We start from the raw sequence: 288,358 nt of genomic DNA on the forward strand, positions 1-288,358 counted from the left end.
GGCTTTTTACATTTTAGGTTTAATTAAAAATAAATGGAATTCAAAATTCAGCTCATCAGTCACACTTGCCACATCTCAAGTGCTCCAGTCACATGTGACTAGTGGCTACCCCATTGAATAGTGCAGATATAGGCTATTTCCATTGTCATAGAAAGTTCTGTTGGTCTAGAGAGACTTAGTTTGAGATACTGCTGAGACATCCAGGAGAAGCTGTCAAGTCAGTGATTGACTCTATTGCTCTGGAGCTCGGAGGAATGCTGTAGCTAAAATTTCATTTCATTCACACACTTTTTCAAGTATTCATTAAGACCTTAACATTTTTGTTTGCTGCTATGTCTCTGGCACCTAGACTAGTATCTGCTGCAAATTCTCCCAGAGCTTACCCTCTAGTAGGGATGAACGGATAATAAACAAATATAGAGTATTTCAGGCAGTAACAGGGAAGAAAGAAAACTAAACCAGGGTTAATGGGATAGATGGTGAGAAGGAGTAAGGGGCTATTCTAGTTCTGGTGGCCAGGGATGTTCTCTCTGACAAGGTGACATTTGAACAGAGACCTAGAAGTAGGATACATTCCAGGCAGAAGGAAGAGCAAGTGTAAGCAGGGAGGTTGCTCATGATCTGTTTGCCTGTACCTGGTATTTGGAGCCACATGCCAGATGTCCTGGCAGAGGGCAGGAAGAGAGAGGAGGAAGAGTCTGTGAACTTACTGGCCGAGTAAGAAAGGGCAGGCCTGCAAAGGAGACAGAGAACTGGTGGGAGGAAAACCAGGAGAACGCTGGGCCCTGGAATCCAAGGAGGGAGAGTGTCCTGACAGGGAAGGGGACCCAGCAACTCTGATGCTGCTGGGAGGGGTTGGGGAACTGCAGACTGAAAATGTCCTGGGCCTCCATGGCACAGAGGCCACTGGTGATCTTAGCTCCTGTTGTTCTGTGGATGACGGTGTGAGAGTGTGTGTAAGTGTGGGCATAAGTGTGCATGAGTGTGCATATGAGAGTGAGTGCATCAGAAAGTGTGTGTGTGTACATGGGAGAGACAAACAGAAAGCATAAGGCAGTGTATGAACATGTGTGAGTGTGCATATGACAGTGTGTGTGCATGAGAAAGTGTGTGTGTGTATGCTTATAAGAATATATGAGTTAGAGTGTGAATGTTCATGTGGGAGTGTGAGTGCATCAGAAAGTGTGTGTGTGTACATGGGAGAGACAAGGAGAAAGTTGAGAGTATGAATGTGTGTATATGTGAGTGTGCATGAGAAAGTGTGTGCGTGTGTGGGTGTAAGAGTATATGGGAGCATAAATGTGCACGTGAGAGTGTGTGTTTGTGACTGTGTACGTGTGAATGATGAAGACAGCATGAGACAGTGTGAGAATGAGTGTGTGTGTGAGTGTGCATGAGTGTGTATGAGAATATGTGTGAGTGTAAGAATATACACGTGAAAGTGTGCATGTGAGAGTGTGAGTGTGCCTGCAAGGATGTGCGTGCGAGGGTGTAAGTGATAGAGAGATGGAGAGAGAGTGTGAGAGAGTTTGTGGGGAGGGTCCAGGTTGGAACGGGCAGGGGAGGAAAGCTGCACCTGAGCGCAGGCAATTCTGGGGGAAACAGAGATGGGAGAGTAGAGAGGGAAGCTGCTGAGGCGGAGGCAGTGTCCTGGCCAGGTACAGCTCTGCCCTTCAGCTTCCATGGCTCCACGTGGCACCTGCCCCACATCAGAACACCAGCCAGCCAGGCTTCGGTGGGGAGTAAGGTATTGAGTTTCTCAAAGTCATTCTTCTCGGTTAGAAAACAGAAGCAGTAAAGGCCAGTGCCCTGTTGGGCGTTTATTCACTCAATGAATCATTGGCAGAGTAGCCGATGGCCTCCTTGGGACACACAATGGTAATAATACTGAAGATTCCTTGTGCCTGGCTCTCTTCCAAGCAGGTACACATACAACACTTTTAACCCTCACAGCTGCCGGTGAGATGGAGATCATCATCTACCCTCCTGACAGTCGAGATGACTTAGGCAAAGAGGGGTGGAGCACCTTGCTCAAGGTCACACAGCGAGTAATTGGAAAAGCTGGGATTCAAACCCAGAGCCTGTGTTCCCAATCATTAAGAACAGGGTCCTGAGAGGAGGCATCAAAGGACAGGTACCACCCATCCACTCCTCAGCAAGCACTTAGTAAGCACCTGCTGATTGAATTGCACCTAGTCCCTGCTCTTCTATGGCTTACAGTTTAGTGGGGGAAACCAGTGCTTAACTATTCTCTGAAATACAGTGCAATAAATGCTCCAGGAGAGAAGAGCTTGGTGTTGTGGGAATGCCAAACCCAGGTACTGGAGCTCAGGGGAGGCTTTCACACTAAGAGATGAAGGAAAAACCGAATTCCAAAGGCGATGTGGAGCTGGCTTACAAGAGGGTGTGGAAGGAGGGGCAGATGGAGCAGTGTGTGCTGGGGCCAAGGGAGGGGAGGCAGGAAAGTCCAGAACTCCCAGGCTCTTCAAGGACATCAGTCGTTTGAAGTTCCAGCCCACCTGGCAGCTGGAGGCCACTGCAGCTGGCAATGGGACTGGTAGGCGAGGTCAGGAAGCAGTAGCACCAAAGCAAGTGAGTGAAGTGCCAAAGACAGACCCTGGGCTGCCTCGCAGTGACAAAGACTCTGACCTTGAGCAAACTCTAGCCAGGCTCTTCTGAGCCCTCTTCTCAGCCAGGCCTCAGCCTTGCTCTAAAACACTTGCACAATCGCTAATACGGTTTCCAATACCTCAAGGCCACATCCCCAGGATGCCCCTACCCCCTTAAGGATGCCTGCCTGAGAAAACTCAAGGCTGCCCAGGGGGATTTACTGCTTGCTCCAGCCCACACCTGGAGCTAGCCTGACCACTCTTTCATAGAGCACTTACTAAGAAGTGCAATTTTGAGTTCCTTCTCTGTAACCTTTGAGATGTATATGTATCTCCTACAACCCAGGAGTGTGTTTCTCAAGGCCCTGAAAGCTATTCCTTTGAAAGTAATCATCAGGAAAGGTAAGGACCTCTGTCTCCCAGTCTCAGAGAGGATAGAATCCTAACTTTCCTAACTGCCAGCTAGCAGGCACAGCTGGTCTGATTGCATTTATACTGAACAGCCCTTTGTAATTTTTCACTTCCCTGACCCTACTGGTTCTGTTTGCCCTCCTTCCTATTCCCTCATTCTTCCCTAAAAATGCCTAGTCCGGCCAGGCATGGTGGCTCACACCTGTAATCTCAGCATTTTGGGAGGCCCAGGTGGATGGATCACCTGAAGTCAGGAGTTCGAGACCAGCCTGGCCAACATGGCAAAACCCATCTCTACTAAAAATACAAAAAATTAGCCGAGTGCGATGGCAGGTACCTGTACTCCCAGCTACTCAGGAGGCTGAGGCAGGAGAATCACTTGAGCCTGGGAGGCGGAGGTTGCAGTTAGCCGAGATCGTGCCATTGCACTCCAGCCTGGGTGACAAGAGCAAAACTCTGTCTCCAAAAAAAGAAAAAAAAAAAAAAAAAAAAAGTCCAGTCACCTCTGCACAAATTGAAGCTGAGTTCAGTTTACATTGGACTCTTCCCTATTGCAATAGTTATTACTGGTTAATGTCTGTCCTTACCACTTTAGTGTCTGGCTTTGTTTCGCTTGGACAGAATCAGATGAGAAACCAACAAACTCACTGGGCTGAATTATTTTAGCTTATGGACAGCCACAGACAGTGTGAGTACCTGTTCACACAAATCCTGAGGCCCAGCACACACTGGGCCATTCACAAAGCTCATTCAACCCCCCACGGCCCTGACACCACCAGTTTTACCTCTCTGTAGAACAAGAAACTGCTGACTCACTGAAAACAGAGCGCATTTATAAACAGGAAGCCGAGTATGTGACCACAGACATTCAGCATCTGACAGCAATTGCTGAATGTGGCAAAAAAAGAAAAAAGTTTGAACAAAAAAAAATCTGTGTCACTAAATAAGAACTCTCTAGCTCATGGAAATACAATCCTGCTATTTGATCATTTCATAAATACTTAAATAAGGGGAGTTCTCATGTGGCCAAATCTAGGCACGCTTCAAATATTTACTGAGGCCTTCGAAGGGTGTGGTTTTCCCTTTTTTTCTTACCATTCCCTCCCAAGCAGAGCAAAAAGGGTCCTTGGTGAGGCCTTCCTGGCCTATATAGAAGAGATTTGTTTTCTCTTTGAGCTCTGATAGCCTGACCGTCCCACATCAGACCTCTGTGCTGGTGCAGAGGAGGGCTCTGCCAGCAGGGCTCCCAGAGAGATGCACAAACACTGGCGTGTCAACACTCCGACATGCAGCTCTTCCTACAAAGCATTGACTGGATGGTACTGAAGCTAAAAAATGGAGACTCACTTGTATCAACCATAGTAAAGAGCCTGTAAGAGGACGCGGTTCCCCCTGCTTTCAGCAGCAATGAAGAGGCTCATTTTCCTTGGAGTTTCTTTGTTGTTGGGGGGTTGGTTGCTAGCAAACTGACCCAAGAAGGCTAATGGCCGAGGAAAAAACCAGGTGATTATTTTCTAAAAGATTATCTTCTGGGAGTCGGTGCCATTGCTGCCTTTGTCGTCAGGGTAAAGGTATCCCAGTGTTGTATGGAATCTTTCCGCTTCTCTTCTGGGGAATTGGGCATGGATAACAATAGCACAGTGCTGGGGACATAGTAAGTTCCTAATAAAGAGTAGCTAAGTGCTTTTTATGCAGAGTTTTGTCTAATCTTCACAATAACCTTAGGAGGTAAGTATTGGCAATCTGATTGGGTAAATCAATACTAAAGTCTCTACAGAAGCAGCATATTTGGGAGTATGGTCCAGGTATGCCTGGTTTCAGAATGCAGCCATTTGCCTAACTTATTGCTGACATTTTCAAGCAGGATGTGTCCTTTATATTTATACTGAATTAATTGGACATACTGATATTCAAATATACCTACAAAGTAGAAAATCTTATTTGGTAATTCATCATCAGCTTCTCACAGAGCAGCAGATAGCACTTGTTTTTCTATTATGTACCAAGAAAATGCTGTGTTGGAATTTACAAGTAGCAGTGGTTGTGTCAAAATGCCTCAGACAACATATTAATGATGCTCATAGTAACTAACTTTTATGGAGTGTTTCTTGTGTGCTGGACGGGATGTGTAAGTGCTATGATATTCAACATAGCCTCAACACAACCCCTGTGCTGTCATTGTCATTAGCTCCAATTTACAGATGAGGAATCTTGAGGCTCCAAAAGACTGTTTATAAGCAGGCTGACTCTGGAGCCCCTGCTCTTACCCATTATGCTGCTCTGTAAAAAGGGCTTTAGCTAGAACACTCCTTTTTATTTCTATAAAGAGGAGACTGCTGTTTCTTCTGTTTTATTGGAATCTGGAGAAAAATCTCCTTGAGCAAGGATGATTACTATGGCTTAGATTGAAACTTCCAGAAGTAGACCTTGACAAGGGCTATGTGCACGTGAATTATGAAGGAAGTGCTCCCATAGAAGTCCAGGAAAGAGCAGGAAAAACAGGACAGGAGCCGGGAGCAAACCAAACAAAGGTGTGATGTCAGGCAAAGTCCTGAGGAGGGAGGCCTCTGCCTGATTCTACAGGGCAACTCCAGGGTAAAAATTCTGTCTGAGTTCGTCCAGATGCAAAAGTCAGCGAGGCTTTGAGGTTCTGGAAGGGCTGCCCAGAGGGCCTGTAAATTCTCAGGCACTTCCAACTTTCCAGCCACAGGTGCCAGTGGACCTAAGGTTATCTTAAAAGAGAGTTGCAAGTTTGAGCCTTGGAAGCAAACCACAGAAACCCGGAAGGGTGCACGGAGCTGGAAAAGAATTGATATGGGTTGCGTGTGGGTGGAGCACCCCCAGGGGCTGCTGCATCTACTAATCATAAGTCAGGAATTCGTTTTGCTGAATCAGAGCAAACTCCATCTAGCAGAAGCAACACCAAAGTGTCTCTTTCCTGTAGGTAAAGCCTAAAGATCAACAATTTGGGGCTGTATGGTGATTTATTTCAGGGGTGGACAAAACATGCCCCATGCCAAATCTGGCCCCGGGGTCTTTGTATAGCTTTGGAGCTAGGAATTATTACATTTTTAAATGGCTGAAAATGATGAGAGATTCTACTGTTTCCTTGCATAGAATTTAAAAAAAAAGAAAATGATAAGAGATTCAAATTTCAATGTCCATAAATAAAGTTTTATCGAAAAACAAATTGGAACATTAGAAACTCATTTATTGTATATTATCCATGGATATTTTCACTCTCAAATGGCAGAACTGACTAGTGTTGACAGAGACCTGTAGGGTCTACGAAACTGAAGATTCGGCCCTTTAGAGAAAAAGTTTGCTGGCCCTTGTTCTGCAGGATCAGGAAGCGGGGCTTCTTTATTTTGCGGCGCCACATCCTCAACACGTGCTTTCACCTCATGGCCCAATATAGTTACTGAAGCGCCAGCCACCATGCTGCCTTCAAGCCAGTGCAAAACAGAACAAAGAATTCACTTCCTCCCTTTAGGAAAACTTCTAAGAATCACATTCCTCACTTCGGCTATATCAGGCCAGAACTTAGTCTCCTTATCATACCTGTAAAACCTTACTCCAAAAGCTATGAGGCCAGCAAAAATTTGGAATTCCATTGTTCAGGAAAAGTATATAAGGAGACAATTTCTAGCTCTGCCTCACCTAGTTAAGAGTTTCAAAACAAGGAAGAATGGTATGTAATAATATAGGCAGGAATAAAAACTAAATTGTTCTAATGTCTCACATTTAAATTACAATGTAATTTATGACAAACAAATTATAATGTTTCTTTTCTCCATCAAATTTTCCATTTCCCTTAGTTTTTAAGGTAGCCTAGGAAATTAGTTAATTACCCTATTTTCCTTTCTTGTAGCCAGCTCTTTGTTCCTACTAAGAAGAAACAAATTACCAAATAAAAAGGTGAAAAAGTGTACTTATCCAAGCATTACCACAAATACTAAGAGGGAGAAGGTGGCCTAACTGCTGCCTCAGTTGAAGCTCTCACATTTTTCATTCACACCATTGTGACAGCCTATCTTGCAGCCTTCTAATGGAGAGTCCAGACTTCTTGTCTTAAACCTCCACCCTTTGCATATCTGCTCACATTGCTGCCTCCATCTGTCTACATTGCAAATATCACCATGTTGCTTCCTGTCTGCATCCAACATGTGAGGAGGAGAAAGCCCAACTCTCCTGCATGGCCTCCACGACCTGCCTGATGCGTGGGCATCAGCTCCTGCTGGTTGCACCTTGCTCTTCATCGTCCACAGACCACACTCCAGGCAGACACCATTTGCAGAGCTGTTTCAGCCCCTAAGTCAAGATTCTGGGGAACACAGGAAGGCCACTTGCTGGAATCCCTAACGACATCAGCCCGTTGTTCTCACCAGTATCCCTGTGACAAACACCCCTGTTAGCCTAAACCAGTGGTTCTCAACCAAGAGCAATTTTGGCAACACTTGGCAACATCTGGAGACTTTTTTTTGTCCTGACTGAGGGAGGGGAGAGTGTAACTGGCATCTGGTGGGTAGAGGCCAACAGTGCTGTGTGGCATCCTGTGCTGCACACGAGACAGCTCTCCCCCAAAAGAACGATTCAGCCCAAAACGTCAGTAGTGCTGAGGTTGACGCTGGCCTGTGCTAGCTCAAAGGTTCCTGTGATTTTTAACAAACACACCTTACCAAGCTCAGCTGTGTCCCACAGATGCTTCCAGCTTTTCAGCTCAGTGAGGGGCGTGGAAGAATAGATGGAAATGCCACACAGTGTGGCTGCATGATGTGGGAAACATTGGGTGCTGGGGGCCCCAAATCCAGAATAATAAACTCAGACTTGTGGCGGGGGCGGAGTAGAGGTGAGCAGGAACACTTCCGAAAGGAAGTGGATGTGCGCTACGATGTGCTGGAGGAGTTGGAGTTAGCCAAGTGGAAAGGGAGGTGGCTTGTTCTAGGAAGATGAAAGGAGTCATGCCCAGGGCCTGGAGCCCATGGAGGCCCCCAAGGATTTGAAGAAAGCTGGTGTGGTTGGCACCTAGAAAGTGACTGAGTGAGCAGAGAGATGAGGGTTGGGAGGAAAGCGGAGACCAGACTACAGACAGGTAACTGAGCTTGCACTTCCTTCGAGGGCAAGCTTAGGGAACCCAGGGGAAGTCCCTGGGTGTTTCTCCCCTGGAATCTGCTGAAAGATGGGGAGTAGGTGGCATGGGGGAGGGATGTGGAGAAAGTTGGGCTTTGTTCTCCAGTCTTCTGTCCCTCCTTTGTGAGGTGTGTAATTCTCGCTATTTAGAGTAGTCAAGTAACCCTGATTCCACCCAAGAAACCCCCTTTCACGCATACTAGCTTGAATGGGTTTCTTTTTCCATCAAACAAATGAGCTCTGATCACGAAGGAGCCTGAAATCCGGGAGAAAAATCTAAATGAGAGATTCTGATGACAGATGATGCTTAAAGCCAACAGGAATGGATAAGAATCCTCAAGAATAGGCTAACCTGTCAAGATAAGAGGACTTGAGCTAGAACCCCGAGGAACGTTTCCACTTAAGGAAGCGGCAATGGGAGGGAAATCCAAAGGGCACTAAGGCAAACCAAAGAAGCAGGAGAAAGATTCGGCAGTGCAGTGCCATGGAAGACAAGAGAAAGAAGGGACAGAGAAACTAGGTAAAATGTTGCAGAGGGGTTGGGAAAGAGCTGAAGAATGTTCCATCAGTATTAGCAACAAGGTCATTGGTGGCTTAGATGAGAAAATGACAGCAGAATGATGACCACAGAGGTCTGGTGTCGATGAGTGGATGCATGCATGGGAGATGAGGCAGTGGAGACAGATGGGTGGAGGACACCACTGAAATTTGGGAATGGAGATTCAGAGACGATATCAGTGTCCTGGGGCTGCCAAAATGAAGTACCAAATACTGAATGTCTTAAATAACAGAAACTTGCTGTCTCACAGTTTTGAGGCTAGAAGTGTGAGGTCAAGTCAGACTTGATCTCAGATTTTTGAGGGAGAAATTTGTTCTAAGCTTCCCCCCTCACTTCTAGTGGTTTGCTGATGATTTGGGGTGTAGCTTGGCTTATGGAAGCATCATCCCAATCTGCCTTCATCTTCACACGGTGTTCTCCCTGTGCGTACATCTGTGTCCACATTTCCCCTTTTTATAAAGACAACAGTCCTATTGGATTAGAGCCCATCATGATGACCTCTTTTTAACCTGATTATCCTATCTCCAGATGGGATCACACTGTGCAGTCCTGGGGGTTAGGACCTGAACTTTTCTTTTTTGAGAGACATAATTCAACCCATCATGGAGACTATGATTTTTTTTTTAGTTATAAATAGAATATATGTTCACTGTAAACATTAAATAATACTGATGTGTCTACAGTTAACATCAGTAAAATTTTCAAATTAGGTTAAAAGAAAAATATATGTCTGTGAAGAATGAAAGAGAGTTGGGGAAGTAGAGAGGAGGCAGGTCTATGGAAGGTCTAAGTTGTTGGTTTAGTTCAGGATGAAAGAGACTTGAACACGTGGAAACACAGGAAGGAGCCATGGGAAGGAGCCAGGAGAGAGAGAGCTGTTGAAGACTGAAGATACTGATAGTATGTTTGGTGTGGTGTGGGGTAAGTCGACTGTGTGTGTGTTGTGTGTTGTATCTGTGGGCAGGGATCTTGGCTGTACCCAAAGAGAAATCTAGAACTGACCTATCAGGTTATGTGGGGCTGGCTCTCGGAAGTGTATTTGCATGAGTATTTGCGTAGAGAATGGGGCTGCCAGGAGGGAGTTGTATGCAGGGATGCCTGTGAAGTAGATTGGTAGAGAAAGGACAGTGAAGAGAATAAGGACAATGGTCACCACTGGCTGCTCCTCAGCCTAGCCCCATGGAGAGAGGGGCTAGACCCATAAGCCCAGCAGCCCGGTTTTAAGAGGCTTTGTCATATTTCGTGGGGTTTAGGCATAACTAGTGCCACATTCAGGCCCAAGTGACACTGAATTGGGAAGAGAAATGTTTCCTCCACTTCTCCCTGGAGCTCAGCACAGCTTAGTCACAGTGAGGGCTCAGGGGCTGGCTCCTGTCCAGCGTCAGTTGAGAGGACAGTAGATCCAGGAAGCAGGACTCTAGACCAGGGCATCTACAGCTGCAGAGGTCAGGGTGCTCTGAGACAAGGATGAGATGAATCCTCACAGGCTTAGGGAAAGCAGACACTGAGGAGGAGGCCAGACACAGACATCATGAGAGGACTGTGCAGCAGCTCACTGGAGCATCTCAGGCACCCAAGGAACTCGTGGAAACAACTGTGCAAGGCCCGGGTGGAGGAATAGAGAACCTGCAGTTTTTCTGGAAGTAAGTTAGCAATCAGCAATCATTGGGTATATTAATGTTTTAATTTAATTTAATCTTAAGTTCTGGGATACACGTGCAGGACGTACAGGTTTGTTACATAGGTAAATGTGTGAGGTATATTAATGTTAAATGCCCTGTTTCTACCCACATTTTATTTTAAATGTCAGTGGTGTAAACATTTATATATTAAAACATATGACACAAATTCGCTTGAAGAATTTTGGGTAATAGTGTTTATCAGGGAACTTATATTTCATGCTTCCATAAGAAAGAAAAATTAACTTTTTAATGTTATTAGAAGAATCATGAAAAGAAGATTTGTTAAAACAACAACAACAACAACGGTGAATATATCATATTTATCTAAGCTGAGCCATCAAAAATAAATGTTTTTCCATCTATCAAATATAGGGCTAATGCCTACAGTGGCTATTACATATGTGCCCATGGAGATGTGGACAAAATCTTCCTTGCAGCATAGACTGTTTCTATTATATTTCTTGTTGCTTCAAAAACAAACAAAAAGCAAACACCACTGTTCTCGGTAAGCCAATGAGTAAATAAACTCATTTATTCATGTAATAAAATGCTACAGAAAGTTAAAATGAACAAACTTGATCTAAATATATTAACACAGATAAATGTCAAAACATGTTGGTAAGAAAAGCAAGTTACAAAAGGAAATGTACCATATGGTTTCTAGTATTTGTATAAATATTTAAAGCACACAAAATAACAGCATATATAATTTATGGACATGTCTATATAATATTAACGAAAGCTTAAATGTACATACATGAAAAGAAGCATACTAACTTCAGGGTGATGGTTACCTCTGGAGAGAGGGGTAGAGGATGAGATGGGGGTGCTTTATCTGTGCTTAATGCTTTCTGTTTTTTAAAACAGAGAAAATTGATTCTAAGGCAAGTAAAGCAAAATGTTAATGTCTGTTAATATGGTAGGTTGGTACATGAGTGTCTATTAACAATTTTGGTACTTGGCTGTATATTTGAAATGTCATCATTTAACATTTAAAACTTTAATAAAAAACCAAGACAGTATCACTGAACAGAAAAGCACAACAAAAATGTTTTCACTTAATTTTATTGTTTTAAGTGTATTCAGTATGTAAATATAGTAAATATTATAATGTCAATTTTATTATAACATAGCATATCGCATATCTGTTTTTGTGTGTATGTCTAATTATAACTGTTCTTAATACATTTTCCCCAAATTCTTGTCCATAAACAGCTGCAGATGACTTTCTTGTCACCTTGTATTTTCATTAAGTGTGATCAGTGGGCTTCTATTCTTCTAAGTTATAGTGACAGTGACTGACAAGGCTAATTGACTCTGTTATCTTGTCTTGGTAAATATAAGTGGGTCTGCTCGTGGGGAGTCACAGTTGTGTGCCTGAACAGTCAGAAAAACCTTTGCTGGAGACAGGGCAGCCACCAGCTGCAGGCTGCCAAGGAGGGCCCCTTGACTTTCGATCTGTAGTTTCTGAACAAGAAGGAAGGCTAGGAATGGCCTCAGCAATGCTCTTAGCACTCCTAATTCTGTCTAAGACTTTGAGAGGACTTTCCTTTATTGTTTGACTTACGAGCAGGGGTAAAAAGTGATGGACGATAGAAGTTATGGGAGCTGTGCCTCCTGGTCCAAATTGGTAAGTGTCTTTATATGATGTCTATTGTAGTGTAAGGCTTAAAATAACAATGATGTGCTACTTTGACATCTAAACTGGGAGGGCCTCTGATGTCCTAACTGCATCATCCTACACACTTTGCTCCTATTGATAAGGTCTCCTAGCCAAACAACCCTCCTTATTACAAGGACAAGGCACAGTGCCTGCTTATCCCTGAGTAGTAGACTTCAGTTCCCTGCCAGCCCACTGAATTATTCAAACAAGCCGATCACATCCATCTGTAGAAACAAGGAGTCACTCCATGCTCTTGCTACTATAAAGCCTGCTCTCCACAGGGTCTGCTTATTCACTCTGTTCCTGAGCACACCCCCATTCAGCCCTGCATGGTGCAGTATCTTCCTCTCCTCCCCTGGACTGTACACTACTGTCAATCTCATCAGTCCAGTATTAGATGTCATATGTTGGGCCATCCCCATAACCATAGTGTGGAATCCCTCCCTAATCAATGGGATGAAAAGGAGACCATCAAGGTATCTACATATTTTACATTTTTCCTCTTAGATCAATTATTACAACTGCATGAGATTTTTTACATGTCTTTTATTTCCAGCCAATTTACTTTGGTCAGGAGAATGGAAATCAAAAAATGTACGTGCAAAATGTGTTTCATTATCTGTTGCTAGTTGAAAATTAATCAATAGGTTTTTGCTTTGAACTTTCTATTAGTCATAGGTAAAGTGATTGAAAAGTGAGGGAATAGGGTGGCTTGACAAAGGATAGAAACCCTCAGTCAGAAGCCAGGGCTCCCTGAAGATCATTCACCAAGAATATTCAGAAACTGAATAATGGTGACAAGAATGTCTCATCACATGATATAAATGTGAACAATACCAATTAAATACTTTATAACCAGTCCAACATATAAATGATAAAGAATTGTCACATCATGAGCATTGTCAGTGATCCTGCCATGATGTCACTGCGATCACCTGCTCTTTGGTACCTGGTTGGCCACAATGATATCACTGGACAGCACACCACAGGCTGCAAGATGTGGCAGATCATTCCTCAATCATTACCCTTATGTGACTTTTAAAAAAGATCAATCTTTAAGAAAATCAGTTAGAATGTTATATTTTGGGGATGTTTCTTGTGTTTTGAATCCTTGAAATATAACATTTCCTTTGAGTTATTTTAGTAATTTCTTTTGTGGCCTTGGACAGTTGCAGTCGCAATTTATGTTTCAAAAGTGCTTCCATATTTGCTTAATTCATTCTGACATCATAGGTGAGTCTAGACTTATAATTTATTCACACCCCAAAATAGTGATAGTAATAGAACCTAGAGAGGTTAAAATGATTTATGCCCCAAGTTTACAAAGTCAGATGTACACATTCTTGACTGAAAGAGATTTTCTGATTCTTAAATTCAGTGTTCTTTCTACTACTCAGATTATTTTACATTTTACCTCTTTATATTTCAGTTCTTAATAAATTGACTAGACTAGCAAACGTCTGGGAAAAAATGGAATGTTGAAGCTTGAAAGGGGCTTTAGTGATGATCCCAAGTGTCAAAGCATACAAAAGAAGGAAGAAATGAGGTTTCTTGGATAATGACTGGGATTGAGGAATATTAATAAAAGCACATTGTTGATTTCACAGTGTTCTGTCTGATCCATTCCTATATGATTGACAACATTCTCAAACTATACTTTGTTCCATCCAATATGCTTAAAATACTTTTCACACTGAAGTTCTAATTTGCAAAGTGATAATTAAACAAAAGTTAGTGCTTGGAATGGCTTTATGGTTAAGAAAGCTGGTATGGATTAACTCTGCATTAAAAATAGAAAAATTAAAATAGGATGGAGTTTTAGAATATACTTGTTCCAGTTCAGCTGGCTGATGAGGCTTCATCCTTGTCCCATGCAGTGCTGGAGACAGCATCTTTGGTATGTATTCTCAGCTGGTATTCTTCCCCTTATGTCTTTCTTGGGCACTGTCTTAGTCCATTTGGGCTCCTGTAACAAAATACCACGGACTGGGTAGCTTATAAACAATGTAAGTTTATTAATTACAGTTCTAGAGGATGGGAAGTCTATAATCAAGGCACTAGCAGATTCAATGTTTGGTGAGGGCTCACTCTGTGGCTCATAGATGGTCCCTTCTTGTTGTGTCCTCACATGGTGGAAGAGGCAAACAGGCTCGCTCAGGCCTCTTTTATAGAGGGCACTAATCCCATGTATGAAGGCTCCATCCTTATTACCTAATTATCTCCAAAAGGTCCCACCTGTTAATATTATCACACTGAAAATTAGATTTCAACATACGAATTTTGAGGGAACACAAATATTCAGACCATAGCAGGCACGAAGGGGCATCAGATGCCCATGGGTATCCTTCTAGGACTACAACACTACACACAAATCTAATTCAGAGCTCTTAGGATATTATAATTCCAGCTGTTCATTTAAGCTGGCTGATGGCACTCAACTGCTCAGTTAAGACAAGCTTAGAGGAGGAGAAGAGTTAGCTTCCTTTGCCTTGGGTAGTCTGTATTCTTTGCTTAGTATAATGAAGTCAAGTTTTCTGTCTTCTAATTCCATGACAAGGCTTGCCATCATGATTGCTTCTATTGAAGTAATTATAATGTGTCCTAAAAAGACTTATGTTTCTGAGCAAACCAGGATAAAAGGAACTCGATTTACTCTCCTACTTGAGACAGCTTAAACTCTGAACAAAAATATAGAAAACAATGGCACTCAAGATATTGGACATCAAGCAATGAAGGACAATGATCACTGAAAGATGGGAAACAAATCAGATGAACCAGATAATGGCCCAAGAAACTTTCTCTATTGCATGTGAGAAGTTTCCAGGTTGCAGCACAGGGAGAGAGAACCCAGGAAGAGCCCAGTTGTCTCACTGAGTTTAGGAGACATAGCTCAGAATCCAGGAAGCCAAAGTGGCTAGAAGTTACAAGGCAGAATACTGGAAAGAAGAGAGCTCCCCAGAGACCCAACTCCAGAGATGTGAAAAGAGTCCTCCTAGAGTATTCAATTGAGTGCATGTGTGTGAGGAAACTACCCAAGGCCAGGGAAAGACCCATCTGAAAGGACTAAAGACAGCAGTCCTTAGACTTCACAAAGCCTGAGAAAAGTGCCAGTTCCCAACAGCCTGAGTGGGAAAAATCTAACAATTTGGACAGAATTAGAGTATTATAAAGGATGTTGCATCAGTAATGGGGAAAAATTGACCCTAAGTTAGATGCAGCTCTGGTTGAGCCTAATGATAGTCAAAAGCAAGGCCTGAAACATAAAATAACTTAACTGCATCCAAAAGAAAACTCAAGAATAATTACACAAATTAAAAATATCCAGCACCCAACACAGCCAAATTCACAATGTCTGTCACTCTATCAAAAATTACTAGGAAAAAAAACTAGGAAAATAAGACCCATAATGTGGAAAAAAGGAAGTAATCAAAACACACCCAGAAATGCCACAACTGGTAGAATCAGTAGACAAAAACATTAAAAGAGTTATTATTAATATATTCCATATTTTCCAGAAGCTAGAAGACAGATTTAACATGTTAAATGGAGACATGGAAGATATACAATAGACCCAAGTTAAAAATTCAGAGATGAAAACTATAATGTCTGAAATTAAAAATAACCTGAATGGGATTACTAGCAGATTTGACGTTGCAGAAGACATCAGAGGGGATTAATAGACTTCAAGACAAAACGAACTATCCAAAATGAAAGATGGGGAAAAATAACTTAAAAAAAACCCCAAAACAATAATTGAACTCTGGCGCAAATTTGAGCAACCAAATACATGTGTAATTCAAGTCCCTAAAGAAGTGGTGGCAGGGAGGCTAAATAACCATTTAAAGAAATAATGGTCAATATTTTTCCAAATTTGATGAAAGCTAAACCCACATATTCAGAAATCTCAACAAACCTCATACACGTGAAATATGTGATGAAAACTAAACTTAGTTAGGCACAGTATAATTAAATTGCTTAAATCCGCTGATAGAGATAAAATCATAAAAGCAACCAGAGAAAAAGACATGTTACATACAGCACAAAGATAAAGGTGACCTCAGATTTATCTTTGGAAACAATGCAAGCTAGAAGACAGAGGAACAACATGTTTAAAGTGCTGAAAGAAAAACAAATACTATCAACCTATAATATTTTTATTCAGTGAAAATAACTTTCAAAAATGAAGGCAAAATAAAGGCTTTTCCAGACATACAAAAGCTGAAAGAATACATACTGGCAGGCCTACACTGTAAGAAATTTGAAAGAAAGTTTTTATGATACCATATGGAAACCTAGATTTACATAAAGGAAGGAAGATCACCAGAAATGATCACTACATGAGTAAATATAAAAACTTTTTCTTATTATTTAAATGTCTTTAAGAGGTAATCTACTTTTTAAAGCAAAAAAAAATGTATTGTGAAGTTTCATTTTTGCTTTAAATAATGACAACACATTTTGAAGTTTATAACATACGTATAAGAAAAATGTATGACTGCCCTGGCACAAAGCTTGGAGGGGAAAAATGGAAGTATAATTTTGTTAGGCTCTTATATATGTGAATGAGTATAATATTACACAAAGTTAAAATGCATAATAAAAATGTATAATAAAAGCTCTAAAGGAAACACAGCAAAGAATTTCATTTGATAAACCAACAAATAAGAAAAAATAAAATTATTTAAAATATTCAGTTGAAGAGAAGGTAGAAAAGAAGGAAAAGGGACAAAAAAATCAATGGGTCTAAAAGAAAACAAATAGCAAGATGGTAGACTTCAATTCAATTGTGTTAGTAATCACATTAATTATAAATGGTCTAAACATTCCAATTAAAAGGTAGATTGCTAAATTGGATTAAAAAGCAAGCTCCAGCTGCTGGTGATCTCCTTATAGGCAAGGATTCATGTCTTCTTTAACTTGGTATTTCTTGAATATAGAAGAGTGCTAGACACATAAAGCTCAATAAATGTTTGTAATATTAGTACTGTGATAACATTTACTTATTCAGGCAAGGCTTTGCAAATATAATAAGTCATTCAAGGCTAACATCAATTCTGTAAGATAAATAAAGTATGTATTTTCCCCATATTACAGATGAGGAAGTGAGATAGAATAAATAATTGCCTACATATTAGGCTGCTGAGTTATTAATTCTATTTCTGCACTAAATTCTGATCATAATTTAGGGATGATTCAGTTTCCAATCATTAAGGTACTCCATGAGGCCGATGGTGCTTCTTATCTATAACTTCCATTTTTAGGTATATGAGATCTGAATAAGCTTCTAGATGAATTTCTAGAAGTGTCAATTTAAGAGTTACAAAAAAAGGAGACATATATTGATATAGATTCTTGGTTCCAAAGATGATAAGTATTCTTAAATTTTTCTCCCTATTTCATATGACCAAGCTTTTGAGTCTCATGTTGCTCCAAATAATAGATTTTCAAAATCCCAAATGGGGATACATTTGAGACCAACTCTCATGCTGGCTTGAAAATTGTATTCTGACTAAACTGATTTACATCTTCTTTTCAAATACCTTTTTATTCATTATCGTATACTCAGCTTGGCTCGGGAATTTAGTGCCAGGCTTCTATAGCAAATGGGAATAGGGATTGCTGAAGTTAATCTCTGCTAATGTGTAAATTAATAAATAAGCTTTTCTGAAATGCTTAAATCTTTTGCTAAAGGCTCCTAAGAAGTGATACTAATAGGAAAGTGCCTATGGAGCAATGCTAAGAAATTTCAGCAAGAAGGAGAAGCTCAGACCTAATGCAAGAGAATGGCAGACATGATTCTGGTCAGTTAAATGCTCAAATTTACTAATGCACTTTCACATGTAGCCAGTTACATTTAAGTGGCTTTAAAAAAAAATCAATTCTATAATTAAGTTTCACAGCATGAAGACATAAGCTAGTAGTTATGTTTTAAATTAATAAAGTGATGAATTATTGCTTAGAGTGAGCACACCAGGAGAGACTAATGAATGTTTTGTTGAGGTAAACTAGTGTAAAAGGAAAAAGACATAGGACATGGCTTGCCTTGGCTCAGCAAAAAAGGGATCAGGGGAGGCCAGGCTCAGTGTTTGAAGAGTCTTTCATTTCATAAAGGGTTTTAGAGTGCTTAAAGAGAGAAATGCATCTCTTCCTCTTCCTTCTTCCTCCTTCCCCCCTATCCTTCTTAAAAAAATTGGTCTGTGGTTTTGGACAATTTAAATTTGTAATAACTGTTACAAACTGTAATGTAGAAAAAGAAACAGAACCCAGACAAATTGGTTAATGTATAAATGCATTTTTTGCAATATTGGCTTGCTCCAGTATTGTTTCTGGTGTGGCAAGCCTATGGAGCTCAGTGGGAAGACAAGCTCTTCCTGCTGCCCACACCCTGTTCTCTCACAGACAAAGATCCTGGAAAGGCAGACCTTGGCAGGTGTCTGCTCTGCACACAACGAAGGCAGATGACCTAGTTGAAGTCTGTGGCAAATGCCTTCCAGCAATGCTACCAAATTAGCATTAAAACAAACAAACAAACAAAAACTCTAATTCAATTTTTTTTCCCATTAGGCTGAAACTCTGATCATTGCAAAGCAGATGGCGTAAAGCAATAGAGTAGGAGTGGGATTATTTTCTAGCATGAATTAAATTGCTAATAAGCCAATTCCTAGGTAATGGAAGTCCGTAGAGCATCATCATCTGTTTGGTTGGGATCTGGTCAAGTAACATGCCAACAATGGTATTAAAAAGAAAAAAAGAGAAGCATTTGATAGAAATCAGGAGGAATAAGATTTCGACACAAAGACTGATGGTCTGTTTAGTGAAATGAAAAGAGACCTGAGAGTTAGAAGACTTGGGCTCAAGTCTTGACTCTATTTACTACTTGCTTCCTAACTGTGCCTTATTAAGCCACTTAATCTCTCCAATCCTCAGTTTCTTCATCTATAAAAATAATAATAATAATGGTGAGTATTTCCTTGGGTTACTGTGAAGATTTCACAACAATTTCTTTAAAAAAAAAGCTATTTTGTTGTAATATCGGAATGATTAATAGACACTAATATCTTTGTAAGGCTTTAGTCTTCCTATCTTTCTATAAGATGCCTACTTTAGATTATCTGACCTGAATGTTTGACTTAACCTTTTTGAAAGAAGAGATAAACAAGTCTTGTGATTATTCAGGCATCTTTAGTTTAATGAACTCCTAGATAATTTGGGAAATCACTGCAACTAACTAGCTACTTCTTGTTTGTCTTGTTCTACATTCATTTCCAAGATATCCTCTGTCCAAACTTGGGAAGAAGTCAGAGCTGATAGGGTTTCTTTGTAAACGGAATTGTATTCTGTATAGTTTAAGAGAAAGAGTGAGCAATTAAGCAACAGTAACTTACTCCAACATCTGAGCTGATAAAAACCTCAATAGTAGATGAGATTATGGTCCTCTCATCCGCTATTCATTCTGTTTTTACAAGCCAGTGGTTTAGGATGTTCTAAGTCCCAAATGGAGTTGGAATATTATTTTCTAGTGTGTGACTTTCTAGTCAACTGAAGGTATATCTGTATCCCGGAGACTTATTTATTTGGGAGGGCTTATTATAAAAGGATTGCAGAAAGCATTTACACGACTTGCAATTATATCTTTTTTTGAAACGGAGTTTCACTCTTTCACCCAGGCTGGAATGCAGTGGCATGATCTCACCTCACTGCAGCCTCCGCCTCCCAGGCTCAAAGGATCCTCCCACCTCAGCCTCCCAAGTAGCTGGGACCACAGATGTGCACCATCATGCCCAGCTACTTTTTTTGTATTTTTGGTAGAGACGGGGTTTCACCATGTTGCCTAGGCTGGTCTCAAACTCTTGAGCTCAAGCAATCTGCCTGCCTTGGTCTCCCAAAGTGCTGGGATTACAGGTGTGAGCCACCGTGCCCAGCAGCAACCATAGCTCTTACGAGATTTGTTCCCTTGAGTTTCATCAACATTTTCAGATTTGTTAGCATCTGACATTGAAAACAAGAGTTTTCTAAAAATATTTGAAAGAGATTCATGACAAAGAAAGGATTTCCGAAATTCTTTATCTCTCGTTTAACATACCAAGAATCACACCTGGACCACATTTCTCTATAACAAGGAATAAGCTTTTGGATCAGATAAATGTTCTGCCATGATGGCCAGGCCATGAGGTGTGTTCCCTGAATAGAAGGAGGATTTCATGTGCAGGAAGCAGGAAAAGTCTATCCCTTTTATCTCCAGGAGACAATGAAAAGAAGGGAGACAGAGGTAGGTAAAGAAGGCTGTCAGACATGTGAGTCCTGAATTCCCTTTGATGGGCTTTAATTTTACTTCCTGCTAGAAATCTGCAAGAGGCATCTGTGCAATGGACATCAAGCCAACAAGGCACAGCTCAGCTAAGAGAGCAGCAGGCTAGACAGAGGATCTGGATTACACTCCTGAGTCTCTCCTGATTTCTGTATGGCATAAACACCAAGAGAGAGCCAGGGGGTCATCCTTAGGGCCATCATGGTTGGAGTGAGATAATCACATAATAAAGGCTGGGGAAGAACAATTTGGTCTGGGGCTCTGGAAGGACATAACAAAGACTCAGAGAAGTCTGCCCTGCAAAGTTAACAGAAAGTAGCCACAGGATCCTGACTCAACTGAGAAAGAATTCAGCAGCTGCCCACTGCAAAGCAGACTCCCTACAGGCAAGGCCACCTAGGATTGGGAGGACATCAGGTGGGCTTGAGACTCTTTTACTCCAGTGTTTTTCCTGTCATATCCTAGACACTACATAGGAGAAAGAAAAGTTAATATTAATAACAGCAACTATTCCAACAGTGCAGGTATTACTCAGAGGTTATTTACATTGTAGCAGTAGAGAAAGGTTTACCTGGATTCGGCATTGAGTCATCCTCTTTGGTATATCCCAACAAACAAGCAAGGGAAGCATCATGAGAAAGATTAGGCCCAGAGGTATATCTTCTCTGCACATCTGAATTGTTATGTGAGTAAATTTTGCAAGCCCATCACACAATATTTCCTAAGCAATACGAGATAATAAAAATTTATCTGTTGAAAGCTTCATGTATGCCAAGCACTAGGCTAGGAACTGTAGATTGAATGAAGGATGAGGCGTAGTGTAGTCTTTGCCTTCAAGAAGCTCATGGTTTAATAGGAGAGCCATCTCAGGTCATTAAAATGATCTGTTTACTTGTTTAAGTATTATAGTTAAAGCAAGCACAAGAGGATGATAGGAGAGCCATCTACCAAATCTATCAAGATTATGGTCTAGAAATGTCCAATGAGCATCATACATGACTAAAAAGGTGCTGCTAGTAGCTATCAGACTTCAGAAGTTTAGTGGCTTAAAGAAATGAGCTATTCTTTCTCATGTAAGAGTCATGGAGGGTCTTCTGGTAGGAGGAGCAGCTATCCTCTTCTTCATTCAGGGACCCAGGCTGAGGGTTGCTCTGTCATATTCAACATGTGGATCCCAAAGTCACCTTGAGCATCCACCTTACAGTCAGCCAACAGTGAGAGGGTTTTATGGACACACATAACTACAAGGGAAGTTGGGGGAGTTAAGCTGGTCAAGGGGGAGACAGGATTTTGTAGGACATCTGTAATGTTCCACAAATGTAAGCTTCACTGACTGTAGTGGAATGGCTTGTTGAAGATTAAAAACTGATGGCTTTTGTTTTGAACTGTGGAAGTGAGGCATGGAAGATCTTTCAGTAGCATTTAGACAGTGACTCGAGACATTTCTTCTTCTATCTCTTGCCACAAAGGTGGGGTTATAAACAGATCTATTGTTTTTGTAGGTGAGAACTCTCTTGAAGGAAATCATATTTTATTGTCCAAAAAGAAGGTAGGGGTTAACATTTTAGAGTTTAGAAGGCCAGAAAGAAAAGAAGCTTCCAGGTTTGTACTCGGATCCATTGTACCCACAGCAACAACCTGTAAACAGGCCATTTTGTGTTTTCTTCAGCAGAAAGGCAATCCAGGTCTCTTGTCCTGGAAAGCATTTAGAATGAGGCATTTGTGCTTTAGGGCATAGCAAAAGAGGTATCAGCATTCTGAGGAATGAGAAGGGGCAGGAAGTTTGTTCGGTGCTCAGCGTGAGAGCCGGTCTTGGGATCCTTCTGTGGCTCTAGTGGGTCCAGGGCTGGTGGACTGAGGAAAGGACTGTAGTGAGTGGACACTGCATGGTGCCTGTGGAGTGACTGGACCAGACCATCAGTCACAACCTTGTGTTTCAGGAGGGCTCTTGAATGACAGGCTGCTGATCTGCAGTTGAATGGAGCCTTCCTCTTCTCTGAAGTTCAGAGACCCTGTCCAGTAGTGTCTTTTGGAGATACCATCCATGAATGTCTCAGCCCCTGTGATATGGCATTGCTCAGCAACACCCCTGTGCTGGAGGGACACTCTTTCAGAATGGCTGCACTTGCTACTCCACGGGCAAAGAGCCAAGTGAATGCCTCCATGTACATCTAATCTCTCAAGTGGAAACGCCAGTAGCAATTTTCTGCGGAGCTTTCTTCCTCATCCTCTACTTCTATTCTGTTACCAAATTATGAGAATTTTACCTCTTAAGTATTGCTTGACACTCTTAACTTTTTCCAACTTTGGTGTCACCACACAAGCTTATATCATGATCATCCTTCTCACCTATACTTCTCCCATGGACTCTTTAGGTTGACTATTCCTTGCTCTTCCCTCCAACACAATCTGTTGCCACTGTATTCAAAGTTGCTGTCTTCCCATAGTTACCTGAATTATAGCTAAAACCCCTTAGTATTCCCCATGAAATTTGACTTTGTCTAGAAAGCCCAACTATCTTTTCTCCAGCCCATCATGGACCACATCCCTCACTCATATTGGCTTCATCCTATCACATTGGCCTTCTTCCAGGTCCTGGAGAAACTAGCCCTGCTCCTTCCTACCTTTGGACCTTTGCAAAGGCCATGCACTGGGCCTGGGGTGCTTTTTCACAGTCTGCCTGGGCAGAATTTGCTCCCAATCATCCTCCAGTTCTCAGATACATCAGGGTGACCGCTGACTCCTCCTAAGACTGGATCAAGTGCCTACTCCTTACTACATGGTATGATAAAACTTTTCTTCATAGCACTAGGTATAAAATGAGCCCAGTGGTCATTTTATACCTAATCATATAACATTTGATTAACACCCATGTTCTGCTGTAGACTGTAAGAATTATGAAGCCAGGAACTGTGCGATTTTTTTTCCCTTCCTTTCTTCCTTCCTTCCTTCCTTCCTTCCTTCCTTCCTTCCTTCCTTTCCTTTTGCATCTTAGACCACACTATCTTGTTCACATTTTACCTCTAATGCCTGACACACAGACGTTTCTCAATAAATTCTTGTTTAATGTGCAAGTAATAACAGCAGGGACATGCTTTAAAATTTTCAAAACTGTGCTGGGCACAGTGACTCATGCCTGTAATTTAAGCACTTTGGGAGGCTGAAGCAAGGGGATCGCCTGAGCCTAGGGGTTCTAGACCAGCCTGGGAGACATGGTGAAACCCTGTCTCTACAAAAACAAAAACAAACACAAACAAAAGACAAAAAAAATAGCCGAGCATGGTGGAATGTGCCTGTAATCCCAGCTGCTTGAGTGGCTGAGGCAGGAGAATTGCTTGAGCCTGGGAGCTTGAGGCTGCACTGGGCCATGCTCATGCCACTGTGCTCCTGGGCAACAGTGAGACCTTGTCTCAAAATAAATATAATATAATATAATATAAAATAAATTTCAAAGCCTTTTCATATACATGATCTCACTTGACAAATGAGAGGGAAAGGGGGAGTTAGAGTCCCTTCTCAGCATGCTGCTCTGCCTGCCTTACATAGAATCTGCTATCAGAGGAAGAGCTTTAAACAAGCTTTTGGGGCCAGGGTATAGTGTGGGATGTGATGAATGGTGCCTTGTAAGATGCTTCCTGTGAAGCTTGCCCATGGGAATGAGTTATATGTATAATACATATACATTTGTATGAACTCTGCACAAAATACGAGGTAAGATGGAAAATGGCTGGAAAAGTGCCAAAGAGACGTGGGAAGTTTGTAGAAAGGTGATAGTCAGGAAAGAATAAGTAGTTAAAATAAGCTAATGTGTGGCTAGAGAGGAAATAATATTTTGAGGTAGGCTAGATAAAACATCATGACTAGAAAGAAAACAGGAAGAATATTACTGAAGAAAATTGGCCAAGAAAAAAATGCAAACTCTAAAAGGTCAGAGAGCCATTTGAAAGAAGGGGGTTGAGAGATCAAGGCCTACGCCAGTGCCTTCCGGGCAGCCGCCCTTTTGAGTAGAGTTGATTTGTGGATATATTTAGGTGCCTGGTTGAAAGACAAAACACAGCACTCAGATACTTTCTCTCATCTTATTTCATCTTGACGTTGGTCATTATTGCTAAGGAGACAGGGACATGGAAAACCACTTAGGGAAAGTAAAGACAGAGATTTTAAGGTGAAAAATAATTTGGTCATAGGACCCTTTAACCTTCCTTTCTCAGGTCTCTGAGAATAAAAAAATGGTCTTTGGCATGCTAACCTTTAACTTTGTACATTTGATTCTGCAACCTAGAGGGAGAAAGAAAGAGAGAGAGCACACGATTGGATGGTAGAAATGGGTTCCATACTTCCCCTTTGGAGAGAATTTTTTCTTTGGCCCTGCCATTCACTTCAATATTGTCCTCACCTTCTTAACTCTAAATTCCTGTACTTATGTCTCCTCAGTCTCACCTCTCATTCACCCTTTAATCCCTTCATTCTCCTAAAATTGCTCTTTGTCATTCCAGAATATGTTATTTGGAGTCTTTTACTGCATCTAGCACTTTCTGCATGCATTTTCTATCATTTGTGTATACACTTCATTTGTTGTGTATATAGTAGATTATAGGTACCCAGAGGCACAAATCCTTATCTACGGGGATGTATCATGTTCATTTCTGACTCTGTAAGGCACTTGCTCAGTGTCTTATATATAGTAGGATGTCAATAAATATTTATTGCTCTGAATGGCTAAAACCACATTACCTTAAACTATTCAGGGGCATATGCCTCCTGTTTTTCCTTCTATTTCAAATATGTCACAGGAAGAAAAAAACTGCCTTATCTGGTATAATCTTCCAAGGATTTTATAAAAATTCAAAACACATACTGTATCCAACTCATGAACTCATCAACTTAGCCTGCATCCAAGGATTTTCAGGAGACTGGAAAAAAGGAAACACACTAAAATAGAATATACTTTTTTATGTTTGATGTTTTTCTTCCTTGATTTTTCTGGGAATATTTATAGATAAAAGAGTATACTTTTCATACACAAGTGTTATATATATACGTTTTGTGTGTGTGTGTGTGTGTGTGTCTGTGTGTTATGAGGTATACTTCACTGAAAAACTTAAGGCCAGGGACTGCTTTTGAAAGCCACAATGTGGCCATGTGGCTCCTTAAGACTTACGACCAGTAATGGAGACGGTGAAGATAAACTCCTTCAGCTTTGGGATCATGATGCCACAGCTTTGTTCTGGCTGTCTGTCCTCTATAGATGTCTACCAGTTCCTATTAGCTGATTACAGAGGTACACATTGGCAAGGCACGTATATGCACACATGTGCAATACAGAAGTCTACCTGGATTCTGCCACCCTGGGCTTCTCATATCCTCATTACTAGAGCCTGGAAGAGCACATTGGAGATCTGGCTCTGGCTTGGATCCCTTAGGACTTCACGTCTTGGTGGCCTATCTCATCTGCAGGGAGAAGACATGGGAGGCTGTGGTGACCACCATTAGGGTCAGCTCGCAGGTTGCTTTCACTACTCTGTCAGTCAATCAGCAGTCAACTAATCTTTATTGAGCACCTACTATATGTAATGCATGAATGGCGCTGCTCTAGGCAGGGGAGATACAAATTCTTCAGATACCTGTGACTCAACTCTGGCCTCAGAGGAGGTGAGGGTCCCTCCTTCATCCCTCCTGTCTCATCGTGGGTCACAGAGAGTCCCCAGCACTATCTTTCCTGTCTTGTTATAATAGTCTTAGAGTACCTCTTCATTTTATAGCTAAACTAGTAATGATCCTAGGATTACCAAATTTACAACAAAATTCACTCTTGTAATCTAACAGCTTGCCAAAATATGGGTGATTTTTTAGATTTTGAAGTGGAAAAAGGAGGCAGTGGAGATGGGGAGACAACTTACCATTCGTTTTGACAAAGAGGAAAATTAAAATGAAGAGATTCACCCAGGCCCACTGTTTTTTCCATGTCCTTGTGTGAAAGTGTAGAAAGGTTTGATGGGAGAGAAAGAACACTCAGATTGGGTGTGCTTACTCATGCCTTCAACCATTCTATGTGCTGGGCCCTCTGCCAGGGCTTAGAAATATAACAGTCAATAAGACAGGCACAGTGTGTCAGGACACCAGGGTTTTGATTTGACTCTTGCCAAATGAATTTTGTGACCCTGAGAAGACACTTCACTTTTCTTGCTCTCAGTGTCCACATCTGTAAGCTGAGACTGACACTGGAGGTGGCCAACATTCTCTAACTTTTTCCTAGCTCCGCCTGGAACCTCTAGGACCAGGGACACAAACTCTTATCTTGGAAATGGAGGTACTGGTGCCGGTCACTTTTCCATGAAGGGCTCGGGAGATGCCTCTGGGGTCCAGTCCCCTCTAGACAGTGAGCATCCAGATTCCTGAGGATCAAGGGGAGGTGTGATGATCTCCATTGTCCTGGGCCAGGAAATGCCAAACAGGAGTTTCACATTCAGCTCCTTCTCTGGACTACCCTGGGAAGGAGCCCACCTCCTGCTGCTCAGCCCAGCGGGTGCTCTGTGCTGACTCTCACACGGGCTGTCAGCACATTGACTGCATTCCTCTGCATTCTCCCGGCTTCAGGGTTGTCAGCCAATTAAAAGAGCAATTCTGACACTGGATGAAAAGGGAAGGGAGAGCTATGTTTGGTGCAAAGTGTGGGCAGGAGGCACTGCTGGTGCTGGAGGAGTCCAGGCTGGATGCAGAAGCTTCTCCTCCCTCCTGTGGAGGAGGACAGCCCTGCCCAGCCCACCAAGCTCATCCCTGTCCCCACAGCAGACAGCTGGCCCCAACCCCTGGAAGATGCTGCCGCTGTGGTCTGTGCAGAATTTAATTACACCTTTGGGAGGTGTTTTTTGTCCCCCTGCACATCACCAGGAAGAAACTATGACTTGCAAATTCAGGGTTCTTAACCTTTTTTTGTGCCCTTTGGCTGTCTGGTAAAGCCTATGGATCCCCTCTCAGAAGAATGTTTTTAAATGCAAAAATTTAAATACATACATAGAATTATAAAGGACATAAAGGACACCAATCATATTAAAATCAATAAACAAAATATTTTAGTGATAAAGTGATAGAATCACAGGTACTGCTAATACTACAGTGTTTGCTGCCTATGGTGTTATTTATTGCTGCATAACACAACTTAGCAACTCAAAAATAACAAATATCACACTCAGTTTCTAAGGGTTGGGAATCTAGGAGGGGCTTAGCTGGGCGTTTTTCCTCTGAGTCTCCCATGAGGTTGAAGTCAAGTTGTTGGCCAGGACTCCAACCATCTGAAGGCAGGAAGATTGACTTCCAACTTCCAAGCTCACTCATGTGGCTGTTGGCTGGTCTCACATTCTCGCTGGCTCTTGGCTGGATGCCTTAGTTCCTTGTCACATGTCAAGACATGGCAGCTGGCTTCCCTTAGAGTGAGTGATGGAGAAAAAGAACAAGAGTCCCAGTCAGAAGCTGCACCCTTTCATAACCTAATCTCGGAAGTAACAGCCATCACTCCTCCTGTGCCCTATGTCACAGGACCAATGTGGGGCTACAAGGGAGGGACTGCACGGGTGTGTGAACATCAGGAGGGGGGTCCCTGGAGCCACATGGGAAGCCAACTATCACACCTACATTCATGACAGAGGGACAGGCTAAATTTTCATTATAGCTTAGTAAAAATAGAGACATAAATTTTTTTCTCATCCAGTTTCCTGGAACCTGAGATCTAGCCACAGACCCCAAGTTAAGAATCCCTGATAGATTGAAAGCATTTTTGTTTCCAGGCAATTTCTAGTCTTTTTATTCATGACTTTTTTAGCTTTATTGAGGTACAATAAAAAAATTGAACACATTTAAGGTGTACAATTTGGTGTTTTGATATATGTATGTATTGTGGAATGATAGCCAGAATTTATTGAGGTATAATTAAAACTTGTACACATTTAAGGTATACAACTTGGTGTTTTGATATACACATGTATTGTAAAATGACAGACACAGTCAAGCTAACTAATGTATCTTCACCTCACACAATTTAACCATAGTCACATTGATGTATGTTAGATGTCCAGAACTTACTCATCTTGCAAAACTGAAACTTTATACCCTTTGATCAATGTCTCCACATTTCTTCCTTCCCCCCAGCCCCTGGTAACCATCATTCTACTCTCCACTTCTATGAGTTTGACTATTTTAGATTCTACATATAAGTGAGATCCTGAAATATTTGTCCTTCTGTGTTTGGCTTATTTTACTTAGTATCATATCCTTCAGATTCATCCATGTTGTTGCAAATGGCAGGATCTCCTTCTTTTTTTAGGCTGAATGATATTCTGTTTTGTATATGTATACATATATACCACATTTAAAAAAATCACTTATCTATTGTAGACATTTAGGTTGTTTCTATATCTTGGGTATTGTGAATAATGCTTCATTGCACATTGGAGTATTCATATCTCTTCAGGATACTGATTTCATTTCCTTTGCATATATACCCAGAAATGAGACTGCTAAGTCATATGGTAGTTTTATTTTTAACTTTTTGGGGAACCTCCATACTGTTTTCCATAATAGCTATACCAATTTACATTTCCACCAAGAGTGTACAAGGGTTTCCTTTTCACCACATCCTCACCAACACATGCTATCTTTTGTCTTTTTGATAATAGCCATTCTAACAGGTGAGAGGTGATATTATATTGTGATTTTAATTTGCATTTTCCTGATTATTAGTGATGTTGAGCACCTTTTTATACACCTGTCAGCCGTTTGTATATCTTCTCTGATAAATGTCTATGTCCTTTGCCCATTTTTTATTGGGTTGTTTGATTTTTGCCATTAAGTTGTTATGAATTCCTTATATATTTTGGATGTTAAGCCCTCATCAGATACATGGTTTGCAAATATTTTCTCCCACTTCGTAGGTTACCTTTCACTTTGTTGATTGTTTCCTTTGCTGTACAGAGGCTTTTTAGTTTGATAGAATCCCATTTTTCTATTTTTGCTTTTGTTGCCTGTGCTTTTTGGGGTTATATCCAAGAAAAATCATTGCCCAAACAAAGATCAAAAAGCTTTTTCCCTATGTTTTATTCTAGTAGTCTTTCTGATTTTAGGTCTTACATTTAAGTCTTTATTTTGAGTTGATTTTTGTATATAGTGTGAGATAAGGGTCCAATTTCGTTCTTCTGCATGTGGATATCCAGTTTTCCCAATACCATCTGTTGAAGAGACAATCTTTTCCCCATTGTGTTTTCTTGGCACCTTTGTGAAAGATCAGTTAATGAGTGTATTTATTTCTGGGCTCTCTATTCTGTTCTATTGGCTTATATGTCTGTTTTATGCCAGTGTCATGCTGTTTTGATTGTTATAGCTTTGTAATATATTTTGAAATCTAGACAGCTGTTGCTTCCAACTTGGCTCTTCTTACTCAACATTGCTTGGACTATTCAGAGGTTTTTGTGATTTCATATAAATTTTAGAATATTTTTTCTATTTCTATAAAGAATGCCTTTGGAATTTTAATAGAAATGTCATTGAATCTGTAGATCACTTTGGGTAGTATGGATATTTTAACAATATTCTTTTAATCCATGAAAACAAGATTTCTTTCTATTTATCTGTGTCTTCTTTAATTTCTTCATCAATGTATTATAATTTTCAGTGTATAAGCTGGCCCTAGGGGAGCGGAGTTACTCAGGTAAAATGCTTTCTATACTTTTCTATATGGCTGTCCTCAGTTTTTGTGCTCCACTGGGTGGCTGCAGCTTCTTAACCTCACTCCGGAGCTCTCCCAGTGCTCTTTCAGTCCATGGATAATTGCCAAATTGTTGTTTATTTGGCGGGGGAGGAGGGTCAGAACCTCCTAGTCCACCATCTTGCTGATGTCACTCCTTAGACAATTTCTGTGTCTAAAGAGAAATGCTATAGGATAATAAATATTACAGACCATCCTCTACTCATCAAAGCTGCAGGGCCAGTGCACAGGCCTGAAAAGCTTCCCTTTGATTAGTTGAGCTCAGGGTTGCTGACACTCTTAGCCTTGCACAGAGCCTAACGTATGGAAGATGGTGTATATTTATGGGATGAAGAGATCTTATTGATTAGTGCATATCAGATCAAAATATGTTAAAGTCAGGCAAATTGCTGGAGACCATCAGTAGATTACTTTTTACAGAGAGACTATACATGCCTTGCTCCTGCCTGGAAAACTCTGCCTGTTCTGTTCCCTGAGCTTGGAATGCTCTTCTTCCAGATATTGCTCTTTTCCTGCCTTCCTACATTTCTTAACTCAACTACCACTTTCTCGGCAAGGTCTCCAATCTGCTTCTTCTGTAATAGGAGTTTCTCAGATAGCCCTGAAAGATCCTCATCCCCTGGTCTTTGTGTCCTTCTATAGTCTTGTCCTTGAGTGTGGGAGGGACCTAGTGACCAACTCCTAAGGAAAAGAAAATAGCAAGAGGGATGGCATGTCACTTCCAAGATTAGGTAACAAAGAGTCTGGCTTATTTCCAGCTTGCCCTCCCTTCCTCTCTCACTTGCTCTCTTTGGTGAAGCCAGCTGCCATGTTGTGAACTGCCCTAGAGAAGCTGATGTGGCCAGGATAGGAGGGAGGGCTCTGCCAACCAGCTGATAAAGAGTTGAGAACCTCGGTCCAACAAACTTCCAGAAATCGATTCCTTGCCAACAACCATGTGAGTGATCTTGGAGGTGGATCCTCCCCTGTTCAAACCCTGAGATGACTGCATGCCTGGCCAGCACCTTGATTACAACCTTGTGAGACCTGAGACCCTGGCCCAGCCTGTGACTTCCTGAGCCAGAGGACCCTGGGCACAGCTAAACTGTGCCTGGATTTCTGAGTCATGGAAACTGTGATCATAAATGTTTCTTGTTTTAAGCCACTCATATTTGGGGTAGTTTGTTATTCAGCAAGAGGTAACTAACACATTATCAACAATTATAACATCTCACTTTCACCTGATAGGTGTTTCCTATCCTTCACTTCCACTACACGCCATTGTTCCTCCTTACCACTTTTCACTATATAACACATATTTTTTACTTACATATGTTGTTGTCTGTTTCCCCCAATAGAATGTGAGTTCTATGAGGGCAGGCATTTTTGGCTAGAAGTATACCTAGAACAGTGATTGGTGCACATTCAGTGCTCAATAAATACTTGCTGAATAAATGAAGGATGTGAAAATGGGAATGGGAGGAGCATGCCTAGAGTTCCGGTGGCATTTGAGAGAGCAACCCCTGGATGTGCTATCTAGACACATTCGACTCACCCTTCCCACCACTGTGAGATTATTCTCCATATCCCTGCCCTACCTCCTATACTTCCCTTGACCTGGGCAAGCAGGGCCCCTGTCCCAGACCCTGTACCTCATCAGGGATCTCATCTTGGAGTGTCTTCCTCATATTTGTCTAAATCCTCTTCCAGCACCTGAGAACAGCCTAGATTGGTAGTGCCTCTGTTGGGGTGCCCCAAGTCCAGACTGCCTCCCATGTAGACCCAGTCCTCATTGCTCTTGTTCAAGTGCTGTCCTGCCACCACCACCTCAGAACCCTGACCACCCCCAGTGAGAATCATTACAGCAAGGCACTGTTAGTGACAAGAATGCGCTGGCCAGGAGAGTAACAACAACAATAATAATAATGAAGGTTATAGATTGAAGGAGAACTAATAAAATAAATTTTAGTTGAATCCTGGTTTGAAAAAAATCACATCCACAATGCCCTTCCTTATATTTTTTCCCAGCTGTAAAACAAAGGCCTCATCAAATTGATGAGTCAGGAAAGATATAAAGGACATAGCCCTCTGTCCCCAGTTTGCTGGGGGCAGGAATTTTTGCCAATTTCAAACAAATCCACAGTTGATCGGTTTTCCTAGAGCCTATATACTTGTCAACATGAATGGGCTTCTACATGATTTAAGCCACTTCACAACAACAAAAGAAGGATGTTTCTTCCTTTTTCATTATCTAAGCCTTTAAAAATAGTCGAGATAAGCCTTCAGCAGGAATGCAGTTTACATACGTGAGGCCTCTGCCAAGGGGTGACTTTTGCCTTATTTTGTTCTTGTCTCTTAGTCATCCCAGCCCTAATGTAGCACAGGATCTGGTTCTAAACAGCCTGGGTTGAAAATGCAACTCTAACCCTTAGGTGTATGACCTTGAACATGGCACTTCTCAGTTTTATCATTTGTAAAATGGTGTATCAGTTCATTTTCATGCTGCCGATAAAGACATACCTGAGACTGGGCAATTTAGAAAAGAAAGAGGTTTAATTGGACTCACAGTTCCACATAGCCAGGGAGGCCTCACAATCATAGCAGAAGGCAAGAAGGAGCAAACCACATCTTATATGAATGGCAGAAGGCAAAGGAAGAGCTTGTGCAAACCATCAGATCTCATAACATTCACTCACTAGCATGAGAACAGTGCAGGAAACATCTGCCCCCATAATTCAATCACCTCCCACCGGGTTCCTCCCATGGCATGTGGGAACTGTGAGTGTTACAATTCAAGATGAGATTTGGGTGGGGACACAGGCAAACCATATCATTCTGCCCTTGGACCCTCCCAAATCTCATGTCCTCACATTTCAAAACCAATCATGCCTTCCTAACTGTGCCCCAAAGTCTTAACTCATTTCAGCATTAACTCAATAGTCCACAGTTCAATGTCTCATCTGAGACAGGCAAGTCCTTTCCACCTAGGAGCCAGTAAAATCAAAAGCAACGTAGTTACTTCCTAGGTACAATGGGGATACAGGCATTGGGCAAATACAGCCATTCCAAATGGGATAAATTGGCTAAAACAAAGGGGCTTCAGGCCCCATTCAAGTCCAAAATCCAACAGTTCAGTCAAATCTTAAAGCTCCAAAATGATCTCCTTTGACTCCATGACTCACATCCAGGTCATGCTCATGCAAGTGGTGGGTTCCCATGGTCTTGGGCAGCTCTGCCCCTGTGGCTTTGTAGGGTACAACCTCCCTCTAGGCTACTTTCATGGGCTGGTGTTGAGTGTCTGTGGCTTTTCCTGGTGCACGGTGCAAGCTGTCAGTGGATCTACCATTCTGGGGTCTGAAGGACAATGGCTCTCTTCTCACAGCTTCATTAGGCAGTGCCCCAGTAGGGACTCTGTGTGGGGGCTCTGACCCCACATTTCCCTTCCATACTACGCTAGCAGAGGTTCTCCATGAGAGCCCTACCCCTGTAGCAAACTTCTGCCTGGACATCCAGGCATTTCCATATATCCTCTGAAATCTAGGCAGAGGTTCCCAAACCCCAATTCTTAACTTCTGTGCACTGGCAGGCTCAACACTGCATGGAAGCTGCCAAACCTTGAAGTTTGCACCCTCTGAAGCCACACTCTGAGTTCTATGTTGGCCCTTTTCCGCCACAGCTGGAGCAGCTGGGATGCAGAGCACCAAGTCCCTAGGCTGCACACAGCACGGGGACCCTGGGCCCAGTCCCTGAAACCACCTTTTCCTCGTAGGCCTCTGGGTCTGTGATGGAATGGGCTGCTATGAAGACCTCTGACATGCCCTGGATACATTTTCCCCATTGTCTTGCAACTTAACATTCGACTCCTTGTTACTTATGAAAACTTTTGCAGCCAGCTTGAATTTCTCCTCAGAAAATGGGATTTCTTTTCTATCATATTGTCAGCCTGCATATTTTCCAAACTTTTATGCTCTGCTTCCCTTATAAAACTGAATGCCTTTAATAGCACTCAAGTCACCTCTTGAATTGCTTTGCTGCTTAGAAATTTCTTCTGCCAGATACTCTAAATCATCTTTCTCTAGTTCAAAGTTCCACAAATCTCTAGGGCAGGGGCAAAATGCTGCCAGTCTCTTTGCTAAAACATAACAAGACTCACCTTTGCTCTAGTTCCCAACAAGTGCCTCATTTCCATCAGAGATCACCTCAGCCTGGACCTTGTGGCCACATCGCTATCAGCATTTTGGTCAAAGCCAATCAACAAATCTCTAGGAAGTTCCAAACTTTCCCACATTTTCCTGTCTTCTTCTGAGCCCTCCAAACTGTTCCAACCTCTGCCTGTTACCCAGTTCCAAAGTTGCTTCCACATTTTGGGGTATCTTTTCAGCAGTGCCCCACTCTACTGGTACCAATTTACTGTATTAGTCTGTTCTCATGCTGCTGACAAAGACATACCCAAGACTAGGCAATGTACAAAAGAAAGAGGCTTATTGGCCTTATAGTTCTATGTGGCTGGGGAGAGCTCACAATCATGGTGGAAGGTAAGGAAGAGCAAGTCTTGTCTTTCATGGATGGCAGCAGGCAAAGAGAGACATCTTGTGTAGGAAAGCTCCCATTTTTAAAACCATCAGATCTCATGAGCTCATTCACTATCATGAGAACAGCACGGGAAAGACCTGCCTCCATAATTCAATCACCTCCTACTGGGTTCCTCCCACAACATGTGGGAATTGCGGGAGTTACAATTCAAGATGAGATTTGGGTGGGAACACAGCCAAACCATATCAAATGGACACAATAATAGTGTGATAGGAAGAATAATGGCCCTTAAAGCTGCCCATGTCCTCATCTTCAGAGCTATGACTATGTCACCTTACCTGGAAAAAGAACTTTGTGTGTTTAAGGTTACATGCAGACTTTGTGTGTTTAAGGTTACATGCAGAGGTGAGAGATTAACTTAGATTATGTAGGTGAGCTAAATACATTTGCATGAGTTCTTAAAAGCAAAAAACATTTCCTAGGGGTGATCAAAGAGAAAGATGCTATGATAGCCAAAGGATTTTCTGGGTAACTGTGGAAAAGGACATAAATATCCCTGAAAACTTGCTTCATTTGATTAAAAAATTATGTGAATTTTCTGGTGAAAAGACATCACCAGAAAGTACTGAAGAAGCCCTTCACAAACCTCAGAATTTTATATTAGCCACATTTTTAAAAAGTATTAAACATACTTTAATAATATATTTTATTTAATCCTATGTGTCTAAAAATAATCCCAGCTCTTTGGGAGGCTGAGGCGGGCATATCACGAGGTCAGATCAAGACCATCCTGCCTGACACGGTGAAAACCCGTCTCTACTAAAAATACAAAAAATTAGCTGGGCATGCTGGCATGCACCTGTAGTCCCAGCTACTCAGGAGGCTGAGAGGCGGGAGAATCACTTGAACCCGGGAGGTGGAGGTTGCAGTGAGCCGAGGTTGTGCCACTGCACTCCAGCCTGGGTGACAGAGTGAGACTCCATCTCAAAAATAAATAAATAAATAAATAATTCTAATGCATGATATATATAAAAATTATTAGAGATATTTTATGTTGTTTCATACTAAGTATTTGAAAGTATTGAGTGCTTTATACTGGCAGCTCATCTCAATTTGAACTAGTCACATTTCAAGTGCTCAATAGCCACAAGCGGCTGATGGCTACTGTGTTAAACAGTGCAGCTTACAGAGCATAAGTGGCCAAGTTTGTAGCTTTAAGACAGTTTTTTTTTTTCCTTCTTTCTTTCTTTCTTTTTTTTTTTTTGAGAAGGAGTCTTGCTCTGTAGCCCAGGCTGGAGTGCAGTGGCGCGATCTCGGCTCACTGCAAGCTCCACCTCCCAGATACACGCCATTCTCCTGCCTCAGCCTCCCAAGTAGCTGGGACTACAGGCGCCCGCCACCACGCCCGTATAATTTTTTTGTATTTTCAGTAGAGACGGGGTTTCACCGTGTTAGCCAGGATGGTCGAAATCTCCTGACCTCGTGATCCGCCCGCCTCGGCCTCCCAAAGTGCTGGGATTACAGGCGTGAGCCACCGCGCCCGGCCAAGACAGTTCTTAAGTGTAAGTAGATAACCAAGGATTACCAAACATTCGAGGAAAGTGTTTAATTTGAAATATAAAAACAAACAAATGTTGCGAGATAATTCCCTTTAGTCTTTCATATTTCTGCAAATCTTTCAAGCAGAGGCACAGAATGCTTTTCTAGGCTATCTTTTCAAGGGTCTTTGTACAGCAAACAGTCTTGAAAGAGACAGTATGACCTATCACAACAAAGGGCAAATTCATTTCCTGCTCAGTATACTGTCTCACTCTGGAGCAAAAGTCAGATAAGCTCACTGTCCATTATAAAAGACTGGGGTCCCCTAAGCTTGGGGTTCCTCTCCTATAATCACCTACTGTGCATGAAGGCATTACCCAGGCTTCTTTGTGTTGCCCTGTGGGAACCGATGCTCGGGAAACTGATACGAATGCTGAAACTCTGGCTGTGGCTATTGCTGTGAATAACGTAGTGTCTCTGACCCAGAAGTCTCATGCCTTCTTAAAGCATCCAAGCAACTGTAGTAGGCTAACTTGTTAGACTGCAAGTGGACTAAAAGTCTTAGACTCGTCATAATTCTTGACCAAAAAAAAAAAAAAAAAAAAAACAGGAAAAGACAAAAGCAGCTCGGAGAAAACGGAAACTGTAAAGGGATATAAAATTTTTTTAAAAATTAACTTGATCCTTAGAGAGATTTTGTAAAATTATTATATCCATGAAAGGAGAATGGGATGCCACAGAAATAGAATAATCATGGACTAAGAAAGAAATTTGAGGAGTTAAAATTGCGATGGCAGGAATGTAAAATGCATTAGAAAAGTTGGAAAATAAAATTGAGGAAAACAGGAAAGAAAGAAAAGAAAATTAGAAGATCCATCCAGGAGATCTAATATCTAAATAATAGGAGTTCCAGAATGAGTACAAAATTGAGGGAAAGAAATTAACAAAGAGAATAACTTAAGTAAATTTGAAACATGAGTTTTGAAGTTGAGTCCCACTAATGCAAAGCCCATTGGATAAAAGTAGACCCACACCAAGGCATGTCATCATTAAATTTCAGAGCCCTGGGAAAAAACAACATCTTGTCAGTTTCCAGAGAGACGTAAGACTTCCTGTATAAGGCCCAACAATTAGAATTGCTTTGGATCTCTAAACATCCTCAGTGGAAGTTAAAGGACAATAGAGAATCTGCCTTTAAAATTGTGAGAGCTCTCTTACCCAGCCAAATTGTCAATTTAATATGAGAGCAGCATACGAATACTTTCAAACATGCAAAGTCTTAAAAAGAGAGAAGTAAAAGGGACACATGGAATTATGATGAAATGAGATTCTCAAGATGACAATTGTGTACTAGGGTAGAAAGCAATCAGTCTGGAATAGAAAAATCAGAACAATTCCATCTGGAAAAGATGGTTTCGAGAAATTGAAATTGATAGAATATTTGATATATTTGAAAATATAAAGAGAACATTTAAACATTATGAGAGTATTTAGAGCTGAGGTTTGTGAAGAGCTCCAGAAGCACTTTTTGATGATATCTATTTACATATCTGTTCTAATTAATGATAAGCGCATTGAAAACTAAGCAAATTATAAAATAACACAACTAATCACTAACTTCTAGGAAAACAAAAAAATGTACAAGACAGAAAAAGCAAGAGTATATATCTATATATATATATCTATATATATATATCTATATATATAAAAACATGGTTCCATGGTGAGCAGTGTTTACATAGTCCTAATTATGTAAACACTGATTATTGATACATTCTACATTATCATATAAATATACTGTATCGAGAGAATAAGGGGATGAGAAGTGGGCTTGTAGGAGGGGGTGGATGCCATGAAAATCTTGATTATTTAGTTTTAGCCATTATGGAGAATGAACTAGCAATATAAGCATGTTACTCAGAAATATGAAGGTAAGTATCAAAAATAAGAGTTAAAATTGCTGCATGTGGTTGCCTCTGGGAGCTGTAATGGTCTGGGCATAGAGGATTGCTCTTAGTTTTGGTAATTAGTCTGTGGACTATATAACTAATATTATGTACAGCTACAACTTTCATAAAATAAATACTAACTTTAGTAACACAAAAATAAAAAGAAGACACTGTGTGATTTTACGTTGTGTTTTGTCCCCTTTCTGCCACCATGACAGGAGGGCAGGTGGCTTAAAATGAATTGTCAGCTGCTGGGAGCCATGTGGGTCCTATGGAAGCTTCTCCAACAGCCTCAGGGCAGCAGCAGCAGCACCCAGAGTAGCTCTTGTTCCTCTACGAAACCTCCTCAAAAAGGTACCATGGCCATGAATAAAGCATTCAAGACAGTCACCTTCCAGGAGGGTCCCACGAGGAGAAATGAGGGGAAGAACACAAGAAAGGCTTTGTCTGACTACAGGGAACAATTCATTGGCAGAAATTGCCCTGAGATTGACTCCCCATTGCCTTGGGTCCCGAGGTCCTGGGAGAGAAAAGGTCAGTTCATTTTTTATTAACTCTTTAAATGTCAGTGTCTTTATAATTAGTAATGTAACAAAATTATATGGGTGTAATACTTGGTGCCATGGGATCTTGGTTTTTCCCCCAGCTTGTGAGCTGGTTATCACAGTTCCATCAACCTGTGGGCTGTGGGAAGTTCTACCAGACTCTCAGCAAACAAAATGCTGTGTCCTAGACCCAGATGCGGCTCCTGTTCCCTGTCAATTTTGCAATTAGCAGGGGAGGGAAGATGGAGACAAACCATTATAAAGCAGATTAGCTTTTGATCAGCGCTATGAAAATGCTCCTAATAACCAATACTATAAGAGTTGAGGAACAAAAGATCTCACTCCTTGCTGCATTAATTACAGAAGACATCATGGCTGAGGCAGACTCTTAGAGGCAAATGCAAATTTCCCATAGGCAAAAATGGTGGGAGATTTCAGCCAATAAGAATAGCTTGAGTCAAGACACAGATATTTGGAAAGACAAAATTCAGTTGGAATGCCAACTATGTGTCATTATCAATAGCCTCATACGGTGCTAAAGACCAAGCTTCCCCTTCTGTAAATCTACCCAGAATCACATATTAGTCTGTGGCAGGACCAAGATTCAAACCCTGGTCTACCTATGCAAAATCTGTGTGTTCCTAGCATCCTGTGCTGCCTCTTATGTAAACATAACACAGTGTAAAGCTATTGGAAAAATAATTTTGGGCTCCCCCGAAGCCAGACCAGATAAAACTCAAGTGCAAGTAATTTATTTTGCAGTTGATTCCAGGAAACTTTAGTAAAGGAATGGGGAAAAGAGACAGAGAAGGAAAGAGAACTGATAAAGGGTTCTTTATTAAGAGAGTTGCCACTATAGCTAGAGCTCAGTCCAGCTGCGGAATTCAGGCATTCAGTGCACACAACCTGCTCCTCCTGGCTATACCTCCCCAAGTGGGTGAGGGGCCTGGGGTAATTATGTATTCCAGCTACTGGCTGAAGGATGCTGAGGGGGGTGTTAATTCTCTAACACTTTAAGCAGCCTGCCATATGGGTGACAAAGTAAGCTCTGTGGCCCAGAGAAAAACCCCAGGCAAAAAAAATGCAAGCACTGTAAGTTGGACAGACATACTGAAGTGGTGAGAGGAGATGGGTAGGGGATCAAAGAAAGCTCCATGAAAGCAGGGACTGTATCTGTTCTATTTACCACTGTACATCCACTGCCTGACACATACAAGATGCTTACTAAATAGCTGTGGAAGAAAGGAAGCGAGGGAAAGAGGGAAGAAAGGACAGAGGATTAGCAGAGTCAGGGCAACCACATTGCACATCTCCAGGACACTAGAGAAGAGGCCAGAAGGAAGAGCATAAAGGTCCTGAAAGACTTTGTTCAGTGTGCATGGAGGGCTTGTGAAAGTTTTGCAAGTTTGAAAGTCTGCAAGAACTTTGGAAAGTAGAGCAGAAATATGACATGACCACAGCAGAGTTTTAGGGAAATGAATCTACTACTCTTCTGTTCAGCAAATATTTACCAATCTTTCGGAGTCAAGAAGTGTTTCATTTTTAGTAAGGATGGGGCAAAAAGTAGAAGATCTACATTGCTGCAGAACATTTTTAAGTTATCTCAATTGTTCATGGAGGAGAACAGCTGCCGAATATTGTCAGCTTTCTATCTATTTCGTAGAGCTGGTGTGAAGGTGTGAAGAGTAGCACTTACCAAGAGACTGGGGACTGTGAGGACAGAGACTGGCAGGGCCCTCTGATGCAAAGATCAAAGAGGAGGCAACAAGGAGCAAGTCCCAGGTGATCTGAGGGTTGTCTCTGGCATAACAGCTGGTACATCTGAGAGTCACACTTTTTTCCCTCAAGTTGTAAAACTGGAAGAGGAGAAAACAGGAGGTGACACTTTAGGAAATATTGGGAATAGAATGAGTGTGAACTCCACAAGGGGATGGAGTCTACATGGGGATATTTAATTTCATTATATCACCTCCCTAATAGGCAATTCACTTAGAGCCTCCGGTGAACTGCAAGTCCCAAATCCCTTCTCCACACTTCAAAAATCCCAAAACTCTAAGCACTGATTTACTTTTATAAATTTGTACAAATTCATTTGACATCAAAACTTGACCTTGCTGTGAATTCATTCATAGTCTTCCTTTTCTTGTCCCACTTTGGGTGAGTACTCATTTTCCTCTAGAAAATTTTGCGGCTCTGAATTCCAAAACACATGTGGCCCCCAAGGGTATCAAACAAGGGATTGTGAACCTGTAATTAAACATGAAGTATTTGGCTTTTTTGCCTGTAAATAGGCAAAAAAGTTTTTTTGATGTTGAAGGGCAAGTCATGGAGCATCTGTTTTACTGATGTTGATTATACCAAATGTGGCATACTCCTGGCACTTGGCAGCAGTAGGGACATCTCCTGACCAGGGAGGCTCCTCAATGGCTGCAGTGATGACAATGATGATATGGTTTGGGAGCCAGCATTTTCCCGATCTTAAGAAAGGTAGACAACTTCTTGGAGGCCTGGTCTTGGGGTAGAGTTTTGGGAGTCACTATTGGAAGCACAACCTGAAATTTATTCTCAAACCTCCATTTTATACCCTGTAATAAATAATTTCTTGCTCGAACTAGCTAGAATAGAGTCTGACTTCTGCAACTGAGCCTGAAATGGTATCCCAGCCACACAGCAACACCGATCCAACCATGCTATAATTCCATTTTTTTTTTAACTCAAACTATTGTCAGCTGCATAACTGCCAGACTTGGTAGCCATAAAGTAAAATAACAAAATAAATGTGAAAATAAGCCGGGTGGCATGCGCCTAGTCTCATGTGCCTGTAGTCAGGAGCTGAGTTGGGAGGATTGCTCAAGCCCAGGAGTTTGAGGCTGCAGTGTGCTGTGATAGTGCCTATGAATAGCCACTGTACTCCAGCCTGTAGAACATAGAGAGACCCTGTCTCAAAAAAAAAAAAAAAAAAAGCCTGCTCACAAAACAAATATTTCCTACTACCAAGGCTGAGACTGCCCAGTAGAAGTCGATGCAGACAAAGATCTTTCAGCAATTGTTGAAACCACTACATTGCCTCCAAAAGTGATCCTGTTAAAACAGAACTATTCATTCGGATGTAGGCTTTCTGTCACTGTGTTAGTTAGTCAATATAAATCTATTTGGTAACCGTCGGAGAGAATGGAAGTAATACAGAGAAAGATAATACAGAGTATTTATTTCCAAGGAGTTTCTTCTCTCCTGGGCTTCTGGTCAGACACCCAACCAAGCATTATGCCCACTCTAAGTGCTGTAATGGGTATGCACAAAGTGCAATTACTTAGCCATTTCCTCCACTCACATCCAGGCATTTCAGAGCTTGCACAGCCTGAATCCACAGCCTCACTCCTACAGACAGATGCTTAATGTAAACACTTAATATCCATGTGTCTGTAACAGTAATAACGTCATGAGAACCCTAAAGGCAAAAAGCCTTTAAGAAGTAGCTAGGTAGAGAGTAATAGATTTATACCATGAAAATGTGTTTAATCAGGAGTCTGAGTACATGAAAATAACATCAAATCAACCCTATCTCTAAAAATGAGAGAAAAATTAAATAAGTAAGACTGATACTTGAAATATTAGTGTTTATTAGCAGAGTTTTTAGTGTGTAAACATACCCACTCTAATTTTGTCTTGAGAATTGGATTCTGAAAAAACTGTGATCAGCACAAAGGCATGTTGATACCCTGGCACCATGAAAGCATTGAAAGGGAGAAAAATGACTGGATTGGCAAAAGTCTTGACAAGAGAGGCCAACAGAAACCAAAAGCCTTCACGATTGTAACTCAATTTGTTTTCTGAGCTCAGAAGAGAATGACACTGTGCTAGATGGATTTCAGTTGTCCTTCCAGATCTGCTCTCCACTTCTCCACACTGGCCAGCACCCTTCATGTGCTGCTCATAAAGCTGAGAGCCACAGAGGAGCACACGGGGTGAGCTGTGATGAATGATTTTCATTTACCTTTCCAGATCCTCTGTCCACCCTGCTGTGCCGATGGGCATTTATGGACCATAGCGACAAGCTCCTTTGTCCCCTGGCTTCTGGTTAGAGAGCCAATGAGATGCACGGGCAAAGACTGCATGGAGAGGGAAAAGTGAGGTTGGGGCATTGCCTGCCCTCCCTGCAGGGCTATGAGTCTCAGAGTCCATGTTCCACGATCTAAGGCCAAGCGCCCGTCAAGCAGGCAGCTCTCTTTCATAGCTTCCAGGTCCAATGACCTTCCCTCTAAGGGTGGTAATAGCACTCCATGCTTAGCAATCACTATTCCTTTTAACCCAGTACATCTTTGCAAATTAGCCCTTTTTGAAACTCTTCAGTTTCCCTCATTTGACTGCATCACTTTTTTCTCGTGGAAACCCTCACTTGGGGATTATTGTTTAGGGAGAGTTTCCCCAGTATTTTTACAGAGCTAACAGGAAGTTAATTTGCCTGCCCTTTATACAGCTCAGTTAGATCAGCTTTTGTCTGGAAAGGAGCCTTGCAGGGCTTGGCTTTGTATCCTGTTGGGATGATCATCTCTCCAGTGTGATGACTAAGGGTTGTGTCCAGTTAGTGCACTAGCAACTGAAGTTAGGAAGGCTCGGGTGGACGCTGCCAACCAGCAATCCAATCTGCCTGATGGCCAATGCTTTGACTGCTGGGAGCCTGGAGCTTTCTGAATCAGACAACTTCCAGACTTCACATGTGCTGCCAAGCACAAGGTATGAAAAAGGTTTCTTTTCTTTAGATTCTGCTTTTTCACTAAAGCTGCATCTTTATCCAATTAATTAGAGAAATGTTACTCAAAGCATAGTCTGGGGACCACTGCTGGTATGCACACTGGTGGAGCTTGCACCAGAATAAGTTCACTACGTTCCACTGACAGGCTTTTTTCTTTTTTTTTTTCTCGGTAGCAAGACTTTTTGATGACTTGTTGATTTACAATTTCATAAGCTTTTTTTCTCATCACAGATGAGGAACAGATATTTACCAACCTGGTATTTGGGTACTTGCAGTAGCACTGAATTAGAGGACTGTGACATCGGACCTAGGCAATAAACTAGGTCAGCATTTCCCATGTTGTGCTCCATGGAATCCTAATCTTGTGACAGCCTGTCTATTAAGAGGAGGAAATGCTTAGAGAGTCACAAAGGACATGACCATGTTAATGGCTCTGATAAGTCCTGCAGTTAAAGAGTGTGCTTATTTTTGTTCAGCACAGAATTTCCCATACTTGTTTAAAATGATTATGTTATGTCATGGCTATTGCCACTTGTGAAATGAGTGTTCTGTGGAACTAACACTGTTGGCAAGGAAATGCTTCAGGAAGTGCTCAGCCAGAGGATCTCTAGAGTCTCTTGGGAAGATACTTATCTTCTCAGGGCCCCTGTTTCCTTAACTATCAATTAATGTCTAACATCTGACTAGTGGTAAGCATTTTCATATGCATGTCCTCAATGAGACTCGGGTTATCCTGTGAGAAATCGTGCAGGAATGGTACATCCCAGTCCACACAGGAGTAATTGAAGGGTCAGACAGATTATGTGACTTACTCAAAGTCACACAACTTGTAAAAGGTGAAACTAGAATTTGACACTCAGGTCTTCAAATTTTAAAATCTATGATTTCCTACTATACTGCATTGAATCTTTGAGCTGGAAGGACTCTTAGTGGATAATATGTCTAATCAGGAAAGTAATACTCTAGCAAAGGAGGGATTCAATGTGAATTCAGTGCTGGTCATTTAACTTTTAGCTGAAGTTCAAACCTGTTTCTTTACATCATTTTGACATCTTCCTCTTGTTATGGTCAAAGACAGCTTTCCAATGTCCTATGCACTCACCATCTCAGGGAATGGGTCGCATTGTCATATTCGTCTTCTGAAGTGAGTAGAAGATGGCCTGCCACAAACGTTGGACCTCTGGGTTTGTTCACAGAGCAAGGCAATGACATTGGGGAGACAGGAGGGCACTCTATATTTATATTCTGTACTCCTGAGTCAAGAAAAAGGAGCGTGAGATTTAACAGCACTTGGCTAAAACAATTAAGTCACAGCCTATCTTCTTGTGGTCAACTAAAAGAAAAGAAAAGAAAGTGAGATTATTTGTGTATTTTTAAAAACAAAGGCTAAGAAATAATCTGCTCACAATGTTCTCCATTCTGTATGTATGTGTTTCTAACTAGTTTTTAAAATTCTAATGATTCATTAATTCATTTGTTCATTCATTCAGTATGCTTTTCTTGAGTACTTACTCTGGGCCAGGCAATGTGCCAGGGGTTGAGGAAACAGAATGAATAAAATTAATTTGTCACCCAAGTCAAACATGAATCATCATTACCATCACAAACAAATACTGAGCATCTTCTATAAAAGGGGCCAGTACTGGGCACTTCCGGGATCTATAATAAGACATACCAAGGCAGGGTCCTTGTCCTCCAAGAGTTCAGTCTCCTTGAGGAAATAGCTATGCCCATAAAAGGCTAAGCATCATTGTGCAATGCTGAGTGTCAGCCCAGTAGCATGAAGAACAAGAGTAACCAGCATTCCAGGGATAAGAAGTCACTCTTGGTCCAGGCAGGTGGGAGCTGTCAGAGTGGCATAATTGTGGTCAAAGCTAATAATAACTCTATTATAAACCACAGCATTGCAAGGAAGCAGGAATAATTTTTCTGAGAGAATGAAATCTTTTTGGTTTAAATTGATCTCACGGAAATAAATCTGGCACTTAAAAGAGTTTCGGGTTTCATTTATGTCATGAGGGTCCATTTGCGGGTGACTAGTTCCTGAAATAAAGAACTCGTCTCTCTAGGCTGGAGTAATCTTGAATCTGAGAGATGAAAGTTCATTATTCTTTTGGAAGTTAGTCAACATTAATTGTGTTTGGCACTTTTTAGGTAAGGAAAATTATCCTACACTGGATGGTTACAATTACATTGTTATGTCTGAGAGGATTTTCTCATGTAATTACTATGTGCCGGCTCTCTAATTACAAGGAGGGCCTGAATTTTCTTCCTGTCACTGCAAATGATGTCTCTACTATATTGAAAAAATAGTGGACTTTCTTATCCTCAAATAAGGTATCAAAACTGGTAAGCCATGAAGAACTTAAAAATACCGTTGACGATATAGATATTTCTACAGCTTTATTTTAAAAGTTTAGGTATCATATCCTATTGGATTTAGAGAAATTTTGATAATTTGATTAAAATCTTATGTTTATGTTGTTACATTCTAAGTAGAAAATCAGATCCATGCTTAGTATGGGTTTTAAATTTTATTTATTCTAAATTCTTAGAAAAATGCACAGCTAATATATGACTTACTTGACCTCAACTTCAACGAGCAAAAGAAACTTGCAAATTTAAGGTATTTAATAAAATGCCTCCCCACCTACCTTGAATTCTCATAGAAAATACCACAGGGTTTGACTACAAACAAGAAACACTAGAGGTTTCTTCCTTCCCAATAAGGACAGTTATTAAAAAGCTGGGTGAAATAATTTTCTTACATTATTTCTCTTAAAAAATCCAAGAGTTAATAAGATAGTGAAGATTTAATCTACAACAGTACAGAAGACAAAATCCTGGGAAAGTAAGTTGAGCACACAAAGCTGCTTTGACCTCAATAGCATTTTCCAAACCTGAAGAAACATGCAAAACTGAGGTGCTGTCTCGGTGGCCTCACAAAGCAAGTAGGAAAAAAGTGAAAACCTAGGCCCACCCATAGTGGGGAGCCCATTCTCTCCATAGATATTAAACTGGGATCCAAGGTTTATGCCCTCAGGGAAATAGAAAGCCTAAAGGAAAACAACTTTTGCTTGGATTTGCAGCCCAGGTTTGCATCAACTGGATGGTCCAAGGAGCCTCAAGCCTTGAACTTAGACTAAGCAGATCCCTTACTGGTAACGCTCCGGGAGCAAATAAGAATGGTCTCCAGAGAAAAATTCTGTCATCTCAGAGTTTAATCACTCTCAAATTATTTTTCAAATACAACAACCAGTCTACAGTCAAATATGACTTGTTGCATAAACATGACAACATAAATGAGAACTAGCAGAAAAAAATAGACAATAGAACCAGACCATAAAGACCTAAAATGTTAAAATTATAAGATACAGACTACAAAACGTTTATTATGTTTAAAGAAATAAACATGTTTCCAAGGAATAAGAAACTACAAAAAGTCCAATAGCACCACCCAACTTTTGTAAAAACAAACAAACAAAATGCCTTTAAACACTTCCAAATACATTTCAACAGGAAAATGTGAGGCCAGTGATTGCCATGGAGAGCTCCACGGCCAAAGTCACATACACTTCCTGGGGTGACCAGTATCCAACAACTGATCAATACTGGTTATGAAGTCCTGGCCAATTCCTGGTCACCACAGCTGCATAAGTTATCCCATCCTCAAACTCCCTGTGAGTCGCCCGACACTTCTGTTGAGTCTTATTGGATGATAAGCTGTGGTTGTTGCTTGGGCACTTTAGCTCCTCATGGCAAGGGACAGGTAGGTATGGAGAAGAATCACCATCTTGGCAGAAGTAATTGACTCCTGCTGTTAGGCAATAAGGGCACAGAGGAATATAGTTAGCAACCAGTTGATTCCCCTGGGTGCCTCCTGGTATTCCTTTCCTTAATTGTGACAGTGAATGGTCAAATGCAGCAACCTGGCCTGTGAAAGGCATGGTGATCAGGGGCTCAGACCCTTCCAAGTCTGACTCACAGGACCACATAAGCCAGTGAGTCCACAGAAATGTTAGAGAAATCCAGAATGGAGAGAAAAGGAGGGACCTGATGAGTGTTTGTTTTGGCCTTGAGATTATCGGCAGCTGTAGTTCATCCCACTAACCTTATTCTCCTAAATTTTCCTCTGGAAGAGAGGCCCACTAAAATCCTGGAGGCATTGCTCCCAGAACCTGTTTGAAGCACTGGGTCCAAGTAGGGCAATGTGTGGATTATGATGGATGCGGTTATGGTCAGCCTAGATCACCCTTTAGGATTTGAGGCACTTCCAAACTGATGAGATGACCCTGAGCCACCTAGCTTAAGGACTCACTTCCTTCCTGGGTGGCTCATATCCAGGGACTAATCAACATGGGGACATAATATCCCCTTTCTCTCCTCTTCTCCATGTGGGGCACCACTGAAGGTGATTTCACCTTCAGAACTCCCTGCAGGGTTGACTGTGTCTTCCATTGAGATATCCAGCATCACAGTTCAACTGTGCCCAGTCCTACTTTCTTCTCTTCTCTTACACATGTTCAATCCGCAAAGCACTCCTGCGTAAACCTCCTGTGTTCAAGTCTGTTATTCAGGAGACCCAGCCTGTGACACTTGGATCTTCACTGAGTTGAGCTTCTGTACCTTACTGGGGTCCAGATATTTCTTCTTCAGACATTCTCTAATTTTAAGAACCTTATCTAAGGGACAGGAAGTCTTTGTTCTTTCTGACAATCTGGACAAGCTTTCAGGACATTTCCTAGAAATCATGCTGCAAGGAGTGGCAGGACTCCTGATATTTGATATATGCCCTACCAAACTCATCCCAGCTCTTCCCATATTTGACAATGACTTCAGAGAAACCAACAAAGTCTAGATTCTTAGGAGGGGGAAGCTAGTGCCCATCCCTCTTCACAGCTGAAAACACTCAATTGATTCAAAGTATTTGCATTTTAACTTTAAGAGCCCAGGCCATTTATCTTAATGATAGTGGGCCACTGTAGTGCCAGCAGTATCTACAACAAGGTGGAAATTGTAGGAATAGCACTAAAATAGGGAAGTGGGGGACAAGCTGCTGGCTATCCCATGGAGAGTTTCAGATGCGGTGCCCCTAGAGAAGTCCACTGTATGACCAAGTTGCTTTAGTTAAAATCACTGAGTGACTAAGGGTCACTTACTATGAGTGTCGGTAGAGACAAAGTTTTATTCCTTCACCACAGCAATGCCCCATTCCCCAAACCACTGAAAATAGACTCTGGTTAAATTAGCCTATATTTGAGGACACTCACACATTGGTATCATTTTGAGTTTAACGTAATCAAGCAGAAACCTCAGCTGTGGGAACCATTTTAATGCAGAGCCCATTTGTATTTGTCCCCTCCAGATCAATCTAAATGCAATTTCTTCACATTAGGTTCTTTGCTGGTTTGCAAGTAAGCTTTTTGATTTTTTTATTTTAACAAATACTAAATGTAGAAACATCTATTTTTAACAAGAAAAATAGACACTCTTAAAAACAGAGCGGGCTATTTTTTGGTTTTGGGAGAGGAGGTAGAAGAGCAGTGGGGAAGTTTAACCAAACATGGCCTATTTTACTGGTTCCAGTATAACATAAGTGTTTTCAGTTATGAGCTACCTTGATGGATTTATTTACCTTTAGATGTTTTTATTGGCTTGAGGAGCCATGGGGTTAAAGGAAAAGAGGGAACAAGGAAGTGAAAGCCTTTGAAAGAAGACAACCAGTGGTGTCATCCAAGCATCCCAGCATTAAAACTAAATAGGATTCTGTAAAGTTTCCCTATAAATTGGTTACTTGGAACCCAGAGCCCTGGAGAAAGAGACTTTCCCAGGCTGCCAGTCAAAGAAAGACATATGCATATGGATTCCCTGAAATTAATGCGAGGGGGAAAGTCTACTAGGATTGTAAATGATCTAAGTGCTTAATGCACTTTCTTGGCAGATCCGAAGCAAAATTGTTTCCTCAAATTCAGGCCTCAGAGGCTGTGAGCCAAGCAGTTGTCAGTGGGTCTTGTAGTTAGTAGATACTTCTTCCTCTCCCCACACCAACGCTTATTGGGCCGTCCTTTCCCAGCTCTAAAGCTGAGAACCCTGCCCTTTTGTGCTCCTCTGGCCTAGGCCTGCTGGCAGCAGCAGCTCCACACTTCTGCCTGGAGGGCAAGAAAAGGAGGGGCTTGAGGGTGAGGGGACTCACAGAGTTGGAGGGGCATGCCACTTTGCCCATTTGCTTATTTCATCGGTGATTCATTTTTCTTTCATGAGAGAAGGAAAAACGAGAGGAGAGAGTGAAGGTAAAAAGGAAGTTCTGCAGCCCTGGAAGAATGTCTGAGGGACATTCTGATTCAGGAGTTTATAGCTTGGGCAGGGTTGGCACTGCTACTCACATGATACATAAGAACCAGGCTGATGAGTTGAAAATTAGCTTCTGTTTTGATTTTGTCCCAGAATACAAAAACATTCACTTTCCTTGATAGAAAGCAGAGTTGAGAAGACTTTCTATCTGGCAATATTTATAAACTTTATGGGATCCTTACATAATGAGATGAAACGAAGTTTTATTATCTTAATGGCTGTTGCTTAGAAATGTTTTGGGACCCCGCGGGCTTGAGTGTTTCTTGGCCACAAAACTTCAAAGTATAATGTAAAACTGGCTTGCACTGGATATGAGAGAAATTCACATTTTGCTCTGAGGATAAAGGGAGAAGATAGACAAGAAGAGAAGAAATGCAAGGAGGAGGAAGACAGAGCATGGAGCCAAGTGGACAGAGGAGAGGACCAGGTGCGGGTACTGGCAGGTGAAGCATGCAGTCATGGGGACGGCTGAGGCTGTGCGAGAGGCATGGTAAGGCTGCTCTTCCACATGAAGTTCCTGGCCTTGCTGTGTCATGAGACTCCATTTCTGCTCCAGAATCACCCATAAAGACTCCTCTGTTCATATTTTCTTTTCCGTGGAACTCAGAAAGGGGGCAGGTGTTCTGTGGTATGGTCCTCATGGTATAGCACATAGTTGAGACAAGCTTAGGAGGAGGACCTCATGAGAAAGTGAGGACTCGTGGGACTCACGGGCTCCTGCCAGTGGTGGATTTGGGAGAGCAGGATTGAGTTAATTTGATCCAGATCTCCAAGGGCCAGGGACTCAGTACACAACTTTTGAGTAATAAAGATGATGGAAAGTAAGATATTATTTGGTAAAATCTGCATGACGTCCCAAACAGTAGGATCCAGAATACATGGGAACACTCTTTCTCTTCCAATGCATTTAGATTTGCAGTCTCATCAGTGCTGGGCCCTGCCTGGCACAGAGTAGAAGGTCACTGACCCTGCTCTCAAGTGAGGGTGGGTATGTAAATAAATGAATACAAGAAAATGAGTACGCTGATACAGCAATGAGGAAAAATGCAGCATTCGTGGAAGGCAAGTTATGCCTTATCAGGTATAAAAACACTACAGTGGTCCTCAGCCTTGATGGGTCAACCCTTCTTAGTGTGAATTTTGTTAACAGCCTGTGTCTGAAGTACCTTTCTAGGCACTGCAACTTTCTGAGTGTTTCCCTTCAGGACTCTATGTTAAAACAAACAAACCCAAACAAAAAAACACTTCTGTATTTCCATGGAAGTGATTTTTAAGAAAAACAAATAATAAAAATGCATGACTTTTGGGTTGCCATATCAGGGCAAAAATAAAGGAAATAGTGCCTAGAAAGGGATTGTGAAGGCAGTGGCACCCTCTGCAAATGGCACCTGTTGCTACAGGTGCAGGATTTCTGGGGGAAGAAGAGGATTTCTTCCTGACAGGCAGGTCCACAGTGCAGCGCAGGCCATGCTGATACAACCTGGAGCATCTCACCATTAAGGGAAATTCCACATTAGGGAATATGGAGATTTAGAGATTTTTTTTTTCTATTCTTCTGACATTTATACCTTGCATACTTTTGCTTTAGAAGATATAATTGACATAATTTTTAAAATGGCTTGCTGTGTGCTATGATGACAAGACAGGATTTAGAGTCAAAATTCCTGGATTTTTATCCCGACCTCTTAACGAACCAGTTGCCAGAACTCATACAAGCCACTGCTTTGTGAGGCCTCAATTTCCTCATCTATAAAACAGGCTGCTAATAACATCTGACATTTTCACAAAAGCCTTTCTCTGGCTTAATGCTAAGTGTCATGCAATTGACAGTCTTTAAATCACACCTCCTAGACCTTGGGAAAGCAGTTTGTTAGTTTATTATTTATGTAATCCTCTCTGTCTTTCTGAACACTTTCTATGCTTCAGGCACCATACCCAGTGTTTGAGTTGATTGTCTTCTTTCTTTTCAACACCACTCTACGAATTTGGCACTATCGCGACCCCATTTTTACAACCAGGGACACGGGCTGAGAGGTCAAACAGTTGGCCGTGATCACCCAGCTGAGATCCTGGCCTGACCCAGAGCCCACACCTCAGAGCCCCCTCCAAGAAGCAGCCAGCTAGTTCTGTATCTGTCTTGAGTTTCTGTCTAAAGCTCTCCTTACCCCTCCTCCTTCTGCCTGGAAAGAAGACAGAAGTTGCCCAGCGCCATTCAACCACCTACATTTACTGTAACTATGTCACCAGCATCTCTACTTTCTGAAACCTCTGAGTAGTATCATCTTGGGCCCTCAGTGCATAGATTTGCTAGAGAACCCCCAGCATCCTTCAGTGTTTGGAGAGTTCCGTGTGATGAATGGTACCATTGGTCTTTGTGTGCTTGGCGCTGGAGCCCCTGATGTTGATTAGACCAGGACTGATGAGCTGCTTGGCTCCTGCCCAGCTGGCAGGCCCTAGCCCCCACTTCTCACACCTAATTGAAGCAACACAGCCCAGGCTCTCCAAGACCACTCGCTGCCAAATGATGAAAAATCCTCTGACCTCCCTCCTGATTGTTTTCAAATTAAAAGGTACTTTGGGGACAACTGAAATTCCCCCAAGTGCTTGTCTGAGCAATTTTGGCAGCTTCTCCCAAAGTGCTCTGGCTCCCAGCACAACCACCCAGCCTCAGACTCTCCACCTAGCGCAGGGCCCAGGCCCTGTCTGTTTTCTGAGCTCAGGCCTTGAGCACAGTGCCAGCTCCTTGCCTGCGGGGGGCTTCTTCCTGCCCCAGGGGAACTGATACCTTTGCCTCACATTGATACGTGGAAAGAAGAGCAAGGGGAAGGGCCCTGGAATCTGCTCTGGGCTTCCGGGGGAGCAGCTTCTAGTACCGCAGCTGAGGAGCACAACCATCAGCACCGGGCATGGGATGCTTGGGGGCCTTTGCTTAGTTCTATCTGTCAGGGAGGACCCTCACTGATTGAGGGATGCACAGAATCATTAGTTTTCCTCCCCACCTACAAGGATAAGATCCACAGAGAGTTAGAGCTGAAAGGGGCACAGAGGAGCTTGCTTTTCTCATTCAACCTTATGTTTTGAGATTTATATCTGTAGACACATGCATCTCTTTATCAATTGTAACTACTGTAGATGTGTCCATTGTGACTATGCTGCCATTTATTTATTTATTTTTCTGTTGATGTACATTTATTTTCAATTTTTTACAATTATGAATATACCACAAATGAACTTTCTCATAAATGTGTCTTTATATGTGTATGGGAGTCTTTGAGGGGTAGATATCTAAATAGAATGAAATTTCTGGGTCTAAGAGTAGGCACATCTTTATCTTTCTGTGTTGTCAAATTCTTCTCCAAATTGATTGCACCAATTTGGACCACCTCCTACATTGTGTAAGAGTTATCATTTCACACTCATTAGATTGACAAAAGTGAAAAAGTCTAACATCCCCTAGTATTGGAAATATCGTGGGGAAATGGGAGCTCATGGCTGTTTTAATTTGCATTTTCCAACTCTTAGTTGATTTCACATTCTGGTTTCTGTGTGCACGTGTGTGTGTGTGTGTGTGTTGCTGGTTTATATCCATTGCCCATTTTTCTATTGAATATTTTGACTTTTTATCCTACTGAATTGTAGAAATTGTTTTTATGTGTTGGATACTTTTCCTTTGATGATTACATGAAGATCAGTTATCTTCCCCCAGTCAGTGGCTGGTTTTTCACTCAGATTACATTAAATTTTAAAACTTACAACAACAAAAACACTATAAGTAATCTTTTGCTTTGCAGGTGCTGCTTTTGTGACTTATGGAAAAAATCCCTCTCTACTTTGAGATCATATTCTTCTTTTTTTATATACAATTGTAATCTGATCCGGGCTGAAAAACGAAGTATAGCAGTTTAAATAGCAGGAAGTAGTCAACAACTCATTATAAAAGCAACGGAAAACACGGAAATGTGCATCAGAAAGTCCCACCGGTTTCTCCCAAGTGTTTAACCTTGAGAAGATCACTGAACTTCTCTGTAAAGCAGGCAATATGTGTCCCTGTGTTTCTCACCGGTTGGATGGTAAGCCCTGAACACATATCAAGTAGGGTTGCTATTCATGTGGCCTGCCCTCAGCTGCTATTGTATTCTTGTCCTCTGGGATTTTCTGGACTTGTAAAACCTCAAGCTGCAATTAAAACACCATCCTCCACACCCTAGGCCAGAATGCCTGGGCTCACCTGGGTGACTCAGCTGAGACATGGCAAAAAAACACTCAAAACTTTGAATCTGAGCCGGCTTCTTTCATTCAAGTAAGGGCCAGTTCACAGAGCCCCTCCAAGGGAGATGGTGCTTGGAGTAGGGAGGTAGGAAAAGGTTGATATAGTTTGGTTCTGTGCCTCCACCCAAATCTCATCTCCTGTTAGGGAGGGGCCTGGTAGGAGGTGATTGGATCATGCGGGCAGTTTCCCCCATGCTGTTCTCATGATAGTGAGTGAGTTCTCACAAGATCTGATGGTTTTAAAGTGTGGCACTTCCCACCTTGCTCTTTCTCTCTATGGCCACCATGTAAGATGTGCCTTGCTTCCCGTCACCATTTTAAGTTTCCTGAGGCCTCCCCAGCCATGCAGAACTATGAGTCAATTAAACCTCTTTCCTTTGTAACTTACCCAGTCTCAGGTAGCTCTTTGTAGCAGTGTGAAAATGGACTAATACAGGGGTCCACAATGAAGTCCTGGATTCCTCAGAGGGAGGAGTGGGGAGAAATGAAATATTAGTCCGCACTCTCTCCCTCAGTGAGATTCCTGTAGGTTTTCTGGAGTAACTGATCAGGACTAAGTCTAGAAAAATTGGAAATAGAAGAAATGAAATTTGTTTTGAACTGAACTTCAGTTTTGCTATTCTGCAACTCTTAGTTCCTTTTTTGATGCTCTTTCTCTTTCTCCCATGTCATGCTCATAGTACTCCCACCCCCACCACCAATCTCTCCTATTCTGCCTACCAAAACTTGCACTTGGAACAGCATCTGGCCTAGAAGGCCTCAATAAATGTGGCTATTATTAGCAAAGAATAAAGGAGTGGCATCCTTTTGTAATGTACTTTACATGTAGGTACAATGATCATCACCCCCATTTTACAGATGAAGAAACTGAAGAAAAAGAGGATACATTAGCAGCCAAGTTGATGGAAATATTAATTAAAGAGGCAGATTCACATTAAGGTGGAGCCCACACTCTGAAGAACTCTGGCTTCTCAGGCCTTGTTGACCTGCAGGTGCCTAGTTCCCTCCTAGGGAAATGGGTGAGTTATTCTTAGTGGAGTCCCCTCTTGGGATGTGTGTGTGTGTGTTGGGTGTATTCAAACAGAGGAACAGGGATGAAAGGAAATGAGAGAGCAGTGAAGACAGAATTTGAGAATGTGGGCTCTCAAAGGGTCAGCTTTGAAAAAGAATTTTTAAAAATAATGGGAAAAGAAAGGCTTTATCTTATTTAAAAGGCATTCTTTAAAAATCACCATCACCCACAATAACAACAGATAAGGAGAAGGCAGTAACTACTGATGGATTTCAGAAAAACTTGGGAAAATATTTAGGAACAGGGAGTCCATCCTCATGCCCCTACTGAATCTACCCACATTCATATCACCAGTCAGTTGTGAGCAATTGCCCCAGAGCCTCTCTGCAGGGAGCCCTAAAGGACCAGAAGACAGATGGAAGAGCAAGCTCCTCCTGCCCTGGGTTCAGTGGTTCAGATGGTAGTCACTGGTTCTAGAAGCCTCGTCAGGAACTCCTAAAGGAGAAGGAGCCAAAGTCCATTCCCAGCTGAGTGATTCCAGGCTCTGGAAGGTGGGAAGTTTGAGGGGAAGAAGGAGCCTCACCAACTCTTAAATCTATCCCAAGACTCTAACTCTTGCCTTTCCCATGTAAAGACCCATAGCAGAGAGTATCACAACATGGAAGAGAGAAAACATCCACCTCAGCCTAGAGAAAGCTTGATTTAGAGATCACAAAACAATTGTGTGTGTGTGTGTGTGTTTCTTTTTAACACCGCTATAGTTGAATTCTCATTTTATAATGTGGGATGTTCATTCAATATTTTAAAGTTTAAAAACCAGTGAGTGGGGCTTCAGGTTTTCAGTCCAGCACATAAGGAACTTAGAATTCATCACTCCATCCTAACAATAAGCAAAAAGCTGAACTAGCTGAAAAATTAGCAACCAAAGAGGTGAGGTCACAAGGAAAACCACTGTCCCCAAAATTAAAGAGACAGACAAACATCTACAGAGAATCACAACTTATTGTGGCAGAAATCCAGAAGTAGAAACCTCCATAGGAATCAATTCTGGGTAGAGAAACCTGAACTGTAATTGATAAACTGCTGTAGACTAGATGTGAACAAGTCTGAAGATTAAAACTCCAGGAGGACCCAGTCGTGAGGGAGGTGGCACATTTTCATGAGTTTTACCTCCAGGAACTCTACCAAGTTATCACTGTAAATATTAGAGAAAAATCCTCTTGGGCTTCTGGTCAGGGAAGGGGAAAGGGAACCATTTTAACATATACCAGAGCATTTTGTTCTTCTTAACAAGGCCTGTGCCCGGGAGAAGTTATTGTACTAGAGCCTCACTTGCTGTGGTTTTATGAGAGCCTAAACCTACTGGAAGAAGGAAAATAAGTCAACTCTAGCCAGCTCTAGCCTTCCACCTGGGGAAAGGGAAACATACAACTACAGTTCTTTCTAGCCTTTCACATGTGGTGAGGTAATTGCCCAACTCCAGCTCACTCTAGCCTTCCGTGTGGAAGAAAAATACCCAACTTCAGTTCTTTCTAGCCTTTCATATGGGGGAAAATAATCACTCAACTCTAACCCACTCTTCCCCACTAGAAGAGTGGAAAAAAAAAAGAGAGAGAAACTAAGAAGCACTGGCAAAGTTCACAGTCCAGGGTCACAGACTCACCAAAAGACTGAGACCTAATTATAGCGCTGTAAAATACTTCCCCTCCCCTCACACCTTACCACTACATTACTAAAGACCTACCTACCATAGTTTCCTTTACCCAGCACATTGTGTCCCTTTTTCAAGAAAAAATTACAAGGCATTCTAAAAGCCAAAATACACAGCTTGAAAAGACTAAATAAGCAATGGAATGAGAGTCAGATATGGCAAGAATGTTGAAATTATCAGATTCAAAATGTTTTAAACCTATGATTAATATGCTAAGAGCTTTCATGGAAAAACTAGACAACATGCAAGGACAAGTGGATGATGTATGCAAAGGGATGGAAATTCTAAGAAAAAACAAAAAGAAGTTCTAGAGAAAAAACATTGTACAATGAATGAAGAATGCCTTTGATGGACTCATTAGTGGACTGAACACAGCTAAGGAAAAAATCTCTGAGCTTGAGGATATGACAATAGAAATTTCTAAAACTGAAAAGCAGAGATTGAAAAAAAGGCAGGGGGGAGACGTAACAAAATATCCAAGAACTGTGGGGACAACTACAAAAGGAGTTATTTATGTGTATATAAATAACTAAAACAAATTAAAGAAATACCAGATGGAGAAGAATGAGAAAGGGGAATAGAAAAAATATTTGAAGCAATGGTGACTGAGGGATTCACCCAAATTAGTCAAACACCAAACCACAGATCCAGAAAGCTCAGAAAACATGAGGCAGGAAAAATAAAACAAACAAACAAACAAACAAACAAACAACCCAACTACATCTAGGCATATCATATTCAACTTCAGAAAATCAAAGATAAAGAAAAAAATCTTGAAAGAAGCCAGCGGGAAAATACATCTTACCTATGGAGTAGCAAAGATAAGAATTACATATGACTTCTCCTCAGAAACCATGCAAGCAAGAGGAGAGTAGAATAAAATATTTAAAGTGCTGGGAAAAATGACCAGCTTAGATTTCTGTATCCTGTAAAATTATCCTTCAAAAGTAAGAGAGAAATAAAACCTCTCTCAGGAAAAAAAAAAAAAAAAACCAGAGGGAATTTGTTGCTAGCAGATATGTTTTGCAAGAAAAGTTAAGAGAAGCTCTTGAGAAAAAATGAAAATAATAAATGTCAGAAACTCAGGTTTCCAAAGAAAGAAAGAGCATCAAAAAATGAATAAGTAAAGGCAAAATGAAAACTTTTATTTTTCTTATTCTTAATTGATCTAACAGTTAACAATTTGCTCAAAATAATAGCAATAATGTATTCAATAGGTATGCATATATCCACAAGTGAAATGAATTACAGCAATGATACAAGGGATGGGAGCAATGAATTAGGAGTATTTTCTTATAAGATATTAGTACTACCTGTGAATTGGTGTAGTGTTATTTAAAAGTGGACTTAAATTAGTTGTAAACTTCAAACTTTAGAGCAACCACTAAAAAATGTTAAATATAATTGATATACTAAGAAAGGAGAGAAAATGGAATAATATAAAATGCTCAGTTAAGGCCACAAAAAGCAGAAAAAGAGTGGAAGACAAGAATATGAACAAAGAACAAGGGCAACAAATAGAAAATAGTAACAAATATGGTAGATATTCATCTAACTATATCAATAATCATTTTAAATGTCAATGGTCTAAATACACCAATTAAAAGACAGAGGCTGTCAGAGTGGGTCAAAACATAAGAATAAAAAAATTAAGATTCAACTATATGTTGTCTATAAGAAATCCACTTTAACTATAAAAACCATGACAGGTATAGATTAAAAGTGAAAGGATGGAAAAAGATATAGCATGCTAACACCGATCATAAAAAAATGAGAGCGGCTATGTTAGTATGATATAGAACAGACTCCAATGGAAGGAGAGTTATTAGGGTTAAAGAGGCACATTATATAATAATAAAGGATCAGTACTCCAAGAAAACATAACAATCTGTAATGTGTAAGCTTCTAACAACAGAGCATCAAAATATGAGACAAAAACTGATAGAACTGCAAGGAGAAATAGATTATCCACTACCACAATTGGAGATTTTAACACTCTTTTATTAGAAATGGACAGATCCAGCAGGCAAAAAATCAGCAAGGACATAGTTGAACTCAACAGCACTACCAATCAACTGGATATTATTGACATCTATAAACTACTTCATCCAATAACAGCAGATTACACATTCTTCTCAAGCTCACATGAAACATTCACCAAAACAGACTACATTCTGGGCCATAAAACACACCTTAACAAATTTAAAATAATAGAAATCACACAGTGGCTACTCTAAGACCACATTGAAATTAAACTAGAAATTAATAACAGAAAGATAGCTGGAAAACTTCTGACCTCAAGTGATCTATCCACATCAGCCTCCCAAAGTGCTGGGATTATAGGCATGAGCCACTGTGCCTGGCCAACGACACATTTCTAAATAACATGTGGGTCAAAGTAGAAACGAGAAAGTTAAAAATAATTTGAACCAAATGAAAATAAAAATACAACTTTTCAAAATTAGTAAGATGCAGCAAAAGCAATACTTAGAGGGAAATTTACAACGTTGAATGCATATATTAGAAAAAAAGATTTAAAATCAGTAATCTAAGCTTCCATTTTAGGAAACTAGAAAAAGAAGAGTAAATTAAATATAAACTCAGCAGAAGGAAAGAAATAATAAAAATTAGAGCAGAAATCAATGAAATTGAAAATAGGAAGTCAATGGAGAAAATTAACAAAACTAAAATGTGGTTCTTTGAAAAGATCAATAAAAATCAATAAGCCTCTATCCAGGCTAAGAAAAAAAGAGAGAAGACACAAATTACTAATATCATAATTGACAGAGAGAGCATTACTGCAGATCCTACGGATATTAAGTGGATAATAAATGAATATTATGAACAACATTATGTCCACAAATTTGATAACCTAGATATGATGGATCAATTTCTTGAGAGATACAATCTGCCAAAACTCATACAAGAAGAAATAGAAATCTAAATAGGCCTACGTCCATTAAAAAAAAGGAACCAACAATTAATAAGCTTTTGAAAGAGAAAGCACTAGGCCAAGATGGGTTCACTGGTGAATTCTACCAAATATTTAAGGAAACAATTATACCAATTTTCTACAATTTCTTTCAGAAGATAAAAATATAGGGAACACTTTACCAAGTGTTCCCTATTCATGCTATGAGGCCAGCATTACCCTAATTACCCATTACCCTAAAACCAAACAAAGACATTACAAGAAAAGAAAACTACAGACAAATAACTCTCATAAATATAGATGCTAACTTCTCAACAAAATATTATCATATCAGTTCCCACAATGTTTAAAAAGAATTATACACCATAACCAAGTGGGATTTATTCAAGGTATGAAAGACTGGCTCAACATTAGAAAATCAATATAATCCATCATAGCAACAAGATAAAGCATAAAAATTACTTGATGATATCAATAAATGCAGGAAAAGCATTTGGCACAACCCAACACCCATTCATAATAAAAACCTTCAGCCACTGCTCAATGAAATAAAAGAGGATACAAAGAAATGGAAGAACATTCCATGCTCGTGGGTAGGAAGAATCAATATCGTGAAAATGGCCATACTGCCCAAGGTAATTTATAGATTCAATGCCATCCCCATCAAGCTACCAATGACTTTCTTCACAGAATTGGAAAAAACTACTTTAAAGTTCATATGGAACCAAAAAAGAGCCCGCATTGCCAAGTCAATCCTAAGCCGAAAGAACAAAGCTGGAGGCATCACACTACCTGACTTCAAACTATACTACAAGGCCACAGTAACCAAAACAGCACAGTACTGGTACCAAAACAGAGATATAGATCAATGGAACAGAACAGAGCCCTCAGAAATAATGCCGCATATCTACAACTATCTGATCTTTGACAAACCTGACAAAAACAAGAAATGGTGAAAGGATTCCCTATTTAATAAATGGTGCTGGGAAAACGGGCTAGCCATATGTAGGAAGCTGAAACTGGATCCCTTCCTTACACCTTATACAAAAATTAATTCAAGATGGATTAAAGACTTACATGTTACACCTAAAACTATAAAAACCCTAGAAGAAAACCTAGGCAATACCATTCAGAACATAGGCATGGGCAAGGACTTCATGTCTAAAACACCAAAAGCAATGGCAACAAAAGCCAAAATTGACAAATGGGATCTAATTAAACTAAAGAGCTTCTGCACAGCAAAAGAAACCACCATCAGAGTGAAAAGGCAACCTACAGAATGGGAGAAAATTTTTGCAATCTACTCATCTGACAAAGGGCTAATATCCAGAATCTACAATGAACTCAAACAAATTTACAAGAGAAAAACAAACAACCCCATCAAAAAGTGGGCGAAGGATATGAACACGCACTTCTCAAAAGAAGACATTTGTGCAGCCAAAAAATACATGAAAAAATGCTCATCATCACTGGCTATCAGAGAAATGCAAATCAAAACCACAATGAGATACCATCTCACACCAGTTAGAATGGCAATCATTAAAAAGTCAGGAAACAACAGGTGCTGGAGAGGATGTGGAGAAATAGGAACACTTTCACACTGTTGGTGGGACTGTAAACTAGTTCAACCATTGTGGAAGTCGGTGTGGCGATTCCTCAGGGATCTAGAACTGAAAATACCATTTGACCCAGCCATCCCATTACTGGGTATATACCCAAAGGATTGTAAATCACGCTGCTATAAAGACACATGCACACGTATGTTTATTGCGGCATTATTCACAATAGTGAAGACTTGGAACCAACCCAAATGTCCAACAATGATAGACTGGATTAAGTAAACGTGGCACATATACACCATGGAATACTATGCAGCCATGAAAAATGATGAGTTCATGTCCTTTGTAGGGACATGGATGAAGCTGGAAACCATCATTCTCAGCAAACTATTGCAAGGACCAAAAAACCAAACACTGTGTGTTCTCACTCATAGGTGGGAATTGAACAATGAGAACACATGGATACAGGAAGGGGAACATCACACACTGGGGACTGTTGTGGGGTGGGGGGAGAGGGGAGGGATAGCATTAGGAGATATACCTAATGCTAAATGACGAGTTAATGGGTGCAGCACACCAACATGGCACATGTATACATATGTAACAAACCTGCACATTGTGCACACATACCCTAAAACAAAGTATAATAATAATAATAATAATAATAATAATAATAAACCTTCAGCAAACTAGGTAGAGGAAAGCTTTCTCCATTGATTAATAATATTTACAGGAAGCCTACAGTGGCCAGGCATGGTAGCTCACTCCTGTAATCTCAAAACTTTGGGAGGCCAAGGCAAGAGGGTTGGTTGAGCTTAGGAGTTCAAGACCACCTGAGCAACATAGTGAACCCTGTCTCTACAAAAAAATCAAAAAATTAGCTGAGCATGGTAGTGTGCACCTGTAGTCCCAGCTACTCAGGAGGCTGAGAGGGGAGGATTTATTGAGCCCAGGAGGTTGAGGCTGCAGCGAGCTGTGATCATGCCACTGCATTCCAACCTGGGTGACAGAGTGAGACCCTGTTTTATTTTTATTTTTATTTATTTATTTTTTTAAAGCCTACAGGTAACATCATACTTAGTGGAGAAAGTAGAAGCATTCTCACTAAATCAGGAGCAAGATCAGAATGTCTCCTTTTGCCGCCACTTTTCAACATTTGTACTGAAAGTCTTAACTAATATAGTACAACAAGAAATGGAAATAAAAGGTATGCAGATTAGGATAGAAGAAATAAAACTCTTTTTTCACAGATGACATGATCATCTATTTAGAAAATCCAAAAGAGTTGACAAAAAAAATCCTGAAACTACTAAGTGATTATCACAAGTGATTATCACGCTAGATGAAAGAGGAATATACAAGGCCCATTGTTTTTCTATACACCAGCAATGAGCAAATGGAATTTGAAATTTAAAACAGATTACTTTTTATGTGAACACCTCCCAAAATTAAATACTTAGGTAGAAATCTAACAAAATATGTATAAGACCTATATGTGGAAAACTACAAAACTGTGGTGAAAGAAATTTTAAAAGAACTGATAGAGAGAGGTTCCATATTCATGGATAGAAAGATTCAATATTGCCAAGATGTCATTTCTTCCTTACTTGATCTGTAGATTCAAAGCAAATCCAATCAAAATCCCACCAAGTTATTCTGTGGATACTAAAAAATTGATTCTAAAGTTTATATAGAGAGGCAAAATACTCAAATAGCCAACTCAGAACTGAAAGGGAAGAACAAAGTTGGAGGGCTGACCCTGCATGACTTCAAGGCTTACAATAAAGCTACAGTATTTAAAACAGTGTGGTATTGGCAAAAGAACAGACAAATAATCAATGGAACAGAATAGAGAGCTCAGTAATATAAATATAAATATAGTCAATTGATCTGTGACAAAAGAACAAAGACAAAGTAATGAAGAAAAGATAGTCTTTTCAAGAATGGTGGCAAAACAACTGAACATTCACGTGCAGAAAAACAAAAATAAAAAAGAATTTAGGCAAAACCTTACACTCTTTACAAAAAAGTAACTCAAAATTAATCATAAACCTAAACATAAAACACAAAATTATATATAAAACTCCTAAAAGATAAAAAGTAGGGAATAACCTAGATGACCTTGGTATGGCAATACCTTTTTAGATATAATATCAAAGGCATGATTCCATGAAATAAATAATTGATAAGCTGGACTTTATTAAAGTTAAAAATTTTTGCACTGTGAAAGACAATGTCAAGAGAATGAGAAGTCAAGCCACAAACTGGGATAAAATATTTTCAAAAGACACATCTGATAAAGGATTATGATTCCAAATATACAAGGAACACTTAAAACTCAAGCATAAGAAAACAACCAACCCAATTAAAAAATGGACTAAAGAGCTGAATGGACACCTCTCCAAAGAAGATATACAGATGGCAAGTTAGCACATGAAAAGATGTTCAACATCATATGTCATTAGGGAATTGCAAATTACAACAACAATGAGATATTACTACATACCTATTAGATTGACCTGAATCTAAAACACTGACAATACCAAATGCTGAAAAGAATGAGGAGCAACAGGAACTCTCCTTCACTGTGGGTGGGAATGCAAAATAGAATAGCCAATTTGGAAGACAGCTTGGCAGTTTCTTATAAAATTAAACATATTCTTACATTTGATTGATAAATTGTGCTCCTTGATATTTACCCAAAGGAGTTGAAAATTTATGTCCACTCAAAAATCTACCATGGATATCTATTGTAACTTTTTATAATTGCCAAAACTTGGAAACAACCAAGATGCCCTTCAGTAGATGAATGGATAAATAAACTAACATACATCCAGATAACATAATATAATTTAACACTAAGAAGAAATGAGCTATCAAGCCATAAAAACACAGAGGAAATTTAAATGCATATTTCTAAATGAAAGAAATCAATTTAAAAATGCTCATGCTGCATGATTCCTACTATGGAGATGATGAAAGATCAGAGGTTGCAAGGTGTTTTAGATGGAAGGAAGGATGAATAGGCAGAGTACAGAGGTTTTTTAGGGCAGTGAAATTATTCTATAGGATACTACAATGGTGGATACATATCATTTTATACCTGTCCAAACCCATAGAATGCAAAAACATCAAGAGTGAACCCTGATGTAAACTACGGACTTTGGGTGGTAATGATGTATTAATGTAGGTTCTTCAGTGTAAAAAATGTACCACTGTGGTGAGTGATGTTGACATTGGGAGAGGTTGTGCACGTGTGGGGACAGGGATGTACAAACTCTCTGTACTTTACACTCAATTTTACTGTGAACCTAACGCTGCTCCAAAAATAGTTTATTAATTTTTTTAAAAAATGAGCCTTTAATTTGCTTTACAAAACTCAAGCTATGGGTAGTTTGCCTATGGGCCTTTATTTGTACTCATGCTGACTGGGTAAAAGGTATGCTAACTTTTGAAATAATTTTTCTTTAGGAATGGAGAATGAGGAGCTCTGTGAGTAGGACTTAGCTAGTTCCTTCTTTTCTCACTTCTGTCCTCCAGAAAATCTCTACACATCCAGCAATCACAGCAATTCCAGAGCCCATTGATGGATGGAGCCACTCCATAAAGATTTGGGGCCAACTTTTTCTCTAAAGCCAGCTTTTTCTCTTTGCCAATTTGAGTTTTCATCTTGTCTGTCCTCAATGAAAACTTCAGTTTAAATTCATTCCAACCTCTGATGCGTTCTAATTATAGGATGGCTTAAAGAAATTTCTTGATTGTTCAATATTCAGAAGAAACTACTCCATACTGGAGATTGCCTTTTTAAAATAAACATCCCACCTAGCTTCAGAAAACACTTAACAAATAAAAAATAAGAGTGACAGGGAAATCAGTGTGTGGTTGGATCCAATGTGGGACACTGTGTTTAATGCCAAATTATTACATTCTTCAAAAATCCAAAGAATCAACATTGTGAGACACTTAAGGGAAAAAAAATGTAAAAATGGAAGGGTAAAAGTCAGTTGATCCAAAATAAAAAGTAATGAGTTGGAAAATAAGAAAATTAGAATGGTTTAGATTAATGTTCTCCCAAACTATTCCTCTCAACTGAATACAGATGATACCAAGAAAGGAGGATTTTTTTTTCTTTTTAATTAAAGGCATTTGGCAGGAAGTATTTCCCTAAGCTACAAATATATGAGGCGTTCCCAAAGCAAAAATGCTGGATCTGTTCAAGAATGAGCAGCCTTTTTGGTGACGAGAGATCAGAAGGCAGATCACCCTTCCAAAGAGAAATGTTCCCTCATTCTGACTTGTCTGATATTCACACACTCATCGTCCATCAGGATTATATTCCTGAAAATTTTCTTGTCAGGCAAATTTTAGGACAGCTCAATGTGTGTCAAGAAGACCGAATGTACTTTGATTCTAGCACTGTCTTTGTCCTCGAAATACAGGACCAACATGGTGAGACCCTTCTCTACTGAAAATACACAAAATTAGCCCGGCGTGGTGGCGGGCACCTGTAATCCCCGTTACGCAGGAGGCTAAGGCAGGAGAATTGCTTGAGCCCGGAAGGTAGAGGTTGCAGTGAGCCGAGATCGCGCCACTGCACTCCAGCCTGGCAACAGAGCAAGACTCCATCTCAAAAAAAAAAAAAAAAGAAAGAAAAAAAAGAAAAAAAAGAATTAGAAATACAGTCATGTGCTGAATAACAACAACTGTACTGGTGAAAAGTACCAGTGCCTGCCACACCAACCTTTGTTGAAAGTTTGGGGGTTCAAAAGTGAGTTGCCAGATCAAGCAATTAGAGGGAACTGAACTTGGCATTTGGGAGTTCCTGGATTTAGAAGACGAAAACAGTGCTAGAATCAATGTACATTTGGTCATGTTGATACAGATTGAGCTGTCCGAAAATTTGCCTGACAAGAAAATTTTCAGGAATATAACCTTCTAGGCATTAGTAGGATTACTCTTCCCAGCCTTCCTGATGTTAGACACATAGCCATATGATTTACTTTAACCAAAGACATTTAAATGGAAGTCATATGTATCTCTTCCAGGTGGAAGCCTTTAAGGGTTTGCCAGTGATAGTTTGCCATGGTCCTTTCCCCTTGTCATTGTGATCAGCAATGTTTCATTTAGTGGAGGCCCATCAGCCTAGCTCCCTGAGTGCCTGCGTGGAACAGAGGCTCCTGCTGAAGCGCAGTGGATATGTGGCCTGAGTGAGAAATGAACTTTGCTGTTTTAAGCTACCGAGAATTTAGTTTGTTACTGCAGGATAATCCATCCTATTTTATTTAGAGTAACTGATCATCAAGGCAGCAATAACTAAAGCCAAAAACTATTTCATAGTTTATTTTCAGAGAAAGTTCTTTTTAGAAGAATCAGACACTTTCCTATTTACAGGGGACCCTGAAAAGTCAATCATTTAAAAAATGTGACTCACCTACTGCAAATGTTATCAAAGTAAATGTTTATGACACCAGCTAGGCTTGTGAGACATCATGTGCCTGGTTAACTATTTCTGCCTAATCTATCTTAAATCTTGTCTGCAAAATCTTGCCTTGTTTTCGAAGTGCTTTCCTGATCTTTATTCATTGATACTATACTGTCTATTAATGCAAGAGTAACTATTTGTACCTCAATGTGTAAATATGGAAATATTTTAAAGCCGCTATAATTTTATTTAAAATGTTTTAGCCTGAAATTAACCAAATCCCCTTAGAAAGGTAATTAGATAATTAGATGGTTATCTTTATTACAGTAATAAAGATAATTATTATAGATAGTTGAGCACAAAGATATTTTCTAAATGAATGGAAATGTGGGGCTACACATGGATTACTGTCACCCATAGTAAATTTCAGGCTTGTTTACTTGTATTCAATTTAGAATTATATTTTCAATATTCAGTCAAGAATAAGTTTGATTATTGAGTTTGTTATACCAAAGTAGTCTTAATGTTGACAAATATTTGACAAGAAAGAAACTGAGCTTCATGAACTGTTTTATTGACTTTAATGTTTTTAAACAAGGAATTAAAGAGAGATGATTTGGGATTTAAAATATGCATTTGAGACAAGGGCTAAAGTTTACATACAAACTCTAATTTAGTTTCTTTCCTTTGGGAGATAATCCAGCATGCACTTTTACGTTCAATTTAAATTTCAGGTATCCCATGTTACCCTATACTCATCCATAACATGCATCTTCTGTAAACAAATGCAATATAGCATCAAATAAAAAAATTTTAAAGATATGGAATTCATATAAAATGCTTTTTATCCCCAGATTTTTTAAAGAGAAAGATGATTAAGATAGGCATCTAAGATTTTGCTTTGAACCAGGTCTAACTATCCATGTATTTTTGAGAGCTTTCCAGAAAGGAGCAGAGCCAGATGACAAAATCAGTTCCCCCGGGGCTGAGTTGACTCAGAATATCTCCATATGGATGTCCCAAAACAAATTATACTCAACATGTCCCCAGATGAACTTGTCATTTGCCTTTCAAAACCATGATCTGAGAGTCCCCTTCAACTCTCCTCATGCGTCTCATATCTAACCATTCACTGATTCCAGTTTTCAACTCTTTCCTCTAGTCCTATGATTACCCCTCTGTCCTGGCCCTCCCTCCCTGAAGGTCTTCCTGCCTCCAATATCTGCCCCCTCCCATCCTCATTCCCACTGCTACCATATTAGTCTCTGTAAAGCACAGGTCAGAGTGTACTGTTGTCACCTCTAAAATGCTGCTATCTTTTGTTTGCCTTTCAGACCCATTATGTACCCTTCTCCCCATTTTCTGTCCCGACGGCTAATCTGTATCGCATCAGCGAACTCCTTTCCCTCTGGCTACTAGTTCAGTTTTGACAATATGGAGCCCTGGAAAGGGAGAGTGAGTTCAGGGTATATATTCCTCAGCTACCTCCTTGCCTTACACACAAATCATCTGCATCTCTCACTTGAAGACACAGATCCTATCTAGAAGCCTTCCCTACACACCTGGTTTAAATGCCAGGTACTCTATACTTCTTTGCATCCCTGCCTTTGTCTTTCCTTTATTTCTCTGTCAGTCTGAAATTCTCTTCCTTCCCTTTACTGAAATATTTTCCATTTAATCCTGCATTATGCTTTGTATTGGGTTTATTAGGAAGATTCCAGAACTGCAAAATGGAAGGAGCCTTGAATTACTGCTTGGGGAGAAGATGGCCCGCAGATCAGGAACAGCCCTTACAGACTTGACATGAATGAGAAACAAACAACTTCTATTGGGTTAAGACACAAAAACGTGGGGATATATCTGCTTCAGCTGCTAGCATTACCTTAATTCATGAGTAAAATTATTTTAGGAAATAGAAAAGTTTCTCACTGAGGTTCCCAAGTGTGGCGTTAAGGTAAGTTATAAACATCCAGGCAGGAAAACTGTGATCATGAGAAAGCTATAGGAGTTCACAAAGAGTGTGTTTCCTACTGTGATAGTTTACTAGATTGGTAGAGAAAGAAAACCCAGCAGTTCTGGTCTTTCTGGACTTGCCCAAATCATTTGACAAAGCTATGATATTCTTTTATTTTAGAGGAAAAATTATTCACAAGATAAAAATGAAATTAAGTGAATTATTTACAGGTTGAATTAATTTATTCAAAGATAGTGGCTAATAGATAGGGATCAACCTGAAGAAAGTTTTCTAGTGGTAACAAGGCTTGGTTCTGTACCATGAACTTGGGGGCATTTTTGTTAGTTTTAGACTTAGACAAAAAAATAGAGTCTTGTTCATTAAATTTGCTCACATTAAACAATGACCTGAATTGAACAAATACAATTTTATAAGATAAATGGAAATTTTGATGCTTAGGCACACACACACACACACACACACACACACACACACACACACACACAATGTGAGTAAAGGATGGGGGAGCCATGGATTAAAACCACTTAATACTCTGAATTTACTTGTGGGTAAAACCTAGGAGTCAATAGTGTGATGTTATCACCTTAAGGTCTAGTGCCACCTGAAACTGCATTGACAGAAGAATAATAGCAATTGATAGGTAGATATCAGGTATTGACATCCCTTTATGCCAGGCACTGTAGTAGGCACTTTACTTGAGGCTACATATTAAACCATGTTTCCTAGAAAGGGAAGTAACTTGCCAAAGCCACGCTGCTAGTGAGTGGCAGTCTCTGAAATCAGATTTAGCAGAGTCTCTTCCCTTCTGCACTAGTTAAGTCACATGGAATTATTTCTATTCTAGGCAGCCTATTTTAAGAGTAGAAAAGTAAAGCTTCTTAATGGGAAAAGGACCAGGATAATTTGAAAATCTTATCCCATGGAAATGTTTGAAAGATTAGGAGACAGAGGCCTTGGAGAAAAGAAGACTCAGAGAACTTGGCCCCTGTCTTCCAATATTCAACAGATTGCCAAGAAGGAGGATTTGAATGATTCTGTTCTGCCTCCTGGTCTCTCATACAGGATTTATTGGAGGAATAAAGAAAAGCTATGAAGTGATAGATTTCAATTCAATATCAGGAAGAGCCTTCTAACAGAGTTGTCCAAAGACAGACTTGGCTGCATCAGAGAGACTGGACACCTCCAACCTCAATTTGCAGCACTTGGCAGGGATTTTCCTGGGCAATTGACCTCGGGTCATTTTCAAAGGTTCCTTCCAGGTTTGAGAGCCTTTGATTTTCATGCTCACTGTGCTGTACTTGGGCAACTCAGGAAATTTGCAAACCAGCTGGCAGTTGCCTGCATCATTTGTGTGGCGACTTGGCTTTGTCAAGAGATAGTTCAAGAGGCAAATAAAATCCTCCTCCTAGAGATCAGAGTTTATGTTTATAGAATGAATGAAAGAAACTATGAACCAAACATTTATGAACAATGTCTGTGAGCCAGGCACAGTGCCTGAACATCCTCCACATCTTGTGCCTTTCCTCCCACAAAGTACGGGACTGAAGTTATTTCCTTTGAGAAATAATCATTCTAGTCAAAGATAAAATGCTGTTTTTGTTTTCTGTTTCTCTTCAAGAGGTTTGACTGAAAAAAAGATCTCATCACTTCATTTTCATGCCTTATTATGATTGTGTTGATAACAATAATGGATTAATTCTTTCCAACCTCCAGAGAAGAGCTGCCAGATAATGAACATGGGGAGGAATGCTGAGAAACCATTTTCCTTTTTGAGTAGGGTCTGGATTTAGGTAGGGAGGGCAGGGGCAGAACAACCAGAAATAGAGAGATTCCTGTCTTCAAGAGGGGCTTGAAGCGGGGCACAGAGTGAACTTCTGAGAGTGCATGGCAGTCTTGATACACACACACAAATCCACTTTTAATAACCACCAAGAGCACTGGACCTCGGACAGAGCATGTACACTGTGAAAAGGTATGCTGGTGATTTTCAAGCCTTTGTTTGTCCAAAATAGGTCAACATGGTTGAATTGGGTCTCTAAAGCACCTCTGGAAAACCCCAGGGAGTTTTGAACACAGTTTGAAAAAGCACTATGATAAATAAGTCCAAGTGAATATAGGGCAAATAGATGGCAATCCCTGGGCTTGTTTATTTCTAAGCAGAGTTCTCTCCCAGGCTCTCCTAGTACAGCATAGGCTAAGCTGAAAGACAGCCTATTGGTTGTCTGTTCTTTTTTGTTTAATTAATTTTTATTTTTATTTTAAGTTCTGGGGTACATGTGCAGGATGTGCAGGTTTGTCACATAGGTAAACGTGTGCCATGGTGGTTTGCTGCACGATCAACCCATCACCTAGGTATTAAGTCCCGCATGCATTAACTATTTATCCTGATGCTCTCCCCCTACCCCACCCTCCAACAGGCCCCAGTGTGTGTTGTTCCCCTCCCTGTGTCCAGGTGTTCTCATTGTTCAGCTCCCACTTACGAGTGAGAACATACGGTGTTTGATTTTCTGTTCCTGTGTTAGTTTGCTGAGGATAATGGCTTGCAGCTCCATCCATGTCCCTGCAATGGATGTGATCTCATTCCTTTTTGTGGCTGCATAGTATTCCATGGTGAATATGTCCCATATTTTCTTTATCCAGTCTGTCATTGATGGGCATTTGGGTTGATTCCATGTCTTTGCTCTACCTGTTCTTTATTCTCTGTTTTCAGGGATAGCACTCTGGTCCTTGTCCTCATTACTACTAAAATCCCCTTGCCCTTCTCCCTACCTCTGGTCTCTGTCACTTCCAATGCATGCTGAATATAGAAAACAGACTGTTTTTTTTTTCCTAAAGTATATTTGTAAGGTCATGCTCTTGCCCAAGAATCTACCGAAGTACCCTATTACCACCACTTTATTCAGGCTTCCCCGCTTCCACACACTTGTCCTCAAACAACCTCTGTTGCAACCCACCTGTCCTCTCTCACTCTCACCTTCAGGCCTCACCCGGCTGTTCCTTGCCTGGAACACTCTCTGTAGACCCAACTCCACCTCTTCTTTCCCTGATCACTTCTGCTGCTCACCCTTCCACCTTCCTTTGGACAGACTAGGAGAAACCCACTGCCCCCACAATGATATGCACTATAATAGTACTTTATAACTTTCTATCCAAGGCAATCTAATTATAGTGCTTTTAAAGTTGCTTTATTACTTGTATCTCCTACTAAACTAAACAGCAAAAAAGGAATTTCTATACTTTATTTACTCTTGTACCTCCAGATCCTGGCAGTATAATTATTTGTTGAGTAAGTGATTAACTTCGACATAAATATTTGTTGAACAAGTAAATGAATGAATGAGTGTGTGGCTGTTGATAGGATGATAGCTGGTTAGTAGCCTTTTACAGGTGTATTTTTCTTTGTGACACTCTTTCAGGTGGTCTTTGCATTGTGATCCCCACAGTTTTGGAGTACCAAGTAAATGTTCCTTTTCTCTATTCATAGATGGGACAGCATGGCAGGAGTCATGAGTCTTCTGGAAATGAGACACTCTGAGTGTGGAGGAGGCTGTTGAACATCTATGGGAAAAAAAGAAGGAATTCAGGACACAGTCTCCCTGGTAGCTGGTGGTGGTGGTGGGACAAACCCTGGAGGAGCTGGAAAAATGGCTTTTGTGTTCCTTCTTATTTCCATGTGGTAGCAGACATCATGCCTTATCTTGTTACCCAGAATCTCCCCAGTTTGCCATTGAAGAAATCAAGGTGTAGAGAAGCATAAGGACTTGCTCAGATATGGTGGCAGTGCCAGGCCTAGAGCTTAGTTCTTGCAGCAATACTTTCTGCCACCCTTCCTCTTCTCCCCACTACTCTCTGAAAGCCCTCTTTCCTATTTGCTAACTCAGTTATGCATGCAATGCTTCCTCCACGGCACTCACCACCACTGATGTGTGATGCTGTGAAAGCAGGAGGTCAAGGCCAGGGCACTTCCTCCTGTCTAGCATTTCTTGCAGAGAAGAGCTGTTCCTGTGTGTGTAGTAGGTGGGTGGGGCAAGGACTGGGACAAGCAGCACCAGGGGAGATTGCAAGAAATCCATCCCCATTTATGCAAATCTTTTCTTCTGGGGCTTCAGTAACAGCTTCACTTTTTTCTTTTGAAACTCCCAACAGAAAATGTTGTTTTAGATGGGTGCATGTGTGCAAGTACACATAAATGCACATAACAACATCAGATACTCACAATAGGCATACTGTAGAGGATGAAAGGCCCACACCTACTTCAACCACCTTCATTCCCTCCTTCTCATGATTCATTTGTGGAGCGGGAGGCTGCTGACATCTTCAAATACAAGCCTCTCTGAGCTTGGAGTCAAGGGGCAACATTTCTGCAGAGGGCTCCTATAGACATCCATTTCCCCATGCTTTATTTCCAAGACCCTGATTTACGATGGATAAATTAAAGTTTCTTTGTTTATCACATGATAAGAAATGCAAGTTCATCTGCAAGATTCTCTGAGTTATTCCTTGCTCTGCAGATTTCATAAGTTCTGGTGGAGTTGACCTCCTTTCTGCTAAATGAGCACTGTTCCTGACCATGGATATTGGTGTTGAAGATTTCTCAAAGGATCCAGCTCTTTAATTGGAATGTCCATGAATCAGGAAGAGCAATGAATAGCTAGTTAAATGGTAATGGCCTTAAACAAGTCCTCAACACATACGAGCAACTGATTTCTTTTTCCTTTTATCTTTTTGTCCTTTCATTCCTTCAACCAATTTTCTCTTAGGGATCAAGGAGCTCACAATCTAGGGAGAGAGACAACAAAAAATTTGACCATTATTGCAAAATGTAGATGTGAGATGCTTGTATTGCAAGCAACAGAAAATCTGGCTCAATCAGGCTCAAACCAGGAAGGAAATTGATTGGCTCACATGACTGAAAACTCTCAAGGAAGGTTTGCCTAAGACAAGCTCACTCCCAGCAGCTCAGCCATTGGGTTTCTTTTCCATTTCTCTACCTGCCTTCTGGGATACTGGCTGCATTCTAAGGCTGACCCTGCTCAGAGTCCCAAAATGGCCATAAGCAACTCTCAGAGCAACATGCTTCCTTTTTCAGATCCCATGAGAAAGAATGTGTCTTTGCCCCAGCACTCCTGCAAAATATCCTGAGACTCAGTGTGGTTCAGGGTGGGGCTGGTGGCTAAGCTGAGCTAATCAATTACATGACCAAAAGATGGTCACAGGCTCCACCCTGGAGGTAGATGTGAGAGTCAGCTGCACAGGAATCCCTAAATGGAAACAGAGCTGTGGGACAGGAAAAAGCAAGATAGCAAGAAATGTTGATTTCAGGGAAAGGGCTTTCACAGGGGTATTAATGTGATTGCCTAATGGGTTCTTCTTGCTGGCTGCACAGATAAACCCAATTTACTGAGACAGCAGTCTTGCAGTAAAGAAAGAATTTAGTTAATGCAAGACTGACCAAGCAGAAGGACAGGAGTTTATTATTACTCAAATTGCCTCTCCGAGAACTCAGAGGCTAGAGATTTTATGAATAATTTGGTGGACAGGTGGGTAGGGAATGGGTGCTGCTGACTGGTTGGGGATGAAATCATAAGGGTGTGAAAAATGGTCCTCGTGTGCTGAATCTGCCTCTGGGTTGGGACCACAGGTGTGATTAAGTCATGAGTTACGTGTCCAGGTGGGGTCAGTCAGTTGCCAGAATGCAAAAGTCTGAAAAACGTCTCAAAAGACCAATATTAGGTTCTACAATAGTGATGTTATCTGTAGCAATAATTGTGAAAGTCACGAATATTATGGCCTCTGGCCACATGCTCTCCAGCATAGGGATTATAAAAACTATGCCAACATTTTAGCAGAATTCAGGCCCCTTCCATAATCCTAATCTCATGGCCTTTCATTAGTTTTACAAAGGCAGCTTCTGTCCCTGAGCAAGAAGGAGGTTAGTTTTAGGGAGGGACTATTATCATCCTTGTTCTAAAGTTAAACTATAAACTAAATTCCTTCCATGGTTAGCTTGGCGTATGCCCAGGAATGAGCAAGGACAGCCAGCCTGTGAGACTAGAAGCAAGATGGAGTCAGCCATGCTAGACCTCTCTTGCTGTCATAATCTTTGCAAAAGTGGTTTCAATCATGTGACACCTGGAAGCACAAGAGGGGGGTCCCCCTCAGCCTGAGTAGGCTCAGGGTTTTCTGAGCCAAGAATGAGCCGTGGAAATGGAGGAAATTTGAACTGATCAACTACTAGAATATATTCCTATTGTACTTGAGGTGGAAGCTACCCTAGGTTAGAAAATGATGACAGTGTGAAATCTATCTAAAGAAAAGAAGTCTGAGAACAGACTTTATGCCAGGACTCAAGAGGCTGTGTGTGTTTGGGAGTCCACATTCATCTCTTAAATTCTCAGCAAAGAGGATGAAAATATTTGAATATGTCCTAAGAGAGCTGTTCATACGCAGATTTCGGTTCCAGGGCCTGGGTAATACTGAACTGTATTACACAAGACAAGCCTAGGCTTGATTCCAACCAATCTGGGTTTGAGTCTTAGCTTCACCACTCATTGTGGCCTTGGGGAAATCACTTAACCTCTCTACTTGACCTCTTTGTATTTAAAATTTGAACAGCAGCACTTTCCTTGCAGTGATTGTGAAAAGCAGAAATAATGCCTCACAGTATACGGTGTGAAACAGGCATTAAGCAACTATGACTATTGCTATTTAAACAGAGCTGCCTCTCTGGCACGATGCAAGATCAGAAGAGGAATGTGCACTTTCTGGAAAAGCCTGGCTTTGGACAAGATCTAGGCAGTAAATACAAACATTGGGGAGCTATTAAGGACATGCTAATATGGGTGGAGTCTCTGCTGAGGTTCACGCCATGTTCCTCCTGGATTCACACATGCCTGGACATTCCTGGAAGATGGTCCTCCTTTTGGGAAAGGCGTATTTTAGGGATATAAAGCCTGGCATACTGGCTTGGTTCAAGGTAATAGACCCACATCAGAAAGTAAAACTCATAAACTTCACACTTTTCTCAAAATCAGAACATTTCTGGTCTAGCCCCCCACAGTTGGCTCCTAAAGAAGAGACGCTGTAGGAACATGTAAGACTAAGAATATGACTGTCAGGCAGCCCAGAAGGCAGGTTTTGGATGGTCCAGAGGAGAGCACAAGAAAGTGTTATGGTGCCTTCTGGTTGGGGTTGAGATTGGAGTTGTATGGAGTCCAGAAAAAACAGAATTTGCACTGTGGCCACCTCGCCCCAATCTGGGCAGAAGAAGGAGAGGGAGGCATCACATTTGGTGGGTGTGAGAGAGACAGAGAAGGGTCAGTGCCAACAGCTCCAGCAGCAGGGGATACATTTTGTGGCTTTGAAGCATAGCCATAGCAGGTTGGAGGTGTCAGTGTCCTCATTGGGGTGGGTCCATCGTGCCCCAACACAAACATCACTGCAGGGAGCTGTAGCAGGGGGAAGCTGAGTGCAGGGTCATATGGTAGCTGAAAGGGCCATATGGTGAGCACACATGTGCCATCCCCTGGGGGTTCCCAGGAGCAGCTATAGGGATTCTGCAGTGTTGATGAGGGGCAGGGCCAGACAGACCCTGCTGGTTACTCTAACTTTGCCCAGAGTAGTGTGACCAAGGAAACTCAGGCTACACAAATTCATCACATCCTCCAGGACACTACACAACTGCTTCAAAGCCGGGAGTTCATTGATTACATTGTACCTTTAAGAAACCACGACTTAATGTTGTTATGCCTTTGCCTTTTGCCAGGGATAATTGAGAATGTTTCATATATACTATAAAACTTCCTATAATGACAAATTCTATTATGATGTTTAAAACCATATGTAAAACAAACCCTCCTGATTACTTTCTCTTACTATTCTAGGAATGTTTGTCTCTCATGTTGCACTAGCACACTTCCTTCCTTCCTTTTTCTTTCTTTTTTTTTTTCTTTTTAATGAGCTAAACAATTTATGAGGTTTCTTTTTGCCTTGGCCACCAGGAGGGTAATAGTTAAGTGTGGTGCTCAGTTAGTTTAACTTTCTTTAGCATAGACAGATTTTATATTAAAACTACCTCTCACCCCTCTTGTCATCAACATGGCTCTTGTTTGGGGTGTTGTGGTTATCATTGTTGTTTTTGTCATTATTTTGATATGTCTTTTCAGTAAGCCACTTACAATACTTGTTGGAATTAGCTTGTGGATGGCCCAGAATTTATTTCATAAATGCACTAATTGCTGAGAGAATCTGTAAAAATTGAATCTTTCTCAGGGCAGAAAACTCTTTTAAACCTCATATCATTTTTCTCCTAGGCATTAGGAGTTGAGAATAATGCTGCCTTTTTCTCAGTATATTTTCATATGAGGCAATTCTTTGCTCTGTCAAATAGATTTATTTTCTTTATCAGGCAGAAATGTGGGCAAAAGAAAATGATCTCATTGCATATGATTCCTGACACAATACCCGGGACTCCAGACTGCAGGAAAATTTGGTTTCACAAATGACTTGGGAAATCTTTTTGGTTTTGAACATCTGTTCAAAGAAATCTTCTTTGGAAGTGTTCACTGTTGTTACTTCCTCAATGGCAACACAGACATGCTCTTGTCCTGATCCTTATATTACTATTGAATATGGAAGGACTAGTGTTCAGGTACTTGCTCCAGCTTTTATAAAAAGAAAAAAATGTATTCAATGATAACGTTTACTTACTGAAGTCGGTAAATTTCTAAGTCTCTATTTATAAGAATAAGCACAAACCAGCTGGGCACAGTGGCTCATGCCTGTAATCCCAGCAGTTTGGGAGGCTGAGGTGGGAGGAGAACCTGAGGTCAGGAGTTCAAGACCAGCCTGACCGACATGGTGAAACCCTATCTCTATTAAAAATACAAAAATTAGCTGGGCATGGTGCCCGTGCCTGTGATCCCAGCTACTCAGGAGGCTGAAGCCGGAGAATTGCTTGAACCTGGGAGGCAGAGATTGCAGTGAGCCAAGATCACACCATTGCACTCCAGCCTGAGTGACAAGTACAAAACTCCACCTCAAAAAAAAAAAAAAAAAAAAGGCAGAAATCAGTGTATAGCTCAAAGAGCTTTTGCTGTAAACGCACTCATAGAACCATGACCATGATCAAACAAACGAAAAGTTACCAGCACCCCAGTAGCTGTCCTCTTGCCCCGACCCCAATCCCTATATCCTCCCAAAAGGTAAACATAACCCTGCTTTCTGACACCATTATTGCTTGCCTGTTTTTAATCTAGGTAAAAGTAATCATTCAGTATTTGCTTTTCTATGTACTTTTCATGAGTTTCAGCCTCACGGTTGCATGTAGCAATTATTCATTCATTTTTATTGCTCTATATTAGCATTTAATTATGTAAACACACCTCAAGTCTTCTATCCACTGTACTCTTGGTTTCCACTTTCATTTTTCCAGTTTTTCTCCCTTACATATAATGCTGCAATGAATATTCTTGTATTTGTTTTTCAGTGAATATACACATGCATATCTTTTGTGGATAGACCTATTTGTTCTGGGCCACAGGTTTTATATATGTTCAACTTTAGTAGATACTAGAAAACAGTTTTCCAAAGCGGCTATACCAATTTTCATACTCGCTGGCAGAGTATGAGAGTTCCAGTTGCTCCACATCTTCATCAACATGTGTTACTGTCAATCTTTGTAATGTTAGTCATCTTGGTGATAACCAGTGAAGTTAGATGCCTTATCTTATGTTTATTGGCCATTTGGATATGCTTCTTTTATGAAATGCTCGTTCAAGTCTTTTGTTCATTCTTTTACCTTATAGCAATGTCACGAAGATACTTTCTTATGTTTTCTTTAGGAGCTTTGTTTATTTTACATTTAGGTTCATAGTCCAAATATAATTATGTATGAGGTACAGGTTAATATTTATTTTTTCTGTGTAAGAATACAATTGACCTAGCATTATTTATTACAAAGATAATCCTTTTGCCACTACTCTACAGTGCTATTTTTATCATAAAATCAATTGTTCATATATGTGTAGGTCTGTTTATGGGCTCTTTAATATGACCCATTGTTCTAGTTGTCTTCCTTTCATCAATTAATATAATTTTGAGTTGGGAACATTGGTCTATAAGACCTGATGCTCAGGAATGCCTGACTGTAGGTAACAGGAAGGCTTATAAAATGATTGAATGGAGAAAATCCACTGAAATATTACAACCAGAAAGAATAGTAGAGATCATTTAATCTAATTCCCTTATCTTAAAAATGAGAAAGCAGGTCTACCCAGGTGTGCTAGATATCTCTACTCCACCTGTTATTCCCTTGGAGATGGGCCTCCAAGGTTCACATCAATGGGCTCCCTTATTTTCTGATTTCTGGTTGGTTCAGCTTATAGGGAGCATTGATTTGAGGATGCAGAAGGGTGAGGGGTCAGATATTTATTTTCTTAGCTACGTCCCTGCAGGCTGCTAGTTCTTTCCATAGAAAGTTATGGCTCCTGATGGGAGGCCCTCAAAGAACACTCTTCTTCCAGATACCAATTAACGTCTCCTTTCTTTTGCCCCAGGCCTGGAGTGGTAACACTTTCTCACTGTTACTAGTCCCAGGGTACTGCACTGGGATTCTGATGACACATGACTAAAGGCATTTATGTTCCAAACTGGAAGATAGGAGACAGAATCCAAAGAAAGGGCACATTGCATCCATCTCTTAACAAAGGTTTCTAGAATCTACCACATGACACTTCCACTCAAATTTCATTGACTGTAACATGATCACTTGGCCATAGCTGGCTATAAAGCTGAGAAATGTTCCAGTTAGCTAAGTGTCAAGGTAAAAATCTTATAAGTTAAAAATATCACTAGGGAATAGCAAGCAGTCTCTGTCACCCATGCCATTTAATTCAAGTCTAGCCATTAAACACATATTCAGTGCCACTCCGGGCCATCATGATTCTGAGATTCAGAAATGAATAGTGCATGATCTTGGTCCAGTCTAATGCAGGATGGAGATTCCTACCTCCAGAAAATGACTGTGCCATACCTATGCTTTGCATTTGGGATTCAAGAGGGCACGAGACAGTGTCCCTGTCTTCAGATAGATGACCATGAAGACGTATCTGTTAGAACTCTTAGTAAATACAAGTTACCCAGGGAGACACAGACAGGAGTAGAAGAAGAAAACTGTTCTCTCAAGGAAGACCAGGAGTTTACCACAGAGACAAAGAGAAGACAGACCTTTCAGGCTCAGAAGCAGCAAGAGAAAGATACAAGGAATGAAAGCATAGTGTTTCAAGGGATCAGCAAGAATTCCAGGGATCTTGGAACATAACCTGCATAAAGGGGAGTGAGTAAGGATGAGGCTGGACAAGTCCACAGTGGCCAAGAAAGGTAGACTCTTGTGTGCCAAGCACAGGCATTTCACAAATGCCTCCACCCACCCATCCTCCAATCTCTTCTGTAGTACTTGCCTGTGGAAGATTCCCACTAAGCCACCAATGAACAGTAACGTCACATCTAGAAATAACGTCAAGCTCAGGCCCAATTTTCATCCCTCGATGAATTTATCAGAGATACAAATCTTGAAATTTCAGCCCCTTTCTTGGCTTGAACTATCTGATGGAATTCTGGAATAACTTACTTGGCCAGACTCACTCTCAACCTTGGGAAAAAAAGCAAGCAGGTGAGGGGAGAGGTGCAAGAGGACTCTTATACCCATTCATTTAAAAATTGCTCCAAATGGCTTATTTTCCAAAAAAAACAAATATTTTAAATGAAATTTTTTTTTCTTCCCACAGATATATTCTGGAAAAGAAGAGGAGGAGGAAGAAGAATGACTGTAAAGGAAGGAGCAGTACTGTTTTCATGAGGACCTACTATGTGCCAGACATTATTCTAGGTGCTGGGGCTACCATGGTGAGCAAGACAGTCCCTGCTGCCTCTAGGAGTTCATATTCGAATGGAAGAAAACTATTTAAAATTGTACTTATTATCTCAAATTTTTTCAGGTATTGATAAATACTATGAAGAGTATAAAATGACACAGTAAAGAGTGATTGAAGACTCTTTAGTTGGGGTTTGAAGAAGTTCTAAGAGGTGACAGTTGAGTTATGACCTTGTATTAGTTTCCTATTGCTGCCATGGTAAATTACCAAAATTTAATGACTTAATCCTACAAATTTATGAACTCATAATTCTGAAAGTCAGATGTCCAACAGAGGTCTCATTAAGCTAAAAGCAGGTTGTCAGCAGGGCTGCATTCTCTCTGAGGGTCTAGGAAGAACCCATTTCCCTACCTTTTCCTGCATTGAGAGGATGTCAGCAGTCCTTCCTGTGGTCCTCTTCCTCCAACTGCAAAACCAGCAGATTAGCATCCTCAGACCCTTTTGTGCTTCTGATACTCACTTTCCTGTCTTCTTACACTTAAAAGGACCCTTGTGAATACATTGGACCTACCTAGATAATCCTCCCATCTCTACATCCTTAACTTAATCACGTCAGTAAAGTTCCAAGGATTAGGACGTCATCAGGGTTCGGGGGTAGGAGGGCATGGGGGCAGAAGAGGGTTGTTATTCTACCTATCATAGATCTAAATGATGGAACAAAGGCAGCTATGTGAAGATCTTAGGAAAAACCATTCCAAGCAGAAGGAAAAGTAATGCGAAGAACCCGCAGTGAGAATGAACATAGCACTTTTAAGGGACAGAAATATGAAAACGAGGCCACATCTCTGGAATCTAGTTTTCTCTGTTATATCCTAGAAAGGAGTTTTGTTCTGTGGGCATGTCACATCTCAGAAATCAGAGAGAAGCACAGCAAAGCCCCCCAGCTCAGATAACAAGGCTGGCAGGTATTTGCTTATACACAGACTTGCTTGTAGCCTATCTCTGACACTTTGCCAAATTCTTCAAAATCTTACATTCTATTAAAAAATAACAAACCGAGTGCTATTTTTAATACATTTGAAAGTTTTCACTGGAAATACCCACCTTTTGATTTGATGTTGGAACCCATTGGCATTGATTTTTCAAATATACCACCATTGATTCTCTACCAGCACATCAGATCTCCAGCTGAAGGAAGGTAGACTCTGAAGAATAAAATGACGGCTCAGAGAAGGTTTAAAATGTCTAGAAAATAGATGTTTCTCTTTCCACATGGATATGTGGTTCTTTTAAAAAGTGAAAGCATACAGTTTGAATCGTAAAGTAAAATAAATCAAACTGTATTCTACAAATCTCACAGAATAGATGTTTTCAATATTCCACATTAGCAGGACAATGGAGCAAGAAGGTCAAAACTGAACTTCTCCAGGGTTTATTTTTTGCTGTTGGTTCTCTCACACCAACTGAGCTAATCAAGCTTGTCCAACCTGTGTATAAGTTGCTGCCCTGCATGAAATCAATTGGACACCCTGTCAGGGTGTATGGTATCAAAGGAGATGAGACAGTACATCAGGATGTTCACATACAAAGGAGTCAACTAATCGCTGATGAATGACCAAGTGAGGGATGCTGGGGTCCATTCCCGCTGGACAAACCGAGCCTCCTTACCTGCTATTCTTTACGATGTGGCAACTCTCTTTTCTTTTCTATTTTCTTTACTCGTTCATTTTAATATTTTTAATATTGCTAACATAAAACCTTTTGAAATATAATATGTAAAAGACACCATCATCCCCAATATATTCTTCCCAAAAGCAACAATTATTAACTGTTTCCTTTGAGTCTTTTCAGAATTGTCCTTCTACATAACATAATATAGTATAGTATTGTATCAGGTCATAATACATCTTATCATATCTGTTTTCCCCTGTGAATGGTGTCACACTGCACGCATTGTTGTGCAACTTGCATTTTTTTCACTTTGCTCAGTACGCTGGGCGACCTTCCATGGCAGCAAGTCAGCATTTTGAAAATGCCCCATGCAGAAATGCAGACTTCATGCTTTCTCTGTGGTTCACTGTTTGTGGCTAAAGAAGAAAGTTACTGAAATGTGTCCAGACCATCGCTTTCAAGAGAAAGGAATCTATTGTGTATGTAACTGACTTCATCCCAACGTATGATTTTGATTTGTCAGTTAGGATATTATTTTCCTTATCACATCATCTGAGATAATTAAAGGACTCTGAAATGTCGCCTTCATTCCTCTGATAACTTGTGAACAGAACTCTTGAAAGGCTTTCAAACTTGTGTCTCAGTACATATCCATTTTAACACCCCAGGTCAAGTAATTTTTCTAAGAGAATGTATTACAAAATGAGCTACAACGTGAATTCATTACCATAAATTATGAAACAAGAGGTCATCGTGCTTGTGAACTTAGAAGAAACTTTAAAAAACAGAATGAATATTTCTTCATAAATCTTATAATGTTATGATCCACTTTGCATTTAGAAGGACATAAAAACGGTATGAATTCCTCCTAGTGTATTTGGCAATTCCCTCTTCAAAGTGGTACCAGTGCCTTAAATAAGGGATTAAATTAAGATTTTTATTAATAGCACACGAAACATAGTTTTGAAAAGTGATGAATCTGGCCAGGCGCGGTGGTTCACGCCTCTAATCCCAACACTTTGGGAGGCCGAGACAGGCAGATTGCTTGAGGTCAGGAGTTTGAGACCAGCCTGGCCAACATAATGAAAGCCAGTCTCTACTAAAAATACAAAAAATTAGCCGGGCATGGTGGCGCGTGCCTGTAATCCCAGCTACTCGGGAGGCTGAAGCAGGAGAATTGCTTGAACCCGGGAGGCAGAGGTTGTAGTGAGCCAAGATTGTGCCATTGCACTCCAGCCTGGGCAACAGTGTGAGACTCCATCTCAAAAAAAAAAAAAAAAAAAGGGAAAGAAAAGTGATGAATCTAAGTTAATGTCCAAAGCACTAAAGCCACATTGAATGAATCTAAGTGAATTTTCCCCTTTCTTAAGCAAAGCCAACTTCAGTGTGGCCTTAGTGTTTTGAGGAGACAATGTTACTCTTTATGGAACTCTCATCCCCGTGAACACAAAAATGCAAAACTTTTTTTGTTATTGTTGTTGTTGTTTTTTCCAAACGCAGAACTTTTATCAGTTTGTTTTGTCAGGCCCTTAGAACTGTTTTTAAAAGAAAATTAATAAATCTCTGCTTTGGGATATATCACACTCTCTTAAAAAGGAAAAATATGACCTGAACTAACCTATTCTTCCTGCCAGCAATAGCCCAACCTAAACCAGATATATTCTGTGGTGTATGGTATATGGGCTTTATGACCAAGCAGACCTGTTTCATTTTGTTTTGTTTTGTAGCCACTTTTTTGAGATAAAATTCACATGCCGTACAATTCACTCAAACTTGGTTTTGAGTCCAAGTTTTTCAACTTCTCTAGGCTTCAGTCTTCTTATCTGTAAAATGGTAATAATAGCACAACCCTCTGATTTGCTGTGCAAATGAGATGCTTGTGTTCAGTCTATCCCATGGCTAAATAAATGAAAGCATAGCAGACAGAATAGTTTTTCATTTTTTACACACTCAACTTGGTCATTGAACTTTATAAGCAATCAGATCTCTGATTCTGATTTTCCACTTTGACAGTGAAAACCTTAATTCTGTTAATTTATGTTAATTTCAGGTACCAAATCTAGCTTAATTGAGTACTTTATCAGTCTCTGCTGATTAAACACTCGATCAGTGAAAGATTCTGCCCCTCCCCTGCCTTTGGATGGACCTGGGTTCACAGGCAGCGACTATGGCAGTGTGGCTGGTTTGCATCTGTCCACTGGTGCTGCTGCAGTGGAGACTTCCATCTGGCCTCGTGGGATGGGCAGTGCAAGGAGATGGAGGTTCCAGGGATCTTGCTGGTTTCCTCTGTCATCTTGGGCCCCAGGAGCCACTTGTTGCTGTCTCGATGCCCTCCAAATATTCAGGGCAACAGGGGGCATCTGTAGGGCTTTGTCTCTCAAGGGGCCCTGGCAGAAAATGAGGTAGAGGTCCACTGTCACTCTTTTTTTTTTTGAGACGGAGTCTCTCTCTGTTGCCCAGGCTGGAGTGCAGTGGTGCAATCTCGGCTCACTGCAACCTCTGCCTCCCGGGTTCAAACTATTCTCCTGCCTCAGCCTCCTGAGTAGCTGGGACTACAGGTGCGTGCCACCACGCCTGGCTAATTTTTTGCATTTTTAGTAAAGACGGGGTTTCACCGTGGTAGCCAGGATGGTCTCAATCTCCTGACCTCGTGATCCGCCCACCTCGGCCTCCCAAAGTGCTGGGACTCTTGAACGCCAAACTGTAAGCTCCCTTCAGCACTCGTATGGAGGTAGGAGTGGAAGCAGGGCATTTCACCATTGCACCTGACTTCCTTCTCTCTCCAAATTCTCTCTGCTCCCCTCTCTTGTTCAGGTTTGCTGGGGAGCACAAGAAGCTGCGATTTTTGTTCTGCTGATTTCCATTAACACCCCCTACCCACCCCACCTTCACCCCTGGCAAATAGACGCCACTAAATGGAGGTGAGCATGAGGAAGAAAAATGGAGCAGGCCCAGCAGGTTGACGTGTCTGATTTGCCACTACAGTCACAGTGGTATTTCACATTATGTTCTACATATTTGATGGTTATCTTACCTCTACCATCACAAAAAAATTCCGCATTTCTTTCTCTGGATGCAGATTTTGTTACTTATTTTTTTCTCTTGCAAGATGAAATCTGAAGGAATTCATGATTCTAGTTTATGACTCTTTGCCCTCACCTCTTGCCTCCACTCTTTGATCTCTGATACCCTGTGTATGAGGTACTGCCCTGTATGAAATCCTATGGGTTGAATAGACCCTTCCAGGGGTGTCCAATCTTTTGGGTTCCCTGGGCCACATTGGAAGAAGAAGAATTGTCGTGGGCCATACATAAAATACACTAACACTAGCCGGGTGCAGTGGCTGACGCCTGTAATCCCAGCACTTTGGGAGGCTGAGGCGGGCAGACCACAAGGTCAGGAGATCAAGAGCATCCTGGCCAACATGGTGAAACCCCACTAAAGATACAAAAATTAGCTGGGTGTGGTGGTGCGCACCTGTAGTCCCAGCTACTCAGGAGGCTGAGGCAGGAGAATTGCTTGAACCCAGGAGGCAGAGGTTGCAGTGAGCCAAGATCACGCCACTGCACTCCAGCCTGGTGACAGAGCGAGACTCCATCTCAAAAAAAAAAAAAAAAAAAAAAAAAGAAATACACTAAGACTAACGATAGCTAATGAGTTAAAAAATAAATCCCACAAAAAAATCTCATAATGTTTTAAGAAAGTTTACTAATTTGTGTTGGGCTGCATTCAAAGCTGTCCTGGGCCACATGCTGCTTGCAGCAGGCCTCAGTTTGGATAAGCTTGATTATATGTTGAAATCCTAGCCCCCAGCACCTCAGAATGAGACCTTACTTGGGAACAGTGTCATTGAAGATATAATTAGCTCAGTTAAGATGAGGACATACTAATATGTGGTGGGCCCTAATCTAATATGACTGATGCTTTATATAAAACAGGGAAACTTGCAGCTACTTGGGAGGCTGAGGTGGGAAGATCGCTTGAGCCCAGGAGGTCGAGGCTGCGGTGAACCAAGATTGTGACACTGCACTCCAGCCTGGGCAACAGATGCTGTGTGAAGATGAAGGCAGAGATCAGGCTGATGCTTATGGAAAGCCAGAGATTGCCAACAAACCACCAAAAGCTAGGAGAGAGGCCTGGAACAGATTCTCTCTGAGTCCTCAGAAGGAACCAACCCTGCCAACACCGTGATCTTGGACTTCTAAACCCCAGAACTGTGAAATAATAAATGTCTGATGTCTAAGCCAGCCAGTTTGTGGTAGTTTGTTACAGCAGCCCTAGAAACCTAACATATGGTACATATGGTTTTGTCTTCCCAACCCACTTATTTTTCTGGGAAATCTCTCTCCCTCCCCAACTACTGCAGGAGCAGCCATGTTGATCAACATGGCCACCTGCCACTGGTAGAGTTCATTGAAAGCTGGCATTTGAAACCAGAGAACAAGTCTTCAGTGACTAAAGCTGAAAAGTATGAAACTCAGGAACTGCCAACAACCATGTTTTCTACAGCAAAAAGAAAGCCAGTCTTCGGAAGACAAAGCTGGCATCCAGAGCGGCAGAGGTGAGGCAAGGGGAGAGAGCTGAGAGTTTCCTGCTTCAGCTCCATTGGTGCCCGAGGCCTCAGCTCTATCCAAACTTGGCTGTGACTTGAATTCCAGGACACTAAAGTGGCTGTCCAGTAAATTCTTTTTTTTTTTTTCTCAAGCCAATTCATAAACAGTCTGCGGTACTTACAACTCAGACTTCTATTTAACATCTTCTCCATAACTCACTCAGTCTCATTTTTCATAAGTGGAAGTTTGCTGCTCTAAGTAACTATGTCCTTACCAGACATGGGTGCAGGATCGAGAAAAGAGCATTAATAAAAATTAATGTTAGTCAAGAAATATGGCCGGACGCAGTAGCTCACGCCTGTAATCCAGTACTTTGGGAGGCCAAGGTGGGCAGATCACTTGAGGTCAGGAGTTCGAGACCAGCCTGGCCAACATGGTAAAACCCTGTCTCTACTAAAAATACAAAAAAATTAGCCAGGGGTGGTGGCAGGTGCCTGTAATCCCAGCTACTCCAGGAGGCTGAGGCACAAGAATAGCTTCAACCCAGGAAGCAGAGGCTGCAGTAAGCTGAGATTGCACCACAGCACTCCAGCCTGGGTGGCAGAGAGAGACTCCATCTCAATTTAAAAAATAAATAAATAAAAAGTTAGTCAAGAAATATATAACAAGTTTTGTTAAACTTTCTTTCTTAGATGAAACTTTAAACCATCATAAACTACAAGAAATTAGATTGATTTCTTTGCCTTTTAGATTAAAATCCAAAATAATTCATTAGCAAGCAACTTTTATCTTTCCTTAACAGATGGGTATGTTTTTTAACCTCTGAACACACCATAGTTCCTTCATTAAGACAAAGAGTCATTTTGCAGAGTTGATTGGGATATCTGTGAAGGAATCATTTCAACAATTACGCTTTCGTTAGCTTTATTTTTATTATTTATTTATTTTATTATTAATTATTATGAGAAATGCAGTCATACTATCGTTAACCAGAGTGGTCTCAAAGTCCTGGCCTCAAGCAATCCTCCTGCCTCAGCCTACCAAAGTGCTGGGATTACAGGTGTGATCCACCATGCCCAGCTAGCTTTATTATTAAAGGATATATTAGTCCTATGATAAGTTTCAAATGCCTGGCATTTTTCCTGAGAAAATAGTTACTATTTAGAATGTTAACAATAAGGAATTTTTCTGTCTGCCCATTACCACATTTTTTTTAAATCTCAGAAAATAAGTACTTAATCTTAATTCAGATTTACACACTTCTTAATGACTTCTGATGTCTAGAGATACAGTCTCAAAGGCTACCAGCTTCATGTCAGAAAAGAACAAGCAAATAAAAGTTGATCCTGGAGACTAGGAAATAAAATTCAGCAATTCTCATGCTATTTTGTATACTAATCAGGGAATGCATTAATTTTCTGTTGCTGCATAATTACAATTTACCCCAGAACTTAATGGCTTAAAGCAGCATTCAATATTTATGATCTCATATGGTTTCTGTGAGACAGGAATTCGAGAGTGATTCAGATGGGTAGTTCTGGCTCAAAGCTTCACGTGAGGCTGCAGTCAAGATATCAGCCAGGGGTGGAGTCTCCAGAAGGATTGACATGCACTGAGGCCTTCACTTCCAAGGCGGCTTGCTTACTCGTTCATATGGCTGGCAAGTTGATGCCGACTGTTGGCAAGAGGCCTCAGTCCCCACCACGTGGACCTTTTCATTGTGCTGCTTGAGTGTCCTCATGACATGACAGCTGGATTCACCCAGAGTAAGTGATCCAAGAGAGAGCAAAGATAGAAGCTGCAATTTTTTAATTACCTAGCCTTGTAATTAGGTGCCACATACTGTCATTTGCACAATATCCTATTGGTTATACAGGTCAGCCATATTCAACATGAGAAGGTGACAATACTGGGAGGTAAAACTCATTAGGGGGTATCTTGGAGGTTTCCTAGTCTTACTCTGGGTATTCATGAGAAAAACATTATTATGTTAAAAAGTATGGAAAATGTTTTCAAAATTAATACACCTAAGAAAACTTCAACAACATTCATAATAGAGCCATAAAATTCTAGAATCAGAAAGAAACTTGGTTATCAACCAGTGTAACTTGGTCATGGAGACTGAGTCTCTGAAAGGTGAGAATTTTTTTAACTTTATATAGCAAATTAGTGACTGGATGAGGCTTAGATCCAGGCCTCTTTACTTCTGGTTAGGGCCGGTGGTGAACAGGCTGGCTTGGAAATTAACATCCGTTCCAATCTCCTTATAGTATGGCTTCCTACTGCAGCGGCTGGAGAACCTAAACCATATGATTCGCAAACTCCCTTGCAGCTAGGGTTTTGGATATGATTTGGGTTACGGCAATCAGACTGCAGAAGTGAGATCTGGAAACTGGAAGTGATATAGCAAATAGGCTACTGGAACTTGTGCCGCTGCTGTTGGCAAAGGTGGTCATTGCAATGTTGGGTTATACTGTGGCAGAGGTAGCAGAGGTTGTGCTGCTTTGGTTACTACTGGTGACAGCCAAGAGGCAGGACTCAGAGGAGTTACTATGGACCTAGCAGGTGTTGTACGGCTTTAAAGGTAATAGCTAAAATTAGCCTGCAGTCCTAGTTAGCTACTTGGGAGACTGAGGTGGGAGAATCTCTTGAGCCCAAGAGTTTGAGGCTGCAGTGAGCTGTGATTTCACCACTGCACACCAGCCTGGGTGACACAGAAAGATGCCATCTCTAAATAAAATAACACATACAAATATAATAAATAAAACATTTTTTAAAAAGTAGGCTGGGTGCAGTGGCTCATGCCTGTAATCCCAGAACTTTGGGAGGCTGAGGTGGGCAAAGAACGAGGTCAGGAGTTCAAGATCAGCCTGGCCAAAATGGTGAAACCCCGTCTCTACTAAAAATACAAAAATTAGCCAGGTGTGGTGATGCATGCCTGTAATCCCAGCTACTCAGGACGCTGAGGCAGGAGAATCGCTTGAACCCGGGAGGCAGAGGTTGCAGTGAGCTGAGATCGTGCCATTGCACTCCACCCTGGGCAACAGAGCAAGACTCCATCTAAAAATAATAAATAAATAAATAAATAAATAAAAGTAATAGTTGCAGCAGCAGTTTCCTGATCTCTGAAGAGCAAATTAGCTAATGTGTTCCTGGAGCCAAGAATTTCAGCAGCGGTCACCACAATCACAAAGGTGGAGAAGGAATAGCTGGCAGCTCCCATGGAGGACTAGCTCTATGCAGTAGTTCTTGGAGTTGTTCCTGGATTCCAAGCCCAGAGCTGTTATTCCAGTCCAACAATTTTGTAAGCACCTAATTCCCTATATTAAGTCATGTTCTCATGAGACAGCTAGAGCGGTGTCTGTTGTCTGCACCTAAATTCTATTACAGAGCATGCTAATACATAAGAATGAGAAAAGCAGCCTGACCTCTGGAAACTGGCCTGACACTTACAGCTAGGTCTTGTTGTTGTTAGGAACTAGCCTGGCACTTAGAGATGGGTCATAGTGTTCTTCTGTTGAATGTAAACAATTTCTCAGAACATCAGGATCTTCAAGGTCACTCTGTTGACCGTGATAGATCAAGATATAAACAAGACCACTGTGTATCATGTGTGAACACAGACAAAAATATGAGCATTGCCCAAACCACAACAAGGACCAAACATCCCCCTGTTCTTACTAATCTGAGTGACTGCTGTTTCTTTACCAATTACAATCTTAGCCTCCCCTCTTTTTACAGAAGATTAAGATACCCAATCATAGAATTACCCCTTCTTCCTGAGATCATCCAACCCATACAAAAGCCCTATTTCTTTTACTGCTCCCTAAGTCACCTAATGCAAGCCTAAATCCGGTAAGTCCTTTCTAACTCCTTCTTACTAAGAGGGTTCCCCATGGTGTGTGGTTTCCTTCCCTGCAATAGTAATAAACCCAACAGATGTGTTCCTGCTGATCTTTGGCTGAAAGGCATGCTAAAGTTAAAAAAAAAATGTCTGGGTAGTGGTCTTGTGTCACCCAAAGCACAATCATATGTATCAAATGATAAAAAGAAAATTATAAAAGAAAGGATAGACAGTAACATATAAGGCAATTGAAAATTACAGGCAAGCAATTATACAGTGAATTGGACAATAATACAATTTCTTGAATGTGCATTATAGTAGCAGTCTCCAGAGAGACAGAACCAATAAAATATAGATAGATAGATAGATAGATAGATAGATAGATAGATAGATAGACATGAGAGGGGATTTATTAGAATTGGCTTATATGATTATAGAGGCTGAGAAGTCTCATGACATGCTGTCTGTAAGCTGGAAACCCTGGGATGCTGGTAGCATGGCTCAGCCAAAGTCTGAAAGCTTTTACAGAATTAAGAAAGCTGATGGTATAGTTATCAGTCCAAGATTGAGGGCCTGAGGGCCTGAGACCCGGAGGTGGGGGCCTCTGGTGTAAGCTCTGGAGTTTAAAAGCAAGAAAGGCTGGAGTTTTTGATGTCCAAGGTCAGGAGAAGAAGAGTGGCCCAGTTACAGGAAAGAGAGAGAAAACAATCACCTTTTCCCTGCCTTTTTTGTTCTATCAAGTCCCCAGCCAATAGGATGGTGCCCACCCACATTGAGGGCAGATATCCCCGACTCAGTCCACAAACACACAAACCAGTCTCCTCTGAAAGCATTCTCATGAACCTTCCCAGAAGTAATCCTTCACTGGCTCTCTAGGTATTCCTTAATTCTGTCAAGTTGACACCTAAAACTAACTGAAACACTCACACTATGGCAGGCACTCATGACAGTCATTTACGTACATCATTTGACTTAATCATCTAACTACTCTGCAAAATAGGTATTTTAATTCCCATTTTATAGGTGAGAAAAACTGAGGCTCTGCAGTCCAGTGACCTACTTGGCAGAGGCCTACCACCTACTAAATAGCGGTTCTGGTATGCAAACTCAAGTTGCTAACAACTCTGTGTTTCCACCCAGTAATAGAAATAATACAGACATTTCTGAATAAAAACAGTACTAGGTCTTCCACTTCAGTGTTATTTATCAGAATAAGAACACATCTATTCAACAATATGTAATGGGTACCTACTATGAAGGAATGTTTCAAAAAAAATCTTTGATTGGGTGCCCATTTCCTAGTTAAGGCTGAAAGTCAGTTAATAGTTTTTTGATCTCTGTTCTGGGAAAAATATAAAATCCACAAAATGAGAATACAAGTAAGCTACACAAAAATCTCTGTGCCTCTTTCTTAAAAGATAAATTTCATATGAAGTGGACAAATAATGTACCAGCTTGATACTTAACGGTAAAATTAAAGAAATGAGAGGAGTTTACTACACGGAAGAAATGTCATTAATACATACAATGTGAGTTCATGATTGAATTTCAACACCACCAGTCATTTCTGCACTAGGAGAGGTTATAAAAGTGGTTAGCTACTTCCTACATTTTGAAATAATCACGTGGTTGTAAGAAAAAGCCTCTGTGACCATCCCCTCAAGTCTAGGAGAGGGAGGAGTGTCTGGATCAGCTCAGGTATCTGGGGGTAAAAGATGAGCTTTTACAAGCAGAACAAAGAAACCAGCATAATTAATATTTGAACATTGTTTATTTTTATATGGAGAAGACTGAAAAAAGGAAGCATAGTTACCCCTTGACCTGACTCTTGTTACCCTGTGACAACAGAAATTGTTCAAGAAGCTGCCAGAAATCCAGAGTAACTAGAGGGGAAAGGAGGATGTAGGGGATTGTGGTGTATACTTTGGTTATAAGCAACAGAAATCCAACCCCCTTTGACTTAGGCAAAAAGCGGGCTTTATTGGTGGTGGAATCAATGAAAGGGTAGAAACAACTATGTTGCAAGGAAAGCAGGGATGCAACGGACTTCAGGAGTGACTGAACCAGTACCTGGAACATACTAAGCCTTCAATAAATAATGTTAAAGAATGAACTAGAGATTGGAATGAAGCTAAGACTGTCTTTGTCTGGCTTCATCCTTCTCACAGATTCATCTTCCCTGCTTGGGATAATATATGGCCACTGACTGCTTATGAGGCTTACATCCTATAACTTCTGCTGCCAGAGAGTACTAATGTCAAGCACTCTCGGTTCCAGGTGGAAAAATCCCAGGAAAAGACTGATTGGGCCAGCTGGGGTCAGGTTCTTTGCCTCCAGGCCAATTAGCTGTGGCCAGCATGGCAAGGTCACATAGTTCCTACAATGGTCATGTGAATTTCAGTGGGATGTGGGGGCAGGCTTGGGAAGTAGGGAAGGAGGAATCTGGGTACATTAGGGTGCTGTCTTCAACCTGAAAAGAGGGATGGTACTAGAGATAGCCCTTAGGAAACATATTACTGTATCTCTGTATTAGTTTGCTAGGGCTACCATCACAAAGTACCACAAACTAGGTGGCTTACACAACAGAATTTATTTCCTCACAGTTCTGGAGGCGAGAAGTCCAAAAAGATGGTATTAGCAGAGGTGATTTCTTCTGAGTCTTCTCTCCTTGGTGTCTTCTTGTCTTCACATGGTTTTGTCTCTGTGCCTGTCTATATCCTACGGACACCAGTCATGTTGAATTAGGTTCTACCCTAATGATCTCACCTTAACTTAGTTGCCTCTTTAAAGACCTTATCTTTAAATATAATTACATTTTGAGACACTGGGGGTTGAGACTTTAACATATAAATTTAGGACAAGGGGTGGGATGGGGGGAACACAAGTTAGCCCATAACAGTGTCCAATAAGAATATTGTTAAAGATGTTTATTACACAGTGTCTTCTTTAAGTTCTTCTTGATGTATCAGAAAGAGTTGTGTGGCTTCTTTTTAGATGATTGGAACTATAGTTTGCCCAAATGATCGTGTTTTTCCTTTATTACTGGCTTTTCTGAGCCTCATTTGCTGATGTGCAACCCATTTGGAGCAAGTATATAGGACTTCATGGTATGAATTTCTGTGAAGTCCTATTTTACAGCTATATTTTATGTTACTAACTTGGGTTTCCTTTTTCCTTTCTCACACATTTGTAATTTGTCTTACCTTGTTGTATGGCATAAGTATCTGTATATTTTGTGCATACCATTTATGGCAGCAGTCCACAACCTTTTTGGCACCAGGGACTGGTTTTGTGGAAGACAATTTTGCTACAAACGTGGGGGGAGGTTTTGGATGATTCAAGCATGTTACACTTACTGTACAGTTTATTTCTATCATTATTACTTATTCACCATAATGTAGAATCAGTGGGAGCCCTGAGCTTATTTTCCTATAACTAGATGGTCCCATCTGGGGGTGATGAGAGATAGTAACAGATCATCAGGCATCAGATTCTTATAAGGAGCATGCAACCTGGATCCCTCACATGTGCAGTTCACAATAGGGTTCACGGTCCCATGAGAATCTAATGCCACTGACCAGACAGGAGGCAGAGCTCAGCTGGTAATGCTCACTCACCCACCACTCACCTCCTGCTGTGCAGCCGGGTTCCTAGCAGGCCATGGATCCGCAATGGTCCATGGCCTGGGGGTTGGGGACCCCTCCTTTATGGAATAAAGTGAAATATTAATACCTAGATAAATAAGCTCTAATTCATCAACTATAGTTACATAAGTAGAATATTATCAAGAAAAAGCAGGGAAAACTTCCATGCTAATAATAAATATCCTTTGTAATAAGTCACCTCAGATCTTTTTTTGGAAGGAAACAGAACCTATAAAAGACTATATAAATCAGGAAAAAACAAGATGTGTCACAAAACATTTTTTAAAAATCTAACAGTAACTAGGCAAATTGGTGCTTAAATTAACACAAACTGGTAAAAATAAGCATCCCTAAATTGATTTTTCCATATATTTTCCTCAAGGTAGACAAAGTGTAGAAGGAGTCGGATCGTTGCCAGACTGAAAGCATTTTTCTGAGCTCCATCAACTTCTATTAATGGGCAGTGACGCCACTCTGGCCCCAAGCCAGCCACCCATCACACTTCGATTTGTTCGACAGGCTGGCTGGAGGCAGGCATTGCATCAGAAACCTGGCACCATAAACAGCACTGGTTTAAGTAAAGCACCTCCAGAGAGAACTGACTTCTTGTGCCATCAGCAGAGAGCACAGGGCTTCCTCCCAGGGGGCTGCTTGGTGTTGAAAGGCAAACTGACTGGACCCCAAGAAGCAGCACCTCCTAGGGTCTCCGTGGAGCCTCTAAGTCACTGCCCCCCAATCCCCACACTGTGAACAGCTAAAGTAGAAATTAACCCAAACAGCCTGGGAACCGTTGGTTCTATTTCATTTGGTTAATGTGGTGGTCCTCCCAAATGTATTTTCAAAGGTACATGGGCTTTTTCTGAATTATCTGCTTCATAGGCTGTCCCAAATTACATTCAGTGGTGTCTTGGCATGAATTCCAAAATGGCAGTTTAAAGGGAATCCAGCAAGTGACCACAGTGCTCCAAAGGGTGATAGAGGTATCAGTGCTCCTAATGGGGACATGTGTGCTGTGGTATCCTTTCCCAACTAAGTTGGAGCATGGGAGATAAAGAGAGGAAGGTGAGGGGAGGAAAGGGTTTGAAATATCATACAGGCTTCCTAGACCTGAAAAACTCACAAATAGATGAAGTGGAGCATGTAACCCAAGACCACAAGGACTTGTAAAGGCAGAATAAAATATCCCTCCAACAGGCTCATGCAACGCAAACAAGACATTAGGGAAAAACTGAGGACATCTGAAGAAAGCATAGACTTTTGTTAACAATAATGTGTCAATATTGGTTCACTAATTATTACAAATGTACCATCCTATTTTAAAATGTTATTAATAGGGGAAATAGAGTGCAGTAGAGAGAAATTTTATGTACTATTTTTAAAATAATTCTTTAAATCTAAAACTGTTCCCAATTAAAAAGTATTTCTAATATACAGGTACACATACATACACTTCCAATATATTTGCTTTAAAATAATCCAGGAGGCAAGAGGAGATATTGGTGGGGGCATTGTCAGAGGAAACAAGATTAACTATGACTTACTAATGATTAGAACTGGGTGACGGATACATTACATTATCCCTTCTACTTTCATACATATTTGAAATTCTCCATAATAAAAATTTCAAAAATATATGCTCCCATTGTGAACTGAAAAGATAAGTATATAGCATACATTTACGATATATATATACACATCTCTTACAAAAACCACTTTATGTATACATATACTTAGATATATACATATACTTAGACATATACAGCCAGCTCCTTCATATCTGCAAGTTTCACATCTGTGGATTCAACCAACTATGGATCAAAAATATTCGGAAAAATATACAAAACAATTAAAAATAAAAATACAATATAAATAATGCAAATAAAAACAATACAGTATAACAACTATCTACAAATCATTTATATTTTATTAGGTATTATAAGTAATCTAGAGATGATAAAAGTATATAGGAGAATGTGTGTAAATTATATGCAAATACTACACCATTTTATACCAGAGAGACTTGAGCATCCTCAGATTTTGGTATCCATAGGAGTCCTGAAATCAATCCCCCAAGGATATTGGGATGACTGTATGATATTCTGTATATTCATATATGTATATACCAATTTATATATCATATAAACCATTTATATATACATATATGTGTGTGTGTGTATATATATATACACACACACACCCCTATAAAATAGCAAACAGTAAGAAGAGCTTTAGTCCAGGCCACTTTTTTGCTATGTGAGTGTATGCATACTTTGCAGCCAAAGAATAGTGTCTTTTATCGGTGCTACAGACTGTGGACTTTTCGTTTTGCATGACACACCAATCGTATTAGCCTGTGTCAAAGAATATGCTTCAGTGGCTTTCTTTTGATTGGGACGTTAGGCCAAGTCCCAGCACCATCTTCCCACTAGAATCAATGGCACACACCAGGTTCTTCAGTGTGATGAAGTGTGACCCCGATGGGGTCAGAGCCAATGGAGCCATAGCTTTGGAAGGACATTTTTCTCTGTGGTGTTAAAGCAGGCTGCTCCAGTTCTGGGTTTGATCTGAGTGAAAACTCTTTAGCCACCTACGATGTGAAGCTGGGACTGATAAGCTCCCCTGCACTTTGCCTGCCACACTCCTCACGGCTGATAGAGCAGTGCCATCAACAGATGGAAGTCATTAATAAGAAAGAACCCGGCATTCTTTTTCTGAGAGTACCCCATTAAGCTCTTCTTCCTACATCCCTTTCAAATGAGAGGCACCAGTGAGAGGTGACAGCGTGCTGGCAGCCCTCGCAGCTCTCGCTTGCTCTCGATGCCTCCTCGGCCTGGGCGCCCATTCTGGCCATGCTTGAGGAGCCCTTCAGCCCCCCGCTGCACCGTGGGAGCCCTTCCCTGGGATTGCTGAGGCCGGAGCCAGCTCCCTCAGCCTGCAGGGAGGTGTGGAGGAAGAGGCACGGGCAGGAACTGGCGTTGCGTGCAGCCTTGCGGGCCAGAGTTCTGGGTGGGCGTGGGCTTGGCAGGCCCCCCACACTCTGAGCGGGCGGCCAGCCCGCTGGCCCCCGGCACTGAGGGGCTTAGCACCCGCCGAGCAGCTGCGGAAGGTGCGCCGGGTCCCCCAGCAGTGCCGGCCCACGGGTGCTGCGCTCGATTTCTCGCGGGGCCTTAGCTGCCTCCCCGCAGGGCAGGGCTCAGGACCTGCAGCCTGCCATGCCTGAGCCTCCCCCCGCCCCCTGCCGTGGGCTCCTGCATGGCCCAAGCCTCCCCGACGAGCACCGCCCCCTGCTCCACAGCGGCCGGTCCCATCGGCCACCCAAGGGCCGAGGAGTGCGGGCCCACAGCGCTGGACTGGCAGGCAGCTCCATCTGTGGTCCGGTGCAGGACCCACTGGGTGAAGCCAGCTGGGCTCCTGAGTCTAGCAGGGACTTGGAGAATCTTTATGTCTAGCTAAGGGATTGTGAATACACCAATCAGCTCTCTCTATCTAGCTCAAGGTTTGTAAATGCACCAATCAGCACTCACTTTTGTGTCTGGCTCAGGGATTGTAAATGCACCAATCAGCACCCTGTCAAAACGGACCAATCGGCTCTCTGTAAAACAGACCAATCAGCTCTCTGTAAAGTGGACCAATCAGCAGAATGAGGGTGGGGCCAGATAAGAGACCAAAAGCAGGCTGCCCGAGCCAGCAGCGACAACCCGTCACCTTCCATACTGTGGAAGCTTTGTTCTTTCGCTGTGCAATAAATTTTGCTGGTGCTCACTCTTTGGGTCCACATTGCCTTTATGAGCTGTAACACTCACAGGGAAGGTCTGCAGCTTCACTCCTGAAGCCAGCGAGACCACGAACCCACCCGGAGGAATGAACAACTCCAGACTCTCTGACTTAAGGGCTGTAACACTCACTGGGAAGGTCTGCAGCTTCACTCCTGAGCTTGCGAGACCAGGAATCCACCAGAAGGAAGAAACTCTGAACACATCCGAATATCAGAAGGAACAAACTTTGGACATGACACCTTTAAGAACTGTAACATGTAATCCCAGCACTTTGGGAGGCCAAGGTGGGTGGATCACGAGGTCAGGATATCGAGACCATCCTGGCTAACACGGTAAAACCCTGTCTCTACTAAAAATACAAAAAATTAGCTGGGCACGGTGGCGGGGGCCTGTAATCCCAGCTACTTGGGAGGCTGAGGCAGGAGAATGGCATGAACCCGTGAGGCGGAGCTTGCAGTGAGCCGAGATAGGGCCACTGCAGTCCGGCCTGGTCGAAAGAGCGAGACTCCGTCTTTTTTTTTTTTTTTTTTAAACTGTAATACTCTTCGCGAGGGTCCATGGTTTCATTTTTGAAGTCAGTGAGACCAAGAACCCACCAATTCCGCACACACCAGCATTCCTTCGGGTTCCTAAATAACAAACTGGGAACCATTCACCCTTGACATCTCCATCTCCTTAATCTTCGAGAATCCGGTCAGTCTCCAAGTTCTGCAGATCCTACTCCTTTCACTTCTCTCAAATCTGTTCTCACTTCTTCATCCCTGTTGCCCGTTGAAGTTTCAAGCCTTCATTCTTCTGGTCTATTGCAATGATCTGCTACTTAGCCTACCCCTGTTTTCAACCCCTGCTGTTCAATTTGCTGCTGTCATGAAGACAAGTAAATATCACTCATTTTCTGGGAACCTCTTCAATATTGCCCCCACAGCCTTCAGGATGATGACTTTGATTCTTACATTGGAATACAGGGTTCTCTACGATCATGCCTCTGCCTACCTCCCCTTCCTCTCATGCCCCATTCACTACCAACTTCAACTGCTTATAGTTCCCAAACCATGCCAGGCTATGTAATATCTCTTTGCCTTTGCTCCACAGTCCTCTTTCCAGAATGCTCTGTTCTTTCCTCACCTCTAGGTGAACACCTCTATACTTTTCAAAACTGAGATCAAGTATCACTCGTTAAAGAAAACTCTCCTGGGTCAGGTGTGGTGGTTCATGCCTATAATTCCAGCACTTTGGGAGGCCAAGGTGGAAAGATTGCTTGATGAGATGAGACAGAGATTTGAATTTATAGCCCAGTAAGGGCAATACTGTCTTTTTCCTGCGTTTTAACTGTTGTACTCAGCATAGTACTCGGCATGTATTTGGCACTTAGTAAATGATTATTGAATAAATACAGATGTAAATGATGGTCTAATTCAGAACACTATATTGTTAAATATCCTGAATACATTTATTTAAGGCGTAGTTTGCAAACAAGCCATGTATTAGAACATCAGAATTTCACATGTGACAAAGCACGATCTGGTTCAGTGAGCCAAGTTGGTAATCTCCAGCCGATGACGAATTGCTCTTGAGACACTTGTTACAGGCAGCCTCAGGAAGAGGCACAGGCCATTTATACCGCTTCGAGCCGCCAGTCCCAGCTCTCTTGGAGAAAGGCAGCACAGTTGGGAGGGCTCACAACAGGAGGCCTGTTGAAAACAAGTCGTGGTTTCACCCTGTGTTTTGATTTCTGTTCAGGGAAGGGCACTTCCTCTTGCATTTGTAGGAGCCAAGTAACACATTCTGGGTGGAGGGAACTATGGTAGAAAGCCTAGTGTTGGACACATGAAAAGGTGGCAGCATCTTAGAACTGGCTAAACACATATCTTGGCATAAGAACTTGGGTGGCAGGCAACCAAGATTTGGGGAGTGCTTTTCCTGCATCATTTTCTGCTGGGATTGCAATATGAGGGAGGCCTTGTTGATGGGTGTAGTTTGTTATGGTTGGCAATACCTTCTGGTTAGTAGTGGTTGAGTGCTTGCTAACTTGTGAATTCTTCAGAAGAGAGTAGAATATAAAAAGCCTTCAAGCCTCTCCTGTCTCCCCCGCAATGCGGCTAACGCAGGGCAACCGGCAGCAGTGAGCTGTGGACCCAGGCACTGGCTAGAGAAGTTGACAGACCACGAACACGGGGCAAGCTGAGTCTTTCTGTTTCACTTCCGGCATGTTTTTCACCCACAGGGATATTTTGGTCTGTTTCAAAGAAGAGGAAATCAGCCCCTAGCAGAGTGTTTCAGAAAAGCAGCAGAAGAAAAGAAAAAAAGATTAAAGCCATATCTCTTGGGGAGAGAGATAAAAATCTGGATTTTGTTTGAAACAATGTTTCCATTTCCAACACCTCAGGTCCATAAAAAGTAGGAGAAAAAAAGTCTTCTTGGGGTTTCAGCATGCACAGTGCATTTATTCTCTCTCTCATTTCTTAATTTGTCAGTTTCTTTCGCCAAGTACCAAATCCAGTAAATGTTCTTTAAATGGAAAGAAAAAAGCAATAATGAATGCCAGAAAACAGTTTCCCAACCAGCCGGCCAAACCACAAGTATCCAAAAATGTGATTTCATTTTTAATAATACAGAAAACTGAGGAATATCAAGTAGAAATATAAAGAGAGGAAAAACATTGACTTATTCTAAACACCAATAAAAAGGATTTCCAACTTCAGAATGTTTGTAGAAGACATGAAGAGAAATAGCTAGTCAATGAAGGAATTCAGAACCCGGTGTTCACAAAATTAAGAAGATACTAGTGATCAATGAACTCTAAACACTCATATGGGTTTGCCTTCTCTGAATCCTTTGAAATTCACTCTCTATTCAGTGTCCAAATTTCCTGTATATGTAAAATGGAGCCAAGGAGCCCACATTGTGAACAGAGAAAGTAAAGATCGTGTAGGATGAAGACATTCGTGTTGTAACCTGTGTCTTTTATGTCAACTCTTAGAATTTAAGGAGCAGCTGGGGAGGCCAGCAGGCTGACTTAAGCCCACAAAGGATGGCCTCTGATCCCTGAAACTGGGGGAAGAAGCAAGATAATTCTTAACTACTCAGGTGACATCTCTTCCAAGAAGTTTTCTCTAACTTACTCCCTAGCCCAGGAGGGAAGGCTTAGACCCCTCATCTGTTTTCCCAGAACACCTGGGCATAGCTCTTATTGCATCCAAACGGTTCTTATAATGTAATGCAACACAATACACAGTATCTATATGTCTCCCTTGTTAGACCATGGAGTCTAGAGCAGGGTTATCTTTACTTCTCTGGTGCCAGGTATAGTGGCTGGAACATCAATTAACTAATTGACATGAATGCTTTCTTTCTTTGTATCCAAATAACTCAGGCCATTTTAGTTGTTTTATCCTATGGTTATATCATTCTTACCATGTTTTAGTACCGGCAAATAGAATTCATTATTTCCCAGGATATATCAGTTAATAATTTCATAAACAGAAAAACTAACTACATCTGGAGCAGTGCTTCCCAAACTTTACTGTGCATGCAAATCACCTGTGGATCTTGCTACAAAGCCGATCGTCACTCATTTGGCCTGGGAAGGGGCCTGAGAAGCTGCCTTTCTAACAAGCTCCCAAGTGCTGCCAATGCTCTTGGTCCATAAAGTAACAGTGGCTTGAGCCAGATAGAGTTTAATTTTGTTTCCTGAAAGTTAAGTCCAGAGATTAGCAGTCCAGAGCTTGTATGGCAGTTCTGCCACATCATCATCAGCCCAGGCTCTTCTGTCGTTCTGCTTTACTATCCTAGGTTCTGTTTACCCCAAGGTCTCCTCTTGTCCCAAGATAGCAGCTGCTACTCTAGCCATCAAACCTATATTGTAGTCAGTAGAGAGGAGGACGCACCAGGGCAAATGGCTGACAGCTGGGTCAGCCCCTTCTAAAGGAGTTGTCAGGAGGAGCCCATCTGACAACTTTCACTCCTATCTCACTGGCCAAAATGTAGTCACCTATCTAAAGGAAGGCTTGAAATGTGATTTTCCTGTTGGGAATATGTTGCTGATTACAACATATTTGTTGTAATTGAGTTGAGTTTCTCTTAGGAAGAGGGGGAATGAATGCTGGGTAGATGCCAGCAATCTCTACTATGAGTCAGATGAGATTGTTGTGGATCACCTGTTACTCACCCGTGGTTAGTAACCTCTGGATTGTGCCCCATTCCTGAAGAGACACCAGTTACTCTGTTAAGGTCCATGCGAAACATCAGCTGTCTTTGTGACAAGTTCTGTCTCATAGGCTCCTTGACTGTACTTATTGACTAAAGCTATCATCACTCTTGGCTGTGAAACTTGAAGTAAGATGAGGGGACCAGAACTTCCTACCCTCGCTGCCGCCTCTTTGGAATAACATTAATTGCCAGAGCTTAGTTTGGCCCAGGCCTTATTTGCATCCTTGGGCTCTCGGATGCCAGGGAAACATGGCTACTGTGACATCAGATGAGATCCTGGCTCAAGGATGCTGGCAGGGTCTCCAGCTTATTGTCCCTAAGGTTATGGCTTACAAATAAGGGAATGAGTCCAAAGAGATGTGCTGTTCTTCTTGCTTGGTGCCAATCAGTTCATTCCTTGAGTAACAGTGGAGTCACCCAAAGTGAAGAAACAATTCCAGCCCACTGATTTTGGCCTGAGCACTCACATTTTTTCCCTGGCTCTTTGCCCAGGATTTCCAGGGAGAAGGCAGGGGCCAAGAAGCAATATACATTCCTGAAAGGAAGGCTTCTTGAGTGATTAAAATGATGGTATCAGTCGGTGGCTCACAGGCAATGACAGAGAACACAGGCAGGGTGCCCTCTGAGATGCACCCCCTGATTTCCTGAGTCATGACGTGGAAGACAGGGAAAGTGCACATCAGCAACAACAGGAAAGGAAAAGGTAGTTGTTTGTTTTCCTTCTGTTCTCCTCCCATCTCAAGGAATTGATACCTCCAAAATTTCAATCTGAGATAACAAAAACAATTTGCAAATAGTCAATAAACAGTGCATTCATTCATTATTACTAGAACTACATTCATGGAAAAAAATTTATATAAAGTAACCAAAAGTCGCTTTTTTAAAAAAGGTAATATGATTTATTTAGATGGGTTCAACCATCAGATTTTTTGGGGGAGGAGGGTAATCCATGAATCTATTTGTGTGCTAAGTATTGCTATAAATTGAATGTGTTTTTCACATCTCTTTATTACTATTTTTCAAGTCCTATAGATGCAGTTTTGATTAGTAAAATGCAAGTTTATTTTAAGATGTGACTAAATTTTTATCTGAGAAAATACATTATGGCAAAAAGCAATCACTGGATACTAAAAATATAATGACCATTATGTGAGAGTATGTAGAATTCAAGTATTAAAAAAAGAAGTCCTCCTACCTGAACATGTTGGTGTAACTGAGCCCATATTCAGCTGCCCACTGCTTGAAAGTGAGCCACGAGAAACGAGGTTGGGAATGCCTTGTTATCCCCCCTCCCTTTATAGTTTAGACACAACAACAGCATTAATGTTAAAATAGAGATCATGAGACTGGCAGCACAGCCTGTGGCTATAAGATACCAAATTATAAACAGGACCTAAGGCCATGCCCGGCAAAGGTTAAGTCTCCACCCCAAGATAAACGTGTGTTACATGCATGTTTGTTCAGTACACATGTGTCAAGACCACCTTCATAAATATTTATAGCTACTTCTGTAACCCATTAAATATGTATGTTGAGCTGATCTATCATATACCCACAGGAGCCCTGGATACAATTGACAGTAGGGAGCAAATGTATTGATTTTCTTGCTGATATGGTAGGCCATTCCAGGTTTCTGCCCTGGTGTGAGAACCAACCGATGCTCTAAGAGATTTAACAATTGCCAAATATGTTAAGACGCTAGATATTATACTAACTTTTGTTTATAAGTTTGCTTCCAGCAGAATCATTTTTCCCATGGATATGGACCTGCATCCTTTTCAACTAAGAAATAGGTCCTCCTAAAGACCTGGAAGGAACAAGGGCCTGAACATCAGCTCACTGCCAGGTCAAAAAGTTTCATTCCACAGTTGCCCCACGTTGACCCTGTTCGGCAGGAAGTAGCCAGCTGAGAGATGACATCCCATTGTCCCTAATCCCACAGAATTGTGGAATGAGCCTTTGACAGTGGGGAATTGTAACAGTGAAACAGCAAAAAAAAAAAAAAAAACCCAACATAACTAATTCCATTTTTATTTAAGGGGCCTATACCCATTCCTGCACGTTTGCTAGGGTAATTTTAGAGCACTGAGATAATATACAAAAACAGCAATCAAATATTTTGTAAATCGAACTCTGGAATTAAAGAGGAAGTATATAAACAACTAATTATGTTTTGTTAAAGATTTACAGGAGCATTGTGACCCGACCAACGACAAAAAAATTCCCAGCCTCCTTCTCTCAGACCTTTCATGGTTCCTGATAGTTGGGGAATGATCCGCTGTGCTGCTGCTGTAGCATCAACGAATACATATACTTCATCAGCCTCCTCCATTTCTAATCTTAGTACTCAGGTCCGTCTCTCAGTCCCAGAGACACTGTCGGCCTTTTATTATAAAATCACTGTCTGATTTTTCAAGAAGTCCTTGAATAGCTCTTTAGTTAAGTAGATCTAAGGCAAGTAGCCACCAATCGTTTTGAAAGAAGTATGGAAGAGAATATTTTTGACTCAGCAAGGAACTGGGGCATGGCTGCTCTTGGTGGGAGGTGATAGGCAATGCTGCCGCGTTGCACCTGCCACCCGCACACGCATACACACACACATTCAGCACCCATGATTTTACAAGGGGCTAAGGAGCCTGCGGGAAAATGAGGTATAGCAAAGCGTCCTCCTCAATGTGACTCTATAGTTTCCCTGTCACTTACAGAATAATTCTTCTCAAGGGATAAAAATTTTTGTTGCGCTGTGGGAAATAGTAGATACTCAAAGCTCTTTGAAAACCTTTGTGGTGCACTCTCTATAGTGCACGCTCAAAACCCTGAGTGCAGTGCCCTAAAGGTGTTCTTCTCTGTGGCTGGCTAGGTTTGTAGGAAGATCCCCAGCCTTCCCTCCACCACTCCTGGCAGAATGGCTCCAGCCCCATCCCACGCCAACTTCAACCAGAGAGCTCCTGTTTATTTTATGTGCTGAGATTCCAGACATAATTCTGTCAGTTTAAAAAAAAGACCTCTTTTAAATGCATTTTTGAAAGCTGCTGGTCTCTTATATCCACTCTTATATCACACACATACACATATAATATGTAATAATACAACATCTATGTAAAAATTTATCAGGATATGACAACAATACTGAAGCAGCAGTGGGTGGTGCACAGGTCACACCTGTGAAAGGATTGTCTTGCATTGTTGTGGCCTGACTCTGGTGAAGAACAAGGTGGTATCGAACCCCTGGGTGAGTCTCAAGAAAAGAAACAGAGTTACGGGACCATGTCAAGCTCTCAGAACTTCTGTATACTCCTTCCTGATTTTTTTTTTTATTTTTATGAGACAGATTCTTGCTTTGTCGTGCAGGCTGGAGTACAGTGGCACAATCTCAGCTCACTTCAATCTCCACCTCCCACATTCAAGCAGTTCTCCTATGTTAGCTTCCTGAGTATCTGGGACTACAGGCATGTGCCACCACACTCAGCTAATTTTTGTATTTTTAGTAGAGATGGGGTTTAACCATGTTGACCAGGCCGGTCTTGAGCTCCTGATCTCAAGTGATTCTCCCACCTCAGCCTCCCAAAGTGCTGGGATTACAGGTGTGAGCCACCACACCCAGCCTCCTGATTTTTTTTTTATCAACCTGATATGGATAGATTCCCAAGTCTTGATTACCCCATCCCCTTCTATTGAAGAGCCCTAGGAGAACCCTCTTTTGAGTTGCCCCCACAAGCTCTTTTACTCATTATGATGGTCAAAGAGAGGTTGTAAAGGGTGCACGATTTTATGAATCCCTTTTTAATCTATCCAGATGATCTCTTGCTGGGAATTACTATTTCGTCTTGTAGGCCAGAGCGTAAGATGAGACCCTACTCTGGCGGGCACAGTGGCTGATGCCTTGTAATCCCAGCAATTTAGGAGGCAGAGGTGGGTGGATTGCTTGAGTCTGGAGTTTAAGACTAGCCTGGGCAACGTGGCAAAACCCCATCTTTTTTTTAAAAAAAAAGAAAGTACAAAAATTAGCCAGGTGTGGTGGCACATACCTGTAGTCCCAGCTACTTGGGAGGATAAAGCAGGAAAGTCGCTTGAGCCTGGGAGATGGAGGTTGCAGTGAGCCAAGATAGAGCTACCGCACTCCAGTCTGGGTGATGAGAGTGAAACCTTGTCTTACAAAAAAAAAAAAAAAAAAAAGAATCTATTTCTAGACAGTGATGAACTTTATTCCCCCATGTCAAGGTCCTTGTAGCTTAAGGAGGTATTTGAGGTTAGGCTTCTCTGACCCTTTGCCCATTCTGCCAGGGGATAAGATATTGGACACCACACTGAAGTTAGATGTTGAAAATTGAGGTCCATAATCCCCATATGTTCAGTCTCATTCACTTATCAAAGAATATTTCTAACTGGATCCCCAACAGAATCCTTACAATGGAGTGCCATCTCCATTGGCCTCAGGAACTGATGATTCTTTTAGTCCTTTCCTTATAGTGCGTGGGCCCACAGCTTACTTTCACTCATTGCCCACCTGGCTTTTGCTGGTATATAATACCCTTGCATAACCTCCTTGGTCAGCCTAATCACTTAACCCCGGGAGGCCCCTTCAGAAAATCTGCAAATCGCTTCTCCTCTGAGTATGCTTGAGCGTAGCTTATTCGGGCCTAGATAAGCTTTGTTTCTTCGAGACAAAGCTTGTCCCTTTTGCTTCCAGCATAGACTCAGGCCATAGGACCCAAGTCTGAATTTTGGGTGCGTAACTTACTTTGAGCAAGTTACTATTTCTGGTCCTCAAGATTCTCATGTGAAAAATAAAGATTAAAAATAGTCCTTACCTCCTAGCATTGTTTGAGAGTTAAATGAGTGAGGGCATTTTATACATTTAGACTATACTTGGCATATAATCAGCTATCAATAAATATTAGATACTATTATTTTTGCAAGAACTGGAAGTGACATTGGCTTTACCAAGTTCATTTGTCCATCTGTTCATTTGAAATGTATTTACTGATCCCCTATGATATGCCAGCTATTGTGATCAGCCACAATTAAGAATAGCCACTCCATACATTCTACAAATATATGTATGGATTCTAATGCATTGCTTTTTCTGAAAAATTTTTTTTAAAACATGATATGCCTTCAAAAAAACTGGAATTTTAAAATGCTCATGTCCCCAGATTGCTGGTTATAAACTATAAGTTCTCTGATTGGGAGAGCATTCGGTGGCCTACCCACTGTTACCTCTGAAGGCAAATTTTTACTGTCAGCCTCAAAAGGACTAAGTTAGGAAACTCATGGCAGAACATTAAAATGTTTATTTCTAATGAAGTTTTCAATATGTAGACATGATTTTTATCCACATTTGTATTCCTCTCTATTGAGATAAATACAGTCTAAAGTGAGGCCTATAGAATGAATAAAAAGTAAATAATATTTTAAAAGAGACCTTATGTCTGAGCAGAATTACTGCTCTAGTAGCTGGCCCATGGAGTGGAGGTGGGAAGGGTCCCACCTCAGGCCTTCAAAGGATGATGTTATGAGGTCATGAGGTCAGGCCCTGGAGGGGTGTGGCCAGGGCTCAGATCCAGCTTCTACCATTTCTCCTGGCTGACCTTAGGCAAGCGGCTGGCTCAACTCTCTCTATGCTTGTTTTCTTTATCTATACAGGTAGATAATAAAAATACATATCTTGTAAGATTGTTATGAGGCTAAAATGAAGTGATACATGTAAAACATTTGTACATATGCAATAAATATTAGCAGTCAGTGCCAGTCATTGGTCTATATTTTTTCCTCATGAGCCATCCTTTTAGATACCAATACCCTATGTCAGGAAATGACAAATAAAAAACAAACAACAAAGAAGATACCAAGCCCTCTTAAAATAAAATTCTTCACCATAAAATTTTTTAAAATGTAATCTGCTATTATTCAGCTGTCTCAAGTTTCATTTAAAGATGAGGCATAGTGTGACATCCATTTTATAGATACAAAAACTAAGGATCCAAGAATGGTTCTCTAAGTTTATAAAACTCAGAGGTGTCAGAAAAACATAGCATACGCTCAGGATATCTGTCTCCAAGTCCCTCCCCCTTTTTATTTTTTAGCTTCACATATCTGTGGACTGGGGTTGGGGGGAAGATCACTATCTTTCAAAAACCACAGATTCTCAGAAAGTACCATTAACTATATCTAAAAATGCACCGTGGCAGCTATTTTTAAGTTATTAAAGTCAACATACTATCTATGCAGCAGCCATTGTTAAAGAAAGCTTCATTTAGAGTTAGAATATAAATGGGGAATGAATTCCAAAAGGAATGATGGGAGCCCGCACCTTGGTGACTACTGAACAATTACATGAGTTTTGTACAGAGATTTTGAAATTGGAGAAAATGTTCTCTCTCTCTCCAGTCCAGCAGTTTGAGTTTGAAAGCTGGGTGAAGTCTTGGAGAAGCTGGAGAGCAGCCCAGGGTTTCCTGCTGCGTGAAGGCGAAAGCCTAGAGCTGGTTGGAACAAGCCTCTCTACTCTGACTTAGGTTTGCTCTTCTGGAAAGCTGTGAAAAAGAAGCCGTTTGCAAGGTCATGTAGAGTATGGCCCCTCCAGAGGGCCCGGCACCATCCCAGGCATTTCACACATCTCACCCCACGGAGTTGTTATGCAGGGGATTACCAAGAGGCCATTTTGACACAACGGTTTTAACACAGAGCTTAAAAAATAAATTATCAGGTAATGTCAACTGCCCTGTTTTGACCCTCACACCACTCTGGCGTGTCTCCTCAATTATCATTTTTGTTGAAACCTGTTACCTAGTATGTACTATTTTTATTATCTTTTCTAGCGCCCCTCTTTCCACTCCCTGTCCCTGAACCTAGCCTACCCCACCCCACCACCACTTCATTCCTCCTTGTTGGTACCAGCTGGCAAAATATATATTATTAGAAAATTTCTTTGATAAAATTGACACTAATAAAATATCTGAAAATCCACTTTTCTCATGCCAAAGGATATTTGATGAAAATGAATTATGGTAACAGTTATTCAAAATGTACAAAAGGTTGAAAGATAATATTTCATTTATGATTAATTCATAAGAAAATTATAGGAGATTTATTTCAGATATTTGGAAGTAGTTCTGTGTTTGTATTCCTTTTTCAGGTGCAAAATCGCAAAATTCTTCTCTCCATTCTGATACATTTAAGCACTTTTATGATGGCTCTCCCCTTTACATGTTCTGCTTGTATTCTTGGTCTTTTCAAGATTGAACAAATAAAATTCATTTGCCAATTGTCACACATCCACTGTTCCACACTGAACTAGAATTTGCATTTGTCAATGTGCAAACTTTGACCAAGTTGTCTATTTGGCTATTGCCTCATTAGTCTCTTAAACTTTATATTTAAGGTAAAAAAATAACATATTTGATAAAGTCCTCACCATTTGACTTGAGGACACATGTGGAGATGGCATAGTGGTTAAGAAAGAATACAGGCAAACTGGTTTTGAATCCTGGCCCCATCCACTTACACTGTAAAGTAATATTAGGAAATTCATTTAACTTCTTTGTGCTGCAACACACTGTGAGGAGTAAGTGAGTTCTAAAGTGCTTAATATCTGTGCCAGGTATTCTTTCAAGTGTTATATGCATGTTAGCAATTATTTTTACTAATTTAAAATTGGGTGCATTTTCTGTTTAGATGAACATTCCACTTAGTAGTAATAAGCAGTTTTCTTTTTTCCTTACTCATTTTTGATGCAACTCTAGGAATAGAAATTGTAGTTGTGGAAAGAGGCAGGTTTGGGGCAAAAAGCAGAGTAGGGGCTGGGAAAAGGTATAGAGGTTGAGCATGGCTCAGGCATGAACAACGTACAGGTTTACTGGGTAGTTTTGCAAAAGTGCTATTAAAAGAGAACAGAAGAGATGAGGTGATGTTTCCGTTATGCATACAACTCAATTTTTTTTTCACTGAAGATTTTATTGCTTGATTTTTCTCCCCATAGCAAAATGCTCCAGAGATAAAAAAAAAAGTTGCACCAGGAAGACTTCATCAAAATGTCATGTGCTTCATTGTTTAGCAGGTAAAGTATTGTTGGGTTGTGAAAATGAAAAAGTGAAATCAGTAGACTTAGAGGGCCTCATCCCCGTTCAGGCCCACTTCTGAATGGGCCTGATGGGGAAAGGGAAGGAGAAGAGTGGATGCCCCTGACTGAGCATCATGGAAAGCTTCAGAAGCTTAGGAAGGCTAGAGTCTAGCATCTCTTAGATCAGAACAAAGACATGAGTGGGCCCAGAGGATTGGAGCACCCAGCTAAGCCTTTCTTCTAAGCTGGTGTTTGCCCCAGTCAGCCAGTGATGGGAAGCATTTAGCATCCCCATTGCCCCTCACCTCTTCCCACATCCATGGTAGGCAGAGCCAACACATCAAAACAGTCACTCCTGATGAGCTCAGGGAACATCTCAGGTTTCCACTGCACATGATGCTCTAAGTAGGTTTCCCCGTGAGTGTGGTCATCAGGACTGAATACATAATTTGTAGGGCCCAGTGCAAAAAGAAAATGTTGAAGCCAATGTTCAAAAAGTATTACAAATTTCAAGATGGCAGCAGCAGAGCATTAAATCAAGTGCGAGGCCCTCTGAGCATGGGGCCCTGTACACAGGTTGTACCTGAAGTCAGCCAACTCTCCCCATAGTTGGTATATGAGTACCTCGTCCTGAAAGATCTGTGCTGAGACCACAGCATCCACTACATATGCTACCTCCAGCCCATAGATGGCCATTATTTTCCATTCCTGAAATCAATGGGGCAATTGATTGACCTGCTGGGACCAACAAGATGAGGTCACTTTAATAAAATAAAACAAGGCAAACAGCAAGAAGAAAAAAATGCCAGGAAATGCACCAGCGAAAATGGTGCCACTCCTTAAAGCCTGGAGCAGAAGAAGATCAGAGGCACTGATTTTACAGGGAAACATGGAAGCCCAGCAAGTATTTTAGAAACTTGGTGGCTTTTCTATTGTTTTTATTGTCTGTAAGAATTTTCTTATATTTTCCCTTTTCACAGCAAAGGGAAGCTGGCGTTTTCAAAATGAACTCTGCTAAAGACTAAGAAAGGAAAACGATATATAGTATTATAATATTAATAATAATAATTAAGGCTTGTGATTATAATAAGCACTACTTTGGGGATATTCTCCCCCAAATGGCCCAGAGCAACACAAATATATTTTGAGACTCTAGAAAACACAAAAAACACAAAATGTGTTTATGTCTACCAATAAGGAGACATAAACACATTTTGAAATATGTATTCTAGACACAAATTTCAAAATATATTTTTCTAGAAAAATATATTCTGGAGACAAAGTTCAAAAATGAATCACTATAAAATTATTTTCTGGCTGCTTTAAAATTGCAAAATTGTAAGTTCAATAGCTTGTAGTTCTATTTGTAACAAAAATTTAGTTTTTAAAGGAAATTCAGTTAGTTAATTTCCAGTGCACTGAAACAAGTATGCTGACAAACATTAATTATCCTAAAGATGCTTATTTTATGAATAAGACGCTCAATTTTTAAAAACGTTCCAAAATGGTGTATATTTATAAATGTATTATATGTCTTTCAGCCTTGTCATGAATTTTTTTAAAATTTGGGATGTTATTCCCCTATTTCAACATCATATTTGCAGGGTTTTTGTGTGTAACTGTAAGTGAAGGTGTGGTGCTCAGAAATGATTTTAGTGGGGTCTAAATTGTTGCAGCCGTGTCCAATCTTTTGAGTTTTCTGAGCCACATTGGGAGAAGAATTGTCCTGGGCCACACATAAAATACATTAACACTAAGGATCGCTGATGAGCTGAAAAAAAAATCGCAAAAAAATTTCGTAATGTTTTAGAAAAGTTTATGAAATTGTGTTGGGCCACATTCAAAGCTATCCTGGGCTGCATGCAGCAGCCCGTGGGCCACAGGTTGGACAAGTTTGGTTTACTGGCTCCTATCCACTGAGAATAACCCAAAGGGAAGCAAACACTAGACTCTGCCCCTCTTTCCTGAATGTATCAGTTCTGTGGCATGGTCCCTCGGAAGTCCTAACTTGCCCAGGACAAAGCCACACCTTGGAATTCTTCTTCCACCCCACTCTCTACACCCAGCAGGACCCTGATTCAACCATAGCCTTATAAGGAAATCCAATAGGCATGTTAGAAGAGAGGAATTCTGGCTGGAAAAAGTGTGTATATGGGGGAGGAGGGAGACCCTTAAATCAATTTCATCTGCCACCCTTGTTAGTTCCCAAGGACCAACAAACTCCTTAAGATATTAAGTATTGAAAACCACTCTTCAGAGCACTGCACATTTTGCTCAGGGCTGTTGTTTGGGGTCAAAATGAAATTATAGCCATGAAAGCAAAGCAGAAAGGATTCCAAGTACTGACAGATGCTTCTATTGTTCATAATACTTTGTATGTTTCTGGACAAGTAAGCCAACAATAAAATAAGCGTCTCCCAACAAGATGAGTAGCTCCATGAAGGCAAAGCACCTTTGCACAAGGTAGGGCCTCAGTAAAAATGTGTTGACTCTAAAAGAACATGGCTTACTATCCCAGCACACAAAGTGAAATTTATGTTCAAGCTCCATTAAGCTCTCACTAAGCTGGAAGATCTTCCAAAAGTTCATTAGTGCAATGCAAAATGCATAGTAACAGGTAACATTTGTTGAGTATTTCTACCACACACTGTTACAGCACTGTTGTAAATGCATTATACACCTATAGTACCTATGAGGTATATAATATTATAACCATTTTTAGATGGAGAAACTGAGACACAGGGGTGTTAAGTAACTTGCCCAATGTCCTACAGCTACTAATATCAGCTTGTTACTGATACAATATGGACCTGGTTCCTGGAGTCCATTCCTTTGTGGGGTCCTATGTTTAACCCAGACAGAACCAGGCACACTTTTAGTTCCAGCTTCATTCAGTCACCCAACTCTATCCTTTTAAAATGCGGAAACCAAGACTCAGGATCTAAGTATGTTTGGGGAAGTGAGTGAATGTCTTATATTCCATTTATATCTTCTATGATGCCATCACCACCTGCTTGGGATACAAAACGCAAACTTCTCAGTCCTTTGCTCTTTCTATTTGCAGCTTGAGATACGATTTCACTGATCTAGGACAAAGGACTCACTTGAGGCATTTCTTAAACTGTGTAAATTCTCAGTTTCTATCCTCCGATTCACGTTCACCAGGCAGGTCGAAAGAGGAGACCAGAAATCTGCCTTTTTAATGAGCAAACCAAATGATTCTGATATCAGAGAGATACTGCCCTGGGCGGGGCGCAGTGGCTCACCTGTAATCCCAGCACTTTGGGAGGCTAAGGCGGGCAGATCACGAGGTCAAGAGATTGAGACCATCCTGGCCAACTTGGAGAAACCCCATCTCTACTAAAAATACAAAAATTAGCTGGGCATGGTGGCGGTTGCCTGTAATCCCAGCTACTCAGGAGGCCGAGGCAGGAGAATCACTTGAACCCCGGGAGGCAGAGGTTGCAGTAAGGCAAGGTTTCGCCACTGTACTCCAGCCTGGCGACAGAGCAAGACTCCATCTCAAAAAAAAATAAAAAAATAAAAATTACTGCCCTGGGTTTAGAAGGATTGTTTCTTATCTGTGGCTTGGATAAATATAAAGAGTGTGTGTGTGAAGAAATCACAACAAATCCCCTCATCCCTCCCTGGCCTGGAGCAGACCTCGCTGGTAGTTGGAGCCCACAGCTCCCGGTGTGTGTCTATGCCCCCTTCTCAGTGGTTTGGCTGGGCTTCTGGTAAAGACCACACCACAAAAAGGGAGCCGTGCAATGTCCTGCATGCAGCCTTCACTCAGCCTGCGTGTGTGCTGGGCTGGAGGTGTGGGAGACTGTGATTTGACTGTGTCCAGGCCACCATGGTGCACAGACAAGCTGAGACTCTGTTTGCAAGGCCCAGTTTCCATTCCTGCTGGTGCCAACAGCTCAATGTGGGCAGTCAAAACTCCAGATTCCTTCAGAAAGAGCCAGTTATCTGCTAGACTTCCTTTGTTTTTCAGGACTCTGTCTTGGCATCTCTGCCAAGAACATGTTTTGGCTGGATCCACTCCCCTGGCGTCTGCACATCTCTGGGAAGCTATGCTAAGAAAGAAACATGGCCCAAGAGGTAGCAGAGGAGCCAGAGTTCTTGTCTGGTGAAACGCAGGACCCCACGTGGGAAATGGGCTTCAGAGATCAGCTGCTTATGGGACCAGGAACCAGCATCTTCCCAAGACTGCTATGCACCCCTCAACCTTTTCGGAGATCAGACTGCTGGTGGGGGCAAGGACACGCCAGGCTTCTTGAAATCTCTGATGAACTCCTCTCTGTTCCCCAGGAGAGGAGGTGCAGGGGGTGGGAGTAAAGTTCTCCTTGTCCCTGTTAAAGAGAGTCAATGTTTAGTGTAATCTGCTCTGGCCCAATTTGAGGTTTTGCAGTGGGGCTGAAACAGACTTCAGCGTTCATTGACAAGGAATGGTTAAAGTGAATGTGGCCATTCTCCAATCACTTGTACGACATAATCATGTATGACTCTTCTGATCTCACATCTACTCAGGAAAGCCTTGCAAATAAGTGTAGGTACCATTTGAATTCCCATCCTTTAAGATTCCTCCTCTTGACTTCTAGGGGATCCTTCAGCTAGTACTGATTGTCACATGGTTCATTGAGATGTTTCATATATGATGATATCTTCCCAGTCTCCTCTTGAGAGGCAAAGAATATCTTTTTCAACTTTACATTTGCCATGGTACCCAGAATAGAGGCCTACATACAGTAGATGCTCAATAAAAGTCACGTGAATAACAGCTTGGTATAGAGGAGAATAAACTCGTCATGTGGACTATGATATCCAGCATTTATTTATTGACAGAAAGAGAGGTTAAAAGAAAAAGCATTACCAAATTGTTTTATTTGAAGCCTTTATAATGATATAAGCTAAACATCTGCTGAAACAATAGCCTTGTTTAAAAGTATGCATTTTTACTCTATGATAATTGATTATCCTTGCAACCATCCTGGATTTATTTTCCTACAAAAGAGCAGGATGTTGAGCATAGTTCTATGAAACATTCCTTTAGAGAGGATTTCTCAGCACTAAATAAAAGAGTGCCTTCTAAACATTGCAAAAGAAGTCCGGCTGTTAGTTTTGGCTGGGGACAAGCACTGAGCTGTCTCCAAATGGAGATGGCAGGATGATATAAATGTGGCTGTATTATGTCATTGAAATGGCCTTATTTTCATCAGAAGCTAAATTCAAATACCCTCAGGGACATGGGTTTTTATGGTTGGCTTTGAATTTCTACAGCTTTCTAAAATTCATTTTTGCCTCTGTAGGTGACGCAAGTTCAGTGAAGAGAGGCTTGAAAACCTGGGCTCCTCTGGGTGCCTGGAAATAGAGATCAACAGTGACTATGCAGTGGCAGATTTGCAGCCTGAGCTCTGCATCCTGCACCAGATGTTGGCTGGCATGTCTTTCCATGAGGTCTCCTTTTTTTTTTTTTTTTTTTTTTTTTGACTGAGTCTTGCTCTGTCGCCCAGGCTGGAGTGCAGTGGCGATCTTGGCTCACTGCAACCTCTACCTCCTGGATTCAAGCGGTTCTCCTGCCTCAGCCTCCAGAGTAACTGGGATTACAGGCACATGCCACCATGCCCGGCTAATTTTTGTAGTTTTACTAGAGACAGGGTTTCACCATGTTGGCCAGGCTGGTCTTGAACTCCTGACCTCAAGTGATCTGCCCACCTTGGCTTCCCAAAGTGCTGGGATTACAAGCATGAGCCATGACACCTGGCTTCCATGAGGTCTTTAGTTCAAGGGCAAAAGAGTCAGAGGTTGTACTTCACTCTCAGTAGAATCAAGGGATCCAGACCAGAAGCAGCACTTTCGCCAAGATGGTGGGTCAGCTTTCAAAATGAGAAGATACTCCAAGAGCAGTGAGGGTGCAAATACTCCAAGGGGTTTCCCTGCCTGTTTGCCTCCCCTGCCTGCACCTCTGCACATGCACACGCACACACACACACAGGTACACAAGTCTACTCCATTTCTCTCCCAAACCCAAAGCCATCCTGTGTAAGTAGTCCAGGACTTCCAACTTTGGAGAGAGAGCTGATCCAGACTCTTCCATCAATTTTCCCTACCATGTTCACAGAACAGAGACTAGGGGCACTGAGTACAACAGAGCTGGGGCACATTTGTCAATTGTTCACTGCAGAGGTGGGACCTGATGCAGTTATCAGAAGCTGGCAGGTGTTGTATAGACAATGGGTAAGTCGAGAGGAACCTGACACCAAACTCTCGGTTCAAATCCCATCACCGCCACTCATCTGACTCTGCAATCCTTTAAAGTGTTTAACATGATAAGAGCTCAATAAATATCAGCTAATTATTATTTCCTACTTGTTCTTAAGGGAAAATCTAATTTTCCTCCTATAATGCAAGGGTGGATTGATCTCTCAGCTGGGCATGATCTTGCCTGTTTATGCTCCCAGTTTCTAATCCTCTCTGTCAGTAATGGTCACATTTAAGCTACTCTTTCAGTTCTAATCTATAAGAAAGACGAGATATCCACAAACTCTTCCAGAGAAAGCCAAGCCTTCTGTAACTCAGATAACAACTTTGTACAAAGCACTGTGAAAGTTGCTGTGGAAAATACACAGTAAGTACTTAATCAATGTTTTAATTGAATTATTCGTTGGCTTCAGTAGGAAGGAGACTCACCAAGGTAAATGCAGCACCCTAGGCACAATGGTTATAATATTCACGCCATAGTAGACTTGACCTGCCTTAAAGCTTCAAACAGGGGTCAGAAATCCAACTATCCATCTGAGGTATTAAGTTATATGCTTGTTATCTATTCAGATTCATTTTAAACGCTTCTACAGTGAGGCATACTCTGCACAAACAATATAAGAATCTGAGTGCACAGAAAAGTGGAAACTGAAATGTGTATTTGCCTTTCAAAGTTGGGGCTAATGATGATGAAATGTTTTGCATTTTGCCTGACAGCACTTGAACTCACTAGCATATGTAAATGGTGGCTCCTCTCCACATTCAAGAAGCAGCTGCAGGACTGTGAGAACATGGACCTCAGTCCACTAATAGCTGTGATCATACCCCGATTGACTGGGACACTGAGGTGCAAGATATCAGGAGACTTTCCCGAGAGCCAGGATGCAAGTCTCCAGGAAAGACCTTTCAAGTGAGACAGTGTTTTCAATAATGCTTTGTGAGCAATAAAGAATGAAACAGCATTCTGGCAAATCACAGGCATTTAATAAGCAGCCACTCAGCCCCAGGGGCCATGTTGGACATTGTGGGTTGAAGATCTCCCGACCTTGAAGGACTTTCCGGTGTAGGGGACACAGGTGTGCTGAAGAAGTCTGTTCAGGTTCCAGCAGGGAGCCACCAATTCTGGAAAGGTGAAAACAAAGGGTTTTCTCGAGGGGGAGACACAGGAGTAGACTTGCATGGTTGAGAAGCTAGATGCTCATCAGAAGGACAGGCAGAAAGGAGGCTAAGGCCAAAGCTGCAGCACGGGTTAAAGTGCAGAGCCATGAGGCGGCCTGGTTAATCCAGAACATTGCAAGGTATTTCCCAGGCCAGACTCCAGGAGCTAGGGGCTCAAGAGAGATCAGATAGGAAGATTGGGTGGAGGCCAACTCATAGGTACTGTCCCTGCCAGGAAATGGATGATCAGATTTGTGTTTTCACCTTCCTGGGGGCAGCTGCCTGGAGAGGGGACTAGAGGTGGGGACACACCCCATTGTAATAGGTCAGATGACAGATGGTGACCAATGGACTGAGGTGGTGAGGTTCTGAGGGTGAAGAGGTGGAGGTGATGAAGGAGGCACTAAAGAGGCACAGACAGAATCCAGTCACTCTTCCAGCTGGGAGGGAAAGACGGAGGCCAGAGTGACAGCCAGGTCTCCAACTTGAATACTGGGGAGAATGGTGGTGCTACTCACTGAGAAGGGAAACCCAGGAGGGAGAAGAATAATGCAGTGGGCTTGGAACAGCCTCTCTGCTTCATTTCTTGGATCTGGGTCACTGCAGATGACCTCTCAGACCTCACCTTTTGATTCAAAGTGGTTCCCTTTCACTCACCTTCCTGGTTAAGTGGCTTAGCTAATCATTAACTGCAGGAGGTGAAGCACAACATCCCAGTTCTACTTCCAAATGATTACCCTGCAGTAAAACCTAAAGACATCCTGGGCCTCAAGTGGAAGACACAGGTGCCTGCTCTCAGCACAGTGCCCAACTAATTTGTCTCTGGGTGTGTGTCAGGTCCTATTAAGCACCTGCCATCTTTTCCTGGTTGGGAAGTAGGACTTAATAGGGTCTTGCTGCAATGATAATTATACTGCCTATGAACCCAGATGTAGGCATGGGTAACGGAAATCTGCAATAAGGCTCCAGGAGCTCAAGAACACCTGCACACATGTTGAAAAGTCTTTGCCAAATAACCAATGGGTGTTTAGTTATGGGTTCTCATCCTTACAGGGCCTCCACTAGCCTCCACTGAAGGCAGGGCACCCTTATAGAGGGATGTAGTCCCCTAGGGAGCATGGCTTGGCCAGTGGTCAGGATCTTTGGTGAACTCAGCCCCAGGTCAAGCACACAGCTTGGAAATGGGAGCATGGGCTGGAATCTGCACCCCCGCCTCTGGTCCCCCCACGTGCTCCCTCCTGCTTGACACAGCTTTAGCCACCATGTGAGGCAGCCCTGGGATCTTGAATAACAAACCTTAACCCTCCCAAGCCCTCAGACCCCAGGAGGGCCCCAACTTATGAACCTGTTTTTGAAGATTGGAGAATCTTTTATAACAAAGAACAGTGTAAAGAGTATTGAATACTCACTATGCGCTAGGCATTCCAGGGGAATATGCAAGTGTGTATTAAATACGTGAATAAACAAATGAAATAACATGTTTCCATTAACAGCAATACTGGATGGGCCTCAAAACATATCCCCAGGAAAGGGTAAGAGGAAGGATTAGAGAAGCTAAACACCATCAGATCATGCAAAAATTAAATTTCCTGCTAATAGGAAGAGTACGATTATATTTTTCATTCCCAGTTTTTCCATTCAGATCTTAATGTCAGATTAAAATATTAATTGCTCTGCTTTTCAGCTACAACAAAAGTCCCTCATTGTTAAAATCAGGATGTAGATGTTAATTTTTATTTGTGAGCATGGTATAGAACTAGATCCCATCAAGGGGATCCTAAATCTTTTATTTTTCTTAGCACACCAGATCATCCTGAAATGGACATTGCTCTATGAGAACAGAACAGACAGCATGAGCGAATATATGTCAGAGGAATCCATCAGTGAACAGCTATTGAAAAACGTTAAGAACCCATTCTCTGTTGTGCCGTCTTCCAAGCCTTAGGGCCCACCATGTGAAGCAGAATGACAACAGATTCTCCTCCAAGCAACATGTTCTACATGCATGTTCAAGCTTGGACCTCTTTATATTATTAGTTAATCATAAACAAGTGAACACAACCTCCCACTGTAGTTTGCTATGTTACCCACAGATAATTTAGAGCTGCAGTTGTGAACCTTAGCACTACTGACATTTTGGACTGGAGAATTATTTGTTGTCAGGGCTGTTCTGCACATTTTAGGATGTGTAGAGGGATACCTGGCCTCTACCTATTAGATGACGGTAGCACACTTCCTGCTCTGATGTGACAACCAAATATGTCTCTAGACATTGCAAAATTATCCCTGGTTGAGAAACACTAATTTATGGTAACATTACCTTCCAAACCAAAGTTCATCCAGACACAAACAGCCAGCTAAGCATCAGAAGCAAAGCAGAGAGCTGCTCTACCTGGTGTTACAATGAGACAAGGACTTAGGACAAGCAAACTGAAATTCTCTTTGCTGCGTGCAGTGGCTCATGCCTGTAATCCTAGCACTCTGGGAGCCAAGGTGGGAGGACCACTTGAGCCCAGGAGTTTGAGACCAGCCTAGGCAACATAAAAAAACCCTGTCTTTCAAAAAAAAAGAAGAAGAAAAGAAATTATCTCATATTTAGGGTACCGAGTGAATAAATAGTTTACTACAATCCTAAGAAGTCATTTTTCTATCATCACTCCAATCACACCAAAGTTCTTGCTGATTCTTTTTTACTAGACAGAAATTTTTAAAAGGTAATGACATATCTTTATTATACTGTATGTGTATATCAGATGTCTTTCAGTAGTAAGTGAAATAAGCCCAGCTTAAGGTAGCTTAAGTTAGCTTAAGCCAAAAAGAGAAGTCTTTTTTATTGGATCATGCAACAGAAAAATCTAGGGATAGGCCTGGCTCTAGATATATCTGGATCAAGTTGTTCAAACAACGGCACCAGCAATATTTCATTTTCATCTTTTGGTCATATTTTCCTCTATGTTGCTCTTATTTTCAAGGTGCTTTTTCCAGATGGTGACAGAGTTGGCCACTGAGGCTCCATGCTTACATGGAGTAGTAAAGTTTACAAACTGTAGTAAAAAGAGATTTCTTTCCCAAGAGTTCCAGCCAAAGTTCCAGGGTGAAGTCTTGTTGGCCAGGTTTGGATCATGTGCCTATCCATGAGCCAATGACTGCAGTCAGAGAAATGGAATATTCCAGATGATTTCCCCTAGACAGCCTCCAAGATGGCCTCTGTTGGTTCCTGTCTCCTAGTCTCCATGCCCTTGTGTACTCATCTCTTCTGAGTATGGGCTGGACTCATTTCTAATAAATAGAATACAGCAAAAGCAATGGGATGCCACCCTCTGAGATTAGGTTACAAAAAGAGTGTGACTTCTGCCTTGCCCACCCTGTCTCTCTTTCCCTCAGAGCCTTCACTCTGAGGGAAGCCAGTTGCCATGTTGTGAACTACCCTTTGGAAAAATCCAAGTGGCACAAAACTGATAGCTGTGTCCAAGATCCAACAAGGACATAAGGGCTGCCAACAGCCATATGAGCGAGCTTAGAAGCAGATCTGCCTGCCTCTAGTTGAGTCTGGAGATGATTACAGCCCTGGCTGACAACTTGATTGCAGTTTTGTGACACATCATGAAGCAAAGGTGTACAGCAAGGCCAGACCCGCAGAATTCTGACCCACAGAAGTTGTGAGATAGTGTTTGTTGTTTAATCCACTATGTTTTGGAGGTGATTTGTTATACACAATAGAAAATGAATACTACTGTCTCTTTCCCCCTTCCCCTCATACACACTATGGCCTGAGAATGGGGAAATCATAGCCCCAAGGGAATTCTGGTACTCAAAAACACATATTCATTATAACATCCCATTTAAGCTCTTTTAACTGAATATATAAGTTTCAAAATATAAAAGGAAATTGCTCACTCTTCTGACATCCTAACCATGGAGGGAAAAAAATGTAAACTTTCATATGATTGCAACAGGAATAGATTTGTACTGACCTGGCTTCCAAGAAAGTTTGCAAAACCACATTTTATGGGGTTTGGGGGACGCTGGCACAGCGCTGACAGCTGTTTACCCTCCATTTACTCCCTGAGACAGAAACTGCTGGAGACTGAGTTTGAGTGGAACTTTTCTATTGCTTTAGACCTGTCTGCTCTGGATGCCTAGCTTCCATCATTATATTAGCTTTGACATACTCTCTATTAAAAGGGATACTTTATTTCCCTTCCCGATTGAACAGGAAATTGAACAACCTAAGAAGCAACTGAAATATCCATGAACCTTTTGCCACGGTATCATGAATGTGCAGTTCAATTTTGAAACGTTGGCTTTGAGGTCTTGATTAAAATCTGTCTTCCAAAATATCCCTGAAGTACTAAAATACGATACATGTAAGTTCTGAATTGCTTCAGGTGCTCCAAGATATGTTATAGGGAGGACTGCATTTTCCTGCTTTTGCTCACTTCTGTATCTTCATTTACTATACCTGGCTCATGGTAAATACATCAGGAAAAGTAAAATCTCTGTAAAATATCTGATCACTAGAAAGAGTTTGAAAGCCAAGTACTAAGGAGACTGTGGCTTGCTAATGAAAACCCCCTGGAGCCCAAACCCCTGCTAACTGCCCATGATGAAAAGTCATAAAGTGGTGAGAACTTGAATACCAGGAGAATTCAACATCATGATACTATTACTTAGGACCATTGAGAATACATTATTTTGTGCAGTTACTGCGTAGTGTGGTATATGATTGATACTATATAGTATGCAATTGATTGATTAATTTGTTTTTCCAGGCAGTTTGATCTCATAAGATGCTGAATGGGACATTGATGGATTCAGTCAGTATGTGCTTTCAGAGAAATAGCTGCTCAATGCGCTACTGGATAGCTGTAATCCTTCCATAAACCTTGAGATTGTTAATAACTACATTTATTTATAATGAACTGAGCACACTTTAAAAGATATGCTTACTCGTAACTGAGGTTAAGTGAATTCTATTCTGTTTCTATACCTCAAAGTTGGAGAAAGTTCCACATGCTGAAGCCATGGGGAAGAGTGATGCATCTAATGAGCCTGCTGAAGAGTGAAGGCAATGAGAGTCCACCTGTTCAGTAAGAGGCTTGTCTTTCTTTACATATTTCTCCCTTCAAAAATGCCTAGACCATCACAATCTCACTAATGGCAATAGGACAGTATTTATCTAGCTCCAACCCATGCACCCCATGCATTTTGGGGAAGTCTAGCTCCGTCAAAATTATCCCAAGTAGTTACATAAGCTCCTGGGTAGATTAACCGAGTGTGGGAATGGAGAGGACTTGCCTGTGAATAGAGAACATCACTCCTCTGGTAAGTTCTTGTAGCCGTAATGTGGTACCTGTTAGTTCCCTCCCTCCTGCTTGGAGACTGCTACCTCTCTATGCTGGATCTAGGCTAGTCTGATTCATCCACCCTGCCCTGTTTCAGAGCCATGCAGCCCTCTGTGGCCTGTGCTCAGGCAGTCCCCACACCGAAGTGCTGCAATGCTGGGCTACACTGCCTCCTGCCATTGAGCTCTTCAAGACACTAGTGAAAAGGCTCCTGGCTCTTTGAGTTTTACTAGTTCATCTCCCTGGTGCTCTGGCACATGTTCTGGAGGATTCAGAAAAAGAGCAAAGCCTGAAAGCTCTAATTGAACTCTCTTCTCATGCTGCCTCCTATTCTCAAACCAAGTTTGTGCTGATGACTCTGTCTGACCTCAGGGTGAGTCTTGCCACCCCTCTGGCCATCTGTCTTGGCCCTCAAACTTAGACATCCTCCAGTTCTCACATAAGCAGATAATCACTACAGAGACTGAGCCCACAATCTAAAACATAATGTCATGTGTTTGAAAGGGGATCCAAAATGATTTTTATTGTATTTATAAGCACTATTGATATGAATGAAAGAACACTCAAGAAATGATTTGCATTAACTATGGAGTGTAAGAAAACTAATTAAAGAATTTGATATTTATTCTTTTCTGCTTCAAACATTTCTAACTTTGAAGTATTTTAGCTTGCAATGACGAACCAGACTCTGAAATCAAACCACCACTTAGAGATTGTGTTAAATTCACCATGTCACTTAATCTTAGAGTCTCAGCTTCCTTGTTTGCAAAATGGGGATAACACCATCATTATGAGTTGGCTTCTTGTTAACGTTAGATAAATTAATAGATGTAAATAGACCACAGTACCTGGCACAGAATAAGCACCTGGCCAAGCTTTTAGCTAACAGGTGTGTGACTGTGTCAAGATTTCTTTATATTATATTTATATATTTATTTAATATATATACCTATATGTATTTATATTTATTATATATTATGTTTATATTCTAATACAGATGTTTAAAAGCATTTGCAGAGCCCTACAGTGGTCAAAGCATTTATGAAAGGGCTAGTTGCTTTTTTTTTTTTTTTTTTTTTGAGACAGTGGCTTGCTCCGTAGCCCAGGCTGGAGTGCAGTGGAGTAATCATGGCTCACTGCAGCCTCAACCTCCTGGGCTCAAACTATCTTCCCACCTCAATCTCCCAAGTAGCGGGGACTACTGGTGCATGCCACCACACTCAGATAATTTTTGTATTTTTTGTAGAGATGGGATTTCACCTTGTTGCCCAGGTTGGTCTCGAACTCCTGGGCTCAAGTGATCCTCCCACCTTGGCCACCCAAAGTGCTGGGATTATTGGTGTGAGGCACCATGTCTGGCCCTGTTGCTATTTTTCAAAACTGGCATCGAATCTTGGTTAAGGGTGGCATTTCTAACATTTTCCTCCTACTATGTAGATAGCAAAATATTCTCACAAATAAATAGCATCATTTTGTATAAACAGATTCCTAGTTTTCTTTGCAGCCAAAGGCAGCTCTCCTCAAATTCTTTTGAGAATGCTCTGGTTCGTCCCAGAATCAGCCCATGCTGAGTTTACTATTCAGACCGGATTATTACCAGGCAGTTGGAGCGGTCAAATTCCCACAGCCAATTTTCTATAAAAATCTCAAGTAATTGAAATGGGAGGAAGGTATCCAGTAAAAGTCAGGGTGAATAATTTAGCACAGCGGCTGTCTACAGCCTCTGAGACAACATATTCAGGGCGTTTTATTGGAGGGTTGACTAAGCTGCTTTTGTCTCCAGGGCATCCTGGCTTCAACCCACCCATCTCATCAAGAACAAGGAGTGTGGCTAAATGAGCAGCCAGAGGGGTCTATCTTTAACCCTTCTCTGATACCTGAGTGATCTGTGAATGCCCTTTCATTGCACTTTCTCGTTTTTCTGAATGTGAACAGTAACGTTGTTGTGCTTGATATCTTTCTAAAGGTCCCTGTTGAGAAACATCACGACTGGCTGCAGTGGTCACTAAACAGGGATGTTGTGTCTCCTCTCTGGCTCTGTAGATTCCTTGAAGGGGTAGACCTATCTGCTAGGGGAAGGGATAAGCTGTTGCTATTTTAGAAAACTAGCCTCAAATCTTAAGAATGACATTTCTAATTTTTCCTGCTACTAGAACAAAATTCTCACAAATAAGTGCCCTTTATCCCTGGTCAGGACTAGTCAGGACTTGGGGACACAAGTTGGCAAGAATCCAACTCAAATTTTACTAAATAGACTTAGTAAAAAGGGAGATTGTTGATTCACAATGCTGGCAAGAATGCAAAGTTACTCATAGGACTGAGTGAAATGCTAGACTAGAATGAAGTTCTCTGAGTTAGCACCTGGAAATCAATAACCCAGGTCAGAGTGCCTGTGGCCAGAGGGTTAGAAGTGGACATCCAATACCAGAAAAAGGAGGTTAGTGTGATGAACAGTCATACCAGAATGAGAGACTTTGGGAGTTCCATGGGCTACTCTAATTCATACTCATAGCAACCATAAAGGATTTACTGGGGGTGTAAACCTTATCGCCAATTGTTATGGACTGAACTGTGTTCCCCTTCCTAACCCCTAATGTGAATGGATTTGGAGAAAGGACCTTTAAAGAGGTAATTAAGGTTAAATGAGGTAAAAGAGGAGTGGGGCCCTAATCCAATATGACTGCTGTTAAAAGAAGAGACACCAGCAATGCATGTGCACGGAGAAGAAAAACATGTGAGGACACAGTGAGGTGGCCACCTGCCAGCCAAGAGGGAAGACTCCCAAGAAACCAAGCTGGCCAACAACTTGATCTTGGACTTCCAGCTTCCAGAGCTGTGAGAAATACATTTCTGTTAAGCCACCCAGTCTATGGTATTTTATTATGGCTACTCTGCCCAACCAATGTACCAGCCAAATTCTAGTTCTTTTCCTGTCTGGCTCCTCCTCCACCGCAACGCCTCTGTTCTTGTGTCACCTCTCATTCTTATGTCAGATATTTTCTATGGTCCCCTACAGATCTGCTGTCTGCCTGAAAGCAGGATGGGCTACATCAATGGGCTCCAATACTCTCTGCCTTCTGGCTGGGTTTGGCAAGTGGGAGGCCGCGCAGAGAAACAGAAGGAAGTTGACAGTGACCTCAGTATATTCACTCAACTGACACCTCTCTAACAGATTACCTCAGGCTGACTGCATCCCCCAGTTGAAGATGACATCTTCTCTCAAGGCAGCCTCCTCTATGTGACTCTTCTTCCAGGTTCTGGTAGCTGCTTCCTTCCCCAAAGCTCCAGACCCAGGGATGACAGCAGCTCTGCTGATATTTGCCCTGGGATAATGCACCATCTCTTATGCCTCCTGTATGTCCACAGCTCCACAAGGAGTCACTCTGTAAATAAACCCTTGCAAAATCATGCCAGTTTGCCTGTGTCATCTGCTTCCCTAACTGACAGAGCTCTTTATAAAACAGAGGTGAAAAACTGAAGGACAAAACCATTGTTAAAGGAAAGTAGAATCCCAGGACCCCAAACTCACTATGCCAGAGAAAGTTAAGCTTGGCAAATGAGTCACATAAAAACCGCCTTCCGTTTGTTCCCAAACAAATAGCTGTAATTTCACATGCTTACTTTAGCTGATGTAAAATGTAGATTTACTGGGCCCCAGATGAATGCATAATTGACTTTTCTCTACTCATGTGTAAAATGTAGATTTACCAAGCACTAACCAGAACCTCACAAGAATGTAACCACTTGCCTCATTGCTTACTTTTTTCTCTTCCCTCCTGCTTGCTCTTTCCCTTTTAAATACCGAAGTTCCCAAAACTCTTTGGAAAAAGCACAGGTCACAAATTCTACTATGAGCTGTGTTTGTTTTTCCTGGGTGCGTTCTCAGCCTTGGCAAAATAAACTTCTAATTCATTGAGATCTGCCTCAGTCACTTTTTGGTTTGCACTTTCTTCTCCTCTCCACCTAGAAAAAGAATCATAGATAGTGTATTCAAAGTGTATTGTTCCCTAACGCATAAAGTACACGTCAAATGAGAGGTTTTTACGTTTGTACGACTGATTTTTGAGACAGGGTCTTGCTCTGTCACCCAGGCTGGAGTGCAGTGATGTGATCAAAATTCAAGGCAGCCTCGACCTCCCCTGGCTCAGGCAATTCTCCCACCTCAGCCTCCCGAGTAGTTGGGACCACAGGCATGCATCATCATGCTTGGCTAATTTTTGTATTTTTTGTAGAGATGGGGTTTTGCTATGTTGCCCAGGCAGGTCTCAAACTCCTGAGCTCAAGCAATCCACCTACCTCAGCTTCCCAAAGTGCTGGGATTATAGGCGTGAGCCACTGTGCCTGGCCTTTGTTGTTTTTTTAATGGACCATCTGTCATCTGAAATTGCTAACTTAAACAATAACTTTTATTTTCTTTGGAGCGGGGGCCTTCCTTTCACCTCTGCTTTCTGATTATACTTATATCTTAGAATCTTTGAGACCACAGTGTCAGTGTCAGCTTATTAATGGAAACCTGTCTATGCCTAATAATTTTTACTGCTCAATATTACTAGCTACACCATGGTCAGCAATTTCATATGGTTTGTTTTGTTTTGCTTTTTTAGAGTGAAAAAGGTTTCCTTTTTTTTCTACTTTTCAGATATTAAACTCGAATTCATTATGCTTATGCTTTGCTTATAGAACAGGGGCTATAAAACTTGTCTCCTTTATTAACTACTGAGATGTATATCTTTTTACTTATTGATTTTTTTTAGCACACACTTTAAATTATAACTGAGTTGTCCTGTCTGGTGTATTTTAATCCTAAAAGCTTCCATATGGAGATGTTAATTTAGTCTTCTAGGAAGCAATACAAAGTTTAAACATTTGGGGTTCCCTTTCATTTTGCCAGTAACCTCAACCCCTTCTCTCACCAGTTTCATTTAGTAACTTTCTACTCCAAAGGAAAACTGCACATTTATTTAACATCTACTCTAACATTGCATGTTATTTTATTTCATTCTCACAGGAATGCTATGAGGCAGATCTAATGATCCCATTTTTGTAGCCAAGGAGACAGGCTAGAAGTGGTCTAGCATGACACAACTGGAAAGTGGTGAAGGATGGCAAAGTCTAAGTGAACCCAAAGACCATGACCTGGGACTCTGCTGGGATTTGATCTGCTTATTTCTACCTTTGTGAAACTTCACCTTACTCTGGAATACTAACTCTGTATATTGGTCCATTCTCACACTGCTATAAAGGACTGCCCAAGCCTGGGTCATTTGTAAAAGAAAGAGGTTTAATTGACTCACAGTTTCGCATGGCCTGGGAGGCCTCAAGAAACTTACAATCATAGCAGAAGGGGAAGCAAACACATCCTTCTTCACATGGCGGCAGGCGAGAGAAGTGCCAAGCAAAGGGGGAAAAGCCTTGCAAAACCATCAGATCTCATGAGAACTCACTATCATGAGAACAGCAGCATGGGGGTAACGGCCCCTGTGATTCAATTACCTCCTACTGGGTCCCTCCCATGACATGTGGGGATTATGGAAACTACAATTCAAGATGAGATTTGGATGGGGACACAACCAAACTATGTCACCCTGGAATGCTGTTCCCCTTCCTCCATCATAATCCTCGCATCCCCCAATTTAGACCTTACCTCTTCCAGCATTTTCTCCATGGTTGACCTTACCCAAAGATAGGACTATTAATAGATTAGTCAATGGAGAATGAGCATGGTGGCTAATTCCTGTAATCCCAGCACTTGGAGAGGCCGAGGCAGGAGGAATTGCTTGAAGCCAGGAGTTGGAGACCAGGCTGGGCAACATAGCGAGACATCTGTCTCTATTTTAAAAAAAAGAAAAAGAAAGAGGGGAAAAAAGAGAGATTCATCAACAGAGACATGAACAAATCCTTTCCAGAACTTCACTCAGTGCTATAATTATCTTCTTTGTGGTGTATCTCCTAATCTACAACTTGTGTTTCTTGAGGGTCGAAACCATATTTTCTGTCTCTTTAGCACACCTCTCTCCATCCCTCCCACAGTCTATTTCAATTCTCTGTTGAACACAGGACATCTTTAGTAATGCCACTGACAGACAAGGAGAATCTGAAAACTGAAAATTTTGAGAAGTTTTACTTGGGAGGGGGAAGTACACCATTTCTACCTTGCTTTCTAAGGAAATATTTTCTATAGAGTAGTAAAAAGCATGTTTTCACTTGTTGTTTTCCTGTGGAACCAAACAGGAGCTATAAGAACTACTAGTGGACAGGTTTATTTGCACTCAATGTTCTGTTCTGTTCTGTTCTGCTATGCTTTTATGAATTTTAAAGGCAAGGAATTGTTCAGGTCAGGAATTCATCTGTCAAAATGCTTTATGCTGGAGCCCATGGAAAGGAGAGGCCTTGCGGCTTCACTGGTGAATTAACTGAGAGTTGGAACACTGCTGGTGTGTTTTGCTTTACCACTGACTTTCTTTGAAGGGGCCTTTGACGAAGTTGTTTGCTCTCATTCATTGCTTCAGTGTTTATATCTCAAAATCAAGAGACCTCCTTCATGTCGAAGCAACTAGGGGAAGAAAGCTAAGTCTGTGACTCAGAGATAAAAACCAGCTTGATGTGATTGCAGGGGCCCTGGAGAGACTTCCCTGTCCCCAGATATCTCCCATTGGCTTGTCCCAGCACAGGAAAAGAAACCCCACAGTTACCTTGCATCTGAGTTTAGGCAGTGAGCACCTGGTTAAAACACAGGCAAGTTATGAAGGGAGATCTGACATTGTGTTTGCTTTTATTCTAAGATGCACATTGTTTTTTTCTTTTTTGAGATGGAGTCTTGCTCTGTCATCCAGGCTGGAGTGCAGTGGCACGATCTTGGCTCACTGCCATATTGGCCTCCTGGATTCAAGAGATTCTTGTGCCTCAGCCTCCCTAGTAGCTGAGATTACAGGCGCCTGCCACTTCGCCTGGCTAATTTTTTGTATTTTTAGTAGACACAGGGTTTCACCATATTGGCCAGTCTCGAACTCCTGACCTCAAGTGATCCACCTGCCTCAGCCACCCAAAGTGCTGGGATTACAGGTGTGAGCCACCGTGCCTGGCCAAGATGCACATTTCTTTAATCTTTTAATACTTTTGAAATCGGGATGTGGTTTTACAATCAGAGTGAATAGTTAATGTAATAATGCAATAGTCTATTTCTCCTGAAGAAGTAAGTTGTTATTAAATAGATAAGAACCACCTGGAAAATAGGGAAGCAGTATGGACACACTCCAGTGAGTGGGTGTTGAAAACTGACCCGAGCCAGATAGGTCATGTGTGGATGATTGCAACCTAGGAGTTGTTAAGTCAGAACTGCTAGCTATTCTTCTCCACAAATGTTACACAATCATGAACAAAGCAAGCCACTGGCCAAATTCTGCTGCATACACAGACACTTGTTAACTAAATATTTGTTAGTAAGCAAGCAAAAAAGTGGTTCATATAATCTTCCTTGCAAAGTTCTCTAAGACAATTTCTGGGATTCCAGAGGCAGAATAATGCTGCCAGTTTAGCCAGCATTGAGCGAACAGAATCTTCCACAGTTTATGGCTAGGCCCAAGACCAGGTAAAGGCATCATTCTAAGAGTGCTGGATATTTTATTCATGCAAGAGTGGAGAGTCTCTAAGCTCTTTTAACTAGTCTACTTATCTTTATATTCACCAAACAGATCCCATTTCTAACTTTCATCGTGTTAATCAACATGCCACTAATTTCACCTGTAAGAAACAATTCTGACATTAACTGTGCTAATTGGCAAAGCATCTGTTATTGAAGACACAAATAACAGATGTGCTTTGTCTGAGGATCATGTACATTTTTTTCCTCCAGAGCTACCCTATTAACTGAAGGATTGTGCACTCTTGTAGAGTCTAGAAACATTTGGTTAAAGCCCAAACTAGGTGGCATACCCAAGATAGGCACCGTATTTTCAGAAGCGTTTAAAAATCTTAAGATGCATCAGACTGAAACACACGTTGTGATACAATGCAATGATATCGCTAAGAGAAATATGCAGTGGGGTTTGAGAGCATGAAAGCAGTGACTAAGTCTGTCTGTCAGACTGGGAGGTGAGGGGGCAAGGGTAGAACATCCTTACAGAGGAGATGACCCAAGCTGGATTTTTGAAAGAGAGTAGGAATGCATGAGGCAGACTTGGGGTACACCCAGCAAAGGGAAGCAGTAGGGGCACAAGCCCAGAGGATGAGAAGCTAGTCTAGGGTGGGTAGACTACAGGCATGTGAGAGAGGAGACAGGCTAGAATTGTAGCTGGGAACTAGACAGAACCTTCTAGATCATGCTCAAGAATTTTCTCTTTACCTGGTAGACATCTGGAAGTCGAGAGACAAAAATATTTTACCTACTACAATTTTGGCTTGGAACATGAATGATCGTATTGTTAGACCAAAATGGATCCCACAAGGGTCAGGCTTCTCCCAAACCTCTCTAACTGAAGCTCCAGAGCCCTGAACATCCCCTCCATCTACAATGTTTTTTCCATAAAAACCAAAGCAGAAGGAGTATGTTCCCTAGAGTCATGTGCTGGTTGGGTGAGTTGGACAAGTTTCTTAATCTCTCTGGTCCTCAATGTCCTCATCTGTAAAATGTGAATAATTATACCTTTTTCTTAGGGTGTTGTTAAGAAGTTTAAGTTAGTGTGTAAGACAGTTTAAGTTAGTGCTTAAGACAGTACCTGGAATAGAATACTCAACTAATTTTATTTTTAGTGTCTATGTCTTTTAAATATTTTTAAAAGATTTAATCACCCAGGCTTGACTGATGTGATCTTGGCTCACTGTAACTTCCACCTCCTGAGCTCAAGTGATCCTCCCACCTCAGCCTCCAGAGTGAGTATCTGGGACTATAGGCACACACCACCACGACTGGCTAATTTTTATTTCTTTATTTTTTTGTAGAGATGGGGTTTTGCCATGTTGCCCAGGCTGATCTTGAACTCTTGAGCTCAAGCAATTTACCTGTCTCAGCCTCCCAAAGTGGTGGGATTACAGTCATGAGCCACTGCACCTGGCCCTTAAATCTTTCTCATTATTTTTCCTTGCTTATGAATTCTTAGAAAGAACATGTATATTATACAAGTAGTACTTTATCTCACTATAATTAGAGATTACTAATCACTGATCTTGTTCCATAAATCTTACTCTAAACTGTTTTAAAATCTAGAAGTTTAGCTCTGAGGCTTCTGAGCCTAATAAAACCCCCACAAACCACTCTTATCTGCCTGCTGATCTTATCAGGGAGATGCTCTTTTTGTTTCCAGCAGGGCCTAGTTTTCCATTTCTAGACCCAGAACCAACAACAGAATTGCAGATTCCAGCTCCAAAGTTTTTTCTCCTCCCTAAGTCTTTGAGAACCATGATGGCCAATGGGCTGGCAGGACTGCTTTCCGTTGTCTTTATCAAAACATTTTAACTTCAATGCCCTTGGCAACTTTTGTTCAGGAGAAACATTTCTTTTGCTAATGAAGAACATGCTCAAAATTATCCCAACCATATTCTTATCTCATGCAGCCCTTCACCTCAGAACACCAAACTTGGGTTCTTAAAAGAGTGCAGTGGCTCATGCCTATAATCCCAGCACTTTTGAGAGGCCGAGGCAGGCAGATCACCTGAGGTCAGGAGTTCGAGACCAGCCTGAGCAACATGGAGAAACCCCATCTCTACTGAAAATACAAAATTAGGGCATGGTGGCACATGCCTATAATCCCAGCTACTCGGGAGGCTTAGGCAGGAGAATCACTTGAACCCAGGAGGCGGAGGTTGCAGTGAGCCGAGATCGCACCATTGTACTCCAGCCTGGGCAACAAGAGCAAAACTCCGTCTCAAAAAAACAAACAACAAAAAAAGAGGGCCTTACCCTTTTACTGATTGATTAAAACAAGAAGTTCACACTTTCATCTGGGACAACAAACTATAGCCACCAGCATTTTGAATCAAATTTAAATTCCTGCTTGGGTTTGAATGTGTCCTCCAAAGTTCTTGTGTTGGAAACATCCCCAATGCAATAGCACTGAAAGGTGAGACCTTTAAGAGATGAGTAGGTCATGAGGGTGAAGAGGCAGAGCCCTCCTGGATGGATTAAGGCCTGTATTGCAGGAGTGCCTTCCTGATAAAAGCATGAGTTCAGCCCCTTCCCTCTTTCTCTCATGTGCGTGATCTCTTGACCTTCTGCCTTCCTTCATGGGATGATGCATCAAGAAGCCCTTGCCAGATGCCAGCCCTTCAACCTTGAACGTCCCAATCTTTAGAACTGTAAGAAATAAATCTCTATTCTTATAAATTACGTAGTCTCAGCAATTCTGTTATAGAAGCATAAAACGAACTAAGATAATCCCTATAGGCAGAGTTTTTGCTGCTACCCAAGTTGCCGTCAGCCCAGTATTTCCCAATTATGGCATACCCAACATCTCACATTGGTACCCACCTGCCCTTGAAGGCATCTGAGCACCGCTCCCATCCTAGGCTCTGGCTGTTACAACCCATTGTCACAATACAAGCAGTTTATCCCATTATTCAGTTACTTGGCAAGGCCAGGAATGTTTAACACACAAGATGACAGCTTTGCTGTGGGGGATGGAATGAAAAGGAGGAAGGGAAAAGGTCTCCAATTAGATGCCTTAGGTCTGGATTAGCTGCCCTAGGGTGGGAATCTAGTGTCTGGGGTGAGGGTGGGTTGAGTGATGCTGGTTGGGAGAGTGTCACTGACTCAGAAACATGACAGATTGCCTCCTGTCACTGTCTCCTGAGTCAGTGTTTGTCTTTGGCAAAGACTGTAATAGAGACCAGCTAGGAACATGGCTCGGGTGACAGTGGAGAAGGAAAAGGGACTTATGGCTGCAGCTTTGGAAAACAGATCAGCTGCACCATGCCTTGTAGCCTTCAAACTAAGTGGACAGTGTTTTGTTTTTTCTAGTGTTTATGACAAATGTAAGCCCCAGTGCGTATGCCGATAAAATCCAAGTTTAAAAATCCCACCCCCAGCCAGGCACGGTGGCTCACGCCTGCAATCCCAGCGCTTTGGGAGGCCGAAACCGGTAGATCATGAAGTCAGGAGTTCGAGACCAGCCTGGCCAACATGGTGAAACACTCTCTCCACTAAAAATACACCCAAAAAAAGTAGCCGGGTGTGGTGGCATGCACCTGTAGTCCCAGCTACTCTGGAGGCTGAGGCAAGAGAACTGCTTGAACCCGGGAGGCAGAGGTTGCAGTGAGCCAAGACCACGACATTGTACTCCCACCTGGGTGACAAAGTGAGACTCCATCTCAAAAAAAAAAAAAAAAAAATTCCCACCCTCTAAGAGGAAAATTGGAAATAATCTACTCTTTAATTGCTCCTCTGCCAAAGCAATAACTTGAATGGTCCTTATTAGGAATAGCTCATTACTAACAATAATATTAACTATTATAACAACAAGTTATCGCTTGATCCCAGGAGTTCAAGATCAGTCTGGGCAATATAGTGAGACATCATCTCTACATTAAAGAATTTAAAAATTAGCCAGGCATGGTGAAGCACACCTGTAGTCCTAGCTACTTGGGAATCTGAGGTGGGAGGATCGCTTGAGTCCAGGAGTTTGAGGTTACAGTGAGTTATGATTGTGCTACTGCACTCCAGCCTGGAGTACAGAGCGAGACCCTGTCTCTAATTAAAAAAAAAGAAGAAGAAGAAAATTCCAGAATTCACAATGTGTTGCTCCAGGCACCCTGCCTCACCCCAACACTGTAAACATCCCCCCTCAAACCAGTCAAGTTGCTTCCCCATCATTTCCAGCCCCCACCCCCACTTCTCCTTTCTTTTACCAGATAAAGGCTTATGTGAGTGGGGTTTATGCTTTCAGGAATAAGCTAAAGTAGGTGTAGACTGAAACCTCTTGGAAATATCTGGGGTTACCATTCCAGGCAAGTGAAAGACAAACTAGGAATCAGTAGACATGATTTCCTAGCTGGCATCCTCTTCTTCCTCCCCTTAAGTTGTTCCTGGAGAGGAAAATAATTTCTAGAACGTCATTCCAGACACCATTAGTCAGCAGGAGAATGGAATCTAGAAGGGGACCTAGAGGGCAACAGACAGCAGACTACCCTGGGACTCGCAGGGTAAAGTAGGAAAGAAAGGCCCAAGGGATTTTTTTTTACTGTAGAGTCAAAGTCATGGTCAGGATACAGGGCATGGTGATTCTCTCTCTGGGTGGGAAAAGGACCATCTCGGGCATACTTCCTACTGGGGCAGGTGAGGCCAGCAGGCTTAGGGCTACCTTGAAGATGTTCAAGGGACAGCAGAATGATCTTAAAAACCAGAAGGAAATGATATGTTTAAAATATATCTCTCAGGGAAATGCGTCTATCTTGTCAAGGGACTAGCAGCAGCCTGAGACTGACAGACTCCTCAGCAGGTCAAGCTCAGCACCTGGAAAGTAAGCAAAGATTATGGGGCAAACACCCATAAGGAGGAGATTTTTAAAAAGCAGAGGTCGAATGAACTGAATTTACATAGGATGATCCTTAAATATTCAATCTGTTCTGTTCTGGATTAGGGTAGAGGCTGACCATAGAAATCAACCAAAACATTTGTAAACGTAGCCAATAGATGATTCTGTATTTTCCTAAAGAATCAGACAATGTTAGGGAAATTTGGATGTCTGATTAAGGGTAACTTCTCAAGGACTAATGTCAGACTACTAACTGACTGGGCTCTTAACGAGCTTGTATCTATATGTTCGCCTCAGCCAGGGCTGCAACAAGGGTTAACCCCCTCCCTGTTACACCCTCCTAATTACTTCAACACCACAACAGGATGCGAAAGTATCTCAGGGACCACATTCTTCTGCTGGCAGAGGAAGAGCTGACTAATAAACATTCGTGGTTATTTAACACACTCCAACAAATAACACACCAAAGCAATAACATTATGCAAATAATCTCTTTGGTTATTTGCCTGATCAGGTTATTTGCCTGGTTATTTGTAAAAGAAAATATGGCCAAGAGGGGAAGCATCTGAATCTCCAATCTTGGCTGAGCGGAAAACTCTGCTTGTAAATCACTCTCCATCTGCCCTGCAGAGTGGCCAGCCCAGGATGCTGTGTAGGGGTGGATTCAAGTCTCACCATAGTTACAGAAATTACTTGCTTAAGCTTCTGCTAACTGCTCCCAACCTCCATTCCTTTGTGTGTAAAGTCGGAGCAATGTAGCGACATGTTCAGTGGTGTCAGGTTTGGTAAACCACAGAGTGCTATATACACATTAGACTGAAGCTCTTGACAGATGTGACACAAGGGTGGTGTCACATCATTGAGATACCTACCTAAGTTGTACTGTATTACTGTGTGTGTTAGTCTGTTCTTGCATTGCTATAAGGAAATACCTGAGACTGGGTAATTTATAAAGAAAAGAGGTTTCATTTGCTCACGGTTCTGCAGGTTATACAGGAAGCATGGTGCTGGCATCTGCTCAGCTTCTGGGAAGCCTCATGAAGCTTACAGTCATGGAGGAAGGCGAAGGGAAAGCAGGCATGTCACATGGTGAAAGTATGAGTAAGGAAGACAGAGAGAGAGAGGAGGGGAGGTGCCACACACTTTTAAATGACCAGATCTCACGAGAATTCACTCACTATTCCAAGGACAGCACCAAGCAGGGGATGCTAAACCATTCATGTGAAATCTACTCCCATGATCCAATTACCTCCCACCATGCTCCACCTCCCACCACGCTCCACCTCCAATGTGGGGGATTACATTTCAATATGAGATTTGGGCAGGGACAAACATCCAAACAATATCACCACGGCATGGCAATTTATTGACATATTGGCTCACGTTTGTCTTCCCTATACTTCTTTCTTCTCAATTTCAAGGAGGTAGCCAAATCCTTGGCATTTTTTTAATCTCAGCCCTTTTGCAGGGTGGGACAAACAGAAGGATTTGAGGCTTTTTCAGTTTTTTATGAAAGTTAAGCTTTAGGGGGCTGAGGTGGGAGATCACTTGAGGCCAGGAGTTGGAGGCCAGCCTGAGCAACATAGCAAGACTCTGACTCTAAAAATAAGATATTATAAATAAATAAGTAAATAAATAGAAAATGAATACCATCATAGAGATTGTGGATGATGTCCCCAAGGAGAGATAAGATGTGTTTTGGGGACAACAAGAAAGGAAGAGAGATTTTCTTCAGGTGTTAGAAAGCCAAAAGAGAAGGATAAATCATAACCAAGAATGTGGCAGTACCCCCTAGGCTGTACTGCCCACCTCAGTAGTTAATATCAATGTGTGGTTTTAAAGTTCTAAATTAATTAAAATTAAATATAATTAAAAATTCAGCTCCTCGGTGGCACTAGCTGCATTTTAAGTGCTCTATAGCCTCATATGTCTAGTGGCTACCATACTGGACAGAGTAGTTATGGAACATTTCCATCGTTGCAGAAATTTCTACTGGACTGTGAGAAGGTGTCAAGACCTCAGAGGCTGTGAGGAAACATGGGAGATTAGTTGCTCCCAACCTCATCACAGAGTCCTATGCTCTAAGAACAGGGAATTAGCAGCTGAGCTGCCCAGCATGAGATATACAGGTTGGGACAATGGACTGGTGCTTTAGTGGAAAACAGTGTGGACCCACAACTGTAAACTAGAGTGACAGTCTTCCCTGTGCCAGAGTGTTTAATAAGACCTAATGACCTTTACACACTTTGGAGGGCAGGGAGAGACACCAAGGGCTGAGTGTGAATTTCCCACCAGCCTAGGAGGATGGGTACTCAGATGATTTAAAGAAAATAAAGTGATGCACACTTGAATATAGGGAACTAAGATTAATACCTGCTACAGTCGTACACAACTATGCATACACATATACACCCCCACACAGACACACCAGTCATCCTTCCTTCTTTAACTGTTTATTTCAACACTGATTTCACAACACTATTTAACACTATTTAAACAGCTCAGGCTATCTCCATATCCCAGTAAGTACTTGTCAGTACACAAACAGGTCACAATCCATTATTTAAAAAGCATGGTGGCTGGGTGTGGTGCCTTATGCCTGTAATTCCAGCACTTTGGGAGGCCAAGGTAGGAGGATTACTTGAGCCCAGGACTTCAAGACCAGCTTGGGCAACATAGTGAGACCCCATTTCTATTTTTAAATAAGAAAACTTTAAAAATAATACAATAAAATAAAAAATAAAAAACACAGTTCATATTAGAAAATGAGCAAAAGACATGAAGAGACATTTCACCAAAGAGGCTATACAGATGGCAAATAAGCACATGAAAAGATATTCAGTACCATTAGCCGTTAGGGAAAGGCAAATTAAAGCCATAATATGACCACACACCTATCAGAAAGGCTAAAGAAAAAGACAGTAACAATATCAAATGCTGATGAGGATGCAGAGAAACTGGATCCCTCAAACATTGCTGATAGGAACACAAAATGGTACAACTACTCTGGAAAATAGTTTGGCAGTTTCTTTAAAAAGCAATTATGTAAGTACCATATGACCTAGCAATTGAACTCCTGGGCATTTAATCCCAGGGAAAGGAAAACTTATGTTCACATAAAACCCTGCACATGAAGTTTACAGCAGCTTTATTTTTGTTTATTTGTTTGTTTTGAGACAGTCTTGCTCGGTCACCCAGGCTGGAGTGCAGTGGCAGGATCTTGGCTCACTGCAAACTCTGCCTCCCAGGTTCAAGCAATTCTCCTGCCTCAGCCTCCTGAGTAACTGGACCTACAGGCATCCACCACCACGCCCGGTTAATTTTTGTATTTTTTTGTGGAGATAGGGCTTTGCTATGTTGTCCAGGCTGGTCGTGAACTCCCGACATCAAGTGATCCGCCTGCCTCGGCCTCCCAGAATGCTGGGATTACAGGCATGAGCCACAGTGCCTGGCCCATAGCAGCTTTATTTGTAATAGCTAAAAAGTGGAAAGGCCAGAAATGTCCTTCAACAGGTGAATGGTTAAACAAATTGTGATGCATACCTACCATGGAATACTATACAGGCAACAAATTGGATGAATATCCAAGAATTATGCTATTGTAGCCATTCTGTAGAAATAGGATAAATTCCCACCTAAACTATGGTTCAAATGATGACACCAGATAGACATCGAAAGAGTGTGAAAAGGTTTATTACGCAAATAATGAGGTTTTCTGGAGACAGCTGGGAAAGCTTCCCAAACAGGTCCAAAAACAGCGTAAGAGAGCAGGGAAAGAAAACTGACTTGAAGTTTTCTTAGGCGTTGGGGAGTGGGGCTGGGGTGAGGGTTCCTGCACACAGGCGGGGGCCCACATGGTTGGAATCTCAGTGCCAACAGAAGAACCCAGGCTTTCTTATCAGCTTGCCCAGATGTGGGGCAAAATGGGAAATGAGAAGAGTGGGGTATAAAAGCTACTAGCAAACATCAGAAAATGGAGTCAGACTCATTATTATTACACAGGAACCACACAAAGGCCCTTCTCAAAAGAATGCATACTGTATGCATCCATTTATATAACATTTTTGAAATGACAACATTTCAAAACTGGAGGACATATTTGTTAATGGTTGCCAGGGTATAGGGATGGGGTGGGTGAGGAAGGTAGGAGTGTTTGTAAATGGGCAAAATAAGGGATCCTTGTGATGTTGGAACTGTCAGTATCTTGACTGTGGTGGTGGATACACAAACCTATACAGGTGATAACATTTTATGGAACTGTGCAATTTTCACACATACACACACGTGAGTACAAATAAAGCTGGGAAAATCTGAAAAAGATGGATGGATTGTAGTAATGTCAATCTCCTGGTTGTGATATTATACTAATGTTTTGTAAAATGTTAGGAGAAACTGGGTGAAGAATACACGAGACCTAGCCGTCTGATTTCTTAAAATTGCATATAAACCTAGAATTATCTCCATGAAAATTGCAAATTGAAAAATGCTTAGATCAGAGAGGGAGAGTTCATTCGTATTACAGGACACTCCAGGGTGGGACGAAGAGCAAGAATGAGTGAATGCCTCTGAATTGAGCCAACTGACCCAGTGAACTACCTGATCTCCCAAAGTCCTCTTCAACAATCCAATGGCCAACCAGAGGTCAGATGTCTTCATTATCATAAAGACCAAAAGTTGGGTAAACGTTTAGAGGGACTAACCTGGAAATACAAAGAAAGGCAAGATAAAATTCAGAGGTAGCCTAATAACTTGAAAACTGATTATTTTTATGATAGATGAATCAATAGCAAAAGAAGATTCACATAAGAATTATCTGATAACCATTTATACAGGGATGTCATTTACAATTCAGTCATTCACAAACTTTTTTAATGAAATGTTCCTTAACAATAGATGAGAGTAGATGTATGAATGGATGGATGTCTGGTGTGTAGCCACAGGCAGGCATCCAAAACCTGAAACGCCTGGAAAATCTATACAAATAGTACATTACACTGCATAATATATCTTTATTCATTGCAATATAAAAGTATGATTTTCAATATTGAATTTTATACTATGTGTATTTTACCACCATTCAAAGAAAAGGAAGAAATGACTGTTAAAAAGTGGTGACATTTTTTTAAAGTGTCAAAATTAGGCTGGGCGTGGTAGCTCACACCCATAATCCAAACGCTTTGGGAGGCAGAGGCAGGAGAATTGCTGGAGCCCAGGAGTTCAAGATTAGCCTGGTCAACAAAGTGATACCCTGTCTCTACAAAAAAAAGTTTTTAGATTTAGCCGGGTGTGTTGGCACATGCCTGTAGTCCTAGTTACTTGAGAGGCTGAGGCAGGAGGATCCCTTGAGCCCAGGAGTTCAAGGTTTCAGTGAGCTGCGATAGTGCCACTGCACTCCAGCCTGGGTGATGGTGCAAGACCCTGCCTCAAAAATAAATAAATAAGTTTCAAAATTGATCATAAAAAATCTCAATAATTTTTATGTTGATTACGTTAAAATAATACTATTCTGGATATCTTGGGTTAAATAAAACATATGATTAAACTTTTTAAAAAACATTGTTTTCAACTAAAAATATTAGTTAAAATTATGTAAAAAAGTTCAGTAATCTGAGCAAAATTTACTCCAAGAAGATGATTACTCTATGGCCCACGTGGTTCCTGGTACGTAACACACTACTGTGATAAGCGTGGCTTTACATTTTCTAAGATCTTCAAATTAAATATTGCTTTTTTTAAAAAAAAGTCTAAACCCCTAACTCTGAGTCTCTGCTGGTACTACTCTGGAACAATTTTGCTAGCTTTCCTCCCCATGAATGTCTATGACTTAAGTCCCAGGTAAAGTGTTACCACTATGAATCCATCTAAAATTGCCCAAGACAGGATATATTTCCTCCTTCTCATGTTACTCAACTGCTTAAAATCCCCCAGAGAGTTCCTATTAAGGTAGAATAAAGTCCAGTAGAAGTCAGCCCTCATGCTGACTGGAAAGAGTCTCCTGCTTACATCTTAGATCTTACATTTTGACCACTCACCACCCCTCACACTTCCTCCACCAGAGGAAGACCAGAGGGTCTCCTTTCTGTTCCTCCAATATCCAGCCTGTGTCTACCTTCAGGTATTTGATCTTACAGTTCCATATTCGGGGACTGCTTTTCCTTCTGATTGTGCCTTACCTCTTTCTTATTCTTGACATTCAGATCTCAGCGTGGATGACACTCCTCAGAAAGGCCATCCCTAGCCATCCAATCTAAAATCAATATCCAGTCATCCTCTTACCTTACCAGCATGCCATTTTTGGTTTGTCTGTTTATTGTGGCAAAATATACATAACAAATTTTGCCATTTTAACCATTTTTTAAAGTATACAATTGGGTGACATTAAGCATATTTACAATGTTGCACAACCATCACTACTATCCATTTCCAGGACTTTTTCATCTTGCCAAACTAAAATTCTGTACCATTTAATAGTAACACCCTATTAACTGCTTCTCCCAGCCCCTGGTAATCTCTATGATACCTTCTGTCCCTATGAATTTGCCTATTCAAAGTACCTCATATCAGTGGAATGACACAATATCTGTCCTTTTGTTTCTGGCTTATTTCACTTAGCATAATGTTGTCACGGTTTATTTATGTTGTAACATGTACCAAAATGTCATTCTTTCTTAAGACAATAGTATTTCATTGTATGTACTTATCACATTTCATTTATCCATTCGTGTGCCAGTAGACACTTGGGTTGTTCCCACCTTTTGGCTATAGTGAATAATGTTCATATGAACACCAGTGCCCAAAATATCTGTTTAAATCCCTGCTTTCAATTCTTTAGGTGTTATACCTAGTAGTAGATCATATGGTAATTCTATGTTTAACTTTTTGAGAAGACACCACACTGTCAGCTGGATCATATGGTAATTCTATGTTTAACTTTTTGAAAAGCCATCATGCTGTCAGCATGGCATTTTTATAATGTGTTTGTCTGCTCTACTAGGATGAAACCTTCACGAGAGCAGGGACCACATCTGTCTTCTCCATTCCTGAATCTCTAGTACCTTGAACAATATTTGGCACATAATGGACACTCAAAAAGTTTTTGTTAGATGAAAGAATGAGGTAGATCTTCAGTAATTGTTAGTGTTCTTTCTCCTTTCCACTTTGTTCTTCTTAAATAGATTGCAAAACCCCCGACTTGAGGGCAAGCATAGCTATCATTCACCTGTGTAACCATAGCATTTAGCACATTGAAGGTACTCAATACATCCTTGTCCAGTTGAAGAAAATACCCATTCTTTGTTGTAGTCTGGTGTTCTTGGCTGAACTCAGTAGGATTGACCTGATAATTATGTGTTAGTAAGAATGGAGGACGTTTTTCAGTAAGAATGGAGTTAGCAAAGAAAGATGCCCAGTGTAGCCCCAGGACAGTTGCCTTCCAGGAAACTCTGACTTTCTTTTTTTCTTATTCTTTTTTCTTTGGCTTCTGGACTCTAGCATTTTCCAGAACCAAGACTGAAAGAAGCAAAAACAGCTGAAAAATCTCTTAAATTACATCATCTTCCTCTGGGAATTCAGGCATGTTGGCTGGGTTTGACTAAAACATAACCAGGACTTGAGTCTTGGGTTCAGATAAAATATAAGTTCAAATCTCTCAAGCCTTCTTAAAAGATCAGATAACAGTCCTTAGATTAAAAATTCTTTAGGCCAGGCATTGTGGCTCATGCCTGTGTCCCAATACTTTGGGAAGCCAAGGTGGGGAATTTCTTGAGCCCAGGCATTTGAGCCTCCAGTGTACTATGGTTGTGCCACTGCACTCCAGCCTGGGTGACAGAGTGATAGCCTATCTCTAAAAATATATATATATATATATATATATATATATATATATATATATATATTTTAAATAATTTCCAAACAACTTTGATCCTGATAATTCTGATTATTCATGCCATATAATAATAATATATTTGCAACCCTACATTATATGAAATAAATTATACACAGATACTATATGTTACATTTTATGTGTAATAATTGGTTGATGAATGCAGTTGGCAAATCCAAATTAAAGAATGCCCAAATAATACTTGGAAACATTGCCACGAGGTTTACATTGCCCCAATTCGGTTACAGCAGGTAGCTTGTCAGGTATGAGCAGGGCAGGAGAGGGCTCGATACACACCAGGAGTGTTGGGTGACCATCAGGTGATGGTCAGGCAGTTGTTAACTGCTTCTCTAAAGTAATAATTGCTCACAGCCAGTGCCAGGGAAAGGCAGTCTCCTAATGGACAGAAAACACCTGAAACTGATCAGCAGCTTCCCAGTAAGACCTCAGGAGTGGGGAGAAGTAAGGCAAGATCCCGGAAGGAGGCCAATGTATAAAACCCCAAGTCAAGAGATCAAGCTGTGTACTTGGTTTCTCAAGTCACCCACTTGGCCCTCTTCCAAGTTGTATATCCCTTCCTTTCTTTCCTCTCCTTCCTGTTCTAAAGTTTTCAATAAACTTTCACTCCTGCTCTGACACTTGCCTCAGTCTCTCCTTCTGCCTTATGCCCCTCAGTCTAATTCTTTTGGGGAAGTCCACCCTGAAGTTGCTGCACACCCTTATGGATTCGCCTCGGGTAACTCGGATCTCTGCCACCGCTAACGTCCCGTCAGTTCCTGCTACTTAGAAACACTCTTTATTTCAGCCAGCAGTGTTTGAGGCAAAGGTCAGTGAGAAGACCCTCTTAGAATCTCAACATTTGCAGGCTCCAAAAGCCTGCTAGACTATGGCCATTTTCCCAGTGACACCTACCTATCCTCCTGGCCATTGCCTGCCCTCTCTATTGGGGCCAGCTGCCTCTACCCAGCTGCTGTCTCCATATTATGCGGCCTGTGTGATTCCCAGATAGGCAGCCTCAGGTCTTCAGCCTTTGCTTACAGAGCTTCAATCACCCCTCCAATTCCACATCTCTCTGTACTTAAAAATCTCCTAACACTTTATCACTGCCAGGGCTCTGCCTTGAGGGATGGCCATTCCAGTAGGGCCATATTCTTGGAGGAGCTTTGCTTACTTAGCGAGTACTGTCTGACTATTGGGTGTAAGGAGGGTGTGTAAGATAACTGTCAAAGGAAACACTAGTTTCAGGAAGTTGGCAAGCAGTGCAACAGAGAATAGGGAATTATGAAAAACTCCAGACGTGTCTTAAAACCACACCAAAGTCTGCTCCAAATTCCTGGTTTCTAATGTGCCCTTTTTTTCTTTAAAAAATTGTTTGCAATTTTTTTCCCGATCATGTGTTGTTACCTCATGGACTGAAGCAGACAGGTGAGAAATGAGGAAGAAGGAGCATAAACCCCAGTTCATGTGATGGAACAGTGAGGAGAAACTGAGTAGAGTAAGAGAGAAGGGTCAAGAGGAGCAGAAGGCAGAACTGGAAACCAGTGGGGACTATGGGGACGATAACCTCGGGTGGAACTTCATCTGCCATCCCTCCTCCCCCCACTTTCCTGTGCTGCTGCTGGTCACTGTCCTGGGGCAAAGGCTGCCTAATATGAACAGGAGGGAAGATGTAGTTGGCTCATCCACACATGCTAGGCTGCTTCCTGCCTCAGGCCTCACGTAGTTTCTGGTCTAATCATGGGACAGAAATTCTTCCCAGGATGTACCAAAGCAAGCAGTAAAACAAAGACTCTCCTCATGCTCTCTCACTGTTAGAGTCTAGCAAACATTCAGGCTCAGAGTAGAGATACAAAGGGCCTCAGAGTGCCTGGTACATCCTGGGTAGCCAATTCATATGACTCCCATGAATGCATAGATAAATGGTTAGATGGTTACATAAAAGAGATGAATAGATAGAATCAGTGGCATGCTAGTGAATGTTTAACAACTGGATCTACAAAAAAGCCATGATTTGTAATGGTTGCCAACTTGATTTTCAGGATATTTATACTACCACATGGCCAACTTCAAGCCATTATTGGATACAGAGTTGGGAAGAGGTGTTCCAGCACATCACTACATGGATGGATGGATGGATGGTTGGATGGATGGACAGATGGACAGACAGAGGGAGGACGGGAGGGATGGAGGGAGGAATAGATGAATGGATAGATGATTGATGGACAACAAAGTTTCCATATTTCATCTTTTTTAATCATTTTTAGTTCTGGTACATGTTCTAGTACATGTGCAGGATGTGCAGGTTTGTTACATAGATAAACGTGTGCCACAGTGGTTTACTGCACCTATCAACTCATCACCTAGGTATTAAGCCCAACATCCATTAGCCATCCTTCCTAATACTCTCTCTCCCTCCACCCCACCCCGCCAACAGGTCCCAGTGTGTGTTGCTCCATTCTCTGTGTCCATGCGATCCCATTGTTCAGCTCCCAGTTATAAGTGAGAACATGTGGCCTTTGGTTTTCTGTTCCTGTGTTAGTTTGCTGAGGATAATGGCTTCTGGCTTCATCCACGTCCCTGCAAAGAACATTATCTCATTTATTATATGGCTGCATAGTATTCCATGGTATATATATACCACATTTTCTTTATCCAGTTTATCACTGATGGGCATTTGGGTTGATTCCATGTCCTTGCTATTCTGAATAGTGCTGCAATGAACATATGTGTGCATGTATCTTTGTAACAGAAAGATTTATATTCCCTTTGGTATATACCCAGTAATGGGATTGCTGGGTCAAATGGTATTTCTGGTTCTAGCTCTTTGAGGAATTGCCATACCATCTTCCATAATGGTTGAACTAATTTACATTCCCACCAACAGTGTAAAAGTGTCCCTATTTCTCCGCAACCTTGCCAGCATCTGTTGTTTCTTGACTTTTTAATAATGGCTATTCTGACTGGCATGAGACGGTATCTCATTGTGGTTTTTTGATTTGCATTTCTCTAATGATTGCTGATGTTGAGCTTTTTTTCATATGTTTGTTGGCTGCATGAATTCTTCTTTTGAGAAGTGTCTGTTCATGTCCTTTGCCCACCTTTTAATGAGGTTGTTTGTTTTTTCTTGTAAATTTGAATTCCTTGTGGACACTGGATATTAGACCTTTGTTGGATGGATAGACTGTGAAGATTTTCTCCCACTCTGTTTGTTGCCTGTTCACTCTGAGTTTCTTTTACTGTGCAGAAATTCTTTAGTTTAATTAGACCCCATTTGTCAATTTTTGCTTTTGTTGCAATTGCTTTTGGTGATTTTATCATGAAATCTTTGCCCATGCCTCTGTCCTGTATGGTATTGTCTAGACTTTCTTCCAGAGTTTTTATAGTTTTGCGTTTTACATTTAAGTCTTTAATCCATCTTTAGTTAATTTTTGTATAAGGTATGAGGAAGTGGTCCAGTTTCAATTTTCTGCAAATGGATAGCCAGTTTTCCTAGCACCATTTTTTGAATAGGAAGTCCTTTCCCCATTGCTTGTTTTTGTCATGTTTGTTGAAGATCAGATGGTTGCAGATGTGTGATCTTATTTCTGAGTTCTCTATTCTGTTTCATTGGTCTATGTGTCTGTTTTTGTACCAGTACCATGCTGTTTTGGTTACTGTAGCCTTTTAGTATAGTTTGAATGAAGTCTGGTAGGGTGATGCCTCCAGCTTTGTTCTTTTTCTTTAGAATTGACTTGGCTATATGGGCTCTTTTTTGGTTCCATATAAATTTTAAAATAGTTTTTTCTAATTTTGTGAAGAATGTCAATGGTAGTTTAATGGGAATAGCATTGAATCTATAAATTATTTTGGGTAGTATGGCCGTTTTCATGATATGGATTCTTTCTATCCATGAGCACGGAATATTTTTTCATTAGTTTGTGTCCTCTCTGGCTTCCTTGAGCAGAAGTTTGTAGTTCTCCTTGAAGAGGTCCTTCATTTCCCTTGTTAACTGTATTCTTAGGTATTTTACTCTCTTTGTAGCAATTGTGAATTGAAAAGGATGGATTCCTTTCTAACACATTCTATGAGGCCAGCATTGTCATGATACCAAAACCTGACAGAGATACAATTCTCTTTGTAGCAATTGTGAATGGGAGTTCACTCACAATTTGGCTCTCTGCTTGCCTGTTGTTGGTGCATAAGAATACTTATGACTTCTGCACATTGATTTTTTATTCTGAGACTTTGCTGAAGTTGCTTATCAGCTTAAGAAGTTTTGGGCTGAGACAATGGGGTTTTCCAAATATAGGATCATGTCATCTGCAGACAAAGACATTTTGACTTCCTCCCTTCATATTTGAATACCTTTATTTCTTTCTTTTGCCTGATTGCCCTGGCCAGAACTTCCAATACTAAGTTGAATAGGAGTGGTGAGAGAGGGCATCCATATCTTGTGCCAGTTTTCACGGGGAGTGTTTCCAGCTTTTGTCCATTCAGTATGCTATTGGCTGTGGGTTTGTCATAAATGGCTCCCATTCGTTTGAGGTATGTTCCTTCAATACCTAGTTTATTGAGAGTTTTTTAACAAAAAGGGATGCTGAATTTTATCAAAGTCCTTTATGTGTCTATTGAGATAATCATGTGGTTTTTGTCTTTAGATCTGTTTATGTGATGGATTACATTTGTTGATTTGCATATGTTGAACCAGCCTTGCATCCCAGGAATAAAGCTAACTTGATCATGGTGGATAAGCTCCTTGATGTGCTGCTGGATTCGGTTTGCCAGTATTTTATTGAGAATTTTTACATTGATGTTCATCAGGGATATTGGCCTGAAGTTTTCTTTTTTTGTTTTATCTCTGTCGGGTTTTGGTATCAGGCCTGGCCTCATAGAATGAGTTAGGGAGGAGTCCCTCCTTTTCAATTGTTTGGAATAATTGCAGAAGGAATGGTATCAGCTCCTCTTTGTAGGAGCTGAGTTCTGGTAGAAGTCAGCTGTAAATCCATCTGGCTCTGGGCTTTTTTTGGTTGGTGGGCTATTTATTACTGCCTCGATTTTGGAACTTGCTATTGGTCTATTCAGGGATTCAACTTCTTCCCAGTTCAGTCTTGGGAGGGTGTATGTGTCTAGGAATTTATCCATTCCTTCTAGATTTCCTAGTTTATTTGCATAAAACTGTTTATTCTCGGATAGTTGTATTTCTGTGGGATCCGTGCTGATACCTCTATCATTTTTTATTGTGTCTATTTGATTCTCTCTTTTTTCTTCTTTATTAGTCTAGCTAGTAGTCTATGTATCTTATTAATTTTTTCAAAAAACCAGCTCCTGAATTCATTGATTTTTTTGAAGGGTTTTTTTTGTGTCTCTATATCCTTCAGTTCTGCTCTGATCTTGGTTATTTCTTGTCTTCTGCTAGCTTTGAGGTTTGTCTGCCTGCTAGCTTTGGGGTTTGTCTGCTTTTTGTTCTCTAGTTATTTTTGTTGTGGTGCTAGGGTGTAGATTTGAGATCTTTCTAGTTTTTTGATGTGAGCATTTAGTGCTATAAATCTCCCTCTTAACACTGCTTTAGCTGCATCCCAGAGATTCTGGTACGTTTTCTTTGTTTTCATTGGTTTCAAAGAACTTCTTAATTTCCACCTTAATTTCATGTTTTACTAAGGAGTCATTCAGGAGCAGGCTGTTAAAGTTCCATGTGGTTGTGTGATTTTGAATGAGTTTCTTACTTTTGAGTTCTAATTTGATTGTGCTGTGGTCTGAGAGACTGTTATGGTTTCAGTCTTTTGCATTTGCTGAGGAGTGATTTACTTCTAACTATGGGATCAATTTTGGAGTAAGTGTCATGTGGTACCAAGAAGAATGTATATTCTGTCCTTCTGGGGTGGAAAGATCTGTAGATATCTATCAGGTCAACTTGGTCCAGGGCTGAGTTCAAGTCCTGAATATCTTTGTTAATTTTCTGTCTCGATGTTCTATCTAATATTGACAGCGGAGTGTTAAAGTCTCCCATTATTATTGTGTGGGAGTCTAAGTTTCTTTGTAGGTCTCTAAGAACTTGTTTTATGAATCTGGGTGCTCCTGTATTGGGTGCATATATATTTAGGATAGTTAGCTCCACTTTACCAATATGTAATGCCCTTCTTTGTCTTTTTTGATCTTTGTTGATTTAAAGTCTATTTTGTCAGAAACTAGGATTGCAACCCCTGCTTTTTGCTGTTTCCCATTTGCTTGGTAAATTTTCTTCCATCCTTTTATTTTGAGTCAATGTGTGCCCTTGCATGTGAGATGGGTCTCTTGAATATAACACACCGCTGGATTTTGACTCTTTATCCAGCTTGCCAGTTCGTGTCAGTACATCCTTTTTTGATCCACTCATCTGCATCTGGTCGAGAGACCTCTCTGGTCACCAGTCCCAGATACTAATCAATACCCAAGTACACACTGCCCAGGGAACCAATGTAAGAAAGGGAGGGGAAAGGGGCACATCCATTCCTACCGCAGGTTCCCTCATTCTGATGGCTGCAATGCTGTAAAAATCTATAGAGAGGATAGAGTAGGTGCTATCTGTCTCATGGACAGATAAGAAAATTGAGATCTAAGCAGAATGTGACTTGCTAAGGGTACAGAACAGCCAGTTGGTGGCTGTGGAAGGTCATAGAATCTAGGTCATCTAACCCCTAAAGTGGAACATTCTGCTACAGATGGCCTCTGCTGCTATGGTACCAGAGCTAGCAATGAGTATGAACTTCACTTCTTCATTTATTAATCATCTAGTTGATGTATTGGAGAAGAGTGCTTTCCTTCTTGTCCCAAAGTGGGCATGCAGCAACAAAATTAGCAAAGCAGGCGAACTCTGAACAAATGCCCAATGTAGATGAAGGCCTTTTTAAAAGCCTCAGCCTCTCCTAGGCCCCTTTTCCTCCATCAGGATGCTCTCATTATTCCCAAAGAGTCTGTTTTGGTAGAGATGGTGGGGAGAGCTATAGTGCTGGCCCTCAGACGGGAGGACACCACCATAAGCTCATTTGTGTTATATTATACAATTCCTTTTTCAAATAGGACTACATCATAAGAAAAGCGTTATACTCTACACATAATTTTATCCGCTTTGTCACAGGTATTTGCATTTTAAAAGGGGAAGACCAAGACTCTGGAATGGTTCTCTCCAGTAGCAATGCTGTTGGCATTATCTGGAAATGACAAGGGACTCTGGAGATCAGAGGTCTTTCCAGCTGGTGGTTGACACCCACTCTGACCACAAGGCCAGCCTAGTAGCCAAGAAGAGATTTGGGAGGGAGGAAAGGGCCAGAGGGATCCCAAGGCTTTCCTTATAAATGAAACACAGGGGAGAGACAGGCACGGAGTAAAGGAGGAGGAAATGTGACTATGGAGACAGAGATAGGAATGATGCAGTCACATGCCTGGGAAACCACCAGAAGTTGGAAGAGGCAAGGAATGGAATCTCTCCTAAAGCCTCTGAAGGGAGTTCAGCCCTACCAATATCTTTATTTTAGACTTTTGGCCTCCAAAATTGTGAGAGAATAAATCTGTTTTAAGCCACCTAGTTTGTGACAATTTGTTACAGCAGCCCTAAGACACCAATACAACGTGTGTCCCGTTGGAATGGTTATTATTAAAAAGTCAAAAAAACAACAGGTGCTGGTGAGGCTGCAGAGAGAAGGGAATGTTATACACTGTCAGTGGGAATGTAAATTAGTTTAGCCACTGTGGAAAGTAGTTTGGAGATTTCCAAAAGAACTTAAAGCAGGCTGGGCGCGGTGGCTCACACCTATAATCCCAGCACTTTGGGAGGCTGAGGCGGGTGGATCATGAGGTCAGGAGTTGGAGACCAGCCTGGCCAATATGGTGAAACCCCGTCTCTACTAAAAATACAAAAAATTAGCTGGGCATGGTGGCGCGTGCCTGTAGTCCCAGCTGCTCAGGAGGCTGAGGCAGGAGAATCTCTTGAACCTGAGAGGCAGAGGTTACAGTGAGCTGAGATTGTGCCACTGCACTCTAGCCTGAGTGACAGAGTGAGACTCCATCTCAAAAAATAAAAATAAATTAATTAAATTAAAGCAGAGCTATCATTCAACCTAGCAATCCCATTACTGGGTATATGCCCAAAAGAAAACAAATTGTTTAATCAAAAAAGACACATATATTTGTATGTTTATTGTAGCACTATTCATAATAGCAAAGACATGGAATCAACCTAGGTGCCCATCAACAGTGGATTAAATGAAGAAAATGTAGTATATATACACCACAGAATACTACACAAACATAAAGAATGAAATAATGTCCTTTGCAGCAACATAGATGCATCTGGAGGCCATTATCCTAAGCGAATTAATGCAGGAAAAGAAAACCAAATACTGCATGTGCTCATTTATAAGACGGAGCTAAACATTGGGTATTCATGGACATAAAGATGGCAACAATAGACACTAGGGATTACTAGAAGGGGAGGGAGGGAGAAGGGTAAGAGTTAAAAACTATTGAGTATTATGCTCACTACCTGGGTGATAGGATCAATTGTACCCCAAAACTTAGCATCACGTAATACCCCTGAATCTAAAATAGAAGTTGAAATTGTATTTTTAAAATACAATTTGGGTGAATTTTCTCCCCAGAGAGCCCATTAAAGACTCAGTCTCAAGGTTTTAACTGGGGGCTATTTACATAGGCACCTTTGCCTAACATGTACCAAAATTCCAGAACTTCCAGAAGGAAAGCAGATGTTTAGCATAAAGCACATTATTTGCATAAACAGTCTAGACACAGCAAACCACCCTCATAAGTTAGAGAACAGTGAGAAGACTCCAAAAATCCAAGTTCCCAGACACCATCCAAGAGCCAACCTTCCAGGCAGGCCTTTCTAAGAATAGCAGCCTCAGATTGGCTGTGTTAACTCTTTTCTGCACATAAGGGTACAGTCTCATGAGTTTTGACGATGCATATGGTCACACAATCAGCACCACAAGGCATATTTTCCAAAAGTTTCCTTATGTCCCTTTGCAGTTAGACACTTGCCCTGGCTCCATGCAAAGACTGATCTGCTTTCTAACACTATAGTTTTGCTTTTTCTAAAATTTCATACAAATGAAATAATATAGCATGTAATCTTTTGCATTTGGCATCTTTCACTTAGTATTGTGCTTTTGAGATTACCATATTGTTGCATGTATCAGTAGTTTATTCCTTGGTAATGCTGAGTAGTGTTTCTTTGTATGAACATGAAACAATTTACTTATCATTTATTTTGATGGCTCTTTTATGGCAATTATCTGTTTTATAGCTCATGCCTCTGTTGCCTCTCTAGGAAATGTTTGTCTACCAAAGATCACAAGGATTTCTTATCTTTTCTTTAAGTTTTATAGTTTTAACTCTTATCATTAGGTCTATGATCCATTTCAAGTTGAGTTTTCCATAATAGATGAAGACTGAAATTCATTTTTTTCCTATGTAGATATCCAATTGTTTCTACACCATTTGTTGAGAGGACTATACCTTCCCTATGGAATTACCTTAGCACCTCCGTCAAAATCAATTAACAATATATGAATGGGCCCAGGTTAAGAATAGTTTTTTCAGTGGTCTATATGTCTATCCTTTCACCAACACCACACTCTGTGGATTACTGTAGCTTTAAGTCTAGAAATCGGGTCATATAAGTGTTCCAAGTTCATTCATCTTTCTCAAATTTGTTTTGGCTCTTCCAGGTTCTTTGTATTTTCATATACACTTTAGAACATGATCATCAATTTCTACAAAAAATACTGCTGAGATTTTGACAGGTAATGAGTTGGATCTATAGATCATTTTGTGGAGAATTAATGTCTTAACAATATTCAATCTTCAATCTTCCAATCTATGAACATGGTATATCTGTCAATTTATTAAGTCCCAGACTCTATTCTTAACTTGCTGTAGTTTCTCCCCACTCCAATCTCCAGGATCAGTCAAGAAAGATTTTTTATTTTTATTTTTACTTTTGAGCCCCATTAGGTTCTGAAGGAAAGATTTCTTATACAGTGAATTACAGGAAAATATATTAATGATTTAATGTAAATTAAAATGTCTGCAATTAAAATTCCTTCCAGAGAAAATTGCAACTTTCACTTACCTATATTCCTGAAGGTAGATCCCTTAGAATTTTTTTCATAGAGCAGCCGACTATCAATAATATATTTGTGGGGCCAGGCATAGTGGCTCATGCCTGTAATCCCAGTACTTTGGGAGGCTGAGGGGTGTGGATCACATGAGGTCAGGGGTTTGAGACCAGCCTGGCCAACATGATGAAACCCGGTCTCTACTAAAAATACAAAAATTAGCAAGGTGTGGTGGCACACGCCTATAATCCCAGCTACTTGGGAGGCTGAGGCATGAGAATCGCTTGAACCTGGGAGGTGGAGGTTGCAGTGAGCTGAGATTGCTCCACTGCACTCCAGCCTAGATGACAGAGTGAGACTCCATCTCAAAAACAAAAACAGAATTGTGATTTTTCTAGGGTAAGGACTCAGCAAGAGGCAGAAATGAGAACAAACCCACGTCATTATCATCTTACATTGAAAATCCACTGCTTTCCTATGTTGGCAAGTGTAGAACATTTATCCAAAGGCAAAGCTCAGTCTCCCTATGTTATTTATGCATTGCCCTGTTACAGTCAAGCCAATTGTGGGAGACAGTGTCAGTGTCCTCAGATTGAATTGTTGACTGACCACAAGTTAATTTAGTCATGTTTTGTTCATTAAGCTTCATGATCATCATCTCAGTAATTTTACCAGTGAAAGTGTCCGTGGGTCCAGAGCTAACCAGTGCCAGGCAACCATTGAGAATTAGATCTGTCTTGCACATTCAGGGAAGCCATGTGTCCACAAATGGAGAGCAATTTGTTGTCCACGGGCTTTGATTTCACAAGTGCTAGGAGTTAGTCACTTCTAGAAGAATTCCTGGCACCTCTGTAACACCCATCTGAGAAGAGTGTGGTGAGGTGGAGGCAGCTCAGGTGAGATGAAGAAAAGAAGGGAAGGTTGATTCTGGAGTTGTGGAAGCCAAATTCGGCAGATCTCACATGAAGTGTCCCAGGCCACCATGTGTGGGAAGGAAGTGGGAGGCAAGGGTATAGTAAAGGGGCAGATGAAGAAAAGCAATAGCTCCCCTCTGGCACATTTCCCAAGTGAAGCCTTTTGAACAATTTTGAAAGTGATATGTTGCCATCACATTTGTTAAAGACCATAAGAGCCACTAGCCTGACTTTTGCTTTCACAGGGCACCTTATGATTAATAAACAATTGAAATATGGGCAGAGTAAGCAAAGTACAGAAGGTAGTTATATCAGCCAGGATAAGCCAAGATATTTGTTAGCAACAAACAATCTCCAAAACTCGTAGTGGCTTAAAACAACAAATATTTATTTCTTGCACATGCAAAGCTCATTGGGGGTCAGGGTGACTCTCCTCAGGTGACAGCTCAATGATCCAGGATTCTTTGCTGTTGTGGCACCTCTGTCTAAAGACACATTTGTATGCACTGCTCTGACAACTGTGACTGGGGCAAAGTGTGGAAGCTTTTAATTCTTATGCCAATGCAAGTCACATGGTTACACCTAACTTCGAAAGGGCAGAAAAGATATTTCTCTTTCTACTAGGAGGTAAAGGAGAACATTAGTGACATCTACCACAGTAGTCAAAGGGGGACATCATTTTGAGTGCTCACAGTGCCACCAACAAATGGTGCAAGCTTTCCTGCCCACCTTCCCTTGCATGGCTCTGTGCTCAGCACTTTGCAGCCAAAGGTCCAAGACAGGCTGAGCATGGTGGCTCACACCTATAATCCCAGCACTTTGGGAGGACAAGGCAGGAGGATTGTTTGGGCCAAGGAGTTCGAGACCAGCCTGGGCAATATAGCAAGACCCCATTGCTACAAAAAGTAATAATACAATTTAAAAATTAGCCAGGAGATGTACAGCAGGCCTGTAGTCCCAGCTACTCTGGGGGCTGAGGTGGGAAGATTGCTTGAACCCAGGAGGTTGAGGCTGTAATGAACTATGATCACACCACTGCACTCTAGCCTGGCTGACAGAACAAAAGCGTGTCTCAAAAAAACAAAACAAAACAAAACAAAACAAAACCCAAAAAACAAAAAAGCAAGGTCTGGGTCAAATCTCAGAATGTGGTCAAGAGTGGTACCTTTAGGTGTTTATTCCTGTAATTTATGGAAGCTGACAGTGCTTCTGAGACAGGGAGAGAGATGAGGACATCAGGGGAAGGAAGAAAAAAGGAGAAGTGAGGGGGGATGGGGAGGATGAGCTGAACTTCACTTTACTCTGTTTCTTTAGCTTTCATTAAGCCATGCCAGTGAGGGGAGAATTCATATCAAATGAACATTTACTCATCATGCACCAAGTGGCGAGCGTCAGGCGGGAGATAACCATGCCATGCTTCCTGCCCTCATGGAGCTCAGGATCTAGGGAGGAAGGGAGACCAGTAAGCAAGCAACGGATTACACACTAGCCGTGTGGACAGGATGCCGAAGCAGGGGACTGTCTGAGAAAAAAGGGCTTGGGTTTGAAACATGTCATCATACTTTTTTTCAAAAATGTATTTTCCTTCCCATTTAATGTCTGCTTAGTTGGATATCTAAATAGGTTTGCATTTTGGCAATAAAGACCAAAGATTGGGGTTGGGGTTGGGGAGAGCTAGTCAGGTATAAGCAGGGGGTCACTGACCAGGGCGAAAACCACATCACCTGCACTAGCTACACTCCTGTCAGTAGCTGTCAGATCAAAGGCAATGATCACATGGATCTGGCTTAGGGAGACAGGCCTTATCTGTTGCAGTTTCTGCTCAAAAGAAACCAATAATCTGACTTAGGCTTTAACAAAGAATGGCACTAAAACAAAAAGGGCTTAGGGAAGTGATTCAGAATAGGATTCTCAACTATTTCAGTTACTAGAAATGCCCTCCCTCTAGAACTACATAAATTAAACACCCTCTGCTGGACTCAACTCCTCACAGAAGCTGACACATCTGACAGCATTGGAAATACTCCTTTTGGCCTTACTAGCCAGCATCAGAGGGAATGGATTGCTATCTCATTTGAATTTCTAACTACTGAAACATATTGGAAGAAGTCAACTGGAAGAGGCCATGTCTACTTTACCTCAAGAGGAAAGTGGCTACAGTTTGCCTTAAGACTTGGAGAGGGCTGGGTGCAGTGGCTCACACCTATAATACCAGCACTGTGGGAGGTCCAGACAGGAGGATGGCTTGAGGCTAGGAGTTTGAGACCAGCCTGAGCAACATAGTAAATGCACATCTCCACAAAGAATTTTAAAAATTAGCTGGTCATGGTTGTGTGTGCCTGTAGTCCCAGCTACTCGGGAGGCTGAGGTGGGAGAATGATCTCGCCACTGCATTCCAGCTTAGTTGAGAGAGCAAGACTCTGTCTCAAACAAAGACGTGGAGAGAAAACTTCTCTGTAGGAGTTAGAAGAGAATCAATATCACAGGGCCCTGGTTTCCTCTAGTTTTGCAGAATCCATTGACTGGGCATTTCCCCCTCTGGCCAGTAGAAGTAATATTAGAGCAGCATCTTCACTTTCAAAGGTCAGCTTTGGGAAGGAAACGACTTCTCTTCCAAGCTCACGGCCTGTTGGGCACCCCCATAGAGTTTGGCTTTAGGTGCTTGCCGAAGGTTAAATGATTTTCATACCTGACTAATTCTTTGTACTTCAAATTCTTTCTTCATTTTGAAATATACCTCTTAAGTGGTTTAGAGGACTCAACCTATCGTGCAACCAAAACTTTGCTTTTTACCCCGCTTCTTTAATGTTCCCTGAAGGGGAATGGAATTTTTTCCCTTAAGTTAAGAAGGCATATGTGTGGTGAGGGGAGAAAAGCTGGCCCTCATGCCTCAGGGTTTGCCACACAAGCAACTATATCTCCTTCAACAAGGCACAGCTTGGGCAGAGACACAGGGGTCTCTGGAAGAGAAAGGCCACAGGGATCATGGAGGGCAGCTGCCCTGAGAGCCGGCAGCTAGTGAAATGGAACAAATTACCAGGCAGGAGGAAAGAAATGAGAGGAAAAGGGATGCAACTTAGAGGACTGGCCTGGGGGAACAGAAGGTGACCGCAGGGCAGGGGGTTGGGGGTGTCAATGTATATGTGCAACTTTCAGGTTAAACTGCCTAGTCATATTTTCACTTTTGTCTTAATAGTTTCAACCTTCTATTAGATAAGATTAGTGTGCTCTTAAAGCTCTGAAATCATAGTGGTTTAAAGACAATAGAAGTTTATTTTTCTCTTATATAAACAGTCCAGAGCTAGTATAGTTGCTCCACAGACATGGTTCCCAAACTATGCACCCAGGCACCACAGGATACCATGGTAAATTTTTCTTATTCAAAGAAAATTCAGTGATACCTTGACATTTGTCATATTACTAGCTTGAGGTAGTTCAGAGTTCAAACCTTAGATCTTGTTACATTCTCTTTGATGATATCATACCTTTGCAAAGCTGGGTTTTCAGTGGTTGGTCTGATAAAATGCAAGTAAATGACAGTACTATTACCCAATGTGATCCCAAGGTTTGAGAAGTTGTACAGTGCTCAACAGGTGCACGCATCCCACTAGTAAGTGATTGTGGTTATTTAAGAACAGAAATAAGAGCTGGGTGCGGTGGCTCACGCCTGTAATCCCAGCACTTTGGGAGGCTGAGGTGGGTGGATCATGAGGTCAGGAGATTGAGACCATCCTGGCTAACATGGTGAAACCCCATCTCTACTAAAAATACAAAAAATTAGTCAGGCGTGGTGGTGGGTGCCTGTGGTCCCAGCTGCTCGGGAGGCTGAGGCAGGAGAATGGCGTGAACCTGGGAGGCAGAGCTTGCAGTGAGCTGAGATCACACCACTGCGCTCCAGCCTGGGTGAAAGTGTGAGATTCCGTCTCAAAAAAAAAAAAAAAAAAAAAAGAATAGAAATAACAGTATTTTTTCTTTCAATGTATTTGAATTATTTTTTTTTCAAATGACTTCTAAGTTGTTAGGACATAGCAAATTGCTTGGATACAACTGCCTAGAAACAGAATTTTTAGGCATTCTTTTGGCCTAGGGTCAATATGAAAAAATTATGGCGACACTATACTATGAAACGAGAGTGTTCGGGAACTTCTGCCACTGGGTACTGGTGTCAGAAACCCAGATTTCCTTGATTTGGTTGCTTGGATTCCCTAGAAGATTGGCTTCTTCTGCAACTTGTCCTCCTTCTATGAAAGGAGAAAGGGCAAAAGCGGTGTACACCTTCCTCTCATGGACACAACCTGGCAGATGGCCTCATCACATTCGTTCACAATCCATTGTCCAGGATGTCATCTTATGCCCACATCTAACTGCAAGGGAAGCACAGACAGTCACACTGTATCCTTGACGGCCACGTGCCTTAAAAAATATTGGGGATTTTGGTGCTGTGCACAAAAGTGAAAGAATGGAAATAGGTGACCACTTGTAGTCTCTACCACAGACCATCTGAATTGAAAGCAATGGTGCTGTACCCCTCTGCTCTTAATGAATGGTGGTGTTTTCAACATCATATTAACTGCCAAGTGAACTAAAGAAGAGCAGCAGGCTTTGAGGGCATTGCAGGGTTCAGTAGAAGGGATTGGAACACTGGCAGCACCAACAATGAGTGCATGCCATGTGCAGGTGCAAGTAATTGGGCACCACGGAGAGAAAGGACATTAAGGAGTTTTTTGCTTTTGGAAGTTATTGACAGTTTTTAGTCTATAGAGATGAAAACATTAATTCACCTTTGGAGCACAGTCGTTTATTCTGGTAAGAGCAATTCTCTTTTCCAGCAGAAGACGCAATAGATTATGTCTTTGCCTTGGCCAGGGACTATTATTTATATGCTGTTGATGTATATAGTACTTAATAGGATATAAATAACCACTTGTTTACAGAAAACCACTTGTTTACATACCAACCTGTTTATAACCTCTTGTTTACATACCAACTTTTACATAAGGACAATTCCCTTCTTTTTTTGAGATTCAAAATTATTAAAAGATATTGGATGGACTAGGGTACTCAAAATAAGACTTGAATGGATTCTCAGATTTAAATAATTTGCCATGAGATTAGAGGTTCACTGTTGAGCTGGCTGTTCCCCAAAAGCTGAATATCCCAGGGGAATATCTGTTCAGACCTGTGAGGCTTTAACTCTGCCATCAGGAGTTGGGAGTAATAGACTTCCTCCCTAAAAGAGGGGCTGCTCAGAAAAAAAAAAAAAAGGAAATAAATTCCCATTAACCTTACAGAGTGCTCACCTCTTTCTCCAGCAAGGGTTCCTTCCTCTGCTGTATTTGTGAGACATATCTATATTTATATACAAATGCCTGTTCATGAGTCAGGCCACTCTCCTCTGTATCATGGGCTCCTTCCATCCTTGGCTTGCCCTGACTTTGCTGCTGGCTTCATAGCAGGGTGACATGGAGCAAGCTATGATCCTACTATGGTCTGAATGTCTCCTCTAAAACTCATGTTGAAATTCAATTGCCATTGTGATAGTATTAAGAGGTAGGACCTTTAAGAAGTGATTAGGCCATAAGGGCTCTGCACTCATGAATGGATTAACGCTGTTATTAATGGGTTAGTTATCACAGAAGTGGGGTTTTCATTAAACAATGAGTTCAGCTTGATTTAGTCCGTGTCTTGCATGCTCATATTCCTTCTACCCCTCTGTCATGGGGTGACCCTTGCCAGATGCCAGTGCCATGTTCTTGGACTTTCCAGCCTCTAGAACCAGGAGCCAAATCAACATTTTTTTTTTCTTTTTAAATTACCTACTCTGCTGTATTCTCTTATAGCAGCAGAAAATGGACTAATATAGCCCCCATGGCCAGCTCTGCTCTGTCCCTCATTTCCCCACAGCATCATCACGCCAGGCTGCAGGTGTAAATAGTTGCTAGTGAAGGACTTGGGGTGGCTAGAGGATATAATACACAGGAGAAAAACTTAAAACCTGGCACTAAATTGGGCCATTTCCAGAGTCCAAGGTAAAGGAAAACAAAATTTACATAATTCACACCCAATCCCTAATTCTGCTTCCTGTCTTGAGGGCCATTCTTCTCCATTTTTCCCTTAGGAAGGTTTACCTTTAGGAAAAACCCATCTTCTTTCCATAGGGGTTAGACTTCCCTTGGCCTGTGGAAACATACAGCTGTGTGTTACTGATAGTGTTGCTGGGGAAGGAGTATTTTTTTTTTTTTTTTGAGACGGAGTCTCGCTCAGTCGCCCAGGCTGGTGTGCAGTGGCACGATCTCAGCTCACTGCAAGCTCTGCCTCCCGGGTTCACGCCATTCTCCTGCCTCAACCTTCCTAGTAGCTGGGACTACAGGTACCCACCACCATGTACGGCTATTTTTTTTGTATTTTCAGTAGAGACGGGGTTTCACCGTGTTAGCCAGGATGGTCTCGATCTCCTGACCTCGTGATCTGCCCGCCTCGGCCTCCCAAAGTGCTGGGATTACAGGCGTGAGCCACCGCACCCGGCCGGGGAAGGAGTATTTAAGCCACCTCTGTTGGAAGGCGCTTCATCAGCCAGGGCTCTTTGTTTATGCTCCTGCTACAGTCACCACCTTACTGTACAATTTGCTCTCACTCTGACTCTATCCTACCAATCCACACAAGCTGGGCCCAGCAAATCAGTCACACTGGTCATCTAACTCAGGGGAAGTCCCATGTCCCTTCATTCAAGATCACAGAAGTCAGTGTGACAGAAGACCAGCAGGCTGGAACCAGGCCTCTGTGACTCTCAACCCACCCAATTCAAAAGGCTGCTTTATAAGTATAACCATGGATTCTTCCTGCATGATTATGTGTTGCCAATTCCTCCTCAGTCCTCGTAAGCAGAAAGCAGAGAGTTTGTCAGGATATGTACATTGTGATACTACTCTGTTTTTTTTTTTTTTTTTTTCTTTTTGGGACAGAGTCTCACTCTGTCACCCAGGCTGGAGTGCAGGGGCATGGTAACAACTCACTGCAGCCTTGAACTCCCAAGCTCAAGCAATCTTCCCACCTCAGCCTCCTGAGTAGTGGGGACTACAGGTGCATGCCACTAGGCCTGGCTGACTTAAAAATTTATTGTAGAGATGGGATCTTGCTATGTTGCCCTGGCTGGTCTCAAACTCCTGGACTCAAATGATCCTCCTGCCTCAGCCTCCCAAAGTGCTGGGATTACAGGTGTAAGCCATCATGCCTGGCCTGTGATCCTACCTTTTGACCTTCTGTTCACATTTTAACCACAGAGTGAGTGGCAAACACGTCGGCCACATAGTTAAAATACGTGTGTTGGCCAACCAGCATGGCCTGTCTGTCCAGGAGATTCAGTCTAGGATAACACTGAGGCATTTCCACAGGACAGCTCGGAAGAGGTCTTGGTACTCCAGGTTTGGTCTTCCAAGACCAGCCATCTGTGTGAGGCAAAGCTATGCCTCCTCATTCTTCTGGTGGTCAAGGATTGCAACACACACACAAACCCCAATCTTAAGGAAAATAAACATTGTGCCTAAATGCCATGTAATCTATAATTATTCCCCTACCTGCATTTAAGCAAGATAGAGACAAATGGTTGTTGTTGTTGTTGTTCATATTTTTTTGTATTCAGAACCATCTCCCATAGGCCTTCAGTGCATAGAAACCTGGCTTGTCATTATTAATCTTTTCGAACAACAAGGCCACACTCCACCTATGCAAATACCTGATTGAAACATTTTTACCTTAGGCCAGATCACACTTTTAGCTGACGTGTCCTCCCCATTAGTCTCCATAAGCACATTGGGGGTAATATATGAATTTATTATTGCTTTTAACCCAAAGTAAACCCAAGCAGCCATGGGAAGTTCTATTAAAAAGCTACACACTGGTGCCTGGACGCAGTGGCTCACACCTGTAACCCTAGCACTTTCGGAGGCTGAGGCATGCGGACTGCCTGAGCTCAGGAGTTTGAGACCAGCCTGCAACATGGTGAAACCCATCTCTACTAAAATATAAAAAATTAACCAGATGTGCTGGCACATGCCTGTAGTCCCAGCTACTTGAGAGGCTGAGGCAGAATAATTGCTTGAACCCAGGAAACGGAGGTTACAATGAGCTGAGATTGTGCCACTGCACTCCAGCCTGGGCAACACAGCAAGACTCCGTCTCAAAAAAAAAAAAAAAAAAAGAAAAGAAAAGAGCTACACACTGGCAACCCAGAAACAGCCTCCCTCCTGGCCTGAGGAGCCACTGCAGGGCAGTCAGTGTCAAGGGCTCTGCTGTGGCTCGCCAAGCTGCAGCAGGTTTAGCAGCACCATCAGGCTCTGGCAGCAATGTCATTACAGCAGAGGGCATCTGGGGAGCTTGGAACACCCGGCAGGGTGAGAAGATCTAGGACTGACCCTTGAGACCAAATAAGCACTTCTGGGTATCCAGGCTGGACCCTGGAAGGAGGTCCACAAAGAAGGGACAGGATTATGAATTTCCTAATCTGGGAATATTACATTACTTACATACCCAGCTGGGGAAGTGGGGCATATGGTTCTACATATCTTATTTTATTTCTCCAAAACATGCTAAGTGGTAGGTACTATTTTGATCTCCATTTTATACATAAGGAAGCTAAGCATTGGTAAAATAACTTGTCCAATGCCACATGACTAATAGGTGGGAAAAGTAAAATCTGGGCCCAGGTTTGCTGACCCCAAGGCCTTTGTTCTTAACCAGAATGTCCACTGCCACTCATGGCTGTCAATAACAAGTGACTGACTTTATCATGACACAGCTTCTCCACATAGCAAGGCCTGGGTCACACTGAGCCTGAGCTCTTCTTGTAGTGAAGGGAAGACCCAGAGCCAGATCTGAAATGAGCCCAACTTCCATGCTCAATGTTTTCATTCAGTAGGTGTTTGTCAAATACTATGTTCTCAGAAGGAAGCTTGCTTTTAGGAAATAAGAAGTCTAGCAAGGCCAGGCACAGTGGCTCACACCTGTAATCCCAGCACTTTAGGAGGCTGGGGTGGGAGGGTTGCTTGATCCAAGGAGTTCAAGACCAGCCTGAGAAACATAGTAAGACCCAATCTTAAACAAACAAACATACAGAGTCTAGTAGGATCCTTGCTTTCTAACATATCTTACCATCTGGTTGGGGAAACAGGAACAGCACATACAATGGTGAATAATACAAGGACATTTCCAATGAAGGACTAAATTGTATAGTACTGTCACTTTTACAGTAGCCCAGAGAAGAGGTGACTATGGGCTATACTGACTCAGGGAAGGTTTTATAAAGAATAAGCAACCTAAACCAAACACCCAAGAATGGGTGGGATTTGATTTAACACACTAACCTTCTCCCCAGAACCAGCTCTCATGGTTGGTTTGCTTCTTTTAAAGTCAATGATGGTAAGTTACGTGTTTAACTTTTCTTTTTTTTTCAATTCCGAACAGATTCTAATTTATTTTTCTCTTTGAGACAGGGTCTTACTCTGTTGCCGTAGCTCACTGCAGCCTTGAATTCTTGAGCTCACGTGATCCTTCAGTCTCAGCCTCCCAAGTAGCTGAGATTACAAGTGCACACCAGCATGCCTGGTTAATGTTTTTTTTGTTGTTGTTTTTTGTTTTTTTGTTTTTTTTTAGTAGAACAGAGGTCTTGGTGCACTATGTTGCCCAGGCTGGTCTTGAACTCCTAGGCTCAAGCTGTCCTCATACCTCAGCCTCCCAAAGTGCTGGGGTTACAGGCATGAGCCACCACACCCAGCCCAAACAGATTCTACATTTAGGAAAGAAAAAGATATAAACACAACATTAAAAAACATGTTATAACTGAAAGTATCTAACATTGCATCATGAGCTTTTCTAGTCAATGCTCATGGGATGTCTTATGATTTCCTAAGAGTATTCTGGCCCAGACACAAATAATTTCAGTTTAGGATACAGGCATCTGCTACCATCTGAGATATTTCAAGAAATATAATAGAGGAAAAAGGAACAAGATGCCTGGTGCCAGGGGCCTATACTAGCCAACCGTAATCTGTTTTTCTCTCTTAATTTCTAACAAAATGACCAGAATCCTTTAAAGGAAAACAGAGTTTTACCCATGAGGTTAGTTTTTCTCCAAAGTTCTCCACTTCTCGTTTCTAGGGAGGATCCGTTCTGTTCCCAGGCCTTGCCAGGGTATAGAGGCGAATTCTCATGGACAACTTGAACACAATGGCTTTCTTGGCACTCATATCCCAGATGAAACTCTGCAAAGGGCTGAAGTGAATCCCCCAAGCTCAGTCTGGTGAGCAAATCTCAGCTGGGGAGGGGTGCAGGTGTCTCTGATTCTGGGTTTGTCCACTAACACAGAGGGCTCAGCAACTTCAGATCTAAACTGGCATTGACAATCAGATGTTTTGCTTGCTACATTGCAACAATTTACTGAACAGAGATTAGGTTCAATAAAACCAGCACCACCCACGTGGAGGACTTTGATAAAGAGGATGATTTGAGGGAGGCTCTATCTGGACAAGAAACCCCAGAACTAATCAGTTTCCAGCAAGCCTTGTTAGTCTTTGCTACATTCGCTAAAGGGAAGTATTTCTTTGCTGACTGTTGAATGATGGTAAACACAAAGCTGCAGTGCCCAGAACAAGGGAAGAAGGGAGGGGAAACGTGGGAGCAGGCAGGGGTAGACCCACAGAGAGAGCTGAGCCCAGGGAGAAATCTGATGGGAACGCCAGACGTCTATCCTCATTCCCTCCCAAGTGAAACCTAGATGTGGTCATTTTCCTTTTTGCCGGGGGAGTCATATTTTAAAAACCCTCATTTCTGCTTGTGTAGTTCTGGAATCTAAAACCCCAGAGCAATAGCAATCCCATCTAAATTCCTAAAATTCACATTGTTTTCCTAGACAATTGCTTCCTAACTTGTTGCCTCTAGTTTCTTGCTCTCTCTCATCTTTCCCACACAGTGGAACCACATGAATCTTCCCAAATATAACTTGGCATGCAACTATATTTATTCAGGATCTGTTCATGTTACCCCTTGACACAGAGAGGACATGGAAGAGGATCAAAGTAGACTGCAGTCACAGAATTCAAAGGTGCAGCACAACCTGGCCAAGTGGACCTCTCCAATCTCATCTCCTACAGGGAGGGCTCTTTAACTGGCCCTCTGCTTCCTTGCGACCAGGGGTCAGCCTTTGCCCTTTCTCTCTGCTCTTCTAATGCCAATGCTTCCTCAGCATCCTTTTTGAGTCCTACCTCCTCCATGAAGCCCACCGTATTGCCCTTCTCTGAGGAACCCCTGACCCCAGCTTCACGCCACTTCTGACACTCAGTATTCATGAGCAAAGTTTCCCCGAAGCAAAGGTCAAAATTTCTAAGCTGTCTACTACTATGACATGTAACATTAATTTTTTAATTTACCCAAGAAACATACTGTTTTCATCCTGGCAGGAATGCCTCTGTTTATGAGTTCCTTGCCTTCAGAGATTGTGTTTTATTCTTCTCAGAGATTGTCTTGGACAGATGGGTACTTACTATATAGGTTTGATGAATATTTTCAGGAGAAAATGAAAAGGAGGATCCATTTTTCTCTTTCTGCACTAGTCATTTGCAGACAAATCTAGTTTTACACACTTGCAAGGAGTCCTGGAGATGATACAAAACTTGGCTTGAAATCTTAGCACACTCCAGAAAATATATTCCCAGTCTTTAGCTAAATAGAAGATACATGTCTCACCTAGCTACTGAATGAATAAAGTAACTTAGGGCTAGAACTTCTTGGCTGTTAGGAACCTTAAAATAATAAGTGAACCATAAAATTTTAAAAGAAAGCACAAAAAAATGAGAGAGCAAGAGAAAGAAAACCTCGTTCTTAGTTAATAAATTTCATGCTTTTTAAAAAGTACCCTAAGAACATACTTTTCAAGGCATTCTGCTAACTGTGGCAATCATACAAAAGCATAAATAAAACACCATTGTAAACCTAAACTTAGTGAGAGGAAATGACAGAGACTAGTATTTGTTAAGGCCAGCTGTAGTAAATGCTTTTTATTTTATTGACGAAGTTGAAAGTCCCTATCAGGAAGTGCTTAACTGGGAGCTCTCTCTCTTGCTCTTTCTCTCTCTGTCTCTCTCTCTCTCTTTGTTACACACACACACATGCACACACACACCCTCTAATGCACTTCAGCCAGTGTAACCTAAGCCAGACTGTATGGACATATTAAATGTGTCAGTACTTAAAAAAAAAATTACAGATAGGCAACTATTGGGTACAACAGACAAATGCAAAAACATACATTGCATATATTGTACCCAAGAAAAATATATATTTTTGGTTCAACTCCTATATTTAGAAACTATTGTTTATTTTTCAAGAGAAAAAGTTTCTTGAGAACTCGAGAAGGAGGAAAATGCACTTTGCAATATTCCTAAGGCCAGCCCCACCCTCCTGTGGACCTTGCTATGCCTATCCTCTTGGGAACCTTCTAAAATTTGTTCCCATCCTTGATGAGCTTCTCTTTCCAATCTATGATAATTCTAGTCACTGAATGCTGTTGACTTTACTCCTAAAAGCCTCACATGTATACTTCTCTCTGTATTCCTGTTTACTAGACTCTCACATCCCCTTACATATGGGTGAGTACAAAAAGCTCGAACTGTTCTAGCTTCTCTCCAACTGCAAGTGAACCAGTGACTCTATAAATAGATGGATGAAGGAGGTCATAAATGAAATTTGCATTTATTAAATCAACATGTTGGCTCATGATTCTATATTTACATCCTTTTCCATTTAACCAAAAAAGTTAATATAATTATTGGCTAAAATATATCTGGCACTGTTAGGGGTTGCAGAAAATATATATGATGTGGTTCTCATTATTACTTTTTTTTTTTAAACAGGGTCTGGCTCTCTCACCCAGGCTAGAGGGCAGTGGTGCAATCTTGGCTCACTGCAGCCTTGACCTCCTAGGCTCAATCAATCCTCCTGCCTCAGCCTCCTTAGTAGCTACAACTATAGGTGTGTGCTACTATGTCCAGCTAACTTTTTGTATTTTTTTGTAGAGACTGGGTTTCACCATGTTGCCCAGGCTGGTCTAGAAACTCCTGGGCTCAAGTGATCCTGCCACCTCAGCCTCCCAAAGTGTTGGGATTGCAGGCATACGCTACCACACCCAGCCTATGGAATGGTTCTTGACATCAGGGTGTTTCCAGCCTAGTTAGGAAAGATTAACAAACTTTGACTAATTAGCCAATACTTAAGTGCTTAAACTATCCGATAAGTGTAGGTGTAAGTATGAGGGAACAAAATACATGGGAGGTTATTTCAAAAGGATGAAGCAGCTCCTTGTTGTTCTACATTCCTGCATCTCCCCACCACCTAGGATTGAGTCCAGTGTGTATCTTAATCAAGAAAAGTGGTTGTAAGAGATAGAAATCCCCTACGCTCACAGAAGTGAAGGGGAATTTATTCTAAGGATCCGGGGACATCTCGCAAGACCAGAGCAGGTGGTACACCTGGCCTCAGGCAGACAACAAGAAAGCATGTGAAACCAGCTCACCTATTGTCTCTTTGTCACCATCTCTCCCTGGGGCAGGGGGACCTCTCACTGCTGCTGTACAACTAATTGATTCTGGGCTGTCAGGAGAGAAGTTCAGCTCCCCACGAAGGCAGCTTCTGCTCCTCTGTCTTCATGACCTTTAATTAACTGATGGTGCCTGCCTATTCCCAAGTACGTAGCTGGACTCATCATGGGCTGACCCCAGGCTTCCTTGGAGGCAGGGCCACTAAGGCCACAGGGCCTCTGCTGAAGGGCTGTGAGGGGCAGGTGTGTTGGGGACGGGGGAAAACAGTTGGCATCTCCAGCACAGAAGATGGTAAAAGCACATTCAGATTCTATCTCCTGTCTCTGGTCACACAAAGGGAGAATGCCTTTGTTCAGCAAAAGGTTTAATTCTTCTCTGTTCTCCAGAGGTAATTCCCCTGGGATTTGGGAAGTAGAACTGTTTGTGATGGATCACATTGTAAGTGGCACATTCATTTTCAAAGTAAATTAAGTCATCAGATCTGATTAATGGGCCAAGGCTGAAGATTTGTGTTCATGGAGCTCACCTGACATCCAGAGATAGTGCATTGATTTGCCTGGAATCTTCCACAGCTATAGGACAAGCCCTCCACCTTGAAGAGCTATAATTGCAGATGAGAAGGAGGTGGGGCCTGGCCAGTCTGGGAGCAAACTGGGCATTTTTGTGCAATAATGAGCAACCTAACTTGCAGATCTGCAGAATTCTTCTTGCTTTGAGTCAGGCTTGGATCTGACTTAGTTTACTTCTTCACACGGTGGACCCTCCTGATTCTTGGGCATTCCCACAACCACCATGTGGTGTTATAGCCACTTCCTCCATTTCTGCACACACAACCCAGAACTGGGTGGAAGGAAACAACTGTGAGGAACTCTGGTGGCTTTCCTGGTGTCCTTTCCAGAGCTTCAGCCACTCTCTGTTTGCACATGCCTGGGGAAGGCCAAACCTCAGCGTGTGCTGGACCCCACCCCTTCCCTACATCTGCTTTAGCCTCTAGTGTCCCTCTTCCTGAGTTACATTGTTCATCTTGATGTGGCTGGAAGAGCACAGAGACTGACAAACTAATCCTCGCTCTGCCATAAACCAGCTATGTGACTGTGGGCAAGTTGCATAAACTCTCTCTGGGCTTCAATTTTCTCCTCAATTAAAGTAAGCCCTTACCAAAAGCAAAAGCCGTAGACCTAGGATTCTGCTCAGTCTCCCCTGAGCTGGCTTTAATTTGTACTTTCCAGAATTCATCCCTTCTGATATTTTCTCCTAACAGCTGCTGGAGCAGTTGAGGTGAGAAGAGGGGAGGGGGGCGGGGAGTGGGCCAGAGGTGATATTTTGATATGCATTTATGAAACATCTATGCTCCTCATCCTCCATACTCCTATGACATATTCCTGTGACATGGGTTTTCTCATCTCCCATTTCATTGATAGTAAATGCTTTGAGAGAGGATAAATGACTTGCCAAGGTGTCATGGCTAAAAACTGATGGAATTAGAGTTTTGAAAGTTTGAACTTCAGCTCAAAATCCAGTCGTCACTTAGAACAATCCACAGCTACTTATGGCCGGGCACGGTGGCTCACGCCTGTAATCCCAGCACTTTGGGATGCCAAGGTGGGTGGATCACCTGAGGTCAGGAGCTGGAGACCAGCCTGGCCAACATGGTGAAACCCCATCTCTACTAAAAATACAAAAATTAGCTGGGCGTGGTGGTGGGCGCCCGTAATCCCAGCTACTCAGGAGGCTGAGGCAGGAGAATGACTGCAACCTGGGAGGCAGAGGCTGCAGTGAGCTGAGATGGTGCCACTGCACTCCAGGCTGGGCGACAGAGTGAGACTCTGTTCCAAAAAACAAACAAGCAAGCAAACAAACAAACAAACAAACAAACACAGCTACTTGCTTTATGCCAAATAAACACCAGGCCTTCAAGGTTTCTGTGTCCTCTTCAGGAGGCTGGGAATGATCCTTGTAACATTCAGCCATGGCTTGAAGTTCACACTGCTACTGTAATAAAGTGGGTGAGGACAGGAGAATGAGGAAGGGAGGGGTGCACATAAGAAACGTTGACACCATGAAGATTCAGAGTAAGACATTCTGTCCTTAGTCCCCACCAGTGCCGTTAGGGCAAAGGCTGTGGGTCACAGTGGGTGGAGATGCCCTGCGATCAACCCAACTATGTACTTCAGATTGGGATTAAGATGCATAAAACTCCCCAGGTGCTTCATTCCCATTGGTTGCTCTGCTGAAAAGGATCCAAACCACTGCATCCATAGGTCTCTAAGCCTTGGGGAGACCTGCCACGTACCATAGCCTTGGGTTCCTTGCTACTCTCTTTACTGTGGTTGTATAACTTGTCACCCAAAACTTAGTGGCATAAAACAACCATTTATTATGCTCATGGATTCCGTGGGTCAGGAATTATACATAGGGCTCCAGGGATGGCTTGTCTGGGGCCTCAGCTGGAAGACTCAAAGGCTGAGGGCTGGAATCACACATGAAGGCTCACCCACTCAGATGTCTGGCACCGTGGCTAGGGCTGGGGAGAGAATACGCTCTCCTCTACCCCTGTGCGATCCTTGGGTCGATCTAATAAACTGACATAAGATAGATTAATAGGAGCAAAGCATATATGTTTTGATAATTTCTGCATGTATATACTTACTGTCTTCAAAAGAGTATAGAGACTCAGAGAAGTGGCCAAAGTAGAATGCTTGTATGCCTTTTAGACAAAGAAATGATAAGTTTATGAAGAAATAAGAAGACAAAGGGTCTGGACTAGTGGCAGGAAACTGAGGGGAAGCCACTAGGGGTTACATGGGGGTGAAGGATGTAAAACTAATGGCAGACAAGGGTTTCCTTAGTAAGCTTATCTGTACAGATTTGTTGATTTCCAGGCTTTGGTGAGAAGGGTGTTCTCTCCTGGTATGGTGGGGTGGGGCTAGTATCTTTCTCATGGAAAATTGTATGTCCTGCTTTAGGTTTAAAAAAAGGGGGGTCTGCAGGATGTGGTTGCTCATGCCTGTAATCCCAACACTTTGGGAGGCCGAGGCGGGCAGATCACGAGGTCAGGAGTTTGAGACCAGCCTGACCAAGAGTAGTCGTCTCTACTAAAAATACAAAAGTTAGCCAGGTGTGGTGGTGAGCACCTGTAATCTCAGCTACTCGGGAGGCTGAGGCAGGAGAATAGCTTGAACCGGGAGGCAGAGGTTGCAGTGAGCTGAGATCACGCCACTGCACATTAGCCTGGGTGACAGAGCAAGACTGTGTCTCAAAAAAAAAAAAAAAAAAAAAGCAATGGGGAGGCACATCTGTTGTTTCTCAACTGCCTTCAGCTCAAAATAATTCTTATTCTGAACTGGCATATTTTGGGGTGGCATGTTCTTAACTCCTTCACTGGGAAGACTCAAACGCTGGGGCTCCTTGGGCATTTCTTTCTCTCCGGCGTGGTGGCTTTGGGGTAGCTGGACTCCTCCCAAGATACGTCAGGAGTCCCAAGGCACATGTCCCTGTACAACCAGAGCCAAGTGGAAGCCAGAACACCTTTCTGACCCAGTCTCAGAAGTCATGTAGCATCTGTTCCTCCACATTCTATTCTTCACACAGTCAGAAGGTTGACAGGAAAGTGGCAAGGTGCAACAAGAGTAGATTGGACCAAAAACACTGCTGTGGCAGGTTTTGAAAACTAGGATCTGCTGTACTTAAGATCAAGATACTTTGGAATCTGGCCTAGAGCTCTGGAAGGGTAATTCTTGGTCATCTTAGTCTTGATGAATGTCTAAAAAATTCATCTGGTATCAGACTAACCTTGGAAATGCAAGTCTTTGGCTCTGCATCTCGCTGGTAGTCTCTAGACAGCTCTGGTGGTTCCAGCCCTTCCTACATGTACACCCTTACCCGCTCCTACACACATCCCCAAACATGGCAGCCCAAGTCATCTCAGAGCCTGCTGGTTCTCGTTCCTTAGCATCTCTCACACCCCCTTCCTTTCCATTACCATACGTGCCACCTGAGTTCTTGTGTTCAAGTCACTTGTGGTTTGCTGTCAGCAGCAAAGACTGCTAACTGTCCCTAATAACCATTTTCTCCTTTTTTCCATAGTAATAAATGTCTCATTTTTAACTGGGCATAGAATCCCCCTCCAGAGTAAAGGTTACATTTTCCAGCCTCCCTTGCCAATAATAGTGATTCTGACACTGGTTCTGACTAATGACATGCATGTTCAGTGGTCCTACCATTGGGAGCTGGGGTCTTTGCCAACCCCTGAATATAGGCACTGTGATTACTTGGCCAAATGTGATGCTCTGCCCACTCCGGGATCTAAGGGTTAAGAAATGGGCAGCTTCTGCTTCCTACTTCTTGAGATTCTCCTCTTAGCGCCCAGCCACTATGCTGTGAGGAAGTAGGGCAGCCTCATGGAGCAGCTGCCCAGACATATTTCCAATCACAGCCTTGTGAGGTCCCAGGTGACAGCCAGCATTCACCATCAGGTGTGCAAGTAGCCAAGCCTGTAGGTAATTCCACACACCAGTTGTCTGGTCGAGTTCTCAGCAGCCTTTGGGCCACTTAAGCTGATGCCATAGGGAGCAGAGATGAGTTGCTCCCACTGTGCCCTGCCTACATTGTAGATTCATGGGAAAATGATTGCAATTGCTTTCAGCTTCTGAATGTGGGTGGTCTGCTGTGTAGCCATTGGTAACAGGATAATGCTAAGTGGATATGGGCCACCTTTCCTGCACTGGACTGCTGACTTCCGAGCTACTCCTTAACTCTTAAGTAAATAATAAAAATCTATTTTGTTTAAGCTGCTATTTTGCCTGTCACTTACAGCTGCACTGAGTCTACCAGATGCACTACAATATCTCTTACCTGCTTTTCCTGTGTCTAGTCTTGCTCAGTCCCAAGCCTACTGCCACACCACTCTTCCTGAAGTGTGGCTTTTCAGAATCTCCCTGATGTGTCTTCTGTGGGGTGTCCCATTTCTAAAGGAATTTAATCCAAATCCCTTAGCCTGACACCCCACAGCCCTCATGATCCCAGCTCTACCTACCTCTTTATCTCCATCTCTGCTACTTCTTGTATTCTGATTTCTCAAATCATGGTATTTGTACCCCTGAGAGGATGGGCAATGCATCAGGGGATACTCAAAGCCCCAGGAAAAAGCAAACTGCCTCTTCCCAGAATATGCAATTTGAGGCCGGGTGCAGTGGCTCACGACTGTAATCCCAGCTACTCCAGAGGCTTGTTACAGGAAAGGGGTCCCAATCCAGATCCCAAGGGAGAGTTCTTGGATCTCGCGCAAGAAAGAATTCAGGGTGAGTCTGAAGTGCAAAGTAAAAGCAAGTTTTATTAAGAGAGAAAAGTAGTGAAAGGACAGCTACTCCATAGACCGAGTAGGATGTTCCTGAAAGTAAGGAGGAACGCGTCCGCCCTAGTTACAATGCTTGTATATATGGGAAGATGTGCTCTGCTACAAGGGTTTGTGATAAAGGATTAATTTTCTTAATTACTATATTTTGCAAGAATCGATATTATTATCTTTAAAGTGAAATTTGGAATGCCTTTGCTCTCAAGATATCAGGATATTAGGACTCTCCCAAGTCTGGGTGTGTTTAGCAAACATTACTAATCTATTCCCTTAACCAAAAACATCGGGAGGCTATTTCTGGGGATCAGCCCAGCAAGTCCCAGCCTCATTTTCCTAGCCCTTACTCAAAATGGAGTCACTGTGGTTCAAACGCCACTGACAGGCTGAGGCAGAAGAATTGCTTGAACCCGGGAGGCGGAGGTTGCAGTGAGCCGAGATCATACCACTGCACTCCAGCTTGGGTGACGAAGTGATACTCTGTCTCAGAAAAAAAAAAAAAAAAAAAAAAAATATATATATATATATACACACACACACACACACACACACACACACACAATTTGGAGGAGAAAGTGTTTTAAATATTTTTATGGCAATTTAAATATTTTAATAAATTAACATAAGCATCAACATATTATGAAATAGAACACAACATTTATATATGTGTCTCAGATAAAATATGAGGCCATTTCTTGCTGGTAGAATATCAATTTGAGCTATGCCCGAGGCTGCAGGTCACTACACCTCTAGTATTTGGCATAGTTTGGTATAAAATTTGGTATAAAATTTGAGAAGTGTGCATTTGACTGTGTGGTGATTGTGAGTCAAGAGTAACTTAAACAGCAAGAAGTAAGGAGTTAGGCAGTTAATTGCCATTGATTCGGGTGCCCCATGACCTCAGAGCCAGTGATGGTGGGACTCTCTCAGCTCTTTATTCATGCTTGTTTACACACCATTCCCTTGGCCATTTTATCCCTGCTGTCACAAAATGGCTGCTTACAGCTCCAGACATCAAGTCTATGTTCCAAGCAGTTAAAAGACAGAAAAGGATAGAGCTTTGCTAGCCTCATATTCCATGTATATTAGACAAAGTACAAGCCTTTTCCAAGACCCCAGGAAAACTCCACTTAGTTCTCAATGGCCAGAACAGTCATGTGGTCACCTCTAGGTGAAAAGGAGGCTGGCACCATGAGTAAATCAATCATCTAGGGCTGAGCAGGTGGCCCCACCAATTTAAAAAATAAAAAAATCAGAGTTCTAATAACAAGATCTTGGGGAAGCACTAACAGTGATTGCAACAGTATCCTTCCCTTCAGCCAGGTTTGTTTTCTGGTTGATCATAGAACTGATACATGGTAGGGGGTGCCACAAAAAATTCACTATCATTTACAGGGGAACAGAAATGGCCATTGTGCAGCACACACAGTCTCCCCCGAAACCCCTGCCCCTTCAGACACCCTAACACACATGCAGTCTTCATGGAGTACCTCCAGCCTGCTGAGACCATACATAATCATGAGTCCAGGGAAAAGCCCTGCCCTTCCAGGCACAGAACCCAGCTCAGGGAGTGGCAGAAAGAATTCTCCATCCAGGTAGGAAATACCTTTCCATTCACACCAAGAGAAAAGGGGAAATTCTTGCAAGGGCGTTTCCCAAGGACACCACCTCCCAAGTATTTGGAAAATGCGAAGATCTCAAGTCATTCCAATCCGTCAGTCCTCAATGAGCCCCTATTCGTGGAGCACAGTTTTCTTGGGATCTCTGTAATGAAATTGAAACGAAGACTTCAGAGAGCAATTCTTACCACAATCCAAATAGTCTCTAGACAGTTGTGTCCAGAGCAGGTAAAGATCCCTTGAAAATGGCAAAAGCACTGCCAAGCGTCTTAGAATTAGAACAGGCTTTATTCTTCCTACGGGCACTTTTTTAGAAGATTCATGGACTATAGAAGAAAAAAACCTGACAAGCCTGGAAGGCTTGCAGCCTCGTAATTTACAGAGTGGACAGCCTCGCCTGCTGCTCCTTTCCCCTCCCGAGAGACTGGGAGGGGTGCCCTGGCTCCTTTCCCCATGTGCCCATGTCTGCCCTTCTGCGTAGGGGAAGTCACAAATGGGGCCAAGGAAAGAAAAGAGAAAACTGAACTTGAGAAAAAAAAAACACAGGAGGCCTCCTCCAATCCAGAAATCATAAAGGGACAGCAGAAAGGGACCGAGGGATGCAAGGCCTATAAGGCATAGAGTATGTTTCCATGGTCGTCTGCCAGCATTACATTTCTGACTCATTTCTTAACACTTGGCAAGAGGCTTGAGTGTTTAATACTTCTTTTGTGGCTGGAGAACTGGAAGCATTACATCTGTAAAGAACAATGGATTTTAACCTTTTTGTACTATAATCACTTTCATTTAAAAATACTTAAAGCCTTACTGAATCGCTCTTTCAGACTGAAGTTTTTAACTGTTCTTTGTTACCTAACCAACCAGGTTTCCAGAAGAGCCAAGACTCTCTTAAAATCCTTAATATCCTTAATATTTGGAATCCTTTAATTTAATGCTTAGGAGCTATACGGGATCAGTCTTTGTATGTTCTGATACTCTGGCTGGTGGTGACAAGTTACTTGATCTTTGCTGAAGCTAACTCCATAACTGTGCTAGGCTCTGTGGAGGAAACAAAGGAAGTCTATGAGAGAGATTATGAGCCATGTACTTAATTGCATAGAATATAAGCTCATGCTAATTATTGGGTTACGTGTCTTAGGCCTATTTAAGATTGATTAAATACATGATGTTAAGCATTCAATGGATACTGTGCACTTATGAAATGATGGTGCAGACCTAGGCACATATGGAAAACCGTGTTTGCCTCCTGGGGCTGCCTTAACAAAGTACTTGCCACAAACTTAAGGCAGCTGAAAACAACAGATATACATACTGTTATAGTTTTGGAGGCTAAAAGTCTAAAATTAAGCAGTCAGCAGGGGCACGCTTCCTCTGAAGGCTCTAGGGGAGGGTCCTCCTTGGCTCTGCCTACCTTCTGGTGTTGCCAGCAATCCTTAGTGTCTCTTGCCTTGTAGATGTGTGACTCTAATGTTCACCTTCCTCATCACTTGGTGCTCTCCCAGTGCATCTGTGTCCAAATTTCCCTCTTCTTATAAGGACACCAGTCATTAGATTAGGGCCCACCCTATTCCAGTATACCCTCATCTTAAGTTGTTTTCATCGGCAAAGGCCCTGTTTTTAAGTAAAGTCACGTTTACAGGTACTGAGTGTTAGGACTTGGACACATTTCTGCAGGGGACACAACTCAACCCAGTACACTGTCCATGTTATATATATAAAAAAATAAAAGGTTGTCAGAGTTTTAAAACACAGTTGAAAGTCCTTTGGTACTCCTCTCTTAGAGAGTGGGATCTTGCCCCCTCCCCATGAATCTGGGTGGGCTTCCTACTGCTTGGACCAATGTAGTAAGAGAAGTGACACTATATGTCTTCCAAGCCTAAGGCTACCCAACTTCTACCTTATTCACTAGGTAGAACACTCACTCTTAGAGCCTTGAGCCACCATATAAGAAGTCCAACTGTCCTGAGGCCACCATGTTGTAAGTCCAAGCCACATGGAGATATTACATGCAGGTACTCCAGTCAACAAACCCAGTGAGCTCAGAATTCCAATTTACTCAACCCAGGTGCCAGCCATGAAAGTGAAGAAATAAGTCTTCAGAAGTTTCCAGATCCTAGATGCTCCAGTCATCCCTGGCCATTTGAGTTTTCCCAGATGAGGTCACAGACTTCGTGGGGCAAAGGAAAGCCACTGTGCCCTGTCGAACTTCTCAACCACAAAATTCATGTGATATAATAAAATGGTTGCTATCTGATAGCTCTACATTTTAGGTTGGTTTTGTGTGGCAATAGATAATGGATCAAAGGCTTACAAAACATCATGAATAGTGCACTCAACTTTTTGCAAAAAGTATAAGTGTATTTGCATGCACAGGGAAAGCATAGAATGTTTGACCTGAAACTGTGAATGGTGATTAACCCTTTTCTTTATACCTTCCTCTAGTTTCTGAATTCTTTACAATAAGCTCATATTACTTAAATAATCAGGAAAAAACTAAAGCAATTTTTATTTGGAAAAAAAAAATGTGGTTGGGCGTGGTGGCTCATGCCTGTAATCCCAGCACTTTGGGAGGCTAAGGTGGGTAGATCACCTGAGGTCAGGAGTTTGAGACCAGCCTGGCAAACATGGCAAAACCATGTCTCTACTAAAAATGCAAAAATTAGCTGGGTGTAGTGATGTGCACCTGTAATCTCAGCTACTCAGGAAGCTGAGGTAGGAGAATGGCTTGAACCCAGGAGGTGGACCTTGCAGTGAGCCAAGATCGTGCCACTGCACTCCAGCCTGGGAGACAGAGCAAGACCCTGTCTCAAAAAAAAAAAAAAAAAAAAAAAAAAGTACCACTGAAATATAGTGGTTGTGCTTCCAGTTGCAAGAACTAAAGCACTCCTAAAAGCAAAAGTAGTTGAGGCCTCTCTGTCCTGCAACCATAATCAACACACAAATGATTCTTCAATTAAAGCTCATTTTAGCTAAATAAGCCCACTAGGGCTCAGAGGGCTGAGTCTAGTCTCTTTAGAGTTGAGTCACATGGAAGCAGCGTGACTGAAAAGGAGGTTCGGGCACTTTCTTTGGCACTGTCTTTGGGTGGCCAGGCCAGAGCTCGAACAACCACCCCTTCCTTTGGAAATGGGGGAAGGCAGTGGTTTTGCAGCAGTCTGGGGAAGGGAGATGGTGGAAAGAGCAATGAGTCAAGTAGGGGTGCCCATTGAGGGCCTGGAATGTGGGGACCAGGGTGCCGTTGCATCCTTGCCTGGCAGGGAGCAGAACATCTATGCATCCCTATAGCTTGGCAAAGGAGTGTGCGTCCAAACCATAGATTTGGGCAGGTGGACTGCCAATGTTGTTTCTACCACTGCTAGCGAAGTTCCTACCATAAAGTGTGTCACTAAAGCACATCCTTTTCCTTCAGAGACATAGTATTCAAAGGTTAGCAACACATTCTGCCAAGAGCACAAACACAAATCTTGGCATGACAAATGAGGTCTTTGCCCTCTTGAATGGTCAGACTTTAGAAACCAAGGGAAAGTGGGGAGAAGCGAGGCCATAACTGAAAAGAACAGACCTTGTGACTTGCACACACACACACAAAAGTGTTTGAATAGAGCCAAGGGTGAGTTAAGCATGATATACATGGTTTATAAGGAAATTTTAAAAACAAGTAGTACATCAGTGAAGAAGACACTCATTAAACTGGATAGAAGTTCCCAAACCCAGAAACCAATGCTTTCCCTTTCAGCAGCAACTTCTCAGTCCTACAGAACATTCCAAATCAGGAACCCCAGGCACGATCAGCACCAGTGGGCTCTGAAGGTGGAGGGAGTCCCCAGAGACTAAGCAAGCAGCAGGTGACAGGGTGCTCTGGGCAATGCTGGGTCGAGGTGAGGTGCCTTCCAAGTATCCTCCAGGGCACCATCACTGTACTTACATCCCATGGCCACTTGTGTTAAACTTGTCATCTTGCCTTGTAACCAAACTGCTCATCAGCAGACACTTGGGTGCTTCAAGTTAATGACTTAGGTGGTTCTGGATTGTATAAGGGGAGTAAGGCATGCAGTGAAAATCATGCAATTCCTTCCAGCTCCCTCCTCTTGTTCTTCCTGCCACAGCGCCCTGATGTTTTTGTAAGGACAAAATGAAACATCTTCGATTCCCAGGCCCCAAACTTCCAACTTTAGAATTTCTACAATACCCACAGCCTGTTTCAGGTCTCCTTCTTCCTTTTGTCCCCCACAATCCCCATCTTGGGTGCAGCAGGTCCTCTTCTGATTGGCCTTTCCTGTGGATACAGCTTGCATAGGATCCTTCACGCTCCACCTCTCACCAACCTTTCCTGGGCCAGAAAAAGCTCACTGTCACTCATTTACCTTTGTCCTCACACACAATTCCTGAGGACCATGACATACTGGGGACATCATCCTCCCATCTCCACACACACACGCACACACACACACACATACACACACACATACACACATCCATGTCTCTGCTCTAAATGGCTATATTTAACCTTAATGACAAAGTCACCTTTGCTCCCAAGGTAGCAAAATTTGATTGTAATAACACAAATTTGATGAGCCCAAGGAGAGTGGGGGTGGGGAAGGGTACATTCTCAAATCCTAGAAAAGAAGAGTACTAGAGAAGCAAAATTTGGCCAAATCCACTTAAGTGCTGACAGGAAAGGTGAGGCCCAGCCAATGAACTTCAGTGATTTCTGGCCATAAGGCCCAATGGTGAGACTTTCTCTGAAGTCGGGATGGGGAGTCGTAATGAACTTAGACTATTTCCAGTCCTGTTGGCGAGACCAATTGTGCTGGAGAAGCATAGCTGTCCACCAACACCAGTTCTTTCCTTCCTCCACAGTAATGAGTCCCTAGCTGGGGGACCTGGGGTAATGCCTCTGTTTTCAGGCATCCCTACAGTTAGGTGTGGCCATATGCCTCGGTTGCCAATGGAAGGTGAGAGGCAATTTCCCACTTCTGGCCTAACCCTTAAAACAATGCACATATACATGAACCTGGGACAGGTGGAAGGAACCTTGGATTCCCAAGTGACTGTGTGGAGCAGAGGAGTCCCTGAAGCTACATGAAGAAGAAATAAACTTCCATAAGTCACTATATCATGAGGTCTCTTTGTTAGGGGAAAAATCTAAGCTTCTGTGACCAGGGCTCCAATGTCTGTTGCATCCAGCCAGCTGCATATACTTTGTCCACACAAGCTGAAGTAGAAGCAGTGGCGAGATGCCCTGTACTGGCTGGCATTTAATCATTAAATGCTTTAAGTTCATCATCTCATTTACTCCACACAACATCTTAGGAGATAATTTTAATATCCTACCTTTCTTGTTGAGAAAACTGAGATTCAGAGAGGTTCAACAACTTGTCCATTCTATACCACAGTAACTGACGATCAGGATTTGAACTCAGGCTGTTTATATTGGACATCAAAGTCTGTGCTCTTAACCTCATCTTTCTGAAGATTAGCCTGGTGAAAGAGAATTCTAGGGCAGAGCAAACCATTTCAGTCTCTGTGACTATTATTTATTTGTTCTGATTGTAGCCATTGGACCACCTGAGTTTGGTTAATAAGACCACATCCAGGTTTCTGACTCACAAGGCCGAAGGACGTGGACACAGCTGATTGATGCGGGTTGAGAAGGACTATGGTGAGCACCCTCAAAAGACAGTCTGCCAGGCTTTTCTCAGGCAACAGGCACCCTTCTGCATCTCCACATATGGCCCAGAAAAAGTCAGTGGGTTCTTTTGTCTAAATGGGAACATGTTCATTGGTTAATTTTTGTAATAAACACGCAGCTCATTTGATGAGCAAAATCTCAAACAAAGTTGAATTGTATAAAGTTGAAAGTACAAATTTACCCCTCGCCCTATCCATCCCCAACTTTCCAACCTTCTCATTCCACTGCTGACAAATTCAAGTCCCTACTGATAACAGTTTGAAATATGACCTTCTAGGCCCCTTTTAAACAGGTACATAAAGTTTTATTTACACAAAATGATATTCTTTTTAAAAAGTAGGTTGCAGAACAATATCATGAATACCTGTATTTATAAAGAAAATACTTACTGTACTTTTTTTTTTAAGACAAGGTCTCACTCTGTCACCCAGGCTGGAGTGCAGTGGTACAATCATGGCTCACGGCAGCCTCAATGACCTGGGTTTAAGTGGTCCTCCCACCTCAACCTCCCCAGTAACTGGGACTATAGGTGCATGCCACTGCACCCAGTATTTTTTTTTTCTTTCGTAGAGACAGGATCTCAGTATGTTGACCAGGCTGGTCTCAAACTCCTGGCCTCAAGCAATTCTCCTGTCTTGGCCTCCCAAAGTGCTGGGATTATAGGCTTGATTCTTTCTATGGGATGGACTCCTAGAAGCAGAATTACTGTGAGTGGGAGGCAGAATAATGGTCCCCCAAATGGGCTCCCACGTCCTAATTCCAGGAACCTGTGAACATTTTATGTTATATGGCAAGGGGAAATTATGTTGCATGAAATAGAAGTTGCTGATCTGGTGCCTTTGAAATGAGATTATCCTGGATTATCCAGGTAGACCCAAATTGGGTCCTTACAGGTGAAAAAATGGCATAGGAATCAGTGTCAGAGTAATGCCATGTGAGAAGGACTCAGCCATCACTGGCTGTGAAGATGGAAGGCAGCCATGAGCCAAGGGACATGAGCAGCCTCAAGAAGATGGAAAAGGGAAGAAAACGAATTTTACCCTAGACCCTCCCACATGAATTCGGACCAACAACATCTTTTTTTGTTTGTTTGTTTGTTTTCGTTTGTTTGTTTTTTGAGACGGAGTCTCTCTGTTGCCTAGGCTGGAGAGCAGTGGCACAAACTTGGCTCACTGCAACCTCTGCCTCCCAGGTTCAAGCAATTCTCCTGCCTCAGCCTCCCAAGTAGCTGGGACTACAGGCACGTACCACCGCACCCAGCTAACTTTTTGTATTTTTAGTAGAGATGGGGTTTCAGCATGTTGGCCAGGGTGGCCTTGAACTCCTGACCTCAGGTGATCCACCCATCTCAGCCTCCCAAAGTGCTGGGATTACAGGCGTGAGCCACTGCGCCCAGCCTAACAACATCTTGATTTTAGCCCAGTGAGACCTATTTTGGACCTCTGGACTCCAAAACTACAAAATAATACATTTATGCTGTTTTAAGCCACCAAGTGTATACTAATCTGTTACAGCAGTAATTGAAAACTGATAAACTTAGTCAAAGAAGTAGTCATTTATGCAAGTAAAAATATGGAAAGAATCTAAGTGTTCAATTATAAGGAAATAGAAAATAAATTAGGCTGTATTTATTTGGAGAAATATTATGGAATCAATAAACCCTTTATAATTTTATTTTGTTATTTATTTATTTATTTATTTTGAGATGGAGTTTCATTCTTTTTGCCCAGGCTGGAGTGCAACGGTGCGGTCTCGGCTCACTGCAACCTCCGCCTCACAGGTTCAAGCTATTCTCCTGCCTCAGTCTCCCAAGTAGCTGGGACTACAGGCGCCCGCCATCACGCCTGGCTAATTTTTTTGAATTTTTAGTAGAGATGGCCACACTGTCTTGAACTCCTGACGTCAGGTGATCCTCCTGCCTCAGCTTCCCAGAGTGCTGGGATTACAGGCATGAGCCACCGTGCTCAGCCTTGATTTTAAAATTTGCAAAATGTTTACAAGGAAATGTTAAGTTGAAAAAGAAATGTATAAACCTTTATCTGACTTCAATTATAAAAATTATATACATATATTACATAATTATACACAACATATTCCTATATATAAATAATATATATGTTATATTAGGGTTCAGCTGCAGAAAAGAGCTCCACTCAAGCTATTTCAAATAGAAGGAGAAATATAACCATACAAAATCATGGAGAAAACTGTAGAAGTGGGTTCTCCAGGGGCCTCTTTAGAGGTCAGATCAGACTGCCAGAGTCACAACTACCCGTACCTGGATCAGAAAGGTGGAGCATCAGGTGGGGCCACTAGACTGAAAACATACAGTCATGTGTCATTTCACAACAGGAACACATTCTGAGAAATGCATCATTATGTGATTTCATCATTGTGTGACCATCACAGCATGCACTTACACAAACTATGACAGAACAGTCTACTGCACACCTAGGCTATATGGTGGAGCCTATTGCTCCTAGGCTACAAACCTGTGCAGCATGTCACTGTACTGAATACTGTAGGCAACTGTAACACAACGGTATTTGTATATCTAAACATAGAAAAGGTAGTGTAAAAAGACAGTATAAAAGATGAAAAATGGTACACCCATATAGGGCACTTACCATGAACAGAGCTTGTAGGACTGGAAGCTGGTCTGGGTGAGTCAGTGAGTGAATAGTGAGTGAATGTAAAGACCTAGGACATTACTGTACACCATGGTAGACTTTATAAACACTGGACTCTTAGACTACACTAAACTTATTTTAACATTTTTTTCTTTCCTCAGTAATAAACTAACCTTAGCTTACTGTAACTTTTTTACTTTATTTAAACTTTTTTTAACTTTTTGAATCTTGTAATAAGACTAAGCTTAAAACACAGATTGTGTAACTGTCCAAAATTATTTTCTTTTTTAATATTCTTATTCTATATGCTTTTTTCTATGTTTAAAATTTTTATGTATTTACTTTTTAAACTGTTTTATTAAAAACTAAGACACAAACACACATTAGCCTGGCCTACACAGGGTCAGGATCATCAATATCCCTGTCTTCCACCTCCACATCTTGCCCCACTGGAAGGTCCTCAGGGACAACGACACGCATGGAGCTGTCATCTCCTGTGATAACAATGCCTTCTTCTGGATACCTCCTGAAGGACCTGCATGAAGCTGTTTTACAGTTAACTTTCTTTTCATAAGTAGAAGGCGTATACTCTAAAATAACCATAAAACGTATAGTACAGTAAATACATAAACCAGTAAACATAGTCATTTATTAAGATGATCAAGTACTAGGTACTGTACGTAGTTGTATTATCCCTTCACACGACAGGCAGTGCAGGAGGTTTGTTTACACCAGCATCACCGTAAACACAGGAGAAACGCGTTGTGCTGCATTACCATGGCTATGATGTCACTAAGCTAGAGGAATTTGTGGGCTCCATTACAGTCTTATGGACCACCAACCTACATGGGGCCTGCTGTTGGCCAAAACATTGTTATTTGGTGCATAACTGTGCATTAAAAAGGTGATGGAGATGAGATGGTCCCTTTTCTTACCATTCCTTTCTCATACTTATATGGTATAAGGAATATTTAAATCTAACCACCACATTTTTCTGCCTTCATATTTTTAACATTTTTAGAAGAAACCCAGAATCCATCGTCATTAAGAAAAGGTTCTGAAGACTTAAATCCAGCACAACCTCCCCCTACCATGGCCCTCTGGCAAGTCACCTCCTCTTGGTGTCCAAACACCTTCATCAGTAACAGGGAGTGATTTTGTGCCCGCCCGCAAAGAGCTGTCTGAGGTTTGAAAGAGCTAACGAAGGCTGTGCACTTAGCAGGGAATCCCATTAAGTAAAATGTCTCAATAAGTGGTAGTGAATGTTATTAGAATACTTCACTACACATATCAAGTATTACTTATCATATATTAATTTTATCATCAGAAAAAAACCTCATTATAGAAAAATCCAAGCTGGATGTTAATCTTCCTCAGAAAGTAAAATAATCATAGTCTGATGAAAAAATATCAAACTTTAACACTTGTTGCCTTGCATCAGGTTCTGCCATTGTATATCTGCTTCCTGTTGATAAGAGGAATAATAAAGACAAACAAGCTCTATTTAAAAGTAGAGTCAAAAGGCCCTGCATATGTTCATTCTCAAGGCCATTATTTCTACATAACAAACATCACTCTTAGTCTGTTGTACACATAATGTATATTTCAGCATCTAGCAATGAATGAATAAAATGGCACCCCAAATGTTTTGGGAGATGAAGAGGAGCATTTATGATAATAAAAGGGGGCAAGCCAGGTGTGGTTGTTCATGCCTGTAATCCCAGCACTTTGGGAGGCCAAGGAGAGAGGATCACTTGAGGCCAGGAGTTTTAGACCAGCCTGGCTAACATGGAGAAACCCTGTCTCTACAAAAAAAAAAAAAAAAAAAAAAAAAAAATTAGCTGGGCGTGCCGGTGTGTGCCTCTAATCCCAGTTACTTGGGAGGCTGAGGTGAAAGGACCTTTTGAGCTCAGGAGGTTGAGGCTGCAGTAAGCCACTGCACCCCAGACTAGGTGACAGTGTGAGACCCTGTCGAAATAAAAATTTAAAAAAATAAAAGGAGGCCGGGTGCAGTGCCTCATGCCTGTAATCCCAGCACTTTGGGAGGCTGAGGCGGGTGGATCACCTGAGGTCAGGAGTTTGAGACCAGCCTGACCAACATGGAGAAACCCCATCTTACTAAAAACACAAAATTAGCCAGGCGTGGTGGTGCATGCCTGTAATCCCAGCTACTTGGGAGGCTGAGGCAGGAGAATCGCTTAAACCCAGGAGGCAGAGGTGGCGGTGAGCCGAGATCATGACATTGCCCTCCAGCCTGGGCAATCAGAACAAAACTCCATCTCAAACAAATAAACAAATGGACACAGAATAGACGTTTGACTATTGATTTGACCATAGAGCTATGTAAAGATAGACATTTATAACTGATCAAATGTAACATCTTAGATGTCATCCCTTTGGTGGTGGCTACTCAATTTCCAGCCTGGTTCCCTCAAGAGGAACATGGATTTGGGTGCCACTCTCTCTCCTTGTAGGGCTGGAAGCCTGAAGGATCTGCTTGATGGTTCCAAGCACTTTCGCAGACATGATTGTCACCTGGTGCCATGGCCTCCCCTTGGCTGTGCTGGATTCTGCTGCCAAAATAGGAATATAAGTCCAGTGCTCTTTTCAGGGTCCCACACTGCATGGGACATCTTTCAAAGTGCCACACAAAGTGATTTAGTTTATAATGATAGCCACTCTTTTCTTTTATTTTTATCTTTAATTTAGCTTTCATTTTAAGTTCAGGGGTACATGTGCAGGTATTTACATATAGGTAAACTTGTGTCATGGGGGTTTGTTGTACAGACTATTTCATCACTCAGGTATTAAGCCTAGTACCCATTAGTTATTTTTCCTGATCCTCTCCCTCCTCCCACCCTCCACCCTTCAATAGGCCCCAGTGTGTGTTGTTCTCCTCTATGTGTCTGTATGTTCTCATCATTTAGCTCCCACTTACAAGTGAGAACATGTGGTCTTTGGTTTTCTGTTCCTACATTAGTTTGCTAAGGATAATGGCCTCCAGCTCCATCCATGTTCCTGCAAAGGACATGATGTCATTTTTTATGGCTGCATAGTATTCTACGGTGTGTATGTACAACATTTTCTTTATCCAGTCCACCACTGATGGGCATTGAAGTTGATTCCATGTCTTTGTTATTGTGAATAGTGCTGCAGTGAACATATGCGTGCATGTATCTTTATGACAGAATGACTTACATTCCTTTGGGTATGTACCCCATAATGGGATTGCTGGGTCAAATGGTATTTCTGTTTTTAGGTCTTTGAGGAATCGCCACACTGTCTTTCACAATGGCTGAACTAATTTACATTCCCACTGAGAGTGTAAATTAGTTCTCATTGTGGTTTTGATTTGCATTTCTCTAGTGATCAGTGATGATGAGCTTTTTTTCATATGCTTGTTGGCTGCATGTATGTCTTCTTTTGAAGTGTCTTGTTCATGTCCTTTGCCCACTTTTTCATGGGGTTATTTTTTTTCTTGTAAATTTGTTTAAGTTCCTTATAGATGCTGGATATTAGACCTTTGTCAGATATATAGTTTGCAAATATTTTCTCCCTTTCTGTAGGCTGTCTGTTCACTCTGTTGATTCTTTTGCTGTACAGAAGCTCTTTAGTTTAATTAGACCCCATTTGTCAATTTTTGCTTCTCTTGCAATTGCTTTTGGTGTCTGTCATGAAATCTTTCCTCATTCCTGTGTCCAGAATGGTATTGCCTAGGTTGTCTTCCAGGGTTTTTAGAGTTTTGGGTTTTACATTTAAGTCTTTAGTCCATCTTGAGTTGATTATATGATGTAAGGAAGGCGTCTAGTTTCAATCTGCATGTGGCTAACCAGTTATCCCAGCACCATTTATTGAATAGGGAGTCTTTTCCCCATTGCTTGTTTTTGTCAGCTTTGTTGCTAATCAGATGGTTGTAGGTATACAGCCTTATGTCTGGGTTCTCTATTCTATTCCATTGGTCTATATATTTGTTTTTGTAGCAGTACTATGCTGTTTTCCTTACTGTAGCCCTGTAGTGTAATTTGAAGTTGGGTAGCGTGATGCCTCCAGCTTTCTTCTTTTTGGTTAGAATTGCCTTGGCTCTTTGGGCTTGTTTTTGATTCCATATGAATTTTAAAATAGTTTTATCTAGTTCTGTGAAGAATGTCATTGATAGTTTAATAGGAATAGCATTGAATCTACAAATTGCTTTGGGCACTATGGCCATTTTAATGATGTTGATTCCTCCTATCCATGAGCATGGAATGTTTTTCCATTTGTTTGCATCATCTCTGATTTCTTTTCAGTGTTTAACAGTTCTCCTTGTAGAGCTCTTTCACCTCCCTAGTTAGCTGTATTCCTAGGTTTTTTTTTTTTTTTTTGGTAGCAATTGTGAATATACAGTCACTCTTTTAAGTTAGTTTTAAAACCTCCATACTAGTATGATTTTGGTTTTACTTATTCCAAATCTTCAGCAAGTTTACGGGTTGGAAATACATTCATTAGAACATGGGTACCAGGTAAACCATGACTCTCACTGAATTTCGGCATGGCATGTGTTATAATTTGTTCCTTTTTTACATCGAACAACCTGTAGTCCCCAAATAAGGAAAAATTGCCCAAGTACATGAACTTTAAGGAGCCTAAATATAAAACCCAGTAGGAAGTGATTTTACTTTTATTCCCAAATTCCATACACACAAGTAAAGGAAGTAAGACTATTAATTTAGTCAGCATTAGAGATAAGGACCAAGCAGGAAATGACTTTTTATATGATATCATCAAGGGCCCAAGTCAGAGGAGGAACAGGTGGAGCATTTCCTTTGTCCAATCCCTTACAGATCTTTCCCAGCCCTCTGAATAGTAATGTATGGTCAGGGGCTAATTTAATAAGTTACCTCAACATGGGTTGTACTGCTCTACGTGACTGTGATTTAGATATTACTCTAATCTTGAAAGAAAGAATGAGAAAAGAATGATGGAATGGAGAGAGGGAGGGAAGGAGGAAAAAATAAAAGTCCTAATTATTTAGTAAGATAAACTTTATCTGGAGAAGCCAGTAAATGTTTCCAGGAATTTTATATTCTAGCTAAGTAATTGTGCCCTTGAGTCATTTCTAATATGGGTGTTTCTACTTTAAAAAATATTTAGGGTGATGTTTACAGTGAAAATCCCATGGATCTTACTTATGTACCAGGACACAGGAGAAAGACAAGTTGGGCTCAAATCCCAGTTTGTGTGACTCTGGGCAAGTTACAGAGTCTTTTTTACCTGCAAAATAGGTCAATTATATCTGCCTCATAGAGTTGTTGGGAGGACTAAACAATACCCAGGGCACAGCACTGTGGCTCACACCTATAATCCCAGCACTTTGGGAGGCCAAGGCAGGAGGATTGCCTGAGCCCAGGGAGTTTGAGACCAGCCCGGGCAACATGGTGAGGTTCTGTCTCTATTTTAAAAAACAAATAAAAATACATTTTAAAAAAAGACAATACATGGGAGTGTCCAACACAGTTGGCACTCAATAAATGTTTGCAGTAACTTTCTCCCATGACTGCTTAGAAGATAACTATTTTTTCAAATTTTTTATAAATTATACACAACATAAAATTTATCATCTCAATCATTTCTAAGTGCACAAGTCAGCAATATTAAGTACATTCATGTTGTACAATTGAATTTTTGTCATCTTGCAAAACTGAAACTCTGAAAATCTGTAACATTTTAACAACTCCCATTCTCCCTTCCCTCCAGCCTGGGGCAACCACCATTATATTTTCTGTCTCTATGAATTTGACTACTGTAGGCACCTCATATAAGTGGAATCAAACAACATTTGTCTTTTTGTGGTTGGCTTATTTCAGATCATCGATCTTTTAGATTCCTCTTTCAGGCTTGAGAAATTGTTGCATTCAAACAAAAGTTTTGGCAACTGCATGCTATGTTGCCATATCGTATGATTATCCAACTATTTAGCTAAAAACATGAAGTTTTCCAAAATAAAGGTGATTCATTGCAACAAGTTACAATCACATAAGTTGCAATGGATGGATTTTATGCAAATACAGTCAACTCTCAAATCCCCTGCCATGCATTCTGCACTTGTGTCTTATTCCTTTTACTGCTTTGTAAATTTCTGGAGGTCAGGTGGTGCCTGACATGCATTGGGTGTATGATAAATACTAATGAACTAATTATTAAGTTAATCGGTGTATTAGAATACTATTTTATGAATTGCTAGCAAGAAAATGTTCATCATAAGGCATTTTCCTTGCCATTGATTCTGTGCTGTATCTTTGCTGATCAACTGATGGTCCTCAAAGAAACGCCAAATTATTTAAATATTAACCTAAGCAAAACACAGTTTGAAAGATAAAACAGATGAAAAATGCTGCTTGTGTCCTTTGAAAGGCAAACATGATTGGCTTTTGGATCATGGACAATTCAGTGTCCTATCAGCTTCTTAATGTAAATGGACATGCCAGATTTAAAACATTAAAATATTCAAGACGGGTCACAGTGAGGAAAATAAGGCCTGCCACACTGTGCTGGTGGAAATCTAGACTTTACAAGGGCAGTTGAAGTTTTTTGTGCATACCCCCCAATCCTGCAAGTTCATTTCTAGTCATCCTACACAGATAAGCATGCAAGTGTTCAAAGATAGGACTGCAGTAAGCTGCATACGAACCCCCTCCCCAGCCCCACCCAAAGATGTCCATATTCTAATGCCCAGAACCCAAGAATCTGTGAATAGGCTATGTTCATGGCAAGAGAAAATTAATGTTGCCATATGGAATTAAGATTGCTAATCAGCTGACCTTAATATAAGAGTCTCCTAGATTATACCAGGTGGACCCAATGTAATCCCAAGAGTGCTTTAAATGTGGACAAGAATGTTTTGTGTCAGAGTGATTCAATGTGGGAAAGATTCCATGAGACTTTGCTGACTTTAAAGATGGAGGGGAGCCATGAGCCAAGGAATGAAGGTGGCTAGAAAGGGCAGGGAAATGGATTCTCCCGCAGAGTCTCCACAGAGGAATGCAGCCCGGCCGATGCCTTGATTTTTAGCTCAGAAGTCTCTTTTGGATTTCTGACCTCCAGAACTGCAAGGTAATAAATCTGTGTTGTTTTAAGCCACTGAGTTTGTGGTGATTTGTTATGAAAACAATAGGGAACTAACATAATGGCTAAGGATGTTCATTGCAGCATCATTCATAATAAAAAATTAGAAGCAACCTAAACACCCACTAATAAGAGGCTGATGAAATATTGTGTTAGTACTATGGATGTTGAAGATTTTAGGCTTTCACCAAAGAGCTGCTGGTGGTACCCTCCCTTTTTATTGCTTTTGGTGAGGGCTGACCAAGCAGTTTAGACTAGAAAGGAGGGAAATTATAGCAAGGAAACCTCAGTTAATAAATCACCCTGCTTATAAATGTATAGCAAATGTAACACAACACTGAGGCTTTAATACTTTTAAAATACTTTTTAATACTTTTACCCAATCTTTTTTTCTTTATTCTTCTTTCTTTTTTTTTTTTTTGAGACAAGGTCTCACTCTGTCGCCCAGGTTGGAGTGCAGTGGTACACTCTTGGCTCACTGCAACCTCCGCCTTCTGGGTTCAACTGATTCTCCTGCCTCAGCCTCCTCAGTAGCTGGGACTACGGGCATGTGCCACAATGCCCGGCTAATTTTTGTATTGTTTGGTAGAAACAGGGTTTCACTGTGTTGGCCTTGAATTCCTGGCCTCAAGTGATATGCCCACCTTGGCTTCCCAAAGCGCTGGGATTACAGGCATGAACCACCACACCTGGCCTCAATTTCATTCTTACAGTAAATCTATAGATATGCCAGGCATTAGCCAGGTGGCATGATGTGCATCTATAATCCCAGCAATTTGGAAGGCTGAGGGTTGAGGATCACCTGAGGACAGGAGTTTGAGACCAGCCTGGGCAACATAATGAGATCCCCATCTCAAAAAAAAAAAAAAAGAAAGATATGCCGGGTACTATGCTGAACACTGGAAAATGGAGAGAAAAGAAGCCAACTGACTAGAGAAGGAGGAAGAAGGAAGGCAGGAGAATTATACCAAGTGCAACAAATGTCAAGGTAGCAGAAAGCATCGGGTACCCCGGGTACAACAGAGGACACCTAACCAAGACAGGGTGGGAAGATGGGACAGGGACAGCTGCCAGTAGCAGGTAATGCCTGAACCCCGTCCCAAAGGAGGAGTAGGATTCAGCCAGACAAAGAAGACTTGGAAGGCTGAACCAGCGGAGGAAACAGTTTACAAAGGGCTGGCTGGCGTGATTTCCAGTGTGGGTGTATGGCTGTATGGCTGGGGTGGCATGAGAAAGCCAGCAAACTGTGCAAAGGACTTTTACACAATTATCTTTCTGAAGTTCTCTGAACCTCAGTTTTCCTACCTTGACAATAAATGAATCATAAAATCTTCCTTTTGGAGGAGGGCTTAAGGAATCTGTCCAGAGTCTCAGGACTAGAAAAAGGAAGACCCCGATATAATCTGGAAATCCCTGCTCGATATTATTTTCCCCAGGCCATGGCTGCTCCTCAGAAAGTCTTGCCCTTCCCATGCAGCCTGGGATGACTTCTGGTTTTTTAAAGCCATGATGCATTAAAGAATGGAAAACATTTTATTATAATCACTTAAAATTAACACATCATTGCTTTTAATACATACACACAAAATACAATGAAATATTGTGCTATTCAAAATGGATTATGGACTAAAACTATATTAACTCATAGTTCATTACAGGCCATGTGTTCTGGTAATGAAACAGAGAATTTAATTCATATAATGAACGTTTTCATGTTTCAGCCCCTTCACTGACTCTCTGTGACTCTCTAAGGCCTCATTTAGAGATGAACCTTTGAGTTGGTGAACGAGAAGCCTGAACAGCCTGCGGAGCTAGGCCCTGTTTATGTCTACTTGTAGCAAGAAAGTGAAATTGTACATCAGAATCATCTGGGGAGCTTTTAAAACATAGTGAAGCCAAAGCCCCCCTTCACGTTCTGATTCAATGGGTCTAAAGTGGGGTCCAGGCACTGTAATATTTTTAAAGCTCCCCAGGTGATGCTAAGGTAAAGCCAGGGTCCAAAAATACCATTACCAAAAGTAGGAGAGATGGAGGAAAGAATTCTTTAAAGTTTTATCAGCTCATTTGCAGATATTTGTTTAGAAGACAAACAATGGTAGCAATAGATGAACAAATGGAAGCAGAAGAAAGGTTCAATACAAGCCTCGCCAAGGGCAATCTGGTGGTAAAAGAGCAGCAGAGCCCTGGTGAGCAGGCAGAGCATGGGAGCTCCACGGAGGCCCAGCCATGCAGAACAGCGAATCCAGTGTTTGCACATTAGGGCATGGGAAGGAATCCAAAAGAATTGTGAACAGTGTGCTAAAGTTTGCTGATTCAGTTTGCAAATGTCATGTGGCAGCACCCTGACTGGGCAGTTATAAGGTCCCCAGAGTGCATGGAGAGGCAACCACTGGGCCTCAACCCCCATGTTGGAGATGCTAGAGCTAATCAGAGGCAGCCCCTATGGGAACCAGGCAGATGTAATTGCACCGAGAGAGACAAGGTTCTCAGGCCATAACCAGGATGGCTGCTAATCTACTGCTGACATACAGATGTGTGCACCCAGAAACTTAGAAGGCAGTTTTCTGCGTCTGACCTCAGTCAGTCTGTTACATCTCGGGACAGCAGTGAGGTGGCCCCAAGAATCTATAAATAAAATTATTATCTGAGAGCTAACTCATAAAATAGTACTTAATAGATAATAAGAGTCACTCTAAGGAGAATGTCCCTTGCATCACACCAAGATGATTGTTAATTAAACTAGAAATTATTGATCAAAAGCAGGTGGCTGTCTGCTGTGGACGCACAGAATACAGAGGAGGGACCTGTTGCTGTGCTTGCCAAGACTGGGGACATGGTGGCCATCAGCTCCCCGACCTGTTGCTGTGCTTGCCAAGCTCTATACTGGGGACATGGTGGCCACCAGGTCCTCAGCCTCCACTGCCAGTGTCTTGGTGTGGGCCACCATGTCTCGCTTATCACGAAGCCTCCAATGTGGTCTCTGCTTCTGCCTTTGCCCAAAGTGCCCTTGTCACACAAGGCAGATCATGTTCTTTCCTGCTCAACGCCCCTGGGAGCCCCACATCTCATTCAGAGAAAAAGCCAAAGTCCTCAGAGCAGCCCGTAGGACCCTCTAAGATCTGGACCTTCCCCACTCACCTCTGGGTGCATCTCCTCCTCACCAGTCTGCACCCCCATCCCCTCCCACCCTTCTCCCACTCCAGCCATACTGTCCCCAGCTGTGCTCCTGCCTCGGGGCCTTTGCACCAACTGTGGAAGCTCTGGAATGTTCCTCCCAAGGTCTTCCACATACTTCACTCTCAGTCCTTCAAGTCTTCAGGTTCGGAGGCCTATCCTGACCACCTCAATTAAAATAACAAATTCTCCTCACTCCTCATACTCCCTCCCTCCTCCCCCCTTAGTTTTTTCCCCATAGCACTTACCACCTTCTACATATCATCTAGTTCACTAATCTATTTCATTATTATTGCCTCACCTACTAGCTAGAAAGTAAATTTTTGTTGGCTTTGTTCACTGCTATATTCCTAGTGCCTACAACAGTGCCCGAAGCACAACAAGCATTCAATAAATATCTGCAGAACGAAGGACTCTATCGGTCCCAGCGTCCAGGATGTCTCCACCGTGCCGATGGCATCATCAAGCTTTTCAAGCAAAATGACTCCAATGTGTGCTGGCACTGGGGTGACTACCTTTCTCACAGCAACCTTTAGATAACGATGATTTGGTTTCCCACAGGGTCTGTCCACAGGACAGAATATGCTGGTCCGAAGTCTGGTCTCATTGAAAGCTTTTGTATTGAAAGAGTAAAAGAGCCAGCATGATGATTTATTACTTTTTCATCTTATTAAGGGCTTCAGAATCCAAAAGCTCTGATGGTGGTGAATTCCTTGGTCTTAGCCTCTTTAGACCCCTTGGGCCACCCCCTCTGAGGCCAGCTTTCTTCACGAGGAATCAGCCTGAGCCTCTTTTGAACTCTGCTAGATGTGTTTAAGGAGAATAAATGGCAGCAACTTGGCAGACGCAGATTTGACAGTCAAAACACCAGCCGCTCATGAATGTCTCAGAAGGGTGTGATGCGTGGTAATGGGTCACGTCGCGGAGGCACAGATTTGAATTCCGCAGGCTGGTGGACAGACGCGGCACCCACAGCGGAACAAAGCCAGCACTGTGGCTGCTCTCTCCTCCTGGAGCCAACTCCTCCATTCTCCTGAAACTAGCACAGAGGTCTTTGTGAAAAGCTGCCTTCCTAAGAAGGCTGACTGCTGGTGCTGGTGATGCCAACACTGAGGGCTAGCATATCACTATTTTCTTTCTTTCATAAAGGGCAATTTAGGATTGTGCACACAGAGGATCACAAAGGTCTCTGTTTCTAAAACCACAGTTCTGCTGTATTTACTGCTCTGGGCCCAGTGTGCTCCAGAGACCCCAGAGAAAGTGTAGGATGGGATAGGCCTTGTCCTCCAGGAGACCACCACATCACCACTTAATCAGGGCTTGTATGTTTGCCTGGTAGTCTCAAGTAAATTGGAAAAGAATTAAGATCACAAGCTGTGGAGTCAGGTGACTGCATTCAATTCCCAGCTCTGCCGCTTTACGTGACCATTATGGAATATCTATAAGCCTGTTTCCTTCTTTGTAAAATGGTTTTATAGGAGAGTTCTGTAGATCAAAGAATGAACGTAATGGCAGTATCATTCCTAGAGCAAAATAAACACTCGATGTGGTAAGAAAAAGAAACGATACTAGCCCAGGATCTTACATAATTAGTTGCAAAACACCATCACAAAAGTGATCCGAGTGCAGAGAAGGGACAAGACACTGGGATTAGAGTTTCATGGAAGGCTTCACAGGGAAGGGAGGAGGAGAAGGATTTTTGGTTCAGAAGACAAAAGAATACCCAGTACCATATAAAACAACAGACTATGGTCCAGCGACATTTGTCTTTACTGCCTACATTACACATTCTCTTAGCAGTCCGCTTCCCAATGCTGTTGAATTTTCGCAAAGTAACACAATGAACATTGACTTGATCATTGAGTCCACTGTCCAAACAAGATAGTTCTTCCTGTGCCTTGTACAATTCACTTCCAGGTCTCGAGGGGGTTGACACAGAGCTGCAGCTCCACCCACCTTTTGACATCTTTTTTTTTCTTTTTTTTTTTGCTAGTCCCCTTGTCAAATTTAACATTCATTTCGTTATTTTTAAAATAGGAAATACATTCAATCGTTCATATTCAAAAGAGATAATAGGGAATACAGTAAGTTTCTCTCCTGCCCCCCATTCCCATTCCTGAAAGCAAACAATGTTGCCTTGCTACCAAGTTGCTGCATTTACTTTCATAAATAATCTACACATAGGCCAGGCGCAGTGACTCACACCTGTAATCCCAGCACTTTGGGAGGCTGACGCGGATGGATCACCTGAGGTCAGGAGTTCGAGACCAGCCTGGTCAACATGGTGAAACCCCATCTCTACTAAAAATACAAAAATTAGCCAGGCATGGTGGCAGGCACCTGTAATCCCAGGTACTCAGGAAGCTGAAGGCATGAGAATCACTTGAACCCGGGAGGCGGAGATTGCAGTAAGCTAAGATCGCACCACTGCACTCCAGCCTGGGCGACAGAGCAAGACTCCATCTAAAAATAATAATAATCATCTACCGCATATATAAGCAAACACATTCGCTTTGTTTTGCTCAAAGGGTAGCGTACAAATATTTCTCTGCCTCTTTTTCTCATTTAATTTTTCTTAGGAAAATTCTGTATTGGTATATGAAGAGCTTCCTCATCTTGTTTTTTTTAAAAAATGATAGATACCTACAGTTTTTAATCCTTTGGATAGCTGAGAAATTTGTTATGAGACCACCTGTCAGCATGAATACCTAAAAGGTCCAATTTTCTTTCTATTGATTCTGGGATAGGAGCCACTAAAAAGCAACATTTGTGAAGAAAGCTCCTTTTCTCTGGAACTACAGGTTTCACTTTCCCCATAGGTCCTTTGTTTCATACAGAGAACACAGACTTATGGACTTGACACTCTCAGGAGGTTATAGCCACATGTGAATATGTAGTTAGCATCTGGGTAACTCAGTTGGCTTACAAGAGTTCACAAACAGGAGCCAAGTAATTTTTTAAAAAGTGACTAAAAATACAGATTCTGAACAAACACCAACAGAAGCACCATCAGCTTTAAGCTGAACCTTAATTTGGTAAATCCTGAACTGCACTCCAATGTTTTTAAGATTTTTCAAGCAAAGGGAACCATTTTGAACTAAGACTCTGCATTCTTTTAAAACTGCTGGGTTGAACAAAAGTGGAACAAACAAGTTGCCTAATCAAACTTGGTCTATACTAATATTTTGATTCAGGGCATGGCTGCCCCAAAAGCCACTCAGAGGCACTAAATTCAACTTCCCAGAGTGACACATTGACCATCATCTTACGATGTCTGTATGTAACACGAGGCCAGGGTTGGGACGTGAACACAGAGTAGGCTGCCTCTCTCTGTCCTAGGTCCCAAGTACATATTTTCAGGATGTGAAAAGAATTCAATAAAACCACTATTAATTTGGTGAATAAAGACAAGTTCTGAGCTGTCTTTTTCAGATCTTCCTAGTTAGAGCTACAGGACAAATTCTTAAACATATTAGCACTTAGCTTTTGGAGACCAAGGGCTCCTTTGCCTTGCTGCAAAGGGCCATCTCTGGAGAGCTGAGCCTCTCCCCACCCTAACAGGAGGTGTTGGTGGGTCTGAGAAGCAGTGGAGAAGTAGGTTTCCAGGCAGAGTAAGAAGGATGCTGTGCCAGGGCTCTGCAAGACAAGAAGCTGGAATGGGGTTCGGTCCTGTGACCCAGGTGGGCAAAGTGGGCAGAAGGTGAAGTTACCAGGGCTAAAGCAGGAACCTCTGCCTACCTGGGACCCAAGGGTGAACTCCTTAATTTTCCATAGTACAGGTGACACAATGTTCTTACTATTTAAATACTGCAGCTCTTCCTTTCTCACATAACCACAGAGGGTCTTTACTCTATCCCTCCTGTCAATGCCTTGGGCTCAGGGCTTTCCACCTGCCATTCATTTCTCACAATATGTCCACAAAGGGGATTCTATAGTTGGCCCTCAGTATCTGTGGGTTCCACATCTGTGGATCCAACCAATGGACGATTGAAAATATTCCACCTCAAACAATAAGAAATAACAATACAAAAAAATACAAATAAAAATATAACAGTGTAACAACTATTGACATAGCCCTGACATTGTATTAGGCATGACAAGGAATAAAGAGATGATTTGAAGTATACAGGAGAACGTGCATAGGTTATATGAAAATATTATGCCATTCTATGACTTGAGCATCTACAGATTTTGTTATCTGCAGGGAGTGGGGTGGGATTGAGGGTGTCCTAGAACCAATGCCCTGCAGATACTGAGGGATGACTGCATACCCCATTATAGATAAGAAAACTGACTCACGTTAAGTGACTAGCCCATGGTCACATGATGTTCAGGAATAGAACATTTATTAAGTATCTACTTCTAAAATTGTTATCATCTCCCATGTCTGTCATGGAAGGAGTATTGCAAAATGGTTAAGGCTTCACATGGTGGTTTATCTAATACTCTCAATAATTCAATACAATCTAAGTCAGTCAATCATACAATTGAGGAAACTGAGGGTCAGAGCTGGGTTAGTGAGTTGCCTGAGGTCAGAGAGTGGAGCAACTAGGATCTGACCCAGGTCTCTGGCTCCAAATTGCTGCCTTTCTCACTGATATGCTGGGTCAGCTTGCAGAGAAGCTCAACAACTCAGCAATTCCATCCTGAGAGCCATTTCCTGGAGTGACAGAAAATTTAAACCACTGCAAAAATAAGGTCTGATGCATCTGGCCACTTCAGACTTAGAGATCAATTCCAGGGTAGGCTGATGGGACACACAGCAACAAAATACCACACACCTTGTTTTTAAGCTCCCTTGCAGGTGGCTTCACATGGACAATTGGTCTTGCCTTTGGCATGCTTCTGGTACAAGTCACTCAATGAAGCTGAAATGGCCTTTAAGACAGGCAGGCAGTTTGAGAAGCTCTGACACAGGGATGTTAGGATTGAGACATCCTGGGATCAGGGCCAAGTAGGGAGGACTTGTGATCCCTGGAAAGGCTATAGCCATGAGCCAATCCCAGATTAACTTCCCCCACCTCAGAGGCCTGGCTTCCACTGCTGGGTTTTTCTGGTTTCCTGCCCATGGAGCCCTAGCACAGCAGCATCCCTCTATACGCTGCCTAGAAGTCTACCCCACCACTCTTCAAACTCTCCAGAGCTTATTACTCAGCAAATTCTGTTGCTCTCACCTGAGTCCCACCTGTGACCAAGTGGTACTCATGAGTAACCCTGACTCTGACCAACTGGAGTTCAAATTTTTGACTTGTGGTTCTGCCAAGGCCATTGTTATGGCAACTGGAATGTGCTTCTATTGGCACTGCATGGAGGTGAAAGTTGGAGAGAAGGGGAAACAGTCAGTTTTGGACCCTTTCTCTCACTCTTCGTAACAATACTGGAAGGTAACATCTGGCATGCTTCCCAGTCTATGTAAGACTGCAGTCAGCCCTTCTGTTGAGAGACCAGACATAGCAGCACAGACTCTCACCTTTCCCAGCAGAAATGGGTGCAAACAGCAGATTCTGGGAAGTTCCCTTTGTACTTTTGTGCCCAGTGCCCAAAGAATGATGGAATCTCTATCATTCCAGGAGTGGAGACTTGGGAAGATGTTAGGGATTTCTGAAAAGCAGAGAAATCGCATTCAGTGTAATCTAGTTTAAAAATAATAGGCTTGAGCCAGATCCCAATTTGAATCTCAGCTCCATCATTTAGTTTGTGTGATCTTGGTCAAAAGAAATTAGACTTCACTGATCTCTTTAACTCATCTATAAACTAGAGATATTATCTTCCTCATAGGTTCATTGTGAGGACAACCAGATAAAGGTCCTTTCTTCTCTTGCATACTTTTAAGTGTAGCTCTCCTTCTCACAGCCTCCCCAAACCGTAGGTGATTTGTCCAGATGTCCATCACTGGTCCAAGTATATTTGTGAAGTAAAAGATGGCTAGGCCATTCTAGACATTACAAGATGCTAAGAAAGGCAGGCCAGGAGAAAAAACATATATGTAAAACAAATCTGTAAAGATAAGCAGATACAAGACTACAAAGCCCCACAAAGAGGGCAAGCTTTGCCAAATGGGACTTTGGCCCCTTGCAAGATATGCCAGGTCCCGTAGCCATTATATTTTGGCTTATGTGTGTTGGAGTTCGCCTATTTATGGCAACCAACAGACAGTATGTCGAGTACTTTACTTAAGCACCTGCTTCTGTCTCAGGTATTGGACTCATGGGAGCTATTATTTCAAAACCTCTCACTCACAACTTACTGCTATGTGCTTAATTCCTGATGTCACTAATGGAAGCAGATACTCCATGGGACTGTCTGAATGACGATGGTTTTAAATTAATCAAATTAGCTACAGTGTTTGATGAATAATTTCTATGGTAACTACAGATGAAGCTCAAGACAGAACATGCTCTTCTATTTTTCTGTGCAATTCTTCACATTAAATAAATGCCTCCTTGATGAGTGGAGAAAAAATAATTATATTCCATTGAAGCTAAGAAATAAAGCAACCTGTTTATTTTTTAAAAAGATAAACATGGCTGATCTGCACTAATCATAACATTTTGAAGGAAATAAAACAATATTCAACATTTCTAGACTACAAATAAATAATACCCTGTTTTACTTATTCTGTTAACCAAAGAAGAAGTTGGAAATAAGAAAATTGAATGCTTATGGACTTAAAGGTATCAGACATGGCATTTGATTTTTGGAAAATGAAGACATAAATGGAAAATGGCTATGGCAATGAACTTAAGAATGACATTTAAAAGTTTTTACACAAACTTTACATACTTGACAGACTAAAACATTTTTCAAGTCCTTAATTATGAGAACAGCAGCAAAATTTAAGACAATTAAAAATCGGCATTTAAGAATCTGCTGTATTATTATGAATAAATGCAAAACAACTGTATCAGTGAAGCCTGGGAAAATCTCAATTACTATAATATTCGTGCACTGGCTTTACATTTCACTTTCGAATGCGTTCCCTCATCCTGGGTGCAAACTGGGTACCTTCAGATACAACAGCTTGGACGGGGAACGAGGTTACGACACATGGCTGTAGAACCAGTCTCGCTGCGTTACAGTTACAGCATATAAACAACTCTGTCTAATAAAAACAGTAAAACCAGGCTCAAGTGCACACCCTGTGTTACAAACACATCACATGTCAGGATTATAAATCATAGAAATAAAGACAAATAATGGCATGAAGGGCATGATAGTTTATTTTTAAAAATTGTACCACACTGATCATGATGACCAGCATACACATGATAATGGCTTTTCTCTTGGGTTTAACATTGCAGTAGTTTTGCATACTGCAATGTTTCAATAGGACCAAGAACGTTAGAGAATAAAGATCTTAGATGAAAATGAACACTAATAATTCTAGTGTCCTCCCCCATAGAATTAATGTAAATCCCGTATGAATCAGTGGCATTATAATGTTATGTGGTTATGAAGAATGAAATTTCTCTTAGAAGTAGGCAGCATGAATTTATACTTACATAAGTATAACTTATACTTCCTTGTACTTTCATCTTTAGTTTTTATAATTTAAGCTATGTCCACCCTGGCTAAAGTACAATCATACAATATACCTCAGATAATTTCCATGCTACCATTGCACAAGTTTAGTGATTTTACTATTAAAAAAAAAAAATCCAACCACCATCAGAATAAAGAGGCAAATAAAAGTAATTTTTAAATCATTTGAAAAGCATAGTGCTTATTTGTCCAATACAGACTCAAACTTAAATGCTATAGTTATAATTTCCAGACTTCTGCAAAATTAACATTTATATATACATATGGGTTTTGTTTATAGAACTGTATTTTGCAATCAACAAGTTTTAGAGACGACATATTTGGTTACAGTTCCACATATCTGTAGTAAAGACAAAGCCACATAATGTTCATGATGTTAAATCTGGCTCTAAGTAACCTAAGGTACAAAATTTTGACCAAGTATCAAAATGATAATCTGATCTTAAAAATACAACCCATATGAAACTACTTTTTAGAGAGAAAATGTGCTGTTCAGTAATTATTTCAATAACCTTTTCTGAGTATCTGCAAACTGATCCTTTTCTTTAATCTTTGTGACTCACCAATATTTCAAAGTGACCTCTTCACTTCCATGTTACCATTTCAGTACCCAGGGATTTCTGAGGCAGCATAAGTTTGACTTCATAAAAACAGTAGATACTCTAACAGTGACAATTTTTAAATCTGTAAACTCAATAATCACATTAGTTAGCTCAGCAACTATAAAAACATTGAGATTGGGGCACTGTAAGCCAGAATCTCTTTGTGCTTTTTAAATCAAGCTGCTTTTGAATCTTTTTGGTATTTATCAGCCATCTGTATTTCCCTTATAATAATAAAAGAATACATTTAAAATAAATTTTAAGGTTAAATGTCCTGGGGGGGGCTCATCAATACCTTTTTTTTTTAAACATAGTATAAATCAATTATCTTTTTCCTTCAGTATTTGGAATAGCAAAAATTATTTCTGGTCCCTCCTTAGATCAATCAACACCACTTTTCATGACATATTCACACTGAAATTTACAGACATCCCTGAAAAGTTTTTAAGTAAACGAGTGAATCACAGTGGAGTCTCAATCAGTTAACAGTGTAGATCCATTTTTTTCAAAAAACTGAATATTAAAAGAAAATCTTCAACCTAAACACAAAAACAAAAACAAAACCCTCCTAAGAACTAAAGCCAAGTGTGTGTTGTCAATGATTCGATACTTTTATCCCCTGACTGATTTAGACTCCTCCTCCTCATGTTGTAAGACATGTTTGCTGAAATCTTCACGCCAAGCTTTTGGGACGCCTGGGTGAAGAGGCTATGCTACTGTTGCATCTAAGGGAATAGTGGCACCGTTTCTTCCCTAACAGACTTCATATCCAAAGATAAGCAATGAATCTCACTCCCCTGCATTCACCAGCATCTTATCAGGAGATAATACTTGCTGTGCAAATTGATGACAGCTGATCGTCCCACCCCACCGCCCCCCCGACCCCCTACTGCCAATATGAGGTTATCATCAGTTTGTCATTATATGCACTGGCCTTTCACTCTTTCAATCAGAAAAGCTGTGGCTTACTTTGAAAAGGTGGGGAAGGGACGGGGAGAAATGAAAAACCAAGAGTCTAAAGGCACAAGGTCGCATAGCTGCTCTAGTTGGAGTTTGTAAACAGAGAACAGGTTGAATTTAGGTAATCCCAATCTATGAGAGTAAAAAGGCATCCACAGCAGGCTTGTATCCAGCCAGCTTCTTTGAGACCCTTCATGGGTTTTGAGGTCTACAAAGTATGCACTAAAATACCCATACTTCAAAAAGCAATAAGGCAAATAGTATAATCATTATTCCAAAAGTTACAATGGTAGTGTAGGCATACATAGTATAATTTAGTTACAATGTGTGGTACTGTTTCTATTATATAACCATATTAACTGTTTATTTCCTACATAATTATAAATTCAGCTGGGTTTCAGATGAACACAAAACCGTCCTTGTACCACCACTGATAGCTGGCAATAGCTCTTTGACAGCAGTTTTTATTCTGCTGTAGAAATTATCCTTGAACTGAAAAAGTCCACAATCCAACGTCCAGTCATTAAACACTATCATATTTGTGAAGAGCTTCTTCCAACTTCTGGGTAACTTTTTGGAAAAATATTATTTGTTGTTGTAAGAAATGCTGCATCTGTGATTTAAAGTCTCTTACTCGAATTTGATGGAAGTGGTGAATTTCAGCCAAAGTGGCAAAAGAAATAGTGTTACAGCGATCCTGAATGCCGTCAGCCTTCTGCACCTCCATCTTCCCTTCCTCCACATGTCGCCTACTCTCCTTGACTTTGGTAAGAGCTCCTGTAGTTAAAAATAACAATTAATTAAAAACCTATATATCCACATACCCCAAGAACATAACTACATATTAAACAGAATCTTGGGCATTATAAATAGTTGCCCAAACTATTTTCAATACCTTTGAAATTTAAAGTGAGGACCATAATTACTCATTTTAAAAAAAGAAGGAATCTGGTAAAGTTTCTGAAAACACTCCCTTTGTTAAAATTTCTCTTCAAAAACTAGTGTTTGTTACATTGACCAAGAATCTGTAGTATCCCATCTCTTCCAAGTAGAGATGCTATACATAACTGATAATAAACTGCAAGGAAATGTCCTTAAAAAGACACAACAAGAAACTGCAGTTTTCACATGCTCAAAAGGTGTGACATCATTATTTCCACATATATTAAGAGAATTATACTGTTTATAAAAACATCCCATAAAGGATCCAAACCCACTTCCTCAGAAAGTCTCACTAAATAATTAAGACTCTAGAACCAGTCTCTAAAACAAGTTAGTACCAACACAGGTTGTGTTTTGGAATCATGTCACAGTCAGGGAGGGTGCCTGGCAATGTTGCCAGTCTACAATTGGAGGTCACCCTCATGAGGGTTGGCCTAGCCCATTATCTTGTCATCCAGAGTAAACACCTAGCTGAAGTGCTCAGCACACAGAAAGTGCCTGGTGAAGGGGTGAATTGCGAACACATGTCTGATTCTGACTTCACGTTGCATCGGGAGACCCACACCTGGAGTACAAGGGCTTTAATAAGAATTTGCCCCTTTTTTGGGACTATAAGGATCAGTGAGTGTTAACTCTGCCCTAATGATGACTTAGGAATGATGCCAGCGGTTCCATAATCTCATGCCTAGAAGTATCAACAGAGGGTGTTGCAGGGGTGGGGGTGAAGGATTGACCACTCCGGCAGGTGCCATACGAAGGCAGGCACTCCCTTGAAAGCACAGTCATACAAAGACACAAAAGTTTGAGGATGTTTAGGGGTAGGAAATAGGCTATTCCTGAGTTCTTGGGAATGAGTAGTAATAAAGCTCAAATCACTTGAACAAAGCCAGCTTGAGAATTCAGATTTTCCGACTGTGCCTAGCACTCATTACACTAAACCATACTGAAAGGCAAGACAGAACACAGAGACAAACAGCTAGAGTGCCTGGCTTGGCAGTCTGAGAACACAGTACTACTGAGGAGGGAACCAGGAACCTTGAGTAGGAGGAGGTACAGAAACTGAGAGACTTTGTTGCGGAAATGTTGTTTTGCCCAATAGTGAAATATACAAGGGAAGATGCCCTATTTCTAAATTTCTTCAAATCTCCTACAGAATAATATAATATTAAACAAAACCCTTAAATGTAAAGCAGTATGCTTTTTTGGCATAGTTCAAAGACCTGAGAAATGAAAAAGCACCAACAGCAAATTTCATCCATATATATGTACGTGTAGGTGTGCACATATGTACACATTTATTTTCATTGATTTATTCTAAATGAGACCTTTAAGTGAAAAGCAGCAAAGTCCTGAAACAAGAACACATGTACTGCAGGTGCACAGAGCACACATGCCCCACCCACACCACTTCCACCTAACCCATGGCAGAGAAATGCACTCTGCTAGACAGAGGAAGACCCCTGTCCCAGTTCTACTAAAAAGCCATCACTCTGAAAATAGGGCCCTTTAAACATTTCTACTGTGGCTGACAGTATCAGCAAAGCACTAACATTTGCCTGCTTGAAGAGAAAGACATCTCCCCAACATAAAAAATTAATAATAATTTATTGCAAAACATTTATCTTTGTTATATTTGTACAGGCTTCACAATTCATATACAGAAATTGAAGTTGAAAAGACCAGGAGGGCCGGGCGCGGTGGCTCACGCCTATAATCCTAAGACTTTGGGAAGCTGAGGTGGGTGGATCACCTGAGGTCAGGAGATCGAGACCAGCCTGGCCAATATGGTGAAACCCTGTCTCTACTAAAAATACAAAAATTAGCCGGGCGTGGTGGCGGGCACCTGTAATCCCAGCTACTCGGGAGGTTGGGGCAGGAGAATCGCTTGAAGCTGGAAGGCAGAGGTTGCATTGTGCCGAGATTGCGCCACCGTACTCCAGCCTGGGCAACAAGAGCGAAACTCTGTCTCAAAAAAAGAGAGAGAGAAAAAAAAGAAAAGACCAGGAAAGTGTAACAGGTAAAACTAAAGGAAAAAAAAATTCAGAAAGACTGAGAATGTGTAGTGATAAAATACATGTTTTATAATGATAAAGAGAATAGGAAATTAAAAGAGAAAAATCTCAAGTGATTTGACTATATTTTCATCTGATTTCAATCCAAGGTACTGGAGGAAGCCACAGTCCCATGTTCAAATGCTAAGGACCAGTACGCAGGATCCTTCCCTGCTCAGATCCTGACCTGTCTTAACAGTTGTTGCCTGCATTGGTAATATTCTGCAAGTATTACTTGCTCTAATTACTAGAGCCCAGCTTTTCATCATAGAGAACAGAGTCCAGTATAGAGAAGCTCTGAAACCTGGCCTTGAATTGGGTGAATGTCAACTAAGTTGCAGCTTGTCAAACTCCAAATTAGTTCACCATATTTTGACAAACTGCACTGTGTTATATAGAATTACAGATGTGCATCCGTAACAACCAATTTAAAAATCAACAAGTCCAGGGCTTGCCACGGTGGCTTATGCCTAAAATCCCGGCAATTTGGGAGGCTGAGGCAGGGGGATGGGTTGAGGTCAGGAGTTTGAGACCAGCCTGGGCAACATGGTGAAACCCCATCCCTATGAAAAATACAAAAAATTAGCCAGTCATGGCAGTGCACGTCTATAGTCTCAGCTACTCAGGAGGCTGAGGAGGGAGGATCATCTGAGTCCAGGAGGTTGAGGCTGCAATGAGCTGTGATCACAGCACTGCACCTCCAGCCTGCTGGGTGACAGAGTAAAACCCTATCTCAAAGAAGAAAAAAAAAAAAGAACAAGTCTAAAGTTTTTACAACTTATTAAATCAGCATACATTTTCCAAAGTCTCAGATACAGCAATAAGTATTAACATCTCTTTGAGGCCCCAGGATCTGCCAGCATGTAATATCTTCAAGCTTCCTAAGCATACATACTAGAGGAGCCAAGAAGAATTTGGGACTCATTTTTAGCCAGGTGTGGTGGTGGGCGCCTGTAATCCCAAGTACCCGGGAGGCTGAGGCAGGAGAATCACTTGAACCCGGGAGGTGGAGGTTGCAGTGAGCCGAAATCGCACCATTGCACTCCAGCCCGGGCAACAAGAGCGAAACTCCATCTCAAAAAAACAAAACAAAACAAAACAAAACAAAACAAACAAAAAACAAGAAAACAACAAAACAAAACAAAAAAACCCAAAGACTCATTTTTTTCCCAAGTATGAATTTATTAAGTGAATAATACAAAATGTTGCTATTTTTAAAAGTCCCCAAAAGGTTGGGCTCCAGGGTGAGAATTTTAATGTGAACATTTATGGAAAGGCTGGCATGTATAGAGCACACTGATAGAACAGGGAGATTCAAACAGGAGACACACCGCAAAGCACCGTCAGGGCAGGCACACTACCCTGACGCAAAGTGAAATAGGTCCATGAAGCACAATTCTGCATGGGAGTTGAATATGGCTTTCTCCAAGATAACATGTGACCAATGTGACAACGGAAAATGCTCAGAGGGCCTGCTACATGCCCAGCACTGCACTATAGATGGTGGCAGGGTGGAGGGCAGGGAATAGAATATCTGAACAGTAAATGGTAGCTGCTAGAAATAGTAATAACATATGCTAGGCACTTTCCATCTACTGTTTCTAATCTTCACTACAACTTTACAACGGACATTACTCCTAGTTTTACTACAAGGAAATTGAGGAAGTTACTCAACATCTTTGAGCCTGACAGTCATCCAGGTAACCCAGCAGGAGGCTGAGATGGGATCTGAATGCATAACTGATTTCAAAGCAAGCACTACAACTATTAAGAAGAGAAACTGTTAGCCAGGTGTGGTGACGCACACCTGTACTCCCAGCTACTCAGGAGGCTGAGGCGGGAGAGTCCAGGAATTCCAGGCTGCAATGAGCTATGATCGCACCACTGCACTCCAGCCTGCGTAATAAAGTGAGACCCTGTCTAAAAAATTAAAAAATAAAAACTATATAAAATGGTAAATGAAGGTATTAAATAGCATACTTTAAATGTACAAATTTAAAGAGTAAGGAGAGCTACGTGTAATCAAGGAAGATTATGTCTCCATAAAATTGTACCCACAAATGTAGAACAAGTTTAAAAAACAAAAATAACTTCCTTTAACTGAAATGTAACTAAATTGATTTTTTCCCAGATCCACCTTCAAAAGAAAGTTAAAAGATGATTAGCAATAAAACAAGTTGATAGTAATATACTTAAAACAAATTAAAAATCGAGAGTTCCTGATTATATCCTGAATTGAAGCGAATGGCTGTTAATGTTCAGAATGGCAATGCCAAGGGTCTTCCAACATCTGAAGCCAAATAAAAAAAGTTGACTCTTATAAAATACTTTGCAAAGTTTTAAAATATATACATCTTTTCCCAAGAAAGTAATTTGTTTTTTAAAAAATTCATCTCACAACTTTCCAATTAGTTTTTTCTGTACACCTTTTAACAAACAGTAAAGGTATCAGTGCTTTCCTCCCTATGAAAACGGTAAGCTAATTATGGAAGTCAATTGACTAGTTCTGACTAGAAGTAAACAGAAAAAAAAATATGACATCTTTTAAACAGCTCAAGTGATCCACAGACAGACAGCATGAGTGTTTAACACTTGGGGACTAACACGCAGAACCACTTTCTGGGGTTCCCAGGAAGCTTCCCTCTACCCACCTCTGCCCACTGAGCTCCTAAGCTCTGAGTTCACTCGAAAAGAAAGTGGAAACATATTTTTCCAATAGAAACAATATTACAAGTGTTGGCTAGATGTGAGTGAAATAGTATTATTATTAGAAGTAGAATCTGGGTTTTGTTACAAATGATTGGGTTCTTACAGTTGATCTGACACTGCTCAAACTGGGAATTATGTGTACATATTTTCAGGCTTCACAATTATCTTCATATTCAAAATTTTAAATATCACAAGAAAGGCAGAGAGCAAAATTTTCAGCTCTAGCATGTTGGAAGCGGAAACTACTGGAGCAGAGTTAGATCATCATAGACTTGCTACTTCTAGGATAGCTTTAGAAATTAAGTAATTTGTAGCTGCCTAAGAAACAACTGCAGAGGTACAATACAACCAGCTGCAGAGCTGTAACAAAGTATGACAGCATTTTAAAGCATTCTCACGGCTGGGCTGTACTGCATTGTTTTTTAACCAAACCCGAGGAGTGTAAATGAAAACTAAAAATGCTGCCCAGAATCTAAATAACACAAGGACTACACATTTTTATGATGGAATCAATATGAAAACAGGCAATAGCATCGAAAGCTCTGCTTTTTAAGTGGCTAATTTAGGAGGAACATGCCCCCTTGCCAGCCCCCTCCCCTCATAAACATCATATTGCCACCACTCTGCTTTCAAAACAGAAGAGGGAAATGAAAGAATGGGGGAGCAATTATATAATGAAGTTTAAGGTCAAAAACATCACTGTTAGAACAAACAAAAGATCCCACAGTACTCATAGTTAGGGGAACAGCTTTAAGATGAAAGAAAATAATAAACAGGTATAATCAGAGGGAAAAACATTTTCCAACGAAAATGTCACTGTAAACTGAAACTGCTTCATTAGTTAGCTGCATCTGGAATAGCATGAGCATATTACGATTTTATTATGAAAAGAAAGTGCAGGTGCACATTAAATAGAGATTAAAAAAGCGGCTGACAATACAGACCAGTGTGAATATACTCTTTAAAAAACCTAACAATTAAGTAGTACCGTTTCCAATTCAGAAGAAAACACTATTCATACATGAAGTAGTGCAGCCTCTCCAAGTTACACAACTGAAAAGAAATTTTCTTCTCTCTCTCTCTCTTTATTTAATTTAAACTGTAGAGACAAGGTTTCACCATGTTGTCCAGGCCGGTCTCCAACTCCTGAGCTCAAGTGATCCGCCCGCCTCAGCCTCCCAAACTGCTGGGATTATAAGCATAAGCTGCAGCGCCCAGCCTGAAAAATACATCTCAAAAGAAGACATTTATGCAGCTGACAGACACATGAAGAAATGCTCATCATCACTGACCATCAGAGAAATGCAAATCAAAACCACAATGAGATATCATCTCACACCAGTTAGAATGGCAATCATTAGAAAATCAGGAAACAACAGGTGCTGGAGAGGATGTGGAGAAACAGGAACACTTTCACACTGTTGGTAGGACTGTAAACTAGTTCAACTATTGTGGAAGACAGTGTGGCAATTCCTCAAGGATCTAGAACTAGAAATACCATTTGACCCAGCCATCCCATTACTGGGTATATATCCAAAGGATTATAAATCATGCTACTATAAAGACACATACACACGTATGTTTATTGCGGCACTGTTCACAACAGCAAAGACTTGGAACCAACCCAAATGACCATCAATGATAGACTGGATTAAGAAAATGTGGCACATATACACCATGGAATACTATGCAGCCATAAAAAATGATGAGTTCATGTCCTTTGTAGGGACACGGATGAAGCTAGAAACCATCATTCTGAGCAAACTACTGCAAGGACAGAAAACCAAACACTGCGTGTTCTCACTCATAGGTGGAACTGAACAATGAGAACACTTGGACACAGGAAGGGGAACATCACACACCAGGGCCTGTCGTGGGGTTGGGGGAGGGGGGAGGGATAGCATTAGGAGATATACCTAATGTAAATGACTAGTTAATGGGTGCAGCACACCAACATGGCGCATGTATACATATGTAACAAACCTGCACGCTGTGCACATGTACCCTAGAACTCAAAGTATAATTTAAAAAAATGAATTTGAAGTACAGGAAAAATAATTATTTAAAGTGAGGCAATCGATTTCAACCACATCCCAATACAGTGATACCGAACAGGCAAAAGGAGCCCAGAGTGCCCCCTAGGCTGAGCCTCCAACACACTGCAGCTATTTCTTCTTCAGGGGATCTCTGTGAAGGAGGCAGGAAGGATCCTAGAGTAAGCTCTAGGTTTACCTGTTGAGAGTGAAGTTTTGGTTGAGAGTTCAACTTAATTACTGAATTAGTTTGGTGGATTACTCGAATTCTTCCACAGGACAGAAAGTGCACTCAGGAACTAATAACCCTGAGGTCTAATTCCTAAATGAGAGGCAGGAGCCCAAGGGCACCTTCCCACACTCCAGTCCTGGAGATGCCCTCTGGGGAAGGCAAGGCAGAGCTACCTCCCAGGTAAGAAGGGCAGAGCTGGCTCTCAAATTTTTTTTTTTAATAAAGCTAAAAAGGTCTTAGAAGAGTTTTTATACAAGTCTCTCCATTCTACAAACAAGAGGGTGAGCTACTTGTTCAAAGTCCCACAGCTAATTCATGGCAAAGACCCCACCTCCACATGCCTGCCAGCCCTGGCACGTCCCATTCTCCCTTCCAAGCAGGGCATCCTCATTCAGGAGACCTATTACCCTCTTTGTGGGCACAGATTGAGTGGATTAGTGTATTGAGGCCTGAGATGGAGACTTGACCCTACTACATTGTTGAAAAGGGTCCTTTCCTTTCTATGTTTTGAGAGTTAAAAGGAAAATTAAACCAATATTTTTACTTTGCTTTAGGATTTGTTGTTAACAAAACCTCCTAGATTCCCACGCTGATTCTGTACCTGGAAAATTCCCAACAGGGCTCATTTTCATATCAGTGCAATTTCCCAAGCTCAGAGAAAGGTACTTTGCCCCACTTCTCCATCACCAGTCCTAGCTCCAGAGAAATCGAATGTCCTAAATTCACTTCTATCCCCTCCTACCTTTTTTCTTTGTATCTAACCAATGTAAGCCATCTCGCAGTTCTAAAGGATGCTCAGGCTGAAAAGACCAAAGCAAGAAATAACTATGTCTTTGTTTATAATACATATATTCTCAATTTTAGAGGAATTATGTTACTCATGTTTGCAATGAATATAAAACAATGAAAACAAAAGAATTTAATCATGTGACAAGGTTCATTAATATTACCTTAAAAGGCTCAAATTTTTAAAAATCATTTATAAATTATGAATTAGAAATCAGCACCATTTTCAAAAGCATCACAGTATTTACACAGCATATCATTAAACTATTTCCATCAGTAAAAGCTAACACGATTTCAATGCCAACTTTTTTCTAGAATGACAGTATGACAGTAGTGAATCTCTCTAGTCATGTAGCCCATGAGCACATATTAAGAACACACTGCAAGCTGAAACTCAACCAGCACACTAGCAGATGCACTTGCACTGCACTAAACTTCTCTGTTCCATGTTCCTCTGCTTCTCATTTGCAGGGAGAACAACTTTCCTGGAAATTTCTGACCCATCAAAGTGAGACAGAGGGAAAAAAAAACAAAACAAAAAAGCAAATCCTCATACACTGTACTGCCTCAGGCATTTTAACCAGAACTTTCCTGGAAACTTCTGACCCATCAAAGTGAGACAGGGGGAAAAAAAAAGAAAGAAAGAAAAAAAAGCCCTCATACACTGTACTGCCTCAGCCATTTTAACCAGGCAAGGCCCTGCCCTCCCTTTAAAGAAGCTGTCTGGCCTCCTTACCGTTTTCCCTCTTTCTGCCTGACCCCAAACTCAGGTCCCCACAGGGCTTGCCATGGCTCCAAGAGCTCCCAGTCCAACCCCATCCAGTCCTTGTACCTGAACTTTGCCTTCCTTTCCTCAATCCAATCTCTTATTCTTAGTATGTTTTGTCTCTTCTAAGACTAATTATACAAAAGGCCCAGTCACTAAGCAACAGGAATCCAAAGGCTACATTTTCTCCCTTAAAAAAAAAAAAAGAAAAAAGAAAGCACCTTATTTAATTTTGAAATCATGAATGTGCCAAAAACATTAACTCGATTTCTGTCTTCCAGGGGCCCTTCCCCAGGAAACAGAAGCCATGGTGTACGGGAAAGAACAGGAGACAGGCTGAAGGGCAACAGGGACAGCTGCTTAGAAGTCGCTCAAGACTGGACTCGGCCTGTTTTTCTTCATTCCCTGGCACACGTAACATGCTGAAAGAAAATGCTAATTTGGTCAACGTGGCCTATTGGGTTCTTATCCTCTCATTGCTGGGATCCACACCCTGGCCTTCCCTACTAACTCCCCATTAACTTCTTCCCCTCCCCTTTCCTTCCTCCCTGTTGGTCTCCACCTACTTGTTGATTACCCTTCCCCCTCTCTGCTCTAATATTTACTTTTTCATATTGTTTTGAGCAAAATGTCTCAAAAAGCAAAGGCCAGCATCCACTTAAAATAGAGAACTAGGGCAGCCGTCCAGCCACTTGATCATCACAGAGAAGCGCCTGCACTGTGCACACCTGTGCTCTGCACTTCGCATGTCTCATTTTCTTCTCTTTAACCCTGAAATAAAAGTAATCATTGCCACCATTTTCAGAGGCAGAAAGTGAAACTCAGAGAAACTAAATAGTTTTACTCAGTGTCCAGCTGCATGTGAACCTGGGTCTGCCCAACTCAGGCAATTCCCTTGTATGTGGCCCAAGGGGGGATGCCCTACCCATGGCGATCGCAAAGCCCCATAGATCGGCCTCAAAGCACAGCACACTACACCAGTACCCAACGCCTCCTAGGAGCCTATGCCACCAACATAGGGATGAGCAACCCACAAACCACCTCCAGACCCTAAATACTATTCCTGCATGGATTCATACTAAGTGGGTTCAGGTTTAGACCACATTAATAAACCCTGGAGAGTACAAAATTAATACTGAACTCAAGTCAGGGAAAGCAATTTTCTGAATGGACTAATGAAGGTCCCTAAAGCTAATAACTATCAAAATTCAAAGGTAATTTAAAATTCACTTTTTAATTCATAAATATAATAAATGACAAAGAGAACTTTTGAACCATTTTGAAAAGGAGGGAAGAGGATCAAGACAAGCATAGTCAATTGCAAAAAGAAAAAAACCTGGTCACTTGATGGAAAAAAAATCACTTAAAGAATTCAGGCCTCTAAGCTTGATTTCATCCTGAAAATATCATTAGTCTGTTTCAGGTAAAAGCATTGTTATAATATTCTAATTAAGTAGTTCTTATAGCTTCATTCAGCAATCACCTAATGTCTAAAGGCAGAATGACATTCAGTTTGAATACAAATATTCACTTGCGTATAAATACCTTAAAAGATGATTATTTTAGTTACTATGCATATATAGTCATACAGTTTATCTCATTCCAAAAATGAAGAGAGAAATCACATGATTGTACCTCTTGTGGTTTATTTGGTAAAACTGTTTCTTGCTGCTAATTTTATATACATAAAGGTTCTTGTGTTCCAGCCCATAATGAATATTAAACGTGATAAAATTACTAGGGTGATAGTTTCAGGAGAATTCTGAAAACACAGTGTCTTTATTTGAGAAGTGTTTTTGGGTATGGTGGCAATGTTGATTTGCCTGTAGCCAAGCAAATATAGATGAAGACTTTAAAATTTGAGAGTAAGAAAGAAAACCATGTATTGTTTCTTTTCTTAAAGATCTGATACCCATAGACTCTTAATAAAATAAGGTAGACATACTATCCTTGATAATGCTGACCATACAATGAAACTTTTAAAAAACTGACTTTGTAAAGTAAAACCCATATAATGGTTCAAATTCAGAGAACACAAATAGGGGCCTCAGGTCTGCAGTGCCCAGTTCTTTAATTACCTGAGGCATGTGCACGCATACTGGTCTCTACAAAAAAAAAAAAAAAAAAAAAAAGCAACAATAGATATGTTTGCAAGCTGCCAACACTTTCGACACGTGACATACAACAAGCATATCCGTACCAAAGAGTGAACTTGGGAAAGTACCTTTAATGAAAGGTAAAACCTTATTTTCTTTTTTTCTAGAAAGATAAAGGGAGACCCAAGCCAAAATAAATCTAAATAGAAGCTGCTAAAATAAATCTAAACAGAAGTCCCTCTAGATGGGGCCAGGAAGAGAGTAAAGTGGCCCCTGCTCTTTACGAGAGAAGCCAAGGCAAGGCAAGATAGGGCACACACGCAGAGCCAGGGCACTTATGGGACCCTATCTGAGTGCACTGTGGTTCATGCTGGAGTTAGCAGAATATCTGCAAATAATGCATTTCTCGTTTTCAAGTAATTTTCCAGTTTTTGTCTGAAATTGTAAACTCCATTGTCCCAATTGCCATGTATGCCATGGTGGTACCGACTGGTGAGCAGCACAAGCACTCTTCGTTATCCTGAGTGCTGCTTCACATCCCTTCACGATCACGAGGCTGTGGAGATAATTCCTAACTCAGCTGTTTCAAATGTAAGGACATGCCTCACTCCTGTGGTTTTCCCGCTGCCTCGCACTGGCAGGGCCCAGGTGTCCGGTGGCTGTGAGTCTTTACTCTGACCACATCCGGACATCCTTGTATGAAATCATAAATAACCAACTAAAGACAGAACAAAGCATCTAAAATTGTATCAAGTTTTAAAATATACGTGAAATACAAATCATAAAACGTGAAAATTTACAGATTATCCACACTAACATCTATCAGCATTTAGTTAAAAATGTCTTGCTGTAGACAACACGTGGCTTTGATGAAAATCGCAAATGTCAACCTAACTAAACACAATAAAAACACAATAAAAGAAAAAGGATTTTCTAAGACTTCCTTCAGCCCCATTCCTTGTCTTTCCTTTTAGTCCTGCTCCTCTTCGCAGTCTGCCTACCTCTTCTATCACTGGCTTCACTACTTTCTACCACCCAAACTTAAAACCTCTAAGGTAACACTAGATTCCTCAGGAGAGCCAGCGCCTCACCAGGTTCTGACATGATACCTGGCAGGTGTCTCGAGTTCACCTGTTCCTTTCCAAAGCCAACTCTTCCCCTGGAGTACTCTAAGAGCCTCCTCATCTCTGCCCAACCAACAGGAGTAACTTCCAAAAGCCCTGCCTCAGGGAGCCAGGGTGCACCAGTGAAGGATGCTTCCAGGAACTCGCAGTTTAAATTTCTGTGGTTTGGACGGGCAGGGTGACTCACACCTGTAATTCCAGCACTTTGGGAGGCCGAGACGGGTAGATCACCTGAGGTCAGGAGTTTGAGACAAGCCTGGCCAACATGATGAAACCTCGTCTCTACTAAAAATACAAAAAATTAGCTGGGTGTGGTGGCAGGCACCTATAATCCCAGCTACTCAGGAGGCCGAGGCAGAAGAATCGCTTGAACCCAGGAGGTGGAGGTTATGGTGAGCCGAGATCACGCCACTGCACTCCAGCCTGGGCAACAAGGGCGAAACTGTCTCAAAAAAAAAAAAAAAAAAAATTCTGTGGTTCAGCTCCTGTCTGCAAAATGGGTATAAGAAGAATATTTACCTCAGCTTTTTTGAGGTAAATACTTTTTTAAGCTCCTATGAAGCTTAAATAGATATAATGAATATAAAACACAAAGCACCATGCCTGGCACTCAGGAAGTCTTCAAAACATGATAGCTACTTTGATTATGACTAAACGTCACTCTTTGGTTTGAAACCTTTAGTGGCTGCTGACTGCCTGTAGAATAAGTCAATTTTCTAACAAGCATGTTATATATTGTAGCGTAAGAAATACCAGTCTCAACTTAAGGCAAATAATGCACTCAAATCCTAGCTCTCCTCATTAGCTCTGTGAGCCTGGAAATCACTTAACTTCCCTGAGCCTCAGTTTTCACAGCCACCAAATGAGATGACACCACTTTGGGGGAGTTAAAAACTGCGCTGTGTTCAATAGTGTCCCCCTAAAATCTACATGGAACCTTTGACTGTGACCTTTTTTGGAAACAGGGTCTCTGAATATGTAATTAGTTAAGGTAAGGTCATTCTAGGTTAGGGTGGGCCCTAAATCTAGGACAACGGGTGTCCTTAAGAGAAGACACAGAGACAGACACACAGGGAGAATGCCACGTGAGGAGGGAGGCACGGACTGAGGTGATACAGCTGCAGAGCAAAGAAAACCAAAGGCTGCTGGCAACCACCAGAAGTTGGAGAGGCAAGGGAGGGGTCTCTCCTAGAGCCTCTGAAGGGAGCATGGCACTGCCACACTGTCCTTCCAGACTTCTCGTCTCTAGAACTCTAAGAGAATCCATTTCTGTTGTTGTAAGTCACCTAGTTTGTAGGAATTTGTTACAGCAGCCACAGGAAACTAATACAATAGCTGATAATTAATGCTGAAAAATATTTTTCAGCATTATCAGCTATTGTATTAATAACATAGTTACTCCATGTTACACACGAGGAAACAGAGGTTAAGAAGTGTGTGGCCCAAGATTACATAGTGAAGCTGGCAGGAACTCAAACCCATCTGGTTTTAGCCCATGCCAACAACCACACTGCTGTCATACCCACTCCTGCATAGAATTAAGACAATGTATCACTTCTGAATTTTCTAGTGGAAAAAAAAAAAAGGACATATATAAAATGCTTGGAATACTGCCTATCACGTAGTAAGTACTCAATAAAGAGTAGCCACACCCACTCCCCTAACCTGCTTGTCATCCAAGTCAAGGGTCAGCAAACATTTTCTTTAAGGGCCAGACAGTAAGCATTTTAGGCTTTGCAGGTCAAGAGGGAAAATTGAGGTTATTATGTAGGGACTTATACAACCATTAAACACAGAATCATTTAAAAATACAAAAACCATTCTTAGCTCAAGCACTGTAACAAACAGGCGCCTGGGTGAATCTGGCCCGTGGGCTGTAGTCTGCAGACCCCGCTCCAGGCCATCTCCAGGCATCTCTATTGGTGACCCAGAGACTCTAATCTGCAGGCCATTTTGTACTTCTCCCTATCCCTTACCCCACTCTGCAGGCAAGCAGCCCCTTCTGTGTTCTCCTCCCACCGCCACGGACACTGCCCCCAATAAGATGTTATCACGTCTTGTCTGAATTACTGAATTACTCTCCATTTCACTTAACCCCCAACCATGTTCTACACCTGCCACCAGGACCTGTCCATCTTAAGTGCAGGCCTGACCATGTCAGCACCCCATTTGATCTTCCGTGTTTCCACTATCACCTCCAACAGCAGCTGTAAACCCAGCAGCACATCAAAAGCATGTGAGGAGCTTTTCAAAGAACACCAATGTCTAGGCAGCATAGACATTCTGATTCACATCCAGGGTGGGGCCCCATTTTCTGCTGTATCCCCTCAGTGGCTGGTTCTGAGAGGCAGCCAAGACGGATCCCATATGGTTCGGCCCAGAATGCCCTTCCCCGACTCTGCCGGCTTGGCAAACTTCCACTTGTTTTCAAAACTCTTCTTAGACTGAGACTGGCAGAAGCCACCTCTGAACCTTCCTATCCACTGCCCAAAATTACTCCTCCTTCTGTCCTACTTCACATCATGGTGCATGTCCACGACTGTGTGTCACACGGTACAGTGACAGCTCCTCACTTCAGTTCCCTTCACTGACCTGAGCACTGGGTACCTTGCTTATCAATTACAGTATGCTTATCAAACCTATCCTAAAGCATTTCAAGATCAGGAGTGCGCTTTCCACCTACCCTCCTCCAAAAGTCACACTGTGACCATGTTTCAAAGGGGGAATTCAAATGCTGGCCACTCAAGCCTCTAACACAAACTGACAATTCCTCTCTATCCCCTGGACTCCCATGCACTGTCTTATTCGCAGTACTAAGTTAAATCTACCTTTTATTTCAGTCCTCTGTGCACACATTCTGCCTCTCTCAAGGAACTGAGTGGGCCTTCCATGAGGGCAAGTACCTACTGCTCTACACATGAGCTCAGTGCTCCGTGTGTATCCAAGTCAAGCAACAAGGTGAATGTATTCTCTGGATCTTGTGCTCTGAATTAAGCAAACGAGACCCCAGTAAAAATGTTATAACTAAAACTTACTAATGAGGAAAATGTGTGTGTGTGTGTGTGTGTGCGTGCGTGTATGCATGCGTAAGTTTAAACACCAAGAATCAATATAAAGTGAAATCATGAGGTATACAATATTAATTCTCTGGCACTTTAAGCATTTTCAAACTTCCCCTCCCCTCCCCAATGAATTATGGAAAGTCATTTCATAAACACGTAACTCTAAGACTTTTAAATCACTCACATGTTAATGACTTCATCCATAAAATACATCTAGATTCTATCTTTATTTCCTGTACGCTTTAGACTGTTATCCATCATCATATAAATGGAAAAACAAAAACATCTTATAAATCTATTTCAAGATCAACCAAGTAGCTACTGAGTGCCTACTTCATTAATTCAGCAAGCATTCATTAAGTACTTGCTATGCATGTATAAAACAGTAGTTAACAGCTATACAACACAGGAACATAAAAGCATAACCCACACACTAACAATTATTCACAAAAGGACTACAATCCAAGGGGGATACTCCAAGGAAGGGGACTAGACCTGAAGCTAGAAAGTGCTTGTGTTGGGGTGGGGAGACATGGAGCAGAATGCATGAGCCTGATCTACCTAAAAGGAGAAAACTCAAGTCCTGATTGCTGCTCCCCACCCCTGTTCTGACAATTCTTATTGTAGGCCAGGCCAAAATTGCAGTCACCCTTGATGACTCCTCTTTCTCTTGCATGTCACATCCTTCACAATCCCATCCCTCAGGAAAACCTGTTGATTCTACCTCCAAAATATAGCTGGAGGGGGACACCCCCCCGGCTCCCCGACCACCACCTCTGTTGTCTCCACTCTGGTCCAGGCCACCAGCATCTCTCACCCGGATTACTGGAGTATTTCCTACTAGCTCCCTGCTTCCATCCACCTTTGACTGCCGCACGCCATTTTATTCTCATTGCTCTGGACTAAGTCTGTTAATATGTCCAGTTGGATGTCATACCTTGGCTCAAAATCCTGTAATTGCTTCCATCTGACTCAGGCTTTCATTCCAAGTCCTAACAGTGACCTGCAAAGCCTTACAAATCTGACTTTCCATGACCTCATCTCCTAGGATCCTCTTAACTTCAACCACCTGGCCTTGCTGTTCCTCAACCTGCCTGGCACATGTCCACCCCAGGGCCTTACTTTAGCTAAACCCTCTGCCTGAAAAGCTCTCCCGAGATACCTGCTTGGACGACTCTCCTGACTCCACAGTGATTCAGGTCTCTGCTTAAATCTCACTTTCTCAATGAGACCTACTTTGAGCACTCTTACTAGTACTTCATCCTGCCTCCCATGCCCTCTTTCCCTGCTCTACTGTTTTCTCCTAGCACATACCAAACTCCAACATACATCAAAACTTACCTCCTGTGTTTGTTTTTCATTGAGTGTCTCCACCCTGCTAGACTGCAAGCTCCACAAGGGTGGGGATCTTTGTTTTGGCTGCTGATGCAACACTAGCATCTTGAATAGTGCCTGGACGATGATGGGTACATACGTATTTGTTGAATAAAATCTAGTTTATCTTTTAGAAGGTCCTATGAATAAATCTAATGATTTTATCTCCCCTTCCTTCACTGTCCCCTTACCTGCTAAATAACAATTTATTTAGCAGAAGAGGAAAGTCAAATCACAGTGACAGTTAAGTCATAAGAAAAGGTACAGAAATGACAAGTGAACTAAAACTCATTCAAATTAAAGTTTAATCAAGCTATAAGATCAATATCAGAGGCTGGGCACAGTGGCTCACACCTGTAATCCCAGCACTTTGGAAGGCCAAGGTGGGTAGATTGCTTGAGGTCAGGAGTTCAAGACCAGCCTGGCCAATATAGTGAAACCCCGTCTCTACTAAAAAAAATTAAAAAGTTAGCCAAGCATGGTGGCACATGCCTGTAATCCCAGTTACTCGGGCGGCTGAGGCAGGAGAATCATTTGAACTTGCGAGGCAGAGGTTGCAGTGAGCCGAGATCGCATCACTGCACTGCAGCCTAGGTGACAGAGCAAGACTCCATCTTAAAAAAACTGTCATAATTTATCTCTTTGGTAGTCCTATTAATTTGGGTCAGAGAGAAGTCGCTTCAGCTGTCTACCATACCACAGCTTCCGAACACCCGGGAACCCTCACCAGGCAGCAGCAGGCCGGGTATTGATCACTTTTACATTTGAAGTTCCTAGTGAGGTAAGCCTGCAATGCATGTTTGCTGATCTGAACTAAACGTGCATAAATGTTCTTTCACATCAACTGATAAGGGCTTTTCATGCTCCCATAAAACAGTCACATAAGCAGACAGAGAACACTGTTAAAATCAGCCTGAAACAATGTCTAAAAGTTTCCTGGATACTTAAGACTACTCTTATTTTTTTAAAAAAGTCAACTAACAAAATGGTACCTAGGAAATAATGAACCTCACTTTTACAGATGAGGAAACTGAAGCTCAGAAACATTAAGTGATTTGCACCAGAACACGTGATTTGGGTTAGAGGGGAGCCAGCAGGAGACAGTTTACATACACTCTTCAATGTGAACAACAACAAACAATTGACTCCAAACAACATCTACATTTATCCCAGTTACCATTACTTCCGGTGTGCAATACAGGGCAAACTGATTAAAGCAGATATTTAATTGCTAGACTGAAGACTCCTTGAGCTTTTGTACTTTTGCCTACAATTCGGGTGGCAATAGGTTGCCAGGAGGGATGATAAGATTACTGGAATTGTCCTTCAAAGGAGAGTGCCCTTAATATTTTTTTTTTCTTTTCTTTTTCTTTTTTTTTTAAAGAGACAAGGTCTCACTGTGTTGCTCTGGCTGGATTTGAACTCCTGGGCTCAAGTGATTCTCCTCCCACAGCCTCTCAAGTAGCTGGTATTAAAGGCGTGTGCCACCATGCCTGGTTGTCATCTCCTTTTAAATTCACCCATCTATTTTTCAAAAATAAACATTTAGTGACTAGCTATTATGAACTATAACATTTAATTCTCATGCTGACCTTGTGAGGAAGTGCCCCCACTTGGCCAAAGATAACTGAGTGTTACGCAGGTTAAAATAGCTTGTCCAAAACTCCTCCATGCCCACACACTGGCCCTCCAGAGCCCATGCTGGTCCCGACAGGCCAGCTCCCACTGCGATAAGGCTCTGCACCCACGGCTTCTTGGCTTGGCATGCTGCCCCTTCACTGGCACAGCTTCCTCAGCAGACCCAGCCCAGTCCCACCCCTTGGTGCAACTCCTGGGGCAGACTGGCCCATCCACCAGGCTCTCAGAATCCTGGCACAAGGAACTGCCGAGGCTGGCTGATCTGTCTCTATAGCTAGTCAAATAACTCACTGAAGACCAGAGGCCTACCCAGCCCTCCTGCAGACACCGGCAGAGCGGCCAGATTCTAGTCTGTGTTGTATAAATAGGAGATATGATACACGTCTGCCTTCCGGATATAATCTTGTCAAACAGAGCTCAGCATTACTCTGCCACTTTATAATCCTTTAGTTAATGATACAGAGCTTCAAAAATATATGGCAAATTAAATCTAACTTGATATTTAAACTTTGATTTAAAAATACATGGGGCAATACAATAATAGTTTTTATTCAGCCCAAAGAGAAGGAACATATTAAATAGTCCAAGGGAAGTGTATGTAAGTGAATCACAGAACTTCTCACTTGTTTGGGTTCTGGCATCATGCTTAGAAGTCCTAAGATGGCCAGACAGGACAACATTTCTGAACAAGGAAACCTCATAGGCTCCCTGAGTTACTGGGAGGAGGGTGGGAGTGCAGGTCCTCTGCCTCCCTTCAGTCCCACTGTGGTCGGCGTGACTCTGAAGGCTATGTGGCTCAAAAAAGAAGTCTGAGAAACCCCTGACGGGGTGGTATGAGCGGTGCCCACACCCAGTTTCGTGCCCAAGACTGTCCTTGGGCAGTCACATTTATATTTTAACCAAGGAACTGAGTCATGTATTTCGAAAGCACCAACAGTCACCTTATTTTCACTAAGAAAACACAAACTGGGGCAAAGGGTAAGCCCCAGACCTGTTCTCTTTTTTTTTAGAGACATAAGGTCTTTTTAGAGAACAGCTGGGGGTAAATGCAGGGGAGAGGAGAAATGGGTTCAACTAAAGATGGAGTGAAAACAAAAAGAATGAACAGCCTCAATTTCTAGCCCGGAGGTTTCAAAAATAAGGATGAATTTGCAAACAGCCCCAACTTCTTAGAGCTTTTCTCTGTATTCCTGGCACCACCCTTTCGGGGCTATTTTTAGCTACAGGAGAATGGGGAGCAGACAGGGAAGGGTCTCCGTGTGGCCCAGCCTTACCTTGTGTGCCCTGCTGGGACTCCAGCTATCTTTAATTAATGTCTGAAGGACATCAGGCCAACTCTACTAGTGGTAAAAGGAAGCACAATGGTGAAATTCTACCCAGCAAGACTGATAGGCCCACTACTGGTATACCATTCCTGAGGTCCTGGGGCTTTTATTGAAAAAAGGCTCCATCTGGAACATTTAGAGAGCAATGAAGTAGAGTCTGTATATTTAAGAGTACAGAAAACAGGACTGCCTATTTACTTATCTAGTCCTGCCTCCCTGCTTCACACAGCCCAAACCGACAAATCAATTTAACACTATTTTACACCTTTTCTCTAGAAGAAAGACATTTCACTTAAAGGAACTCCCTCTAGCCATTTTTATTTAGTCCAAATTCCTAAACAAGGATGAAACCAGTATTTATCATAATCTTTTACAGTCTTCCTTTTAGCAATAGTCCCAAGAGGTAAACCTAAAGCTTTTAAACCTCAACTTGCTGCCACCTAGATTTAGCTTTATTAAATATTAGAGATTGATCATATCTTTGGAAACAAAACTGAATATGCCAAGAAACTAATAATAAAATATATTCCTCAGTACTACCCAAACTCATCAACATCAACACTATAAAGGTATACTGCAGACAGGCATGATAAAGAGGGAGAAGATAAAATGCTATCACTTAAGAAAAAAAAAATCAAGACCACAGGGGTTACATGTCGGTGACAAACATCTGCACACTGCCTAGTCAGGGATTGATGAGCTACCTATGAACAAAGAACTTAAAGGACTCCTGTTAGGTCAAAGCAAAACACAAATAAAATTCCGATAGATTCTGAATTCCCATCTAATGTACCGCAGACTACAGCAAACTACCGTCTTTCTTCGCTCAACTCCATTAACCTAAATAGTTAGACTCCATCCGTTGATGGAAAAAAATCAAAATTCCAGAATTCTCTTTTGGCTGAAGGAAGTATATCGCTTTCTTCACTTTTGCAGAAAGTACGTACACTAAAACCATTATTAGTTTAAAGAATGGGTTCAGTATTTAGTATAGTCAGGAAAATTTCAGCCCACCAACATTTAAGAGTATTTGAGTTTTCCACCCTCATTTTGCAGCTGGGTTCTCACCAGGATGGCCTCAGACATCCGTTCCGTAACCAACGTGTTTTCTGAATGGGACATAAAGGCACACTGCAAGAGATGCTCACACTACTGAAATGTCACTCAGGTTGAGTGCTTGGGAAATTCAGCAAAGAAGAATCTAGCAGGACTTGCTTCCCCCTTCCCAGTTTTTATTAATTAAGCCTATAGGGGAAGGAGGAGGTGCAATGAGATGACCAAGTAAAAATAAAGCTATCAGGAAAGTATATTAAAATATAATAATTTGCTGGAGAAACTTACGATGGGGTTGATAGTTAAACTGCAGCCAGCAGTTTAACACAGCACTGTCCAATAGAACTTTCAGCACTGATGGAAAAGTTCTATCATCTCTGTTGACCAATATTCAGTTCCTTAGTCACATTAGCCATATTTCAAGTGTGTAACAGTTGGGGTTGGGGAGGTGATGGAATTGAGATGCTCTTTACAACCACAAGTCCTGAATACGCTCAGAAAGCTTTTATCCTGGCTTATGATGTTTGTCTCATCTATACTCCTAAAAATGGCCTACACTAGCATCCTTGATAAACACTGGTTATAGGCAAATGCTTTTAGCCTTATGTATCGCACACTGTCACTTTAAACGGTAGTACTTTCTAAAGATGTGTCATCTAGGGACACAGGTTCACTGTACATTACACACCAAGGTTACAGCAGAAACAAACTATACTGAATATCAACTGCTGTTCTTTCCAAAGTTCCTAGAGATTATGTTTAGTGCTCTTGAATCTGTTAAGCCACATAAAATGATACTGGTTTTAATGAAGGAAGTTTTTCAAATCCCAAGTGACTAGAGACAAATCCAGTTCTATAATTTAAAAAAGATAAACTAGGCCGGGCATGGTGGTTCACGCTTGTAATCCCAGCACTTTGGGAGGCTGAGCTGGAAGGATTGCTTGAGCCCAAGAGTTAGAGACAAGCCTGGGCAACATAGCAAGACACCTGTCTCTACAAAATAAATAAAGAAGTAAATAAGCTATATATTTTTTGTTTTGGACACAGGGTCTTGCTCTGTCACCCAAGCTGGAGGGCAATGGTTCAATTATGCCTCACTGCAACCTCAAATTAACTCCTAGCCTCAAGCAATCCTCCAGCCTCAGCCTCCCTAGTAGCTAGGACTATAGGTATGAGCCACCATGCCACGCTAACTTCTTTATTTTTTGTAGACACGGGAGTCTCCCTATGTTGCCCAGGCTGGTCTCGAACTCCTGGCCTTAAGGCAATCCTCCTGCCTCGACCTCCCAAAATGCTGGGATTACAGGCGTGACCCTGGCCATAACCAGATGGTTTAATAGACTAAGTAGACCATTGCTGTAAACTCAAAATAGATATTAGAACACACACCATACCTTTTCTAATATATAATTTCAAAAGCAGGCCATTTGACAAAGGCTGAGTGCATGGTGTGATTGACAGTGAATGAACTGATGCCAAGCTAAAGTAGACAGACACCAGCGGCCCAGCACACATGTCCAAGTGTCTGTACTTGGTTCCATCCTTTCAACTGTTCACCAGTAATTTGCACAAACTCACAGAAATGTGTAAAAGGGCAGCCAGCATAGGTCCAGAATGATGTAACACAATGGAATTTAAATGCTAAATCCCTCCATTAAAGGCTCACAAAGGCAGTTCCACCAACACCAGTCAAAAAAGTCAAAGATTCATAACAATTTATGTTTTAAAAAAAGGCATAGGTAATGTAAATACAGGTTTAATACAGGCCAACAGCAATATGATTGCACAAAAAGCGAATTCAATATTAGACTGCATTTACAAATCGCAAATTGCCAAGAAGTTACTACTCTCTACTAAAATTAGTACTGATGTCCAGGGTACTCCCTTTCAGCGGAAGCAACAAGACTGAAAACGTTAGATCATTCTCCCAGCAAGCCCCTTCCCCCATAGGAGTCAGAAGACCAGTCACGCATTTGGAAGGGGAAGGAGAGAAGCAGAGAGGAAGGAAGCGAGACTGCTGTCTCCAAAAGTCTGAAGGCGGTCCCAGGGAACAGAAAGACAATCAAGGGAGGCAAACTTCAGTTCAATACAAGAAAAGACATGCCAGAGATCAGGGTTGCTCATAAACGGACTGGCCCACCAGAAAGGCAGTGAGCACTTCATCAGTAAAGGCCAGACCCGCTCAGGAAAACAGGGACAGTAGGTTTCCCTGCTCAGGAGTAGGTTTCCCTGCCCAGCCGCCCCTACACTGGACTTTCACAGGCAAGACTGCCTCCCTAACTCCCACACCTCCCCATTCCCTCAATCAAGGCATTATATGAGAATGCACATTAGTAAGAAATGTTAAGACAAGCACTACTGCTTTTTTTTTTTTAATTTGCAAATTCTGGTGCTTTAGCAAAGGTCAGAGACACTAACAACTATTAATAACTCATGAACTCTGATAGCTGGACAGCTAACTCACTTGGATACCAGCAACGCTGCTCTCAGATCCAATACTCAGATTATATTCATTCTGTGTAGTTTCCCTAAACAATTTTCCTAAACAACGTTCTCAATCTCAGTACATTAATAGATTTCAAACTCAAAATGAGTACGCTTTTCCTGAAATTACTTCACTTCGTAAAGATTGCAGGCAAGAATTCTTTGCAGGAAGTTCTTAAACTCAGAGAATTGATCTTAATTCCTCTACCAAAGCAGAGATTGAGAGGTGTGGAAGGGTGAAAGCAGATTTCTCTCTATTTACAGACATCCGTTCTTCTCCATTATTTCCTCACTTTTTGAAACTCACCACTAAGTGACAGTGCAGTGTTCAGATACCTAACATGGTTTGGGTCCCCTTCTAATTCTACCCTCGTCTCAAGATTACAGATTTGAGCAGCTCATTACTCAACTATTCAAACTCTAAAATGATAGCACTGTCATCAAAGGTACTCTTTGAACCTTCGAGAAAGAGTACTCATTCCCTAATGCAAGATACTCGAGGAGGAAGCTGCCTGTCGAGCAATCCAACTTACACTCTAGGGAAAAGACCCAGGCGTCCACGTCTCTGCTCGCTTCCTCACCTGTAGAATATGAGTCTGAAACCCACAGTGGTACTGCTGTCAAAGTCGCCCCTTTCAGCCTGCACAATACACTCCATATCACCTGCTCTAAGGGCCAGGCTTTACCTTTCTGAACGTGGATGATGTCCGGGAAGTTAGCCAGATGCCCCTGATACAGCGCTAATAGGTCCATGACGGGATCCAGGTCCTGCCTGGGCTGCTCCGCGAAGAGCTCGCCAATGGCGTCATAGGCATCTCCGGTGAAGGCGATAGCCTGGTTCAGGCCCACCGAGAAGGCCTGCTGGTCCAGCTCAAAGGCCTGGCTGAGGCCGCGGAAGGACTGGCCCACCTTCTGATACTCCTTTTTGAAGCCGGTCACCTGCTTGCGCGCGAACTCGTTGGCAGTGTGGTTGAGCTGCAGCGCGCTGTCGTCCATCTTCTTGGTGAAGCACTTGAAGCCGTCGATCTTGCTCTCCACCTCCTGCAGGTCAAGGGCAGCGGCGGGGGGCGTGCTAAGGGTCAGGAAGAAGTTGGCACCCACCATCTCGTCTTTCTCGGCCTTCCTCTTGCCCTGCTTCCAGGCTTTCTCGTCGGTGCTGCTGGGGCACGTCAGGAAGTGCTGGAAGACGTCGCACTGCGCCAGCACTGGGTGGCTGGCCATGTGGTTCATCCACCAGATCAGGCCCTTCCTGCGCTTAGAGATGAAGTCCTCCTCGAAGCGGCCGGTGGCCTGCTTCTCCGGCAGGTGGGGCACGGAGATGACCGGGAACTTCTCGGCCAGGCGCGCGTACAGCCAGTCGAAGTGCTTGTAGCGCCGATGCACCGGCACCTGCGTGTGCGTGGGCACCAGCTTGTAGGAGATGTAGCTCTTCATGCCCTTGAACTTGGTCTGCTTGGTGGGGTCGTCGATGGTGCACTGGAACGGGTAGGGGTTCTCCTGCCACTCGGGGCCGTAGGGCCCCAGCACCACGCACAGCTTGTCCCCGTCCTTCACGAAGCCTGACGCTTCCCCCAGCACGAAGGCCTCCCCGCCGGACTTGACGAAGGTGGAGAAGCGATTGAGGTTGCGGCTCACGGTGGCCGAGCTCTTGGCCCCGGACGGGTGGTGCTGCGGGGGGACCGAGCCGCCGCGGGAGCCCAGGGACAGGTCGGAGCGCGTGGACAGGCGGTAGCGGCCGGCTGCGCCCACACCCGCCGAAGACGAGCCGTCGAGGTCTGGGTATGCTCCGCTGCCCAGAGCGCCCGGCTCGTCCGCCACCGTGGAGCTGTCGTCCCACTCGTCGTCCCAGTCATCATCGCTGCCTTGGCTGGCCTGGTAGCCGCCGTAGAGCTGCTGAGGCGACGGCTGCAGGGCGCCCCCGCCGTACGGGAAGCCCGCGCCGGGCGGCTGGAAGGTGCTCGGAGGCGGCGCCTGCTGTGGCTGCAGCAGCGGCTGGAAGGCGTCAGGCGGCGGCTTGAAGGAGGCGGGGGGCGCGACGGGCAGGGGCTCGAAGCCCCCGGGGGGCACATTGGCGTAGCGGGCCGGGGCGCCCGGGCCGCCGTCTCCCGCCGGGCCAGGCTCGGGGGCGCGGATCACCTGCACATAGGAGGCCGGGAAGAGGCCGCGGTCGCCGCGGCTGTTGACCCCCTCGAGCCAGCCCTCGATGTCCTGCTCGCTGCACAGGCTCAGCACCTCGTGCTCTCGCAGCGAGATCTCGCCTGGGTTCTCCGACCTGAAGTCGTACAGCGCCCGGGCGCGCAGCGCCATGGTCCCGGCGCCCCGACTCCCGGCGTCCCGAGCCGAGGCCCACCTGAGGGGCCCGCGGTGCTGCTCGAGCCCTGGCGCGCGGACTGGAGCCCCGAAGGCGGCAAACCCACGCTGCCCGGACCCGCCGGTCCCGCCCTCCGCGCGGCTCCGCTCGCAGCGCCTCCACTTCCCAGCGCCGACTGCCGCGCTGGGCCGCCGCAGCCGCCGCCGGTCGGGGGCGGGGCCCGCGGCCTCCCACGTCTCCAGCTGCGCTAATCCACGGCCGAGAGCCCCTTGCCAGGCGAGAGCAAGCGATGGCCGAGCCGCCGAGCCCACCGCCCGCCTCGGCTTTGCGGCGGCCACTGCCCTCTAGTGGCCGGTGCCGCGAAGCCGGGCGCCGTAGTGAGCGCGGCTGAAGGAGGTTTCTACTCCGAAGTGAATTATCTGAGATTTCTTTAGGCTTTTAAGTTAAACATTCTCTAGAAAGTAAGTTAGCATTTGCATGCCTGATAAACGTTCCCACTCTGAGCGCTCAGTGAATGCTCCTAGAATGGCTTAACCCACTCATGTGATAAAGCATTTTGCAATGCGAATTAGTGATTGCACTAAGAAAACAGGATGCCTCCGCGGAGGAGCTGTTCACCTACGGAGCAGGCTCCCTTCCCTCTTCTGCTCAAGGAGAGGAGATTGGCAAGAACAAAGTAAGGGCCAGGGAAGGTGCTGTGATTGACAAAATTAGAAGCAAAGGATCGTGTAGAGAGGGAGGAGCTGGAGAGTTTCCAGTACAATAAATGCTCACACATTTATTACATACATGTGTCGCCTATCCTCCCATAGATATATGTAGTGCGGTGAATGAGAGCTCAAACTTCGGAGCCAGGCTTCTGAATTTCAATCTGTGTTCTGACACTACCTAGCTGTATGACCTGGAACAAGGCACTTATATCGTACCTACCTCCGGGGGTTGTTGTGGGGATTCCATCATAAAGTAATCCCTATTTTACAGATGAGGAAAGTGAAACAATATCTGGCAGGGTAAGCAGATTTGAAGGGTTTGTTGCTGCTTTTGCTGCTGTTACTGTTATTTGGGGGAAGCAAAATCCCTGGCCTCTTTCACAAAGGGAATAGGGTTACTAAATTCACAATTGCAGGGTACATGCACCAGGAAGCGTCCCAATGTTCACATTGCCACTCCTAGTAAGAGGTCAGTGACCATCCATCCATCTGTTGTCTCTATGTCTCACTATATTTATATTATTTTTAAGATAAATAGAACAAAAATCACTTCCTGAAATAATCAGCTCCAATCTATCGTTGCCTTGTTTCCTATCTTCCTTTCCTTCAGTGTATAATTTGCCCAAAGCTTTTTCTTCTCTTAATCCCCTCTTATTAAGTCTAGCCTAATTATTCCTTTGAAGACACTTCTAATTGAGGTTCTGCATTCATGTGTCATTAATTTCAGCCTGTCCTCTGACCCTTTTCAAGGAAATCTGGGAAACGGGCCAGAAGAGTGTACAATTATTCTAAGGGCTGTGGTATTGTAAGCATCTTGCACAAAAACACAAACCCACTATACCAGAATCACTCCCACAGTGTTTATCCTAATGCAAAACCTTAATTCAATTCAGTAAGCATATTCTAAATTACATTTTTAGCTGAAAATTCTGGGTTTTGACTATTCACACAGTAAGCAACAGGGCTCATTGAATTTCAATGCCAACATTTCATGTGGTCAGAAACATGAAGTCCACATTAACTAAACCTCTAGAATATGACTCATTTTACTTCTGAAAAGCTAACCTAGAATATGTAAGATAAATAAATTTAGTTTCGCCCCTTCTATTCGTTTAGTAGTTACTTTTTAGATTAGAGTTAAGTACAGTAACTTTGGGCTTATTTCAGGTGTGAAAATTCCAGGAGTTTAAGGTGATGATTTTTTACAGACTGGTTGAGCTACTCTGTAGAAATGGTGGTTGAGGAATTATTGGGTGTCCAAGGTTGTTTGTAGCACTGGGGCATGGGCGTCTGCAGGTGCTTACTTTGTAGGAGTCCAGTGGGAGGCCTCTGTGCTTGCCGCGCATCAGGCTTCCAGAAGGATGAGGACAGGCTGTCATGATGTTTGGCCCTATGGCCACTAGTGGCAGGAAAACCCCTACCTCTAGAGGGTCTTAGATATGTAGAAAATTGTGCTCCAGTATTAACAACCTATAACCGTTCACTCAGGGAAATAGATACAGTAACACATTTTGTAAAGATTTCTCTAGAAAATAGAGCATATTATTCACAGTTTAGTTTACACAATCATTATAACCACCCATATGCTTCTGTAAAGTTTTTAGGGGACACTAAATGACCCCAAACAATTGCATTTTCTTACTTCCTCCCTTGGCCTGAGAGGCCTTAGATAGCCTGGCCCTTGGCTATCTTTCCAACCCCCTTTTCCACTGAAAGAAGCCACAGTGGTTGCTTTGCTATTTTTGGGACAAGTCAAGCACGTTTCTCGCTGAAGTTTTTGCCTTCGCTTTTCTCTCTCCCTGGAGCCCTCTTCCCCTGGAGATCCACCATGCCACATCATCGCTTCATTCGGTCAGAACCATGGGGCTTTCCATCCCTCCTTTCTTCTCCTTCCTTGGAGATACCGGAAGACAGAGGGAGCCTGGGTCCCTGAGTCACCGACCCCAATCATACTTTGTGAGAGAAAAATCCTTTGTCCGACTAAGCCACTGAAATTTCAGAGATTGCTGAGGCAGCTGGTACTAATTATGCTAATATACTCTCCCTCCCTCCCTCCCATCCCCTGTCCATCCCACAGTCTCACTTTTCTTTGTAGCACCTATGACCTAAGATAAACACGTCTATACATTAACTGCCTCCCCTATTACAACATAAACCTTTCCAGGGCAATGAGGTTTTCTGAGCACTGAGGATATAGCAATGAACAAAACAGACATGTTAGGCAACCAGTTAGTATTTGTTAGATGAATGAAAGAATGTCCACTTACATCCTCCCTAGATGAAGTCAGCTCTCTCCAGTAGCTCTTATTGTGTCTGGGTCAGCTTGCCTGGTGCCCTCTGCCACCCAGCTGTAACTGTTTCTAAGGCAGCTAAGTAACACTCCTCTTTAAATCAACAACGTTAAAGGTAACACAACCACCCAGAACACCACTGCAAATTTTCAGATTGTTAGAAATTTCACTATTACAGAGTGGGTCATTATTACAATTAACACTATATTTTACTTGAAAACACTCATGTAATGCATCAAGCATTACACAAATATGTACATATGATTTTAGATGCACTTACACCTTTCCTGTGTTATTTCCTGCCGTATTTTCACACCAACTCATCCATGCATGGAGCAGATATTGCCATCCCCACTATCCCAGATCAGGACAGCCAACTGCAGAGAGGGTCGTCTGCTGAGGTCAGGTGACTGGGGAATGACCCAGCAGCTACTCAGCTGTCCTGAGAACTTCCGTTCACTGTGTCACAGGTCTGCACTCTGCTGGCGCCTCAAAACTACTACTATTATTAAACAGCATCCAGGCCCAGCACAGTGGCTCACACCTACATATATATGTTTTATGTATATAAAAATTTATATATATAATGTTTTATTATTTATATATTATATATTATATATATTTTATATATATAAAAATTTATATATACTATATTAACGTGTGTATATACTATATGCACGTGTATGTGTGTATATGTGTGTGTACACACGCGCGCGTGCCCACACACGTGCGCGCGCCCCCACACGTGCGCGCGCGTGTAATATTGTTTTATACATTTATATTTTTATATATTATAAATAAAGTAAAATGAAGAGCATCAGCCATTTACTAGAAGGTTTGTAGCTAGGCTTAATAGAAAGCCTGGCTCAAGCCTGCACTCCCAGCACTTTGGGAGGCCAAGGTGAGTGAATCACTTGAGGTCAAGAGTTCGAGAACAGCCTGGCCAGCATGGCAAAACCCTGCCTCTACTAAAAATACAAAAAAATTAGCCGTGCATGGTGGCGCACACCTGTAGTCCCAGCTACTCAGGAGGCTGAGGCACGAGGATCGCTTGAACCCAGGAGGTGGAGGTTACAGTGAGCCAAGATCATGCCACTGCACTCCAGCCTAGGCAACAGAACAAGACTCTGTCTCAAAAAATAAACAAATAAACAAACAAATAAATAAAAATTAAAAATAAAAAAATTAGCCAGGCATGGTGGTGAACACCTGTAATCCCAGCTACTTGAGAGGTTGAGGCATGAGGATTGCTTGAACCTGGGAGTCAGAGGTTGCAGTGAGCTGAGATCATGCCACTGCACTCCAGCCTCAAAGAAAAAAAGAAGAAAAGAAAGAAAGAAGGAAGGAAGGAAGGAAGGAAGGAAGGAAGGAAGGAAGGAAGGAAGGAAGGGAAGGAAGGAAAGAAGGAAGGAAGGCAAGCCTGAATTCAAAAACAGTGCTGCGTCTGAAAGGAAGGCTATTTACTGTATCTGTTTACTTGGTTTCACCTGGAGTTTAAACTCCATGAAGGCAGGAGGTTTGGTTTGCTTTGTTCACTACTGCATACTAAATTAAATATTTGTCAAGTGAATGAATGAAACTTTTCCAAACCTTAATTTCTTAGCAAATGTGGGAATACAAATAATCTACTTCATTGGGTAATATCAGGACTTAATGAAGTAATAAGTTTGTATGGTATTTTACAGTGCTCAAGATGAAAAGTAATTTTAATATAAAAATATAGTCCAATTATTAAAATCGGGTCCTCAACTTGTGCAATTGATTCTTGTAGTGAATACTTAGCATGGATAAATTTTCATATTTGGATTTTATGATGTTAGCTGCTTCTACAGGGGTATTTATAGCTGAGAATGCATAAGTACCTACAAAATTATTCACCCCTATTGAAGAAATCTCCCATTGTTTTTATTACTGGACCTCCTTCATACATAGCTCATTTCTGCTTCAAAATCAAATCAAGGACCTGATTCAATATTTATTACCTGACACTTCCCTTAATAAATTTTCCTCTTTTCTCCAATGTGTATTTAACTAAATTAACTCAGCTTTTGATTGATGAGTGTGTTCTTGTAGATATATTTCGCCATTTGCTCTGCAACTGTCCCATTTTGTTTTGTTTTGTTTTTTGGAGACAGGGTCTCACTTTGTAGCCCAAGCCAGGAACTGGAGTGCAGTGGCATGAACATGGCTCACTGCAGCCTCGACCTCCCAGGCTTAAGCAGTCCTCCTACCTCAGCCTCCCCAGTAGCTGGGACTATAGGCACATGCCACCGTGCCCAGCTAATTTTTGTATTTTTTGTAGAGACAGGGTTTTGACATGTTGCCCAGGCTGGTCTCTGACTCCTGGTCTCAAGCAATCCACCTGCCTTGGCCTCCCAAAGTGTTACGATTACAAGCATGAACCTCTGCACCCGGCTCACATTTTTATAGTTTTACAAATCAACATTCCTCAATGTCTTGTACCAGAAAAAACAAATTGTCAAACCAAAACCAGAATCTAGCCTAATGTTTAATGTGACCAATATTTAAAATGTAGGAGATTTCGCATTCTAAAATATTGATTCTGACTTCTTTGGGGGAAAAATACAATCAGTATTAACTGATTAAAATAATGATCAAAATTTTTTAAAAAACAGTCAAAAAAGAATCCAGGCCAGGGCTGGGCGTGATGGCTCACGCCTGGAATCCCTGCACTTTGGGAGGCCGAGGCGGGCGTATCACGAGGTCAGGAGATTGAGACCATCCTGGCTAACACGGTGAAACCCCATCTCTACTAAAAATACAAAAATTAGCCGGGTGTGGGGGTGGGCGCCTGTAGTCCCAGATACTAGGGAGGCTGAGGCAGGAGAATGGCATGAACCCGGGAGGCGGAGCTTGCAGTGAGCTGAGGCTGCGCCACTGCACTCCAGCCTGGGCGACAGAGCGAGACTCCATCTCAAAGAAAAAAAAAAAGAAGAATCCAGGTCAGGCACGGTGGCTCATGCCTGTAATCCCAGCACTTTGAGAGGCTGAGGCGCAGATCACTTGAGGTCAGGAGTTCAAGACCAGCCTGGCCAACATAGTGAAACCCAGTCTCCACTAAAAATACAAAAATTAGCCAGGTGTGTGGCACACACCTGTAGTCCCAGTTACTGGGGAGGCTGAGGTAGGAGAATCACTTGAACCTGGGAGACAGAGGCTGCAGTGAGCTGAGATCATGCCACTGTACTCCAGGCTGGGTGACAGAATGAGACTCCATCTCAAAAAAGAAAAAAAAAAATCCAATCAGAAGGTCTGGCCACACAGGGCCAGCATTTCTGCATAGCAATTATTAGCTTGTTCCCTTTAGACAGAGCATTTCCTCTCTGTCTGTTCACCACAGTCCCCACTACTTTTTGGTGCCTTATACCTAAGACTACCTTCCTTCACTGTCCCTGTAGGCGTAAGAGTTTGCCCTGTACACATCTTCTGGGCCAAAGAGCCATCACCCTGGGGGCATCACCATGGGTAATTCACATCCCTCTCTGCCACAGCCCTCGGGATATCTAGACACTGCTCTCAGAATGTCTGTCAGCATCCCTCTCTCCCTCCCTTCCTTCCTTCCCTCTTTCCTTTCATCAAACAAGTAGGCACCAAAATCTAAAGAAGATACCTGCTTTATCCCTTAAGAAGCTGGTGGGTGAAACTGACATGGAAACCATATGCTATGTGGTATGGTTAAGGTGTATGCAGCGTTAAAGCTAACTAAATATGGCCTGAGAAGGACTCCGTATTTCTTTTTTTTCTTTTTCTTTCTTTTCTTTCTTTCTTTTTTTTTTTTTTGTTTTTGAGATGAAATCTCACTCTGTTGCCCAAGCTGGAGTGCAGTGGCATGATCTCAGCTCACTGCAACCTCCACCTCCCAGGTTCAAGCGATTCTACTGCCTCAGCCTCCCGAGTAGCTGGGACTACAGGCACGCACCACCATGCCTGGCTAATTTTTGTATTTTTAGTAGAGACGGAGTTTCACTATGTTGGCCAGGCTGGTCTCAAACTCCAGACCTCATGATCCGCCCGCCTGGGCATCCCAAAGTGCTAGGATTACAGGCATGAGCCACCCCCACCCAGCCAGGACTCTGTACTTCTATATTTGAGTCCTTGTGGATGAACTGTAACCTAGCTTAATAATCAGACAAAATTGAAAACCTAACTTAGTTGTATGCACCTGTAACAACAGCTGAGTTTTGGCCAATCCCAGAAGCCATACTGCAACCACTCAGACTGCTAAGTGTTCAAATAAGGCAAACACCAAGCAGTAACCAATCTCCATGGCTATCTTTATGGCAGTGATATTCAGGGTTGTTCCAATGTTTCATGTTGGAAGTGATCAAAGGTGTAGTAGCTATAGGAAACATTAAGCATATAAATGTGGACATTAGCCAATCTGGGAGAAGAATGGAAGGAGGTGTTTGGGGATAAATATAGTGAGTTTCAGTTCCTGGATATGGAAGTAGAAAGAATCTTCTGTTCTCATCCTTTACTTTGGAAAAGAAAAAAAAAATCACTTGTAAAGTTAGAATATGGAGGTCAGGAAGAGAAGAAGGAAAAAAAAAAAAAGAAGAACCCAGTTGTTCTAGCAAAGGAGCCTTGTACTCTTGCTTTCCTTATTGCTAATGATGGTGGCTTTCCCTGGAGCAGCTGTGTCTCTTGGATGAATTCTATTGAGCCCTTTATCTCACTAATATATCAGAACTCCATTCATCCACCTTTGCCTGGAGGTCAGAAACTACAGAAGAATCTAAAATTCAGAGAAGTAAATCAGCAATCAAACCTAAAAGAATAAACAATCAAACAAAACCTAAATGAAAATTTACTAAAGATTAATTTTCACAGTATACTGATACCCATTGAATAGCAAGTAACTAATGTGTCCCTAAGACAAGGAAATCACTTGGAAGAGAAATGAATATGTATATAATAGAATATTTATCACATCAAGAACTTAATCCACATAGTATTCTAGGAGAGTATAGCAAGTTACAAAATAGATTTTTTAAGGGTAAAACTATACAAATCCAGTAATCTAAGTTGCATGAGGTGGGTACCAGCAGGACTACTATTTAAATATGAGAGAGGGGCACTTAAATAGGAGAGATAAATAGCATGTTAAAGAAGCCATTGCCTGGGCACAGTGGCTCATGCCTGTAATCCCAGCACTTTGGGAGACCAAGGTGAGAGAATCAGAGGCTGAGGAGTTTGAGACCAGCCTGGGTATCATAATGAGACCCCATCTCTACAAAATTTTTTAAAAATCCGCCAGGTGTAGTGGCACCCACCGGTAGTCCCAGCTACTTAGTAGGCTGAGGTGGGAGGATCTCCCGAGCCTGGGAGGTCAAGACTGCAGTGAGCCATGTTTGTGCCACTGCACTTTCCTGGACAACAGAGCAACACCCTGACTCAAAACAAAACAAAGCAAAACAAAACAAAACAAAACAACAAACAGAAGCCATTACATTAGTTCAAATGCCCTCATTGGATATAAGGACTAAACTCTTGATTTTTTATCTTGCCCAAATTCCTGCCTAAGGGGTCTGGGGAGTCATGACCTACAAATCATAAATTCTCATCAGATGGGTTTTAACTCTATATATCATGACTTACTTTCCAAACTGACTCTGGCATCATAACATTTTGAGACACGGAAGAAAATCAAAATATTTTACCCCAAAACATGTTTCTTTGCCATATTTTGAAATGGTCCTGCAAAGCTGTTCTTTGTGGGGGAAAGTTTGGATCTGTAAAGAATCTCTTAACATAGCTAGATCTTTTTATTGCAGACCCTCCCAATCCTGAAGAGACTAAGATCTGAATAGGAAACATTTGTCATCTATCATCTCTTAGGGCAGCCACTATAAGATTTCAAAAGAACTTTGGTCTCCACAGTTTTTATCTTAACCTGAACATTCCCTTTCTATCAATCCCAGGTCTTTAGATAAACTCAACCAATTGTCAATCAGAAAATGTTTAAATTCACCATAGCCTGGAAGCCTCGGCTTTGAGTTGTCCTGCCTTTCTGGAACAAACCAATGTATTTCTTAAATGTGTGTGAGTGATGTCTCATGCCTCTCTAAAATGTGTAAAACCAAGCTGCGCCCCAACCACCTTGGACACATGTTTTCAGGCCCTCCTGAGGGCTGTGTCATGGGCCATGGTCCCTCATATTTGGCGCAAAATAAATCTCTTCAAATATGTTACAGAGTTCAACTCTTTTTATTGACAGGTGACTATTGTGTGGGCCTGGTGGAGGGGTAGGGAGTGGTAGGGAGGTGGAGGCCTTTGGTGAACTGAGGAGCACTTGCCCCATTTAAAGGGGACACTTGGACTGAACCCCTGCCCCTATGGTTTTATGCAGGATTATGGACCTTGTGTTGTCATATAGCTTGATATTCCTAAGAAGCCAGAAATTCTGTTTGTGTATAAAAAAGTAGTATTAAAAACATTATGTGCGCCAGCCAACATGTATCTAATGGCAAGATTTGCCCTCCTGGCCTCCAGCATGCCACAGCCATTTTTGAAAGACCAAGTTATTTCCTACCTGTCTTAAATCTGATTGTAGAAAAAATACCTGAGATCTGGGAGGTGATGCTGTGTAGCATGCACTATAACTCTCTTGGAGATTACATTTTCTTTGTTCTTGAGACAGTCTCACTGTGTCACCCAAGCTGGAGTGCACTGGTGCCATCTCAGCTCACTGCAACCTCTGCCTCCCTGGTTCAAATGATTCTCATGCCTCAGCCTCCCAAGCAGCTGGGACTACAGGTGCATGCCACCATGCCCAGCTAATTTTTGTAATTTTAGTAGAGATGGGGTTTCACCATGTTGGCCAGGCTGGTCTTGAACTCCTGACCTAAAGTGACCTGCCCACCTCAGTCTCCCAAAGTGCTGGGATTATAGGAGTGAGCCACCACGCCCCACCTCTCTTGGATGTTTTGAAAGATGTTTCAGGAGTTCAGGCCATAGGCGTGGCAAACACTTGGACAGATTTTCCCCAGAGCAGTTGTAGAAAAACCCCTCCTTTAGAGAAAATCTCTGTTCTCTTTAACATGAATTCAAATGTTCCTTCTCATAACAGGAAAAGATGGGTTCCTTGTGCTTGAACATTTTCCCCATCTCATTATATGTATATTAGCCAAACTAAGAGAACATTTTTATAAACATCAGAGGAGCAGTGGAGAAATGGATCAGATGATCTTTCAATGGCATAGATAGCACTGATGTCAACAAATTTCACATAAAGATCTACGTATGCACCAGGCATTATTGTCACAATTTTCCAAACCAACTCAAAAATAGACCTAGAGAAGGCCAGGTGCGGTGGCTCACTCCTGTAATCCCAGCACTTTGGGAGGCTGAGGCAGGTGGATCACCTGAGGTTAGGAGTTCAAGACTAGCCCGGGCAACATGGTGAAACCCCGTCTCTACAAAAAATACAAAAATTAGCTGGGCATGGTGGTAGGTGCCTATAATCCCAGCTACTAGGGAGGCTGAGGCAGGAGAATCACTTGAACCTGGGAGGCAGAAGTTGCAGTGAGCCAAGATTGCGCCTGGGCAATAGAGCAAGACTCCATCTCAAAAAAATAAAATAAATAAAATACACACACACACACACACACACACACACATATACCTAGAGAACAATTAACCAGGGTATCACTCCCACCCTAGAGATGCTGCTTTGATATAAAATAAATAAAAAAGATTAAAATTCAGTACCATCATATAGTATATGAGGGACATTAAAAATTTTTAATTAAAATTCAGGAAATAAAACATTTTAAGTGAACATGGGGAGTTTCCTTTTTAAAAAAATCTTTTTAAAGAAATTTTATCAGCCTGGTACAGTGGCTCATGCCTGTAATCCCAGCACTTTGGGAGGCCGAGGCAGGTGGATCACCTGAGGTCAGGAGTTTGAGACCAGCCTGGCCAACATGGTGAAAACCCATCTCTACTAAAAATACAAAAATTAGCTGGGCATGGTGGTGCACACCTGTAGTTTCAGCTACTCAGGAGGCTGAGGCAGGAGAATTGCTTGAACCCAGGAGGCAGAATTTGGAGCTTTTTCCAAAAACAAATTCCCTTCTTGCCTGGGGACCAGACTGCCTTTGTAGGACTAACAAACTAGCCACAAGATTTGCAACTTCCCCAATTACTCCTGCAGATAACATCACTATTGTTGAACTGAAGATTGGCCTTTTGAGATATATTTTCAGGTTTTTACCTTTCTGATGACTGATGGCTCCATTCAGACCCACCAACCTGTCCTATAGCTCCACCCAGAAACAGACTCAGTGCACCAAAAGAGGACCATTTTCCACACCCCTATGATTGCACTCACCAACCAATCAGCAGCACCCATTCCCTAGCCCCTACCCAGCAAATTATCCTTAAAAAACCCTAGTCTATGCATTTTCAGAGACTGGTTTGAATAATAAAACTCTAGTATCAGCTGGCTCTGCATGAATTAAACTCTCTATTGCAATTCCCCTTTCTTGATAAATTGGCTGTATCTGGGCAGTGGGCAAAATGAACCTGTTGGGCAGTTACACTTTCACCTCTACAGAGGTGATACCTCAAAATATGGCTCTGCAAAATATCTCAAGCAGTGATCTTAGGCCTTACAATAGTGATGTTATCCCCAGAAACAACTTGGAGAGGGTCAGAATCTTGCAGCCTCCAGCTGCATGATTCCTAAACCATAATTTCATATCTTTTGTCTAATTTGTTAGTCTTACAAAGGCAGTCTAATTCCTAGTAAAGAAAGGGGTCTGTGTTGGGATCAAGCCCCCACAAAACTGGCCATAAACAAAATCTCTGCAGCACTGTAACATGTTCATAATGGCCCTAATGCCCAAGCTGGAAGGTTGTGGGTTTACCAGAATGAGGGCAAGGAACACCTGGCCCACCCAGGGCGGAAAACCACTTAAAGGCATTCTTAAGCCACAAACAATAGCATGAGGGATCTGTGTCTTAAGGGCATGTTCCTGCTGCAGTTAGTTAGCCCAACCTATTCCTTTAATTCGGCTCATCCCTTCATTTCCCATAAGGGATACTTTTAGTTAATTGAATATCTATAGAAACAATGCTAATGACTGGTTTGCTGTTAATAAATATGTGGGTAAATCTCTGTTTGGGGCTCTCAGCTCTGAAGGCTGTGAGACCCCTGATTTCCCACTTCACACCTCTATATTTCTGTGTGTGTCTTTAATTCCTCTAGCGCTGATGGGTTAGGGTTTCCCTGACGGAGCTGGTCTCGGCAAGTGGCGTCCATTCGTGGGGGCTTGAATCCAGGTCGAAGGGTTGCCAGAGCAATGGTTGGAACAGAAAACTAGCTGGAGGACACCCAAGTACTCTTAAAGCAATCCGCATGTTGAGTAAGAAGGGGAGCTCGGAAGCGTCAGGGTAACAATGGACAGATATGGGGTCTGGTTCATTTCACCTTGGAACTTTTTCACACTGATAATTAGGAGGAACAAGAGTATAGTGAAGTAACAGAAGAGGTTACAGAGCAGGTTTATTTGCCAGCTAAAGCCAAAGTGGCAGGTTTATTTGCCAGCTAAAGCCAAAGTGGCAAAGGAGGGAGAGGTTCATCCCTACCCTTCTGCACCCCCTCATTATTATTTTGAAGAAAATGACCCCCCAGATCTTTCTTTTCCGGAGGACACTGGGCAAAAAGTAGTTGCCCCAGTGACTGTTCGAGCAGCACCTCGAGGGACTGCTCTTAGTTCTATTCAGGCAGGCATTCAGCAAGCTAGACAAGAGGGTGATTTAGAGGCTTGGCAGTTCCCTATTAGAATACACCCCCCAGATCAACAGGGAAATATTATAGCTACATTTGAGCCTTTTCCTTTTAAATTACTCAAAGAATTCAAACAAGCAATAAGTCAGTATGGACCAGGTTCTCCTTTTGTAATGGGACTGTTAAAGAATGTTACAGTTTCCAGTCGGAAGATTCCTACTGACTGGGACACTCTTACTCGAGCTTGTCTAACTCCTGCTCAGTTCTTACAATTTAAAACTTGGTGGGCAGATGAAGCCTCCATTCGGGCTGCTCGCAATGCCCAGGCCCAACCTCAAATTAATATAACTGCAGACCAACTTTTGGGGGTTGGCGGCTGGGCTGGTTTAGATGCATAACTGTCCATGCAGGATGATCTCATAGAATAGCTTAGAGGAGTGTGCATTAGAGCTTGGGAAAAAATCACTTCAGGTGGGGAACAATACCCTTCCTTTAGTGCTATGAAACAGGGACCAAGGGAAACATACGTTGATTTTATAGCTCGGTTACAGGAGTCTCTTAAAAAGATGATTGCAGATTCGGCTGCTCAGGAGATAGTGTTGCAGTTATTAGCTTTCAACAATGCTCATCCCGATTGCCAGGCTGCTCTGTGACCTATCAGAGGGAAAGCACATTTAGTTGATTATATCAAGGCCTGTGATGGTATTGGAGGTAATCTGCATAAAGCTACTTTGTTGGCACAGCCAGTGGCAGGACGGAGAGTGGATAAAGGAAATACTCCATTTCCTGGAGCTTGTTTTAACTTTCTTGTGGGAAGCATGGTCACACTAAAAAGGAATGTAGAAAAAATCAGCAAGTCAGGCCGCCAGATAGGGGAAAAAAGAAAACTGTTGAGCCTGAAATATGTCCAAAATGTAAAAAAGGAAAACATTGGGCTAGTCAGTGTCACTCTAAGTTTGATAAAGAAGGGAACCCAATTTTGGGAAACGCCATGAGAAGCCCGTCCCAGGCCCCATTCTAAACCGGGACATTTCCAGCTCAGGCCATCCCCTCACCCCTGTACAATGTCTGTCCCCTGCCACAGCCGGTAGTGCCACAGTAGATTTATGCTGCACAAAAGCTGTCAGCCTTCTACCTGGGGAAGCCCTGCACAAAAGGTGCCAACAGGAGTCTGTGGACCCTTGCCAGCAGGGATAATGGGATTACTTTTAGGAAGGTCTAGTGTAAATTTAAAAGGGGTACAAATACATACAGGAGTCATTGATTCAGATTACATTGGGGAAATTCAAATTGTTATATCTACTTCTGTTCCCTGGAAAGCAGAGCCAGGAGAGCGCATAGCACAGCTCCTGATTGTGCCATATGTGGGAATGGGAAAAAGTGAAATTAAATGAACAGGAGGATTTGGAAGCACAAATAAACAAGGCAAAGCAGCTTACTGGGTAAATCAAATTACTGATAAATGTCCTACCTGTGAAATAACTATTCAAGGAAAGAAATTTAAAGGTTTGGTAGATACAGGAGTGGATATTTCAATCATTTCTCTACAGCACTGGCTGTCCAGTGGCCAATTCAACCCACTCAATTTAACATAGTTGGAATTGGTAAAGCCGCTGAAGTATATCAAGGTAGTTATATTTTGCACTGTGAGGGGCCCGATGGACAACCTGGGACTATTCAACCAATTATAACGTCTGTACCTATAAATTTATGGGAAGGGATTTATTACAACAATGGGGAGCACAAGTTCTAATTCCAGAACAATTATATAGTCCTCAAAGTCAATGTACAATGCAGGAAATAGGGTATGTCCCTGGTATGGGACTAGAAAAAAATTTGCAAGGTTTGAAAGAACTGCTTCAAGTGGAAAAACAAAGTTCTCACCAAAGATTAGGAAATAGTTTTTTTTTTTTTTTTTTTTTTTGAGATAGAGTCTTGCTCTATTGCCCAGTCTGGAGTGCAGTGGCATGATCTGGGCTCACTGCAAGCTCCACCTCCTGGGTTCACACCATTCTCCTGCCTCAGCCTCCTGAATAGCTGGGACTACAGGCGCCCGCCACCACGCCTGGCTAATTTTTTTGTATTTTTAGTAGAGACGGGGTTTCGCTGTGTTAGCCAGGATGGTCTCGATCTCCTGACCTCGTGATCTGCCTGCCTTTTGATGGTGGCCATTGTTAAGCCTCCAGAACCTATACCTTTAAAATGGTTAACAAATAAGCCAATTTGGATAGAACAATGGCCACTAAGTAAAGAAAAACTGGAGGCTTTAGAGAAATTAGTTGCCGAACAATTAGAAAATGGGCACGTAGCTCCAACATTTTCTCCTTGGAATTCTCCAGTTTTTATAATTAAGAAAAAATCAGGTAAATGGAGAATGTTAACTGACTTAAGAGCCATCAATTCAGTTATACAACCTATGGGAGCATTACAGCCAGGATTGTCTTCTCCTGCTATGATTCCAAAAAATTGGCCTTTAATAGTCATAGATTTAAAAGACTGTTTCTTTACTATCCCTTTAGCTGAGCCAGAATGTGAACGGTTTGCATTTACTGTTCCTGCAGTAAATAACCTGCAGCCTGCTAAGCATTATCATTGGAAAGTGTGGCCACAGGGCATGTTAAACAGCCCAACAATTTGCCAGACGTATGTGGGGCAAGCAATTGAACCCACTCATAAAAAAATTTCACTTTGTTGCATTATTCGCTGTATGGATGGTATACTTTGTGCTGCCCCCACTCGAGAAATATTACTCCAATGTTATGATCACTTGCAAAATTCAATTTCTCGTGCTGGTTTAATTATAGCTCCTGACAAAATTCAGACTACTACTCCTTACTCCTACTTGGGGACCTTAGTAAATGACACCACCATTGTGCCACAGAAAGTAACTGTACGTAGGGATCAACTAAAAACATTAAATGACTTCTTTTAAAAATTACTAGGGGATATTAATTGGATACGACCTGCTCTAGGCTTTCCTACCTAAGCCATGAGTAATCTGTTTTCTATCCTTAGAGGAAATCCTAGTCTCACTAGCCCTCGGCAATTAACAAAGAAGGCGGAGGCAGAGTTACAACTGATTGAGAAGCAAGTCCATAAAGCTCAGATAAATAGAATAGATCCAGAGAAGACTCTAGATTTGCCAATTTTTTCAACTCAGCATTCACCTACTGGTGTTATTGTCCAAGAACAGGACTTAGTAGAGTGGCTTTTTATTCCACATACTAATTCATGGACTCTAACTCCTTATTTAGATCAAATCGCTACTATGATAGGGATTGGGAGAACTTGGATTGTTAAATTACATGGATATGATCCTGGAAAAATTATTGTCCCTCTCATAAAGGCACAAATACCACTAGCTTTTATAAATTGTCTTACTTGGCAAACCCATTTAGCTGACTTTGTGGGTATTCTCGATAATCATTTTCCTAAAATGAAGCTGTTTCAGTTTCTGAAATTAACTAATTGGATTCTCCTTAAAATAACTAAATTTAAACCAATTGAAGGTGCTGAGACTGTTTTTACAGATGGGTCTAGTAATGGTAAAGCTTCTTATTTTGGCTCAAAAAGTAAAGTTTTCCAGACGTCCTATACTTCAGCTCAAAAAGCAGAGCTTGTAGCTGTAATTGAGGTATTGACTGCTTTTGATATGCCTATTAATGTGATTTCCGATTCTTCATACGTGGTTCATTCCACACAGTTAATTGAAAATGCTCAGTTACGATTTCATACAGATGAACAACTGATGACTTTATTTACCCAACTGCAAACAGCAGTTAGGAGTAGAATGCACCCTTTTTACAGCACTCACATTAGAGCTCATACACCTCTTCCAGGACCTTTGACTGAAGGGAATCAAATGGCTGATTGCCTAGTTGCTACTGCAATATCTAATGCTAGACACTTTCACAATTTAACCCATGTTAATGCTTCTGGTCTCAAATGCAGATACAGCATTACCTGGAAAGAAGCTAAAGCTATTATCTAGCTATGCCCGACTTGCCAAATGGTACATTCCTCATCTTTCACAGGAGGAGTTAATCCTCGAGGATTGGAATCTAACTCTATTTGGCAAATGGATGTCACACATGTTCCCTCGTTTGGGAGACTAGCTTACGTACATGTATGTGTGGGCACCTTTTCTCACTTTGTCTGGGCTACAGGCCAAACAGGAGAGTCTTCTGCCTGTGTTAAACGTCATCTTTTGTGGTGTTTTGCGGTGATGGGCATTCCAGCTTCTATAAAAACAGACAATTCCCCAGGCTATAATAGCCAAGCTCTAGTTACATTTTTCTCTATGTGGAATATTAAACACATTACTGGTATCCCATACAATTCTCAAGGACAAGCCATAGTGGAAAGAATAAATCTCTCCCTAAAACAGCAGTTGCAAAAGCAGAAAGGAAGAGACAGAGAATATGGAACAGCACAGATGCAACTGAACCTAGCATTATTAATTTTAAATTTTTTGAGCCTGCCCAAAGGCCAGATGTTATCAACAGCTGAACAGCATCTACAGAAACCAGCTGCAAAGACAGAAACGGAACAACTGATTTGTTGGAGAGATCTGACAACAAAAAGTTGGGAAATAGGTAAAATAATAACTTGGGGTAGAGGTTATGCTTGTATTTCTCCAGGCCAAAATCAACAGCCGATTTGGATACCATCAAGACACCTGAAACCTTATCATGAGCCAGATGCTGAGGAAGAGATTCCGGGAGGATCCCAAGGACCCCTCGGTTGCAGCCATGTCGAGACTGATGCTGAGGAGGACCCCAACTGACACAAGCAACACCTGTCGAACACAGCCACCCATCTGGGGGCAGATCAAGAAGCTGTCACAGATGGTGGAAGAAAACTTGAGGAAAGTGGGACAACCAGTCACAATGAATAATTTAATGGTAGCTATGATAGTGGTTATCACCACTACCGTGAGTATTCCTTCAATAAGGGCCGATAATAATGCCTGGATGCAATCACTGTATGAGAGTTACACATGCTTTCTGGTCTCAGTATTTACCATAATAAATCTGCTCCTATAATTGAGGCATACTGCCCTCAAAAACCTATTTGTAAACAGGATTGGACCCAGTTAGAAAAAATGAAAGTAGTTGTTTAGGAAGATTGCTTTTCAGAACCAGCAGAGGTGCTACACAACAATTCCTATGGAATCATTATTAATTGATCCCCTAAGGGGATGTTTAGCTTGAATTGCACTCTCAGGCTGCGTGCCACGGCCACACTGTGTTCAGATGATCTGAACAAAGTGGTCAGATGGTAGAAATGATAAGAAGTATGGCAAAAGTTCCTATTATCTGGAAACATGGCGGTATAGTGGCACCTCAAACTCAAACGATATGGTCCGCTGTAGGAGCTAAACATAAGGATTTGTGGAAACTATTAAATGCTCTTAATAAGATCAAAATTTGGGAAAGAATAAAAAAGCATCTAGAAGGAGACTCTACAAACTTGTTTTTGGATATAGCAAAATTAAAAGAACAAATATTTAAAGCATCCCTGGCACACCTGATGTTAATGCCAGGAACTGGAGTGCTTAAAGGAGCTGCAGACAAATTAGCAGCTAGTAACCCATTAAAATGGATAAAAACACTTGGAAGCTCTGTGATTTCAATGATGACTGTGCTTTTAATCTGTGTTGTTTGTCTTTGTATAGTCTGCAGATGCAGATCCCGACTCCTGCGAGAAGTAGCTTACCGTGACAAAGCTGCCCTTGCTTTTATCTCTCTGCAAATCAAAGAAGGGAGACATGTTGGGAGCAAGCCCCCCCAAAACTGGCCATAAACAAAATCTCTGCAGCACTGTAACATGTTAATAATGGCCTTAACGCCCAAGCTGGAAGGTTGTGGGTTTACTGGAATAAGGGCAAAGAACATCTGGCCCACCCAGGGCAGAAAACCACTTAAAGGCATTCTTAAACCACAAACAATAGCATGAGCGATCTGTGTCTTAAGGGCATGTTCCTGCTGCAGTTAACTAGCCCAACCTATTCCTTTAATTCGGCCCATTCCTTCCTTTCCCATAAGGGATACTTTTAGTTAATCGAATATCTATAGAAACAATGCTAATGACTGGTTTGCTGTTAATAAATATGTGGGTAAATCTCTGTTTGGGGCTGTCAGCTCTGAAGGCTATGAGATCCCTGATTTCCCACTTCACACCTCTATATTTCTGTGTGTGTGTCTTTAATTCCTGTAGCGCTGCTGAGTTAGGGTCTCCCCGACCGAGCTGGTCTCAGCCAGGTCTGTTTTGGGAAAGGGCTTTTATTGTCTTTGTTTTAAATTATAAACTAAGTTTCTCCCGATGTTAGTTTGGCCTACACCCATGAATAAACAAGGACAGCTTGGAGGTTAGAAGCAAGATGGAGTTAGTTAGGTCAGATCTCTTTTACTGTCTCAGTTATAATTTTGCAACAGCAGTTTCAGTATGACAAGATGACCAGGAAAAGCACCATAAACAAAGGTAAGTTCTGCTATGCAGATTTAAGTCAATACCTTCTCCATTGATTAAGAGTCTAGTGATCTAGTGTCCTCCTCTTCCTGGTGTAGACAGGGACACAGTCTCACAAATGGAGATTTCTTTGATAGATGTAAATTTCTCTCACACAGGATAACTTTTCAGAGCCTCTACTGTGTCTATAATTTCTCAAAATAACAGCTCAAAATAATCCTTATGTTAAAGAGACATATTTTGGCCTGGCATATTCTGGTCTCCTAAAGTCATATTTTGGCGTGACTTGTCCTGAACCCAATTAATAGAGTGTTCCCATTTTTTATAGCAACATAATATCCCATTATGTGGACATACTGAGGGAGCACAGGGAATTTCACCCCAAAATATGGCTCACTGCAGCCTGAACTCCTGGGCCCAAGCAGTTCTCCTGTTAGAGCAGGCAGATACCTAGACATGAGCAGGAGGGGGAGCCTGAAGAAAGGGAGGTCTGGAAAATCTCACACCTCAGAGACCACTGGAAATCTGCATGCTAGATATGAGCAGAAAGGAGGGAAAATACCTGTGCACGAAGAAACACCTCAGAACAACTCTTAAGATGCCCAGTAATCACTCACTCTGCAGCTAATCTGTCAGAATGGAGCTAGCCACATGCTGATAAGGAGGGGATGGCTGGGCACAGTGGCTCACGCCTGTAATCCCAGAACTTTGGGAGGCCGAGGTGGGTGGATCACCTGAGTTCAGGAGTTCAAGACCAGCCTGGCCAACATGGTGAAACCCTGTCTCTACTAAAAATGCAAAAATTAGCTGGGCATGGTGGCAAGTGCCTGTAATTCCAGCTACTCAGGAGGTTGAGGCAGGACAATGGCTTGAGCCTGGGAGGCAGAGGTTGCAGTGAGCCGAGATCATGCCACTGCACTCCCGCCTGCACAATTGAGACTCTGTCTCAAAAAAAAAAAAAAAAGGGCAAAGGGGAAATTTCTAAGAGTCTGAGAGATACGCAGGGGTAATATGTACACATATAACTGCTATATGACCTTCCTAGAGTGGCAACGCTAGAGGGTAATAAGCAACGCTGCCATTAGGATTGTACCCAACACCAGTCCTTGCACGTGCCTTAACTACCAGTAAAGGAGAATCCCATAAACCTAGAGCAGGAACTAGGCAGGAAAAAAGCAGGGACTTAATGCAGAAGGGGGAAGCTAGATAAAGATAGAGGTGGAGACTTGAGACAGAGGTGGGAACTTAAAGAAACAGTCCCAACATAACAAAAATCTCAACGCAGAACCCTAGGGGCTGCTGGCTCATTCTCTTTCCAGCAGCCCACTCTGACTTTTCTTTCAGAGCATACTATCTCTTTAAACAGACTGCTACTACTACTGCTCCCAGCAGGGTCAGCCCACTCCTCTCTTGGAGCATATTCTTATTTCCTTAATATGTCTTTGTTTACTTTACTAATTGGTCTCTTGGCCAAATTTCTTCTCCCAAGAAGACTAAGAACAGAGGACTCCACACATCCTGGTAACACTCCCACCTCAGCCTCCCAGCTGGCTCGGACTACAGGTGTGCACCACCCTGCCTGGCTAATTAAAAAAAAAAAAAAATTGTGGCCAGGCATGGTGGCTTACACCTGTAATCCCAGCACTCTGGGAGGCCGAGGCAGGTGGATCACATGAGGTCAGGAGTTCGAGACCAGCCTGGCTAACATGGTAAAACACCGTCTCTACTAAAAATACAAAAATTAGCTGGGCGTGGTGGCGCATGCCTGTAATCCTAGCTGCTTGGGAGGTTGAGGCAGGAGAATCGCTTGAACCCAGGAGGTGACGGTTGCAGTAAGCTGAGATCTCACCACTGCACTCCAGTCTGGGAAACAGAGCGAGACATTGTCTCAAAAAAAAAAATTTTCGTGTAGAGATGGGGGTCATGCCATGTTGCCAGGCTGGTCTCCAGTTGATCTTCCTGCCTCAGCATTCCAGAGTGCTGGGATTACAGGCATGAGCCACCATGTCCCATGCTGATCAAAATTTTTAAATGAGTTGGAATTAGTCAAAGACAGGATTGGTATTCCAGGTAGGAAGAGCATCAAAGACACAAAAAATGTTAAATGCCATGGTGGATATTAGGAAATACAAGAAATAAGTAATATTACAGTGTAAAACAACACAAGGTGAGATGTAGAAGGAATTAAGGCAAAAACATGTGTAAGGAAATTGGACTGTATGAGGATGAAAGGTGTTTGAAATGAGAGAAATGACAAGCTGAGGCAGTAGTAAGACATCATAGAATGGTGGCCAGCATGATGCTAGAAGCTACTTCAGGGAACTACTGGATTGACACATGATAAAGATAGACAATGGCAGTTGGGAGGTCAAGAAAAGGGCAGAAGAACAATGCTTAGAAGGTAAAACTGGCAAGCCTTGATGCAAAGGTATGAAGAGGAGGAGGTCGGGATGGATGAATGGTGACTGTAACAAGTAGAGAATTCAGGTGGGGAACAAGTTTTGGGGAAAGGAGGAGAAGCTTGACTTTCAAGAAGATTATTTTGAGTTACATACCCTTCACTACTACACTCCTGTAAGGGAAAAAATAAAAGGCACTATGTTATTCCAACTTTACTACTTGAGTTGGCTGATGGGAGTATTGGTTTCTTATTTGGCAAATGGTAGAGCTTGAATGTGAATCCAGCTTTTTAAATGCCAGAACCAGCCATCATTCCACTATGTATGCTGCTGTCAAAATAAGCACTGCTCATAAAATAACATAAGTGAAAACAAGCACAGCTGGCTAAAATGAGGTGGCAAATGTCAAGAGAGAATAATTAATAGAGGAAGTATGCTAGAGATAGGTGGACTGGGATCCCATATGTAGCAGAATCATGGGGTTTGGATCCAGCTAACCCAAATTTAGAGAATACAAATGGAAAATGCTAATTTTTAAAGATTATGCACACTTTAAGTCACCCCCTACTCCATCTGTTGAGAAAGGTAATCTACTATGAGCCCTGAACAGCCCTATACATTCTTGCTGGATATGCTAGAGAGACTTTCTTGCTGGCTTTGAAGATAGGAACTGCCATGTTGTGAGAGGGTCATGTGGCAAGGAACTGTGGGTGGCTTCTAGGAGCTGATGGCAGCCCCAAACAACAGCCAGCAAGGGCAGGGCACAGTGGCTCACGCCTGTTAGCCCAGCACTTTGGGAGGCTGAGGTGGGAGGATCACTCAAGACCAGGAGCCAGCCTGGGCAACATAGTGAGACCTGTCTCTACAAAAAGTACAAAAATTAGCAGCAAGAAAGTCTCTCTAGTTACTTTAGACAGTCTTCTATAATGAAATTGATCAAGGGAATGATATCCTGTTTGGAAAAATCTCTCAAGCCAAACTCCTCTACTCATATCAACACAATAAACACAGAAGACTTCTATGACCCCGAAATATGTGGGGATTTCTCTCCACCAGCAAGTAAACAATAGATTCTGCAGTGGACACCAGCTGAGTGTCCTCCAATTCAGTTCTGACATTGTCTACCTGGAGATTGTGTCAGATCCCACAGGTTGAGGGCTCAGTCCCACCAATTGCCAGTTCAAGTGTCTGGAACTTCTGGCTGACCAGATTTAAGTTGGGGTTCCCACAACCCCCTCTTTGGTTTCAATTAATTTTCTTTCTTTCTTTTTTTTTTTTTTAAGATGGAGCCTCGCACTGTCACCCAGACTGGAGCGCAGTGGCCCGACCTCAGCTCACTTCAACCTCCGCCTCCCAGGTTCAAGCGATTCTCCTGCCTCAGCCTCCCAAGTAGCAGGGATTGCAGGGGCATACTACCATGCCCAGCTACTTTTTGTATTTTTATTAGAGAGGGGATTGCACAATGTTGGCCAGGCTGGTCCCTAATGCCTAACTTCAGGTTATCCATCCACCTTGGCCTCCCAAAGTGCTGGGATTACAGTCGTGAGCCACTGAGTCCAGCAGGATTCAATTAATTTTCTAGAGTGGCTCACGGAACTCGGGGAAACACTTACTTGCATTTACTCATTTATTATAAAGGATATTACAAAGGATATAGATGAAGTGTGTAGGGCAAGGTATAGGGGAAGGGGTACAACGCTTGAAGGCCGTCTCCAGGTATACCACCCTCCAGGAACCTCCACGTGGTCACCTCTTCAGAAGCTCTCTGAACCCTGTCCTCTTGTGTGTGGTGGAGTTGTTGGCGGGGAACGGTTGTGGGGTTGTTTTTTGAGACAGGGTCTCACTCTGTCACCAAGGCTGGAGTGCAGTGGTACAATTATGGCTCACTGCAACCTTGACCTCCTGGGCTTAAGCAATCCTCCCACCTCAGCCTCCCAAGTAGTTAGGACTTACAGGAGCCCGCCACCAACACCTGGCTATTTTTTGGTAGTTTTTGTAGGACCAGGTTCCACCTGTTGCCTAGGCTGGTCTTGAACTCCTGGGCTTAAGCGATTCACCTGCCTTGGCCTCCTAAAATGCTGGGATTACAGGCATGAGCCACCGTGCCCGGCCCTCTTGTGTTTTAAAAGAGAATTCATTACATAGGCATGATTGACAATAGTGCAGAAATGTGATTGGACAAAAAGGGTATGACTGCATACAAATAGGCTGAGCGGGGAAACCCAGTAAGACCCACTGTTGAGATGCTTCCTGGCCTCTGTGCAGCATTGCTTCCTTCAGAGTATGGGGCACACTTTCTGGAATGAGGGTCTTTTGACTTGCCTTGGACAGGTAAAAGGAGGAAAGAAGTTCAGAGAGACAGAGAGAGAGATTGTTTCCTGAGGCCTGTTCCTGAGGCCTAAAATGCCCCAGCCAATGTCTTGTTATAGCCAAAAAGGCTATAACAAGAGGGTTATGGGAGTTATGAGCCAGAAACTATGACTTTCATGCTATATATATATATATATATATATATATATATATATATAAAATCATATCACACATCTCATCAACTTTGCCATATTCTTGTGGTTAGAAGCAAATCACAGATTCTACCAGCACTCAGGGGAAGGGACTACACAAGGGCAGGACTCCCTGGGGGTCACCTTACTGTGTGTCCACCACCCTGCCTGTGGGGTGAGCAGAAGGCCAGCAGATGCACAAAGTAACAAGTCTGCAGACACAGCTAACCTTTTCCAAGGTAATTTGGGGGTGGCAGAGTAGCTCTAAGGAGCCAGAGGGGCAAGGAGGAGAGGCTAATGCTTCCTGGAAGGAGTGCGACAATCCAGACTGGGGTCGGGCAGGAGCTGAGAGAGACATGGGGCAGGACCTCTCTTGAAGGTCACAGCTGGACAGGGGTGGTCGCCAGGAACTGAACTGCCTGTGACATGGGCAAATCCAGCTGACAGCAGAGGGAATATCAAAGATCAGGAGAGTAGGAGGCGTGCGAAGAGCCCATGGGAGAGGGCTAAGGTGTGGTGCCAAGGAGCCAAGCCTAATGCATAAAAAGGAATTCCAATTTTGTAACTTGAGGACTCAGTTCCTCACTCCCATGCCCATCCCAGCCAACTTGAAAGGGGCCTTATGTCCCGGGAGGGTGGGAAACAGTGAGGAGGCTCACATAAACCAGACATGCCTTTTTTTACCCTGTGCAATAGCATCATAAGGGCAGAGCCAAATTTCATTTCCTCTCTTCAACATTCTTAGGCTCATTGTTAAATTTCCTGGCTTCATCCCAGTTCTCATCTTCTACCACCTCTTTGAAGTAGCTGACTGGGAATTTCTTAAATTATGCAGAGTAACTTCCACAGCACCGTGCTGTCCATATGCCCTCCTCTGTTGGTGTTTCTCTTCTGCTTCTTTAGTGACTTTTTTCCCAGGGAGTTTAACATTTTGTGGTTTCAGCTCTCAAATATAGGTGAAACCTCAAATTCATACCTCCAGCCTTGTTTGTCTTCTAGGCAGGTGCTTGGAAAAAAAGGACAAGAGAACACGTTTCCACTTTCAGCTACATGCCTTCCCAGCAGCAGCCCAGGGGATGCATAGAGGGTCCAGTTCTGTTTTTGTTTTACCCTCTTCTCATATGTACATAATGTCCAGTCTACCAAACTGGAACCCTTGAAATCTTTGGAATTAATGCAATGAACAGTATGGAATTGTTCTTGGTCAGGAACACAGAAAGATGAATCTTCTTTTTCTTTCTCCACAGCCAAGTTCCTGTGCTTGGCTTTCCAAACCCTCCATTGATGAGCCCCCGCTACCTCCCAGCTTTATGTGGCAGCCTCCAAAGTCCAAGCCATCACTCTGGTCTCTTCACTGGTTTCCTTCACAAGAGAGACCACCCAACCTCTTCCCTTGGACTGAGAAATCGTAAAGCTGAATGATGCGAGAGAATGGGATGCAGGTCAAACTACCTGGGTTTGAACCCCAGTTCTGTCTCTTACTGGCAGTGTGACATTAGGCTGATAACTACTCTCTATGCTTCAGTAACCTCAGTTGTAAAGTGGAGGAGATGATGTCTATGTCATACAGTTGTTGTGAGGAGTAAGTGACTCAATATGTGCAAAGTGCTTAGAACATTCCTGGTAATTGGGTCACATAATACTAAAAAATCAGGCAGCAAGGACCTATGTCACCTATTTCTCTACCATAGCCTGGCTAGGTCACCATGTGTCATCAAACAGGAATATAACTAATTTTAATCAATATTTTATATATTTCAATTACATAGAAGTACAAACTTCAAAAAAATTGCTTTGCTTGCAGAAGGGCTCTTGCTTTTCCTCCTTCTCCCCATCCAAATTCTATCTCATTCTTCAAGAACCAGCTTAAGTCCCACTTCCATGAAATCAATTCCTGTTGCTTCAGTCTACACCAAATTCTCATTTCTGGGAAATGCTTTTATAGTAGGTTCACACCATAGAAGTTGGCGCTGAATGGCTCTCGTGTTTTGTGGGGTCTCTAAGTGTCTCCTCAGTAAATTGTTTGCCACTTCTGGCTGAGTTCTGAAAAAAATGAACCACAACCGGTAGTTGACCCCCAGAACCCAGGTTATTACCTTTATTATTGATGGAGGCAAATTGTAGGATATACTATAGAGTAAGGGCCAAACATACTTCCTAACTGCATTCAAAAATATGTGTCCTTTTCCTTGTGGGACTGCACCCAATGCCACTTCACTCCAAGAAAGTTGCTCCACATCTTGCAGGCGAACAAGAATAGGGACATAAGAAGCCAGGCGTATGTTTAAAAAAAAAAAAAAGTCCTCCTCCTGCAAACCAACAAGTGGAATGAAGGCCCACTCCTCTAGCAAGATCTTTCCATGTCAACTATAAATTCTTGAGGACAGGACCTGGATTTTCAGCTTTGGATGCATTCTCTATAGTCCCTAGAATGGTATAGGTGCATAACATCTGCTCAATAATAATTCCAGGCTCTGTTCTAATCACTGTCTATATATTAGCTTAATCCACCATGAGAACCACCTATAAGGTAGCTGGTATTAACACTGATGTTTTATAGATGAAGAAACTGAGGCATCAAGCTCACATAGTCAACAAATAGTAAAGCTGGGATTTAAACCCAGTCTGGCTTCAGAGTTCATGCTCTTAACCACCATCCTATACTGCACTGATTGAATTTCAAGAGCAGTAATGTTGGCAGAAATGGAGATTGTAAGAGTTCAGAAGCTGGATGGGAACCAGCCCTGCTAATGTCCAGTGAAGGCAAGCTCTGTAAGTAATAACTAGTGCTTAGACAATGTCATCAGTGAAGATCCTTCAGCACATTTTCTTTTTACGACACTATCAGAAATTCTGCAAAATGATCCATTATGAACTACTCTATGTACTTGGAAAGAAGTTTATAATTCCACTTAAGGTACTACTGAAATAAATTTTAATGTAACATCTGGTCATTTGTGCAAAAATGAATCAAAATGGCTCATATTTGTCGAAAAAATCAAATATAATTTGATTTTTTTCTGGCTCTGATTTTTTTTTGAGACAGGGTCTTGCTCTTTCACCCAGGTTAGAGTGCAGGGGTGTGATCATGGCTAACTGCAGCCTCAACCTCCCAGGTTCAAGCAATCCTCCTACCTCAGCCTCCCAAGTAGCTGAGACCACAGGTACATGCCATCATGCCTGGCTAGGCTAATTTTTGTATTTTTGGTAGAAACGGGGTTTCACATGTTGCCCAGGCTGGTCTCAAACTCCTGGGCTCAAGTGATTTGCCTGCCTTGGCCTCCCAAAGTGCTGGGATTACAGGTATGAGCCACTTTGCCTGGCCCCGATTCTTTTGTTACTCATATAATTAAACTGCAATTTTTGGCATAACAGAAGGCAAGGACATTTTCCTTTATTTCATTGTTTTACAGAATGGCATGAAGGCTAAATTCTTATCCAAGTATTAATTACATTTGATCTCATAGCTTTACATTGCACTTCTGTGATCAATTTCAGGCTGAATCCTTATAAGTAAGGGAGAAAATGTATCAATCGCCTTTAGGCATTTTGTCTGTTTACCACTAGAGGTCACTACCTAGTCTTTTATCTGTGAAAACCAAGGCCTAAATGTTCGTTTTGCTTCATTCATGTCATTCATGTTTATCAAGGAGAGGCATGAAAATTTGTTACAGCATGTCTCAGACTTATTGTGAAATTATCTAAAGTAGAAATAAGTTTCAAATCAAGCTGGTTAATCAGCTTTATTTGATGTTGACTACCACTGATTTAGGGCATACTGTGGGCAGGTTCTGTGCTAGGTGCCTTATATATGTTGTCTCTGAATGCTGCAACATTATCCTCATTTTACAGATGAGGAAATTGAAGCTCAGCAAAGTCATAACATCACACAATTGCACAACAAGGACTTAATTCAGGTTGTGAACCCAGCTCAGGACTGGTAAATAAAAAAGGGAAACTTAGGCCGGGAACAGTGGTTCATGCCTGTAATCCCAGCACTTTGGGAGGCCAAGGTGGGCGGATCACATGAAGTCAGGAGTTCGAGACCAGCTTGGCCAATATAGTGAAACCCCGTCTCTACTAAAAAAAAAAAAAAAAAAAAAAATTACCTGGGTGTGGTGGTGGGCGCCTGTAGTCCTAGCTACTTGGGAGGCTGAGGCAGAAGAATCACTTGAAATCGGGAGGTGGAGGTTGCAGTGATCCGAGATCGCACCACTGCACTCCAGCCTGGGTAACAGAGTGAAACTCCGTCTCAAAAAAAAAAACAAAAAAAAAAATTAAAAGAAAAGAAGAATGAGCCAGGCATAGTGGCGCACACTTGTAATCCCAGCTACTTGAGAGGCTGAGGTGGGAGGATTGCCTGAACCTAGGGGGCAGAGGTTGCAGTGAGCTGAGATTGCACCACTGCACTCCAGCCTGTGTGAGACTCTGTCTCAAAAATAATAGTAAAGTGAAAAGGAGAAATTTCCGATGATGCCTGACCTGAAAAGAGGTCCAAGAATATTTATTCTACCTTGTAAGACATTTGGCAATTCACCATGATGATAGGTGGGTTAAACAGAGTTGAAGAGAAATACTATTAACAACTCTAAATGGAATTTACAGCTAAACAGATTCTAGCAAAACAGCAATCTAGCTGCACTAGAAATTTCATTTTAATTCGATTAAAGCTAATTTGTCCCCACATTTTTTATTTAAATGTAATTAGTGGATAATTTAAGGCGTCTGATGTTACAAGACGTTTTAGCTAATAAAGGAGCTGTGTTTCTGCCTTAGACCTTCATCTTTCTTAGGTGATAAAGGTATAAGTGTCCATGCCTAGGAAAGGGACCATGTTTACATATGTCTATGGGTCTTGATAGTACATTTTCTGGCATAAAATTTTGTTGTAATGACTTTCTAGTTATTTTTTATTTTTTCTATTTATTTATTTATTTTTGTTACAGATGTGAGGTCTCACTACGTTGCCCAAGCTGGTCTCAAACTCCTGGGCTCAAGCGATCCTCCCACCTTGGCCTCCCAAAGTGTTGAGATTACAGGTGTGAGCCACTGCTCCTGGCCCTGTGACAACTTCCTGTCTTTCCACAAACATGGCTGCATTTGGCAGTGCCGTGTCACACTAAATAATGACTCCATTGAAGTGGATCAGACATGTACTCTGTGCCATCAGTGTTAATAAACATCAGTTCTAGTATTGTGCTGAATCTGAACCTGTTCACTGAGATCATAATGAGCTTAGAATTATTCATTATAATGCCCTCGTATTTCCTGGTCTAGGGCTGTTTAATAAGATACTACTTTCATCTGAGGAGACGAATAAAATTTCAGTCCTGACTACACCAATTACATGCTTTTTAAAAAAAAGACATTAAAATTAATGCTGCATGAAACACATCCTACCCTAAAATAAAACTACTTAAACCTTGATCTTCAAGGATTTGAATAAAGAGCATACTATCACTGAGGGTTCTTTTGTATACAGGACCAAGAATTATATTTGTTCTGCAACTTTAGCCTACCAATGTATTATTATTATTTTTATTTTTAAAGAGATGGGGTCTCACCATATTGCCCAGGCTGGTCTTAACTCCTGAGCTCAAGCAATCCTCCCAACTTGGCCTCCCAAAGTGCTGGGATTACAGACATGAGCCTCCACTCCCAGCCCCATGTATTAAGTTTGTGAAAAAAAAAAATCTGGGGGTAAAAACATACCTGGAGACTTTACATATTCCACACATTCATTTTATTTTATTTTATTTCATTTTTATTTTGTTTGTATACATTTTTATAATTTCAATTTTTTTATTATACTTTAAGCTCTAGGGTACATGTGTACAACATGCAGGTTTGTTACATATGTATACATGTGCCATGTTGGTATGCTGCACCCACTAACTTGTCATTTGCATTAGGTATTTCCCCTAATGCTATCCCTCCCCAATCCCCCCACCCCACAACAGGCCCTGGTGTGTCCACAGGCCCACCTATGAGTGAGAACATGTGGTGTTTGGTTTTCTGTCCTTGTGATAGTTTGCTCAGAATGATGGTTTCCAGCTTCATCCATGTCCCTACAAAGGACATGAACTCATCCTTTTTTATGGCTGTATAGTATTCCATGGTGTATATGTGCCACATTTTCTTAATCCAGTCTATCATTGATGGACATTTGGGTTGGTTCCAAGTCTTTGCTATTGTGAATAGTGCTGCAATAAACATATGTATGCATATGTCTTTATAGCATCATGATTTATAATCCTTTGGATATATACCCAGTAATGGGATGGCTGGGTCAAATGGTATTTCTAGTTCTAGATCCTTGAGGAATTGCCACACTGTCTTCCACAATGGTTGAACTAGTTTACAGTCCCACCAACAGTGTAAAAGTGTTCCTATTTCTCCACATCCTCTCTAGCACCTGTTGTTTCCTGACTTTTTAATGATTGCCATTCTAACCGGTGTGAGATGGTATCTCATTGTGGTTTTGATTTGCATTTCTCTGATGGCCAGTGATGATGAGCTGAATTCTACCAGAGGTACAAAGAGGAGCTGGTACCATTCCTTCTGAAACTATTCCAATCAATAGAAAAAGAGGGAATCTTCCCTAACTCATTTCATGAGGCCAACATCATTCTGATATCAAAGCCTGGCAGAGACACAACAAAAAAGAGAATTTTAGACCAATATCCCTGATGAACATCGATGCAAAACTCCTCAATAAAATACTGGCAAACCGAATCCAGCAGCACATCAAAAAGCTTATCCAACACGATCAAGTTGGCTTCATCCCTGGGATGCAAGGCTGGTTCAACATATGCAAATCAATAAACATAATCCATCATATAAACAGAACCAAAGACAAAAACCACATGATTATCTCAATAGATGCAGAAAAGGCCTTTGACAAAATTCAACAGCCCTTCATGCTAAAAACTCTCAGTAAACTAGGTATTGATGGGACGTATCTCAAAACAATAAGAGCTATTTATGACAAACCCACAGCCAATATCATACTGAATGGACAAAAACCGGAAGCATTCCCTTTGAAAACTGGCACAAGACAGGGATGCCCTCTCTCACCACTCCTATTCAACATAGTGTTGGAAGTTCTGACCAGGGAAACCAGGCAGGAGAAAGAAATAAAGGGTAATCAATTAGGAAAAGAGGAAGTCAAACTGTCTCTGTTTGCAGATGACATGAATATATATTCAGAAAACCCCATCACCTCAGCCCAAAATCTCCTTAGTAAGCAAATCTCCTTCAGCAAAGTCTCAGGATACAAAATCAATGTGCAAAATCATAAGCATTCTTATACACCAATAACAGACAAACAGAGAGCCAAATCTTGAGTGAACTCCCATTCACAATTGCTTCAAAGAGAATAAAATACCTAGGAATCCAACTTACAAGGGATGTGAAGGACCTCTTCAAGGAGAACTAGAAAGCACTGCTCAACGAAATAAAAGAGTACAAAAACAAATGGAAGAACATTCCATGCTCATGGATAGGAAGAATCAATATTGTGAAAATGGCCATACTGCCCAAGGTAATTTATAGATTCAATGCCATCCCCATCAAGCTACCAATTACTGTCTTCACAGAATTGGAAAAAACTACTTTAAAGTTCATATGAAACCGAAAAAGAGCCAGCATTGCCAAGACAATCCTAAGCCAAAAGAACAAAGCTGGAGGCATCACGCTACCTGACTTCAAAATATACTACAGTGCTACAGTAACCAAAACAGCATGGTACTGGTACCAGAACAAGATATAGACCAATGGAACAGAACAGAGCCCTCAGAAATAATACCACACATCTACAACCATCTGATCTTTGACAAACCTGACAAAAACAAAAAATGGGGAAACGATTCCCTATTTAATAAACGGTGCTGGGAAAACTGGCTAGCCATATGTAGAAAGCTGAAACTGGATCCCTTCCTTACACCTTATACAAAAATTAATTCAAGATGGATTAAAGACTTACATGTTAGACCTAAAATCATAAAAACCCTAGAAGAAAACCTAGGCAATACCATTCAGGACATAGGCATGGGCAGGGACTTCATGACTAAAACACCAAAAGCAATGGCAACAAAAGCCAAAATTGACAAATGAGATTTAATTAAACTAAAGAGCTTCTGCACAGCAAAAGAAACTACCATCAGAGTGAACAGGCAACCTACAGAATGGGAGAAAATTTTTACAGTCTACCCATCTGACAAAGGGCTAATATCCAGAATCTACAAAGAACTTAAACAAATTTACAAGAAAAAAGCAAACAACCCCATCAAAAAGTTGGTGAAGGATATGAACAGACACTTCTCAAAAGAAGACATTTATGCAGCCAACAGACACACACTCATTTTAATTGAATTAGTCATCAAGCTTCTGATCTAGAACTATCTTTAGGATTGGGTGTTTTAACACCCTCTTCTCCTCTGTGATCTTGGAGCAGCTGTTGTTTCCCCCAAATAGCCCATTAATGTAGATTTATTTTTTAAATTACTACTTTGTTCTAATGATACATGAGCTAGTTAATTCTAAGAACCGAAAAGCCTGTTCAAGAACAACAGCATGTAAGTTCTCCAAATCTGTCTGTAGGAGAACAGCACACCATGCAGAGGAGTTCTACCACAAGATCAACAGGAGAGGTAAAAGCCTGTGTGCACATGAGGCAGATCCAATTACGATTTTGTTTACTGGCTTTGCAAGGTCTCAGGCCTCTCTCCCGGGCTTTGGATTTATTCTTCCTATTCAAGGCAACAACAGCCGAGTTTGACAGAAATAAAATTCAAGTCATAGCAGATCAAGTAACTCAAAGATTTCATTCCGGTAAAATTAGAATACTAAGTAGTTGAGTTATTACTGGGGAACTCTACATCGAAGTTTAAAGCCTCACATTTAATTATCATAAGCGTGTAGGGAGAGTAAAACTTGACCTCTGCTTTTTTAGGGTTTTTTGGTTGGGCCTAGGAATTAAGTTGACAGAAGACAAATTCATAGGAGAAAAGCATACAAATGTAATACACATGTTACATGGCTAAGGAAATGAAGATTCAAAGATGCAGAATTGAACGCTTATACTGAATTAGACAAAGAGTCATGAATTATTAAAATGTGACAAGGTAAAGGAGCTTGGGCTAGGGTGGTTAACTGGGTAGAGAAGTGACTAGGAAAATAAGGATTAATTTAACAAGTTTCATTAGTACAAATCTCCTATCCTTGACGATAAGAATAATATCTTCTTTCTGGTATAAGGAGGGCATCTTTCACATGGGAATTTCATCTCTTGCTTTCAAAAAAATAAAAGGAAGGGCTGAGTGATCCTCTTGTCCTGCTGTTTTATTCAGTCCCTAAACACAAAATAGCCAATATACCAGAGCAGCATAGTTTGGAGTAGCATGTTCTTAATTCCTTCAAGTAGAATAAGTGAATTAATTTTTAATTACATTTTTAATCTTGAGATGATTACAGATTCACATGCAGCCGTAAAAAATAATACAGAGATAGCTTGTATCCTTTAGCTGGTTACCCCCAACGGTGACATCTTGCAAAACTGTAGTACACTATCACAGCTAGCATATCAACACTGACACAGCCAATTACAGTGTCCTAGGGAACTTTATAATTTCCTAGGAAAGTAATACTCCACTGAATCAGACCAGTGGTCTCTTTAGCTAGGATCTGTCAGCGGCACCAGGAATACTTACAGATAAAGAGTACTAGTTTCTCTGATATCATCCTTAAAGTTTAGGAGTGTACCCAAACATTCACATTTTAAATTGCTATTAAAAGGGAGATCAGTCGTGAACTTTTTTTTTTTTTTTTTTTTTGAGACGGAGTCTCACTCTGTTGCCCAGGCTGGAGTGTAGTGGCGCAATCTCGGCTTACTGTAATCTCTGCCTCCCGGGTTCAAGCAATTCTCTGCCTCAGCCTCCCAAGTACCTGGGGATTACAGGCGCCCACCACTATGCCTGGCTAATTTTTCTGTTTTTAGTAGAGATGGGGTTTCACCATATTGGCCAGACTGGTCTTGAACTCCTGACCTCAGGTGATCCACCCACCTCGGCCTCCCAAAGTGCTGGTATTATAGGCGTGAGCCACTGCGCCCGGCCGAACATTTCTAACTCTTGTCTGCTGACTCCCTTTCATTCTTGCCCTTGCAGATGAGCTTCCTGCCCTCCTTCACCCTGCCGTGTGCCCCGTGAGGATGACTTATGGGCAGTACCAACCTTCGGTTGCCTGTGTTCCTCTCTGAAGGCCATGGCTTCATCCGACAGTCAGATTTCTCCATGAAGATGGCCCTCTCCAAGTGCTGGCACCCACTCCATGCTCTCACCCCCCCCAGGCCTAGAGGAGGGAAGAATCCTGTGGTCCCTGTTGGGGCCCCTCACCCCTGACCTCAATTCTGTAAGGAGTCCCTTTGTTAAGCTACTTTCTGCCACTCGCCTTGTGTGTGCTGTCTGGTTTCACCTTAGACCCCAACCAATACATTCAGCAAACACTCACTGACCACGACTGTCTTCCTAATGCCCTCTTCTTCCTCAACCTGATGGACACTGCTCTCCCTACATCTCCTCCTACAGATGTAGGAGGGAGTCAAGGATAAAGCCCAGTGAAACACCACCATTAAAAAATAGAGCAGTGGTCAGGAGGAAAGTAGAAGACGAAGCATGGCTCCCAGGCTCCTCAAACTCCAATTTCTCCCTTGGCTGGTGACATCTTGGGCTAAGGTGGTTAATTGGGTAGAGAAACTTCTTTCAGGAGACCCACAGGAGCCTCCCACTAACCACTTGATGAACTGCCCAGATCCCCCCTCTTTAGCAATAAAGGACTTGGTCACCCAGCTGCTGCGAATGTTGCCCGAAAACAGCCTTCAGCTGACTGCCTTCTGGGGGGCTGCCTTGGCTGAAGAAAACGGCCTCGTCCAGAGTCATGCTTCCTTCCGGCACAGCCTGCATCCAACAACTAATCAATGAGTCTGATGTAAAGGTCTGGTCCCCTTGGCCCAACTCAGGACAATTACTGGTTATCTATTGTTGCATAACAAATGACCCCAAAACTGGCAACTTAAAACAACAAACATCTATTATCTCTCAATATGTGGGGGTCGGGAATCCAGGAGTATCTTAGCTTCAGTTTCCATCTCAGGGTTTCTTATGCTGTTGCAGTCAAGCTGTCACATCTGAAGGGGCTGGGGTCCACTTTGCTGTTGGTAGAAGGCTTCAGTCTCTCACTACCTTGGCCTCTCTATAAAGTTGCCCACAACATGGCAATAACTGCTGGGTCAAAATCCTGTTTTCTATGTAAAGCAGACTTCCTTAATAATTTCAGCCCCATATCACGTCTTGGTCACTTTTAGTCATTAGAATAGTTACTACTAGCTGTTAAAAAAAAAAAATGGCCATGTGTGGTGGCTCCTGCACTTTGGGAGGCTGAGGCAGGTCACCAGCCTGGCCAACATGGTGAAACTCCATCTCTACTAAAAATATAAAAAATATTAGCTGGGCATGGTGGTGGGTGCCTGTAGTCCTAGCTACTTGGGAGGCTAAGGCAGGAGAATTGCTTGAACCCAGGAGGCGGAGGTTGCAGTAAGCTGAGATCATGCCACTGCACTCCAGCCTGGGTGACAGAGTGAGACTGAGACTCTGTCTCAAAAAAAAAAAAAAAGACTCCCTATTCTTAAGATCCACTGATTTTATTTTAAAGCTTTAGTTTCATATCCAATGCATGGCTCTCTCCTCCTCTCCTATGCCCTACAGAATAGAGATGTGGTCTGGGTCACACACAACTTGTAAGTCTACCATACCTCCTGCTGGTAATGACCAGGGAGGAGAAAAACGGAAGGGAGAGGTGCCCCGTGAGACCCAGCTTATTGCCATTGTGTTAGTGTGGACAGGTGAAGGAAGACAACATCTTCAGACAGGGGATTTGCTCCCAACCAGTAATTCTAGATGCTAGGGGTTCCTTATAAGAGATTCATTCTCAACTTCAAGCCCAGCCCTCGAGCTGGTGGCCTTATGTCCCATTCCTCTGATGTGTGCCCCTCTTTGCCCAATATTGCAGCATAGCCAAACAAGACCAAGACTCCAAATATGGTCTACTCACCACAGCCAACTCCTGGGTCTTCAGGCTTTTGTGGAATCCACCTTTCAAGCCTCCAGGACACCATGACTTCAAGTGAAGACAGTTTTGACCCCTGCCCTGCCTGGCAGCCCCCCATCATGCCATCTCTTCCCAATGTATTTTTTCCTCTACTGTGGTGGCACAGGGGCTGGACAGTGAGCCTAGCATCCTTCAGCTGTTCAGACAGGTAGCACATATCAGATACTTACAAACCTGTGAGTGGTTCTCTCGACAGCTCTTACCCTTGGCTTTGAGGATGGGAGGCAACCCACCCCCTACCCTTGTTCTCGGGAGTAAATCATCCTAAATGAGCACTGTACTTCTGCAAAAGGCAACGGTCTTCTCCCTTTCAGTCTCACTTTATATTAGGGTGAGAGGTGTTGCTGCTGGTTCTGCTTCCTGGTTTCTCTTAGCAAGCCTTGTCAGGGTGTGGCTGACCCACTCCAACAGCTGTGGTTCTAGGAATTTAGAATGTGGGGGATTTAACTCATTTGATCCTCAGCTGTGAGCTTAGAATGGCCTTAGTCACCAATACTTAGCAGCTGTTACATGTTTAAAATTAATCACCTTTCCCCCAACCACACTCTGATCCTGTATTGCCTATCTTGGTGAATGGCACTACCATCCTCCCTGTTGTATTAGTCTGTTTTCACATTGCTGTAAAGAAATACCTGAGACTGGGTAATTTATAAAGAAAAGAGGTTTAATTGGCTCAGGGTTCCACATGCTGTACAGGAAGCATGATGCTGGCGTTTGTTTCTGGGGAGGTCTCAGGAAACTTACAATCATGGTGGAAGGGGAAGGGAAAGGGGAAGCAGGCACGTTTTACATGACTAGAGCAGGAGGAAGAGAGAGAGGAGGGAGATCAGACCTCATGAGAACTCACTCACTATATAGTATCAAGGGGGGATGGTGCTAAACCATTAATGAGGATTCTGCCTCCATGATCCAATCACTTCCCCCCAGGCCCTGCCTCCAACATTGGGGATTACAATTCGACATGAGACTTGGGTGAGGTCACAGATCCAAGCCATGTCAGTAATGAACTATTGCAGAATGAGAGATCTTTAGTAAGAGAACCGTGATAGTCCCTGGCAAAATGGGAAGGTTGATCACCCTATTTCCGATTTTCAATGACTCCAATCAGAACTTGTGAATAATTCAATTCCTCCCCTTTCTTCATTGGCCCTGCTTTGTTAGCTAGGCATGCTGTCCCCTTACCTCTAACAGCCTTTGCATCTATAGCCCCCTTTCCATTCTGCAACTCTCTTAATTCACACTAGTGATTATCAACCTTGGTTTCTCACTGGAATCATCTGGAAGGATTTAGAAACTACTGATGCCTAGATCCCATCACCAGAGATTCTGATTTAAATGGCCTGGGGTGGGCCCTGGACAAACACCAGGGGATTCTTAGGTGCATTCTCCCACCTGAACTACTACAGAACTGAATGATCTTCTTAGCTCCAGGGTTGCCCTCTGTAGTCAATCCTTCACACTGCAGCCAGAGCTTTCTAAAACACAAAGCTTGTCACATCATGGCCCTGCTTAAACTTCTCCTATGGGTCCCCACTGACCCAGGATAAAGCTCAAACTGTTCATCATGGCAGAAGGGGAGCAGTGCTTGGGAGATGAAGCTGGCGAGGGAATCAGGGCCTGATCATGCAGGATCTTGACTCTTGGGCTAAACTGCTTACATTGCTTCATGTCCACCATGCCCTCCGACAACATCAGCTTTTGCTCATTTAAATACTACTATTTGCAAGATGGTAGAGATACAATGATGAATAAAGTGACCACAGTCATAGACTTTACCCTCAAGATATAGTAGGCTAGATCATTAAAGAGGCCACAGCCACCCTCCCCTGGCTCAGAGAGAAGTAACCATTGTGGAAGACAGTGTGGCAATTCCTCAAGGATCTAGAATCAGAAATAGCATTTGACCCACCAATCCCATTACTGGGTATATACCCAAAGGATTATAAATCATTCTACTATAAAGACACATGCACATGTATATATATTGCAGCACTATTTATAATATCAAAGACTTGGAACCAACCCAAATGACCATCAATGATAGACTGGATAAAGAAAATGTGGCACATATATACCATGGAATACTATGCAGCCATAAAAAAGAATGAGTTCATGTCCTTTGCAGGGACATGGATGAAGCTGGAAACCATCATTCTTAGCAGACCACACCTTTTTTAGTACCTACGTTGTGATCTGAATATGATTATACAATAGCACTTGTAACCCTCATTACGGTTCTTTGTTTATACGTATGTTCCATTCTAGAAGTCTTAGCATAAGTGCCTTGAGGTCAAGAATCATACTGTTTCCATCTTTTTATCTGCAACACCAAGCAGGGTGCTCAGTACATAGTGAATGCTCAGGGCAGTTTGCCAAATGAAAAAGGCAAGGAAGAATGGCTTAGTCTGACTTTCCACATAACTACTTGGGAATCGTAAATTCTACTTCCTTTATCCATTGATAATCTCACAGTTCTATGCTTTCCATTAGAATGGGTGTATTATGAAATAATTTCTCATGTATTCAGAATGGTCTTAGTAAATTTGTCAAATGGCCATTGTGTGTCTCTGAAAGCAGGACATACTCTCTCACAGGGCAAGTGAAGGGACTACTGATCCTTTCTTCATATGACTTCTAAAAATAGCTTAAGTCATCAATTATCAGCTATATGGGAGACACACCTGACAGCAGTAACTGAACTTGAGAATACCCTGAGAATGGCCCTATGGTGTAAGAAGAATGTGTGTTCAGAGTTCCAGGCTAAGGAATCTGGGAGCGGCCAACCTAGAGATTCACTCCTTATCCATGAAGGGCATCTCAACCCCTAGCCCCTCCCTTGGAATGCAGGCCATACAGGAGATGGAGGCCCTTTGTTTTGGGTTACCTGGAGGTTGCAAACTGGAGGTTGCTAGGTAGAGGGTACTAAGTGAAAATGCTATGGAAGCTGCATGCTTTTTACATATGGTAGTAGTTTTCCGGTCCAGCTCACCACAACTGGACCATCCCTGTATGTAAGTCCCCTATATAAGCACTATATCTCATTCACTGTCTCTTGGTCTCTTTTTTTGGTCTCCAGGACATGGTGTTATCTCTATTGCAGTCAATAGGGGTCTGGCCTAATAACATCTTAGCAGGGATTACTTATATTATAGCATCACCTCTTACCAAGGAGACTGGCATGTCCAAAGACAATCTGAAGATGAAAGAGGAATAGTCCTTTTATTTTATTTTATTTTTTATTTTTTTTATTATTATACTTCAAGTTCTAGGGTACATGTGCACAACGTGCAGGTTTGTTACATATGTATACATATGCCATGTTGGTGTGCTGCACCCATTAACTCATCATTTACATTAGGTATTTTGCCTAATGCTATCCCTCCCCCTCTCCCCCCACCCAACAGGCCCCAGTGTGTGATGTTCCCCACCCTGTGTCCAAGTGTTCTCATTGTTCAATTCCCACCTATGAGTGAGAACATGCGATGTTTGGTTTTCTGTCCTTGCAATAGTTTGCTCAGAATGATGGTTTCCAGCTTCATCCATGTCCCTACGAAGGACATGAACTCATCCTTTTTTATGGCTGCATAGTATTTCATCGTGTATATGTGCCAAATTTTCTTAATCCAGTCTATCATTGATGGACATTTGGGTTGGTTCCAAGTCTTTGCTATTGTGAATAGTGCTGCAATAAACATGCATGTGCATGTGTCTTTGTAGCAGCATGATTTATAATCCTTTGGGTATATACCCAGTAATGGGATCGCTTGGTCAAATGGTATTTCTGATTCTAGATCCTTGAGGAATCGCCACAGTGTCTTCCACAATGGTTGAACTGGTTTATAGTCCCACCAACAGTGTAAAAGTGTTCCTACTTCTCCACATCCAAAAAGGAATGGTCCTTTTAATGGTCGAATGAAAAGGGTAGTGAAGCCTGTGTTTTCCAAGGATTATAGCCCCTTACTTCCCTAATAAGTAAGCTCTGTGCAAGAAGACAAGTGACAGCCACAGACTGAGCCCCGGGTAGAGCTCCCACTCAGCTTCTGGGGGAATTCCCCAATGCTGTAACTCAAACTGGTGCAACTACTCAGCTTTGACAATGCTTCTCAGGAGAAGGAAGAGCCATGTTGTTATGTCCTCAATGTCTCCCCCTGTTTTGTTAGTTACTCTGGAGTAGACTACATTGTCAGTACAATGTTTTTTATCCAAGCCAAACTCCTCAGTGCAGAAGGCATCCTATTTTCTCCTGAGTGCAGCACACAGTGGTTCAGGCTGCACACAAACTTTACAGCCGATGGCTCTAATGACCAACTCAGTCTCTCACACTCATCTTCAAAGTCTGTTTTACTCACATACTTAGTTTCTGTGGTCCCTCAGGTCATCAGAATCTTGCTAATAATCGGTTATAACCCCTATTTGTTTTATTTGCATTTGCATTCTCTTCCAACGATTATTCACTAAAAAGCAACAGCAACTTAGTAGGATGCTACTGATTCCAGTCACTCATCCTCTCTACATTAGTGTCAATATATTATTTCCCCAGGTAACTTGTTAAGTAGAGTGATCAACCAGCCTAGTTGGCCCAGGACTGAGGGGTTTTAGTGTAGGGCTAACCAGATGGTTGGTCACTCTACAACAGATCCTAGATCATACAGCCAAGAAATAACACAAGCACTGAAGACTGTAGATCAGAAAACTGGAAGGAAGTAAATGCTAGAGAGAAAATGAAGGAAAGAGAAGTAGGTTGACAGAAAGTAAGCATGGTGGGGGGAGGGAGGAATGAAAGCACACCTGTGGAAGAGGAAAATACAAGAAGAAAAATCAAAATAAAAGAAGACATAACCCTGGGCAAATGAAAACTTACAGGTATAGAGAACTAGTTACAAATATCTAGGAACAGTCCTAAAGGGAATAAAAATAGAAATAGGAGTATACATGCCATGGTGATGAGCAGTGAGTCAGAAGGGAATAAAGAAGTCCTGTTAAAATATATCCTTCTACACATGGTGATTTCTTTTCTTTCAAAATGTACCTTCTGAAACAAACAGTACATCTTTTTCTTCGTGTTACTTATAAAACATAGCATTGTATAATGTTTGGAGAAAATAACAGGAATAAATCAGATAAAAATGATTATTACTTGTATAAATGTAGTTTTCCCTTGTCTCTCAAAGAGAGTGATACCATCATCTGCTGGAAAATTACCGGGTCAGCCTGTATTTAGTCTGGCTCCTTTGGGATATCTGTAATTTTGTTAAGTCCTATAGTTAACAAATGTTAACGAAGTGTCTAAATGATATATGGAATTTTGTTGAATTCAGTAATTGTCCTATTTCCAGTGTTTGGTTTTGTAGCCTCACATGCTTTTCTATTTACCACTAAGGAGGGATAGAATTTGATTTTCTTTGCCCTATAAAAGATCACCTGAGTGGCCTTTTCAGTTTGTACAGCTTTAGGGTAAGCAGGCATTTGTGGAAGAAAAAAAATACAAAAAGAAAAATCAAAATAAGAAAATACACCACTTCATTGGTGGAAGAATGTGGATCCATCTGCACAAGAAACGGGCCTATAGGGTGGTAGTGGAGGGGATGGAGGATGGGAGTGCACATTACAGAGCACCTTTTGCCAGGCTGAACACTGAGTGGACACATCCTCCCCTTAAGAGAGGTGGAGGCCCTGGCCAATGAGATGCTACAACAGAATGGACCAGCTGGCCCTTGGGGTGAAGAGCACCCATGTTCTACAACATTGGATGTAATTATAGGAGCTGATCTACACATGCGGAACCCAATCATCATCACTTGTTGAAGCCAATGCAATGCAGGGACGTTGTGATAACTTTTTGTGAGGCCATGTTGAAATAATTACAAGGTGCAAGTGATTTTCAGGGCAAAGGTTCCCACTCATTCATCCCACCCACATGTCAGACTTTCACCCATTTAAAATAGAAGAATAACTTGAACTGAGCCAAATATACAAGGCCATGTATTATATGAATCCATTTATATGAAACAACCAAAATAGGGAAATTCGAGAGACAGAAAATAGACTGGTGGTTGCCCACGACTGGGAGGTAGGGGAGACAGGGGAGGTTGAAGAAAGATGGAGTGATGGCTAGTAGGTCCAGGGTTTCTTTCTGAGGCAACAGAAATGTTCAGAAATTGATCGCGGTGATATTGTACACCTCTGTAGATACACTAAAACCCATCAAATTGCAAACTTCAAATGGGTAAATTATGGTATGTAAATTATATCTTGATAAAGCTATTTTTTTTTAAAAAGAATAACTTGAGGCTCATTGTCTGTCTTTCTTCATGAGTTTATACTGGTTTGGAGGAAATCTTTAGAGATGTGTAGCATGTGAGACAGAACATGCTAAACATGAGATTAAGCTTCTGGAGTTCAGGCTGCTTGGGCAGTACCTTAGAAGTAAAGAATTCTAACCCAATTATCTTGTTAAGAAACTGAGCTGGTCTTTCACGGTGTTACAGGTTGAATTATGTCCCCCAAAAAGGTACGTTGGAAATCCTAATCCTGAGTACCTGTGAATATGACTTTGTTTGAAAATAGGGCCTTTGTAGATGTAATAAAGTTAAGATGAGGTCACCCAATTAAGGTAGGCCCTAATCCAATGTGACTGGCATCCTAATAAGAAAACAGAGACACAGGGAGAGAACACTTCATGAAGACACAGGGACAGACAGGGAGAAGGTGGCCATGCAAAGACAGAGACAGAGCAATCAACAAAAAGACAGAATTGGCGGGGCACAGTGGCTCACGCCTGTAATCTCAGCACTTTGGGAGGCTGAGGTGGGCAGATCACTTGAGGTCACGAGTTTGAGACCAGCCTGGCTAACATGGCAAAACCCCGTTTCTACTAAAAATACAAAAATTAGCTGGGCATGGTGGTGGGCGCCTGTAATCCCAGGTACTCGGGAGGTTGAGGCAGGAGAATCACTTGAACCCTGGAGGTGGAGGTTGCAGTGAGCCAAGATTGCACCACTGCACTCCAGCCTGGGCAACAGAGCGAGACTCTGTCTCAAAAACAAAACAAAACGAACACCAAAAAAGACAGAATCATAGAATTTTAGAAATAACCAAATAGACGTTAGAAATGAACAGTGATATTGATTCACTAATGAAGCATTTTATTTTTTAAAATTATGTTTTAGTCTTTAAATAAGGTAGAGATGTACCTAATTAAACTACATAAAAAACATGACTGGGAATTTGCTCAAATACATATTTGAAATATATAAAATAATGGCTAATATTTATTGAACTCATATTCTGTACCACGCTTTGTGCTGAGTACTTGACATCTTATGGAGTGACCAACTCTCCTAGTTTGCCTGGGATGTCTCAATTTTAGCACTGTAAGTTTTGTGTTTTGAGAAACCACTCAGGCCTGGACAAGCCAGGCTTATTGGTCACTCTACATCTTCATCTCATTTAGTCTTCCAAACAACTGTATGTGATGGTACCATAATTACTCCCATTCTACAGATGAAGAAACTGAGACATAGAGGGGTTAAGCAAACTGATCAAAATTACCAGGTGTGGCCAGGCGTGGTGGCTCATGCCTGCAATCCCAGCAGTTTGGGAGGCCGACGCAGCGGATCACTTGAGGTCAGGAGTTCGAGACCACCCTGGCCAACATGGCAAAACCCCATCTCTACTAAAAATAAAAAAATAAGCTGGGCATGGTGGTGTGTGCCTGTAATTCCAGCCACTGGAGAGGTTGAGGCAGGAGAATCACTTGAACCCGGGAGGCGGAGGATGCAGTGAGTTGAGATTGCACCACTGCACTCCAGCCTGGGCGACTGAGCAAGACTCTGTCTCGACAAAAAAAAAAAAAAAAAAAGGCCCTGCATGGTGGCTCACGCCTGTAATCCCAGCATTTGGGAGGCTGAGGTGGGTGGATCACGAGGTCAGGAGATCGAGACCATCCTGGCTAACATGGTGAAACCCCGTCTCTACTAAAAATACAAAAAATTAGCCAGGCATGATAGTGGGCGCCTGCAGTCCCAGCTACTCAGGAGGCTGAGGCAGGAGAATGGCGTGAACCCGGGAGGTGGAGGTTGCAGTGAGTCAAGATCATGCCACTGCACTCCAGCCTGGGCGACAGAGCAAGACTCAGTCTCAAAAAAATAAAAAAAAAAATTTTTTTAAGTTTCCTTTGATGTTTTGCTATTTTTTTGTTGTCTTTTTGTTTGTTTTAAAAGTCTTCCCTAGAAGAATATATAGGTAGATATATCACCCTGAGTACCGAAGGGAAACAAAATGCATATTCAGCTTGGATTTTAAAAAGATACAATAAAGTGATTATTTATAGAGATGTGGGCAGGACTGAAGGATGAACAAAAATGGTGAGACACCCAGAGACCTGTAATAGGGGGGATGCCATTACCCCCCAGAGCATGAAGGAATAAGGGAAAGAAAATGGAACTACTTGCCCAGTGTGGGCTGGAGCCAGGAGAGAAAGTCTCGTCAGAGAGGCAGTCACTGCAGGAGGCAGCCCCTGCCAGAACCTGGACCTGAAGCAATGAGAGTTGGAGAAGAAATTTCCTAAATCCTCCTTTCCTTCCACCCTCTGCTCTCTTGCTGGTGCCTTCCATTGAGTGAATCCAGCCTGAAGCCAGAGGACAGACCCCCAGAACACAGAACAGGGCAGAGAAGATCAGAGGTCAGGGGTGGGGATGGAAGAATAAGAACAACCAGCGCAGCAGACATGCAGGGCTTTTTTGTTTGTTTTTACATTTACTTTTTAGTCCATTTGGAATTTTTCTTTTTGAGATATATATGATAGGGATGAGCTTTTAATTTCATTTTTCTAGACAGGTCTACAGTTACCTTAGGTACATACATTGAATTGTTATGTCTCACCAATACACCACAATGTAGCAGTCTCTCATAGCCTGACATATCACCCAAAGTTCTTTGTCTCAAGACCAAGAAAGTTAAGGAGCACAGGTGCCAAGGGTAACACTGGAGCAAAAGTTTAATAAGTGAAAGAAGAAAGCTCTCTCCTGTGCAGGGGGGAGCTTGAAGAGGGTTGCTGTTTTCACAGTTGAATGCAGAGGATTTTATAGGAAACTGATGAGAGCTGGGCATCTCATTTGCATAAGGTGCAAATCTGTGGTAGCTCCACCCCATCCTCCTAGTGCACACGTGGGCCCTTAGCTTGAGTTACTCCATATTGCTTTGTTCCCCTTACTGTGCATGTGACAGGGGACAAAATTTTTCATTGTGGGCAAGTCTGAGAAACTGAGCTGTATAGCCTTTCTTATCTGTGTGGCTGTGGGCCTGTCTTAGGCAATCTCCCATGCAAGTTCCCTTATCTGTGCCGGTAGCTTGATGTTTTGGGGTGTTCTTTTGTTTGAAACAATTCAACAGAAGACTCACCCTAACTGCTTGTGTGACCAGTTTCTTCCTTTCTCCTCTCTCAGAATCATGTTAACATGTATTACAACTGCAACTGCTACTATTATCAAACTAAACTCTAGGATGTGATGGGGGACACTGATCAGTGTCTCCTACTTGGTTCTATTGATTTACTCTTATGTTAACATTATTTTAATTACCGTAACATTATGTTTTAACATTTAGTAGAGCAGCTCCCATGTATTCTAAAGTTCTGGTGAAAAACTAATAGGGAATCAATAGCTTTGAAAACTGGGGGGAACTGTCAAATACGAAAAGGTTTCTTATTCAGATATATTTTGAAGTGATATGTACAATTAAGAGATATGTACAAATTCTAATTAGTTCCCTAACATAGGAACTCAATATATATTACTAGATTGTACAAGAAGAGGTGGAGTTTTTTTGAAAGATAAACATAGGAATATCTGATAATTAGCCGTATAATTTTGCTTTGGCAAGATACCAAAGTCACTAGAATTCGTTTTCCTCTTGTTTTGATGCAAACCACACAAAACTCAGTGGCTTAAAACAACCACAATCTGTATTTTCTTACAATTCTCTGTGATAATGGGCTCAGCTGGGCATTCCTTCTGCCCCATATGATCTCATCTGGAGGCTTGCCTGGGCTGAAATGTCAAGGAGGGGTATTTAAATAGCTAATAGCTAGGACTGCTTGTTGGATAGGAGCTTAGCTGAGAGAGCTCAGAGAGAGCTTTGGTTCTTCTCCAAGGAGTTTCACCATGTAGCTTGGGTTTTAAAAGGGAGTGTATGGAACAGTGTGAATAGGAAAGCTTTAGATTTCTTCAGACCCAACCTCAAAAGTTACATAGTGCCCCTTCCTTCTTATTCTGCTGGTCAAGGAGGGACACAAGGACAGTCTACACCCCAGGGGAGAGCAAATTGCTACTCTTGTCATTAGAGGTGGAGTCTAAAAATGTTTGGCCATCTTTATTCCAACACACCTCTATACTTATTTGGAAATATTAAAGAAAAGAGTTCTATCAACATTTCCAAAGACCTTTTATCTTCTGTCTCTTGATTCTAAATGTGGTTTGCATTTGCATTGTGAATCATGTGCGTTATGAACTTAGTTCAAATATGCATGTAATTGGAAAAGAATGAAAACAAAAATGAGATATCATTTTGTCCAGATGATCTGCTCCAGGAATGAGAAAAGTTTGAAATGAGTTCTGAAAAAATAAGTTAAGTCTTAAGCATCTTAAATGCAGCTGCATTACTCTATTTTTAAAGCATTGGAAAATGAGGGAGGAAGGAGGGAAAATAGCTAATTTTAGCCACAGCTGCCACCGATGGGAGACAATTTGCAATGAGAAAGGAGGGGTTCATCAATGCTTGAACTTACTGTATTCTTTACTAGATATCTAATCTCTCCTTTCCATCCCATCACTTGACATATTTCATGAGAAAATTTAGAATCTAGTAGAACACTGTACTGCCATAACCCTTGGCGATTATAAATAAAACAGAAAAAAACAAAAAGACATAGCCAGTCTCAAAAATAAGATAAACGGCTCTGTAGACTCAAACAAAACAGAAACAGAAAGCAGTGGATTGACACCGTGTGCCTGCTGGCTTTCAGGCAGAAATGGACAGTGACAGGGGAACTTTGGGTCTTGAAAAGTAATGAGAATCAAGGAATTCAGAGGACAGGAGACAGATTCACCGTGTGAGACTGGGAGCTGTGGTGTGTGGAGATCCTCCTGCCCAGTAAAGGGAACTGAAACCACTTGCAGGCTTTCTAAGAAGAAAGAAGAAAATCACCAAGCCTCATGCTTGTTTGATGACCGAATCTGCAGTATTCACAAGGTCACTTTGAGGCAGAGATTTCTAAAATCCTCAAGTTAAAGTCTAGAGCAAAGTTAACAGCAAATCCTCTAGATAGGGAAGGTTGATTATGGGATAGAGGGAAGACAACAACAACTACTGTTTCACACAAAACAAGCCTGAAAACCAAAATTCCCAAGTACTTCAAAAAACTTAATGCTAAGAAAATCAAACTAGTCCATACTTTGAACTTGAATTCTCTCCAGATAAAATTAATATATAGAACAATCCAATAAAGACTTTGAAAATAATTATGTTTAGGATGCTCAAAGAATTATGTCTATTTAAAAAGAATAAGAAATTATGAAAGAAATGGCAGGCAGAATAGTTTCATAGGCTGGGTGCAGTGGCTTACTCCTATAATCTCAGCATTTTGGGAGGCCAAGGTGAGTGGATCACCTGAGGTCAGGAGTTCAAGACCAGTCCAGCCAACATGGTGAAACCCTGTCTCTACTAAAAATACAAAAATTAGCTGGGCATAGTGGTAGGCATCTGTAATCTCAGCTACTTGGGAGGCTGAGGCAGGAGAATCGCTTCAACCCCAGAGGTGGAGGTTGCAGTGAGCCGAGATCATGCCATTGCAATCCAGCCTGGGTGACAAGAGTGAAACTCCATCACAAAAAAAGAAAAAAGGAATAGTTTGATAAAAAATGTAATTAAAACCATAGCCATTGAGAACACACATGAGATAAACTCAGTAACATGGTAAAAATGAGACTTCGTATCTCTCTGTGCTTTACATTATACAGTGCTAGGGTTTGAATGGGTCCTCTCCAAAATTCAGTTGTTGCCAATCTCATAGTACAAAGAGATGGGCCTTTAAGGGGTGATTAGGCCACAAGGGCACCTCCCTCATGAATGGAATTAGGGGTCCTTATATAAGAACTTGACAGAGAGTGTTGTTTGTTATCTCTTGCACATCTGCCTTTCACTATGTGAGGAAACAGTAAGAAGGCCCTCACCAGATGCCAGTTCCTTGATCTTGGACTTCCCAGCTTCCAGAATTATAAAAGATAAATTTCTGTGTTTCATAAATTAGCCAGTCTCAAGTGTTCCATTATAGCAGCACATACAGATGAAGACAATTAGACTGGCAAAAATTTAAGCCTGAGTATGCTAAGGTTTGATGAGGATTTAGGATAATTTCAAACCCTCATATAATTCTAACAGTAACATAAATTGTTAAATCACATTGGAAAACGCTGGTATGATTTATTAAATGGAAGGTGGCCACACTCAATACTTCATCAGTTTTATTCTTAGGTATATACCTTAAAGAAATTCCTGCACATTAGCCAGGTGAAGTGGCACATGTCTAATCCCAGCTACTAGGGAGGCTGACGTTGGAGGATCGCTTGAGCCAAGGAGTTTGAATCCAGCCTGGGCAACATTGACTTTGCTTCTAAAAAAAGAAAGAAATTCCTGCATCTGGAAGCCAATAGACATGTACAAAAATATTCATAGTGGTATTGTTCTATAGCTCTAAATTAATAATAAAATGTCTATTATTGTTTGAGCATGAAAGCTTATGCCTATAATCCCAACACTTTGGGAGGCTGAGGCGGGAGGATCGTTTGAAGCCAGGAGTTTGAGACCAGCCTGGGCAGCAAAGCAAGACTCTCTCTACAAAAAAATTAAAAGATTAGCTAGGCATTGTGACATGTACCTGTAGTCCTAGTTACTCAGGAAGCTGAGATGGGAGGATCACTTGGGCCCAGGAGTTCTAGGCTGCAGTGAGCTATGATCACACCACTGCACCCAAGCCTGAGCAACAGAGCAAGATCCTGTCTTTTTTTTTTTTTTTTTTCTATTAACCAGGCTGGAGTGCACTGGTGCAATCTCAGATCACTACAACCTCTACCTCCCAGGCTCAAGCGATTCTCATGTCTCCTGAGTAGCTGGGACTACAGGAATGTGCCTGGCTAGTTTTTTGTATTTTTAGTAGAGATAGTGTTTTGCCATGTTGGCTGGGCTGGTTTTGAACACTTGGCCTCAAGTGATCCACCCACCTTGGCCTCACAAAGTGCTGGGATTACAGGCATGAGCGACCACACCTAGCTTAAGACCCCATCTTTAAAAAATTATTTTTTAATGTTTAAAAGAGAATATCTATTATCGCCCCAGTATGGTGGCTCATGCCTGTAATCCTAGCACTTTGGGAGAAAAGGTAGGGGGATCCCTTGAGCCCAGGAGTTTGAGACCAGCCTGGGGAACATAGGGAGACCCTGCCTCTATAAAAACAAAATATATTTTAATATCATAAAGGAATGACTATTATCAATAGAATTCACAGATTGGTGCATTTATTCAATGAACTATATACATCAATAAAAATGAACAGAGTACTGTTCTCTGTGGATGGCGCTAAAGCAATCTTGAGTAAAGGAAGTAAGTCACAAAAAATACATAGGCTATACTTCCAGTTATATAAAGTTTAAACAAGTAAAAACTAAACTACATTGATTAGAGATGCAAATACAGGTAGTAACATTTTTATCTTTTCTTAATCATCACATAGGACAGGATGGTGGTTGCCTCTGGAAGGAGAGTAGCCTCTGGGTGCTGTCAGTGACCGATTTCTTATGCTGGGTGATTTATTACATGGATGATCTTTTAAAAAAACATATGAACAATAATAATTAAGTTTTTCTATATGTATGGCATATTTCAAAAGGAAAGAAATAACGAAAGGACTGAGGAATTCAGCTAGAAATAGAGCACAGAAAGACCAAGGGCTTTTGAGAGGCTTCAATCTATATATAGTAATAGTTCTAACTGAAGGGAATGGAGGCTTTGTGGAGAGCATGTGAAGAAGAAATAGCCATGAAATGTCCAGACCTTTAAAAAAAGATATTTGTTCAGACTGCATATTAAGCAGCACAAACAAATCCAGATCCAAGCCTAGACAAATCACAGTGAAACCGCAGAACATCACAGATAAAATATCTGAGACTACCAGAGAAAACAGATTATATACAAAGGAACGATTATGTTGCTGCTAATAAGAACTCCACTCTAAGTGGAGAGGACAACAGAATAATTATAGTGTTGAGGTAAAAATTACCATTCATCTAGAATTTTATACCTTGCTAAATATCATTCAAGAGTGAAGCAATGTAAAGACAGTTTTCACCTACAGACCCTCAAAATAACTAGAAACCTTAACCGGAAGAGATAGGAACCCAAAGTTCAGCTGTGGAAAACAAGAAACAAAGGTGAGCACAGAAATTCGTACATTTTCTTTTAATAGTAGGATTTTTTTTTTTTTTTTAGATGGAGTCTCGCTCTGTCACCCAGGCTGGAGTGCAATGGCATGACCTCGGCTTACTGAAACCTCCTCCTCCTGGGTTCAAGCGATTCTCCTTCTCCTGCCTCAGCCTCCTTAGTGGGTGGGACTACAGGCACACACCACCATGCCCGGCTAATTTTTTGTATTTTTAGTAGATACGGGGTTTTGCCATGTTGGCCAGGCTGGTCTCGAACTCCTGACCTCAGGTGATCTGCCCGACTCAGCCTCCCAAAGTGCTGGGATTACAGGCATAAGCCAGCGTGCCCGGCCAATAGTAGGATTTTAACAGTCAATATTTAAAGGTAAAACTTTTTTTTTTTTCCGGCAGGGTCTTGTTCTGTCACCCAGGTCGGAGTGCAGTGGCACGATCAGAGTTCACTGCAGTCTTGACCTCGTGGCTCAAGCAATCCTCCCATCTCATTTTTGATTTTTTTTTCTCTTTTTTTGTAGAGACAGGGTTCTCATTTTGTTGCCCAGGCTAGTCTTGAACTTCTGGGCTCAAGCAATCTTCCCCACTCAGTCTCCCAAAGTGCTGGGATTACAGGTGTGAGCCACCGTGCCCAGCCCAAAACTAAATTTAATTTTAAAAATGTTTTAAATAAATAAGAGGTGGGGTCTCACTATTGTTGGCCAGGTGGGTCTTGAACTCCTGGCCTCAAGCTGTCTTCCCACCTTGGCTTCCCAAAGTGCTAGGATTACGGGCGTGAGCCATTGAGCCCACTCTAAAAGTAAAATTAAGAATAGCAACAAGATGGAGGACAGTAATCAGTGGGTAGTAAGGACACAAATGACCTAGTCACAATCAAGAGAAGGATGTTGACAGTTTTTTTGGTGGGGTGTGGTGGCTCACGCCTGCAATCCCAGCACTTTAGGAGGCTGAGGCGGGTAGATCACCTGGGGTCAGGAGTTCGAGACCAGCCTGGCCAACATGGTGAAATGCTGTCTCTACTCAAAATACAAAAAATTAGCCAGGCGTGGTGGTGCGTGCCTGTAGTCCCAGCTACTAGGGAGGCTGAGGCAAAAGAATTGCTTGAACCTGGGAGGCGGAGGTTGCAGTGAGCCGGGATTGCACCACTGTACTCCACCCTGGTGAGACTCTGTCTCAAAAAAAAAAGACAAAGAAAATGTTTAAATTTTTATACTTGTATTATTTTCCTTCAAAAATGTATATTAGCCTATAAATTTTCAGGCAGTATTTAAGTTTTAACATCTTAAAGATCGGTAGAAAAAACAAAGAAGTAAACCGAAAATCTGAAAGGAAAAAAGCAAAGAAAAGCATGATAAACAGAAATATGAAATAAGAAATAAATTCAAATATTTAATTCCAATAAGTAAATGGATTAAACTTATCTACTAAAAGACAGATGATCAGACTGCATTTTTAAAAATTCAGCTATATGCTACTGCTTTTAAGAGACACATTTAAATACTGTAGTGTATTCAATATATTGAATATAAAAGAACAAGAGTTGCCATGTAAATAATAAAAACGGGGTATTTTTCAGGCAAAATAGAATTTAAGGCTAAAAGCATTAAATAGGGATAAAAAGTGGGCCTACATAATAATATAAGAAACAATTCGATAGAAAAAAATTACAATTTTAAACTTACAATTAGGAAAGTTATATAAGTTTATACAATAAACTTAAAAGTATAACAACATAATCTAAAAATATACAAAGGAAAAAATGGGCCAGAACTTTTTTTAAAAATGGAAAACTGCCTTTTTATATTGAGAGATTCGAAGACACCAATCTGTATGTTTTCTAGTATCAGGGGAAAAAAGGGAAGAACATAGAATATTTGAACAACACATTACAAAGAATTGTATCATACAGATCATTTGATCTTACCACATTGCACATTCTTTGTATTTCCTTGAGGTTAGAAAACATTAATAAACAGGATTATATTTTTATATACACACACACACTGTGTATTAAACAACACAGGAAATGTAAACAGCAGTTTGAATCATTTGCTTTTCAAATTAAAAATACTATCTCTCTTATTTTGCAGGGGGTCAGGGGTGGAGGTGGGATCCGGCCCACTCAACCACTAAATAAAGTTATTTTCAAAATGTAATATAAGAGCTGTACCAAACCAACATTTTAATTTTTAATTCTTCTTTGTGACTAACTATTTGACAGGCTCTGAAGAGAACAATGATCATTAGTAAAAAGTATTTTTGTTAAACTAGTGGAAATCATGGGTTTTTAAAAATTTGAGGTTGTATGCTAAATTCCCTCTATTCCCTTAATTTTCCTGGGGGACTTTTTTGTTTTTGTTTTTTATTTTCTTGGGTTTTCTTTGTTGTTGTTGTTTTGAGACAAGGTCTTGTTCTGTTGCCTAGACTGTACTGCAGCCTCACCCTCCCAGGCTCAAGCTGTCCTCCCGCCTCAGCCTGCAGAGTAGCTGGGACTACAGGCACGTGCCACCACTCATGGCTTATTTTTGTTCTTTTTGTAGAGATGGGGTCTCGTCATGTTGCCCAGGCTTGTCTGGAACTCCTGAGCTCAAATGATCCTCCTACCTCAGCCTCCCAAAGTGCTCAGATTACAGGCATGAGCCACCGCAGCTGGCTAGGACTTCTTTAAGATTTGTTTCTCCCTGAAGAGAACTTCTCCATGGAGCGGTTCCATGTGCTGAGCCAGCATCCCTACCCACAGACCTGCCGAGCCTCTTCGCAGCTCCCTGTGACATGGTAACCAGCACAGTGACACATCCCATCATCACACCATGTTGGCTTCCCAGTTTTTTCTCATTTTATTTTCCTTGCCTCATATGTTTTCTAAAATAACTTTTTGGCTGGGCGCAGTAGCTCACACCTGTAATCCCAGCACTTCGGGGGGCCGAGGTGGGCGGATTACGAGGTCAGGAGATCGAGACTGTCCTGGCTAACATGGTGAAACCCCGTCTCTACTAAAAATATGAAAAAAAAATTTGTGCTACAGGGCGTGGTGGCACGTGCCTGTAGTCCCAGGAACCCAGGAGGCAGAGGTTGCAGTGAGCTGAGATCACACCATTGCACTCTAGCCTGGGTGACAAAGCAAGACTCCATCTCAAAAAATAAATAAATAAATAAATAAATAAATAAATAAATGAAAATAACTTTTTGACTTGCTAAGGTCCTTAACAGATCAACTTTCAGATAATCACATCAGTAGGGACAAACACAAGACCCAATCCACTGATTTTTTTGATCACTTGTTAGCAATCTCTACATAGACTGACCATACATGATCCCATTACATATTTTTAAGCATAGGGCTTCCATATATGATGCTTCCAACCCCACCTCCTGTCCCCATCCATATAATATTTTCAACAGTGACAAGTGTACACTTAGGTAATCCATTCCAGGGACAAGAGACTATGCCTATAGCAAAAGCTTAGGAGAATCAGGAATTAAGGAAGAAAGCATCGTCCATATCCCTGATACTGTCCATTTTCCTTCCTCATATCCAGAGCCTCATCGCCTCCCAGCAAAGGGTTACAGCCAAGATGTGTTTTGTAACTTACTGAGTAACACCCTACTGTAAAGCAAGACCTCCATACATTTTTCTCCTTTGGGGTTTCATGGTAAGTATGGAAATTGAATAGGATTGTGTTAAAGCAATGTTTCATGAAAGAAAAACCTGTGGAACTCCAGTTGAAGTTCTCAGTCTTTCATAACACTGTACTGTCTTCCCAATATCAGAAAATTCTAAAAGATGTGGTCCAAACACAATTGCACACAGTGGGCAAACAGGAGACATTCAGGCAAAAAAACAAAACAAACAAAACCCTTCAAGGTGGCTCTTTGAGAAGGGCCAGCGTGCCTGGTAAGTGCATGCGATTGCCAAATGCAGTCAGTGCGCTGGTGGCTAACAGTAGCCTTGGACTAGCTGGACATCTTTCAGGAAGTATTTTGGGTAGGAACCAGGCACTTTTGGCATGCTGCTCATAGTGTGGGGCACAGTATGCTGTGATGGCAGAAAGGATAATGAGGAGAGCTAGCTGGGAAGCATGTTGTTTCTTCTGTTTTTGATGTTTCATTTTCCAAATAAGATTTCCAGGACTGTGTCTCTACCTTGAAGGACAAGTAGGTGAGAAAAATAGGCCAAGGACAAGTGGGGGACCTCAGTGTTGTAGGAAGTCAGGGACCCCAAACGGAGGGACCGGCTGAAGCCATGGCAGAAGAATGTGGATTGTGAAGATTTCATGGACACTTATCACTTCCCCAATCAATACCCTTGTGATTTCCTATGCCTGTCTTTAGTTTAACTCTTAATCCTGTCAGCTGAGGAGGATGTATGTCATCTCAGTACCCTATAATAATTGCATTAACTGCCCAAATTGTACAGCATGTGTGTTTGAGCAATATGAAATCTGGGCACCTTGAAAAAAGAACAGGATAACAGCAATTGTTCAGGGAATAAGAGAGATAACCTTAAACTCTGACTGCTGGTGAGCCAGGTAGAACAGAGCCATATTTCTCTTCTTTCAAAAGCAAATGGGAGAAATATCACTGAATTCTTTTTCTCAGCAAGGAACAACCCTGAGAAAGAGAATGCATGCCTGGGGGTAGGCCTATGAATGGCCACCCTGGGCGTAGCCATCTCTTAGGGTTGAGACTGCAGGGATGAAATAGACCCCAGTCTCCCATAGCACTCCCAGGTTTATTAGGAAGAGGAAATTCCCGCCTAATAAATTTTGGTCAGACCAGTTGATCTCAAAAACCCTGTCTCCTGATAAGATGTTATCAACGACAATGGTGCCTGAAACTTCATTAGCAATTTTAATTTCGCCTCAGTCCTGTGGTCCTGTGATCTCGCCCTGCTTCCACTTGCCTTGTGATAGTCTATTACCTTGTAAAGTACTTGATGTCTGTGACCCACACCTATTCGCACACTCCCTCCCCTTTTGAAAATCCCTAACAAAAGCTTGCTGGTTTTTGCGGCGTGTGGGGCATCACGGAACCTACCGACATGTGATGTCTCCCCTGGACGCCCAGCTTTAAAATTTCTGTCTTTTGTACTCTGTCCCTTTATTTTTCAAGCTGGCTGACACTTAAGGAAAATGGAAAAGAACCTACATGAATATTGGGGCAGGTTCCCTGATACCTCAGTGCAGTTTGGACTTGGAGAGATCACTGGGAACAAAAGTCTTGAAAATCTTCATTGACTTCTAGCTTTCTGGCAGACAGCTTTAAATAATAAACACACAACCTTGGTCCACGATTTACAGAAAAAGAAAAATCCTGGAGATGTTTAAGAGGACTAACTTTGCACCTAAGTGGATTAAAAATTAGATCAAAATATAAAGTGACATTAGGGTCCATAAAATCTGAAGGCAGTGTAGGTTGCAGAGCAGTAGATGATATAAGACTGTCTGATCTGCCTGGCATTCTCTTCCTGCAGTTTTGTATTTAAGGTTTACTGGATACAAACCTTGCATATCTTTTTGACTGACACCTTGTTTCTGAAGGCATCGCCTGCCTCCCAGACCATGCTGCTGCCACTTTTGCCAGCAGTTTTGCCAGGCTTCCAAGGCAGCAAGAGTCCACTGACTGAAGCCTTGAGCCCTACTCATGCTGAGTCATTCTTCTGCTCCTAATCATGCTGTCATTCTTCTGCTCCCAGCTTGGATGAAATGTCACATCATCAGGGTCTGGTTTCCAACAAGGCATTGAATGATAGAACCCAGAAGTACAGGAAAGTTTATCCCCTGTGAGCTGAACCTTGACTAATAGGAGATGGGATATTGTAGAGAACAAGGTGAGCAAATTCCCTCTCTCCCCTTGATTTTCCTGGGGACTTCTTTAAGATTTGTTTCTCCCTGAAGAAAACTTCTCCATGGAGTGATTCCCTGTGCTGAGCCAACATCCCTGCCCACAGACCTGCTGAGCCTCTTCACAGCTCCCTGTGGCGTGGTGGTCAGCACAGTGACACATCCCCTAATCACACCATCTTAGCTCCCCAGTTATTCCTTGTCTCATTTCCCCTATTTCCTCATCTTTACTATCCTGGGCTTGACACTTTCCTAATAAAGTGTCAGCTCTTCAATCCTCATCCCAAGCTTTACTTTGTAGAAAGAGACTTTCTAACAGAGAACTCTGACAATAGGACTCATTTGATTGGAGTACTGGATATTATCCTCCTGCCCCTGAGGGTCATCCTCACTTTTCTCCATCCTGCCCTTTGCCCTGGGGGGCCGTTGAACTAGATGACAGGACTCCCATGCCCTCTGGCCTCCAGTCAGATCCAGCCAATGGGGGACCCTAGCAGGAGATGGGAAGGAGGAAGTATTTGTTCTCCTGGCTCCCTCCCTGTAAGAGGTCTCCTTGGACTGGTCATGCCCTCAGATGAAAGTCACAGCTGGTAGTCTCCTCTATGTGACTTTCCTTTTGATTTCTGAGACCTGCTTCCTCCTCCCATCCCTTTGGACCTGGGGGACGTAACAACTCCACACTGAACGTCAGATTACTCCGCTTTCCTTTGCGGTGCCTCTATGCCCTCCCCACTCCTTTGTAATGTTTCTCTCTCTCTTGTTTGTTTTGTTTTGTTTTGTTTTGTTTTTTGAGACAGTCGCACTCTGTTACCCAGGCTGGAGCGCAGTGGTGCCATCTTGGCTCACTGCAACCTCTGCCTCCAAGGTTCAAGCAATTCTCCTGCCTCAGCCTCCCTAGTAGCTGGGACTACAGGCACGTGCCACCATGCCCAGCTAATTTTTGTATTTTTAGTAGAGACTTGGATTCACCATGTTGGTCAAGCTGGTCTTGAACTCCTGACCTGAAGTGATCCACCCATCTTGGCCTCCCAAAGTGATGGGATTACAGGCGTGAGCCACAATGCCCAGCCTGTAATGTCTCTTTCTAAATAAACCCTTCTTGAATTTTTCCAATTTGAGAGGGTCCAACTGTTTCCTACTGGAACCAAGAATGAAAAGAAATGGTTAAATGCTAATACAATTAAGCTTTGTTGGAACAGTGAATAGCCATTACAAATCAGTTCTTGTTTGGTAGAAAAAGAAAGCGATGCACTAATTTTTAAAAAGTCACTGTTGCGATGAACACCTATCAACCCCAATAGGGAAAGCACCAGGTTAAAGAGGCCAAAGAAGAGACCCAGAGCCAGCAGATGAAATGTGGTGTTTTATTAGGGGGTTAATACAGAAGAGAGAGTCCAGTAGTGGCAGGCTGGCCGGGAGAACACAACTGCTTGCAAACATTATGCAGTTTCTACAGCACTTTCACTTAACACCCTCCATCGAAAGAACTCCACCTGGCAACCATCATTTAACTCAAAACTCAAGGCCTCAATCTCCTGTACGGCACATATTCCATGGAACAGGCTGGGTGGGGGCTCAGATGTATAGATAAAAAAACGAATCTCCAGGTTGGCCATGCACAGATTGCCTAACTTGAAACACACATTCAGGTACATCTACCGTACTGGGTCTTTCTAAAGGTATGCTTAAATGTTTGCTATCAGATGCATTTACTCTGCAATTGATTAAAAGGTCAAACAATCAGAGTTCTGGCAGAAAACAATTCCATTGCCTAAAGGACCATTTATGAGAGAGTGGGCAAAGTAAGGAGAATCAATAAGGGATAGTGACACACAGGGTACAAGAAAGAGCAGAGAGTCACCCCTCCTCCTCCTTTTGAACAGACGAAAGGAAGAGACAGTGTTACAACCCTAAGCCCTGTGAGAGTGGCAGCCCTGGAGGAACTCAGTCATAGAAGGATGCAGCCCTGACAGGGCCTTGGTCTGCAGCAGGTTAAGGGCGACAGAAAAATTCCCTGACCATTCTCCCCTCTTGCCCACTAATCTCTCTGCAATCTCTGGTCTCCAGTCAGTGCCTCTTATTGGCTGAACCCAACCAGAAACTAGAATGATGTGGCCCATCAGGGTCAGCCTGCTTGGGCTCAGAGTGGGGCTGAGAAGGGCGGAGAATGGTTTGAATTGGTGGGAGTGGGGAGGGCAACAGACAGTAGCCAGTACAATCAGGATATCAAACTCCATGCAGATATAATCCTAATTTTGTGAAAAGTGATACATGTATTTATGTAGTCCTGTTGTTGAACAAGATATTTAAAATAGCTGCCTCATGGTAGCAGAAGAACCATAGATGATTTTTATTATTTATAGTGTTTGTTATATTTCCCAAATCAAAAAAATGGCTATAAGACTTTAAAATTTATCTTTAAAACTTATATATATCGATCTATAAGCCTTTAAAATTTATCTTGTAAAAACAAGAGCTCATTAGACATGTGTTTACTTTAATTTTATTTTTAAAGAAAATATTTTCTATCAGTGGCTCCTCATGGTAGGAATTTCACCTCCTGAATTTTCCCGGGAGGAGGATCACATCTGCAGTAAGATCAAGGCCGAAAGAGAGGGTTTTTTTGTTTCTCACCACATTAGTTTCTTTTCACACTATTCTGCCAATCACTGGGAAAGAATGATAATCCAGACAAATGGTATCCCAGTTCTGATCATATTAGTAGATCTGGAATCTCAATGACTGCTATTAACTTTGTTATGCAGCCAAGCTGATCTGTGATATTCACTTGGTCAAACAAAATTTTTCATATCTGAGTTGGACATACAAACCTCCATGTATAGGCATAAACCTCAGATATGCATATAACTGCAAAATCTTTTCAATTTAATTAGACAGTAAACATTCTTCTCAGATTACATTTGTTTTCAGAATAACTTTTAAAACTGTTTGATTCGTTTTTCTATTGCTTCATGTCTTTTACATTTTAACTTGAGCTACAGTAAAACAACGTGGGGGAGTACTGGGTTACTGTCAGCAATCTGCATTTGCCCTGGTGTTTTCCACACCCTGCATTCCATGTCTATTCTTAGCACTGTCCT

General features: G+C 41.9%; 1 protein-coding gene and 3 long non-coding RNA genes across 12 annotated transcripts; 2 read left to right on the plus strand and 2 right to left on the minus strand.

Moving 5' to 3' along the window:
• The first annotated feature begins 10,104 nt into the window (after positions 1 to 10,104).
• LOC104006450 (uncharacterized) lies at positions 10,105 to 86,440 on the plus strand. The gene is made up of 4 exons (XR_008547991.1): positions 10,105 to 10,352; positions 38,338 to 38,653; positions 80,435 to 80,552; positions 86,131 to 86,440. It is a non-coding gene; the product is annotated as an uncharacterized LOC104006450 (long non-coding RNA).
• LOC104006451 (uncharacterized) lies at positions 40,118 to 55,229 on the minus strand. The gene is made up of 3 exons (XR_001717715.4): positions 54,426 to 55,229; positions 44,520 to 44,670; positions 40,118 to 40,520 (listed from the first exon to the last, which is right to left on the minus strand). It is a non-coding gene; the product is annotated as an uncharacterized LOC104006451 (long non-coding RNA).
• On the plus strand, positions 49,408 to 54,830 carry LOC134810079 (uncharacterized). The gene is made up of 2 exons (XR_010157238.1): positions 49,408 to 50,258; positions 53,560 to 54,830. It is a non-coding gene; the product is annotated as an uncharacterized LOC134810079 (long non-coding RNA).
• An 11,087-nt stretch (positions 86,441 to 97,527) lies between the features above and the next one.
• On the minus strand, positions 97,528 to 228,861 carry SNX18 (sorting nexin 18). Of its 9 annotated transcripts, XR_008547993.2 has the most exons (5): positions 227,013 to 228,861; positions 126,805 to 128,873; positions 126,222 to 126,427; positions 102,178 to 102,986; positions 97,530 to 100,517 (listed from the first exon to the last, which is right to left on the minus strand). XR_008547993.2 is itself a non-coding variant. In XM_054684366.2 (2 exons), the coding sequence occupies exons 1-2, from the start codon at positions 228,631 to 228,633 to the stop codon at positions 128,749 to 128,751; spliced, it is 1,746 nt and encodes a 581-aa protein (XP_054540341.1). In that variant the 5' UTR covers positions 228,634 to 228,861; the 3' UTR covers positions 124,014 to 128,748. The 9 variants fall into 9 exon arrangements, 6 of the variants coding, with proteins under 6 accessions (XP_054540341.1, XP_009447439.1, XP_016808803.1 ...); XR_008547992.2 differs by having other exon boundaries at positions 97,528 to 100,517; positions 126,222 to 128,873; XR_008547994.2 differs by lacking the exons at positions 97,530 to 100,517; positions 102,178 to 102,986 and adding an exon at positions 111,546 to 117,663 and having other exon boundaries at positions 126,222 to 128,873.
• Between the last annotated feature and the right edge of the window lie 59,497 nt (positions 228,862 to 288,358).

Source organism: Pan troglodytes, chromosome 4 (genome assembly GCF_028858775.2).
Source record: "Pan troglodytes isolate AG18354 chromosome 4, NHGRI_mPanTro3-v2.0_pri, whole genome shotgun sequence".
Lineage (NCBI taxonomy): Eukaryota > Metazoa > Chordata > Mammalia > Primates > Hominidae > Pan > Pan troglodytes.

What these genes read in the sequence shown, in the direction of transcription:
- SNX18 (XM_063811233.1), bottom strand. Translation starts at nt 228,633, where the DNA reads ATGGCGCTGCGCGCCCGGGCGCTGTACGACTTCAGGTCGGAGAACCCA. An exon ending in TTCAGACTCATATTCTACAG is followed by an intron (nt 203,429 to 226,907) that starts GTGAGGAAGCGA and finishes TTTTAACTACAG; the next exon opens with GAGCTCTTACCAAAGTCAAG.